This window comes from Stenella coeruleoalba (assembly GCF_951394435.1).
Source record: "Stenella coeruleoalba genome assembly, chromosome: 9".
Taxonomy (NCBI): domain Eukaryota; kingdom Metazoa; phylum Chordata; class Mammalia; order Artiodactyla; family Delphinidae; genus Stenella; species Stenella coeruleoalba.
In genome coordinates this window covers 91,321,587-91,533,806 of record NC_137155.1, presented here as the reverse complement: position 1 = coordinate 91,533,806, position 212,220 = coordinate 91,321,587, and the positions used below count along the sequence as shown (strand labels likewise).

Here is a 212,220-nt window from a genome sequence, read left to right as displayed (position 1 = left end):
AGCTTCTGACTGCAAAGCAAGTCATGCAGTTGTTAGGTATGAAATAGCACTGATCAGGAAATGCACATGCGTCTGGGCAGACTGCATTTCCTTCCGAAAAGACTTTTCTACTTTTAATATAAATTAAGCCATAACAGTTTCATGCTGTGGAAAGAGGGTGAAAAGGTTCATTTTAATGAGATTATATGATATGAACTTTCACATTTACTGTGAAATGTCGAACTTTGCCAGTGCTTCAGCAGGTTTGTTTGATTTTGGGGGGGGTGGGGGGAGGGTAAAGGGTGGTGACAGGGAGGGGTAGTATTGGTTTTAGGGGGTTTAAATCTGTGAAATTTGAAAAGGGACAGTTGTTGGCTATGGTATTTACTAGTTTTGTAGTAATGTTTTGCTAGCCTGACTGACTTTCCTGAGCTGATTTTCATGCCCATGGTCCCAGGTGACTGTTAGCCTTTCTCGTTCGGGGTGTCTGCAGAGTAGTGTCTTGTTGTGTGGATAGGCGGTCAGTGTGTGTGCACATGTGTGTCCTTTGAATAGAGAAGCACACTGTGTGACGACAGAGTGAAGTGTGGCTGGGAAGTGGGATGCTGAAGCTTTAAGAGCATTTTTTTTCGATTCATAACAGTATTTCCCATCTTTTGCCTGCAGGCAGGGAAAGTGTACAGTATTTATTTTGTTTCTGTTTTAAATTTGTAAGTTTTTAAGTAGCTTACATTGGTTATTATAGGGGAGGACAAGTGACTTGTTTAAAGTTGTATTTGGTATTCCTACTTTCCAATTTCTGTACTTTAAAATATTGAAATTAAAATTGGTATTAATTCTGTTCTGATTTTTTTTTTAGCACTCGGTGTATTTTTTGCTTATTTTGTTTGAAAACATAAATGTTGAAAGTTATATAAAATGTGTCTTTGAAAGAAAAAAATCTGAATTCTATATCCAGCTCTGACTTTCTGTTCCCTTTTTCTGCTTATTGAGTCTTGGGAGAATTATTTAAGAATGTGAAAAACTGTGTCAAACTTATGCTCCTTACGAGTTCTGAAGGTTTCAACGTAAAAAGTAATGCGTCTTATTGCTTTATGGGATGCGCTGCTGGGGAAGCAGTTGCTGAAACAGAGGAACACAGGGGTGACTGGGGAGAAAAGGCTGCTCTGTGGCCACGGGTGCGGGTGCTTCCCGACGGTCACTTAAGAGCCTTCGTTGTCCCCAGCCTGGGCCCCCCCGCAGACGTTTCCTGAGCACCTCCAGAGTCCCGGGCCCAGCTCTAGTGCCAGAGCTACAGGGTGAACAAACAGCCCCAGTTCTCAGGGAGCTTCTGTGGCTGTGAAAGGCGAGGGAGAGCGAGGCGCCCTGGGCCTGGCTGCCTCGTGCAGGTGAGGGCAGAAGTGCAAGTTTACCGAGGAGGACCAGGGGCCTTCTGGACACGGTGCTCTGGGGGCTCCCAGCTCCAGGCCTGGGGGGATCTGAGTGTGCCGGTACAGAAGACCCAGGAAGCAGGACCAGTGGGGGCGGCGCTTCAGGGCGGAAGAGGGGCCTGCGAAGGGAGCGGGGAGGAGCAGCCCGAGTGGCGCTGGTTTCTGGAAGGCAAGGCAACCGAAGGGCCTGAGGCCTCAGCTCTTTCACTGCCCAATACCTGCAAGAGCGTAGGGGGTGCAGAGGGCACACACCTCAACAGCCTCACAGGAGTGCTACCCAGGGCACGTTTACACCTCCCCTTTCTACTTCCTGGCCTGCTTTCGTCCAGCTGATGGAAACCCGGATCTGAACAAATCTGTTCTTTGGTAAAAATCCGCATACTGTCTGTAAGCCTTTGGGGGTGTTGACCCTTCATTAAGCTCGTCTGTTAGAATTGATGATCAGGACGTGCTGTCCTTAGACTTTAGCCGGATTTCCGTGTTTCTGCCAAGCAGTGAGACAGTGAGATACACCAGTAGGGATGCGGGGCGTCGGAGAGTGCGGGAGGGGTGGCGTCTTAAGTCCTATGCAGGCAGGCAGTGTTTGGAAGAGGAGCCCTCGGTATCTTTGCTTGAGTCCTCACTGTGGACCACGCATATTTTCCTTTCTTCCTCACAGCAGCCCAACGAGCCAGGTGCTGTCCTTCCCATCCTGCAGATGGAACCGAGGCCAGAGGGTAAATGACGTGTCCGGGTTCACACTGCTAATGAGTAGGACTGAGACTGTAATCAAAGCCCAACTCTAAAGGCCATGTTATTTCTCTGCTTATTTTCAATTATTGTGTACTCTCAGTTATTGAAAAGGAATAGATGGTCTTTAGGAAAGGTTTTGTTCAAAAATTGTCTTTGTAGGCACCCATTCTGAATCAAAAATGTATTTTCCTACAGACGTTTCCTGTCACTCAACTAAAGTTTTGAGTCTGTACTTCCCCAGGAGCTGGGCACACATGAAAGAGTGCGGTTTCTCTTCTAGGACCTCACCTTCTAGTGAAGTTCGGGCTGTACACAAGGGACACGTGACACATGAACCGAGCATGAATTCCCACGGTTGCGGTCCCCAGGGTCTGCACAGAGGCCGTGCCTGTGCACCCTCCGCGGGCCTGCGCAGCCCCTGCGGGATGCAAGGATGCGGGGATGTGCTGATGCCTCCCGTGCTGCCCCTTGGCCCTGGTGAGTGGCTCGGCCCAGGTGAGGAAGGAGAAAGAGAAAAACGGTTCTGGGTTCTGCCGGCGCGAACGCCTTCCGGACCCTGGCTCCTCTCTCACCCCCACTCCCATCCACGTCTGTCTCCTCATCTTCATTCGCTTTCGGGCTCCCCCATCACCCCTTCCTTGCCGGGCTCTTCCCACCCTCGGTCCCAGAAATACTCTTTAGGCTTTTTGAAGGGCTAATTCTGAAGTTTCGTAGATTCCCATTCCTTCCATGCCAGAGCTGGAGAACAATAAATGGCCTAAAAATAGACAGTAATATGTGTAAATTTCCTAAGTTTTTCTAAGGCAAATATAACCTGGGACAAAAGATTCACAAGAATAGTAAGAAATAGTATTTGACCTTCCCCTACGCATTTATTCTAGAAGCTTCCATACCTAGGGAACTTGAGATACATTTCAGGTTCTGGAATAACGCACACCAAGTTAGTGGTGGCCGGTGACCTCTGGGGACTGGGAATAGGGATGGGGAGATCACTGAGGCTGGGAACTTGCACACACTTTGGTTTAATGATTTTTGTTTTCTAATTCAAATAAAGTATCAAATCTGTAATTAAAAAAGACAAATGTGTTCTACCACAGGGTACGGATTGGCTGCCCTAAGGAGGCTAAGTGTACCATGGTACACATTCACACCCATCAGAAGCCAGGCCCTGCTGCTCCCTGCGGTTCCGCACTGGTGACCTAGCAGGGCTGGGCTGGGTCAGGATGCTGCACGGGACACAGTAGGTCACCAGGGGGGAAACCCTCCCTCCTCCCCAGCTCTCAGCCTTGTCCGTGCTCCCATCGCTGTGCTTCTCACTCAGCAGTGTCCCTTGTTTTGTCTGAAGAACCAGCCAGCGTTTAGGCCTAGGACTACATGTATTACTCTCCTGTCATCAGCACCTCCCCAGAGTTTGGCACAAATCTCACTAAAAATACATTGAATAGACACATGAACAAACACAGATAGTCCTCATTTTCATGATTCCCTCCCCCAATCCCTCCCTCCCTTAGAACCTGAAACAAAACTTTATGGTAATGCTTTGCAAACTTTACTGTATATAGGTGTGACTTGATTTGAAAATACAGATTATACTAATGGTTATTGTGTAGAACTACAAAACAGATTAATTAGGTTAAGAAAGGATTTTTTTTTTTTTTTCCTACCAAAAGGAAAGGAAGACGTGCTTCCTGAAGGAGTTACTGAATTCCACGGAGCAGTATTTTCAGAGCTTTGAGGCAGGACCCTTCATGGGTGCTGCTTGCTGTGCTTTAACTCCTGGGCAGGGTGATGATCAGGGAAGGGATTGCTGTGTACTCCCCTCCTACCCAGAGACCAGCTCTGTGTAAGGCAGGGTATTGGGAGGGCAGTGTTGTCAAGCCGCACAACAACAAAGTCCTGTTATACGGTTGCTCAGACAATGAGACTCCCACTTCCCCATGATACACACTAAAGAGGGGTCACGCAGTGACTGTTCCCAGAACAACTGAGGTTTGCCCACGGTGACTGCTACTTCCCACAAACAGTAGAAGGACCTTTCAAAACAGGCTCAGTCCCTATAAAAGGATTTAATTGCCTCATAAGCAAGTCTCTACTATGTTTCAAGTCACCACTCACCATCTTCTATCCTCCCAACTCTTTTACCTTCTGTGTCTTCACTGTCATTTGTATAATTTGTATTATTGTCTTTATTTATTTATTGTCTTTATCACGTGTCATGTATTCCCCCAGGTTTTCATTCCTGCAATGGTTTTTTTGGTCTAACTTGGATGTCCAACCCCTGATCTTTCCCACTATCTCTTACACTCCCTTCACCTTCGCTCTCCTTCCAACCCAGATTGGTTTCCATGATCTATTAAGACAATATCCCCTTTGCAAAGGCCTTCTACAACTTGTCCTGATCTCCCTCCAAGTTGTTCTCAAAAGGTAAAAGCCCAATCCAAGTTGAACCCAACTTCCCTGCAACTCAGAAGCAACTAATCTCTGCTGGAAAAAAAACCAATCGCATAACCAGGTTGACTGGTTTAAGTTTAAATTTATGATCCTCAGACTTACATGGGACTTAATATTGTCTAGCACGCCTGTGTTTTTGTGGGAAACTTGCTCTTCCATTCTCTGAAACAAGCTACGATCCCGGGCTTACATCTTCTCCCTCCCTGGTCTCCACTCTAGCCCCACTTGCAGCGGAGAATCCTTCTTCACATCTCACTTGGAAAATAGAAGCCTGAATTAGTTTCCCGGGCTGCAAGAACGAATTACCACAAACTGGGCTTAACACAACAGAAATCTATTCTCTCACAGTTCTGGAGGCTAGAATCTGAAATCAAGATGTCGGCTGGGCTGTGCTTCCTCTGAAGGCTCCAAAGAATCCTTCCTTGCCTCTTCCTAGCTTCTAGTGACTGGTGGCAGTCCTTAGCCTTCCTGGATTTGTAGGCATCATTACAATCTATGCCTCCATTGCTATATTGTAAGCAGATAAGGTAGGGTATCCCTGGAGAAAGAAAACCAGGCATGGCTTTCTTTTTTTTTTTTTGGCCACACCGTGTGGCATACGGGATCTCAGTTCCCCGAACAGGGATTGAACCCATGCCTGCTGCACTGGGAGTGTGGAGTCTTAACCACTGGACTGCAAGGGAAGTCCCATGGCATGGCTTTCTTGACACGAGAGAAACCATTTTAGGCCTAAGCCATTTTGAGATCTAGGCCTGGACACAATGCTTGCCCTTGAACAGGTCTCAGTAATTATGGTCTTAAGGGAACAAAAGAACGAACTGTCATTAGGCAAGAGAAGTAACAAGAGCAAAGATAACAAATCAGTTGTAAAGACTCCCAGTTCTGTTTCAATGGTAAAGACTAGTCTGAAGCACTTACTTGAGCTGTTTTGCAGAATTTAAACCCCCCTCAGGTGCTCAACCACCAGATAAACTGGAACCTAAGGGATGATACTGTTGACTTTTCTGAACCTCATGACTTCAATTAACTAAAGCTTGGGCTCTGTCAACTTGGCCCCAATTCTATGCTGACTTCTGCTCAAGCCCTTTCATGAACATGCACTTACCCTTAGCTTAAAACTTCCCCAATTTTGCTGTTTGGGGAGACAGTGCTTTGCGAAAGCTCTCCCGTGTTCTCCTTACTTGCTGCAGGTAATAAATCCTTCCTTCTCCCAGTCGATCTTTGGCTTGGTTGTATCTTTTGGCTCAACACCCAACCAAGAAACGAACCCAGTTTTCGGATAATAGCATCATCCTTCCTTTCTTTTTTAAAACATGTTATTTTTATTACAAAACAATACTAAAACCACAATTAAAATTTAAAAGTTAAGGGAATTCCCTGGCGGTCCAATGGTTAGGACTCAGTGCTTTCATGGAGGGTGGGGCCCAGGTTCAATCCCTGTTCCAGGAACTAAGATCCCACAAGCCTCGTGGTGTGGCCAAAAATAAATAAATAAATAAAAGTTAAAAATAAAATTTTATTAATAATTTTTTACACAGTTAAAAAAATTTACCCAGCAATCCCACCACTGGGTATATACCCAGAGATAAACATAATTCAAAAAGACACATGCACCCCAGTGTTCATTGCAGCACTATTTACAATAGCCAGGACATGGAAGCAACCTAAGTGTCCATCAACAGATGAATGGATAAAGAAGATGTGGCACATATATACAGTGGAATATTACTCAGCCATAAAGAGGAATGAAATTGGGTCATTTGTAGAGACGTGGATGAACCTAGAGACTGTCATACAGAGTGAAGTAAGTCAGAAAGAGAAAAACAAATATTGTATATTAACACATATATGTGGAATCTAGAAAAATGGTACAGATAAACCGGTTTGCAAGGCAGAAACAGAGACAGAGATGGAGAGAACAAACGTACTGACACCAAGGCGGGGGGAGGGGGGGAATGAACTGAACTGGGAGATAGGGATTGACATGTACACACTAATACGTATAAAATAGATAACTAATAAGAACCTGCTGTATAAAAATAATTGTTTTAAAAGAATTAAAAGAACAATTAAAATCCAAGAGAAAAATTGTCCCTCATCCCATCCCCTAATTAATTCATTTTTATTTGTCTGTGTTACTATCTACTCTTGATCCATACACTTAATAGATTTTTGCACTTTCGTAGTAATACTATAAATGGAATTTTATGTTCATTTTAAGTTAATGTAATACTGTATCTTTCCCCCACAATTCTTCCGCCCCTCAACTTTCCTTTCCCACTTTCCCTGTACCTCCTACTGCGTACTCTCTACAACCAGTGTCAGTGCCAACAGCACTGGGTCCTTCCTCAGCTGTCTCAACGCCCATTCAAAAATATCCCGCCACATTCACACACAAATGGGATTCTCTTCTTGCTATCGATTTAAACTTTTTTTTTTTTTTTTGCGGTACGCGGGCCTCTTACCGCAGTGGCCTCCCCCGCCGCTGAGCACAGGCTCCGGACGCGCAGGCCCAGCGGCCATGGCTCACGGGCCCAGCCGCTCCGCGGCACGCGGGATCCTCCCAGACCGAGGTACGAACCCGCGTCCCCCGCATCAGCAGGCGGACCCCCAACTCATTGCGCCACCGGGAAAGCCCTAAACATTTTTATACAGCTTTCTTTTTTCACTTAACAACACATCGTGGATGTCTCTCTAGGTCAATAGGCAGAGATTCAATGCACGCTGGTTCGAGCTGTGTTAACAGTCTGGACAACGATCAACCGCGTTGCTCCCAGAACCCTTCCCCCTCCACACAAACGCTTTTATACATAACTTCTTTACCGTTCCTTTGACTTCTAGAAGATTCTCAGAAGAAAGATTTCTGGGTCAAAGGTGACGCACATTAAACATGTTAATTAATTAATTTATTTATATTTGCGGTACGCGGGCCTCTCACTGCTGTGGCCTCTCCCATTGCGGAGCGCAGGCTCCGGACGCGCAGGCTCCGGACGCGCAGGCTCAGCGGCCATGGCTCACGGGCCCAGCCGCTCCGCGCGCGGCATGTGGGATTTTCCTGGGCCGGGGCACGAACCCGTGTCTCCTGCATCGGCAGGCGGACTCCCAACTACTGCGCCACCAGGGAAGCCCCATTAAACATTTTAATAACTATTCCGGGATTACTTTCCCAAAGGGCTCTAACACTTCACATTTCCATCAGCGACGCTTGTGAGGGTCCCTGTGCCCCCAATGGCCTTTAATATTCCATCTTCACTCAGCAGGGGTGGGGAGAAACGGCTTTTATTTTTAAAAGGATATACCCTTTCATGTTTAAAATAAGGGATTCACTGCCTGCACTGAAAATAAGGCTAACACTTAAGCCCGTTTTCCAATTCAGCGTGATTGCTTTCCCCTGGCGAAGCCCCTGCTCCTCTTCCCAGTTTCCTGAGCGTCGTCTAGAGTTCGGCTTCCGCGACGCAGCCCGGCCGTTTGCAGGTGGGCGTTCCCTGCCGCGCCGCCTAGCGCCGGGGGCAAAGGTGCGGGGTCAGCTAGCCGCGCTACTTCCCGAGGCCGGACTCTGAGGGGGCGGCGCGCGCTCCCGGGCGGCCCCACCCCCCTCGTCCAGGCGAAGGCGCTTCGAGAACGCCGAGCGCGGCCCCCAAGGCTGTGGTGACTCTTATTCTTTCACCACTTTGAGGGACCCGGCGACGAATCCCCGGGACGCCAAAGAAGCGGCTGCGGACTTCCGACGGGGAGGGCGTGAGGCCTAGAGCCGCTGGGGGTGCTGGGGCCGGAAGGCGACGAGCCCCGCTCAGCTGCGGGCCGGGGGCGTGGCGAGGCCGGATTCTGTTTCCCCCCAGGCCCTGAGGAGCTTTCGGTTTCATTTCCGGCCGGCGTCTCCACCTCGCGGGAACCGCCCACGCCCCTCCAGTCCCAGGCTCGACGGCCATGGCTCCCGACGCCGTCCTCCGTGAGGTGACCCAGGCGCTGTGCGCGGCCGGGGGCGCCTTGGAGCTGGAGGAGCTGCGGCGCCGCTTGCGGGCGAGCGTCGGCGGGGACGTGCTGGAACGGCTGTTGCGGGAGCGCGGGCGCTTGGCGGTGGCGCGGCGGGCGGCCGGGGACGGCGCGGCGGCCGTCGAGCGTCTGGTGCTGGCCGTATCGCCGCTGCGCGTGTGCGGCGCGTACCAGGGCTCGAAGCCGAGCTGCGTGGGGCTCTGCGCTCAGCTGCACCTCTGCAGGTTCGTGTTCTACGGCAAGTGCAAGATCCTGAGGGACAGGTAAGGCGCCGCGCCCCGGAGCCCGACGAGGGGAGACGGCCTCTTCGCTCCCAGCCCGGTCGTGGCCCTTCGTAAATTCGGGGGCGACAGTGAGGTGGCTGTTCCCTGGCCTCTCCCCGGAATTCCCGTCAGCGAACATTTATCGAGCATTTACTGAATACCCGGAACTGTGCGCCGGACTCCGCGTCGAGCGGTGTCCTCTGGGCCCCTGCGGTCTCGGAGAGCGACTTAGAGCCCAGCAGGGGGTGGGACTCCCTGGCAGGGGCAGTACCGGGGTGGGGCTGGAGGGCGTTGGCCGAGGGAAGAGGGAGGGAGCTCCAGAAGGAAAGGGGCTGCGGCTGACTTCTGCTCGGAGCTCCAGAGCGCCCCGGGCCCCAGAGCTGGCCGCGAGGGCCCACGCAGAGGCGGGATCTGTGCCCAGCAGCCGACGGACTCTTGTGAAACCTTGCTTACAAGCAGGCAGTGGCTTCTGCTGCATTTAGAATAAAATGCAAGCTCCTTACCGTCGCCCCTCAGGGAACTGGTCCCTGCCGGCCCTCCATCCTGGTCCCCTCCGTTGATGCCTTTCTGGTCCTGGGACACTCCCAGTCTATCTCGTGACCTCTGCTCTCCTGGACCGCCTTTCCTGGTTTGCCTGCTGTATCGTTCAGGACTCAGGCATCACTTTTCTTCCTCTCCATCACATTGTTCCGTTTACTTTTCTCATAGCGCCCGTCATGGCCGCGCATTCCTTCAGTAGAACTGAACACTCGGAGAGCAGGGGCCCCTCTGTCTTGGCCCTGGCTGGCCTTTTCCGGCCCTCAGCTCTGTGCTCTGCGCCTGGCAGGTGCTCAGTGAGATTTGTGGAGTGGATTAATGAGGTTAATGCTAAAGAATTTGGACCTCACCCTGAAGGTGATGGGGCCCGTCAAATGGCAGGCGGGTAGCCATCAGGTGTGCGTTTGAGGAAGAGATCTTAGTGGCGCGGTGCTTATTTAGAGGAGGATGTGATGCAGACCTGTTTGGAAGCTAGCCCCGTTATTTAGAAGAATTTGTTTCTTTTCTTTTTTCTGCCGTAACATGGTGGACATTATTTGTTGCTCACATCAGGTCTAAGGGTAAGGTTTAATAGTCAGCATGGGGTAGGGACCTTGATGTACGCAGTCATTTAGGGACCCAGGCTGGCGGACCTAGACTCTGCCCTCCTCACCCCATGGCTCCTAAGGCCATCTGGGTATCAGGTTCCGAGGAGCAGGTGGAGGAGATGGAAAGTAGAGAGCTGGTGGGAGGTTTTTATGGGCCGGGTCTGGAATGGTAGCTATCTTTCTGTCCATGGCACCTGCACCACAGGATGTCTCATGACTCTGCCTGGGTGCAGGGGGAGCTGGGAGATGTGATCCCTGGGAAGCACCGTGAAGAGGAAGGGACGTGTGTGTGAGGAATTTGGGAGAGTTGGTGAGAGGGTGGTGACAGGATCCAAGAGGCGATGACTCATTTTTCTTTATTAGTGTTGACACAGAGCTGACTTCCCTTTCTTACTGTTGACAGAGAGCAGGAGAGGGTTTTGTTTCAAAGTGTGCCCAGGGGGTAGCTATCCAGGTCTGAAGCTTGGGAGGATCACCAGGGCCCTGAGATGCTAGTTTTGGGACTTGCTGGGCAGTGTATGCCATGGCTGCAGCACCAGGAGTGGGTTTGATCCGGGTGGAGGCTGAGAGTGGAGGGAGCCCTGGGGCAGTCGGGCCCGCAGGGGGAGCTGGTGGAGAGGCAGCACCTCCGGGCGGGCGGAAGGAGGGCACACCTGGAGAGGAAGGCAGACACAGTAAATGGTGGATGGAGGGACCTAATGACGGGGACCACTGGTGGGCCTTATTAATGTCCGTAGTGGGTAAAATAAAGATGGCAGCCCTATTAGGCTAATTCCCAAAATTTGGGGTCAGATTTTATTTGTCTTGGAAATCTGGTATTTACTGGCCTGGTTGATCCGGAGTTTTCTTCTTTTTTCCCTCTTCCTTGTGGTTTACACAGGACAGTTTGTTGAACCTTCCTTTTCTGGCTGTTTCTGGGTTGCATAAGGGAGAGTGGGTGTGGTCAGCTGCACATTCTATACTTTCCCTGCGAAATTACTTGTCTTCCTCAACCACAGGGTCAGCTGTCTCAGAAGTAGATCATCACTGCTGCTTTTGTTCATTGGCGACAGTTGGGGAGGGTCCCAGGTCCCCAATTCCATCTTGTGCTTAGGGGGCAGTGAGCACAGTGGTTCAGAGCCCAGCTCCAAGGCAAGCCTGCCTTGTCTCTACCCTGGCTCTGCTCCTTGCCCGCTGAGTGATCTTGGGCAAATTAGTTTTTATCTGAGCCTCAGTTCCCTCATCTGCAAAATGGGATAGTATTACCCACCTTATAGGCTTGTTGAGGACAGTACGAGTTAACTCACGAAACATTTAGGCAAACCCTAAACATTTAGGCAAAATGAAACCAAACATTTAGGCAAACCTTGGTTTGTGGGAGATGCCCAATGAGTTTTAGTAGCCATCATCATCATCGTAATTACCAAGCCCCTCTGCCTAGAATGTTCTTCCCTGCTCTCCGTGCCTGGTTTCTCAACCCTAAGTATTTGGCTCAGGTTTTATACCTTCCAGGCACCATCCCTTGATTGCTTCCCCCACTTCTGTCAGGCTCAGGTGCCCCCTCTCTGCGCTGATGCATCCTGCGCATAGCTGACCTTGCATTTCCCACAGCATTTTAGAGTCATCTCAATGTCTGTGTCTCCACTAGAGAGAAGGAGAGGAGTTGGATGACTCCAAGGTTTTCAGCCTGTGCAGTGGAAGAGGGAAGTTGCCCTTTACTAAGATGGGGGAGCAGATCCAGGGGTTCAATTTTCTTTTGAGATGCTTATCATAGGTATGGCAGTGTCTTGAGTCAAGCAAATGCTATTTACCTGACTCTTCTGGGTCCTGTTGACTCAGGTGATCATTTGAAGGCTTATCTTTGGATCATTGGGGCGTGGTGCCAGTGCCTGGCTCACAGAGAGTGTTCAAGAGGGGCTTGTTGATCAAAAGAATGCAGGAGGGGAGCAGAAAAAAGGGCTGGGCCTCAGCAGTGGTGTGTGTGTGTGTACACGCCTGTATCCACACTCATTTATTCAGCCAATGTTAAATGCCAGTAAGTGCCCAGAGACTGGCACGCTGTGACTCTGGGGGAATGGCTCCATCATTCTCATCAAAAACCTGCTGAGAGGTGCTTGCAAGGCACCATCTCTTCCTTTGTAAATAAGCACTATGATTTTTCATGGCATAGACATGCTGGTTTTCTCTGGTGCCTCTAAATAATGTCAGGAACTATTCCTGAAAATTTTTCTTAAAGGTTGATTTTACCAGCTGTATTAGTTTGCTTGGGTTGCCTTAACAAGGTACCACAGACTGGGTGGCTTAAACAACAGAAACTTATTTTCTCACAGTTTTCAAGGCTAGGAAGTCAGAGTTCAAGGTGTCAGCAGGTTGGTGTCTCCTGACACCAACCTTGGCTTGCAGATGCCTTCTTCTCCCTGTGTCTTTACATGGTCTTCCTTTTGTGTCCTGATCCCCTTTTCTTATAAGGACGCCGGTCAGATTGGATTAGGCCCCCCAGTGAACTCATTTTAACTTAATCACCTTTTTGAAAGACTCCAAATACAGTCACTTCTGAGGTACTGGGAGTTAGGACTTCAACATAAGGGTTTTGGGGAGACGTTTCAACTGTGACCCTAGCCCTGCTTCTTTGCAGGAAGGACTGTAGGAAGGGTCACAACTTGACGTCCGAACACAACATGCGCGTGCTGAAAACTCAGGGCGTGGACCACCTCAGCTTCAGCGAGCTCTCCGTGCTCTTGTTACAGAACGACCCCTTGCTCTTGCCGGAGGTGAGTGCCAGGAGAGGGTGGGCCTGAGTGTAAGTGATGAGGGAGGGACCAGTAGGTGGGGAGACAGGAAGACATGGCGGAAGAGAGGCCAAGGGCCGCACTGTGATCGCTGGGGTCTGCCTGGAGGGAGACCTGGACTGAGCTCCTGGCTCTGCTGATTTTTAGCCCTGAGATCTTTGCCAACCTTGCTCCCTCTTGAAGCCTCCTTTCCCTCTATGTCAGTTGGGCTGGTACCTCCTTTGCAGGGCTTCTGTGAGGTTGGGGGAGCCCATTTGGCCAGTGGCTGCAGCCAGTTGTTACACAGAGCGGAGGGAGTGAGAGATTCCAGCTGGCCCGTCCCTGTCTAGCAGGACTTAGAAAAATGCAGGTACCACCAGACCCCGGAGGTCTGTGGGCAAGTTTTCTAACTTGGGTTGATGTGAATTCTCATACTGCATTTCAGACAGTAACCACCCACTTGTTTTGAAGCTCACTGCAATGGTCATGGACTAGCTTGAGTCCTAAGAGAAGCGGACACCAAGGTGGGATTGGAAGTGTGAGAGATTTATTGGGGAGGGAGCAGAAGAAGGTGGGGAAGGCTTCAGATGGTGTTGGTGCTCTGACATCTGTGGCAGGAGAAGGGGAAGGAAAGGGACCCGGTAGGAAGAGACCCTGACTGCAGTGCAGTTCTCAGGAAGCTTCTACCCAGCCAGCGAAAAGTTCTGAGCTAAAGTCCCTGTTGGTTGGCATCCTGTGTCTCCCCAGAACAACCTGCCTGGTCATTGGCTGAGAGCAGCCCTTGGGAGCTCCCTCTGTGTAAAGAGGGCGGCTGCAAAGGGCAGCAGCTGGGCCGAGAGTTGCCTGTGCTCTGTGGCAGATCTGAGTGGTCGTTCTGTGGCCAGCACAGGTTCCGTGGGATGCTCTGGCACTGCTTCTTGGATGAGGCAACAGGGATTAGATGGGTATATTTTAATGACAGTGCTTCCTTATTACTCAGTTGGAACCTCCCATTTGAGAAGGATGCTACATAGCAAACGACTGGCACATAACAGGTATTAAGTGTTTTCCTTTGCCTTTTGAAAACTAGTATAGATTTAATTCACCTAACCTTTATTGACAATCCATTACAGACGAGGCACTGGTGGTAAGGAGGTGAGAGACCCTTTCTGCTCTTCCGGGGGGCACAGCTACTGGGTGGGACAGTAGCGGATGATAGCAAGGTGCTGTTGTAGGTGCTTTAGCAGGAGTCAGTGCTCTGGTCTCGGGGGCACAGTTTGGGCACTGGGGAAGGTGCCCTGGAGTAGATGGTGCCTGCTCTGGGTGCTGGAGGGTGAGTGAAGGATGAAGGTGTGGGAAGAGGGAGGCAGAGAACGGGGGCCTACCTGGTCAGGGCACAGTGTGTAAGTCGGCACGACCTGGACTTAGGGGGAGGGGAGAGAGAAATGCGAAGGTGGAGGCTTAGCCATACAGCCTCCTGTGTCACGGGCAGGAGTTGGGGCGAGGTTGTGTTGGGAGGGTAGGCATTAACTTTTTGGAGTGATCACCTTGTTAGTGGTATGAGAACTGAATCAGCAGGTGACCGGCCTGGAATGCGCAGCCTCTGTCTCCTGGGGTGTGTGGGGTGCTTCAGGACACGGTTGCCAACACGTGGGGGCTGTGACCAAAAGCTCGGATCCAGGGCAGCTCTCCTGCCAGGTCCGCTACTCTCAGGCTAGCCCCCTTATCAGTTGACCATTTGGGGGCCGCCACCATGAGTTGAGCACCCACTGTGTTCCAGGCATTGTATTAGTCACTTGGTATATTTCTTATTTAATTCTCACAATAGCCCAGCAATGTAGGTGGCATTATTCCCATTTGGTGGATTAAAAAACGGAATCTCAGAGCTGGTGAGTGGCCTGCCCAAGGTCAGACAGCTTGTAAGTGGCAGGATCAAGGTTAGGGCCCAGCTCCCTCTGATCTTTTCCCTCGGGGCTTCCATTTCCAGAAGGGACCCCCTGCTGATCTGGGCCTGGGTTCTGTAGCCCTCTGTTCAGTGTAATGCCTGTGAGTTGAGTGAGTGGGCCCTTGGTGGTCTCTGGTTTAGTTCCCATCTCTAAGAACGTGGAATGTAGAGGAAAAGGAACAGTTGATTCAAGTTCAAGCCCCACCTTACCAACAACCCAGTCCAGCAGGTACTGTATGTGCCAGGTGTGTTAGACAGCTGTGTGACCCAGGGCAAGCCTGTTAGCTTCTCTGAGTCTCATTTTGCACTTGGGAAATGAAAGGGCTGTATTTGGCTTTCTTGAAGATACTTTAAACCCTCAGAGCCTCTTTGACCTGGAATTGGAGAAAAAAAGTGTTGGGAGAAACTGGGCCCTGGGTTAGAGAGAGTTGGTGAATCAGTGGGGGCAGGGGGTAGGTAGCGTGTAAGGTTTGTTAGTAGTGTAAGGTTTGCTGTGTGAGTTACATTAAAATGTTGTTTCATGTGAAGGGAGCAGCTCTGATCAGCTGGATGTACTTTGGATTTTCCCGGCGGAGGGGCTTGTTCTGAGCAGTCCGCTGTCCTCCCCGGGTCCCATTTACCAAGGGCATGTGCTAGCGGCGTCCATCTAGAGTGAGGGGTGTTCTCAGAGCTGTGCGACCAGTGTCGCGATGGGATCGCAGCCTTGGCTAGGTCTCTGGAGGAACCTCTTCCTCTAGTAGGAAGTAGTAGTAGGTTCAGTAAGGAGGTGGTGTTGTGTGAGGCCTTTCTAAGCTGCTGTCTTTTTTCCTTCTCTGTTAACAGATCTGCCTTCATTACAACAAAGGACATGGACCCTATGGCTCTTGTTCCTTTAAAAAGCAATGTGTCAAACTCCACATCTGCCAGTATTTTTCACAGGGTGAATGCAAGTTTGGCACTGGCTGTAAGAGATCCCATGATTTCTCTAATTCTGAGAACCTGGAAAAACTGGAGAAGTTGGGCATGAGGTCAGAGCTGGTGAGCAGGCTGCCTTCCATTTACAGAAATGCTCATGACATCAAGAATAAGAGCTCTCCCTCCATCAGAGTGCCGCCTTCTCCCTATGTGTCACAGGGGACTTCTGGTAAGGCTCTGGGCTGGGGCTCCTGGATGCCAGCTGACTGCTAAATGGCATGTGTAACTTTGGGCAAGTCTGTGCTGCTTCTAGTAAAATGCAGGTGGCCATCCCCTCCTGGCCAGTGGGGACTGTGAAGATGAGTTGAAGTCAGAGCTGTGAATGAGCAAGACATTCTAAACAAATGCCGACTGGTGTCGAGGGTGGGTGAATTCTCTCTGGGCCTCATCTGCACAGAGATGGGAGATGCTGCTTCTCCCTATCCAGTCTTCCCTCTGCCCCCCTGGAGAGCTTGTTTTCCAGTGAGGGACCCCAGAGTTAATGCCGTGCTGTACAACTCTGGGGCCATCCTTTGCGTTGCATTCTGTTTATATATATATATATTTTTAATGAGTGAATGAAGCATATTTTATTTACTTACTTATTTTTGAATGAAGCATATTTTAATTTCAGCTTTCTTCTTGACATGAATGGATCTTTTTCGTCACTGCAGATTTTTGTTCACCGCTCATCTCCAGACAGTGCCGACCACAGTAGGCACTGAGACATTTGTTGAATGGATGAATCTGTCAGGACACTTTTTAAAAAAATTTTTTTGAGAAATATCAAGCTTAGTGACAGGCAAATGGGATTTTGAACAGAGATTGTTTATTTAATAAGCATTTCTTGAGTACCTGTTGGTTGGGATGTGAATACCATGGTCCCTCAGGGAGGCTGTGATGCCTTGGTGTCCTTTGGATTTTCACAGTATCTGCTGTAGGCTGGCCATTCTGATGATCCATTTTCTCATTCAACAAATTTGAGTCCTGGCCATGTGCTGGCCACTGTCCTGGGCCTTGTTTATACCTTAGTGACTGTGAGCCGTGGCTCCCCCCCACTTGTTAGCTGTAGTGATAATCTAGGATTTTTAATAGAACACTTCCTAAAATACCAGTGCCAGGATGACCAGCAAACAAACTTATCACTCTAATCTTACCTGATTTTTATATTTGAAAGTTGTCCTTGTCATATGTTTTTTCTTTACATTTTCTTCAATTATTTTTGGTTAGTTTCTTTCAACAGTAAGAAGCCTAGAAGCAAACAGGTTTTGCTTTAAATAGTTTGTTAAAAGTGTCAATTGGATTATGGCCTTGTTAGAAAGGGAGGGGAGGATACCTGCGCCTGGGGGGAGAGGAAGGCCAGCTCTAAGGCTCCACAGGTGTGGGTTTTAAGGTGCAGCCTGTGGCTGTCTGAGGGGCCTATAAAACAACAGGGAAGATGAATAACAAAATAGGGAGGGTTTGCTAATGAGTTTTATATGCTTATATGGTGGCAGTTGGGGCCCACCGAAGTGTAATTATTAGGTAATGGCTCATTGAAGCACTTCTAGTAAAGGTAAACTTTGAGAGCACTTGCACGCTCTTGTTATATTACAATATTTGAAAAAAATTATTTATTTTTATTTATTTTTGGCTGCGTTGGGTCTTCACTGCTGTGTGTGAGCTCATTACGGTGGCTTCTTTTGTTGTGGAGCATGGGCTCTAGGCACACGGGCTTCAGTAGTTGTGGCTCGCGGGCTCAGTAGTTGTGGCGCATAGGCCCTAGAGCGCAGGCTCAGGAGTTGTGGCGCACGGGCTTAGTTGCTCCGCAGCATGTGGGCTCTTCCTGGACCAGGGCTCCAGCCCGTGTGCCCCGCATTGGCAGGCGGATTCTTAACCACTGCGCCACCAGGGAAGTCCCTACAATTTTTATAATTAACCTAAATTAGGTTTCATTTTGAATTGTGGGCTTTCTGTTTATTGTTATTTTTTTCTTGGTATTGGCACCCGATTCTAATAGTTCATTGACAAGTATTTGCTTTTGCAATCAAATCTAGTTTATAAAATGCAGCCTTCACTTGCTCTCTGGGCTCATCACGTCAGTAGATACAGAAGGAAAATGTGTTGGTTAGTGGTTCCCCCCTATTAAAAAAGTGTCCCAGGTTCCACTGTTGAAGGCTTCTGATTGAGTCAATCTGAGGTAGAGCCGGGCACTTCTATTTTTAAACAGGTCTCCTAGTGAATTGGGTGCACAGCCAGAGTTGAGAAAAGACTCACCCCCAGCCCCCAACAATGACATCCTGGATTTGGCAAGCAGCCCTGTGACCTTGGGCTCCCTGATTCCTCCCTAAAAAGCAGAGGGCCCACCTTATGTCTGAGGGTCCTTTCATCCAGAACTTTATAAGATTTTGTGAGGTTGCCTTGCCCACTTTTGCCTCGTGCAGAGGGATGAATGTATCCTTTTTTCTCTCCTTTGTACCTTGAACTACCCCAACTCCGTGTCAGAAGCATCGGTGATACATCTTTGCAGTGTTTCTTTGTAGAAAGAAGAGATGCAGGTTCTGTGTCCCCAAACACTGCCAACCAAGAGGAGAGTGATCAGATTTGCTTGTTCCATATCTGGAAACGTTGTACCTTTCAAGGTGAGTCAGGGGAAACCCCTTCATCCACTTGTGGGCGGGATAACTGCTTCTGGTTCCCAGAGCTCTGCTCTGACACCACCCCTCGAGGTCCTCTCCCCGCCGTCCAGAGAGGGTCAGGCCATCTTAATTGTGAGCTGGTGGCACTTCAGTGATTTTGTTGAGGAGTTGAGGGTGGTAGGAATTACTTGAGTTTCTAAAGATCAAACTATAGATGGGGAGCATGACTGTTTGGTTCATGCAGCAAATGAGTGTCAAGTGTTGCCCCTTGGTCAACGTAGCATGAGGTCAGAGACCTGCAAAGGCACTTGGATGCCCAGTCTAGTGTCCCTTATGGAGGGAGGTTGTAGTCTCAGAGATACCTTAGAACCTAGGAATGCCCTCCCTCAGGAGGAGACACCTGTGTTCACTCTTGGGGGATGAGTATTTATTTAAGTTTGGGGTTTCTCTCCACATTCTCTCTTTTATCAGAAGTAGCAAATCTTGTTTTTTGTGTGGGTGTGGGTGTGAGACTGTATTTTCACTAAACCTTTGTTCTTGCTGCTGTCCTGGGCTTTGATTGAAGAAAGATTCCTTCTCAAATTGGTGACTCTGCTTAAAAAAAAAACAAACGCCAAAACTTCCTGTTTTGTTTTCAGTCTTTAAAAACTACCCAAGCAATTCATGAATACTTTCACTTTGTAAAAGAGTGAAATGATACAGAGTAAAGTCTGAAGTCTTCCTTCAGCCTTCTCTGAAGGTAAACACGTGACGTGTGGTCATATTTGTTTCACATATTTTTCAACAGATGGGAACATGCACATTATTTAATCTGCTTCTTTTACTTAATGGTGTGTCCTTGAGATTTTTTTCTACATTAGTGTGTATGTGTATGTCTACCGGGATTTTGAAAACAACTTTGTAGTATTTGATTAGAGTGATTTTTTTCCCTTGAGCATCTGAGTACACATGTGTATTTCCATAGATAGATTCCTGGAAATGGAATACTAGGTCAAGGAATATGTGCTGTATATATACATATATATATATGTGTGTATGTGTGTGTATATATATATGTATATATATATATATATATATATATATATATATATATGGCCTTAAAAATCAACGTTATTAGTTATAATTTACATGCAATAAAATGCACCCATTTTAAGTATACCCTTTGAGTTTTGGTAAGTATGTTTGCCCCTGTAACTATCACTATAATCTAGATACGGAACAGTTCTCTCATTCCAAAAATTCCCCTTATGCCCCTATACAGTCGATCCTCACCTCCCAGTTTCCCGACCCAAGGCAATCCTGATCTACTTTCTGTTGATGTAGAGTAGATGTGTGTTTTCCAGAATTTTATATAAATGTAATCATACAACATGTATTCTCCTGTTGCATGGATTAACTACAAGTTGTTTATCCATTTATATGTTGATGAACATTTGGGTTTCCAGTTTTGGGCTTTTATAAATAAAGCCTCTATCAGTATTCATGTACAAGTTTTCATGTGGATGTATGTCTTCCTCTCTTGGGTAAAGACCTAAAAGTGGAATGTCTGATCATATGATAAATGTGTGTTTAACATTATAAGATACAGCCAGACTGTCTTCCAAAGTGGATATATTTCACCTTCCCACCAGCAGTGTGTGAGTGTTTTGGTTGCTCTACATCCTTGTCAACACTTGGTATTGTCAGTCCTATAAATTTTAGCCATCCTAGCAAATGAGTAATATCTCATTGTGGCTTTCATTTGCATTTCCCTGATGAGTAATGATATTTAACATTTATTTTCATGTGCCTGTTGGCCATTTGTTTGTCTTCTGTGAAGTATCTGTTTAAATCTTTTGCCTATTTTACAGGCAGATAACAGTTTTGTTAAGATATTAAGTATATTTCATATAGTATACAATTCACCCATTTAATAGTTTTTAATATAGTCAGAGTTGTGCAACCATCATCACAGTCGATATTAGAACATTTTCATCACCTCCAAAGAAATCCATAACCATTAGCAGTCACTACCCATTCTTTCCTCCCCCCAGCTCCTGGCATTTACATTATGTCTCTGGGTTTGCCTGGATATTTCATATAAATGGAATCATACAACGTGTGGTCTTTTGTGACTGTTTGGCCCATTTTTTTATTGGGTTGTTTGATCTCTCATTATTGACTTCTAGTAGTTTTGAATATTCTTTATTCATGTCTTTGTCGGATATAGGTATTGAAAATATATTCTCCTAGTCTGTGTCTTTCATGTTCATTTTTTTTTTTACAGTATCTTTGGAAGAATATGTTTTATGTTGATGTCCATTTTAATATATTTTTTAATGGTTTGTGTTTTTTGTGCCCTAAAAATCTTTGTCTCTTCCAGGCCCAGGAAAATGTCTCTCCTATGGTTTTTTTTTTTTTTCCAGAAGTTTATAGGCTTAGCTTTTATGTTTAGGTCTGGTTGTTTCTCTTGATCTGTTTTCTCCAAAAATTATTTCCTTAGGGCTTGATTCTTCTGTGTGAGTTAGCTGCCTGTCTGTGTTATTTTTCCTCGTGTGTTGGGTGGCTCTTGGTTGTGTGCCCATGTTGGTACTCAAATCCCTGTGCCTACTGGTGGAGGCCGATTCTGATTCCAGGCTTAATGGGGAAGAGGCGGTAAGTCTTGCTTGGTTGCGGGGGCTGCTAGCGTATGTTCGAAGGTCAGGGCGGGGGCTTTGATGGCTTTCTCGCATGCTTCTCTCTCCAGCCCCTATATCCACACCCACGTGTTCCATGGGACAAAGAACAAGGTTGCTGGGCACAAGCAAGGCGCTGATGGGGCACTTGCTCCACTGGGTCCTGATTCCTCTCAGTGCTCTTGTCCAGGTGTCTTTCTTGCTCCTTGTTACATCTGACTCTGAGTTTGTGAAGCCCCCAGCTCCTTCCTACTTCTGGGGTGGCTCTCTTCTGCATATTCTGCATGTATTTTTCTCTCTTTGTTGGTTTGGTTCTTACTGCTTCATATTTTTAGGAATTCTTTAGTAATTCTGGTCTTTTGATGGTACTTCTGTTTTCCAGTGCTTTTGGATTTCTTCTTCTCTGTGATCTGTCATTTTAAGGGAAGTAGGGAGAAAGGGGATGTGGATGTGGGTACTTTGCCAATTTGATTTGGTTTCTGTGACTAACCTTCTAGAAAACCTAGACTTGGGAATGCAACAGTGAGGTGGGGAACATTGGAAGAAGGGAGGGAAACTGAGAGACGGGACAGAAGGACCAGGAAAGTTGTAGCAGAGAAGGGGCTTTACACCCCCAGCGCTGAGCTAGGACTCCGCTCTTGCCATCTTCATGGCTGCAGTGGCCTGCGTGGCATCCTCCTCCTCAGGGCACCTGCCAGCTTGTGAGCAGCATGGGCTCCATGCTCAGGTTGGATTAAGAGTTAGAAGCCTCAGGCCTCCCAGTGCCTTCCCCTGGCCCCTATGTCCTTCCCAAGGAAGTGTCAGCCTGGAGAGGGGTGGGTGGTGCTCCTACCCTGACAGGTGCCTTCTTAAGGGGAGAGCCTTTCTTCAGGTTGTCCAGGACTCACCTGTGCTGGGCTGTATAGATGAGCGACTGAACACTCATTCCTCATCATTTCCCTTAGTGCCCCTTAGGAGGAAACAGGAAATCTTATTTGGTCGTGACCTCTGGACCACAGCTGTGGCCTTATCTCTTCAGGTCGAGCCCCTGGTTATCACTTTATTGTCCACACCCCTGGTCAGGAGTCTAAGAGGGCTCCGTTTGGCCTGGTGTGAGCCATCCCTGCCCTAATTCTGGACAGGTCAGGACATCCTGACTCCCCAGTGGGGCTGTTTCCAGCCTGGTTGAACTTGGCAGAGATTTCCTTGGTTGGGGTCCCTCCTCCTGTTCTCTAAGCCCTGTCGGCCTGGCCCCAGGCCTGGGCTTTGACAAGCCCAGGCCGTCTCCCCACTTCCTCCCCGGTCCCTGCCACCCCATTGCTCCCTGGCAGGGTCTCTGGGAAAGAAGTGGCATTAAGACTTGCCTGAAAGACTGCGTACGATGTTAGAAAATTTTAATTTTTTTCAGATGTCAAGTTAGCCATGCTTTACTGTTACTATTTTGAAAGATGAATTAAAAATGTACAAAAGACAGTAAGAAATGTCTTCATCACAACCCTTTTCCCCAGCACCCAGATTCCCTTCAGAAACAGTCATTGTTACTAGTTCCTTGAATATTTTTCCATCAAGATTTTATACAAGCACAAGTGTGTATGTTTAGTCTTTCTCTTTACACAGGTGCACTCTATGAACGCTCTTTTGTATCTTTTTTCACTTAACTAGATGTTTAATTTTTTGGACTATATATTTTTGCGGTTCAAAATTCAAAACAAATCTCTCCTCATAACTTTGTGCTGTGCCACCCAGTCCTCCCATCGCCCCCACCCCCCCACACACAGCAAGGAATAATGTGTGCATATATGTGTATTTAGTCCGAGTCTGGCTAATCTTGTTTTTTCTGTTCTTTTACCCAAATAGAGGCATTCCACACCTATGTATCTTTCTATCTAATAGTATAAATCCTGCAGGTGTCAGTGTGAAGATTCCCATTGCTCTTCTTTCGTGTCTCTCTTTCCTCTCACAACATTCCTCCGTCAGGATGTACCAGAACCTCACAGTCTGTTGAAACGTAGAGGGAGGGTGTGGGCAGCATTCCAGGTGAGCGGCTGGCATGAGCCAAGGCAAGGTGGGCAGGAAGTGCTAGGAGGTACAGGCCCTGGGAGCACACGGAAGGCATGGGGGAGTAGTTGGATGGAAACCGTAGACCCGGACTGTGTGTACAATGCCTTTGGGGGGTGGGGTGTGTTGAGGAGGGGTGAGTAACTTAGCAGCCAGAAAGATCAAGGTGGGCTGAAACCACACTGCTGACCCACCTGCTGTAGGACCTGCTGGGGTTGGGATGGTTCTGGTAGAGACGAACCTGCTCCCGTTTCTGGTGTGATCACGCCCCATCCAAGTGTCACGTGTATAGCAGTAATGCACCGACAGACTGCCCCTGCAGACATGGAGCCTTCGACCGTCTATCTCATGATCAGCTTCTTTACTCTCATGACATGAAATTCATACATAATGTAACCCACCAACACACAGTTTTTAAAAAATCAGTTTAATGTGTTTAATGTCCTATTAACAAGGGAGACATAAAAGGAAAGTGTATATCCTAAAATGCATAGTGTTTGGTATCTAAATGCTCAGGTATGACTGCATTAAAAAAGGCTCCCTCACAGATTTCCAGAATGTTCCCAGGTCAGCAGGCAGCCCCATACCCTTTGAGAACCGTGGGACTGGGCCAGGCTGTGTATTGCCAGTGTGCTCACTTCTTTATATCTTTATTTCAGAGAGGTGCAGTAGAGTTCACTTCCATTTGCCATATCGGTGGCAAGTCTTAGATGGAGGCTCGTGGAAGGATCTGAACAAAATGTACCTTATTGAAGAGGCCTATTGCAATCCTGCAAGAAATGGGTATGAAATATGTCACTTGTGTCTGCTTTGTGCCTGGGCTTTTGTGTGTGGTACGGGAAGTTTAGACACAGAAGGGTTTAGTTTTGATGGGCTTCATACACAGACGCACACACACAGAGTAAGGAGGCGGGAAGCTCCCTGCACGAAATTGGGAGTTGATGGTCCTGCTGGTGGCTGGTGCCCTTGTTGCCCCATCTTCCTCTTTTTTCACGGAGGAGCTATGGGGAGAGAAGGGGTGGGTACCAAGTAAGTTCTGAATTATTTGATGCTGGGATTGATCATGTAAATATATCCTCATTGATTAGTCCAGAAAAGGAAGAGGCAATCATTTGTGAAATTTACAGCCTTTGCCTGTAAAGTCATACAGCTGAACTACTGTTTATTGTTCAACCTTTTTTATTTTCCTAAGTATGTCCTAGTATTTTCACTTAGTCAGTTGAGAGTAAATGGGGAAGTCCTGGGTAGCCTTATTTTCAAATCTTGGATTAAACTTGCTAAAATGTGTTGCCAAGAAGAGAATTTGAGCCCGTTTTTTGAGTGGATAAAATAAATTTGTGCTTAGGGTGCAATTATATGCAAATTGCTACTGGTAAAGCATGTGAAACAAATTATCCCCCTTCAGAAGATTAAGTGGCTCACATAACCAGCTCTTACCTACGTCCCCCCTTTCTTTCTCTTCCCTTTTTTTTGAGGCTTTTTAAGTTAAAATTTATACTCGGTGACATGCACAGATATTAAGTATATAGTTCAGTGAGTTTTGAGGAAGGTATGTACGCTTGCAGTAGCCAACGCTCTGATCCAGCTGTAGATCATTTTCATCACCCAGAAGGTCCCCTCCTACCCCCTTCCAGTCAGTGCCCACCCTGTAAACCACTGCTGTTCCAACGTCTGTCAGCACAGATAGTCTCTCCTGTCCTTGAACCTCATCTGAATGGAGCTACTCTGGACTGTTGCCTGGAGGCTTCTCTCAGGGCTCTGTTCTTGACGCTCCTCCCGGGCCACGTGTGTGCAGGCTTCCTTGGGGTAGGCGTTCAGGGGTGCGCCTGCTGGGAGGTAGGCTGGTCCCTCCTCAGTTCTGCCAGGGGATGCCAGATTCTTTTCCACAGTGATTGTACTGCACATTTGGTGTAGTCTGACGTCTGCGCTTTTCTAGTCTTCGGTGTAAAATAAGGTCTCCATTTTCATATCCCTGAGTCCTGGTGAGGGAAAGTGTCTCTTCACATGTTCAGTGGCCATTTATGCTTCTTCTGCTGTGAAATGTCTGTGCTTGTAGTTTGTTTTGTTGAGGGGGAAGGTTGTGTTCTTCATTAGTTAGTTTTGGAACTCTTCAAGTTTCTGAGTATTAAATGTGTGTTGAAAATAAATGAACTCCTGTCAGCTTATGATACCTGTTAATGAAGAGAAGTATTTATCCATTCTTTCCTTTATAGTTTTATACTTTTTTCTTTTCTTTTTTTTTTGGAGGTTTTATACCTTTTGTGTCGTAAGAAATCCTTCCTTATCCTGAGACCATAAAATATTTATCCTGAATTTTCTTTAAAAATTTTTAACATTTTAAGAACTGTATTAACCTCTCCTTGCGTGTGGTGAAGTGTAGGTCCAGTTTCATTCTTATGCAGATGAATTACCAGTTTTTCCAAAGACCACTTTTTAAAAATATATTTAAAACATTTAGAGTTTGGGATTGACATGTATACACTGTTATATTTAAGATAGATTACCAACAAGGACCTATCGTATAGCACAGGGAACTCTGCTCAATATTCTGTAATAACCTAAAGGGGAAAAGAATTTGAAAAAGAATAGATACATGTATATGTATAATTGAATCACTTTGCTGTACACCTGAAACTAAGACAACGTTGTTAATCAACTATACTCCAATATAAAATAAAAAATTTTAAAGAAAGAAGTAAACCATTAAAAAAATAAAATGTTAGGATAAAAAAAGTAAAAAAAAAAAAGTATTCAAAAAGTAAATCAAAAAAAAAAACCAAAACAAAAATCAAAATGAGACAAATGAACCAAAATATATATGGGATAAAGGATAAACCGCATAGAGAAGAAATATTCCAAGTGATTTGTTTAATATGTTGTAATTCGACTCTACATCTTTAGAAAGATATGTTCTTACAGACGAAAGAACAGCAAAAAAAAAAAAAGTCTTAAACTCTACTCAGCAAAAAAATAAAATTTAAAAATTGTGATAAAATAGACATAACATAAAATTTACCATCTTAACCATTTTTAAGTGTAAGGTTCAGTGGCATTAAACACATTCACATTGTAGTGCAGCCATCTACCATTCATTTCCAGAAGTCAGTCGATTTTTAAACCCGCCAAAACTGAGCCAGATTTGGCAAAATGTGAATACATTTTATAGCTTAATTTCAGACTTAGCTGCTAAGTACTGCTTTTGTAAGTAGGCCATCTTTTTTGCACCTGTTTTCAGTGCTGTCTGTCAGATGTTGAGTGTCAGGTGTTGAGTTAGCAAATACACACCCGTCTGTTTCTGGCCTCTTCTGTTTCATTGGTCTGGGTGTCTCTGTGTCAACATCACACTCTCTCATGTAGAAGAGCTTTACAGTATGTTTAAGCATGTGATAAGGCAAATCCCCACCTTATTTTTCCTCAAATTGTCTTGCCTCTTGGTCTTTTGCTCCTCTTTAGAAATTTTAAAATCTGCCCGTTGGTTTTCACAAAAAACACTGTTGTGATTTTTTTTAACTTGAAATTGCATTGTCTATTATCAGTTTGGGGAGAACTGACATCATAATGATGCCAAGGCTTTCTATTCATATACATGATAGCATCTCATTTAAACGTTCTTTACTATTTTTCAGTAGTTCTCTAATTTTCTCCATTAAGGTCTTGTATATCTTTTGTTAGATTTTTTTTTTTCTTTAGGGATTTATTAGCTTCTTCATTTCCTTTTTCAAAAAAAATTTCTCCAGTTTTTTTGAGAGATAATTGACATACAACACTGTAGAAGTTTAAGGTGTAGAGCACGATGACTTGACACAAGTGTATATTGCCAAGTGATTACTGCAGTAGGTTTAGTTAATATCCAGCACCTCATATAGTTACCCCTACCCATTTTTTTTCTTGTGAGAATTTTTAATATTTATTTTCTTAGCAACGTTCAAATTACCATACAGCATCATTAACTATAGTTAATCATGTTGTGCATTACATCCCTAGTTACATTTTTTTGTTGCTGTATTTTCTCCCTGCTGATGTGTAGAAATGCAGTTGACTTTTCTATCTTATATCCTGCAACTTTACTAAAATACCTTAACTCAGAATCTACTGATAATTTATTTGAATTATCTGTATAGTTATCTATATGTTCTAGATATCTGTATAGAAATTAATATCTGTGAATAGCAGTTTGTTTTCCCTTTTCAATTCTTACACATTTTATTTCTTTTTATTGTCTTATTATAGTGGCTAAGATCTCCTGTACCGTGCTGAATAGACGTGGTGATAGCTGAAAGATTATTCTTTTCTTCTTTTTTTCCTAATTGTAAAAGGAGTAATTTTAAAATGTTTTTCCTTAAGCATGTGTGAATGTTTGGAACCTTTGGCATTGCTAATCAATTCTAGTTTTATTCCTAGTATGCCAGGAGTTTTTTTTTTTTAATTGTGTATGGAAATTGAAGTTTATTGAGTGCTATTTCTATGTTAATTAAGAGCCAATGTTTTGTTCTCCTTTACTTGTTAACGCAGTGATTTGCATTAATTTTCTAATGTTAAGTCCATTGCATTCCCAGACTGAAGTCATACGTAGCCTGTGTACACATGCACATATGCACATGATGGTGAACTTTGTATTGCCAGTATTTGGTCTAAGATTTTTGTATTTACGTTTGAATAAGATTGGTCTATAATTGTTTCATACTGTCTTTGCCTGTTTTTTTTAATTGAAGTATAGTTGATGTACAATATTATATAAGTTACAGGTGTACAGTATAAATGATGCCTGGTTTTTATATTATGAAATTCCTAGCCTCATAAAAATGAGATTGGGATGGATTCTTTTCCTATCCTGAAAAAATCCTGTGAAATTAGAATTATTTTTTTCCTGAATGATCATGTTTCTAAAAATTTCTGGGCCTGATGTTTAATTCCTGAGAAGATTTTAAACTACTGACCCAATTTCTTATAATTGTTTTAGGACCAGTCAGGTTTTCTGTTTTTCCTTGAGTCAACTTGGTAAGTTGATATTTTTTCTAGGAGTTTGTTCATTTTATTTATTTTCAAACTTTTACTGTCATAAAGTTACTTATAATATCCCTTTTACTGTCTATGCCATCTTTAATTTTGTCCCCTTTTACAGTTCTAATCTTTTTTCTCTCCCTGTCTTTTTTCTTGATCAATCTTGCAGAGATTTATTAATTTTACTAATATTTTTCTTTTTTAGAGGAACAAACTTTTCTCCTTTTTTGATCTCATAGATTAGATGACCCATGATTTATTTCTAAGTGTATTTTAAAATTAGTTTTAAAATTTAAATTCAAATGGATTGCATTGTGGTCAGGCTATATAAGAGATTCTTCGAATTTTGTTGAGGCTTGCTTTATGGGTGTAGTACATGGTTAGTTTTGGTAAAATTCTGTGTATGCAGAGTCTTTTGGCTGTGGTGTTAGATGAAGTGTGTTAATTGTGTGGTTCTAATCTTCTTTATCCTTATTGATTTCTTTGTCTGCTTCTTGTGTCAGTTACTCAAAGGTATGTTAACATTCACTATGAATTTGTCGGTTCTCCTTGTAATTCCATCAATTTTTATTTTATATATTTAAAAACTATTATGAAGTATATAGAAGTTTAAAACTTTTATCTTCCTGTTAAATTGAGCCTATTAGCAATAGAAAGTGGATGCTTTTTATTTCTAGTAATGCTTTTATGCCTTAAGTCTGTTTCGTTTGATATTAATATATATAACTAAGCCAGCTTTTTTTTTAGCTACTGTTCACTATTTTACTTTCAAGCTCTTTTGTTTACATTTTAGTTATATTTCCTGTAAACACTGTAGAACTGGTTATTTTTTCAGTATGACAATCTTTCTCTTTTAATCAAAAGTTAAATATTGTGGTTTATCCATTTGTTGTGATTACCTATACATTTGAATTTATTTATTCTACTGTCTGTTTTGGTTTTTGCTATTTGACCTGCTTTTTCTATTTTTCTTTTCCCTTTTTGATCTTCTCTGAGATGTTTCCACATTTGATTTTTTGTTTTCCCCCTCATCTACTAATTTGGAAGTTACATAGTGAATTTCTGTTCTTTTAGTGATTACCCTGGAAAACAGACCCTGTAACTTAATATACCTTAGTTTAACAATTTAAGCTAATCTATACCTTTTATCATTCTCCTGAACAATAAAAGAATCTTGAACACTTGAATTCTGACTAGTTCCATTCATACTTATATACTACTTGTGTGAATTTGGGAAAAGTACTTAGCCGTCCTGTGCCTCAGTTTCTGCATATGTCAAGTAGATAAAAATAATAGTTCCTATATCAAAGTGTTATTTTGAGAATTAAAAGAATTAATGTGTGTAAAACACTCAGAACAATGCCAGGCATGTAAGATGTGCTGTGTAAATATTGCTTCTATTATTTTCTTAATCCCAGAAGTTAGAAATTAGCCTTGTTTTATACAGTCAGTATTTGTTTAAATTTAAATGTTTACCATTTTGGTTTTTTTAATGTTTTCTTTTAATCAATATTTATTTCATATTGAAGTATAGGTTTTTTTTTTTCTTTTTTTGGCCTCGCCACACAGCTTGTAGGATCTCAGTTCCCTGACCAGGGATTAAACATGGGCCACAGCAGTGAAAGCCTGGAATCCTAACCACTAGGCCACCAGGGAACTCCCCGAAGTATAGTTGATTTATAGTGTTGTGCTATTGTCTGCTGTACAGCATAGTGATTCAGTTATACATGTATATACCTGTTTTTAGATATTCTTTTCCATTATGGTTTATCATACGATATTGAATATAGTTTTCTGTGCTATACAGTAGGACTTTGTTGTTTGTCCATTCTATTTATAAAAGCTTACATCTGCCAAACCCCACCTCCCACTCCATCCCTCCTCCAGCCCCCTTCCCCCTCCCCCTTGGCAACCACCAGTCTGTCTCTATGTCCATGTTTCTGTTTCTGTTTCATAGATAGGTTCATTTGTGTCATGTTTTAGACTCCACAGATAAGTGATATTATATGGTATTTGTCTTTCTCTTTCCGACTTCACTTAGTATGATAATTCTAGTTGCATCCACATTGCTGCAAATGACATTATTTTGTTCTTTTTTATGGCTGAGTAATATTCCATTGTATATATGTACCACATCTTTTTTATCCATTCATCTGTGGATGGACGTTTAGGTTTACCATTTTGTTTTTGCGCACAATTCCTTTGTTCATATGTTTCTGTGAGGATCATTTTCCTTTGAGTTCATGTTCTAGAAGTTAGTTTAGTGAGAGTCTAGGGGCAGATGTATTTTTTGTTTGTCTGAAAGTGTTTTTATTTCATCTTCATTCTTGAAAGATAGTTTTATTGGGTATTTTCTCTCAGTTCTTCAAAGATTATTCCATTGTTTTCTGCTTCCATTGCTTCTATTTAGAAGTTCGCTGTCAGTATAAATGTGTTAGTTTTTTGGGGCTACCATAACAGATTGCCAGAAACTTGGTGACTTAAGACAACAAAAATTTATTGTCATAGTTCTGGAGGCTGGAAGTCCAAAGTCAAGGTGTCAGCAGGGCCATGCTCTGTCTGAAGACTCCAGGGGAAGATCCTTCCTTGCTTCTTCCTAGCTCCTGGTGGTTGTTAGCAGTCCTTGGTGGTGTTCCTTGGCATTCCCAGGTTTATAGCTGCACTGCTGTAATCTCTACCTTTGTTGTCTCATGGCTTTCTCCCACGTGTCTCTGTCTGTGTCCAAATTTCCTTCTTCTTATAAGGACACCAGTCATTGAATTAGGGCTCAAGCTAATTGAGTATGACCTCATCATAACTTGATTACATCTGTGAAGACCATATTTCCAAATTTACAGGTACCAAGAGTTAGGACTCGAATATATCTTTGTAAGGACACAGTTCAACCCATCATGATAGGTAATCTCTTTTTTCTCTCTGACTACTTTAAATATCTCGTCATTCTTTGGTGCTACAGTTTCACTAAGATCTGTCTATGTGTGGATTTATATTTATTTAATCTACTTACAATTTGTTGTGCTTTCTGAGTGGGAGGCTTTATGTTTAATCAATTCTGGAAGCTCCTCAGGCATGATCTCTTCAAGTATTGCTTCTCTGAACTTCTGGTTAGACATATGTTAAGGTCTTCTTGCTTTATCTTTTATGTCTTTTAACCTCTCTCATTCTCTCTGCTGTATGCAGGGGAATTGCTTCACTTGTTCACCCAGTTCGCTAGTTCAGCCTTGTCTGAGTTGCACTGTGTCCTATCTATTGTGGTTTAAATTTTTTAATTATTATATTAATTCTAAAGGTTAATTAATTCTAAAGGTTAGTTAATAATATTAATTAATTAATATTAATTAATTAATAATATTAATTTCAAAGTTATCTGGTTAATTCTTTTTTTATATAAATTTATTTATTTATTTGTTTGTTTTTATTTTTGGCTGTGTTGGGTCATCCTTGCTGTGTGTAGGCTTTCTCTAGTTGTGGCGAGCGGGGGCTACTCTTTGTTGTGGTGCACAGGCTTCTCATTGTCGTGGCTTCTCTTGTTGCGGAGCATGGGCTCTAGGTGCATGGGCTTCAGTAGTTGTGGCACGTAGCTCAGTAGTTGTGGCTTGTGGGCTCTTGAGCGCAGGTTCAGTAGTTGTGGCACACGGGCTTAGTTGCTCCGTGGCATGTGGGATCTCCTGGGGCCAGGACTCAAACCTGTGTCCCTTGCATTGGCAGACAGATTCCCAACCACTGTGCCACCAGGGAAGCCCTACCTGGTTCATTCTTATAGTTTATTTTATTTTATTTATTTTAATAACATCTTTATTGGATAATTGCTTTACAATGGTGTGTTAGTTTCTGCTTTGTAACAAAGTGAATCAGTTATACATGTACATATCTCCCCATATCCCCTCCCTCTTGCGTCTCCCTCCCACCCTCCCTATCCCACCCCTCTAGGTGGTCACACAGCACCGAGCTGATCTCCCTGTGCTATGCGGCTGCTTCCCACTATCTATCTATTTTACATTTGGTAGTATATATAAGTCCATGCCACTCTCTTAATTCGTCCCAGCTTACCCTTCCCCCTCCCCATGTCCTCAAGTCCATTCTCTACGTCTGCGTCTTTATTCCTGTCCTGCCCCTAGGTTCTTTAGAACCATTAAAAAAAAATTTTTTTTTTTAGATTCCATATATATGTGTTAGCATACGGTATTTGTTTTTCTCTTTCTGACTTACTTCACTCTGTATGACCGACTCTAGGTCCATCCACTTCACTACAAATAACTCAATTTCGTTTCTTTTTGTGGCTGAGTAATATTCCATTGTATATATGTGCCACATCTTCTTTATCCATTCATCTGTCGATGGACACTTAGGTTGCTTCCATGTCCTGGCTATCGTAAATAGAGCTGCAGTGAACATTGTGGTACATGATTCTGAATTATGGTTTTCTCAGGGTATATGCCCAGTAGTGGGATTGCTGGGTCATATAGTAGTTCTATTTTTAGTTTTTTAAGGAACTTCCATACTGTTCTCCATAGTGGCTGTATCAATTTACATTCCCACCAACAGTGCAAGAAGGGTTCCCTTTTCTCTACACCCTCTCCAGCATTTATTGTTTGTAGATTTTTTGATGATGGCCATTCTGACTGGTGTGAGGTGATACCTCATTGTAGTTTTGATTTGCATTTCTCTAATGATTAGTGATGTTGAGAAATGTCTAAGTCTTCTGCCCATTTTTGGATTGGGTTCTTTGTTTTTTGATATTGAGCTGCATGAGCTGTTTATTTATTTTGTAGATTAATCCTTTGTCAGCTGCTTCATTTGCAAATGTTTTCTCCCATTCTGAGGGTTGTCTTTTTGTCTTGTTTATATTTTCCTTTGCTGTGCAAAAGCTTTTAAGTTCCATTAGGTCCCATTTGTTTATTTTTGTTTTTATTTCCATTTCTCTAGGAGGTGGGTCAAAAAGGATCTTGCTGTGATTTATGTCATAGAGTGTTCTGCCTATGTTTTCCTCTAAGAGTTTTATAGTGTCTGGCCTTACATTTAGGTCTTTAATCCATTTTGAGTTTATTTTTGTGTATGGTGTTAGGGAGTGTTCTAATTTCATACTTTTACATGTGGCTGTCCAGTTTCTTATAGTTTCTTTATCCTTAACTCATACTTGTGATACTCAATTTAACTTTCAAAAACACTTCATACATATTGCATATTTATATCCAAGAACTCTAATGTTTGTTGTCTTTGGTGGACTGATTGTTTTTGCTGGGTTTTGCTCATGGTGTCTTGTTCCTGATTTATTTGATTGTAAGCCCATGTTTGCTGAAACTTTACCTGTGGAAATTCTTTTGAGGCCTGAGTTGAAGGTGAATTCCTTCCAGAGGGGATTTGTGTTTGCTTCTCTGGGAATTGCCACGGTGAGTCTTTCAAGTTAATTCTCACGCAGGAAGTGTGAATTAACTTTTGTGAGGCCTGAGTGGTTTATGAGTTCTCAGTGGAAGTTTTCTTCCTTTCCATCCAAAGCTAACACTGACACAGGCAAATTTCCTTGCTGACTTTCTTTGCAAAGCAGATTCCTTTCCTGGCCTCCCTTCACTAAGGATATATGTAGTCTTTTAGGATCATGGTTTTATGCAGAAGTGTCTCTTCGGAGATTTGACCCCTGACCATATTCAGATCCTACATTTGTTTTCTGTTTCCTCATTGCTGCTAAAAATAGGGCTTTTTGTCGTTACTCACTGACACTGCCCTTGGACAGCCACTGGCTTTAGTCCTCATTCACCTGTCTGGTTCCAGACCTTCCGTTTGCTCTTGGGGCACTTCAGCATTTGGAAAGGGAATAGATCCTGGTGGCTCAGAGTACAGGCTGTTCTGCCAAACTGCTTGACTTAAACCCCAGCTCTGCCATCGATTAGCTGTTTGACCTTGGACAGGTTTCTGAACCTTCCTGGGCTTCTGTTTTCATATCTGTGAAATGGGGATAAGTTGCAACTTCAGTGTTATGAAGACTTAATCCCTTAATATGTACAAAGCACTTCGTACAGGGGCTGGCCCACATGCATTCAATGTATGTTAAACTATTTTTGGCTTCTGAGGATTTCTGTTTCTTGCTATCTCAGCAATGCATTTTAAAAAAGAATATTTTAACCAGCGTTTTCTGTGTAGTGAAAGGAATGTCATGATAACAGGTTTTCCATATTACTGTGATTTTATTATTTTCACACAGCAAAATGGATCTTAAAAAGCAGGTCCCGCATCCCACCCCAACACATTTTTGTAAATGTTCAGGTCACATGTATGTTCACATCTTCCAGCAGAGTATCTAGAAGACCATGGGGGAGCTGAGTATCTGAGTCCATGTGGCTGGTGGGTTTTCAGTTTACTTCTCATGTTCTTTTGTAGGATCGTGTGCACCAGTAGCTTTCTCACTGGTTTTCTGAACTTTAACTCCATGACGTTTGGTTCCACCTTGGCTCGCCGCCTCTCCACGGCCTCCTCGCTCACCAAACCTCCACACTTTGTCCTCACCACTGAGTGGGTTTGGTACTGGAACGATGAATTTGGCTTTTGGCAGGAGTATGGAAGACAAGTAAGTGTCACGGAAAGAGGGTGAGTGTTCCTTCCTGAGGGTCCATGATGGGGGAGCCTTTCCAAACATGGGCACAAGGATTGCTCTGGGGAGCCCTTGACAGAGCCAAAGATCCCCAGGTCCCCTTATGACGCACTTGCTTTGCAGGAATTATGGCAAAATGGGATAATTTAGAGTTCATTTGTATGAGGTTCCATCTTTGAACAATTAGCTATCTGTTCGTTCATCAGGACTGAATGACTTTAGTTGTAGTGAGATCACATTTCGTTAAATGGGGTAGAAAGATGCCTCTCTTACTGTTGAGCAGTAACTCCAGAGCAAGTGCCTGTGTGTGCTGGAGTGTTTGTGTAGCTGTGGAATAAAGCTGAAGGCTTTTCAAAGCTAGCTTTCTGCCTTATCTGTAACAGCAACTTTACAGAAGGTGGGCAGGTATACGAAAATTGACTGATTTCAGCTGTTGATTTGGTATCTGTGTCGAATAATTGCTGCTGTTAATTATTCAAAGATGTTTGTGGATGAATCAGATTAAAGGGAGCCCCCTGGTTACCTGTAGAGGTATAAGTATAGGGAGGTCACCATTTCAATAGTGACACGTTCTCCCAAATGAAAATTGGGATATGTGGTCTAATAGACATTTGTATTCTTCTGGGTTGTAAGATGCTATAGTAGTAAGGCTTTAGTTTCTACTGCACTTGGGATATCTTTTTCTCTGGGACTCGGTAATGTGAGCTTCATGGGAGCTTTTGCCACTGGTGTGCCCCCCCTGCTGAGGGTGGTGCCTGTACCTGGCAGATCCTCAGGAGTTAGACTGGCCAGTTGAAGGACAGAGGTGTTGCTGCAGGACAGAGGTGTTGCTGCCTGTGCCCGCTGGCCAGTTGGACACGGTCACTCTCAGGAGATGGCTTGTGCCCTCATTCTTCCCCTCCACTTCTGCCAGTGCTGGCCTTCCCGCTTCACTGCTCTGTCCGTCCTCTTCCCAACCCGTCTCCCTCTCTGAGCGTCCTGGGGGTTCCTTCTGTCTTCCCTGGATTTGTCCAGGGAGGCTCTCCAGCATTGCTCTGGGTTTGGTCAGGAGGGGGGTGCAGAGGCCAAGCCTGGCATTGAGCGGGAGAGATGATGATGAGTGGAGCTCACCCGGAGGCGTCATGGAGGAACACACAGCAGGCAAGAAGCAACTGGCAAATGTGACAGCCGCTCACGTTTTGTTTGGTGATTCGTCCCCCTTCTGGGAGCTGAGTGGGATGATACGGGACCCTGGGTGACTTCAGAAACTGCGTTGTCACAACTTTGGGGACAGGGGTCTTTCTCCTCCAAACAACTGAACTCAGGGTTTTCCCTTTTTCTTTTCTAGGCTGCTACTCCTTTATTGCAGTGTAGCCAGAGTGCATAGTTTAGAACATTGAGTATTTAGAATAGCGAGAATCTCTGGGAATAAACTGTGGGTTTTACCAACATACCACACGCTGGTGCATTCAGATGTGCACGTGCGGACTCGATGACTTTCGGCTGTATGGTCTCATTTTGTACCAACGGCAGGGCCCCTCATAGGGTGACCTGTCCATTCTAGCTCTTCCTTTTCCACACACTTCTGATGTCACCCTATAATTGGATTTCTTTCTTAGTTTTCTGCTAATTGCCAGTTCAAGACAGTTTTCTCTTGATTATCAGAAAAGCTGGGTTCTTTTCTGCCTGAGCTCAGGATATACGCCCAAATTTCAGGTCCAGGTTGCCTCCACCCTGTATTAATTTCCTGGGTCATCATAGCAAAGTACCACAAACTAGGTGGCTTAGAGCAGCAGGGGTTTGTTGTCTCACAGCTCTGGAGGCTGGAAACTGAAATCCAGGTGGCAGCAGGGCCATGTTTTCTCTGAAACCTGTAGGGAATTCTTGCTTGTCTTTTCCTCAGTTCTGGTGGTTTGCTGGTGATCTGTGGTGTTCCTCAGTTGTATTTGCATCACTCTAATCTCTACCTGCTCATCAGTAGCATTCCTCATGTGGCCGTCCTCTTATGAGGACATTGGTCATGTTGGTTAAGGGCCCACCTACTCCAGTATGATCTCATCTTAAATAATTACATCTGCAATGACCCTATTTCCAAATAAGGTCACATTCCGAGGTACTGGGGGTTAAGACTTCAACATGTCTTTTTGGGGGTTACAGTTTAATCCATAACCTAATCTTGTGTATAAATGTGTTACTCTTTTTTGGCCCACTGAGTTTTCCCACGTTGAACCTGCCGTCCCTGAGGTGGTGGGCTCCACGACGCATTACCCCAACCTGTATCCGGGCTGGATTATTCTCAACAGTCTTCTTGTGTCGATTTACCTTTTGCCTTTTCCCCTCTCCTGTGATCTCCTTTGGTTTGATCTAAAAGCTCTACAATTGCCCTCACCCTTTTGTACCCAAACAACCCATCTATCTCTGCTTGAAAGGGAAGACTTCCATTTATTCCTCCACTTGCCAGAATCTTACTTCTGTTCATCTGGTCACCATTCATGGAACGCCTGCAGGAGGTGGGACCCGGCTCAGCACAGCCGTCACCAGCCATAGCCGCTGGCAAAGGGCCCAGGTGCCAAATCCTGTGGCATTGCCAGTCTCCACCGAGCTTGTTGCCCACTCCCTCCTTCCTTTCCTTTCTTTCTTTAATTAGATTAAATTAATTATTCAGTTACTTATTGTTTTCTAATATTACATGAGTTTCACGTGTGCAACGATGTATCTTGACTTCTACATACACTGCAGCGTGCTCACCACCAAAGGTTTATTTTCCATCTGTCACCGGTTGGCCTCCTTTACCCATTTCACCCTCTCCTCACCTCCCCTTTGTTTCCCCTTTGGTAACACCAGTCTGTCTGTGTATCTGTGTGCTTGCTTTTGTTTTGTTTGATTTGTTTATTTAAAATTTTAAAAGTTCTTATTTATTTTATTGAAAAAATGTTTCATATGTCACATTTGAGCCTCACTCTCCTTTTTTGCTCCTCCTCTGTCTCCTTCATGGGCTTCTTTTTTCTACTTTTCTTTGTGAATGTTGGTGTTTCCCGGGGTCTAGCCTGAACCCCAGCTCTTCTGACATTGGTGGCCACCTTGAGTGATGTCTGCATCTCTGTCTGTAGACCAGATTCCTCTCCAAACTTCAGACTTGTATGCCCAGGTATCTGCCTCTATTTCTGCGGCACCTTTGCTTTTTGTTCCAGGCACTGTGCTAAGGGCTCTCTGTGCCTTATTTTAATCATTTTTCCAGGTCTTTGAGGATGGGATGGTCCTATTGTATAATGACATGAGTATGATTTAAATTCTGTTGTTATTCCTGTCATAGAGTTGAGATCATTGAGGTTCAGAGAGGTTCCAATAACGTGCTGAGGTTATAGAGGAAGCAGATTCGAGAGCCAGAATTCAAACTCAAGTCCATTCCAAAATCTTTGATATCATGTAGGTAATGGGAAAGAGGATGAGGGATCAAAATGGATAATTGAAAAAATAGAGCTCTCCAAGAGACCAGAAAAAGACAACAGCAAGGAGAACTGAACTCTGATTAAAGGGTGGTGGGAACAAGGGACAGAGGAGGTAGCGTCGCTCAGGCCCTCAGTGAAGCAGCATTTGAGAATTCACCATTGATGTTTCACCTTCCTTTGAAGGGTTGTATCATCCGTCATGAGTAATTGAATGCCCTCTCTCATCGCTCCCATGCATTGTCCGGGTTAGCGGGGTCCTCGTGTATGGGCTTCTGTTTCCTGAGCAGCTTTCAGGAGGTAGTTGCGTCGGCTCCTTTCCTGTGCCTCCCTCTCCTGCCACCGCACCGTGCCCGGCTCCTCTCCTCTGCCTCCCCCAGGACACAAACAACCACCGTGGGCACATTTGTGGGTGGTGCAGACGGCCCCCAGCGTCTGTCTTCTTCTTGCCTTCACCTCGTATCTGGCTTTGCCTTCACAGGGCGTGGAGCACCCCGTGACCAGCGTCAGCAACAGCGACGTGGAGAAGGCCTACCTGGCGTACTGTGCCGCAGGGTCTGACCCCCAGGCTGCCACTCTGAAGTTCCAGGCAGGAAAGCACACATACGAATTAGACTTCAAAGGTACTTCCTGGAGTTCCCTGGTGGCCTAGTGGTTAGGATTCCGAGCTTTCACTGCTGTGGCCTGGGTTCAATCCCTGGTTGGGGAACTGAGATCCCGCAAGCTGCTTGATCTGGCCAAAAGAAAAAAGATACTTCCTGACCCTCTGCACTCACCCAGCAGGACCTGGTCATCTGCTGGCTTTGCCTTTTCCATTTTAACCCTGGAGAAAGTCCGCACACACATTGAGAGCCAGGAAAGAGAAGGATGGGGTGGTCCCTGCTCCTGAAGCGCTGCCAGACTGGAAGGGGGCATAGAGGCCCGCCAGAGGGATGGGTGGGGAGCTGCCTGGGGGGTGATAGGAGGGGACAGGAGCCCTCCTTGTGGAGGACAAGCAGCATCAGCCTGTGGGCAGTGGCGGTTGTCCTGTAGGCCATGGGCGTCCCTGTGTCCAGGTCGCTGACACGTGTCATAGTGGTTCTGCTGTGCAGCTCTGCTTTCTGTAGACACCTTCAGCATAGATGGCCGGCCGGCTAAACACATGGTAGGCACACACTTCAACTAAAAGTTGTTGGGAAGCAGATTTTCAGATGCTCTGCTCGTGGTATCCTGAGTCTGGGCCTTGGCTTGTTCTGGTTGCCTTGACAGACAGGCAGATAGACAGAAACAGACCAAACGCCCTTTGGTCAGGCCTTCCAGTGGCTTATTTGTGACTTTTTTTTTTTTTTTAAGTTTCAGGTTTTTTGTGGCTTCTCTCAAGCCATTTTCACAGAGATTTATCAGTCCATCCCTGTTCAGTTCAGTTTTGCCTTTAAATTCACATTTTAAACTCTGAATCCCTCTGAGTTTTCATCATTTTTCAAGAAAATTAAGTGGGCCTTCCTTTAAGCATAATTTATTATTTTCTTTATTTTTGTGGACCTTCTGTTTGGAGGGCAGCAAAATGTTTTTGGTGAATTATCCTAAATCCACTCTGTCTGCTTGCTTTTAGCCAGTTGGTTTTGCTTGTGGTTTGTAGCACTTGTGGTTTTACTTAAAGTAGAATTGCTGCCCTCTCAATGTGCCTGTACAGAGAGCCTAAAAGTTTCTTCTACGCTACAGCGAGAACTGCTTACAGTCTGCAGTGTCAGCTGGGGAACACAAGTCATATGTGAGGTGGTTTGCAATCCACAGTCTGATAAACTCAAGTGCATTAAAGGGGATGGTGAGAAATATATGAAATAATAAGTCAGGACAGGCCTGAAGAACAAGTCTATACACCTAGTACCCATCTGACTGCTGCTGACCATAGTTTGAAGTATTTCTTTAAAGTATCTGGACTATATCAAAACAGATCAAACAGAAATGTCAGATGTAGCCTTTATCATTCTCAACATAGGCAGCAGCCCCAGGGGACAGAACAGTTAAGATGAGGGTGGGGAAGAGCACACACATTGAGTTCACTGCAGACTGCAAGAAAAAGCATGTTTGCTGCAGACTCACTCAAGCTCACTTGGGTGGACACAATTCTTTTGTTTGTTGGTTGGTACATAACAGTAGCCACAGAAGTACTTTGAGGTGAGTTAACTTCTCCCTTCATAACCTGACTGCTAGGTAGAGTGAAAGCAAGTCTCAGACCGCAACCTGCCACTCACATTTATTAACTAAATATTTATGAGGAAGCAGGGACGTTTAAGAAACACGCACAACTGACTCATTCTGTAGGATCAGGGAAGACTTGGCTCTGCCTTTTAGACTCCTGTCGTGAAACAGTCGCTCAAGGCAAATGCCAAGACTCCAGAGGCAGAATTCTGACGTCTGTTAGCTGGTATCAGTTGGGCAGAATCCCCAAGATCAGGGCTTGTTTAGGGACTTCGCCTAGTGTATCCTCTTTGAGGGCAAATTAGGGAGAAGGCCTCATATTTACCCTGTCTAGGGGACGGTGGGGAATGGGTCTCGCATATATTTATCCAGTTCACTTATCTTGAATACCTTTTCATTTCACCAGTAAAAGCTCATTTCGGGTTCATTGCAGTGTTAGTCAACAGACCAATAAAAAGCCCGTTTAAGCTAATTAGCAGAGTATTGGTGGGAGGTTGAGTGATGGGTAACTGAAGGGGTTGTGGTAGCCATCTCTGGATTATATGGGCTCCCGATTAGAATGTGGGGACCCCCCAGGAGTGCCCATCGTGATGACCATGTGGGCTGTGGCATAAGGGACACAGTGTCGCCTAGGTGATCACTGGGTGTTTGCTGAAATGCAGTAGGGTGAGTTAGTTTTTCAAGTGAAAGAAAATTGTTTGTACTCTACTGCAGAAAATAAGACTTGACAGAGTTCTCCTGGTGGGTCGGGACATGTAGTCTAACTTAGAGGTATTGTGATTTTTCAACATGAACGATAGTTCCCCTGTCCCCCCACTGCTGCCCTCAGGAGGAATCTGAGAATCTTGGGCATGGGGCAAGGATTTCATTTATTAAAGACAGTCCAGTTTTTAAAAAGTTGAGAAGTATTTCTGTAGGGTAAGTTTAGTCAAAGTAAGAAAAAAAACTCATAAGAGTAAAATTATTATATTAACTCTAAATTCCACTGGCTCAAGATGGGGTAAATCGGTCTCAGGCTGGGCTGAAGCTTTTTTATATCCAAGCTGGGAAAAATTGCTGAGCAAAATAATAGTTTAAACAAGATTGGAAGGAACAATTTAAAAGCACTCATGTATAATTGATATGTCAATTACTAATCATTCATCTAGTCATTAAACCCAGTCTCCTACAGGTACCTGTTTTCTTTTTGAATATTTGAAATGTGTAAAATTGCCTTATTTTTTTAACAGACTGATTGTGAGCTTTACATTTGGATTAGCTTTCCAACCCATTTAATTTGTGTTTATAAAACATGGCTATCCCATATGTGTATATGTGTGTGTTTGTTTGTTTTTCCCAGACTTCGTTCAGAAAAACCTGGTCTATGGCACAGTTAGAAACGTTTGCCGGAGACCCAAATTCGTATCTCCCCAGGATGTGAAGCTGAAGCAAACCTGGTAGGTGGCATTTGGGGAACTTGTGTGTGTATCAGTTGTTGTGTGCTCTGCTGCAGGTACAGAACCTACTCAGACTAGCTACAGCATTAAGAGGGTTAGCTGGCTTGCAGACTTATGCCCTGGCACTCTCTGTCTCTGTTTCCTGTACCTGGCCCTCCTCTGAGTGTATTTGTACTTTCCTTCACTTAATACCAAAGTGCTGCTGTTCATTTGAGTGATCTGTAAGAAGGTTGAGGCTTCATGTAACAGAAAAATCAGTGTATATTTACCACATTCAAATGAAAACATAGTAGCATATATTATAAAGCTATAAAATACAACATAAATTTATAAAAAGTAAATGTTTGGTGTATAATCATTTTAATGATGATGCAGATGCAGTTAACAAAGCATTAAATGATAAGCCAAACACAACATAAGGGAAAAAGACACCAGAAAAATCACTTAATTAGATGTTTTATCTTTAAGTTTGCCAGTGATGTTACTGAGACATCAGGTATTCTTGTGCAGATCTTTCCAGAAGCCAAAAAGTTCTTTCTTAGTTTAGACTAACTTAGAGAATGGTGAGGAAATAGTAATAATCTAACTCCTGATATTTTCTGTTTCCATCTTCAAGTGATTATATCTTTTGTTTTATAACTTGCAGGAAATCTTTTTAAACAGCCCTTGGGGTTTTTCTGTTCATTTGTGTGTATGTTTGTTAGTCAGGTTTTTTCCTCTGGTAGCAAACTGTGGTTTTTGTTTCTAACAAAGGGTTTTAAGTTCCTCTTTTTCCTCCAGTTGTGTCATGTATGAATGGCAATTCCAGTGTAGAGTCACCTGTAGCAGTTTGACTACTGACATGCATATTCTACTAGTTGGAAAGGCTTTGAAACAAGAGAAAGGATTATCCTTGTGGGTAGAGGCTTTGTGACATGTAACTATGGGGCTGCTTGTTGTGATCTGCTAGCCACTCTAGACTTGAAGCCAGCTCATCAGCTGGTCTTTTCAAGTGAATAATTGAGTCACAGACCTGAATTTTTGTAAATGTTGAAATACACCAAAAATTACACCAATAAAACCCCATTATTTTAGTACTTGGATATCATGGAATACCAAAAACAGGTGCTGCAGGCACTAATTGGCCAACTTCATCCCCAGGGTGGAATCCCTTATGTCACAGGCTGCCAGAAGCCACAAGGGTAGTGCCTGGCCTTCTATGCATTTAGGAGCAGGCAGGGCCCTCCTGCAGCTGATGGGCAAATCTGTGAACTTTGCAAACTGATCAGACCCCTCTGAATCAGTAGTTTTAGACTTGAGGCAAGTGTGCTAGGATTGGAGCTGGGGGAGGGGTCAGTTTTCTCCAATCCCCACGGCCACTTACTGGGGGAGGGTGGCCTGGATGGTGAGAGATACCATGGTGCCCATTAGTCTGGGTGTGTGACAGCAAGCCGGGACTGTAGCCAGAGCTGTAGCCAGTGCTGCTGTTAGCGGACTGCACCTTCCATCAGCCGGAGAAATCTGGCTCGTTTCTGTTTCACAGAGAACTTACAGTGTTTCTGTTTCTTCTTTTAAGATTTCACAGATGGACTTCAGTGGTTGTGTTTGTGGAGCATGGCAGGGTCATTTAAAGAAGCTAGAGGGAAAAGGTATTATCAATCCAAGCAAATAGAGTACCTGTGAGTCTAACAAAGTAGCCTCCTGGGGTTTCCGCTCCCTGTTTCCTTCGAAGCCAAGTGTGCCTTCCTTCCTCCCTTTCTTATTAAAATTTATTTTTGGCTATGTGTAAAACATGATTTAAAAGTCAAAACTATATGAAAAGGTACACTCAGCAGTCAGTATTCTCACTGTTATCTCCACACTGTTCCTATGATGGGCAAACATTTTCATCAGTTTCTGGTTTATCTTTCTGTGTTTATTTTTGCAAAAATGAGCAAATGCATATACATAAAAGTATCTCATTTTCTTTTCTTGCATAAAAGGTAACATTCTATATATACTATTCTGTACCTTTTGTTTTTCGCTTAAAAATAGATCATTACTAGATTTGTTGTGATCATTTCACAGTATATACAAATATTGAAAAAAAAATTACTCCCTTTCAGTTCATTGAAGTCTTCTAAATTCTGTTTCTGTCTTCACAGTTCTCCATCATTTGCATACCATAGTTTAATCTGTCCCCTTTCGAGGGATGTTTTGCCCTTTTTCAGTGTTTTGCTGTTACAAGTATGATACCACAAAGGATGTCTGGTGTATATGCTATTTCATATTTGTGGAGGTGGGTCCTCAGGTTAGAGTCCTAGAAGGTAAATGCAAGTTCCTCTTTGTGGGGTGGAACCGTTAATGCACTCACCCCAGAATGTGTGAGGTGCCTGCTTCCCTCCCCCTTGCCAACAGAGGGAGTCATCAAGCTCTTGGATTTTCGCTGTTCTCATAGGTGGGAAAGGGTGTTTCAGTGTATTTAATGTACTTTCTCTTATAAATGAGGTTTAATATTTTTTCCTACATGTAAGGGCCATTTGCCTTTCTTTTTCAGTGGACTGTTTGTCGTTTTGTCCATTCTTCTCTCAACATTTTGGTATTTTTCTTAAACATTAAGAGTCTTCTATCTAATGGGGAGATCAGCCCTCGGTTTGTTATATAAATTGCAGTGTGTTTTCTTCGATTGTTGTTTGCCTTTTGGCTTTGTCTATGAAGTATTTTACCATGCAGAAATATTTATTATTTAGTTAGTTAAATTTTGTTTCAGTCTCTCCTGTGAATTGCTTCTGGATTTAGTTTTGGTTAACTATGAGTCATCCTACTTCTGGACGTCATGTTTTAGTCTCTCCCTATCCAGAGCCTACCCTAGATGCAGTTTAGAAAAACTTACCTGTCTCCTTTCTGAGACTGGATCTCTTTTGTTGTCACTCTACTTAGTTGTCAGGGGACCATGGCAGACACCACATGTCAGAAATAAGAGTGGTTATTTTGGTTAAATTCAGAGTAAGATACGAGGGATTCAGGATCTCCCTGCTATGTCACACACATTGGTGCAGTGAAGTGCGTCGTGCTTCCCTCTAACTTGTGTGACAGTAGCTGGTGGTCATGACTCCAGCAAGCAAGTCTGCTTGGGCCTCTGTGACCACCTGGGACTCTTGTGTGGGTCACTTGTAGTTATTTTCTCTTGAAACATTGAAGATATCACTCCACTGTGCTTTGGTTTCCATTGCTGCTTTTGAGAAATCAGCTGTTGGTCTAACTGATGCTTTCTTCCAGAATCACTTTTTTCCCCTTCTGGCTGCTTTTAAGATTTTCTATTTGTCTTTGTATTATGCACTCTCACTGTGATGTGTCTGGGTATGTGTTTTTATTTGTCCTGTTTGAGATCCTTTCTGCTTCTTAAGTCTGTAGGTTGGTTTGTCTCATTAGTTCTATTTGAAAATTGCCTCCATGCTGTTCTAGCTACTTTCTTTTTGGAGATTCAGTTTGGCTCTGACCAGGTTCAGGCCTTTTCACTCTGCTCTCCATGTCTTGGCTTCTTCCCTGCCTTGTTTGTCTGCTTCCTGCTCTGTGCCACATTCTGAATAATTTCACTGCCCCTACCTTTCAGCTCGCTCACCCTCTCTTTAGGTCATCTCATCTGCTAGTAAGCCTGTCCATTGAACTTCTTCTTCAGGGATTGTATTTTTATTTCTACAAGTTCTGTTTGTTTTTTTTCTTTTCAGACTGTCCAGGTCTTTTTAACAGTTTTCTGTTCCTTGCATATGATTTTTTAAAATAGATATTTATTGGAATATAATTGCTTCACAATACTGTGTTAGTTTCTGTTGTACAATGAAGTGAATCAGTCATAATGCATACATATGTCCCCATAGCCCCTCCCTATTGAGGCTCCCTCCCACCCTCCCTATCCCATGTCTCTAGGTCATCGCAAAGCACCGAGCTGCTCTCCCTGTGCTGTGCTGCTGCTTCCCACTAGCTAATATTTTACATTCAGTAGTGTACGTATATTGATGCTACTTTCACTTCACCCCAGCTTCCCCCTCCTCCCCCATGTCCTCAAGTCCATTCTCTATGTCTACGTCTTTATTCCTGCCCTGCCACTAGATTCATCAGTACCATTCTTTTTTTTTTTTTAGATTCCATATATATGTGTTAACATACAGTATTTGTTTTTCTTTTTCTGACTTACTTCACCTTGCATATGTTTTAAAGTTTGTCTTTTATTTCTTTAAACATAGAAAGAATAGTTGTTTTATAATCTGCCTGGTAATTTCAGCATCTTCAGTCTTCATGGGTCTGTTTCTGGTTGATTCTTGCTTGTGGGACCTTTTCTTTAGTTATTTTTAAACTGTGCCATTTTCCTAGGAAAGTTATTTGTGGGAGTTCTTTGAGGTTTAGGATGAAGGTATACGTCTCATGCCAGCAGAAACAGAAGGTAGATCTGTTGTAGGAAGAACAGCATTCTGAAACTGAATAGGAATGATTTGGAGTTAGAGTTTCACAGTCCTTATTTCTAAATCCTTTGGGCCATCTGTTTTTTAGAAATGGGTTTTTATTTCATTTTTAGAAAGAGCATGTGCTGCTTTGTATTATGTGACATATGCAATTAAACATGCTAATATTTTTTGCAGTAAAAATATGCATAGTCACTTTAAGAAGGAAATATATATAGACTACAAGTAGCCTCTTAGCAGTTCAAGTCAAATTTCTACTGCCAAATGAATTTTGACATCAATTTTATGTTTTAAAAACTGTTTTATTTGCCAATTATACATCATTGAGGCTGTTTTTTAAAATTAATTTGTTTTTTATTGGAGTATAGTTGATTTACAAGGTTGTGTTAGTTTCATTGAGGCTGTTGGGTTTTTAAAATTTTTTTATCATTGTGTTCTGAATTCACAGCATTTTAAATTTATTTTTTATTTAATTTATTTTTGGCTGCATTGGGTCTTCGCTGTGCGCAGGCTTTCTCTAGTTGTGGCAAGCAGGACTACTCTTTGTTGAGGTGCACGGGCTTCTCATTGTTCTGGCTTCTCTTGTCGTGGAGCACGGGCTCTAGGCACACAGGCGTCAGTAGTTGTGGCATGCAGGCTCAGTAGTTGTGGTGCGCGGGCTTCAGTAGTTGTGGCTCTTGGGCTCTAGAATGCAGGCTCAGTAGTTGTGGCGCACGGGCTTAGTTGCTCTGCGGCATGTGCGATCTTTCCGGACCAGGGCTCGAACCCATGTCCCCTGCATTGGCAGGCGGATTCTTAACCACTGTGTCACCAGGGAAGTCCCATTGAGGCTGTTTTAATGAAAGTTTCAGGGCTCTTTGAATTTCAGAATCATGGATGAGGGTTTGGGTGTGCTGCTTTAGTCATATGCTCAGTCCCTTATGTGTTGGAGTTGGGATGCAGGTGAGAAATGGATCCCTCTTGCCTGATTGGTTTTGGGTTTGGTTTTGGTTTTGACCACATCGGCAAAGATGGAAGTGCTGTTACGTTGTGGAGAGTGTGGTTATGTGCTTCTTCGCCTCCTCCCTGCTTTTACAGAACCATATGCTGACGCTCAAGACTGATGGCCTCGGCTGCTGGAGGCACCTCTGGGAAACCTACTTATGTCTAAGAACAAACTAAGTGTTTCTCTTTACATTTTGTAACAGCGTCAATTCCCAAGGCCTAAAGAGTATCCCTGAGCATTGGGACCACTTGGCCCTGTCGGACACCGGCTTTAAGGTATGAGACTGGCACTGCCCCAGGCTGGGGAGGAGGTGTCCTTAGACACAGGTGAGTGTGAGTGGACCACGCTGTGTCCTCCGCCTCTGAGAGGTGCGTGCGAGGTTTGGTTTCTTTCAGATCTTGGGGATTTTACGGCTAGATGACTACCCAGGAGGTGGCCATGGCTCGAGGGGAGAGGATGTATGGTGGAGGGAGGATGACGAACTGGAAATTTTCTAGGAAGGGCATAAATAAGGAGCTTAAGAGCTGCTTAGCTAATAAAAGTTTTACTAAGCAAGGAAAGGGAAAGAAGCCAGCAGAAGGTGTGGTGTGATGAGGACCATCTAGAAGGGGAGTTGCTGTTGGGAGGTGCTAGGAACTTACTAGAAGATGAGAGAAGGACAGTCTATTCAGCGAGTTGCAGTGGGCGCCACGCTGAGTTGAGTAGAGAGCTTAGGCCGGTGTCCGATGACGCCCCATGTACATGGAGCACCCTGACTGGCCTCTGACCTGGCAAGCACTGTGCAGACTCGTTTTTCCAACATGTGCCTGGGAGTCGCACAAACACACCCAGACACCAGCAGCCCTGGCAGGACGTGTGGAGGGCTGGGCAACTTTCAGACACAGTACTCGGCCATCAGGGGACCAGGCGACTGTATTTCAGGGATCAAGGAAGGTGTCACCGGGTCCACACCTAATGATGGCTGGCGCTTACACCGGCAGAGGGTGGGGAAGGACACGCCAGTTGATGGGAACTGGCTGGGGAAGGAACCCAAGTCAGGACACGGAGTATCTCGGGTGGAGGGCGTGCATAGGCGGGGGCTGGGGGACAGGAGATGGAGGTCAGGGCCGAGCTGTGGAGTGTCCTGGTCAGGGGGCCAAGCCGCGGGCCATGATAGGTGCGGGAGTCCTTGCCAGGCTCCATGCTGGGAGGGCAGGGCTTGAGGGAGAGGGTTTGGTGGCATCTAGTGAGATGGGAGCAAGGAAACCAAAGTCAGATTTTGGGTTGCAGAGACCCATGGATGTTTACACAGAGTCCTGACCATTTAGGGTCTTTGCGGGGTGAGGTGGTTATTATACAGCTGCACTCGGTGGGGGAGGACGGTGATCCCGGGTCAGGCTGTCACTGGGCCAAGCCCCGTGGAGCCAGGAACAGGGAGGCTGCTTGGGGTCCAGGCTGCAAGGGCAGGGATTTGTGGCTTGTCACTCTGTGAGACAGTTGGGGGCTCTGAGTCAGGGGCCCCTCTGGGCTCATCAGGAGTGTTGCTTCCCAGAGCCAGACGCTAAGGGAAGGGCGGGCTCAGCTGGGAGGGAGGGGCGCCCGCGGGTCTTGCTGAGCTCCTGGGCTGCTGTGTGCTGTCTGCCGGCCTGGCCTCTCGCTCAGTGCTCGCTGTGTGTGGGGCTCACGCAGCATTGCTGCCTGTGGCAGGGTTTGCCCCCTCTCTGCCAGATGTGTGTGTGCCACATCTGTTGGCACCAGCTCCGTGGTCTTGTCGACTCTGTAGTCGGCCCTGTGTGGGGTCAGAAGAAGAGCAGCGGTGTGCTGGGGGCAGCCAGGGTGGTACTCACATAGCATTGCCTGCCTGTCCTTTAGGCTGGCTTCACAGTGGAGAGGAGAGAAGTGACCACAAATAGCGTGCATCCGGAGCCTGCAGAGACTGCCCCTTGAAGTAAAGGGGAGCGTGGTAGACGCCGTCTGGGTTTGCCTGTGGTTCTGGCATTTCATGAGCAGCCTTGGGAAGAGATGTATATTCTACACTTTGATGATAACAGAGTAAAAATATTTGCCCCTTACAGAGGATCACCCTCCCTTCGTCCTCAGAGGAGTTTCGAAAGATCTGGAAACTCTTCACCCATACGATGCCTCTCTATTACGTTCAGAAGATTGAGCGGGTCCAGAATGTGGCCCTTTGGGAAGTCTACCAGTGGTGCGTTGGGGGCTCGCTCTTGGTGGGCTGGTGCCTCTGTCCCCTCAGCCAGCTGCTTACCAGACATGCCCCAGGCTGCAGGGACAATCCGAGAAAGCAGCTTCTGTTTGTCCAGTGCTGCTGGGATCAGGAGCTGTTTCCCTCTCCTGTCCACCTCCTCATCCGTACAAGCTCAGTGCTGGCATGTTCTTCCAGGGAGATGGGAGGCTGCGGCTTCCCTAGAGACAGAGCTGGCTCCTGCACTAGTGCCCTCGGCCTCCCTGAAGACCAACAGGGGACGGGTCCGAATAAGCTACCCACACCCTGGGGAGTGTAAAGCTGCTGTCCTGGCAGCCAGAGAGCAGGGGCCTCCTTCTTGTGCCTGAGGACTGGCATGTTCTCAGGCACTTGTTTGTGTGGGGAGGAGCCCACATCAGGTCACCGCAGTGGGCCTGGGCTCCTGCTGACCTTCCCCACAAGAGGTTGGAGCAGTGTAATCTGAACTCTGGTTCCAGTGATGAGATCAAGGTAACTTACAGGAGAGGGAGAAGGAGGCCCTCCCTCCCACCCCCAGCCAGCATCTTCCAGCTCCCCTGGCTAAGCTCCAGGTGGAAGCAGGGTGGTGGGAAGAAGCACACTTGCCTTCCAAGGGCTGGTCTGTCTGCTTTGGGGGTTCATGGAGCAATGCAGGCCTGGAGCCCTGGAGGGAAGGCTTCCCTCTGCTTTCACCCAGGCCCTGCTCTCGCCTTTTCTGGCCCCTGGCCCATGGCTGGAGTCTCATGGACCTGTGGCTTCTGGCCTCATGACACATCTAATTAAATGTGTTTCTTGGGCCGGGTGGCCTGTGTTTGGTGGCAGGCATTCTCTGCCGCCAGCACGTTCACTCCCGTGATTCTAGGCAGAAGGAGCAGATGCAGAAGAGAAATGGCGGGAAGACAGTGGATGAGAGGCAGCTGTTCCATGGCACCAGCACCGGTTTCGTTGACGCCATCTGCCAGCAGAACTTTGACTGGCGGGTCAGTGGTCTTCATGGTACTTCCTACGGCAAGGGTAAGTGCGAGGCGGCCTCTGCTGGCAGAACCCTCTTTGCCTTGCTGTCCAGGGCTCGGAAACCACTTTAAAGCAAATTGATGGAGGGCGTGGGGGGAACCAGCATGAGCTGAACCAGCGGTTCAGACTCAGCACTGGCCAGGATGTGGGATGCCCAGCTGGCGGCACCTTACTGTCATCCCCCTGTGTGCAGCCCTAGGCCTGACCCAGGGTTTGAGCAGGGGTGGCCCTGCTTAGGCTGTGGTTTGGCTTCACTGGGAAATGGGTCTGCATCCCTGTGGGACCCTTCCCAGCCCTGAGTCAGGTCCCCACCTGCCTGTGCTGTTTCCTTAGAGTAGAAATCTGAATGCTCAGATACGCTCATGTAAATATGTCATTCTTACTATAATGTGAGTTCCCCGTTTTCCTGTCTCTTAGTTATTTTTAAACTTTGTTTGAAAATAATTTCAAACTCACAGGAAAGGTGCAAGAATAATATTAAAAAAAGAAACCTCCCATGGAAATTTTACCTAGTTCATCAGCTTTAACACTTCACATTGGCTTTATCACCCCTTCCCTTATTTCTGAACCATTTGGGAGTAGGCGGCATACATCATACCCCTTCACCCCGTAACACCTCCTAAGAACAAGAACATTCTCTTCTGTAACCACGACACGGTTACTAGATGCAGAGAGTCTCGTAGTGGTGTGATCTGCAGTCAGCATCCCCTCTGCCGAGTCCATCCGATAGCTTCCGTCCTGCATGCTGACGGCTGCGGGGTCCAGGTGCACAAGAGCCAGTGGTGGGCTGTGAACCTGAATATGTAGGCGCAGCTTCCAGCTCAGGCCCCCATTCGACAGGGCTCATGAATCTGTACATTGGGCTGCCGGTGTCTGCGCCGTGTTCCTTGTGTGGGGTCTTAGCCACGTTCCACACCAGCCCTGGGAGGACGGGCCCGACAGCCCCGTTTTATGGCTCAGGAAACGGAGGTTCTGGGCGGGGGATGGGGGCTCAGTAATGAGGTGTCCAGAGACCTTTAGGATTTGAGTGACAGATCTTAACTTGAAAGGAGTTTTCTGTCTCAGAGTTTGGTGACCCCTCTGATGCTCCTTACAAAGGAAAAGCTGGAAAGACAGGAGCTGAGGGAGGGCAGAGGCCACTGGCCTCACCCGGGTTGCAGGACACTGGCGTGCCTCTTCCGGCCGCGGGCTGTCCCCCAGTGCCCAGCCCAGCCCTGGTGTCCTTGCAGGGAGCTACTTTGCCCGGGACGCCGCGTATTCCCACCACTACAGCAAAACTGACACCAAGTCCCACACGATGTTCCTGGCTCGGGTGCTCGTGGGCGAATTCGTCCGAGGCAACGCCAGCTTCGTCCGTCCCCCGGCGAAGGAGGGCCAGGGCGACGTCTTGTACGACAGCTGCGTGAACCGCGTGTCTGACCCCTCCATCTTCGTGGTCTTCGAGAAGCACCAGGCCTACCCGGAGTACGTTATCCAGTACACCGACTCCCCCGGGCCCACTGCCGCCACCACCAGCCAGTTCACCTTTGCGTCCTTCTTCGGTGTTCGGCAGTGAGCACCCCGATGGTTTTATGCCTTTCTGGCTGATCTTACTTGAAATAGCTATTAGGGAAAGTTGTTTTTTTTAAACAAAAAATTTTTAATGAGCTGTTCATTTAACATTGACTTCGTGATGAAGTTACGTTCTTAATCTCTGGCTGATAATATTTTCACTTTTAAGTCACTTTTGGACTAGCCAGTAGTGATTGTAGGTGAACCCATTATTGCTTTTTACTCAGGTGTTAAAGTTTTGTTTTTTACTCTTTGTTGACTTTGCTGCAGATTGGCCCCAGGCACAGAGTTTCCAGACACTGTTTTATCGATTGGTTTTAATTTTCAAGAGTTTCTGTCTCTTCAGTGGTTTGGTTTTTCAGGGTCTTGGTGGCACCTGGTTTTGTTTTTGTCCGAATGACACAGCAGCCGTGGTGCAGGAAATCCTGGGTTGTGGGCCGGTGAGGCACAGTCATTGTGTCCATTGCTGTGTCTCTAATCTAGGCGGCTCTTCCGCTGCTTCTCCTGGGCTTCCAGCCTTGAAATTGGCCCATATATCATGTTGTTAGGACCATGGCTACTGTGTGGTGGCACTGAGTCCCTGTCGGTCTCCCTTAGTCCTAGCAGCCGTCACCATCACCCAGGAAGTGCACTCACCCTGGCAGGTGCCTCTGCACCGAGCACCCTGTGAATAAGAGTTTTATGTCCCCATGAGATCTGAATACCTGTGCTGCAGCGTCACGTCACAGCAGAGTCTGGGAATAAAGGAATATTTATCTGACATGGGTGATGGCTGCAGCTCATTCTTCAGTGTCTGTTTATTGAGCGCCTGCTGTGTACAGGCACTTTTCTGGGGGTCGGGATATAACAGCCCCCGTTACTGGCCTCGGGGAGGCTGTGTGTAGATTTATCTTGCGGCCAATGAAGCTGAAGGTTCATGGCCCCTCATTTGCTGGGACCCTTTCCACAGCCTGAGGAGGGACCCCTGCTGTATGGCTGCGTGATCATACATTTCGGTTAAATTTGCAAGTTACATATTTGTTTTTTTTCTTTCCCTGAACTCAGCTTTCAAGCCCCACAAAACCCAGATCCACTATTGCGCACTGTGTTGTGGACACGGAGCAGGTGGTGTGTTCTTGTGTCCTCCACACACAGTGGTTGGTAGGGGTCTCTGCTGGGCGGTGGAGGGGCCGGCAGGATGGCTCCGCCTCATAAGGCCATCTGCCTCCTCCTGGATGGCTGGTCCCATTGGCCTCAGGTTCAGTCCTCAGCAAGGTGTCCTCTCCTCACCTGCACCCTTCCTTCCCGTTCCCCAGCCTCCTGATACAGTGTGTCCAGTCTCCACACGATGCCTCTGCCTGTAGTTCTCAGATCCAAGGCTGCTGGGAGCTGGGTAGTGGGAAGCAGCAAGAGTGGTCCGTCTGGGAGTGTGGGCGAGGAGCGTGGCAAGGGGAAACCTGGGGCGGGAGATGATGAAACGCTCCAGGGAAGTCGGGTGCACTGTGAAGACTGCCGAGGGCTCTGCACTTGCTGACCTTTGAGAAAGCACACTGGCAAATACCTGGACTGGACATTTGAGAAAGGGATGGGGTACATGTAGCTCAGTTGTGGGTGGGAGCATGGGGCAGCTGTTCCTGTGGGCACTGGAGGGGGTGGGCATTGTGATGGGAAGAAGTCAAAAAAACCTCTCAGAATTTTCATGCAGAGGTAGTAGGATCCAGAGCAAACGTGTGTGTGTGTGTGTGTGTGTGTGTGTGTGTGTGTGTGTGTGTGTGTGTGTGTGTGTGTGTGTGTGTGTGTGTGAGATTGACAACAGAGTCGTGAGGCTGGCCTCTTTTATATTCTGAGAGGGGAGCGCTCTGGGGAAGCATGGCGTGCTGGACGCAGGGAGGGCAAACAGCAGAAGCAGCTGCTCGCAGCCGTGGGTACGGGAGACCCCTTCTCCCAGCTCTCCTGCAACAGCCTGCACTTCGTAAAGGTGGCTCAGCCTGGGTAGCCCAGCCTTGCTTGCGGGTCCCTGCTCTGTTATTTATACAATATCAGCCCCTTTGCACTGTTCGGATGTTAAGTAGAGGAGGGCGCTGTGACCTGGGTCAGCAGCCTTGTTTTACAGGTGAGGAAACAGAGGCACAGAGGTGGCAAGAGCAGCAGCCATGATCACAGGCTGCTGGTGGCAGATCCGGGATTCAGTTTGCAAGTTCTTTGTTGCATTTGAGCTTCTCAGGAACACAATAATTACTTTTACTAAAATTCACCTCTGTATTTTGATTATTTGATCAAAATTAAGATAGGATGTTCTTTAAAAGAAAACGTACACTTCAGCCTCTATCACTTTTCTGCACATTAAACTTATAAAGTTAGTAGTAGCCTACCTAGGAAAGTCGAGGCATGATAAAGCATTGGAACCACGTTTGAGGTTGAGCTTCTGACGAATGTTATTCTCTAAGTTAAATGAACCAGACGCTGAAAAGGCCCCCGAGCTGGGGCCATCAGGACCACTCACCTGAGCGTCCATGTGTCCCCTGCCCTATCGATTCCTTCCATCCTGAGGCCAGAACTTCTTTAAAAATCCAAGTACTCAATCATTTTGTCAAAACTACGTTTTCACTCATTTATCAGCAATCGCTGATTCAGAGAGGTGGATCCGTTGCTCAAACACTATTGGCAAAGTCAAAACTAAGTGCAACAAACATTTATTAAGCATTTAGGAAATGTTACGTAAGTGGCCTCTTTTATACTCATATGCCAGGCACGCTTTCAGTTGCTTTGGTGATGTCTTTCCAAAAATCTGAATTTCCACATGAGGGTTTTCTTTGAATTAGGGGCTGGTCATGACTTCGTCAGCGGGAGACGATCCTGATGTAGACGCCATTTTTTGGACCTAGGGCAGATTTGGATTCTAGCTGCAGCGGTACCTAAAATAGAGGAAATTAAGATATTTGTCATAGTTAATCCTACCGACAGGAAAACTTCCTCAGAACGGGCCGTCAAGCAGGGTTATGGGAATTCGGCTGAGGGCTGAGGGCCGGCAGGCTGGGAGTGAGCAAAGCAGCTTCCCCAGGGGGACCTTGAGAAGCAGCAGAGCTGTGTCTTGGGCCGGGTGTTGGATGGCGGCTCACCACCTTTCCCCTGTTAATAAAATACCGCAGGGGAGAGGTCCCACATTTATCCTTCTAATAAGCCTGCCTAAAGTGGGAGCAGCTCACTTTGCAAATGAAGAAATGGAGGTTCAGAGAGGACAAGCGACCTGCCCAAGGGCACATGACTGGAAAGTGGTGAGCAAAGCCTCAGACCTTCCTCATCTCCCCTCGTCTCTCACCCTGGGGCCCAGCCAGTAACTGAGTAGATCACTCCCCAGGGGCTTGGGGAGAGCTCCCTGCTGAAGGCCCACTGCCATTCAGAAGGCTTTCCTTATGTCCAGCTTAGGCAGACCGATGGAGGACTTGGAAGAAAAGCCACGGAATTACTCAAGAAGCAGGGCGTCCTCTTGAGCTGCGTGTAAAAGGACTGTTCAGTGGCTACCATGAAACCTTTAAAGGAAAGAAGGGTCACGAGGCCCTAGTGCTGGGGCCGGGTGGGCTTTCAGATGTCTTTGAGAGTTCAGATGGGAGACCAGTTATATGCTCAAGAAACAAGACGATCTAGACCTGCCCTATCTCGTGCAGTAGCCACTAGTACATGTGGCTGCTCGATGCTTGAAGTGGGGTTAATGCAAATGGGGGCAGAATTTTTGATTTGATTTGATTTATTATTAACATATAAATAGCTGCACGTGGCTAGTGGCTACAGTATCAGACAGTTATAGGCACACTTGGACTTCAAAAAGAAAGTAGAGGTCTGTTGTGGCTGGCAAAGTCAGGGAGGGCTTCCTGGAGGAACTGGTGCCTGGGGTGGGGCTAGGAATAGGAGACGCCCTGTGAGCAGGGCTTCTCAGGGACCACTTCGGGATTTGAGGGAACACCAAAGGACTTGGAGGATGGGATTAGACTGGGGGTGGGGAAGGGGCAGGGATGGCATTCCAGAAGGAGCAACAGACTGAGCAGGCAGGGAGGAGTGGGTGGGAGGCTCTTGGAGTGGGAAGTTGGGGTGGGGAAGGCAAAGTGAGCTCAGAGTTCTCCCTGGACCCAGCAGGCTTGGGACTCAGGGCTGGATCTTGAGCTGGGGGAGTGCCAGGCATAAGCAGTGTTCTGGGACATTGGTCTGGCTGCTGTATTGTATGTCAAGATCAAGGGTAAATGAGACAAACCCCCAGAGAAAGTCCTGTACCCATGGAATGCCTAAGGCAGGCAGGGGCCTGCTCTCCTCTGCTCCTTCATCTTGATTTGGCTCTCTGCTCCCAATTTGCCCCTCCCTCCCTCCAGCCTTAACCATCAGACCTTTATGGACATCATCACATACAGTTCCTCAGCCTTTTGTATTTCAACCCAGCTCATTATTCCTCCCCAGCCAGCAGCTCGCCCCAGTCTCCCTGTTTGTCAGAGGCAATGCCACTCTGAATCTAGATGTTGTTACCATCTGTCATCGTGTCCTTATTATCTGTCCCCTTACTCCCTCCTGTCCAGGTCTGCAGCCGTGCTGAGGGGTAGTGAATAGGCACAGAGGAGAGCACTGTTCGGGTTGTGTGGGGAGCAGCTGATACTGTGCAGAGAGGCGCTACATGTAGAGGAAAGAGGGAGGGCTTGAGAGTGAGTGAGATCTGGTTTGAACCTCAATTTCTTCACTCTCCGGCGATTCATTCCTTTGTTCATCAGTGTTTGTTGAATGACCGAGTGGGCACCTGCCACATGCCTGGCCTGAAGCTGGGTGCTGGAGCCTCCAACAATGAATAGGACAGTCTTTTGGTCCCTGATCTCAAGGAGTATGCAGTCCAACTGTGTGACGTCAGGCAAGTTATTAATCTCTCTGAGCTTTATTTTAGCTCCTCATCTGAAGAATGGGAATCATATAATTTACTCTGCAGGGTTACTGGGTTCTCTTTGCTGAAGAGGGGAGAGCTACAGCATGGTGAGGCCCAGCCTTGCTGTACAGAGGACAAGAATGATAATAGATAACACAGACTCGGGTTATGTGCCAGGAGCTTATCTGAGCACTTATGATTGATTCAATCCTCACCCCACAAGAAGAGGGAGGAGGTGTGCTACTTCTGCTACTGTTACTTCCTTTTACAGATCAAGGAACTGAGACCCAGAGAGCTTGAGGAACTCGCCCCAGCTCACGCAGAGCCGGGAAGCCACCGTAGGCATCAGGGAACTGGGGTGGGCACCCCCTGCGCCCTGAGCAGCAGGGCTCACCTGAGTCTCGGGACAGGCTTCGAACCGGAACTTGCGCAGGACGTGGAGCAGCGTCAGCTTGGCCTCCAAGAGCCCCAGTCTCACCCCGAGGCAGCTCCGGGGACCTGCCCCGAACGGCAGGTACGTGAAGGGCCGCTGGCGCTGCTGGGCCTCGGCTGTGAACCTACGGGGCAGCACGGTCAGCGTTGGCCTGGGTCACCACCTCCCTTCCTGGGGCTTCAGCCACTGGCTCTGGCTGAGGGACCCCATCATCTGAGGCCACGCTCCCACCACGTGAGGCCTAAACCCCACCTCGGTCTACAGGATCCTGTTTTTTCCTGGACCGGTCAGTCCCTAAGGCTTTGGAGCTGGTGGCCACTGATCCATGTGCTCCCGTGCGGCTCCCCTCCTCCTGTCCTGCAAAGCCCCGAAGGCACCGCTGAATTAGTAGAATCACCCGGATCGTCAGCATGGCCCTCTCTGCCTCTCCTGATAAATTCACTGTGTTGTTAATGAGCTTTGCAGGCTCCCTAGAATCCAGGATGAAAGTCTCAAAGAAACCACAGCTCTCGCTTCACCCATGGCTCCAACTTCCCCAGTGGCCAGAGGGTGACACTGGCTGGCCGGCATCCCCTTCCTAAGCAGAGTCCCTGGGCACCAGACCCCTCTGGAGGCCATGTCCTGCCAGTTTGTCTCCTGATGCCATGCCGGGCAGCTGTCTCCCTGCCCACACTCACCTTTCTGGTTTAAACACTGAAACTTGAACCACTGGGGGTGGCAGTATTTGACCCGCTGGAAAGCTCTTCTTCAGAATGAATTGCCGTATCTGCTCCCAGATGACAGCATTTGCCACGTGTGTTCTGTGACAGTAACGCTATGTGACAACCACAGCTCCCTTCTTACTACCTCTGGACTTTATGGGCCCAAGAAGCCCTTGACCCACCTTTTCAACATCATATTAATGCACTTTTTGTTTTCAAAGGTGATGCTGCAAGCCTTGCAGCTGCTGTTTATGTTTCTTGATATTTACCATAATTCCAGGAGCTGCTGGGCAGCAGAATGTTATTTATCTGGGTCCCACTGCCCATGGTTTCCCAGGGACCAGGTTGTAGAGATGGGGCCGCATTAACAGGAAGCTGGAGCCACTAACAGTGGGAACAGAGCTGCAGGCTGGCCAGCCCCCCCATTTGCCAGGAAGCGATATCCGTCGACTCTGATGGGGAGGGGGTGTAGATGCCTGCTCAGACACTTTAAATTGGGAGTATAGAAATGAGATCTAGACAATGGACCAAATCCATGCAGGGGACAGGAGAGAGGATCCAGGTCTACCACGTTAGGGTAGCTGGTTCTCATGAATTCCTGGAGAAATTGTTGATGCTCTTGTATTGGAACAGGCATTAAGTTTAAAAAAAGGAAACAACATTCTGCTACTTCTTAATGCATTCCTGAAATGTGTCCTTGTTTCTTGGAACAAATAGTGGACACCCATTTGAAATTGCCTTGTTGGGCTTCCCTGGTGGTACCGTGGTTAAGAATCCGCCTGCCAATGCAGGGGACACGGGTTCGAGTCCTGATCCGGGAAGATCCCACATGCCGCAGAGCAACAAAGCCCGTGCGCCACAACTACTGAGCCTGCGCTCTAGAGCCTGCGAGCCACAACTACTGAGCCCGTGTGCCACAACTACTGAAGCCCGCACGCCTAGAGCCTGTGCTCCGCAACAAGAGAAGCCACCGCAATGAGAGAGGCCTTTGCACCGCACCGAAGAGTAGCCCCTGCTCACCACACCTAGAGAAAGACCGTGCGCAGCAACGAAGACCCAATGCAGCCAAAAATAAATATAATTAAAATAGATTTATTAAAAAAAATTGTCTTGTTACCTGTATGCAGTGCTGTGGAAATGCTAAATCTCTGGATTATGTTTTGGGCTTTTAAAAATGGTACAATTATTTCCTTTAGAAATTATGCCTAAAAAATGTCTCACTGCCATGTCTTTTGAGTTTTGGGGGACTTTACTAAATCTGTGTCTCCTGGCAGGCGCCTCCAATCCCCCCACACTCACATCCCCCAGGGCCTGTTTGAAGGGGGCAGTACTCACCTCTCAGGGTCGAAGGTCTCCGGGCGCGGCCAGTGCTCGGGGTCATGGTGCAGAGCACCCACGGCCACCTCCAGCACGGCGCCTGCGGGGATGTGCTGCCCCAGCACCTCGCAGTCCTGTGCCGCCTCCCGTGTGAACCTGCGGGGACACATGGGTCATCCCCGCCTTGAGGCAGAGCAGAGACGGGGGAGCTCCAGGGTGGCCATGCTGGGGCAAAGGTCTGCAGTGTGGGATGAGGCTGGGGGACAGGAGGGTCCGCCTTCTTCCCGGGGTGGCCGGGATAGTGACCCACCCCCCATCCCATCCCTTCTTGGGCCATTAACCCTATGCTGCTCTGGACCCTGTGGTCTCTAGGTTCCTCCATTCCTTCCTTCAGCCACCCATCAAGACTGAAGAGCCCATTTTATGCCTGGTGTTGCGGTGCACAGGTGCCTTGGAAGTGGAGGCTTTGCAGGGTTATTCCGCCGGCCACCTCTCCTCCTTCTTCCCATTCCCACTGGGACCTCTTTCCCCGCACACACACCCTCGCTTTACCTACAGGAGATTAGGGTTTGAAAATCTGTTCCCCTTCATTGTCTGTGTCGCTATGGAGAACTGCTACTAGGGAGGAAAACATCTTGGTCAGATTGTTTATTTTACCAACTGACAATGTTATAATCCCATTTATGTTTTGTTTTAAAAGGCTAGACTACATATGTTTGCATATGAACATGAAGTTTATGGAAGAATACCTAAACTTCTACCATCACCTCCTCTAAGGGATGGGGCTGGGGTGGAGGTTGGCAGGGTACCAAGGGTGCCAGTTTTTTCTTTGGATTCTTCTGTATTTCTTAGGTTTTTTTTTTTTTTTAAGTAGAAGCATATCATTTTGGTAAATATAAATAATTATTTTAAAAACTAAAAACAATCTAGGATGGCTTTTACCTCAGGTTGCAGGACTCGGCTTCCCTAGATATCTCAGAGGAGATACAGTTATTATACTAATTACTGTTATACCCTGTTCCTGCTTATAAAAGAAATTAAGAGTACCAGCAGCTCCTTGCAGCATTCATCACTCTATTATGAGCCTTTAATATATCAGGAACATGAAAGGCCAGGGCTGTGAGACACCCATTCAGATCCGAAGCTCCTAATGCAATTATTCTGTGCTTGGGGCTAAGTCACAAAACACTCTTACTCAAATCAGAGCGGGCAGGGGGCTCTGACGTGCGCAGCCTCAGCTCTGAGCAATCAAATAAGGATATACTTTGACTTCCTTCTTTTTCATCTTTACCAGAAATAGCTTGGACCTGGATGCAAGACCCCCTAAAAGCCGGAAAATGGGGGCTTCCCTTCTGTAAGTGGTTGGGCCTCCTATCTGGCTAGACTGCATACAAAGCCAGAAAAATCCGCTGAATTATACTGCCTGGGTTCCTGGGTTGACATTAATAACACTTCAGTGAGAATTGTTATGTTTTCGACAAAGGCCATGTTGAGTTTTTTATGGATAAAGGTGTCAGTCAAGTGTGTCAGTGTTTGGGAAAAGCCAAGCATTTTTCTAAGATTAAAATAATAAAGTAGGGACTTCCCTGGTGGCGCAGTGGTTAAGACTCCGTGCTCCCAATGCAGGGGACCCAGGTTCGAACCCTGGTCAGGGAACTAGATCCCACAGGCATGCCACAACTAAGAGTTCGCATGCCACAGCTAAGGAGCCTGCCTGCTGCAACTAAGGAGCCTGCCTGCCGCAACTAAGACCTGGTGCAACCAAATAAATACATATTTTTAAAAATTAATAAAGTAATGGGATTTCCCTGGTGGTCCATGGTTAAGACTTTGCCTTCCAGTGCACGGGGTATGGGTTCGATCCCTGGTCGGGGAGCTAAGATCACACATGCCTCGTGGCCAAAAAACCAAAACATAAAACGGAAGCAGTATTATAACAAATTCACTAAAGACTTTAAAAATGGTCCACATCAAAAAAAATCTTAAAAAAAAAATAATGTAAAATAAAATATAAAATAAAATTCTCACTGTCGCTATGTTCACCCCCAAATCCTATGCCCAGGGCCAAAACGAATTGGCCTCTTGTCTGGGTGAGAATAATGATGACTTGCCTCTCTCACTTCTGTTGTTTGATAACAGAAGTCAGCAGAGTGATATGATTAAAAACACCAGTGGAGTAGGTATGGGGAAGGGAGAGTGTGGCTTGCCCGAGACTGGAGCCACACAGGGTCAGGCCATTCAACTCTAAGCTCTGTGCTGCTTTTTCTTTACTTCATACCTTACACGGCACACTGCCTGCAGGGGTACTGCGTTTCTACATCTACTGTCCCACTGATTCTCCCAACACTTCTGGGGTAGGCAGAGCAGGTGTTGTGTGCCCTCTGAACACACAGGAAACAGAAGCCCGGAACAGTCTGGAACTTACCCAAGATCACACAGTAAACTAAGGGCAGGACCGAGACTGTCTTGACTTTATGTCTAGACTCGCTCTGTCATTATGGAGAACTGGCTCTATGTTTTTACTGGGAATTTTAACGAACTCATCCAGATACTCTGGTTTCTGTCCTGTCCTGTCCTGCCCTCCAGATACTCTCAGATCACGAGCATCCTGGTTCCCCAGAGCAATGCCTTCGCTGACTTCCTTTTACACTTTGCTGTTTATAAAGGGTCAGAAGGAGAATTGACTGCAGAATTTTGGTGTTGAAGAGACTGCTGACTTTGTCTCTCAACATGTCATCTATACCAGGTCTCAGGTGATGAATTCTTCATTGAGTTTAGATCCAGGAAATGATGTGTCTTTGATCAATTTATACACTTTCCTCCCACTAGAGAATATGACTGTTCAACTCAGCTGCTTTCCCTCTCTGCCAGGAGTCTCAGCTACCAAGCCTGACCCCAGTTATTGCCATCTCTGGGGTCCTGTAAAGGATTCTTTCCTTTAAACAGCCTTTGTTCTGTTTTATCACTGAATGTCTTATTTTGAATTTCACGTGTATAGCAGCTGCCCACAGTTCCCTTGGAAGGAAGCTGGTATAAATCATGCAGAAACAAAGATTGGATGACAGTTTGCTCGGCTCCTAAAGAAGTCGGGGAAGGCCTGTGGAATCAGGTCTTAATGCTGGCGTCAGGAGAGCAATGAGGCAAGCCCTGGCGTTCCTTGTCTGCTCCCAGACCAGGAGACTGAAACCATGTGTGCTTGAGGATGATGTGATCTGACTCACACCCCAGGAATTCTCTATATTGGCTCTGGGTCTGAACATTTTGGACAATATCTACAACCACACTCTCTATGATATTTTCGGTTTGGAATATAATTTTGAGATACCTACAAATCATCCACATTTTCTCTTTTTAAAATGGCAAAAGTTATCTCCATATGGTTTCTGTGGTACATTACTTCCTAGAGATGCAGAGTGGAATTTATGATATACAGTTAAACGCTTTGTGTCGCTTCTGTTTCTAGAACCTGAAATCTGGCAATGTTTCACTCTCTAAGGGCCTGGGGACCTAAGTGAAGACCCCTGTGCTCCATGGGATGCCTCTGAAACCAAGAGTACTCATCAGTTAGACCCATTAAACCTGCCTTCATTGATCAAGCTCGCTTTAATTGTTGCTACAGAAAAAGCTGCATGTCCTGTGAGCGTCACGTAGCTTAAACAATAAGATGTTCGCCCAAGTTGTTTTTCAGGAGCTTGGAGTCAGCTGTGTCTAGTTGGAGCTTGAGCCAGTTGAGACTGATTAAGACCACCGACCCTCCAACTGGGCATGCGCGAGTGTTCGCTTGGTGACCTCTTGACGTCAGAGGGCCCAAAACTCCATCCTCGGAACGCGCTAACGCAGACGTTTTCTGAACTTGGGTCCCGTGGAGAAGCCTGTAGCTTAGCTGCACCTGTGCAGAACTACGATTGCCTCACCTTTTTCTCATCTCCAATCATTACCTTTTCCCATGCTCCCAGGACCCACCACGCCACAGCTTTGTCCCATAAATACCCAGCGCCCCTTGCCATGGGGGGGTAGATCTGAGATTTGTTCTCGTGTCCCCACGCTTGGCTGCCTTGTGAATGTATCTCTTCTCTGCTGACAACCTCAGCATCTCAGCACTTGGCTTGCTGTGCTTGGGGTGAACCAGCCTGGTTCGGTAACATCTTGTTTTGGGGGAGTTTGAAAGAAGCAGAAGACCTGATTCCTGCTCTCAAGGCACTTACAGGTTGGTGTGACTGGATGACTGCACACTGGTGAAATGTTGCAGAGCAGCTGAGAATTATCCAAAAATATAATATGAAGTAGAGTTAGTGTGCAAAGTGCTGGGGGAGGAGAGGCAGGGAACGGGTGAGGCTGGCCAGGTTTCCTGGAGTGGTGAGTCTTGGATTGGAGCTCTGAGGATGGGACGGGTGTGGAGTGCTGGAGAATAAGAAGGAGCGTCCCAGGACTTGGAAGTTGCCCCTGGAACATCAACTCCAAGGGCTGGCATTTTATCTGTTTTGGCTGATTTTCCAGTGCGGGTCACAGAGCAGATGCTCAATAAATAGTTGGTGAATGAATGAATGAAGTGACCAGGGGAGCAGCAAAAGCCATCTAAGGGCTAGGAGGTCAAAGAGTTCGGCTTGGGCTGGGGAGGAAGGTCATGTTAAGAAAAGACCAATGACGCTTTGAAAACATGGTTAACATATAGGAATATAGGCCAGACATTTATTGCTATGGTGACCCTATGTCAGGCATGGCGTCCAGTGCCCCAGGGGATTAAAAAACCCAAGTTTCAGACCTCGACCTCCAGGAGCTTGGGTCCAGCATTCTTCATAACCCAGGTGGTGACAGACTGAGGACTAACAAGGACTCCAAACAGTGATGCTGAAGGGGTCCTGGGGTGCAGGGGCCCTGGGGTATAGGCTTACCTGAAAGCCGGTGGGTACATCCTCAAGGTCTCTGCAATCACCATGTCCAGGTAGGGCAGGTCTTTCTGGAGGTGGCGGTACTCAGGGGCCGGCTGATGGAGGGGTGGTGACAAAGAATGTTGAGTTAGACCGAGTCACACGGTGTTCTGTCTTTTCTGCTAACTTTAGAGTCCCAGCTCCAATGTTTGCACAGACTTAAATGGAAACCCACAAGATGAAAAGTGATACTATGCGAATTGCGTTAGATTAGCACTCTATCAGAATATTCCGCATGTTCTGTCGTGCTTGTTTCCCAGTGCTGTCCGTCACTGAAGATGGCCAGGCCAGGCCTGGGACTGCGGGGCCTTTGAGTGTCAGAGAAGTTTGTAATAAAGCAATGGCAGCAGCTGCACTGCTAGCGTTTATTGAGAGCTGAAGATCTGGCAGGCTACATGTTGTACACACTCCCTTATGAGGAAAGAAATTTTTACATATTGAGATATAGGAAAGCCAATCTGGCTTATACGTGAGTTAACTTGAATTTTATGCTAACTAAAATAGCCTGTTTGTGGCTTACCAAACATATACTGTACATCTGCTTTAATTATTAAAGGAAAGGGCACACTGACCAGAAGTAAAGAATGTCCATGTTAAAAATAGAGATTAAATGCCTCTCTTCCTGGGACGCCAATGCTTGTACTTCTTCAATGATAAGTCTCCCTTCCCAGGTGCCAAGGCCATGTTGATTTGCTGTGTACGTGCTGGTCTGTTTTTTTTTTTTTTGGGTTTTTTTTTTTTAACCTTGAAGAAATGTAACCCTGACCCGTTTAATGTTCCTTGTTCTGAGAAGATATAAAACTGGACTGAAAACCCTGCTTCTCCAGAACAGTTTCTCAGAGTAATCTGGGAAGTGGGCTTCCAGGCTAGTTCTCAGTTTGGCTCAAATAAAACTCTTTTCTGTTCTTATTATTGATTGTTTATTCTTTTTTTTAATTTATATTTTTTGGCCGTGCCACATGGCATGTGGGATCTTAGTTCCCTGACCAGGGATCAAACCCGCACCCCCTGTAGTGGAAGCGTGGAGTCTTAACCACTGGTCCACCGGGAATGGCCCTGTTTATTGACCATTTTTGTTGACACTTAATTTAATGCTCCAGCAAACCAATGGAACAGCTGTTCTCCCATCTCTTAGATGATGAAACTGAGGCTCAGAGAGGTTGTCACATGGTAGTAATGGGCACATCATAAAGTTAAAAGACCAATAGTAAAGTAGCAACAACAACAAAAATCACCACATCTAGAAAGGATCAATGGTAACAAAAACCCAAAGGGCTACAATCAATCAGTCAGAAAAGAAACTCATCAGAAAAGTGGTCAAAGGAAATAAGGAGGCAAAAGACAGAACAAATATGAGTTGCCATGGTGAAAAATACAAATTAAAACCGTGAGCTTTGGTCTTCACTCATCAGATTGTAAAAAGCTGTAAATGTTGATTTACCAGCATCTGCTAGGGAGGAAGGTGTGGAGAAGCACAACTCCAGCACCCCGTGTTGGGGAACCCTAGCATCCCCTCGACGACTTCCACTGGGGTGACCCTGTCGCCCTCTGGCCCTCACCCCGTGGCCTGAGGAGGAGGTGATGGTGAACTGAGAAGCTGGATGTGGGCTCGCATGTGAGTGGGATGAGTTAGGGTGGGGTTATAGAAGCTTATTAGCTGCTCTGCTAGTTTCCGCAAGGAAGGATTTCCCCCAGATACTCCCGTCCTCTCTCCCCACTCCCAAGAGAGCTTGAGTGAAGTTACCTGCCTGATAGGTGACAGCCTCATCTTTCTAAATCACTTAATGCTAATCAAAGAGGAGTCTTCAGTTTGGGAGGTTGGCTTGCTTCTGTCCTCCCCTCTCAGGACAGCAGGGGGCAGCACTTGGGGGCAAGTCCATCTTGCCGGCCCTGCAGTAGCTGCCACAGGGCTGCCCTGCGTAGGCTCTATTCCAGTGGTCATTAGTGATGTGCATAAAATACACAGTATTTTATGCGAGGGGCAGAGGGGAGAGTGATGGGGCCAGGACACGTGGAGGCTTGACGTCCCTGGTAAATATCTTAGCTAATCTATTGGAGTCTAGCCATCAATGTAGTGTGGCCATTAATAATGTGCATAAAATACTGAGTAAAAAAAGTCCAGTTGCAGAGAACATGTGCAGTCTAATGTTTACGAATTTGAAGGGCAAACATGAAAACAGTTGGCTTTTCCAACATTCTCCATCTTCATTTCTGGGAACTGTTTCTTTAGAGGGTTATCTCTCGACCCTACACTTCCACCTCCATCGCAGGCTACGAGGGTGGGCCCGATAAACACGTGGCCAAGGAGAGGGGCCCTGTGCTTGGGGTTTAATGCTCTGTGGGTTGCCATCTGGAGATTCTTAATCGTCATTATCTTTGAATTTGTGTTTTGGGAGTAGAGTCTGAGGGGACCATGGAGCATGTGCTGGGGGCTTGGAGCCTCGCCCACGAGTGGTCCCACTTTGGCCGCCTCCCCAGGATGGGTTCTCAGCTGCCTGCTGTCTTGCCCCTGTGCCTGGGGCCCAGCCCGGCCACACGTCTCTGCTTTGCCCTTGGACCACTGTTGCCCGTCACCCCCGACAGGGGCCTGGGCTCAGGCACAGAGAGGGTAGGAATGGGGTGCATTCACCCTGAAGCATCTCGTGGTGGGCACATGTCAACCGTCCCTGCCCCGGGCTGGCAGCACCATGGCTGTGTCGGCCCGGGCAAGCCTCTGCCCACCACTGGTCCAGGTACAACCCGTGTCCTGGCACAGAGGTTTAAAGGTCTCTGAGAGTCACAGCCTACTGTGGGTTGGGGGCTGAGCCTGTGGGAAGGGGGGACGCCTGGCTCCGCTTCCCTAGACACTGCCCCAGGATTCATGGGCCTGGTGGCTGGCCAGAGAGGGCAGGGCTCTCCCAGCCCACCCTGTGTCCCCACACCCCAGGGCGAGCCCCCTTGGGGAAGCTTGGCGCACCCTCTCATCCTCCTTCCAGTCATCAATAGTTTGGTTTGTCTTTGTCTCTTCTGTCCCATGAGTCACGAAATACAAATTATGTAATTCAGTGATTCTGCATGTGCATTAAATGCTCTGATCTTAACATTTAAAACTGTGGTGTTGCATGATCCAGAGATGAGTGGTAAAATTCGTGCTAATAATGTATAATTTAGAGTTTTCTTTACTTAGACTGGTATTAAATAGAAAATTAAAAAACCACTGTGATAATTTGAGAGATGAAAGAAGATAGGAAGAACTTTTATATGCACTGTTGTTGTTTTTTTATAAATTTATTTATTTTTGGCTGTGTTGGGTCTTCGTTGCTGCTCGCGGACTTTCTCTAGTTGCGGCAAGCGGGGGCTGCTCTTTGTTGCAGCGCGCAGGCTTCTCATTGCGGTGGCTTCTCTTGTTGCGGAGCACAGGCTCTAGGCGTGCAGACTTCAGTAGTTGTGGCACATGGGCTCAGTAGTTGTGGCTCACTGGCTCTAGAGCGCAGGCTCAGTAGTTGTGGCGCACGGGCTTAGTTGCTCGGCGGCATGTGGGATCTTCCCGGACCAGGGCTCAAACCCATGTCCCCTGCATTGGCAGGCGGATTCTTAACCACTGCGCCACCAGGGAAGTCCCCATATGTACTGTTAATGGCACTGTCCCCCGCTTTTTTCATTTTGCCTCAGGTCCGACAAATTATATAGTCAGCCCTACAGGCCACGGTTGATTGGACCAAGAGTGGGCCTCTGATACGAGGGCACCAGCCTGGACATTTGGACCTGAGACAGAGGAGAAAGGAGTTTTTCTCCAGCAGGTGGAAGCTGAACACGGGTGAGTTATGGTCTGTTGGTGGCCATGTTCTGCCTTGTGGATTAATGAGCAGAAAATCCGTTTGCCATGAGAAAGAAGCAATGAGTTAGATGTGTGGAGAAGCAGAGGCAAAAGACAGACCGTTTCCTGGTGTCCTGATTGCCATCTGCTCCTGGCAAGTAGCCCTGTGGGTGGCATCTCAGTACTCTTCCAGTAAGTTCCCTTTATTTATTTATTTTTTAACATAAATTTATTTATTTATTTTTGGCTGTGTTGGGTCTTCGTTTCTGTGCGAGGGCTTTCTCTAGTTGCGCCGAGCTGGGGCTACTCTTCATCGTGGTGCGTGGGCCTCTCACTGTTGCGGCCTCTCTTGTTGCGGAGCACAGGCTCCAGACACTCAGGCTCAGTAGTTGTGGCTCACGGGCCCAGTTGCTCTGCGGCATGTGGAATCTTCCCATACCAGGGCTCGAACCCGTGTCCCCTGCATTGGCAGGCAGATTCTCAACCACTGCGTCACCAGGGAAGCTCTAAGTTCCCATTTTTGACCTAACTTAGTGACAGATGAATTCTGTTATCTGCAACCAAAGGAGTCTTGACAAATGCAGAAATGTAAACAAAACAAAACAGTGGTACTGTGCACCAAAATATAGAACTCTCAATATATCTCAAAAAGAAAAAGAAACCAGATCTGGGAGTAGCATCCCTAATGAGTCAATGGTATTGGTTCCTCAAACAGAATTGGCTGGGAAGCTGTCAGTACTTGAAAGGGAACTTTTAAAGCTAGGCCAAGGGAAATTTGTATTATAAAGTCAAGTCTTCATTTACTTTCCCCGGATGAGCTTTTCACCACTTCTTAGCTTTGGGCTCAAGATACACATGTCAACATCAGCGTGCGGGTCCAGCAGTTCTTGATGTGGTCGAATATTAGAAGTGACCAGGTGGCTTTTAATATATAAGGATGCTTGAGCCCTGCCCCCCAGGGATTTGATTGTTGGTCTAAGGTGGGGGCCTGGGTACTAGTTCTGTACAGCCAAGGGCGTGACACCACTGCATGAGTCTCTGTCTGACCTGCCCCAGTGACCCTCTCTGCTGGAGGCGTGGATGGATGGAGTCGGGGAAGGCTCAGGCCTCTACGTTTTAACCGGATCCAGGTGAGGCAATGCAATTCAAGCGCCCACTCACTCACGCACGAGTTCGCCCCTGGGGACCTGTTTTTGCCCGCCTATAGTTCTTTCAGGAAAATCCGGGATGGGGGGGGTCCTGCACCAATCCTGCCAGCAGAGGGCAGCAAGCGTATGGCAAATGGAGACTCCCTGCGAGGCTGGGCTGCTGCTCCGAATCACAAACTGAACCCAAAAGGACCTTGGAAATCTTGAATCCAAATTCTTCATTATAGAGATGAGCAACGTGAGACCCAGAGAGCAAAGGCTGTGAGCTCAAAGTCACACAGATAGGATGTGGAGTAGAAAAGCCAACCCCTCAGGGAACACCCACTGGTATCAGGTGCCAGGCTGGGTGTTTGGAATCCCAGAATGAGTAAGTCTCTGCTCTGGGGGGAAACAGACTTCTGAGCAAGTCATTGTACTGAATGTGGGTCATGTTACAGAAGGGGCTTTGGCGGGGGCAGGAGAAGCAGTCCCGTGTGGGAACTCATTTGTTACTTATTCATTCACCTGCAGAGCTGGTGCCTACTGCTGACCAGGCACTGTGCTAGCACCGACGTGTCCTCGGATAGGTTACAGTCCGTCTCAGGATGCAAACCAGGGCTGCGGGTTATAGGGTGGTGAGCACAGGTGCTGTGGGAGAGCAGACGAGGGACACACATCCCAGCATTTGGGATCGGGGAAGCTGCCAGGAGGAAGTGATGTCTAAACGGGGATATTTATGATGAATAAGAAAGGCCAGTGAAAAGTAGATGGGTTTGTTTGGGTGCTGGTTCAAACAAACCCAATCTAAAAACAAAATTATAACGCAATCGTGGGACCTTGGACCCTGAGTGGGTATTCGGTGCACTTAGGAAATTATGGTCCATTCGGGTTTTAGTGTGAGGATAGTATGGTGGTCATGTTTTGTTTTGTTTTGCTTTTCTTAAAGCATTAAGAAAGTTTTTAAATTTATTTTTGGCTGCATTGGGTCTTCATTGCTGCGCGCGGGCTTTCTCTAGTTGCAGCGAGCGGGGGCTACTCTTCGTTGCGGTGCGCAGTCTCACTGCGGTGGCTTCTCTTGTTGCGGAGCACGGGCTCTAGGCGCGCAGGCTTCAGTAGTTGTGGCACGCGGCCTCAGTAGTTGTGGCTCGTGGGCTCAGTAGTTGTGGCTCGTGGGCTTAGTTGCTCCACAGCATGTGGGATCTTCCTGGAGCAGGGATTGAACCCGTGTGCCCTGCATTGGCAGGCGGATTCTTAACCGCTGCGCCACCAGAGAAGCCTCTGGTTGTCAAGTTTTAGAAAAGAGCCCTTTTCTTTTAGAGATATGTACTGAAATGTTTGCAGATGACATGTATACGATGTCTGGGATTTTTTAAACAATGGCAGTGGGGGAGGGTGGGGAAACTGGAGGGGCCATAGCTGCCATCTGTTGAAGCTGGGTGATGGGTACACAGGTTCTCAGCTATTCTGACAATTTGTACAGGTTAAAGTTTTCCTTCATGAAAGGTTAAGGTGCTATAGCCAAGTGAGATTTCTTCTAGCTATGATAGGCTATTTCAAAAATCAATCAACGTAATCCACTACATCGGCTGTAATCTTGTAATTTGAGAAAGAAAAAGAAAGATACCTATATAGTAGAACTAAATCTGTATTAGTGGTTACTTTCTCCTTGGTGGAAGAAATATAAATTATTCATGCTTAAAAAAATCGGTTTAACTGGAATAACTATTAATTGTTATTCTGAAAAAATAAAGTTTGAGAATACAAATTAAAATGTAAGGTGTTAAATAGAAATTGAAATAGCAATAGTGTGTGGAAGAGCCCATGTAAAGACTCTGACATGCGTTAAAGAATTAAAAATGGTTGTGTCAGGCTGGCTGACAGGGAGAGCTGCTGTTCTGGGGCATCTTGGAGGACGGAGGGCAGCGCTCCAGGCGCAGGAGAGAGAAAGGCCTCTGTGCAGGGCGACCTGGACCGGGGCAGATGCAGGGGGCATGGTACCTGATGGGGGGCGTGGCCGTCAGGCAATGAAATGGAAAAGGTGGGCGTGCTGTATGCGTGCTGCATATTTCTCTTTGCCGTCTAGCAAAACTAACACTTAAAACTGGGGGTGGGGGTGGAATTTATTTGAAGTGAAAAAGGGAAAGAAAGGGAAGTTTAGTCAAGAAAGTGCTTTTCTTTGGAAGAAAAGGCTTCTTTTCTGGTGAGCTCACCCCAGATGTTTAAATAGAAGCCTCGTCCTTGCAGGCGGGAGTCTGGGAGCCGGGGCCGAGCTTTGTGCCAGCCCTCCCTGTGCTGTCACCCTCGGCATGCCAGGCCCTCTGTCTGTGCTGGTAAGGGCCAAGGGGGTCTGCTTGGCCTGGAGTGTTGGGGGGCTCAGGAGGTCTGAGCAGAGTATTTCAAGCCAGTAAGCACTTTAAGCGTCTGGGGTTCCAAAAGATAATGTTAAAAATGGATCCCCTAGGGCCCTCTTGGGAGCCTGTAGCACAGGCCATGTTACCCAGAATTCGAATTGGGAGGAAACTTAAAATCAATCTGCCTCTCCCCGCAACGAGGATGCCCGTGCAGCCTCTCTCCCTGACCTGGGCCAGGCCTCAGGGTGGTCACCAGGTCCTGCCAGGGATTCTGTCCTGGATCCATTGCCCAACGGCCCTGGCCTTGGGCCAGTCACCAAGGCAACATCAACAGGTCACCTGGTCTCTAAGTTCCAGGTCATGATGTTTCCCCACCCATCTCTCAGAGCAGAGCCAATGAGATGGTAAAGGTGAAAGGTCTCCGGAAACTAAGGTACCAGACAAGCAGACAGTACTTCTGGTTAAACGTATTTGGAGGCAGGGAGCATGTTTCATCATCTGTTCTATGTTCTAAACTCTCCTGTAAGGATGTGTCAAGGAGGAAAGCGATTATACAATCCTATAGAATTCACCTCAGCTGGGACCGATTCTGTAAAACAAGTAACTGTACTCTTAGAAGGTTGAAAATAATATTTAATATTGGGAAATACTAAAGTACTAACTCTTAAATATTGGGGAAAATAGAAACAAAAAAAGCAAACGGAATCTTTGCCTTATGGTTTATGTTCTCAATCCAGAGTTCTTTAATTTTCAGGGAGACTTTTTCATCTATATTTGATTTTTCAGTGGGCAGTCACTGCTAATTTTGTTTCTAAGTTTCTTGGTCTATTAGTCTTTCTATCATTTAGTTTAGGCTCTATAAACCAATATTTAAATGCAACAGCTAAACCTGATGGTTAAGGGAACTCTATGGAAAAATCTACTGATAAATACTTTTAAGTAGGAAATATTGCCCTTGCCTATTAATCTCACTTTGCTACATTTGGATTTTTGCGTGCCATTTTCTCTGCAAATTACACACAGACACACACACATACACACACTGAGTCTCTCACACCTACACGTACACCTCACACTGGGTGTGTGCTGAGATGGAGTCTAAATGAGAAAAAGAAAATTAAAATGTCATGGCTTTCAAAAAGATTTTTCCTGGAGGTTCAGGGACCTAATAGAGAAATTAGTATTTTCTTATTTTCCTAAAGGAAATAGAAGTGGGGGGGGGTGGCCTCAGTTTTGTTCCTCCCAAGAAGTAGCAGCATCAGATAGTATTGCTAAGTGCTCACCTGCACGTGCTGGACTTGGTGTTGCATGCAGTGGGCGGGGTCATGCCTGCCCTCACCTGCCCACTAGAAGCTGGGAACTTGCAGTCCCGTGAGACTTGGGGTTCCAGCCAAGGGGCAGCGGGGCAAGACAGCCACGGGAAAAATCGAGGTTTCTGCTTGCACTCCTTCTCTGGGGAACACAGACTAGAAGATGAAACCCTACCGTGGAAAACCTGGCAGCTCTCGCTTTGCCCTTTTGCCCACTGACCCCGGGAGAAAAGCCTGCAGTTCCCGGGCCTGGGCTCTTCACAGACCACTTCTTAAACTGGGGTGCTGGGGTCCTTCCAGCTCTAACTCTTCAGCTTTGACATCCATAGATGTTCTGAGTGAGTTGTTTCAGGCCTGGAGCAAGAAGCAGTGGGGGAAGGGGGTGGGGCGGGGCGACCCGAGAGGGATGGCATGGGGCGGGTTCCTTTCTCTCAACATGGCTGGCTTGCCTAGCCAATGCCCAGACAGTCCTGTGTGCCGGTCTAAAGAATGTGGCAGATTTAGATGTAGACGGGCACCCCCACCTTAGAAAAGGTAATTAGGAGAGTGTGTATGGCATCTATTTATATCCACTTTCAAAGGAATGAGACAGAACCCATATCACATAAACACAGGGATTATTCCAGGTGCTCTTGTACTCTGAGGCCCAGGCCATTAAGGGATTAGGTGAGGAGATGTAATGAAAGAACGTAAACCGCACACACACACCACGGTGTCAGCCCTCCCCGCCAACGGCCCTGGGTTCAGCTTTGTTGATGGTGCTGACCCTCTGCAGGAATTCCTGTCTGCAGAGATCTGTGATAACAATGGTACTTCCCTTCCTGCAGTACTGTACTGCCTTCTGAAGGATTTTTACATCCCTTATGCCATTTGGTCCTCACAACTGCACTGTGAAGCAGCTAGGGCATTTTTGTTGTCTATTTTATAGATGAAGAAAACAGACTCAGAGAGGTTAGTGGCTCGTCCAAGGTCACACAGCTAGTACATGGCAGAGTCAGAACTAAACCCAGATCTTCAGATTCCAGATTCCAAGGATTTTCCATCATGCATTGCTGCCTAAACTGCCCTCCCTCTCTCCTTTTATCTCCCCTCCCTTCATTCCTCCCTTACTTTCCTCTGTACATTTTCGGGAAGAATAACATGCACACAGAAAAATAGAACACAAACAAAAGTGTAGCGCTCAGTGAATTTTCACAATTCTCACAAAGATGTGTCACCAGCATCTAGATCAAGATGCAAAATATTTCCAGCCCTCAGAAGTGCCCCCGTGACCCCTTCCAGTCATAGCCCCCCAAAAGCAAACACTATCCTGACTTCTAACACAAGAGGTTATCTTGCCTTTTAAAAAGCTTTGTGTAAATGGAACATCCAGTACGATGGCTTTTGCACCTGCTTTCTGTGTTCACTGCTGTGTCTTTGAGACTCATCGGTGGTGTGGTGTGAGTTGCAGTGTGTGCATTCCACATCTGTTCATCCTTCCAGCTGTGGATGGACATTTGCGTTGTCCCCAGTTTGGGGGCCATTATGAATAAAGCGGGGCTTTCTTGTATATGGCTTTCAGTGAACGTAAGTCATGTTTCTGTTGGGTATGTACCTAGGAGTGGAATTGCTGGGTCACAGGGGATGTGTGTGGTCAGGTTTAGTAGATAACTGTAAACGGTTTACAAACTGGTGTGTACACTGCCTAAATTTTAACGGTGAATTAGTTGAAAGGCAGCTCGTTGACACCCCTGTCCCCTCTATTTACTGTCACTGTGGGTTCCTCTCTTCTTCCCTCTGCCTGCCCCCTCCAGTGTGCTGGAATGTAACCACCATCTCTATTTCAGGAAAAGGTTGAGAGAAAAAATAGTGTATTATTTTGGGAACTGTGTTATGTATTCCTATAGTGTGTATGGTCGGGGGGGGGATGGTGATAGGAACAAATAAGACACATCTAATTACCTAATTTTAAAATTGTCTCAGTTACCAGACATAAGCCCTCATAAGCATAAAACACGTTCCCAAATCAACTAGATTCGAGTTTTTGAATTATCTGCTGTCTTGTAATATTTAGGATTTGGTTCTCTCCATTAGCATGGGTCGTCCACAGTTGATTATATGTGATGTTTAAAGAAATAAGCCCCTAAGTAAATGATAGTTAAAGCACCCAGCCCGTTTTCTGCGCTGGGGAAAGAGTGTATGGAATTAATTTGCAGATAAATATTTTTTGTTCACTCCTCAGACAGACGTGAAGTACCTGACAGGCACTTAGCCGAGTGTTGGGGGAGAGGAAAAAAGGGAAAGGGGCGATAAGATACAGTCCCATACCTACAACTTATTATGTGTTCGGGAAACCATCTACTTGTTCAGAGATTTGTTATTTTGGTAAGAGGGAGCCACTGAAGGTTTTTTTTTTTCTTTTTGCGGTACGCGGGCCTCTCACTGTTGTGGCCTCTCCCGTCGCGGAGCACAGGCTCCGGACGTGCAGGCTCAGCGGCCATGGCTCACGGGCCCAGCCGCTCCGCGGCATGTGGGATCTTCCCAGACCGGGGCACGAACCCGTGTCCCCTGCATCGGCGGGCAGACTCTCAACCACTGCGCTACCAGGGAAGCCCGCCACTGAAGGTTTTTGATGAGTAGAGGTAACATACCGAAAATGGTATTTTGTGATCTGATGTTGACATGGAGGGATATTTGGAAGAGTTGGGGGGATAGGGCAATAAAACAGGAGATGACAGCAGGAGTCCAGGCAAAAGTGATGAGCTCTGATGACACTGTCAGCTGTCAGAACGGGAAAAGGGGTTGAAAGAGGGGAGCAGTGCAAGCCGTGAGTCTCCCTCTCGGTTGCTCCCTGCCGATGCTTGGGCCCCACTCAGAAATATTCCGTTTTAATTGGTCTGGACCGGGCACAGGAATTAGTCTGGTTGTAAAAGCTCCCAAGGTAATTCTGAGTAACATCCAGAGTCATTGGTAGAAAGGATGACTCACCAGCGAGGTGAATCCCTGGATATAAGGGGTCAGGGAATGAAGACCTAAAAACGATTTCCAGATTTCATCCCTGGGGGGCTGGAAGAAAGACGGAGACAGGACCGACCTGGGTAAGGCTGCCCTCCTGCAGGAGGAGCTCGGCTTTGGCAGGCCGGTGCTGGGGGCCCCAGCAGGGGCTGGCGTCCAGTTCAGCCCACAGAGATGCGTGAGTGCTCTGGGATGGAGGTAGGAGAGGAAAGCACGGAGCTGAGCACCGAACCGTGAGGGCTGCCTGGGGGAAGGTGGCAGAGGGACGGGAAAGGCCATTGCGTCGGTCAACTGGAGGAGGGAAGTGAGGCCAAAGCCAGCATCCATGGGGCCAAGGGATGGGCAGGGAGAGAGGGATGGAGCTAGAGAGAGTGAGGCAGGACTGACGTGCTTCTGTGAGTCACACTGAACGCATTCAGGAGAACAGAGCAAACCAAGGGGAGAAGTGAGGGCATTGTCACCTGAATGGCAGGCACGTGACAAAGGAAAAGGATGTAGGTGCTGAGGATGGAGTCAGGCCCAACAGTAAGTCCCAGAGAGACAGATTTTGACTGGACATACGGAAGAATTTTCAAATGACTAGAACGTAACGATCAAGCAGGCAAGCCTCATGCCCACTGGAGATTTTCCAAAGCTGTTATTGAGCATCTGAAAAGGTCGCTGTAGGGTATTTATGGATCCCTCATCAACAGGAGGGGGATGACTCCACGGTGCCTTCCATGTCTGGGGTGGTCTGACGCATCATGACTGCGCCCTGGCCCACCCAGGGACAGCCTGTGACATCAGATCCCCGTCACTCTGCCAGGCCGAGGAAATGTCACGTGAAGGTGGAGAGCCAGCGGTCAGCCTGCTCTATTTATCCCCCTGGCCCAGCCCCCAGCATCCCATCCCTCATTCCTGTGTGCATCTTGGTTGATAATTCAGTCTAAAAGCCATAGTCCGGGTCACTTACTGTTTGGGGAAATGGTAAACAGAGATAAGAGCTTTAAGCACTGGAATTCATTTTTCATCCACTTGGCCTAAAAGCAACTGCATGTTAAATTTAGAAGGCTGCTTCCAGACCCCTCCCTGCCCTCCTGTTTCCTGCCGCCTTTTTCCCGCCTATGCTCAGAATATAGTCTCGCTGACCATGGAATCTAAATGTATTTGTAAAGCCCAGGAGTATTGCGAGGCTGCCTGCCTGGATGTTTATAAAATGTATCATCTGAGGGCCTCGGGCAGTGGGCTCTGTTCGGCATCCCACCAGCAGCCATGTCGACCCAGATGTTCACCTGAACGCCCTTCCCGGGCAGGGCCCGGTGCTTCGGCCTTGCGTTGCCAAGAGGTGAGATGCTCCCCGGGGAAGACGCCACATTTTCAGCAGACCACCTTACAATTTTTTTTTTTTTTTACAAAGGTCTCCCTCACGCCTGGGAATCTATAATTGAACAGCTCTCTTTGCTATGTAGGTTACACCCCTTTACAACCAACTCCAAGAACCTGTAGAAATCCTTTTGTTGGCCTGGAATTCTGTTGTATTGAATATTGTTGGAAATAAATGAGCCATTGTCTGGGCTGAGAATTTTCTGGTTAGATAGAGATCGCCACTGTGATGCGATTTATTGTAGCAGGAATTTTTTCCCCCCCAGCTTATTTTAAATTCTCTGTTGCCTGCTCAGTCCATTTTTACAGCTCAGGATGTAAGCGGGGAGGGCTAGGCCTGAGCCAAAAAAAAAAGAAATAGAAAAAGAAAAAACATCTCCTTTCCCAAGAACGATATCCAGAGGCTTTAAGTGGCGTTTGGTACCAGATTGTAACAAATGCAGGAAGTGAGGTATATCTGTTGACCAGTTTAGGGGAAAGGAGAGTCGGTCGCCCAGTGCTCTCAGCTGGCACGTGACTGGGAGAAAAGAGCAGAGACTTGGAAGTGACACAAGTTTAACCTTTGCATTGTCCCGTTGAACAGCCACAGCCCAGAGAGGTGAGGTGACCTGCCCTTACTTTTGCCCATACAGAAATTCTCACTTAATTGTTTTTTTTTTTGGCCATGCCACGCGGCTTGCGAGATCTTAGTTCCCTGACACGGGATTGAACCCAGGCCTTCGGCAGTGAAAACACCAAGTCTTAACCACTGGACTGCCAGGGAAGTCCCCCCTCACTTATTACTCTTTAAAAAATCCATTAACCCAGCTCAGTTTTAAAATAAACCCAACTCTAGTTAAGAGTACGTTTTGAAGTTATAAAAAAAGTCTAGAGAGCAATTTACTCTTTTTTAAATAATGAACTCCTGAGATTTTGAATTTCAGGACCGGCAGGCAGAATTGTAAACAGGGAAGAGTGGAGACGTGGAATTGGTCAGATCTAGCTGGAAGACACTGAGCAAGTTATTAAAGCCATGCCGACATACAGTTTGCTCATCTGTAAAATGGGGAGAAACCACACCTTGAGGGCTGTAGTGAGGATTCCTCATAAGTGCCATATAGGGGGTTTTCTTAGGAAGTTTGGTTTGTAACTCTTCTGCTTTGGGACACATGTGACCCTGTGAGCAGAAGCTGCAAGCCTGGAGTCATCCCAGGAGGAATGGAAACAGTTGTGCCGATGAGAATTAAGAATTTAGTGGGGGCCGCCTTGGGGGAGCTGCTGGTGAGAAGTCCCCACTCCTGTCATCAGAGGAGGAGGAAACTGGAAGATAAACCCTAGAAGATGCAGCAGGGGCTACAGCTGAGAGGCGGCTGGTCCTTGGAGACCCACCTCAACTCTTCCATCTGCCAGGAACCGAGCTGAGCACCTCCCCATCATCTTGTCCGGTCCTCACAAGAGCCCACTTTGCACAGGAGGAGACGGGGTTTCTGGAGCTCAGGTGGCTTGCCCAAGGCCACACAACCAGGCCCTGGGAGAGCTGGGGTTTGTCTGAGGGCCACCTCCTACCTCTTCCTCACCTCTTCCACCTGAGGCACTTTTAGCCTTGTCCCTTTTCTGCAGCTGGTGGCTTTTAGTGAAAAGGCTTCCTTGCCAAGAGTGACCTCGACAGTGGCAAAGCGAATAAAAATGGGCCTCAGAGTAATAGCTAACTTGAGTCTCCCCACTGTTGTGGGCCTGGGTACAAAAAAGCATCCTTCCCTTTCTCTGGGAGCTGTTGGAGTAGGTTTGGATAAATAAGAATGAGGTTCTTGGGAAGGAAATTTTTTTTTTCCTTTAAATTAAATTGGGGGTGGGAGGAAATCACAGCTGGCACGTGCCTCAGGGCCTTGCGTTCAGAGTAGCTGAGATGCGGCATTCAAGCCTCAGCCTCTGGTCTGCCGGGTGCAGGCTGGGGCCCCAGGTGAAGGGGGCTGCCAAGGACAGACGGCCGGGCTCCTGCCAGCTGGCCTGCAGGTGGTCCCCACCAGGCCTCTCAGGAGGGGCCTGGCACATCCTGCCCCTCTTATCATATTACGGATGTGGAAGGCTCAGCTCTGTGGGGTGGGCGTGGGGAGAGATAACGTCTACTGCATGCCATCCTCCTTCCCTCGTGTGCCCCATCAAGCCCGCAGGGAGGGAGAGAAGGTCACCGGGAGGCCTCCCTGAAATGAGACCTGCAAGCTTCATCCCTCATGGAATGGGGAGGGTCTCATGGAATGAACTGGAATGGAATGAGTTCTCCCAGCCCAAGCCCCTCTCCTTCCCTCCAAGCATCCAACAAAGGCTTCAGTTAGGAGCGCCCCCTTCAGCAGGCAGCTGCTCATCTGGACAGAGCTGCCCAGCCCCGGGGGGCTTCCACCCAGTCCCCACCCTGGGCCTAACATTCGTTATCCGTTTTTGGTTTTCTCACCTCTGCTATTGGGCTGTTCTTTTAACGTGGAACAAATCCCAAAAGGGTGACTGTGGCCGCATGAGGGCAAGTCACTACTCCCTACCCGCCCTCCCATGATAAAAGGTTCTGTTTAATGTGTTCCTACCTTTATGCTTTTATTTTTAGTATTTATTTATTTTCGGGAGCTTGCTAATAAGATCCCGTCCATTCAAGAATTTCTCCTGTCCTACAAGGATCCCCTAAGCAACCTCTGGGGTCCCCTTGATGTTTACAAACTACCCCTTCCATGCCTTGACAATCATTCTGCTGGGCTGGCCGTCACCTAATGCCTGCTGTGTGCCCAACATGGTCCTAGGGGTGGGGTGGAGATGGGCAGTTCTCGGTCCCCAGAGGCAGAGAAGCCCAGGGGACACCCCGCTGCTGAGGCTCTGATGGAGGGAAGCATGGGTACCCCGGGAGCTTGGAGGGGCCATCGTGGGACCCCATGTGCCCGGGGTGGGGTGGGGGGGATCAGGAAAGACTTCCCAGGGAAGGTGAGGCTTATGCTGAAGCGGTTTTCAAAAAGCATTTGTTTTCTTTCACACAAACAATAAAAGCACTTAAACAAGGTTTTGGAACAAAACTGAAACGAGTTCCCTCACAGCCGCACCGTTTACTGCCGTTTCATTGGAGGCTCTCTGTGGTTTATGCCTCTGCCTCGCGCCAACCGCATCTCAGCCCACGGATGGTTGCAGCGGCACGTGTTAATTACGGCAATTTGTTTTGGATCTTAAGGAATCATTTGTTTCTTTTGTCTTCCGTGTCTGCTGCTTGTGTCAGACGGCCTCCATCAGCCTCGCAGCCTGACTGCATTTCCCCCTGCACAGGAGTGGGGCTTCTCAAAAGGACTTAACCTTAAGGTGGGGACAGACTGGGGTCCCTCCAGGTACCAGAGGTGACAGTGTCGCGCAAGGAGACCCTGAGGGAGGCGGGACCAGCTGGCTGGAGGGATTTTTGCAGTATCGCAGGTGCAGAGAGCCTGGGGCCAAGTCCACCGCCATGGACCAGGTGGGGGGACTTGTGGCCGCACCCGGGGGACAGAGAAGCAGCCCTGAGAGGGTGGGCACAGCTGAGCTGGGCAAGGTCTGTCTGGGGGGCCCTATTTCCTGACCATGATGGGGTGATGTCGGGCCCTCAGGAGCTCAAGGGCTGAGAGCCTCAGAACCCTGCACCCCAGGGGTCAGGACCAGGGGTGGTGGGATGACCTCCCAGCAGACAAAGGAGGCTGGGCTCCCCGGAGGACACGAGGGCCAGGGGCCGCTGCACAGGAGACGGGTCTGGGAGGCCGGCTGCCACTTCCCCCAGGAGGCCAGGCTGCTGGCGGCTCTCGTGCTGGAGCTGGTGTATCTGCCCGTAAATGCCGGACCCATGCGTGCGTTTATGAAAGAGGAGAGGCGTGCCGGGACAGAGCACACCCCGCGTCCCCAGACGCCAGCTGCTGCCCTTGCAGCTGGTCTCTGTCTCCCCCAGAGCCGAGGCCCTGAGTGAGGGGCGGGGAAGTGGGGACAAGGTCGGGGAGGGAGGGCGAGCCCGGCGTGGGGGGAGGGGCAGAGAGCAGACCAGCACTGTCTTTCTAGGCGGGTGAAGTTACGCAGCTACGCTGAGTACTACTGACCCAGTTCTGTGGGGCGGCCCGGGGTGAGTTTCACCGGATCATCTCACTGAGTTTTTATTACAGATGAGAAAACTGAGGCTCGGAAGGGTTTGTGTGTAAGGTCAGTAGGCCGAGAGAGGGTGGAGCCTGGCAGAAATAGGGGCTCATAGGGCCCATCGAAGGACCCGTCTCCTCAATTCCAGAGGCCATGACAAGGCCAGGTAAAGACAAACAGGAAAGGAGGGCTTTTCCCTTCCTCATTCAGCAGGACACTCGGGGATGTGTAGGAGCGGCAGGGGAACAGGGGCGGATGCTTCATAAGGCGGGACATAAGCCCGGGCAGAAGCACGTGAGGGGCCGGCTGGGAGGATCCAACAAGAGGGAGGACCTGGGTGCGTCCTGAGTGTCCCTAAACCCAGACCAGAGAGATGGGGAGGGGGCCATGCAGAGACCTCACGGTCCCCCCGGGTGCCAGCCGGGTGCTCCAGCTGGCCAGGCCCAGTCTCACCCCGAGGCTCCCAGGAAGGGAGAGGAAGCAGCAGAGAATTCTGTGGCACCTGCTCTCGTGTGTCAGGTATGAGGACGCTCTGCCGTATTGTTTTCCGTGGCCTCGTCCTTTAATGTCCCTAAGCATCTGGGGAGGCGCTGGGCCCACAGGCAGCCACTGCTCTGCCCTATAGTCTTGGGAGTTGAATTTGGGGTGGTGGCTCCCCGGCCCAGGCTGCTGACCCGCCTTCTCTCGCTGCTCCCAGCTGGCTCTGGACTCTTCTCAGAGAACAATGGGCCAAAGTGGGCCACCCCTGAGGGTCCTGGTCAGACCAGTGAGTATATTTGCAGAGTTTACTGAAAATAGCATGGTGCCAAGCTGCTCTTAATTTCTGTTAAGGGCTTGGCAGGAGGAAATGGACTTAAACTCCAGCAAAAGCAGGGGCGCCCTCGGGATCTTCTCAAGGCCTGTTAACCCCACATGGAACCGTCGCCTTCCACAGAAGTCGTGCTGATATCTGTTTTCTCGGCCCAGCTCACAGGACGCTGTGGGTGCTGCCCCAGTGAAGACAAGAGAGTCCTTTCCAAAAACTTAGACTAACGCTAGGTAGGGTTGGGTTTCTGGTTTGGGAGTTGAATTTTGTAAAATTGAGAAAAACCGCCTGATGAAGAAACACCATTCCTTTATGAGTGCCGCTGCCCTCTGAGCTCCAAGAGGGCCTGTGACCCACAGAATCTCTTAGGTCAAGGCAAGGGTGGCCTGGTCAGCTTGCTCCGATCTTTGGGACCCCTCAGATTACTTATTTTCCCAGTGGCTTTTATAAAAGATACATTAAAAATATGGCAACAGTGATACGGATTTAAAGTAAAAACGTCTGGAACGCCTTTCAGAAAGCTCTTAATATCCCTGTGGGTTACCTTTCTGATGAGTAATCTTAGTGGGAGGATCGTGTCATAATCAAACATGTGTTTTATAATTAGGTGACTGTTTAAGGCTCAGAGGCCCTGAAAACTGATTTCTGACGAATGAAGCTGGGAAACACGGGGTGAGGCTTTATATGTTGTGGTCGGGGAAGGAGCCTTTGGTCCTGGGGGTTCCTGTAAGAATAATGGCCAGACGAGTTGAAAAAAGTGAAATGCAGTCAAAAGAAAATGCACCCAGTCTCTGGCCGGGGCCATCAGAACTGTCGGTCAGCCTTCTGCGCCGAGAACTCTGGCGTCTCACTCAGTATGTGTGGTTTTGAAACTCTAGTCTCTGTTGGTGGGTGGAAGTGAGACCCGGGCTCTGGGCTCCCCCAGGCCTCTGAGCTCTGCCATGGAAAGCGCAGGGGAAGAGCATCTTCCTCTTGCATTTTGATTCACAGTGGTTCACCCTGGGATCACCGGGGACCCTGCGCTATATCCGAGGGAAGGCTTGCAAGATAAAGGCTGAGTATGGGCCCGGGGCTGTTCATTTAACCTCCCAAGCCCACAGCTTCTGGAACACTGTAGAAAGTCTAGCTCTGTGCAGAGAGCCTGGGGAATTTTTCCAGGGTCTGCCCCCTGCTTCCCACTTCAAACTTCCACCCTGGAAGCCAAGGTGACACAGAGCTTAAAAGCACACAGGAGCCATACTGCCCACATTTGAATTGGTGTCTCATCATTTACCAGCTGTGTGACTGTGGCCAACTTAACTTTCAGCCTCAGTTTCTCACCCGGTAAAATGGGGACAGTACTAATCCTCCTGCATCGGGTTGTAGTTGGCAGAGATCCTGGTTCGTGGACAGCACTTAACGCTGCCTGGGCCGCACAGGCCTCGGGGAGTGCTTGCCGCTGCTGCAGCTGCAGCCTCGTATAGCCTCCCCGGGTCCATCCAGGCTGGTGCCCTGGGTTCCGCCCCTCAGCCAGCCAGGACTGACCGCTTCTCTGTAGGCCTGACCAGCTCCTTGGCTTGGTTTCTCCCTGAAGATGCTCCTAGAACGCCCGCTTGGGTCTCACGCCAGAAACTAACACAACAGTGTGAAGCAACTGTACTCCAATTTAAAAAAAAAAAAAAGAGGGTTATTCTATGTGGTCCCAGAGTTTGAAGCCATGGGTGGAAGCTATAGGGAAGCAGATCAATGAATTAGCAGTCTGGTCCAGCCATGTGAGATGGAAGAGGGGCGCCCACATTCCTGGAGTGAGCTGGAGGGCCATCCTCCGGCAGGGCCTGGGAAAGGGCATTCCAGCCTTGGTTGCTGGGATCCACCAACAGTCCTTGGAAATCCTTCCAAGTCCTCGGATTTGGTAATTTTATCGTGTTGTTGGTTCCTAGCAGAAAATAGTGTCTTGGCAACTGGGATGTTGAAAGAGTGAGTTTTGCTGGAAGGAAAGGGGGGCAGAAAAGTTCTGACTGAAAGTGGGTGGGACTCGGAGGAACCACGCAGTGAGGGACCCAGGGGTGGAAGGGAGGGGCCCTCTTTTCCGAGGGGAGCAGATGCTGAGACCCTGGGTGGAGTAGAGGCTTGGCGGCAAGGCAAGGAGGAACACTCGGAGGGGACATGTGGCCACTTAGGGTTTCTGGAATGATCCGTAAGATGTGGATAATGGGAAGATCTGAAACAACCAAAACTGAAACAGATTTTTCTAGAGGGCCACTAGGTGCCAGGCTCTGTGCTGAGTACTTACATGTTACCTCACTTAATCAGATATGATTATTATCCCCTTTTACAGTTGAGGAAACTGAGGCTTAGGGTCATATGGCTGCTTTGGGGGCTCAGCATGGCTTTGAGGTGGGGAGTCTGACCCGGAGCCCGTGCTCTTAGCCATCAGCCTGGCTCCATCCAGGATGGGTGGAGATCAGTTGGTACAGGGGCCATGGACCTGCAGAATTCTGTCTGCGGGTCTTGCTGTGGGCATCGTTGCTTCGCACCTCCCTGGAGAGGTGGCTGCGACTCCCCTGCGCCAAGCCCTGTGGGGTTGCCAGAACCACCTTCTCCACTGGCAGCTCAAGCAGGCGCCGCTGGGACCAGGAGAAGCCGAATGGCAAGCTCATCCTGCGGGGTGGAGGGAGAGCGCCAGACCGACGCCCTGCGCAAATTGACTGACTGCTGAGCTAACAAAAATATTGTAGGGAGTCCCTGAACATGGATGCTGCAAGCCAAGATGGACTCTTGTAGACTCGTGGGAGGTGGAATGGGAATGGTGCTTCAGAGACCATGCATTTCTCTGGATTTTTTTGTTACAACAAGAAAATAAAAGGTGTGGGGTGGGTGGCCACGGAGAGGATAGTAAGCTGAATGATAATGTTCCAGAAACTTCTGTATGTGCTCTGAAAATCTAGACTTAGCGTGTGAGAAACATAGACAATATACATGGATATCTCTTGGCTTGAGGTCTTTTTCCTGCCAGTTTGCAGGCATCTCAGCTTAGCAGACCTCCATGTCCTGACGACAGAGTGTAAGAGAGCAAGAACACTTGAGTTCTGTATTTGCTGTGTGACTCTGAGAAAGACACTTAACCTCTCTGAGCCAATGTTTTCTCAACTCTTTTATAAAAGGCAATATTCATAATAGATACTCTATCAACTTCATAGATTAGGGAGAACAAATGCTAACGAGTAATAGTTACTGTTCTTATGTTTCTCTTATATCTCCGATGGTGCCAGTCCAGGGGTGGGCACAGGGAAGAGGCACTGTAAAGATCTCCTGAGGCACTTGTCTCACTAGACAAGACTGGGGTCAGGGGGGCAGTAAGATGCTCAAGATCAAAGGGTAAGTACCAAGATGAATTAGTTTAAATGTTGATATAAGTCAGATGGATGTCATAAGCAATGACATAGTCAGTTTAGATCAGAAATTTATATAAATCTTGGAAATTTTAGAAGAATATGAAGTGATAACAAAATGGTATAGATGTAATATAATTAGATAAAATAAAGCCAAAAAAATGCTACTCTCAGAATGTGGATTATAACTTGGAGAACAGGAAAATGGATGCTAGAAAGTGTGGTAGAATGAAACCAAAAACACAGGCTTGGGAGTTGGGAGACCTAAGTTTCATTCCTAGTTTAGCCACAAATCAGTGAAATGGACTTGGAAAGTCTCTTAACTGATCTGACATGTTTCCTCATTCGTAAAGTGGAGTTTTTTTTAAATCTCCTCATTCACTTTCCTGACCTGTAACTGTCTAACCCAGTGTTTTTCAAAATGTGGGCTATGGTCCTTTAGGGAACTATGAATTCAATTTAGGGGATTAAGACCAGAATTTTAAAATGAAATAGAACAGAATAGAAGACAGAGTCTTCTATCACAAGTAGAAGACTACTTATTGCTTCATAAAAGTTTTGTTTCAGTGACATAGGTATGTGTATACTGGGGTGAATTATACATTATGTTTCTTATGATGGGTTGTGGTCAAACAAGTTTGAAAAACATAGCTCAAACACCCCCAGTGCTGCCAAGAAAGCACAGCTGTCTGCCTGCCTCAGTTTTCCCCTTTGCACTGTCTCTTCTATAACCTGATCCCTTTTGACTCTGCATGAAGATACCAAGGGCCAGAGATCAGGCCCTTCCCTGCACACAGTCCCTCTCGCCCTGCCAGCAAGGAGCCAGTAGAGGCTCAGGTGTTCGTGAAGTAAGAATCAAGGTGCCAGATTTATCAAATAGAAAAACAAGCATCCAATTAGATGTGAATTTCAGATCTACGGTGCATCATATTTTAATAGAAGTATGTCCCAAATACTGCATGAAAAATGCTCATACTAAAAAATGATTAGTTGTTTATCAGAAATTTAAATTTAACCAGACACCTGTATTTTATCCAGCAATCCTAAGTAAGTAATAAATAAACAGCAAACAGGAGGGAAAGTTTCAAAAGTGTAAGTTTTTTTTTTTTTTTTGCGATATGCGGGCCTCTCACTGTTGCGGCCTCTCCCGCTGCGGAGCACAGGCTCCGGACGCGCAGGCTCAGCGGCCATGGCTCACGGGCCCAGCCGCTCCGCGGCATGTGGGATCTTCCCGGACCGGGGCACGAACCTGTGTCCCCCTCATCGGCAGGCGGACCCTCAACCACTGCACCACCAGGGAAGCCCGAAAGTGTAAGATTTTTAAGTGCCCCAAACTACAAAACTTTGTGTTTTAATATGCTCATAAATTAACAGCTGTATTGTATTATGCAAATTTATGTTAAGTTATTCACTATGTCATCACGCTCCAATAAAAATTGTATATATGCACTACCAAACGTAAAATAGATAGCTAGTGGGAAGCAGCTGCATAGCACAGGGAGATCAGCTCAGTGCTTTGTGACCACCTAGAGGGGTGGGATAGGGAGGGTGGGAGGGAGGGAGACGCAAGAGGGAAGAGATATGGGGACATATGTATATGTATAACTGATTCACTTTGTTATAAAGCAGAAACTAACACACCATTGTAAAGCAATTATACTCCAATAAAGATGTTTAAAAAAAAACAGATGAGTGATAAAAAAAATTGCATTTAGATAAAAATGACATCTTCTGATAAGAGTTTTGCTCTGCATTTTGGTGGCGCTGATTACCTTTGGCTTTTGCCCAAATGCCGCGGCCACGAACGCACAGAGCCAGTGTCTTTGTGAGTGACTCACTGAATTACTTATAGTCTGTCTCGAATCCTTCAAAACAATCCCAGTGAGTGACCAGTTGTCAGTTGTTGTTTTCCCTCCATTTTAATGCCTTTCAGAAGAAACACAGCTTGGTGGTGAAAAACAGGAGAGTACACCCCTGTCTTTCATCTAGAAGTTGGCGGTTTCCCACCGATAAACACTGCATTGTGAAGGTTGTCTTGACTGGACAAGCGAGAAGGGAAAAAATTTGGTGTTTGATCTCTGCCTTCACGTTTCTTGGTGAAGGGAAAGAAAGCAATTTCTGCTGTTTTCCTTTCTATAGCATCACTGTAGAAATGGCCACCAGTTGGCTAATTTCATATTCAGAGCATAATAGATATGCCTTATCTTCAGGCTGATTTTCTTAATTTTTTAAGTGATGACCGTCATCCTCTTGAAGCCTCCTGGTATACCACCAGTTTTGGGTGTTTTTTTTAAGAATTTATAATTTTTTAAAAAAGTGTGGAATACTATTTGTGGATGAAATGCCCATGTCTCTTCTGGAAAGTAGGGGTAAAATCTTGCTAAGGACACGTTACATCCCCAAAGGGGTCCCGACAGCAGAAGCTTACAGGAGGGCAGGGAGCCAGATGGCCTTAAGGAATCTTCGAAGATTGCCAGGCCAGGCTTGGAAGGCAGGCTGTTTGCAGCAGAAATTACAGGAGTAAGGCAGGTGAGGCCTATACAATTTAAAAAGGACTCTTGGGCTTCCCTGGTGGCGCAGTGGTTGAGAGTCCGCCTGCCGATGTGGGGGACGCGGGTTCGTGCCCCGGTCCGGGAAGATCCCACATGCCGCGGAGCGGCTGGGCCCGTGAACCATGGCCGCTGAGCCTGCGCATCCGGGGCCTGTGCTCCGCAACGGGAGAGGCCGCAACAGTGAGAGGCCCGCGTACCGCAAAAAAAAAAAAAAAAGAACTCTTTGTTCATCCGGAAGAGAAAATACAGGCACTGAGGAAGGGCTCAAAAGTGGCGTGCTGGGGGTGTACTGTGCTTGCCCCCACATTGCAAATTCGAACTCTCCCTTCCCCAGCAGTGGCGGGTAGGGACAAGGGCACACCATCTACACTCTGTCTTAGGAGAGGAGGACAGGCTATTAGAACACATGGAGAAACGAGGATGGGCCTGGGAGTCAGGAAACCACACCCAAACAGCGTGGTCTTGGGTGGTCTCCTAATGTCCTTTGCCTCAGTTTCCTCGTCTGCAAAATAAAGGGATTAGGTTGAATGATCTCTAAGTTTATTTCGATGTTAGCTTTCATTCATTCATTCAGCTAACGTTGGGCACCTACTATATGCCCAGATGTGAGGACCAAGAGGATCCTGCACTCGGTGTCAACAGCTGAGCCTGTCTAGGGGTCAACAAGCAGAAGCATGTCATTCTGCCTAAGAGGAGAAGGAGGAAGGAGACGGGGAGGCAGGGATAGGAAGTGAAATTACTTCTAAGGTTGCTGACTCTTGACTTTCTGAAAGTGACTGAGGAAAACAAATTCTAAGGGGGAAATCTGTTGTTTTTCTGGTCACTGACTTTCCCAGCTGAAGAAGGAGAGGCCTCTAATGACCTAACATAGTCAACTAGGAAGTGCTGATTTCTAGAAACTTCTGTCCAAGAGGGAGCTTCAGCAGAGGTGGATTAAACCCATGGGCCAATTCTCACTTCAGCTGATTTGCATGGACACGAATGGACTAACCAGAAGAAACCCGCAGTGCATCTCCAAGGCTTTTATATTCATTGTAGGAAGTAAGATGTGGAGGCATGGACGCTGTTTTCATCCTTACTTCAGTTGTAGAAAAGGAAAGCAAGTACGGACATTTAACAGGACGCTGTTTAGATGCCAGCAGTGGACAGGATTTGTTTTGCTAGATTATGGCCTATCTCCCCAGAAATCTCATGGCGCCTAAGGAGGATGTTTCTCAGGATATTCACAGACTTTATTAAGTGGGCTTGAAGCTAAAATTTGAAGGACAGGACACGGTGATAAATGACAGGTTTGACGTATGACTTATTCCCAAAGGGAGAAACTGTCTCTCTGAAACCCAAGGGACAGAATGAATAGAGGCATTCCTGATATGGTAGATTTTACATGGAAACACATTTTTTTACGTGGAAATATCAATAGAATTTTAAGACACCCAAGGGCAGATGAGGAGAATATACATTTATCAAATGTTAAGTAAAAAGAAGCTGTACTTCTTGTCTTAGGGTTTTTCCCCTTTCTTTCGCTATGGATTTTAATTTTGTGTGATCTGTTTATTGGTTGTTGAAATAAATTAATCTGTTTGTTGTTTTTATGGTAAAGACAGACACATCTTGACTTGCTAGGATTTCTTAGTTTCTCAGAGCCAAAGATACAAGTAAAAAAAGCCATTATTCTGATAATGTCCTTAGGTACTTGGTGGCAGAGGGCAGGGAGGGGACACCCAAGAGAGGAGGACTTTGGGGACTCCCCAACACCCTGAAGAGACCCAGCTGTCACAGTACTAGCAAAATGGTCATAAAGGTGTCCGTGTGCTGTGGCTAACCATTTGCTCTCGTAGAACAATCTCCTGCAGACCAGGTGGTCATTCCCAAAACAGTGCCCAGGAGCTCTGAGCCCGTGGATCTGAGTTCACATCTGGGCTCTGCTTCCACCTTTAGCCAGTCACTTAATCTCCAAGTTTCACTTTCCTAATCTCTAAAGTGGGAACTATTTTCTATATTTAGAAAATATCGAATTGGCTGTTAGAATTGCTTGGCCCAGCGCCAGGCACAGAGCATGTGTTCAATGACTAGTAATTCTTCTTCTTCTTCTTTCCGTCATAATTATTATCAGTATTAATCTATAGGGAACACTTGATCCCTAAGGATCACTCCTGGATGAAACCCAGCTGGACATGGGGTGTTTCTGCACCCGACCTTAACGTAGCTCACGTAAACAGCAAAGGGTTACAACCGGCCACAGGTCACAGACTGAGAGCCGGGAAGAGGGATGATAGCCCTGACCCTGTACAAGGAATTCACAGAGATTCAAGCCCAGAAACAAAACCGCCAAATGGTAGGTACGTGTGTCATGGAACCTGAGACATTTCCATTAGATGCTTCTGGAAGATTTCTAATTAATGTAACATTCTTGGTTTGCAAGGGCCTATTTCTTTTTTTTTTTTTTTTTTTTTGGTACGCGGGCCTCTCACTGTTGTGGCCGCTTCCGTTGTGGAGCACAGGCTCCGGACGCACAGGCTCAGCGGCCATGGCTCACAGGCCCAGCTGCTCCGCGGCGTGTGGGATCTTCCCGGACCGGGGCACGAACCCATGTCCCCTGCATCGGCAGGCGGACTCTCAACCACTGCGCCACCAGGGAAGCCCAAGGGCCTATTTCTTTATAGAGTTAGGTCAAATTTATTTACCACATAAAATTTATGATGAATGATTATGGTGCTTCATAAATGTTTACCGTTTCGATGATGATGGTGGTGGCCACCATCATTAGTATCTTTTAAGTCTACGAATCACTAATTTGCGGGCAGGCTGGGGAATCACTAAAGGAGCTTTTCAGGGAAAGGTGAGAGGATGGAGGAGGGGAAGGCCCAGGGCAGCCAGAAACACACCTCCTTCATTCAGAGATAAGATGTGGCCTGACGGAACCTCCCTGGGGCTCAGTCGTCCTATCGCTAAGATGGAGAAATAGCCTCTCCCGCTCCTGGAGGTGGGGCACAGACCAGATGACCTCTTGCGTTTGGTATCCTCCAGACTGAAGGACCGTAATTCTAAGAAGTTCTTTCAAACAAGCGGGTCTGCTGAGTGTTCCAGAGCAAGCACGTCGTGGGGCTCTGGGTCTCGCCGGGCAGGGCCTGTGTTTCTTGGTGCTCTGGGTGGGCTGGATCTGAATGACAGAAGAGTCACAGAAAACCCATTGCTTTCTGGTGACCCGATGAGTGAGTGACCTTCTAAAAAGCAAAAGGCAGCTGCAGTCATCAGGCGGCGTATTTATAAAATGAGTCTCGTCCTTAACAGCGCAAGCCGAGGTCACTATTAAAGTCAAGCTTGCATGTATACACCTCATGGGAGTATATACCTCATGGGAGTATGGCCATGGCTCTTCACTTGATGCATCGTAGAATCACCTGGGGGCTTTTAAAGACGGGATGCCTGGGATTCATGGCAGGCCAACTACGTCAGAACCTCTGGGGTGGATCCCAGCAAGCGGGATTTTTGGTGAGTTCTCAAGGACGTGGGGATCCCCCTGGCGGCTCTTGGGCCTTGATTTGCACGTGGGCCCTTGGTCTGAGCTGCCGCGTGGATGAGAGGAGGAACTGTGAGCACATCTCTCGTTGCCTGAAGTCAGATTCTGCACCGAGGCGGGCTGGGGTCTGCTCTATAACCCCAGGCCTCAGCACACTTCAGTCAGAGACTCTGGGAACTTGGGGAGGTCCTGCTCTGTGTGGCGTCCGAGGGTAGCAGGGCCTGCGGCGGTGATGTCAGGGAGGGGTCAGGCAGGAAGAGCCTACTTCTGGGTGGAGGGCAGGCGACACCTCTGCAGTCTCAGGATGCAGGGCTCTTCCCTGGCTCTTGACCATTTCCCAAGGACTTTCCTAAATCAAGATGCACATGGCTTCAGCAGCAGTGAACAGCTGGTTCCAGCCAGGAGAGCATCAGATCTGGCGTCCAGCAGAGACCCGGGCAGAGGGAGGACAGTGCTCCTCTCCACCGTGGCACAGGGATGGACAGATGGGGAGCAGGCTGGCAATGAGGCTGCCAGACAAACGTCTCGGATGCACATTTCATGCTCTTTACCAAAGAATACAGTGACAATGAACTACAAGGAAAAGCAGCTAGTGAGAAATTCCAGGGTCATGGGACCCAAAGAGGAAGTCTGGGATGGCAAGAGGAGAACTTTCTACAATGAAAGAGACAAGGTCAGCTTCATGGAAAAGTGAGAAAAGCACCAAGAAGGGTGTCTGCAGAGGTAGAAAGCAGCCTGGGGGTACGATGTTCCTGCTTCAGGAATGTTCCTGCCTCGTAGGGTAAGCGTCCAGGGGTGTATGAGCACCAGGGAAGAAGCTGTCCCCGTGCTCTTCATCTCGACTCTGTGGGCCATGAAGAAAGAATTCATAAACTCAGAGAACGGACCCTGAAAAAGCCCCAACAAACCCAGGATCTTCCAGGGAAACGTATTATCCTCAAGGCCGAGGGCCAGGATGACAGGGCAAAGATGGCGCTGGCAAAGTTGGGCAGTGACGCTGTGTGCCCTGGGCAGTTGACATGTTCTCAATGCCATGAATGTGTGGTGCAGACACAACTGAAGCCACTCATCTCCGAAGGCAGCCCGGTAGCCCCTCTTTAGCGAAATGCTGGCGCCGTCACTGACCCTCCCCCCGAGGCGGGGCACAAGCCATTGAGGAATAACTGCAGACTCGTGATGCTAGAGACAGTGCTGAGAAGAACAGAGGTTAACTGGCCGGAGATGTGAGCTCCAGTCCAGACTAGGCCCTTCCTAGTGTCTGACCTTTGACAAGTTGCTTATTTTCTGAATGCTTCTGTGATGGTTAGTCTTTTGTGCCTATTTGGTTAGGCCGTAGTGCCCTGTTATTTAACCTAACACTAATCTCGGTGTTGCTGGGAAGGTATTCTGTGGATGTGGCGGACACCTACAATTGTTAACTTTAAGTAGATGACCTTTGATAAAGGAAATGAGCCTCATCCAATCAGCTGAAGGCAAAAACTGAGGTTTCCTGGAGAAGAAATTCTGCCTCAAGGTTGCATGATTGAATTTTGCCCGAGTTTGCAGCCTGCTGGCCAGCCCTGCAGATGTTGGCCATGTTAGCCCTCACAATGGAAGGAGTCAGCTCCTTAAAATCTCTCTGTCTTACCCCCTTTCTCTCTCCTGTTGGTTCTGGTCCTCTGGAGCTCCCTGACTTATACAGCCTGTCTTTCCCCGTCATTTAAATGGGGATGGTGATAGTTGCTACTTCATAAAGTTATCGTGAGAATCAAGTTAACTTTTGTATGTAAAATATTCAGCTTAGGACCTGGCATGTAAACATTCAGTCATCACCATCATCATCATCGTCATCACTGCCAGCAGAGAAGAGGTCTAGTCCTTTCACAGATAAGGAAACTGAGGCACAGAGAGGGGATGAGAGTACAGGGGGATATATATATATATATATATATATATATATATACACATACATAAACACCTGGGCACTGTGCCCAGAATCGTACATGGATTCACTCACTTAGGCCTCACGACAGACTTATGAGCTACACACTGCTGCTATTCCCATTTTACAGATAGGAAAACTGAGGAACAAAGAGATTATGCCAGTCACCCACGTCACACTGCCAGTGAGTAGCAGCTCTATGCCCCCGTGTGGGCCCTCGGCAGGGCTGGGCCTGGCACTCTGGGGGGCAGTGCTCCTCGGTCAGAGAGAAGTCGAGTTTTGTCCAAGTGTGATTGAGAGCCCCTCCCTAAGTGAGCGCTTCTTGGCTCGCCACCTGCCAGGTATCTCAGCAAGAGGCGATGCCTGTCCTCGGTAAGGGCTGAGAACCACCTTCAACGAGTGGGACCCCAAACACAGTGAATGACGGGGCAGGATACCTAGCTGTGCCATTTCCATGAAAAAGTTTGTAGAGAACCACCCTCCCGCCGGGCCTCCCTCCTTCTCAGCACTTGAACCGGTTTCTCGTGGAGCTGAAGTCCTTGCCTATCACTGAGGAGGTGAGGAGTTGATCCTCTTCCTTCCAGTCTTAAATTACTAATTAAAATGTCTTGGAGACTAAGCCCATTGCAAAAAGAGCCTGGGTGGCTTTCTAACGCTTCTTGCTCATAACCAGAGGAAGGTTGATTCTCTTCTCATCCTTATAGTAAGGATTCTTTGCGCAGGGTGTCTGTCTTATGTTTACTACAGCTCTGGCCCCAGCTTGGTCCCAGCAGGGGGAGGCCAGTGGAGTTTAATTACATTCCTCCTATAGGGAACATTCAAGGAATGAGTCTTTGAAACTCAACTTGTGCCACCAAAAAGAAGAAAAAAAAATCAAACGAAGCGAGTGAGAAACAGGTGTTGCCTTTTGTGTCCTAGAGACCCAATCTAAATATTTGAATTTTAAAGACAGAATTCTAAGTGCTTAACTTTATAAACCTTACACATTGCAATTCATAGGGGAGTCAGACATTCTCTCTGATCTGGAATATTCCTATGCCTGGAGTAGGAGGCTCACGTGGTTGATATTGTCACATGTACCATACTCAGCTATAAGCCACAATGCTGGGGGGAAAGGAAAACACGACACACAACAAAACAAAATGTAATGCTGTCCACAGTCCTGGGGCAAAACAGACTTACCAGAAAACTGAAAGTAAATGGACTGTCTGGACCACAAGCAAACATTTTAGAAAGGCCTCTATATCCTCTTCTGATTTCCCAATTTTCCTTCCTCTCTCTGTCTCTGAGATGCCTGATGACAGACTATTAGTGAGTGTGGAAGTGGCCCCCTAGACAGAAACTATTAATTTGCTGATTGCTAGTGGACAAATACCATGAACTGAGAGAGAAGTAGGACAAAGGCAAGTGGGTGGGCAATCAGCAGAGGCAGATTTCAGCCCCCAGTAAGGAAGAGAGAGCTTCATCAAGGATAATGGGAGGATGATAGGTAGTGAGTCCTTTGCTCCTGGGAGCATTCAAGCAGAGTGGCATGCCCTTCTCTCAGGTATTGGTCTTGGGTGGGAGGCTGCCCTACATGGCCCCTAAAGTCTCCTTGGACCCTGAGGGCCCAGGTTCCCTCCTTTCCTTGGCATGACAGGTTCTGAGCCCCATGGGAACCCTGTGGGAGCACGACTAGGTCTGTAGGGGCCTCGAGCGCCCTCTCACCTGCCGCATCTCCCTCGGCGGTGTCTTCTCTCGCTGACTCTGGTCTGCTTCCTTCCTTCTAGCTTGCAGTAACCTCCCTACGACTCCCTCCCTCAAATTTGCTTTGAGTTAGTCTCCAGTTAGAAAAGGAATGAACATACATTGTCGCAAGCCTCCTGTGTGCCAGGCGCTCTGGGAGGCCCTGGGATATACCAGTGTGACAAGCAGAGTCTCTGCTCTCATGGGGCTGACATCCTAGTGGGGACTTGAGTATATCACCCCTCCCAAGAGCAGTGGCATTTAATAATGGATGTGTGTTGAAACAAAGGAAGCACCTCCTAATGGCGAAATCTGATGCCTAGCGATGGGTAGATCTAAAAAGTCTTATCTAAAAAGTCTTTACGTTTGCCTGGGATGTCACCATTCTGAGGTTCCTACTCCACCACTGGTCAACAGAGTCCAGTGAAGTTTTTAAAAAAAGTATGTGTTCATTTGTTTATTCCAAAAGCCAATTGTTGGGAATAAAACGCATACTTTTGATGTCTTAAGAGCCCATGATGTGAGCAGTAGTTAAATAAATGAGCCATTCAGTTGAGAATCTAGCTCAATGCCAAGTGGACCCACAGAACACCAAGCTTCACCTGTGGCGTTCACTTTCCCAAGTTTGTTTTCAATTCTCGCTTTCCTGGATTGATGTGAACCAACGCCACCAGCTTATTTGCTTTGCAAAGCCTGGCCCCTCTAGAGGCCCACATATTGAATATAAAATACTCTGAGTCGCCACATGAAAGATGCCAAATATATGCTGATCGGTGTGCCCCATTCCCAGGGGGAACATCTCTTCGCAGGTCACCTCTCCTCTACGGAGACGGAACTGCTCTGCAGGGACTCAAGGCAGGGCGGGAGTTGGCGCATTCATTGCTAAAAATTCACAGCACTTCACGGTGCGGAAGTACCACACTTGGTTAAGCCGGGTGGTCCAGAAAGGCCCACTTGCAAGTCCCTCCTGCTTCCAAGCAGCCTCCCACGTGACCACCCACAGCGCACCCATAGTGGGACATCACCGTGCAGTTACAGGCTTCTGGGATGGCCAGGGGCTCCCAAGTTGGCAGTGGGTCACGGGGCGGAGTGGGGAAGCTTCTGTGTCTCTCTGGATCCTAGAGCCAGAATAAGGATCCGGGAAAGAGAGAGAGCAAGAAGCCTAAATGGTGCTGCGAACACTGAAGAAAAGAGAGAAAACAGAGAAATGGGGTGGACGAGGAGGGAGAGGAAAGACAGCAAGAGGCCAGGGAGCCGCCCGGATCTCTTGAGTTCTGGACGGCACAAGCCCGGGGGATGTGGCTGCCATCGCTGAAGCCCCTGGGGGCAGTTCAAAGTCAAAGCGGGTCAGTTTCTCCGGGGGTCACTGTGGCCACGGGCTTTGAATGTCTCCAGCCGATGTGGAAGAGTTTGAGTTCTGGGTGGTGTGTGTTTCTGAGAACTTTAAAACCGGGGCCTCTGTCCCCGGTCCAGGTTAGCTGTTCACCTTGTTTTGGAGACTCTTGCCTTGTCTAATGATGGGGCACAGAGATGCCTCCCATCCTGTCTTCCTTCTTCCTTCCCAGAATTGGTGCTTTGGAAGCAGTAGCCACAAATCTTAACTTCCAAGGTGGAGGTCCAGGTACACACCAGAGAGGCCCCTCTTGTAGGCTGTCAAGACTTCTCTGCTCTGGTATTAGTTGTTGGGATTCCAGGGAAGGGTGAGAAACTCTGCTTCTCTGGGTCAGACACTTCCAGAAAGAAGGACAGGAAGTGAGCAAGTTGGACACTTTCCAGGGTTCCCCCACTGCAGCCCCTGCTTCTGCAATACAGGTTTTGCTCTGGGCCCCCGGGGAGAGAGCATCAGGGAAGTTCTCTTTGACCATGGTGCTTTGACATGGCCTCTCAATTGACACCCAGAGCCGTTGTATACACCAAGGGCTCATTAGGGGTGCATATGGTCCAGATGGAGCTCCCTGCCTGAGAGGTCCAGCCAGGTGGGTGCCTGTCGAATGTGACAGATGCCCAGTCTACACGTGAATCTGGAGAGAAGGCTTTGGTTGCCCCTTTCATCTGCCTTGAAAACAACTTTAAATCAACTCAAAAGCTCCCCCCCAGATCCCCAGCCCCGACTCCGGAGGACATTACAGTTGTCCCTTGAACAACACGGGTTTGAACTACACGGGTCCACTTATAAGTAGTTTTTTTCCAATAAATATTTTGGAAAAATTGTTGGCGATTTGCGACAATTTGAAAAAACTTACAAACCACGTAGCCTAGAAATATCAAAAAAATTAAGAAAAAGGTATGTCACGCACGCATGAAATATATGTAGATACCAGTCTATCCTTACACAGGCATAAAGGTGATATTTAATATAAAATTTTATAATGTGTTAGTTTTCTTACTCTTCTATAACTTTGCTTTCAAATAATTATATTACATACAGTGTGCTTCTCTCCTAATTGGAGAAACTGTATCAGCCTGTCATCATGGGTCAGTGGTTTTTTTTAAAAACGTAACTATGTTTCCAATACTGTATTATGAATGCGACTATAGTACTGTGTGCCATACACAACTTTATACTGATTAGTATATAGGCTAGGCTACCATACAGCAAGCATATTATTGCTGCTTCTTCATGATCAGTGCATGAATCATTATAGCTGTAAATAAATATGAATTTCTTTTTAACATTATCTTTTCCTTTTTGCTGTCTAGTGTTCGTAGCACCTGTAACATCTGCAGTGTTTTGTATCATATAAGACAATACTGATGCAGGTACTGACAGATGATTCGTCTTGTAAACAGACGAAGTAAGCTTATGGTATTAATAAATACAGGACAGTATTGTAAACGTATTTTCTCTTCCTTATGATTTTCTTAACATTTTCTTTTCTCTAGCTTACTTTATTGTAAGAATACAGTGTATAACCTAACACACAAAATATATGTTAATTGACTTCCAGTCAATAGTAGGCTGAGTTTTACTTAGGCTACTATTACTATGACTATTAGTTAGGCTAAGTTACTATTACTACTATTACTTAGGCTAAGTAGTTAAGTTTTCAGGGAGTCAAAAGTTATACGCAGATTTTTGACTGTGCAGCAGGTTGGCACCCCTAACCCCCGTGTTGTTCAAGGGACAACTGTATTTAAGGAAGCAAGATGATTTTAGGGTTATAGGCAGTACACTTCTGAAGACACATCCAGAATTAATTCCTGCATCACTTTCTCTCTCTCTCAGTCAAGTGAGAGTGAAACCATTATTGTTGGAAGAATTTTGGAACTGTTTTACTTTATTAACAAAAGGTAAATCATTGGCAGAACGTCAGTACTTTAGCTATCATTAGAAATAAATACTTGGGCTTCCCTGGTGGCGCAGTGGTTGAGAGTCCGCCTGCCGATGCAGGGGACGCGGGTTTGTGCCCCGGTCCGGGAAGATCCCACGTGCCGCGGCGCGGCTGGGCCCCTGAGCCATGGCCGCTGAGCCTGCGCGTCCGGAGCCTGTGCTCCACAACGGGAGAGGCCACAACAGTGAGAGGCCCGCGTACCGCAAAAAGAAAGAAAGAAAGAAAGAAAGACTCGTTACGTACTTCACAACGGAGGGAGGTGCAGTCTTTAGGGTTTGGAACCTGGCTGCTCAGAGGGTGGGCCGTGGACTGGCAGCATCAGCGTCACCTGGGAACTCGTTGGGAATGCAGAGTCTCAGGCCCCACCCCAGACCTACTGCATCGGAACCTGCAGTTTAGCAAGATCCCCAGGGGATTCATGTGTACATTATATTTTGAGGCGTTCCACCCTAAGGCTGGTACTGCCGTCTGTTGACACTAACCTCACCGTGCCGGCGTCCCGGTTCTCGTCTTTGTTTCACAGTTTGACTTTAGAGCTCTAAGTTGTTCTTTGTTCCTGTCTCTTGCTTTGTACCTCGTTGCTTTGTGTTCTGTTGTACTATTATGGGATCTGTAGGAAAGGGAAGCTTCCAGAAGAACCACTAAGCCCCGTGTGGCTGGGAGATTGAATCAGGGGAGCAGCTGAGTGGACCCCTCCTAAACTGTCAGACAGCAGGGCCCCAGCAGACCTGGGCATAGGGCAGGAAACCTTCTCAATGGGGAAAAACCCATTTCCAGTTTTTCACTTGAATCTTAAAATCAAGTTTAAGATTGGCCTGCTCCCTGTGAAAATGGCCCTGAAGATTGACCCTGAGTGGAATCCAAACTGGGAGACTTTTTTTTTCCATAGTGAGGATGAATTTGTGTTAAGATATTCACAGTTTTTCCGCCCAACCCTACCCCTGTGAAAAAGGACGTGTATTTATGAAACAGCTGGATGGGGCAAAATGACTCTGTGCGTGCATGTGTGCGTGCGTGTGTGTGCGTGTGCATGTGTGAGCCACAGAATATGCTTTTTCCTTTGAGATCCTCTGGCTACTTCAAGGAACGAATCCTCACCCTTGCTCACATTAGCAGCATGAGCTAATCAGCTGAAATACCCAGCATAAAATGTTCTTTTATCCTTAAGAGAAAAAGTTGTATTTTAATTAGGTATTTATAGTGGTTACAAAGCAGCTCTTCAAGAGAAGTTGTAAGAATCTGGCCCTCCTTCTAAGGCATAACTGTGTTCACATCATCCTGAAGAGAGGCTGTGTATCAATCTAGTCCAATTGGTGATAAATTTACAGCTGGGTTCTGCACAGCAGATTTACAACAACAAATTAAGCAGAAGGAAGATGGGTCATAAATTTTGGCTGCCACAGTCCGGCACCAAAGAGAAGGAAAGAGAATGGTTTAGCCAGATCAAAAGTCAATAATTTCAACATAAAGTGCTAAAGCTACAGCAAAAACAATTTATATGGAAAGAAGTTTTTTTTTTTTTTCCTTCTCATCCTTTTCAAAATTAGATATTGGAGAACACAATGAAGCACCCATACTACAGAGGTCTTATTAAATAATCTGTGTGTTTTCTCAATTTACAAGTGGTCCAAATGGCACAAATCTTTCCCCACTCCTCCCCTATTGAAGGTACCTCCCCTTTAAGATGACTGAGGAAACACGTGGGGAAAAAAGAGAGTTCCCCATGAGACTGGTGACTTGAGAAAGAAAGTTTTGTGAAAGGAGGGGAGGCCAGACACAATTCCAAAGCCAGATGATTTGGGAGGAAACATACATGTTCTAGAAAGAAGCAGCCCCGAGGCATGCGTTATAGACTATTATAGCTATATTTTATACTGGAACAGAGATCTCTGCCCTGAAAGGAGAAAAGCAGTCAAGGCCACTTGAGTCAAAAAGGGTGGCGAGAGATGGGGTATTACCACACTGAACGCGTGGGGTGTAAAGCGTGTATCAAGATAATCCCCAATAGTGAAGGATGGCCTTGGAGTGTCCCTATATGTGCCAGAAGTTTAGTTCTGTTCAAGGAGAGACCCTGAATTAGTGGCCTCACCACCGACAATTTCCCATCTTCACTGGTAAAGGATGCTATAAGGCCAACTGCCAACCCGGGCATCACTCTAACCCATGAAGAAGCATTGGCTGGCTCTGTGGACATCGCCAGGCACTTGGTGTGAAGTGACCACATGATTTACAAGAAGCACACATCATTTAGAAGTGCAGAAGAGCAGGCAGTACGAGTCACTGTTGGATTTATACCTTCAGCTTTGGAAAGCTTGTTTTTACACGTTCAGGGGAAAGGCGAGTGGGATTGCACGGCACAGAATTTGAAAGTGGAGCTTCTAATCTGGAGAGCATGGATTCCATGTACGTGGGTGGACACACTGTTTTCTGGCCACCTAGCAGCCACTCACCCCACTTCTAGTAACAGGGGCTTAGGGACCCACTCCTCCTCCATTTGAGTTCTGGGTGGCACCATCCAGGGATGGGGAGTGACCCAGGTCTAAGCCAGTCAGAGCATCATATTCCCCTCAGCCCCGGTGATGGGCTGAGAGGGAGGCGCATGACCCAGTGTCTATCAGTGAGATGCTGCAAGACTTCCACTGAGAACCCCCAGGACAGAGACTCTTCCTTCATGCTGGACCTGAACCAGCTCTCCACTGCCCCTATCCTCAGCCCATGAAGAGATGAGAGGGACTTAAGGAAAACGTATCAGAGCAAGGGGTCTTCAGCCTGGAGAAGAGTTCTCCTGTCCTGAGTCGAGGAGGTCGGGGGGCGCTCCAAAAGAACCGTTCCTAGAGAGACGAGGCAGCCACCCGAGCATGGCGGCCGTCTGCTGATGCAGCACGATTGTTCCTTTGCCCTCTCTACCTACGTGAGCAAAGGAAAAGTAACCGGAGAGAGATGTCAGGGCACAGACAGGGGACAGCAGAGGGAGTAGCCCCTGTGGGTGTGGCCAAGATGTGTGACTCCTGTGTGCCACTCAGATACTGCAAGGCATCATTGGTCAGCTCCAGCCACCTTGCCAGTACCCTGCTTAAGAGGATTGGCTGCCACCAGGAGACCCCAGCACCCAGAAGCTGTGAGGCAGGAGCCCCTCCCCCATCAGGGAACTGTGGGCATATGGGGTGGTCGCAGGAGCCAGCCCTCTGAATAACGCCTGCATCCGTCCGCTTCATACCAGAGGCCACATACCTTCATACCACAGGGGAGGGGCTAGGAGAGGATTTAGGGATCTGTTAGAAGCCCCACCCCTGGGAGGAGATGGGGGTACAGGAGACACCGGGGAAGGAGGGGAAGGTGGGTGAAGAACAAACCACACCGCCTCCCCCAGACAGCTTCCTCAGGCCGTAGGTCAGCCTGAGCTAAGGGGATGGACGGGCATTGAACTGGATCTGAGACTGAAGTTTTAGCCTGGACCAGACTGCTGAGTTATTTAAGGCCAAAGGGAACAGAAACCTCTGCGATCTGTCCGAAGTATCATCAAGGAAAGGGGATGAGATTTGTCAGAGCATATTTAAAAGAAATAATTGGAAAAAACACAAAAGGATTCCGTGTTCAGGATTCCATGTTCACTTAGTTCAGGCTGTTCAACATACTGGTTACACAGTTGTCTTGAGACCACTAGGGGAGATCCTGTCTAAGAACGGAGTGTGCCCAGCATGACTGGAGCTGAGAGAGGGAGAGAGACAGCAACCTGGGTCTCAGTGACGGAGTTTGAGCCCCTGCGTCAAGCCATACCTGAAGGCAGGCTTACTCTGCAGTTTTCAGTTACGTGGGTCAATAAACTCTCTGAGCCAGCCTCGGTTGAGTTTTCTATTACTGTCAGCAGAAAGAATCCTGATACAGTACACACATACATACTTTTTCTTGGGGAGAAAGCATAGCTTTTGTTGGATTCTCTAAGGGCATTGCTAAAAAAAAGGGTATGGCTCAGGGAAGAGAAACTCTAGAGCTCAAATCCAGTGACCTCATTGACAAATACAAGACCATCTAATGAGATGTGCAGGACTCTACAGGGATATCATGGAAGAACTAGGTCAGAACGTCCTTGGATGTAGGGTCTGGAGCCTGACTCTGGTATTAACTGGCACTCAGAAAATATTTGTTGAATGGAAACCAGCAGGAAAATTATCACAAGTCATACTTTACATGCAAATTTTCAGGAATATTTTCAGGAAAATATCTAATGTGTGAACATCTAAACTGCATTTCCATGTTCTGACAGATGGCCCATATTAACAGAACTCTGATTACAGAAAAAAAAAAGAAAAGAAAAGAAAAAAGAGAACCTAAAATTATTTATTGCGTGTGTACCACGTGCAAACTATACAACTTTTAACACTATTGTGACTCTACCAAATTTATTTTTGAAAAAGACCAGCTCTATATATGCCCATTTCTCAGAGACAGTCCTACCTGTTACCTAGAGAAAGAAAATGACCCAGGGGCTTTCATGGCTGGGGCAGGGCTTTGGACCCTGAGAGTCCAAGGCTGTATTCTCAAGGTGGAACCAGGGACCGCCTGCGTCAGAATCACCTGGGATGTGTATTTAAAATACAGGTTCCTGGGCCCTGGCCCAGACTTATGGAATGAGAATCTCTGCAGGAAGGGCCCTGGACTCTGCATCTTAGCAATCTTCCCAGATGATTTTATGTACACTAAAGTTTGAAAAACTTTACCTCCTGAAATCTGTTTGTTTGCCCATGTGCATTCCGCACAGCCCCACGGGAGGTCGTTCTCTGGGGAAAGAAGCCCCCATCCTAGGTTGGGGGGATTTGAAGGAGGCCAGGGTTTAGTGAGATCGTATCACCCTCCTTGAGGTCAAGGTCAGTCTAGGCCATGTCAGAGGTAAGGGGTTGTGTGCGTGAGGGCCTCTGAATGAAGGCCTATGGAAACCCTCCCTGTGCAGGTGAACATAACCAGTGTAGCTGGGGGGACAGACTCCCGGAGCCCCGAGCTCTGTGAATGACACCACACATTCTAGACCTGATTAAGTGCTACCTTCTGTTGCCCTGGAGAATTTCATTTGGAAGGAGGGATTGTTGAAATAGACGTAACTTATTGTTTTATTTGGCAATTAAAGTCCCTGAAGGTGAGAATCATGGCTTCTACCTCTCAGAGCTGCTGTCCCCTCTCCAGGCCACTACCGTGTCCACTACATGGCTGACCACTCTCTAGATGCTTCCAAAGTCTTCAGTTTGACCGGCCTTCTGGTTTATTTGAGACCAGGGGGCTAAATTCCCTCTCCTGCCTTGACCGCCTTCCTGGGATAGCTGTCGGAGCTTCCTCTGGGAGGTCGCTCTCCCAAGTTCTGCAGACGTCTGACTTGGGTACAATTGACTCTGGGGGTGGGATTGATTGACTGAGGCCCATGCATGCCCCCCTTCCCCTGGCCACAACAGTCCGTTCAAGAATGGGCAGTGACTTAAGCATTCTGACCAGAGTGAACCTGATGACTCTTGCTGAGAATTTGGGGTCACAGGCTCTCTTTTCCATTGGTTATGAGCAAGGAAACCTGTAGTCCCAGGTGTTCTTAGCAGGCTGCTTGGGGCTTCAAGACGAGGGCACAACTGAGAGTGGGACCAGTATGAAGGAAGCACAAACAAGAAGTGGGGAGAAACTGGGACCTGAGTGCATCTTTGAGCCTCGATAAAGAGTTGCTTGAAGCCACATCTACCCCTTAGCTGCTCAGTGATTTGTATTAATAAGTACCTCCCTCCTTTTATGTGTGTATTTAAATCATTTGGGGTTGGGTTTTGTTTCCTGCCCTAATTGCATCCGAATATACCTTCAGCTCCCCTTATCTCTCTTGCAGTAATGTACCCCAGTCATCTTTGATCCTTCCTCCTTGACCTCCTCAACTGAAAAAACCCCACAACTACCTATGAAATGGGGTGAGACGGGTGGTGGAAGTAGGTAGTAGGGTTAATGGATTCATGGCTTGTTGAGACTCCATGCCCAAAGAATATTGATTAATAGATCAATGTCAACCTGCAGGGAAGACCTGTCCTGCTCAACATTTTAATCAATGACTTGGATGAAATAGGAGACATGCTCAGCAAGTCTCAGATGACACAGAGCCGGAGGAATTGCTAATATGACAGATGGTAGAATCAAGATTCGAAATTATTTTGGCTGACTTGCCCAATAATCAGGATAAATCGAAACTCTTGCACCTATGCTCAGAAGATCAATGGTCCAAGCAGTGGACTGGGGACACCGGGCTTGGCGGATGTCATAACGTCACAGAACTTTACGTGGACCATAAGCTCGTGGTGAGCCAGAAGTTGAGGCAATTAGTAACACAGGTAGTGCAGTTTCCAAAAGAAAGCCTCACCTTGCATCTACTTTCCCCAGTGGGATAAAGAAGTGGAATTTCCTGGGAAGCAGTTTTCAGCTCAATATATGAAAAAATTTCTGACGGTTCCAATAATGGAACAGGCCTCCTCCCAACATTGTGAATGTAATAGTCATTACATCAGAATGTACTAGAAAGATTTCTATTATGGTGGTCTTCCTTTGAAAGTGCAGAGTTTTTAAATGACTTTCTTTAACAACTCATAAGTCAAAGCAGTACACACATAAGCAGAAGAAACAATAGCCGAGCTCAGCACCTTTGGAAGTTTGCTTCCAGTCCAGCAAAGAGCAGCCCCATCTAGAAGGAATATCTAGAATCTGGACTTGGCCCCGTTTCACATCACTCCAATCACAGACCTATTCCTCAGCACTGCCCCCATCTCCATTCCGGCTTTGACTTGGCCCATCCTTAGGCCTGCTTCTGCCTTCCACTTGGCTCCATTTCCCGGCTCACATCCACCTCCCTGAGCATGAAGACCCCACAGACAGAGCATTGGGAAACCAGTCCTCCTTCCCCATCCCTGATCGTTGACGCTGACTGCCCGGGACTCTGCAGCTTCTCTGAGCCAGGCTTGGTTTCATGGACCACCCCAGACCATGAAGGCATGGGACAATTTTTCTTTTCTTTTTTTTCTTTTTCCCTGTTGTTCTGAGCACTCCATTTTACTCGTTAACCCAGAGAGATTGGGAAGGCGGGCCATGGCATCCTTATAAACTTAGAATGTGATTTTAACAAGATGGTTATCAAAAATAAGTTTCACTTCTATGAGCATACAATCGCATGGACAGCTGTACTCACATGTTTCTCGCTGAAATGGTCCACCTCTCTCAGAAGCTTCTTTTGGCAGTCAGGGTTGGTGGCCAGGAGGTAGGTGGCGAAAGAGAGAGTGTTGGTGATGATCTCGTAGCCGGCGATGAGGAAGATGAAGGCCTGGCCCACCACCTCGTCCACAGTCAAAGGCTTGGACAGGGGTCTGGGCTGGTGTTGCTGGGAAGGGTTCACTGTGCATTCAGTGGCAGAGAAGACTTGCCCGACCATGTCGAAGTTCTCCACACCCACGGAGGTGGTGGAGTGTCGGGCATCCAGGACCATTTGGAGGAAATCTCTCCGCCTCTAAGGAACAAAAGAAGGAAGAGCATATTTTGGCCTTAGAGTCACATAAGAGAGGCTTCTTGGAGCACAAAAGAAGATGTGCACACGCAGCTTTTATTTATTTATTTATTAAAAATTTCTTATTTTTATTGAGGTGACATTGGTTTATAACATTAGGTAGGTTTCATGTGTAGGACACTATATTTCCACTTCGTTTTTTTTTTTTTGGCTGCGCAGCATGTGGGATCTTAGTTCCCCAACCAGGGATCGAACCCACACCCCCTGCAGTGGAAGCACGGAATCTTAACCACTGGACTGCCGGGGAAGTCCACATGCAGCTTTTAAAGAGCTCGAGAGGAACGAGGATTTTCATTGCAGGGTTGTCTGAGATGGAGAGAACCTGGAACCCCGCTGCCCATCCCTCACTGCGGCACTGGTTCAGAGACTAGCGCGGCCAGCAGCAGACTGTGATGCTGCCGTTACAGAGGATGAGGCTGCTCTATCTGGGCTGAGTCAAGAAGATGTTAAGCCACTTCGGTAAGTAACAAGAGCAAGTTGCAGGACAGTATGCATAGGAGAATCTCATTTCTGTAAGAACAGAACATGGACAATATCTTTAATTATGTCTGTCCCTGCATAGAAAATGTTTAGCAACCTCCATACCCCACAGTTCACAGTGAGCTGAGGAGCTGGGAAAACCAGGGGGGCTTTTATTGTTTTTACTTTATCCGTGTTTGTATTGTTGGCTGGTTGGTCTTTCCAGCAAGAAAGCCACTGAAGCATCATATGGATTTAAATCAAAGCACGTGCTCCGCTGTTCACTTCCCCACCATCCAGGGCTTACTTCTGCGCCATGTGTTTCTCACAGCGGGGAGTTAACAGGACCTGGGGGCGGGGGAGGGAACTAGCTTTGGTAAAGCCTGTCTTCAAAGTCTCCAGTCCTTATTTTGCGTCCCTTAGCCTAGACTCCTCCTGTGGGTCCTTTTTATCCTCAGTAATCTCCTACCCCATTTAAGCGGTTAGAGGTTTCTTACCATTTCCCCCTACCTTCCTTATCAGCAATCTGCATATTCTTTATATTTTTACTACCCCTAATGGTAGCAATGGAAGTGTTTACGTATGGCTTTAGGGTTGACAAAGTGTGTACCCGGCACATCCCATCTTTGAACAGCTCTTTGATGTGAAGAGTGACAACCAATACGTTACTCTTTTCTGAAGTTTATGGGACTCAACAGCATAAGGGAGAACATTAGAACCACCAACAGAAAAAATGATAATTTCAGAGAACTTTACTTGTTGTATCATTGTCTCAACCGGTTGGCGTCTGAATTCCTATTGCATTAATAATCTATGTCACACACGTTAGCATCTGTTAAGGTGGTTGTTATGTCACGTGGGGTCGCTTGCGTCTCCAGGGCAGGATCCTGCCCCACCCCGCTCGCACACCATTCCTGTACTGTGCTGAGCACATGTTAGCTCTGCAATAAATAACTCCACAGATAAACATGCAACGCCCTACGTGCATTTTGAGGAAGGCTGTGTTGGATCTGCTCGCAACTGCGTGCTACTTGGCGCAGGAACCTTGGAGACATGAGACGTTTGCAGCTCTGCTGCTTCCCAGCTTTGTGACCTTGGGAGGTGTCTGCTGAGATTCCAGCAGGGCTCCCAGCTAAGCCTGTGGGTGGCAAGAACCTTGAGACTTAGGAGGCAGGGCCTCAGTGTCCTGCCAGTCTGCTTGGGTGGGAATGGCTGAGAGACTGGCCCCTTCCACCCTCCTTCCACCCTAGCCCTACTCGTTCTGCTTCCCAAATGGCATCCACAAGGGTTGGCTTTCCGCCAGCTGCCTTCCTGTTGCCTGGTCAACAACTGGGACTCTACCCCTGGTCCCGGGGCAGGGCACGATGGCACGCGTGGGAGGTGAGCATCCTCTGCTCTGTCGGCTCCTGGATGCTAGCTGGGGACCCCAGAGCATCCCTGGGCTCTCTCTTGGCCGGCACGTGTGAAACTCCTTGGGTGCGGTACAGCTGTTGTCCCTGAGGCTTGCTTGTGGCTTTGCTGGAGTCGTGTGGGGGCCATGATGGGAGGGAGGGCACAGGCACATCCACACTGTTGGGTTTTCCCCGTGGTAGAGCTGCAGCTGGCACCCTTTCCTCTCATCCCGGCTCAGCCAGGCTGCTTCAGGGCTATGGAGCCTTACAGAAATCTGTCTTAACCTCCAGCTCCAGAGGCCAGAGGAAAGGGCTGCCCTCTGGGGCCTGTGCACTGGAGAGGAGCATTAGCGTAGATGGGTTTCTTTTGTTTGCACTGCATCACGGAGGCTATTTGAACACTGCCCATTTAGGACTGCAACAGTGCTGGTTTATGGTTATATCCAAGAGAAATATGCACCCTGATAGATGTAGGTGTCTAATCCACCCATCGGCCAGAGCTTAGGAAAATATTTACCTTTTAACATCTGTGCTGCATTTTCCACTGCGCAAACACACATCTGCTTGATGGAATGTCTACAGAGTTTAGATGGGTTTAAAGCAAGTTTTCTTAGTAACCATATAGCTCTGTCTTGACACGGGCAGTCCTGGATTTGTGGTTGGGAGGTTTTTCTCAGATCAGCTCATTGTTTGAAACAAATAGCTCTCGAGTTTATAAAAGGAAAAGCTTGAGGCGATCCCAGTAATTGGACCTTTAATAACCCCTCACCTCTTAGTAAGCTATTTGGTGCAACGGGGTTAGAATTTTCAGCCTGATTCTACAACCAGTGGGTTTCAGGCTGGGGGCGGGGTGTGTGACAAGCCCCATATGCGTGAAGGAGGACCTTCACCGCAATACTAAGGTTTGAAAATGGGACTTCCCTCGCCACTCCTTCCCCGGGCTCCATCCTCACCCTGGAGAGGCATGAACCTGGATGAGAACGGTCTGTCCTTTTAGACGGCAGAGCTGGGCCAGGGACACCAGGGAGCTGATTCTTCCCACACCTCTAAGGGCGGCAGGTTGAGTTCTCAGTGGTTTGGGCCAAAGGGCCGTGAGCTCGTCTGCACCTGTGAGCTTCCGTCACCTTCTGGTCTAGGACACGTTGGCTGCACAGGATCCAGAAAGTGAAGCCGGGCAGGCCGAGGCTGTGCGTGAGGCTGCTCCGTGCTCCCAGCCACTAACTGAGCCCTGATCTCCCGCTCGGCCAACGCTGCAGCGCTGGCCCTCCGTCCCCCGCTTGGTGATCCCCCCGAGCCGCCCAGTCTTTGAGAAAACACGCCACAGCTACATCTGACACAAGTCAGCTCAGGAAGACACTTCAGCCTTGTTTCTTCCTTTTACGTGGTTTCCTTGACTGCAGTAAGGGCCATAAAGAATAGCATTATACATGCATGAGCACATGCAATATTGAAATTCTTTTCCTTAACACTGAAAACTCCTATTTCTATTCTCAGCCAAGTTCAGTCAACAAATATTTACTCGATTCCTACTGTGAGCCAAGCATAGGGCAAGTCTTCAAGGAGGAAAGCAATTTCTAGGTCTCAGTGAAGCACGCGAAGCCCTCAACCACGCATTTTGCAGCAACGCCCTCCACGCAGAAAGGGAACGCGGGGCTGGTGACAGCTGCCTGAACTCCCCTCTAATGATGATGCTGTTGGTGCTGTAGAGCCCCATCTTGCTGTTTTTCAATATAAAGAATACACCGATGAAAAACACGTGGGCGAATTTACCCAGAAAACTCTCTGAGGCTGCCCGTAACCTGGGCTGGGAGTGATGCTTGAAATAGGGAGGCCCGTGGGCTTGGGGGAGGACAGCTTGAATTCTACTCGCCTGGGTCAGAGTGTGGACAGATTGCTCTGGGCTTCTCCCCACCGCCCTTCCTGCTTGCTTTCACCTTTCTCTCCTTATTTACCCCTCCTCACTGCCCCGCCTCGGCCGCCCCGGCAAGCTCTAAGGGGTAGGCCACCGAAGGACAGCATGGCGTGGGTGTGTGGGGTTGGGACTGGAGGGAGAGAAAACAGACAGCGACGCCAGCTTAGCTTCTACTCCATTTCGATGCTGTGTCCTATTAAAATACGTTACCTCGTCTGCTGCTTGCTGGTCCCGCAAGGCCATCACATTCCTAATGAGTTTGTTAAAAAAGCCATTCAGTTCATCTCGGTTCTTATTGGGCAAAATCCGGGCCAGTGGGACCATTATGGATGGAAATGATACTTGAAAGAGAAAAACAAAAGTGGCATTGAAAAGGGGGTGAGAATAAACCGGGGCTATTAGATGCCTGTTGCCAGGAAGCGAGCCCTGGCCTTGAATCGGTCTTTTGAAGGCCTCTCTTCCCCTCTGAACTGCCGCTGCTCCGAGCAGGGTTCTATCTTATTCTACCTCGGGACTCCTTCCCCTTCCTTGCCATAGTAAGCCCTTCATAAACGTCTGTACAGTTGAATCCCCACTTCCATCTACCCCTCAAGTCTCATGCTTATAAGTTAATTTCCCAGGTCCTAGAGATGAGGGTCCAAGGTCTTTGTACTTCATCAGGAAAGAACAGATTGCAGGCCATGTTTCAAGTCTTAGCAAGTGGTAGAAGCCGATCTACTTACTTAACTTTCTGGTCATTTGCATTTTTTGTTTTTCCTTTGGATCATTTTCCCCAGAGCTGCCACCTGAATTGTCTCTAAGAGCTGCCGCTGCAGCTGCTGACAAGGATGCTGGCCTCGTCCCCTGTGGGCACGTCCCTGCACACCACGTGCAGCCTGTGCCCTTGCCACCATGCCCTGGGCATGACAGGCCTCCATGACGAGGCTCCCCGGGTCAGGGACACTTGTCCCCTCTTGGACGGTAGCCTGGGCCGTGGGCCAAGCCCGTCTCTGGGGAGCTCAGCTCAGTTCAGCTCCTCAGCCTTCACGGTGGGCCTACTGTGCACAGGCATGTGTGGGAGCCGGGTGGGAGGACCCTAATGGACCCACACCGGTCTCAGGATGCTCCGCCCCTTTTCAACAGCGGGAGCCTGAACCAAAGTGACGCAGCAGGGAGGGAGGGCTTGGAGTGGCAGCAGCCATGGACCGGCGGACCCACCTCCCTGCAGGGCGCTCCATGGTTGACGGCGAGGGCATTTCCCTGGAGTGCAGAGGGTGAGGGGCGAAGGAGGAGGCTGCTTGGACCCCCAGAGCGACAACTCCTACGATGTCAGTGCAGAGCAGAGGGAGGCGACAGGGGCTTCCACAGAAATTGACTCAGAAATGGGAATGAAACTAACCAAGGAATGAATAGAATTTACCAGCCCAGCAGAATGGTTAGGAATTATGGCAATAATCAATAACCATAATAACAACAATTCATTGCTTCCATAAGAAGAAAGAAGGTACCGGAATTGGCCAGAGGGTAAAAACTCACTTCTAAAACAGAAATAAAATAAATGGACTGGTCTCCACAGCATTCGGTAATCTGCTAGTCACCCATCACATATGATTTCTAATTCACTCTGCGTTGGCTTCAAACAGAGAAGGGTTCTAAGGAGGAATCTGCTGGGGGTGAGAAACATGCCCTAGAAAATGAAAGGTTTGGGTTCCAGTCTTGGCTCTGCCTTTCTAAGCCTCAGTTTTCTCATCTGTAAAGTGGGGAGGAGAATGCCTTCCTGATGGGGTGAAAACCAGCACTAACAGAGGCGATGCAGGCGAAGCACTCAGCCCGGTGCACGGCGGCCATGCTCGCTAAGGCAGTGATGAGCCAGGCCAGGGCTACCTGTGTTGGTAATAAGTGGTGCCAGACTGGTGCAGAGGAGCCTGGGCGGCTCCAGGAAAACAGGGGCTCTGCAGGGCAGACTCTGCAGGGTGACTCTCAGAGACACCCTGAGTACCCTTTCCAGGTGGCAGGGGCTGAGCCCCGAAGCTGCCTGGGGCCACCGGGGTGTCACGGGGTCTGCCCAACTTGCCCAATTTACCCCCCCTCCACAGGAGCTGCACTTACAGATTAAAACCAGGATCGGTTTGGGGATGGAGGTTGCGAAGAAGCGCCGGCAGTGCTTCACAAAGGGGTGCCCGGGAGCCTTCTGGGAGTTCACCTGGGTGCCAAAGGCGACGCTGGCAACCACATCTGTGGTGTAGCAGCAGTAGCACCTGTGGGAGAGAGAACAGTTTGCGTTTGGAAAGGACTCAGCCAGGGGCCTCCCCATCCTACGCACCCCTGGAGGGGCACGACTCCATCGTCTACCTGTTTGAAAGGGGAGCTTCTGGCAGATCCGAAGCGAGGTGGTGGGAGAGCAGCCCCCAGGATTAGATCCTGGGGGCATGAGAGCAGAATTTGAGGGGGACACATAAACACATAACAGCCCATCTAGACAAAGTTGGGGGAGGGGAGGAGAGCCTCAGGTATTCAACTTTCAGCCTTCCGGTAGCTGCAAACCGGACTCAGTCAAAACCAAGACGTACACTTTACATTTTCCTCCCCAGGAAGGAGCGAAAACACTTGACCCGAAGCCTATGTGCTTTACAGAGGCCTTGCAGAGGCGATCCAAGGCCAGGGCCTAACGACTGATGGATGTACAGCAAATTGTGATTGATGAAATTCACAGCCTGGTTTTCTAGTTTTATTAGCTCTGTCTCCCTCTTCTTCCTAGTGATTTTACAGTTTTCGTAAGAGCAACAAACAAAAAACCGGGGCCCTTTTAGGCTCAAATAAATACAAGACAAACTTTGGTACCAGCTTCGTGAACATGTGTATATTATTATAGGAAACACACATTGCACTTTAGAAACAAACACAAGGAAAAGGGTCTGGCAGTAGCTTCAGAAAAATTAACCTCTTAGGCTCTAGGAAACCTGCCCCCCAAATGGCCCTTTTAAGCTAGAATAATTCTTTTTTGCTATGTCATAGGGGTAGCAGGTTGCTTGTAAAAGGCTCACACGGGGTGTTCATATCCTTTTATAATGAAAAGGTCTGTTTTTCTGGCTTGAGGTAGGCGCATGCTTAGTTCCTTTTCTTCATAAATCCTATAACCAATCACTTATCGTCAAGGACTACACGACATTTCCTCCGGGTGACGTCTTTTATTCTGACTGTTTTTACTGAAAACGTTTCTATAATCGATGACACATTTCCCTGTGACAGCAAAAACAAGAATTCGACTACTGAATGTGATTTCTTCTGATCCTAACTGTTGACGATGTAAAGGTTTTAAGAGTTGTTTACTTTGTTTTTATGGCTGCTGGGCCCATCTTATCTTTATCCAACTCACCATCTCATGACCAGAGAGAATGTAGAGGAGAGAGTTTTGTAAACAATACGGTAGAATGTAAATGCTGGTGATGATTATGTTATTATTTTATTAACAATGATAATAAGAGCGAGTTGGCTTCTGGCTAATCTGCTGTGTGACTCTTCATCTGGTATAAACCATAATTTAGCACAGGACAATTAGGCAAAAAGCCAGACAGTCAGTCGTTTAAACTGAGGGCCCACCACTAAGTCCTGGCTTCTAGCCTGAGGCGTGCCACCGTTTTTTCTTGAATTAAAAATGCATGGACTCCTCCCCCCCAACCTCCCGCCCCCCAGGACCCTGTCCTTTCTGCCCAGACATATCTTGCCCACTCCTGGGTCTATAGAGGTCGGAGGGCAAGTCCACCCACAAAACACTGCCCACTCAGGGTTCCCTCCACAAGCCACAACCCCCTGGGCTTCGTCTGCGTTTGCTTCACATTTTCCGTGGGTTTCATTTCTTCTTCTCAGTCCACCCATACTTTTAGGAGCTTCTAGCATTTCCATAGTTTGCTGGTCCCAAGGTAATTGTCTGGCAATTACGTACAGTTACAAGAAGCAGCAATTCAAACGCGTGATTTCTCATCTGTAATGTAGCCACGCGGCGCCCTTACCTCTGGATGTCGAAAGCGTCCCTGGATTCTGCGTAGTGCTTTAAGTGGGCCAGGAGCAGGTCGCAGGCTTGTCTGATCAGAGGTATCATCTGATAGCAGATAACAGAGGTGTAATTAGGACACCATGCAGGGAGCACACCTAAATTAGCTGCAGATGAAGAGGTTATATGCGGTGCTTCCCGGAAAAATGGTCATCGTTTCGAATGTAGCTTTCACGCACCTAAGATTCAAGAGGAAGATCTAATACTCACAAATATTATAAAATACGATCGCTGTAAACGTCTATTTTAGTTGAAGCAATCTGGTTTTTTTTTGAAAGCAAAAAGAAGGAAGGATTTAGAGTAAATACTGTGAAATAATTATGAAAATGATCATTAAATGCTTAGAAATGAGACTCAGTACTCAGTTTCGTGACATTTGGTTAGTATTAGAGAGTAAATAGGCCACAATCCATATGTACCAACTCTGGAATTAGCCCAAATCTCTGTTTGCTTGGTTCCAATTATACTTCAGCTCCTCCACTAGCATATAGAATCTCAGTATTGAAAGGAACCTAAGGTCGTCCATTTCAACTTCTTGTTCAGTACGAAAGTCATTTGTACAGCATGTGGATGGACGGTTATTCACTTCTGCTTAAGCTGTTCAAACCTTCAAATATAGGGAACCCTGGACTTTAAAAGCCTTCAGTGCCCATGCAGGACAACTACTGAATTTCTTTTTTTAATACTAAAATGTCTTTATTATGGAAAACACCTAACATTCACACAGAAAGAAAGAATGGTATTATGAACGTTCACGTAGCTGTGATGCACCTTCAACAAATTTCGGTCTCATTTTGGCTACCCACTACATTGACCCCGAAAGTCCGGCTTGAGTGGGTGGAATTCTTTGTGGAGCCTGATGGGCACACACGTGACCTTTTATTCTCTCCTGTATGTTTGAAAAGCCAAGTCGGAAACGACGAGGGGAATCTTTTTTTTTTTTTAACATCTATTTATTTATTTATTTATTTTAAACATCTTTATTGAGGTATAATTGCTTTACAATGTTGTGTTAGTTTCTGCTGTATAACAAAGTGAGTCAGCTGTACGTATACATATGTCCCCATATCCCCTCCCTCTTGCGTCTCCCTCCCACCCTCCCTATCCCACCCCTCTAGGTGGTCACAAAGCACGGAGCTGATCTCCCTGTGCTATGCGGCTGCTTCCCACTAGCTATCTATTTTGGTAGTGTATATATAAGTCTATGCCACTCTCTCACTTCGTCCCAGCTTACCCTTCCTTCTCCCCGTGTCCTCAAGTCCATTCTCTACGTCTGCATCTTTATTCCTATCCTGCCCCTAGGTTCATCAGAACCAGTTTTTTGTTTTTTTTTAGATTCCATATATACATGTTAGCATATGGTATTTGTTTTACTCTTTCTGACTTACTCCACTCTGTCTGACAGACTCTAGGTCCATCCACCTCACTACAAATAACTCAATTTCGTTTCTCTTTATGGCTGCGGAATCCTTTTAACCAGTGTACATTATGGGCAAACATTGTAGCTAGAGCAACATGCTGTGATACATTGTCCTGAGCATTTCTTATGGAAAACATACTTTGAAATGTTACTTACGTTTAGAGTTTACTTTTTTGATACCAAAATATCAGTTCCTGAGATCAGGAGAGACTTTTGTCTGTTTGTTCATTTTTGTATCCCCAGCACTAAGAACAGCACTTGGTATATAGTAAAAATGGAAACAGCATTTCAGGTGCAATCCCGTAAATTGTAAATGGATCCCTTCCCTGCAAGTCAGTTGCAAAGCCAGGGGTACATGTTGACTTTTTGAGAAGACACATAACACAGACAAATATTGGCATTCAGGTCAATGAAAACCACAAGGTTTCTTTCCATGAGTCATCATCACGTGCAGTTGATTTTTTGACCCTTGAGGGTCCATTCGTTGGAAAGGCTTTACACTGACCTAACACGTATTGCTGTAGAAAGTTGTCCCACCATCTGTTCTGAGCAGGGCCATCTCTTACCTGCCCTGAGACAGTCAGGTGATTGGAGAGGCCCAGCAGGGGGGCCAGCCTGGGCTGCTGCTGCCTGAGGCTGGAGGATCACAGGGTCTCGTTGGACCCCTCCTTCCTATGGCCCCCTCCAAGCCAGCCCCATGTGCTCTGGGATGTAAGGAAAGTACTGTGTCCCCAGGGACCCCACTGCTGGCTGTGGGAGTTGGTCCTGAGAAGCAGAAGGGCGCCCCTGTTGAGTGAGACTGAGTGAACTAGTCTGAGTTCAGGGCTCCATGGCCCGGGGCGGGGACAGTAGCCTGGGTGGCACCTATGGGCAGCTGGTCAAGGAGCAGATGTGCAAAGCAGAACACACCTACACACCCAGTGGAGGGATGGCAGAGCGTCTGAGACCCTCCCCTTGTATTTTGTTGCCGGGACTCTTAGAGGGAGTATCTGGAGAGGAAATCTGGGGAAAAAGAACTTTCTGCTCATCAAGCCATAAGGGCTTAGAGCACTGGGGTGATTGTACTCGGTGTGGGTGGACCAAGGGTGTGCTCACACATTCAAATGTCATCTCCTGTGTCCCTGGCTATTCCTTCTTTGTTCCATTTGAAATTTGGTCAGTGTGCCTTCTAAGCCTTTAGTTTGTTGCTATGTACACAGGATCGGACACAGAGCTGTGGCCCTCCACTAGACTTTAGGCAGCCACGGAATTGGTCAGTATCACTGTTTCCAGCTCTCTGGTCAGCTGTGCATGACCCACCAGGCAGCATCTTATCAATGTCGGTGGTGGAGGACTTGTCAAGTAATTTGCCAGAACAGAAGTATAATTTACCTCATCTACCTATCCTGAAGTCAGCTCAAAAAGAAAGAAAAGGAAAAAACGAGGATGACTATCCTGAATTACTATCTTGGTAATTCTGAGCGGACGCTTATGACTGCTGCATTCTTTTCTAAATTCTCACAAGCCATCAATTTAATAATCCATCAGTACAAAAGTGTGGGCAAACGGGTCACTTCTAGTAGCCTCTAGGCTTTTACTCTCAGTAAATCTCTGACTAACTTAATGCTGGAGAAGTTAGTACTATCTAAGTCACATTTCTACGACTAGCTCACTGACTACATTCCTTCCATTATTTTAATAAAATTAGCGGTACAAGTGAACTCTACCTTAATGCAATCTCATATACCAAAATGTCTTTTAGGTTTATTTCAGAGGGATAGTAACATGGTCAAACGAAGAATACTGTTTGAAAGGAAGTCTCTTTAGATATCAAACTTGAAGCTTCTTTCATGCAACAAAACTGGGATGCAACATAAAATTTGATTTACACGCAGCTTTTCAGAAGCATGCCCTGTGTATTAAGAGGTAAAGAGGGGTCTCTCCATATTGAATCCAATCGTATGCCTGGACAGTGCAAAGTGGAGGCTGGACCAGCTGCCCACCATCAGTTCTTCTGTGTGCTGTGATTAGCATGCTTTGTCGTCGGCTGGCGTGATTATAATTTCTACCACACTCTGCCTGCTGTCTGTTGAGCTGAATGGATAATGACATTTTTATTTAGGTTAATGTGATATGAGATGGGGCATGTACTATGAAAAATGTTTTAAAAAGCGATGCAGAGAAAATATTGTAAGACACTGGAGCATGATCTGTATGTTGGACAATACCATCACTTCAGGTTTGCTTCCTTGCCTTATACCCAAGCAGTTATGGAATATTTACTCTTACACGAGTTGCATACAAACAAAAGCTCTCTCTGATGGGCTTGCAATCATCTTTATACAATCCACAAACCCCACAGTTATTCCCCTAGATTTGCAGACAAGCAGGCATAGGTGGCTTGTGCAAACACACATGCACAGATGAATGCACAATGCTATCATCACACAGATCTTAACAAAAGACTCTCATTTGGTTGCTCTGTTTCATCTTCTTTGTAGGATAATGAGTGAGTTCTATTTTTGTTTTTTCCACATTTTTTTCCTAATGCACATATGTTATATTCATAATCAGAAAAAATACTAATGTTATTAATTTTTAAATTAATGATTAAAAAGAATGATTTGGGGGAAGGATTATAGTCCAGCAGCCAAGCCTGGGGATAAAGTTTCCCATTTTGCATCTCTCACCTCTCACATTGGTTATCTTTTTCTTTTTTTTTTTTTTAATTTATTTATTTTTGGTTGTATTGGGTCTTTGTTTCTGTGTGAGGGCTTTCTCTAGTTGCTGCGAGCGGGGGGCCTCTCTTAATCGCGATGCGCGGGCCTCTGACCGTCGCGGCCTCTCTTGTTGTGGAGCACAGGCTGCAGACGCGCAGGCTCAGTAGTTGTGGCTCGCGGGCTCAGTAGTTGTGGCTCACAGGCCTAGTTGCTCCGCGGCACGTGGGATCTTCCCAGACCAGGGCTCGAACCCGTGTCCCCTGCCTTGGCAGGCAGACTCTCAACCACTGCGCCACCAGGGAAGCCCCCTGGTTATCTCTTTTCTAGATGATGCTGAGTGTACGGATGGTCAGATTTTTGGTAACTAGCAGTAACCATCAAGGGAAAAGCAACATCCGCAGCCTGGGAAGGAAATTCCCCAAGGAAGGAAGCCCTTGCTCACCTGGAGTTTACTGTATAATTGCTTAGTTAAAAAAAAAATGGAATCTTTACTGACTGAGTCTGAGGAAGTGTGAATCAAGGTGTAGACAGAGGACAATAGAGTTAATTCCAGGAGGTAGAGAGGTCTTCTCGAGGCTAAGACTCTGAAGTTGTAAAATACACTTGGCCTGGGGAGAGAAAACACTCAAAGCCAATAATTAGGTTTCCTCTCCTTGGCACTGTCTAGTTGTGTGATGGGCAAATAGCTTAACCTCAATAAGTCTATTTATTCATCTGCAAAATGGGAATAATAATACCTCTGTTGAAGAGTTGTGTCCAAGATTAGAAACAAAATGTGTGCAAGTTTTAGAAGGCAGTGAGTGTTCCGAGCCTGGCGGCTGTCCTCTGGAAGAGTCCCATGCTCCCAGACTGGTTGGGGTGCCCGGCATCATTCTCTCTTCTCTTCTTCCACGCGGACGGTGTCCTATTGGATCCACCTGTCTTGCCTCACCATGTTAACATCACTTCCTCTCTTACATCTGTCCCTGCATCTTTTTCTCCCTAGGGACCACTCTCATTCAGGCTTTGCTGCCTGTGACCTGGAACATAGCTATCATCTATGAGGCATCATCTATGAGATCATCTATGGGATTCTTGAGAACAAGGACCATATCTTAAGCATCTTTATAGTCTGAGTAACTTGTGTAGTGCCTGGCACATAGGTGTACTAAGAAAACAATTTTTGAAAGTGCCTCCTGTCTTTTCACTTTCTAATTCATCCTGTACTCAGTCACTAGATTGGTCTTCTGAAAATACTTGTCATCTGAGCAATGTTTTGTTAAAATTCTTTGGAGATTCCCACTGACTTAGGGATCGCATGCTGGAGCCTTTACTGCCCCCAACTAGGAAGCTGCCTGCTCTTAGGACATAGAACAAGCTTCTTAGAACATAGAACAAGCTGTCTGCTCTTAGGACATAGAACAAGCTTCTTATCCTACCCTCCAAAGCCCGCTAAGAACTGAATCCTGCCAATAACTATGTGAGTAAGCTTAGAAACAGATCTCCTCCCAGTTAAGACTTCAGATGAGATCACTGCCCAGGCCAACAGCTTGACTACTTGACCTTGATGCAGAGGCACCCAGCTAAGCCATGCACAGATTCCTGACCCACAGAAGCAATGAGCTAATAAAGGGTTGTTGTTTTAAGCTAAGTTTTGGGGTAATCCGTTACACAGCAAGAGATAACTAATACACTTTCAATGACACCCTCTTCTGGCAACTGTTGTATGTTGTCATGTATTATTGAAGTTTTTGGTATTTGCTCTGTTAGAAATGAGCACAGTGCAACACATTCAGTTGATTCTGTAGAACAGGATGACTGAATATTCCTTGAGGGCCTTGACATAGAAGGTGTGTAAGAAACGTTAACAGAGTGAGGTGCTCTTTCCATTGCAGCATGAATGCAGTGCAGTTTGCTGGGAGCTGGTCCTGAATGAAAGACCTGAGACCCATGCTGGTTCTACCTCTTACTTTGGACGAGTCGTTTGAATCTCTCTGAACTTGAGTCCTCACTCACTCCCAACTGAGGGGCTATTTGCAATGAGCTGCAGAGTCCCTTTCCATGGACACGCTAGGCTTCCGAGGTCACTAAGCGGCAGCTGAGACAGTTGCTTGGGGACCATGGAAAGAGCAGGCAGCTTCCTAGTCGGGGGCAGTAAAGCCTCCAGCAATGCCATCCCTGAGAAGGCCTTTTGGCATCTGTTTGACGCACTGACTTCAGAATTACATAAAGATCTAAAAGGCAGAATCTGATTATATTTATGCTTACATAATTTAATAAAAGTGAGACTCCAGATCCACTGACTCCTGGCTTGTTGCTTTTTTCTCCAAAATCAGCATCCACATTCCTTTTGCTCCTCAGTTAATTAACTTCTAGGTTATAATTTTGCTCAATGCAGCTCTGATGCCATGAACTTGAAAAGCAAGCAAACACGCACAGTTAAGCCTCTGGAGCTCCTGGAAGTTTGCGGAATGGAGTCAGCCTGAGTGCTGGGGGGAGACACGTTTCCTGAGCAGGGAGAGTGTCTCTCCTGTGTCAACTCAGACTTCTACACTGAGATGCCCACCCCCCCTTCCACCCCCCCACATGGATGGTGTGTAGGCTGGGTGCCGCACCTGTCCATACACGAAGAGAGATTCAGAGAAGAGCCCGAGCAGAGGCTGCCACTCTGAGATCAAACACGGCCCCTGGGAGCCACCCGCCTGGGAGCCACGGCAGAGCAGAGACTCCAGAGGGACCACTTGCGGTTTCCCTGCTCCGCCCCAGGGTCCAGGGGACGTCTGGCATCTTGGAGGCTAAACAGCTGAAGTGGAAGCCCTCTTCCTTACTCCCCGCCGCTTTCAAGGATTTAATAGCTCCTCACTCTACAGTGAAGTTTGTACCAAGCCTTCCCCTGACACAGAACAGCCGACTCCATGCCTCTACGTCTTCTTCCAGTTTCTCCTCACTAATCCCTTCCACGTACGCCGTGTTCCAGCCAATTTGTACTGCTCTAGTCCCTGAACACACCCTGTACTTTCTGTCTAGATGCCTTTGTTCCTGCCGCTTATTCCACCTGCAACGCACCTTCTCCCTCCGTCAAAACTCAGCAAGATCTTCAGGGCTCAGTTCCAATGCTGCTCCCCGCCCTGCCCCCTAAAGTGGTTTCTGATGCTCAAGAGAAGATGTGCGCTCTGTCACTGTCCTGGTAATAATGCAGGAGTTTCTGCACCTTCTACATTATAAACCCCTTAAAGACAGGAGCTGATAAATATTGGTTGAATTTTATGAATTTAATGTTTCATTCTGTTTGGCATTCTTAGACCTGTTTATAATGCTGTTTAGGAACTCATCAGAGGGGGGATTTTCTGAATAAATAAGGGTCAGCTAATGGAGATGGGAGATGGTGTGTAAACATATTGTTGGATTAGAAAATAGAAAAGTAATATGTTAGAGTGCTCTAAACTGGTGACTAATAAATGTAAAATTAATACCAGTTAACGAAACTTGTAGCCTCCTTCTGCCACCCAGATATTAAAAATATCCATGACTTATTTTATGCAAAATCTCCCGCTGGTAAGTATCAGCTCTAGCCGTCTAGGTGAATAATCAAGTGTCATTTCTAATAAGTCAGTGGCTCCTGTCAAGAGTTGTAACCAATGAGAACTCACCCTGATGAGGTGGTGGCCACTGGTGTTGCCAAGCAACAGGCAAGCTGGGAGGCACGTTTAGATGCTCTTTTAGATTTAACCAGCGGCAAGTCAGAGTGACATTATGATGCTGGCAAAGGAAAACCAAATTATAACCCAGGCTGGGGTGCCCATGATGAAGAGTATGTTTTCTTTTGAATGCAAACGGAAAAGGAACATGTTTAACCAGAATTTAAACAGTCCATCATTATACCAGTTTTAATTAGGAGACTAGGTGTCAGTGGAATACAACTGTGCTGCAGGATAATGGTCTCTTGCTGCTAGATAAATACCTAGACGTTCTGGAAACTGGGCAACTGGTCAGGCAGGGACAATGTATTTTTGGACTCTGAAGTATTTATTACCACAGCCATACTTGGTTATAATGACTTTCATTTTTATTGTCTGGAAGGATTAAGAAATAAAAGCAAATATTAAAAATAGGCTTCTGGAGGCAGATGCAGCCCAGAGAAAGCTGCTTGCTCCAACATTGCAGGAAGACCATGTTCTGTGACAGAAGCCCTCGTGCGTGATTGTCTGAAGCGTTTACAGTGAAAATTTAAAGGCCAAACTAAACTGTGATGATGACTGTAATTCTGCAAAGACTTTTGCTCTGAAATGGTCATGGCTAGGCATTTACTCATAAGCTGGCCAGATCAACTTAAATTTTTAAAAATTGTAGTCATCCCCGAGCAATATGTCTTCTCCAAGGCAGGAAAGGCCTAGAGGGAATAATAACCACATCTGTCTCCGTCTTTAAGATTCGTACATTATTGACTGTGTCTTCCTGACAGGAAACATCTGGATGAAAGTGAAAACTTAGGCATTGAGCTGGATCAGCAGTGACTGGGAGGGATACCAGCCTTCCCTGTAGGTCTGATTTTTCTGACTTTTCTTTCTTTTTTTTTTAAAATAGTCTGGTCAATCAAGATTTTATTATGTGCGATTTAAAGGTCATTAAAAATGCTGAAGCTAATTCTTTTTTTCTGGCTGCGTTGGGTCTTCTATGCTGCGCGCGGGCTTCTCATTGCGGTGGCTTCTCTTGTTCTGGAGCACAGGCTCTAGGCGCTCGGGCTTCAGTAGTTGTGGCGCGTGGGCTCAGTAGTTGTGGCTCGCGGGCTCTAGAGTGCAGGCTCAGTAGTTGTGGTGCATGGGCTTAGCTGCTCCACAGCATGTGGGATCTTCCCAGACCAGGGCTTGAACCCATGTCTCCTGCATTGGCAGACGGGTTCTTAACCACTGCGCCACCAGGGAAGTCTAGTCTGACTTTTCTTTAGCTGAGTCCCCATGTGCAGAGATATGATTTGCTCTTACTCTTGGGTGACACACACAGCCAGCTTCAGGCTCTCCTGTTTGGAGCTGCCAGTTCTCTTCTATCCACTCAGTGGGTCACCATCAGCTTAGTTCTCTGGACAAATGAGCAAATGTCCACCACTTTTATGGGGCTTTGAGGACTGAGAAGATTTGAGCTGCCGTATTGGGTTGGATCTGTGGTCCATCCAATGTGGAGCTTGGTCTCTGCTAGAAGTACTTGGTAATGGAGTTCCCCACGCATCTGCCTCCAAAGGCGTGGTGCTCAAAAGCCTCACTTCTCTCAGTAGCCGACTATGATATTAACGCCCCGTGTTTTCACTTATTGAAAACTTATTTGAACCCAGAATAAACAAAATTAAACAGACTTATTTACTGCAGTTTCCCCCCCAAACTTTTAATATGCACAGTGAATCCCTATGTGTAGAGGAAGCCCGTTTACAATATTTTACTGAATTAGATGACCATGGGGCCTTTCCAATCCTCAATTTCAAATCCTTTTCCCTGGTAGTTATTCATAGCTTGAAGTTCGTCATCATATAAGTACGGTTTACATGCTTTTCTCCTAAATGTATTATTTTAGTCTTGCTTACACTGAAGGTTATCTGACACTTTTGTGCTGACTTACACAATCTTAGAAGAGTCTTAGAAACTTACTCCAACTGATTTAATATTTTTCAAACCAGAAGAACTTAGAGAAATATACAAATGCATAAATTTCATGGTCGTCTCCCTCTCTCAGATGAATTATAAAATTTAAAAATAAAATTAGTGCTAACCCGGGTCCCCAGGGAATCCCCTTACTTATGTATTTCCTCAGAGAAGGATTAATTCAGCCCCAGTTTTGTTTCTTGAAACTAAATCTATTTACTTCCTGACCCATAATAAATTTTTACACAATCCCAGCGTTACTTATTAATAGTCTTTGGTAAAGAATCTAGCAAAAGAGTCTGTAAAAATCCAAGTCCACTGGTTGCCCCTTTAAAAACAATTAACCTCTTAGGAGATGGGGTGAAAATTCCGATAGGCTAATCAGACAGAATTTTCCCTAATAAAAAAATCAGTTGTTTTCCCAGCAATGCTCAGCCATCCTTTCCTATAAATCCCAATAACTTGTCTGTCACTGGACTCTGATTTTGATGGTCTCTTCCGGGATCAGGAATGCACCAATCAAATTCTCACTGGTTCTCTATCTCTCTATATTATCCCTGGTAAGACATAAACCCAAAACCAATTTTATTTTAAATAAAACCATGGATTCATGATAGAATGCTAATTTTAAAGTAACTTTCAGGCATTGTTGGCCAAGACAGCCTAAAATCCACACAAATAAAGACAGTGCCATCCAGAACTTTATGAATATTAATGACACCTACAGTCACAGGGAGTAAAGTACTTAACTTAGGCTGCCAGGGGCTGAAGGAAAAAGCCTCAGAATTCCAAGGGAAAACACATCTTTATTTCAAGAATAAACTCTCAAGTTTGATAATAAAAGTCCCAAAGCAACTTACTAATTCAGAAAGGACTGGAGATTATTGACATTCCATAGCTATTTGTGGGAAACTGAGCCAGGTTCCCATGTCCCGGGGGAGTGCGGGCTCCCATGGGTTCCCCGAGCTTCTCTCTTCTGTCTCCTCTGCCCCAGGCCCTCGGGGAGCCTTCTTCTCCTCTTTGCGTCTCTGTGACCTGCTTTCTCTGTTTCTACATATGCCTAGACTTGAGACCCTCTAAAGAGAAAGCCAACAAACGGCCACATCCTCTTACGTAATTTTTCTTTGATGAAATTATTTCCTTCTTGTTTCCCTTTTATCTCAGTTGTAACATATATCCTTAGGTAGAAAGCTTCTTGGTTCTGTGATTCCCTATCCATCCATCCATCCATCCATCCATCCATCCATCCATCCTCCAATCCAGCAAATCACTGTTGAGTGTCCGTTATGTGGGTCATGCTATACAGTTAACAATAAAGAAAAAATAAGTAAAATAAATGGAATGTTAGCTGGTGATAGCACCACAGAGAAAAATAAAGCAGGGGAGGAGGATGGGGTTCTGGGGCCCAGCTCTTACAAGCTTGGGGAGTCTGTGGGTCTGAGAAGGTCAGACGAGGGACCAAGAGGAGGACTCGCACCGCCAGTGCTTTCCAACAGGGCTCTAACCAGGATCGTGCCAGGGCACTTGTAAAGCATACAGATTCTCAGTCGCCCTCGAAATTGTCATTCTGTAGGTCCTGGGGTGGCTGGAATTATGTGTTTTAAACAAGGGTACTAGGTGATTTGGGCGCAGCCCTTGGTCACACAGGGTTTGAGAACAAGTGACTAGAAAGGGAAAGCCCATGTGAGGTTAAAGTCCAGGGAAGCATCCAGAAACTTGGAGGGTCCCGGGCGCTGGAGGAGGAGGCAGTCAGGACACTGACGTCTGGCAACCAGCCCTCCCATCTTTCTCCCCTCCACCCATCTTCCGTAGGATAGGAAGATCCTCCATCCGGTCTACGCTTTGGTGTAGAGTGACACTCCTTGCTCAGAGCCTCAAACCCTGCTCTTCATATACAAAGAGCTGCTTTAGGAATTAGGAAAACTTTTCACTCCCAACAAAGCTCGCAACTCCAAGACCATTGTCTCAGTAGGGCTCAGGAAAGCCTCATGTGCAAAACTGAGCAAAGACCTCCTCGTTCTGGAAGTTGCCCACTGCCGCCTCCTTCTGAAGCAATGATTCCGTGGGGGAGAGAAAATCCAGGACGTGATTTATGGAGCATGAAACACACAGATATTGGCTTAACCCTTGAAAACTATTATCTTTGTCATGTACTTTTTAGTCCTCATGTTCCTTTCTTTTTAACCAGCATTTAACACCTTTGTCTGCTCCTTCCTCCTTGAAAAGCGTTTCCCTTCCACATTCTCCTGGACTTCAGTTTCAAGCTGTTCTTCCCAAGTCATCTCTGTAGGTCTCTCCTCTGCCCCTCACTTATATATGGTTCTCCCCAGCCCTCTTCTCATGCTATATACACTCCTGGGGTGACCTCACCCATGTCTGTGTTTTCTCTCTCTTTTTTTTTTTGCGGTACGCGGGCCTCTCACTGTTGTGGCCTCTCCGGTTGCGGAGCACAGGCTCTGGACGCGCAGGCTCAGCGGCCATGGCTCACGGGCCCAGCCGCTCCGTGGCACGCGGGACCCTCCCGGACCGGGGCACGAGCCCGCATCTCCCGCATCGGCAGGCGGACCCCCGACCACCGCGCCACCAGGGAAGCCCTGTGTTTTCTCTCTTGTAAAAATTTTCTTTTTTTTTAAATTGAAATATAGTTGATGTACACTATTAGCTTCAGGTGTACTACATACTGGTGTGACATTTGCATTCATGATGAAACAATCACCACAGTAAATCTAGTAACCATCTGTCCCCAAAGTTATTACAGTATTATTGATCATATTCCTTATGCTGTATATTATATCCCCGTGGCCACTGTCTGTGTTTTTATTTTTTCATTTTTTTATTTTTGGCTGTGTTGGGTCTTCATTTCTGTGTGAGGGCTTTCTCTAGTTGTGGCAAGCGGGGGCCACTCACTGTCACGGCCTCTCTTGTTGCGGAGCACAGGCTCCAGACGCGCAGGCTCAGTAGTTGTGGCTCACGGGCGTAGTTGCTCCGCGCCATGTGGGATCTTCCCAGACCAGGGATCGAACCCATGTCCCCTGCATTAGTAGGCAGATTCTCAACCGCTGCGCCACCACGGAAGCCCCCTGTCTGTTTTTGATGACCATCTTTCCTACCCTTCTCGCCTGAGCTCTATATCTGCAGCCAACTTCTGCCTGATGCATCTACTTAGATGCCTCCCAGACACCTTAAATTCACCAGGTCTAAATTCTCCACAGGTGGGGACGAGGGTGACTAACTCTGCTCCGGAATGGCATCCTTTCAACAGAAACCCAAGAACCTAAATTGAACTATATTGAGTAGAAAGATGATTTCCAATGGAGCTTTAAGTTCACTTGTAGAATATGTTAAACAATGAGCTAGATCTGAAGCAAAACCCGGGTAATCTGTCTATGAAAATTTCTCTCCCCCTCCCTTCCCCCTCCCTTCCCCCTCCCTCCCCCTTCCCCTCCCTCCCCCTTCCCCCTCCCTTCCCCCTCCCTTCCCCCTCCCTTCCCCCTCCCTTCCCCCTCCCTCCCCCCTCCCTTCCCCCTCCCTTCCCCCTCCCTTCCCCCTTCCTCTTATTTACGGCTACTAGGCGTCTCAGTGCTATGAACCACTTGGAGGAACTCTATTTTCTGCAGCTAATTCAGGCGCTAAGAATTTGATTTCTGAACCAAAAGGAGAAAATGCTTGGGACTTCAGGAGCCCTGAATTTGTTTGGGCAATGATGCTGTATCAGTTTCTGGAGTGTGTCCTGTAGGGTGTTAAAGAAATCTAGACCCTGATAAGATTCTTTTTTTTTTTTTTTCCTCTTCAGTGTCAAAAAAACTTCCTTTCTTACTTAAAAAAAAAAAAAATCAGATACCCTTCATCAATTTATTTTTTAACAAATGATAAGATTCTTTCTGTATCTATAGCATTGTCAAGTCATTGTTTACTCACAAATGAGGAAGTGGGATGCAACGTGTTGGAGCTCCTTATGTCAAGCCACAGTTTACCTACCTCTCCACCCCAGCCTTCCCCTTTTGGTTAACTCAGCATTTTAGTGACTAGGTGTAATAAAGGTGACCCAAATAATGCTTTACAACTTTTTAAAGAAGCAGGCCCTTCCTTCAAACAAATTCTCGCATGAAACCTCAGTATATAACAGGGCTGACTGTGGCGCAGGGCTCCTGGTTCCAGCTGTAGCAGGATACCCCCCTCCTCATGTTTCCTTGTGGGTAATTTCTACCAGTGGTGGTTCCCAACTCTGGCTTTACATCAGAATCGCCTGGGGAGCTGTAAGATCCCCTCAGACCCAGGCTGCCTTCCAAACCAAACCAACTTAATCTAGACGTGAGACCCAGACAGCAATGGTTTGCAAAGCTCCCCAGATGACTCCAGTGTGTACCTGAGGCTGAGAAAGGCTGGGTCCTGCCCTCCCTTATCAGGCCGAGGCGTTTAAAGAAGGAACTGAGCCTGCGTGGGCCAGCCCTGGGGGGACGGGGTGGGGGGGCATGTTAGTGTGCGCTCTCGGCTGCCCTCCTGCTGGGGGGGAGGCCGCAGCTGCCCACTCCGGGTGAAGCATTAGCAAGCCCACACCACCAGAAGGCAGGCTGTATTTCTCAAACAGCTTTACCAGTGAGAAAGGAGCTTTCTGTCTGAAACCTGTTTCCGTACCTCAGTTGGTTCCAAACTTAGGCAGCAAACGGAGGAGTGTTGCTTCTGATACCCCTAGGTTTCCAAAGAGGTCCCATTTGCTTCATCTCCCTTCCACCACCCTCCAGACAGTCCCTAGGACAGTCCTAGGGAGCTTCAGAACAAGATAGGAGAAGCAGTCAAGCAGAGAGCTTAAGAGCATTCTGGAACTGGGTTCTAACCTTGGCTTTGCCACACTTACTAGCTATGTGATGTGAAGTGCATAATCTCTATGGGCCTCAGTTTCCTCATCTGTAAAATGGGATTGATAATAGTATTTACCTCACAGAGATGTGGTGAAGATTAAGTATGCTAATACGAACAGGAAGCCTTACAGTGGTGTCTGGCACATGGTAAGAGCTGTGTGAGTGTTAGCTGGCTATGTAAAGGCTACGTATGGAAACACAAATCAAAACCGCCTTGAGGAAAGAAAACAACAGAAAAACCTCACTGAGGATGGGCAGGATCTCTCGTTTCTGAGTTTATTTGGATGGGATTAATTATGAAGTCTGGAACCCTCTCCTCTTCTGGGGGACTTCAGAAAACTTAGAGGAATTCAGCAGGACCATATGGGTGAACATCTTGAGTTGAAGCTCAGAGTAGCTCTCATGTATTGAACTGAAGACAGGCCACTCCAAGGCCAGGCGTTCTGCAACAGCTAGATGTGGTGGCTGACTCTGGAAGGGCACTTGCTCTGGAGTTTCCCATGTACCTGGGACTCACACCGAGGCAACCCTTCAGCCACGTCACATCAGAAGGGCTCAAGGGCTCAGTCATGAGCTGTTGCTGTTGCAGAATTCAGAACAGGCATCAAAGCCAGATGAGCAATTGAGGGGCCATCAGTGAGGATCAGGTGTGAGAGCACTTGGTCAGGAAGCAGGACAAACAGTAAGTTTTATTTATACAGCTGGTAGGGAAGGGTGGGTCCCTGGGTGGGGGAAGGCGGCAGCCCCGGGTTTAAGAGCATCTTGTAAATGAGAATTTGCCCTTTGACCTGGCCACAAAGATTAACTTGGGCATGCCCACCCCCCTCCCAAGAGTTCTGCCCAAGGACATCCTCGTATCCATGGCCATCTCTTCCCTATTTCAGACTTGATTCCAAGCTCACCTTCATTTCAAGATGTTCTCTAGTTCCTTGCTATGTAAAGTGTGGTTCATTGTTCAGAAGCATCCACGTCACCTGGGAGCTTGTTAGAGATGCAGAGTCTCAGGTCCCACCCCAGACCTACTGCATCAGAATCTGCATTTTAACAGGTTTCTCAGGTGATCCGTTACACATGAAAGTCTGAGGAGAGCCCCTCCAGTTTTCTCCTGGGTGCCCCCAAAGTGCCCGGGACAGAGCCTTGGGATTTAGCAGAAGTGCCCTGAGTGCTTGCTGACTCACTACAGATTCATGGCAACTGGGGCTGCGGAAGGCTGGAGAAAGGGCAGACACTCCAGTACAGTTTCCTGTGCTTTGGGGATAATAGGGAGGTTTGACGGGCATAGCGGGCGGGGCAACGGACAAGTGACGCAAAGTGAACCGGCTCCCATCATAATCTGGAGAGAGGAAACCTGCTCTTTATGGAAGAGAGTCTGCGTTTCCCAGGTCTTACCTCATTCAGCTTTTCAGGACTGAAAGCAGACGTCAGGACACTTCTGACCTCTTCCCATCTTTTGTCACGTAAAAACAGGACACTGTTGGCTACCGGTTTGGGCTCCAAACCTGATGCCTGGTGGAAAGCGATTAGCAGAGAGTTAGGACACAAGGGAGCCCAAGACGCCTGGGTGGCAATACAGTCCACGATAAACACTCTGGTTCCAGTCACCCGTGACCAGTAATTAGGAGACTTGTCTTGCAAGGATGTAAAGAATATAAAAGCTCATGGACAATGGTCCCTAGATCCATGGCCGAGGACCCACCGGGAGCAGATGGGGAAGCGCCGCTGGCCCAGTTCTATCTTGTGACTCTGTGGTTATCACCGTAAATAACTCAGCGGCGTCTGTGTGTTCTGCAGCCCCCCTGCAGAGTGGGGGTTCCCGGAGGACCCAACAGCTGGCTTCTTGGAGGTGGGCTCGTCTTTCCTGGGATTGAGTTTCATGTCTGATCTATTTGGCAAGGGGTTTTGTGTGGCTGGATTGGTTACGTTGGGCCAGGAGTTGACAGACTCGTGTCTGGGTCTTTGGAATATGCCTGGGGGTGGGGGGAGGAGAGGGAAAGGGGAAAAAGAGGGTCCTTCAGAAGCATATGCCCCAACAGAGCTGTTGCAAGAGAACTCCTTCCTGTCTTGATGTTTCTGTGTTCTTTCTCTCATTCATTCACTCATTCTTCTCATTCAGCGAATGTTTGTTGAATGTCTAATATACACGAGAAGTTGGCTATACGGTGCTGAATAGAGAAGACATTGCATTGGCCCTCAATGAGTTGATAGTCTAGTGGGGAAGCAGACAGTTACCTCCTAAACTAACAAATAGCTGTCATTACATTTCATGGGAAAGTGAGTGTTATGAAGGGGGAGAGAGGGCAGCGAGGTGAGAAAATGATAGGGGATTAAATGGCCAGGAAGCCTTCTCTGAGGAGGAGACAGTCCAGCTGAGTCTGGAAGCACACAGAAAATGAGGTCTCCTTATCCCTTCTTCCCAGGCCAGTCTCTTCTTTCCTAAGACCACCTACTCCCTCCAAACGGTCAAAACTGGGGGCCCTCACAGCTGTTCAGAGCCCTGAGCCCCAGGGCTGCAGGGTGAGGGGAAGTAGGGGGACTGGAGGACAAAGCATTCTTCAGAACTGCATGTGATATACGGTTTTGCTATTCCTTTTCACTGTTTTAATTATAGTTGAAACATGAAGCCAGCCACCGTTAACTCAAAAGCCTTGTAAAAACTCCTGTTCAGAGGAAAATGATAATTTTCTGATAAAATATGAACACTCAAAATAACCTATAATATGTAACTGCAAAGTATCTGGGGGGATTTAATTATATATTAGAACCAAGTTGCTGGGATATTTTTTCTGCAGAGAAATACCTCTCTATATTTAGAATAAAATTCTTTAGGAGTGCTGTGGTCACTCTACAGAATTGTGGTTTTATGGAATTTTTAGAACATAACCCATTTGTTTGGGTTCCAGGATCAAAGGAGGAAATGGTACATTTTGTATACTGGCAAACGCCGGTCCTCTGTCACACTACCTGTCCTAAAGCATTTCGCTCCAAGGAAAGCTAGGTGGTGGTTTATGGGCTTCTGATGAAACAGAGGAAATTGGAGATAAGAGTCAAGGTTGACTGGATTTTGTCTCTGTCCTTTAGACCTAAGGATTGGCTCCATGATAGTTTTTATCTTGCCCTTGGAGGACAAATCCAGCCCTCGTGCAATATGTCAGCATTGTCTCCCTACCAGCTTGCCATGACAATACTCTCCCTTCAGCCTACAACTCCCATTAGAATTCTTCATTCTCTGATGGAAGATTTCAGAAGCGTTGGTTAGAGTAACCAACCTATTTTCATTTCTAGATACGATACTGGAAGAGGGAAAGTGGCAAGTTGGTCATTTCAGAAGAGCAGTCGGTTGGTGAGGGGACGGTCTGACAGATTTTAGAATGCGTAGCTGGAAAGAGAAGGCTTGCAAGATCAGATCGTGGTCCTTAGTCTGTACTTTAAGAATATCTATTGAATGCGTATTACATGGAAGAGATTTGGCTCTTTTTTTTTGACCCTGGGTGGTAGAATTAGGTTCAATGGTGGGAGCTATGGAGAAAATTCCAGCTCCTCTAAAGGAGAACTTCCCAGTAGTCTAAATAACTACTAAAAATAACCTGCCTTGAGCGATGAGCCCCTATCCCTAGAGCCTGTACCCCACTTCTCGGAAATTCTGAACAGGAGGTTTGAGCGATCTGTGGGCAGCCCATCCCGGGATGAGAAGCTCCCAGCTCAGGCTGCAGGGTTTCCAGTGCACAGCACAATGTTTCATATAAAACAATGAGACCTGCCTCAAAACAGGGGTCAGGCAAATGAGGTTGCACACCTGGGTTTCTGATTCTCTGCAGTCTGTTCGGTCTTTTAAGTAAGAACGTCTACCTCTTGGAGCTGTGGACCCATCATGTGAGTTGACCCTTCTCCAATAAAGATGTTAAAAAAAAAAAAAAAGGAGGGGCTTCCCTGGTGGCGCAGTGGTTAAGAATCCGCCTGCCAATGCAGGGGACACGGGTTCAAGCCCTGGGCTGGGAAGATCCCACATGCCGCGGAGCAACTAAGCCCGTGCGCCACAACTACTGAGCCTGCGCTCTAGAGCCTGCGAGCCACAACTACTGAGCCCGTGTGCCACAACTACTGAAGCCCACGTGCCTGGAGCCCGTGCTCTGCAACAAGAGAAGCCACTGCAATGAGAAGCTCACGCACCGCAACGAAGAGCAGCCCCTGCTCGCCACAACTAGAGAAAGTCCGCGTGTAGCAACGAAGACCCAACGCAGCCAAAAATAAATAAATAAGTAAATTTATTTTAAAAAAAAGAAATACAAAGTTGAAAAAAGTAGTCAGGTTTTGAATGCAGTGACGAGAGCTTCCCTAAGTCATGGGCCAAACCATTCTCATTTAAACTTAAATCTCCCTGCACCCATTTGAAAACCAGAATGCTTTCTTTTACTCGATGTTTTATTTAAGAGAAAGGGGACCAGAAACTCTAGATGAGTTAGTTTTCAAAAACTGTTGGTGGAGAGGGACTTGTTGCAGGTGTGGGCGAGGCATATTTGTGGCTAACTTCCTGAGGCCCCTCTGTCCCTTCTGGGTAGCAGCGAGCAGGTCCCTGGGGGTCCAGCACGGGTGGCCCGATCCATCTGGAGCCCCGGGTGGAGTCTGCCTGGCTCCCGAGCTCTGTGACCAGCTGCGCTTCTGCCCCCGGGATGGGGCACTGCTGCAGGTACAGGGGCTAATAAGGTTTCCAGGGCCATATTTGCCTCAGAACTTTAGCAGTCTCTGCCAGTGCCAAGTGTCACGTGGTTTCACAGGAACTCGTCCTATGATTCCGACATCTGTGTGCTGAGAGGGTGAAATTAGCCTTGGAGAGGTTGTACCTGGGGAGCCAGGCCCTGGGGGTCCTGAATAAAACCACTCCCCAAATCTATCACGTGGCTTTAGATGTGAGTCGATGGTGTGAACCAGTGCCTGGAGAGCTGACCCCCATGTTGCCTGTGAGGCCCTGAGGGCTGGCATCTCACCCCACACATGGGTGACCACCACCACCTTCCACTCCACTCCACAAACATGTGATGGAACCTGGCAGTGGGCATGCCTGCTGCCTGACCTGCTTGCCATGCTCATCTCAGACCAGGGCTCAGAGCTCCTGGCAGCAGGTTTAGTGATCAAACACACCCCTCTCCCTTCCCGTATCCAACTAGACCAACCCAACACGGGCCAAAGGCCTCCCTACCTCTCAGCACCCTTCCCACGGCTTTCCCAACTTGGGCCTTAATGACAGGCCAGGAGTACAGCGTACTACTGCTGGTTAGGACCATTTCTGCTGAATCAAGTGGACCCAGCTCCAGTTTCCGCAGATAATAAAAAAAGAGCTGCCCGCGTGGCCTCATTGAGTACCCGATAGCAAGAGGAGCTCATTAAAAATACCTGCATAAAAATAGCCAAGTCCAGACGTGCTGGGGCAACTGAGGTTCTATCATGCTAAGGAGACTGATTGGGGTTTACAGATAAACTGTGGTTGCACCACTGGAAGCAACTTGAGGAAGTGTTGAGGGCAGTGATAGAGGCCCAAGGGGTCCATTCGGAAAACGGGCAAGAGAAAGCAGTCACGTTCCATGGAACTGAGCGCCTTGAAAATGTGAATGGGGAAGCGTGATATAGGAACGGCCACCCTGGGTCCAAGCCGTAGAGTCTGTTCAGCCCGGTGTTCTTGAATTGGAAAAAATATATATCATTCAACAATTTTTGAATTCAAGTATTTGCTCAATACTGACTTATGTCAGCGAGTTCCCTGTGGTGTCGTCCCAACTCCAGCCAGTGTGCTCTGTCAGTCCCTCATGGGATGCCTACAGGTCACACCAAATTTCAGAGCTAAGCCCAGCTTCCCCATCCCGGCCGCTCTCCATAGGCTGTCAGGGGCACACAGAAGTCAAACCTGGCTTTGTGAGCAGAGATGGGTTCTTACAGCTGGAAAATGAAATCATGCGTTATTTAAGTTCCTTTTCACTTCATGTATCAAACTAATATGCTGAGGTATTTTCTGTCTCACAAGGGACCATTTGGTAGAAGCTTGCATGGAGTAAGTGTTTAATGTTTACTGAATGAATGTATAATAAAGCTGAATTGCTGAACACTTAGGTAAACATGGCTTATCAGAGGGAAGGTGGCATGGTGTCAGGAAGAAAAAATCGTGCCACGCTAATCTCCTTGAGTTCTTTGAGCAGATAAATAAGCAGATGGATAAGGGGGAACCACAGAACCCAATGTAATTTGACTTTCAAAACCTGTGAGAAAATCCCACTCTGAAGTTGGTTTTTTGAAGATTGAGTCACTAAGCATTGTTTCCTCATGAATATGGGATTGGCTTAAAGACCATAAACAAAGCTTAGGATAAGTGGCTACATTCCCAGATGGAAAATTACCAACATTGGGGTTTCCTAGAGATCTTATCTTTGATGGACCTTTTTACATGTTTGTGAATGACCTACAAGAGGATGTACATATTGAATCTCCAGGTACCACCTAGTTCTTCTGGGGAGAATGTCAAGTTGATGGAGAGTCAATTCTGCTTGAACGAGAATATATCGGATACTGAGTAGTCGTTATGTGTTTGGGCCCTGGGGTATAAAAAGAGAAGGACAAGGCTTAAAGTTAATCAAGTTAGGGTGAAAGCCATGCACTCATTCATGGTAAATTGTAGGAGGCACGACGTGAGCGATTGTGAAAATGAATGATGCAGGTGATCAATGCTGTGAGCGTTCAGAGAAGGGGAAAAGTAAATGAGGGTTGAGGTAGGGAAAGCTTCATGGGGGGAGCAGAATTTGAGGAGAATCTGGACGAATACCAAGGGTTCGGATGGGTGTAGGAAAATTGGAGGATTTTCTTGTTAATAGCAGCTAATGCACGGTGAAAACTTGTCTTGCCTGCGTGTAAAGCAGGACTTACACACATCATCTCATTTAGCCTTACAACAGCCTAGTAAGGCAGAGCATATCCCTGTTTTCCAAAGGAAGAATGAGAGGCTTAAAGAAGTAATTTGCTCAAGTTCACATTGCTAGTAAATATAAGACCCACTGCTGTGCTGTCTCCAATTCTAGTGGAGGTGTCAGCATGAGCAAAGGCCCTGGGGCAGGGCTTTTGGAGAGGTTGCAGAGAGAATGCAACTGGGGTGACTGCTTGTACTGGGGAGCAGTGAGAGCTGAGGTGGGCGCATATGTAATGGATCTAAATTATAGGGGCCCTTAAATCTCACCTGAGGAACTTGAACTCTGTCTTGAGGATGCTGTGTTGAGTGAAAGAAGGAAATTAGAACCACATTTTGGAGGTTGGGGCCTAGAGATCTTAGTCAGGGGGTGGGGAAAAATAGGGAGGGTAGACACATGGTTTGCAGGAGAAATGGACTGAAACTGGGCAGCTTGACTTGGTCCCCTCTGCTTGAACGTGTATTTTGAGTGTGTGTCTGCCCCTAGGACATCAATCCGAGAGCAGCTCTATTCCAGGTCAGCTCGAGGGGTCTTATACCTTGGTTACATCTTGGATGTCATGTGAACATGACGGTACGGAGGCACATGGCTGCCGTGTCCCATCTCACTGCTCAGAGGCTCAGCCGTGGCCAAGAGCCGTGGCAGCCCTTGGAGGGCTTTCCATGCCTGCCAGCACGCGGCTTGGCGGTCAGGGCCCTTGACTCACTGGCTTCCTCTGTTTCTCTAATCAACCTTCCTTGCTGAGTCTGGGGGAGCAGCAATGTATGACTGCCTTTAACCATCAGACTCAGTCTCTAAAATCCCGAGGCCACAAAAACCTTCAGGGGACTTTGAACAGGGGAGTAACAACAGAGTATCTGGGGGGAGAATCAAACGGAGGCAGAGACGTGGCTAAGCTTCCGTATTTCCTTCAGCCATTCTGAGGTGATGGAGGAGTTAGCAGGCCAGGCGATCACCCCCTCCCAGATCACCTCCTTCTAGTGGCCACGTGGTGCCTGGAAGTGTGCATGGTGCTCTGGGGCCGGAAGATGAGTGTGCTTTGGGCGAGTAACAATTACTCAATGAAACCTTGATAGTCCAGAGATGTCACCTAGGCAGCTATTACAATAGTGACAGTAGAAAGAGCCCTGGACTTGAGTTGGGAGATGGCACCTAAACCCTATTAATCTTCCTCCTGTGAGTCATGTGACCAGGGTTGTCACTTAACCTGAGTCTTAGTATCTTTGTCAGTAAGATAGAGATGATAATTGTACCAGTCTCATAAGTTCCTGTGAAATTTAATGAGGGAAAAAAAAAAAAACCCACTCTGGACAGCTCAACCAGTACAGAAAGCTAGGGGGCTACTGCTAATTTCTTTAGGACTCAGTCCCAGTCACCTTACGTCTAATAAGCCTTTCCTGGTTCCCATCCTGGAGGGTGCAGTGTTTTCCATGCTCACCGTACCGTATTGTACTGGTCTCTTTCCTCTCTGCCTCTGTCATTAGACTATAAGCTCCTCAAGGACGAGACTGAGTTTTCTATCTCTTTCTAATCATTACCTAGACAGTGCCTGGTATATATGGCAAGTGTGCAGAAGTTTGTCAAATAACCAACAAAAGAGTGCCTACATTGCTTACTACTCCTATAAGAATGGAAGATGAGTTTAATTTGCCAAAAAAAAAAAAAAAAAGGTTGGCTCATAGTGATTCTCTGAATTCTCACAAGCAACTATTTATCAACTCCCTTTAGACTTTTTCCAAAAATCAACATGAACGTTATTGATCATCTCTCCTAGAATTCTCATCTCCTCATTTTTGGAAAATATGGACAGCACTGAGCTTTGCCATTTTCTGTCACCTCTTCAATTCTTTGGGATTTCTCATCAAAGATAAAAAGCAGGATATGTGCTTTCAAAAAAAGATGGAATATATACATCCTTTAGTGGGTTAGAGACTTGTTACTTGGGGATGAATTTCCCTTGTAATGTTACTTGTCTTCTTTTTCCAGCCTTAAGATGTTTATACTCTCTGGGAAGGATGTACGCGCGGGAAGCTTGATATCTTGCATTCCCTCTGATGTTTATTAACCTTGCTCGGTCTTCCTCGGTCACTTGACTGAGGTCACTTGACCCTCTGGATTCCTCCAGCTTTGAACACAGCTTTCAAAACCCTCCCGGTTTTAGAATTTTATTAGCCTCAACTCCTCTTGAGGTTTAGCTTTCTTGAAGCATCTCTTAAATGTAAATGCCATTCTTTTGTAGCGTCCCATACATCCCTTTTGAAAACTCAAATTCACTGGGGAGCACAGTTTTGAGTTGAACTGATCTAAACCCTACAAAAGGCCCAATCACATCCCTGTGAGATGTGATGTGCGGTCCTTGCATCTTAGAATGATTCCCCATCCATCCATACGAAGAAAGAAAATTCCATACCATTCTGTTGGTGAAGTTACTGAACTTCTCAACCAATATCTGCTTGATCATGTCCGGGTCAGAGATAACGATAAACATCTGACGACCAAGATAGTACCTGGGAGGAATAAGAAAATCACTTTAAAATGTGTTGTATTTATCTGCCTTCTTCTCCTTTCCAAAAAGAATTCACAGTGGCTTAGAATGAAGGATAAAAGATAAATAGGAGGTAAAGGTGTGGAGAAGATGAGGAAATGCATGGCTGAGCTTGAGGAAGAGCAGAGCTGTGATGATCTAACGCCAACTTTCATTCCACAAACATCTATGGAATCCTGCTACACCTACCTGTGAAGAAGCTCAAGAGATACTTATGACACTAATGACGAAATGGAGGAGAGGCTTCGCCAGTCAGTGGTGGTGGTGAATTCCCACAGGAAGCTGCGCTTAAGGACGTGTTATGTTTATTAAAGTGCTGGGGCTCAAAAGTGCTGGGGCACAAAAGCGTGCGGACCCGGTCACAGCCTCCAAGGGTCTCACAGTCTGGTGGCAGTGACAGGTAATCACCATATACTGTGACATCTGGCAAGCATGGGTGACATTGGAGACACACCCAACTCAACCCCTGGAGAAGAGAGAATGAAGTCTTCCTAGAGGTGGTGCTTCCTAAAGTGAGTTCTGAGAGATGAGCGAGAGTTACTGCAGGAAGGTGGGTGGCGAAGGTGAGCGAGGGTGTACCGGGCAGACGCATCCGTTGTGCAGTTTTCCAGGGACAAGACTGCTTGGAGGAACTACGTGTGCTTGGCTACCAACTGTATAAAGCAAACGAGAGTGATGACAAGTGGGCCCACTGCATAATGCCACGTTTTTAGTACTGTATATGGAATTATATTTTCAGGATGTAATGTGATCACTGGCACATCCAGCTCAGATCAGTAAGGAACAAAGTCACACGACATGAAAGGAGCAAAGTTTACTTTGATTTCTTAGTTACTTAAAACTTCTCATGAGCTAAAAGTGTCTTTAATGTTTCAACTCTTCCCCTTCTCACTAACCAGGGGAAAAAAACATTTGTCTGGCACATGTCAGGCACCCAGAAATATTCATCTGAGGGATCGTATTTCCCAAAATGGTTAGAGAAACCTCTGGGACACAGGAATTCAACAGATGTGGTAGGAGGAAGAATACTAACTAGTTTTTAAAAATTGGTTTTAGCCAAGAAGACCAAAAATAACCCAATAAGGCCATAAACCAATGCTTTTGTAAACTTTATGGGGCGTGTCATGGAATTTTTTGAGAATCTAGTGAAAGCTGTGGACATTCTCCTAAGAAAAATGGACATTCACAGCATTTTCAGATAAAATTTGAGGGGTTCTTGGACCCTTGAAGCCCACTCTAGAGCAATGCTTCTCAAACTTAAAATGTCACCTGGGTTTGAAGAAAGAATGGCTGAAAATGTCTCCAATTTGGCAAAAGGCAAAAACTTACAGATTCAAGAAGCTGAGTGAACCCCAGTAGGAGGAACCCAGAGAAATTCACGCCAAGACACATCATAACTACACTTCTGAAAACTAAAAAATAGAAAAAATCTTGAAAGCAGCCAGAGAAAAAATAACATATTATTTACAGGGAACACCAATGAAAGGAGAGCAGGTTTCTCCTCAGAAACCATGGAGGCCAGAAGGAATTGACACATTTTTCAAATGCTGAAAGAAGAAAACCGTCCACCACAAGTTCTACATCTGGTGAAAATATCCTTCAGGAAAGGTGAGAAAATAATATTTTCAGATGAAGGAAAACTAAGATAATTTGTCACAAACAGACTTACCCTTCGAGAGTGGCTAAAGGGGACTTCTCTGATGGTGCAGTGGTTAAGAATCTGCCTGCCAATGCAGGGGACACAGGTTTGCTGCCCGGTCCGGGAAGATCTCACATGCTGCAGAGCAACTAAGCCTGCGCACCACAACTATTGAGCCCACGCGCCGCAACTACTGAAGCCTGCGCACTTAGAGCCCGTGCTCCGCAACGAGAGAAGCTACTGCCATGAGAAGCCCACACACCGCAACGAAGAGTAGCCCCCGCTCGCCGCCACTAGAGAAAGCCGCGCGCAGCAACGAAGACCCAATGCAGCCAAAAAGAAAACAACAAACCCCGCCCCCCCGCCAAAACCAAAAAGAATGGCTAAAGGAAGTTCTCCAAATAGAAGGAAAATGATAACAGAAGAAATCTTGGAACTTCAGAAAGGAAAGGAAAGAACAATGGAGTGGGTAAACAATTATGTTTCTTAAATTTGATGATTGAAGCAAAAATTATAACACCATCTGATATGGTGTTCAATATATTTAGAGAAAATACTTAAGATAATTATATTTTAAAACTAAGAGGATAAAGGGATCAAAATGAAAATAAGTTTTCCTCACATTACTCAGAGTGGTAAAGCATTGATACCAGTAGATAGTGATAAATTAAGCATGTACATTTATGTAACCACTAAGAAAATTATGCTATAAAAAGTGATATACAAAAAGATGTTTTGGAATAAGTCATGATAGAATTTTTTAAAAATTTGGCCAATACATTGGCCAAAAATGAACCTCACACCTTATATAAAAAATCAACTCAAAATGGATCACGAGCTTAAATGTAAAACAAAACTTTTAGAAAAATTAGGACAAAATCTTTGGGATCTAGGACTAGGCAAACAGTTTTTAGACTTGACACCAAAAGTGCAATCCATAAGAGACATAAATCAATAAATTGGATGTCATAAAAAAATGCTCTTTGGGGCTTCCCTGGTGGCGCAGTGGTTGAGAGTCCGCCTGCCGATGCAGGGGACGCGGGTTCGTGCCCCGGTCCGGGAAGATCCCACGTGCCGCGGAGCGGCTGGGCCCGTGAGCCATGGCCGCTGAGCCTGCGCGTCCGGAGCCTGTGCTCCGCAACGGGAGAGGCCACGACAGTGAGAGGCCCGCATACCGCAAAAAAAAAAAAAAAAAAAAAATGCTCTTTGAAACCTGCTAAGAAGATGAAAAGACAGTCAACAGATTGGAATAAAATATTTGCTAACCATACATCTGACAAAGGACTCACATCTAGAATAGATGAAGAACTTTCAAAACTCGACAGTTAAAAAACAAAAAATCCAGTTAAAAAATGGGCAAAAGACATGAACAAACATTTCACTGAAAAGGATACATGGATGCCAAGTAAGCACATGAAAAGATGTTCAACACCATTCGGCCATTAAAGAAATGCAAATTAAAACCACAATGAGATCTCACTATACATCTCTCAAAATGGCTAAAACTTTTTAAAAATAGCATTAAATGCTAATGAGCATGTGGAGAAACTGAATCATTCATACATTGCTGACACGAACATATAACATTACAGTCACTTTGGAAAATGGTTTCGCAGTTGCTTATAAAACTGAACACGTATTTACCATATGACCCAGCGATAGTGCTCTTGGGCATTTGTCCTAGAGGAATGAAAACTTCTGTTCTCATAAAACATGCACATGAACATTCATAGCACCTTTATTAGTAATAAACAAAAACTGAAAACAGCTCAAATGTTCTTCAGCTGGTGATGGTAAAACAAACTGTGATACATCTATACAGTGGAATACTATGTAGCAATTAAAAAAACTCAAGCTATTGAAGCATGCAATGATTTGGATAGATCTCAAGGGAATTGTGTGTGAAAAAAGCCAGTCTAGAAAGGTTGCATATTATATGATTTCATTTATATAACATTTTTGAAGTAACAAAATTATAGAGATTGGGAAGACATTAGTAGGTTCCAAAGGATAGGGATGTGTGTGTGTGTGTGTGTGTGTGTGTGTGTGTGTGTGTGTGTGTGTGTGTGTGTGGTGTGTGATGGGGTGGTGTGGCTATAAAAGGTAAAACTAGAGAGCCTTGTGGCGACGGAACAGTTTTGTATCTTAGCTGTGCGGTGGCGGTTACACAAACCTACACGTGATAAAACTGCATAGAACTCTACACACACACACAGACACACACATACACAAGTGCATGTAAATCTGATAAAATCTGAATAGGTATTATGGTTTGTACCAATGTCAATTTCCTGGTTTTGATAATGTACTATAGTTATGCAAGAGGTTACCATTGGGGGCAACTGGGTAAATGGTACACAGGATCCCTTTGTACTTTCTTTGCAACTTCCTGTAAATCTATAATTATCTCAAAATTTTTAAATGGTTATTTTTTTAAGATTGATTTATTATTTATTTATTTTATTTATTTTTGGCTGCGTCGGGTCTTAGTTGCGGCACACAGTATCTTTCATTGTAGCGCACGGGCTTCTCTCTAGTTGTGGCGTGTGGGTCTTCTCTGATTGTGGCGTGTGGGTCTTCTCTAGTTGGGGCACACAGGCTCCAGGGCACGGGGCTCTGTAGTTTGTGGCACGCGGGCTCTCTCGTTGAGGTGCGCGGGCTCAGTAGTTGTGGCGCACAGGCTTAGTTGCCCTGCAGCACGTGGGATCTTAGTTCCCTGACCAGGGATCCAACCCGCGTCCCCTGCATTGTAAAGCATATTCTTTACCACTGGACCACCAGGGAAGCCCCCCAAATTTAAAGTGTATAAAAGTCACCTGGGAGCTTACTAAACTATAGAGTCACAGCTCTGTTCCTCACTGGAGCAGATATAGTAGGCCTGGGAGGGGCCTAGGAATCTGCATTTTAACAGGCTCTCCAGATTCTGATGCAAGATGACTACTCCCACATTTCAAGAAACACTGTCCTAGGGCAGTTGTTTTCAGCCTCAGCCACTGATCAAAAACACCTGCCAAGCATTCAGAAAATAATGATGTCTGGACCTAGCCAGACCTACCTGACCAGAATCTCTGGGGTGGGACCGAGTCCCCTCTAAATTTAATAAGCTCTCCAGGAGATTCTGGTTGATTGACAGTAACCAGACTGGGGGACCCACAAACCCCATGTTAAAAACCCTGCTTTATATTTAACTCAAATTCACACCCATTCTCATTGCCTTAAATTCTTAGATCTAAAAGGAAACATTTACATTGGGATGCACACATACTTTGGTAATATATTTGTATTGATTTAGTTATTACCAAGAAAATTTTTTTTTGTTTTTCAAAAAGAACAAAATAATACTTCTACATTCAAATGAAAGTTGTCCTTCCAAGTAGGCACCTTGGGAGTCTTTGTGTTTTTTTCTAGTAATATTGCTAATGCTAAAAACAATTTTGTCACAATTTCTTTAGAATTGCTTCAGAGCTGGTTTATGAACCTCCTGAGAAAACTGGCCCCATTTTACATGTAAATTGTGTCATCTTGTGAATTTATATTTACACAAATACTCTTCTGCAATTTGAGGAGCTCCTGGAAAGATCTTGAACAGAGAAACATGCAAATGAAGTTTGTTTTTCCTTTTGGGTGCCTGGACGGCTCCACTGTTTTTGTCTGCCCAGCCCTCCTTGAAGAAGCACCCTCTCCCATTCCATGCAGTGCTGGAGGAGCTTGTCCCTCTGGTCACAAGGATGGACTCAACATCCAGGCATGGCCGATCATGGTATCTCATCTCCTTGGCAACGGTGACTGGTCCACAGGGTGGACACACATGACTGGGTCAGGGCCAGTCAGAATCCTTCACTGGATGTATATACATGGAAACTACATGAGGAAAGCTCTGTTTTTTCTCCTAGAGATGCTAAACTGGGAATATATGAATCCAGAGCTGTTGGTGGCCATCTTTTACCACATGGTGAGAACTGTCTGCAGAAAGCTCTAACAGGGACAAGCAAAAAGTTAAGACAAACATGGAGAATGTCAAGGACGTACAAATTCCAGGTCAAGGTCTGCTTCCTGTAGTCTTCCTTGCATCCTCCAAGCTTAAGTTAGCTTGTGCTTTTAAGTTCGTTTGAGCTGAGTTTCTATCATTTGTAATGCAGAAGTCCTAACTAATATGGTGCCCCTTTTCCTTCTCAACCTTCTGGAATACCTATGCCATTCTGCCTCTCAAAACGTTACTTCCCCACGAGGGTCTGATCTCAGTTTCATACACTGGTGTGAATGTATGGCCGCGTCTTACTGCCTCCTGAGGTGGGTTGGGATACTGCAAAGGCACATGGGCTAGGGCCTGGGAGTCAGGATCCAGGATCATCCAGCTCTGGTACTCAGTCAGACAACCGTCGTCGGCAGACTCTGGAAATGCCCTGCGTTTCAGCTTCCTCGCCTCTGAAATATGGGAGTAGACCTAGGCAATCTCCGCAGTTTGCTCTATCTTTAAATCCTCTAATTCTTATGAATTAAAAAGGACATTGAATTATGGTCTTTGAATTTTAAGTCTACTCTCTATAGGGCGTGAAAGAACATCCTGTATCAGTGAAGTATTTGAATGGCTTGAGGACCCTTCTCAGAACCTTTGGGGAAACCACGATCATTAGTGTTTATTGAGTGCTTACTACCTACCAGGCCTTGTTCTAAGTGTCCTGGCCTGTAGGATCTCATTGAATCCTCATAGAAAATGGACGGGGTAGTTATCATACCCACTTATCAGAATAAGAAGCTGAGAATTAGAGACATTAAGAAGTTGCCCAAGACAGGAATTTGATCCCAGTCTGACGGCTGCCAAAGCTTGGGCCCCTGGCCGCGACCTTGCCACCCATCTGCACCAGAGACACGCTTCCCCGGGCCAGCCTCGGTGGGACAGCCCCAGTGCTGAGGAGGTGTGCAAGCAGCCAGGCTTCCAGCTGCGCAGACTGTGTCTTTTAAAGGTGGAAATCCAGAGCAGCTTCTGGTTTAAATAACCCCAGCCCAATTGTGAAGGTAACTTCTTGCTTCCCGCTAATTTAAATGTATGCATAGTCACTTTGGGGGGCAAAAAGTTCTTAGCCAGTTATGCATTGATACTTATGTAGGTACATAAGCATGTCCTTACTCAACTCTGAAGCACCTGGTGGAAGAGAAGATTCAGGCAAATCAGTGAAGTATTGTGCAGACAAACGCAACTCTTGTTTGACTTGTTTAATTAGCCGTTTTCTTTTTTTTTTTTTTTTAGCTGGCCAGTCAGTTTGACCAAACTAGTTCACAGCCGCCTTCTGGGACTCGAGGTTGGTGCACTGCTGCCCTTAGTCTGTGCGCTGCCTGGCCCTGTTCCGGAAGGCCTGCCCCCATCAGGGGTGGCCGAGCTCTAAAGGCTGGGGATCAGGAGGTACCTATAGGCACCAGCATGAAAGGATGTCCAAGTCACACAGCTGAATGGAAAAGCACATTGTGAAACAGTACATACAGTTGTGGAAATAAATAATAGCCTATCTGACAGTTCATTCAACAAGCGTTTATTGAGCACGTACTCTGTGTCAGGCAATAGGCTCAGGCGATATCTCTGGAAGAACTCTAGAGTAAGATATATTAGCTAACTGTGCATGTATCTGGATCAGGAAATCGTGGCGGACTTCTACTTTTCATGTTGTGCATCTCTTTAATGTTCCAGTGGTTTACAATGAGTGCTTTCGTGATAAGAAAAGGAAAGAAAAAAGACTTTTGTCATTGGATCGGCCCCACTGAGTCTTTCAGGAGTCGAGGTGGGTGTTGGCAGTGGTGCAGCTGCCAGGACTTGGGTTCAAGGCCCTGCCCTGTGATTTAACAGCTGTGTCACCTTGAGCGAACCACAACCTTCCTGAGCCAATTTCCTTGACGAAAGAGGCTGTTATGAGGGTCAGATGAGAAACATGAGAATGCACTGTCCACAGTAGGGTTTTAGGCAAATGCCGGTCATGAGGTCATGATAACCTCCCCGTGAGGAGTGAAGGCCCCTGTTCCCGGGGAGGGGGGCTGCACCCGGCTGGTGCCACTTTGTAGGGGATGAAGAAGCTGGGTGAGAAGTGCCCCCAGGAGATCGGGTGACATGCCGCTCCTTTCCCTCGCTTTAGCAGAAGCAATCTGAATGTGCTTCCAGAGACTTCTGCTTTCCAGGTGGGGGCTGAAGGATTGATGAGGGTCTCTAGCAACTCTGACAGCTGCTACACAGCGAGCAACTGATGAATCCTTGCCTCGGTGACAGGGCTGTGTCCCAGCAGGTGGAGGATGCTAATAGGGTAACTGCTGTCCTGCCCTTAAGCCTGACCTCTGGCTTGGACTGTAGACACAGAAGTGGTGGGCAGCTCAGCGGGGAAGGGTGAGTGTTGACTGCTGGAGATCACGGGGTGAGCGTCAGAGACTCTCAACCTCCAAAACGTTCAGAGGGAGCTAAGCAGGCGTTCAGTGCTGGGAGCGCCGGGCGTCTGGCTTTCACAGGAGCGGGCCCTCGGCTGGGCAGCACTCAGTGCTGCGGAGAGAGCACGGTCCCCGCAGTCCTGCGGGTCTGTCCCTGCCCGGCTCGGTGGAGCACACTGCCCTTTCTCATTAGCCACCTGATCTGTCATTAGACCAAGGCAGTCTTGAGTTAGCCAAGAGGCGGAGCCCATTCCAGCTGCCAGGGACACTTTTCTGGAGGAGCCAGTGACAGTCATAGGTGTGCATTTCCTGCCCAGGGAAGCCTCAGGGCGCTCATGCCTGGGGACTGACCCTGACCTCACAGAGCCCTGCAGAGCCTGATGGACTGAGTCAGCCCTTCGCCTCTCTGCGGTACCCGGGGCCTGGTCGGCTCCCTTTTCCTGCCCTCAGATACTGGTGGAGTCTCTGGTCCTTCACTTCCTGGATGGACTTTCTCAGATTTATGCCTCCATCACTCTGGCTGGTTTTCCTGACCTGCTGCTTGTCTACACGTGGGCCCTGACTCAGTTACAGAGGGCTTTGCAAAATGCGAGTCTGACTGCATCACTTCTTACTTCACACCCTTCAGTGGTTTGTCTCCATCAAGGCCTCTGGGAGTCTTTAGCACGTTGTATCACTGCAACGTCCTTCACAACCCAGCCCCCGCCTTGCTTTTTGGCCTCATCCCTCCCTATTTCCCACCACCCCAAAGCCGGTACTGATGATCAACCTGATTTACTGGACCTCTCCATCACCTCCCCCACCCATTGGGGCCTTTGCACATGCTGTTCCCCTGCCTCCCTGGAACAGCCCTCCTTCTTTTTATCTTGCCAGGTTAACTCCTACTGCAACAGCGAGAGGCCCGCGTACCAAAAAAAAAAAAAAAAGTCCAACTTCTTGACTGTAACAAGGAGCTCTGCAGGACCTCTCTCCCTGTCCCACTCCCCTTCCACCAAGGTTTCCAAACCTTCTCAATTCATGGTACCTTTAGTGACTCAGTAACTTTTCATGCCCCCTGCAAGGCCCAAAGAAGTACCCAACAGTCTCATTTTTAAGCAGTTATGCCCAAACAACTTAATAAATATTCATGTTGTAACAACGTAGTAGACGTTTGAGAAAAGAATGCGCATACATTGAAAGTAGTTCTCACCATGACCAACAGATGTCGCTGTGTTCCCCGTGATATCCCAGGAAGCCCCTGTGAATTCCCTATGGCACCTTTGGGGGCCTTAGTGCACAGTTTGGGAACTACAGCCATACAGTGTTGCTGTGAAACAGTTATTTGTGGTTCCCCACACTTGCACTATTTCTCTATGGTTCCATTTGAAGTCCTGGTCTCCATCTTGTCTGGAAAACCTTTCTGACAGTCGGGTCACCTGTCCCTTCTTCTGCGGACTCTTCTCAGCCCCTTTGCTTCCCGCAGTTCCCATAGTACCTTGTCCATTCCTCTATTGATTTGCATCTCAGTGTTTTATTTCTTAACAGGCTCCTTACTACTCTGTGAGTTCTTTGAGGACAAAGCACTGTCTTATTTTTCCTTTCATCCCCAAGAAGCTGGCAGAGTGCCTCGTACCAATGAGTAAATGGGAAGATGATTCTGTGACTGCCTTTCTAGTTCTGAGAAATCACTTCTTGTCCTCCTGGTTTCCCAATTCCTGCCACTGGCAGATCTGAAGCCAGACTTGAACCTTGTGTCTCTTTGCTCATCTTTATCTTGCATTCCCAAAGTCACTGGTCTCTGTCCCTTCTGAAACGTGTGGGCCACTCTCTCTCCTTCTCTTCTACCAACTGACAGGGGCATCACCTGCATGTCTGCCCTACTGGCTTCTTCACCTGGGCGCCTACCTTGGTGGCTGTCTTAGGTCTGCCTATGCATGGAGTCACCGTTGGGAGCTGGGCCCCCATTGCAACCCAAGGGCTCTGCCAAAGATCTCGTTTGAACCAAAGTTTCCATGACGTGGTGGGCCGAGTTGTGCTACTCAGATCCCACTCCCGCAGAGACTGTGGTCGGCAGAGAGCCTCCAGCTTCCCTCCAGGGTCACCTAACGGCAACCGGTCGATCCATCTGTGTCTCCATTTCCAGCTGTCAACTTCCCCGCCTCCCACCATTCCCACCCCAAAGTCCTTCTCCAACTGTTCTTACTGGGTAGACCGTTCTTCTCTCTTCCTCTTCATCTCCCCGTTATTCAAGTCTGTGCTCGACTACTTCCTCCTCCTGGAAGGCTTCTCTGCCTTCACTGGCCCATGATTCTGCCCAATTTGTGGCTTCAGGTTGTCTGCTCGACATGGCATATTCAGTCACTCGTTACCTGGCATTCTTGTGCAACGTGGACCAGGTCTGTGTTTTTCTTCTAGATTAGATGCCAGATTTCTTCCGGAAAAGAGACATGAGTGATACTTTTGGGGAAAGGGAGGGGCGGTATCTCCCACCACCATCAGCTCAGTGTTATACACACAGTGGAGGTCAAAATAGCTGTTGAGTGGACGCTGTCTGGTGTGAGGCCCGCAGCGCGTTCTCCCAGATGTGGGGGAACCGTCTCGTCTGTCTTTGTGCCATTGGAAGACACAGACACAGACTGACGTGAGTGTGGGAGAGGTCATAAAGAGGGGGAGGAGTGCACAGCCCTCCCAGGAGGAGTGGGGACCTGATGGTAGAACGAGCTTTGCATTTGGAGTTAGAACTGGGTGACTTGGGGCAAGTCCCTTGAGTCTCGGGGTCACAGTCTCTACACCCGGTGGACTTCCGAGGTGTTGGGTAGGAAACAGGTCTCAGCGCTCTTCTTTAAGGACCTTCTAGGCTACTGCTGGGGGTGTGCTTGCTTGGTCCCTGGGTGGGTTTCTAAGTAGTGAGAACAGGGGATTAATGAGGACTTGGGTCTGAGTTCACATAAGCCGGCCTGGAGGAGCTTTTTCATCCACAAGACGAAGGGCCCTTCTAGCCCTGCCATGGCCACCTCGAGCTCCAGGCAAGCTCTCTCCCAAACAGAGCTATGGCTAAACGAGGGAACTGGGCAGCAAGGGGGAAAATTATCTGAGACGAACCTATAATGATAAACCTCTCTACTCTATTGGATATACCTGCCCATTTAATTTATTCAGTTAATAAAACTTATTCCCCAGAGGGGGACAGGCAGAGGTAAGCTACAAACCAATCTGCCTGCATGACTATGGATATATATGTAGATCTCATAACAATAAAAAAAGAGTAATTAAGAGATGTATTGAAGTGTATAGAAATCCCGAAGGACACTGACGATTCCAGTTCCAGTTACTGTCCTTGGCGCAAATGGAATTCAATAGGGAACAGACAAATAAAAAGAAAGAAAACACAGATTCAGAACAGATGTTAGGCAAGCAATTTTTTTCACAGTAAGAATCATAAACATGAAGAACTTTGCCTATAAGGCAAAATTGTTCATGCAAACAGCATCAAGCTACTAAATAAATAGTCAGATGGCACTGCAGGGAAGGAGAAACATTAAAATAGTCATTTGGCTGTCCCAGAATATTTGTGCCCACACGGTTATGCCCAGGCATTAGATTCTCAGGCATCAGAGAGAGCTCTGTGTGTGTGTGTACGTGTGCGTGTGCGTGTGTGTGTCCTATCACACAGAATATGTGCAGGACATATATTTGTGTGAGAGTACGTAGCAAAATCTCCCCTCCCCCAATGATATGTGGACTCAGTATGAACTGAGGGGCTTGGCAAAAGCTAGAATCAGTTCTGAAAAGACACTGTGACCAGGAACCCCAGGCCGTCAGAGGAATGTGCTGTCCTGGGCTAGGTATAATTAGAAAGCCCAGATGTGGAACTCTCGAGAATGGAGAATTTAATGGCCGAAGAATTTTAGACGCAGTTGGAGAGAAACAAGAGGCGGGGGGATAATTAAAGTACAGATCATAGTATTTTAGAAATAGAAGGAAGCTTCAAGATGATCATTCTAGCCCAATGCCCCCATTTCATAGCTAGGAAAATAGAGATCCAAAGAGGTGAGATGCCTGGGTGGGCAGTGCCTGACTCTGCCTAGAGTAGCCTCATAGCCAGGAGGAGGCATGAAAGGCCAGAGAAATGCCTCCCCAATTTTTCTGAGTACCCACGTACAGGAACTGGGGAAGTTCACCCCAGAGCTGGCTAGGGACGGGCTCCTGCTGTGAGCTCTGCCCCGGGATGGCAGGTGGCTGCAAGAGGGCCTTTCAGAGCCCGCCCTGGTGGGCTGAGGCATCATGGCCAGGATCCCTGCTCCCTGGGCGGGCTGTGCTCATGGAGAGCACTGATAGTTCCTTTAGTCTCACATGAGACCTGGGAGGTAGGCAGGCGCTCAGGTATTTTTAAAGGCGAAGATGGTGGTTAAGTCACTCGTTCTAGTCCCACAGCTGGGAAGAGCTGAGCTCAGACCAGACCCAGCTCTGCCTCCGAATCCAGTGCTCTTTCTGGCATCCTAGGCAGACCCCTAAGAGTTAGGCTAGAGGAGAGGGTGGCCCCTGGGGAGGGATACCAATGGTCTGAGTGAGTGCGGCCCAGCCAGTGCGTCATAAGAGCCTGCCCTTCACCTTACCCTGTATATCCAAGATGGCCTGACATGGTAGTAAGTCAATTTTGTACTGTTATGGGCTAACTCCTGGATTGATGGAGCGTAGGTCACTGATGGGGAGAGATTACAGACTCTTCTACCCAAAGCCTTGATTTTAGGACAAGAGACCTCCCCCAAGTCCTTTCGTTATGTCCCAGAGAAATAATACAAATGACCAAAATCAGCAACATAACTAGACCTTCCTGTTTGAGGTTTTCTTGGGGACAAATTTGTTCTGAAAGGCTTGTGCTCAGAGGAGATTCCTTTGGTTATTCAGCAGATAGTTCCTGAGCACTTTTTGCATGTCAGACTCTGTTCTAGGCCCTGGGAATATCCCAGCAAATAAGAGACAGAGTACCTGTCCTCATGGAGTTTGTGCTCTAGCAGGACAGCAGTACAGTAGACAGTACGTGACGTGTTGTTAGGGCTGGAGTCCAAAAGCAGGAGTTCGGGGAGTGTCCAAGGAACAACAATAAGGGACAGTGGGACAGAAAAAGGCTTTGGATTAACAAGGAGAACCCACATAGCCCCGTGCTCGCCTCTTACTGATCACGTGTCATTCTCGTCTTAAAGGCACTGATGTTTCTATATAAACTGAAGCTCATGCAGTCAGCCCAGGTAAACTCGAAAGGTTATTGGGATGGTAGTGAAAGGACAAGACTCAGACAGAGCACTGGAAACCTGCTATGGAGTAATAATTTACTACGTAAGTGGCCCCAGGGAACAAAGATATCTCTCTCTTACCGTCATAAAAGCAGGACACACAGCACGCACAGGGCCAGAAAGGGCCCAGAAAAGGATGTCCACTGCGGCGTTGTTTGTTGGACGCCACTGGGTGTCCCCCCTCCTGGGAAACTGGGTGGGTAAGCCGGGTGGAGAATTGCTGCAGTGATAGGCGGTAGCCAGAGGCAACAGACTCCATGGGAGTACAGCATCGTGATGGAGATTCAAAGCATAGCACTAAGTGAAAAAAACTAAAGGATAGAATGAGCTATGTGACACTACCATTGGTGTAAGCTAAAGAAAACATACATGAGACCGTATTACCCAGTTTGCAAGAATTTGCACCAAAAAAATACACATTAAGCACAATGGAACAATGGAATGGTTGTCTTCTGGGGATAGAAGGGGAGAGGAAAAGGTGTGGGGCTAAAAGGGAATCAATAAACACGCAGAACATGTGGCAGTGTGTCCCCAGTTCTCCACAGCACCACAGAATAAACACACATACACCCACACAACCTTGAAAGGGAGGTGATTAATAATTACTGGTGGCAACACTGATAATTTACAATGGTGAAGTAAACTCTTCTTATCGATGCCTGTTTTCAATGTGGAATTCTTTAGGAGTAAAATGCTACCGCTTATTAGATCAGTGTTTTCTCTCAATGCCCGTTCTCCATATTCTAGTCTAGTCCCAAGAGATATTCCAGCAAGCAAAAAAAAAAAAAAAAAAAAGTCTGTGGTCAAATAAACACACTACATACTAAATTTCTCACTTGGAGATTTTCCATGCACATTATTATGTGAACAGTTCTGAGAAGTCCTGCAATAAAGAGACCTGTGTTCCTTTGACTAGCCCAGTGTTTCCAGCAATTGGCCAAGGGGAACTCCTCACTTTATTTCCACGTAACAATTATTATTCTCAATGGAAATGGTCCAAAGAACACACTGTGGGAAATGCCACTGAAGGATGAGAGGCGGAAGATTCCAGATTCCAAGCGTGGGCTGGGACTCACCCCCTCTCCACTCCTTCCCAGTGTGGCCAGGTAATCCTTCGAGTGCTTTGTTCCCAAGCCAACTTGGACCCAATGTCGCAGTTGTAGCTACAACTTATGGTGGCAAGGATGGAGCTGTCTCTCCCTCTGCCATGTTCCATCTCCTCATGATGGTGGGAATGACCGTTTTGTCTCTAGAATTCAAAGCCAACCTCAGTGACTAACGTTGACTAGTCGTCTTTATCCTTATCATCAGTGACTAGTTCAATTCTGCTGTACAGCACATTTCCTTTATAAAAGTCTCCCTCTCTTTTCCTTCTGTTTCTGATGATCCAAATCACTGTCATCACTCACCTGGGCTGTTAGAGTGGTTGCTTGTTCGTCTTTTATAGATTCCATCCTCCCCCTTCATCCCTCGCCTTGCCCTTCTCTATTCTGTGCATCTGCACAATAACCCACTTCCTTAGCACCATTCCTTAGGTCCATCTCCTCTCCTGCCACTGCAGAGAGGTTGTCCTCACACTTTCCTAGCATATCGTCAGCCTCTATAGTCTCCCTTTCAATATTTCAGCCAAAACTTCTAAACTTTTTCTCAAGCTTATGTGCCTGGGTCCACGGGCCACCTGCCAGCTCTCCTTTACCTGGATAGCATGGAATTAGCTAGCCTCTCAGTGAGAACGCACGCTGTGTCCTGGGGGGACCGGGGGGATTCAGTATGTCTCCTCCAGCAAAGGGCCACAAAGCTGGAACACAGGCCTTGAAAACGGTGAAAAGACTGAGTGAAAGAAACACAGAGAGGGAAAACTCATAAGCCACAAATGACAAGGACATGATCTTGACAAGTTACTTTAGGTAGGAAGCCCGGAGATTGAAGGGCTGGTGCCAGGGAGAGAAGTGTGGGCCCAGTGAACAAGAAAGAGTCCCAGACAGAGAAGGCTAAATTTATATGAGACACAAAGGCCACAGTGACCTGGTGGGAAAGAGGAAACTTGGAGGGGGCTGAAAGCAGAATCGAAAAGCAAACACATAAATTGTAAAGGGCCTGGCAGAGAGGAGTGAGATAAGGCGAGAAAGGGCTCTGGGTAAGGACTACTGGGAATTTATTAAAACGAACTGAATTTATGGTACAGTACAAGCATTTGTTGATAACAGGGCTAGTCTGGTAAAGAATGTGCTCACTGGCTTGTAGTCAACAGGAAGTTGGGGCCAGATCACGGGGGCCTTGCATTCTGATCAGAAACGTGTCACTCACACTGACCAGTTAGGTACCGGAGCACAGGGAGAAGTTTATATTTCTTCTAGAGTTCACTTGTGAGGTTTGAAGGCAAGAAGTAATGGCCACTCAGTCACTGTCAAAAGGAACAATAAAGCATTGCAACTCCAAATGCAGTTGCTACAGAAAACAGTATGGCAGTTCCTCAAACAATTAAACATTGAATTAACATATGATCCAGCAATTCCACTTCTGGATATATTCAACAGATCTAAAAAAAAAAAAAAAACGGAAAGGGAGGTATTGAAGAGAGATTTGTACACTGGTGTTCATAGCAGCGTTGTTCACAATAGCCAAAAGGTGGAAGCAACCCAAGTGTCCATCGACAGATTAATGGACAAACAAAATGTGGTATATACGTACAATAGAATATTATACAACCCTAGAAGGGAAGAAAATTCTGATTCATGCTCCATGGATGAGCCCTGAGGACATCATGCCGAGTGAAATGAGCCAGTCGCAAATGGGCAAATACTGTACAATTCCACCAGTATGAGGTACCTAGACTAGTCAAATTCACAGAGACGGAAAGTAGAATGGTAGTTGCCCGGGGCTAGGGAAAGGGGGGAATGGGGAGTTATTGTTTAATGGGTATAGAGTTTCCATTTTTCAAGATGAAAAGAGCTCTGGAGCTGAATGTTGGTCATGGTTGCACAACAATGTGAACGTACTTCACGCCACTGAACTATACGTTGAAAAATGTCTAGGATGAGCAATGTTATGTCGTTTGTGCTTTAACACAAGAAAACAAAGTCCTCCAGCCAAAAGTTCTTCATGCCATCCTCAACATCTGGAGGTGGCTAGGAAGCAGAGGACCCATCCATCCCACGGCCGTGGGTCACAGAGTGCCTCTTGCTGACCATGTTGTAGAAGCACGAAGCCCCATTCCGATTGCTGAGATGAAATCTTTATTCTGTGGGTGTCAGTTGTGAGCGCTCAGGCCCTGAAGCCTGGTGCTCGTTAACAAGTATGGACTGGAGGAGGGAGGAACTCAGGATTCTAAGCATCCGTTCAGGGTTGGAGATAAAGCATTACAGCGGGCCCCCAGCCTAAGGAGGATAAAGAGCTGAGGCTTCTTGCTCATGCGGTGGTCTGGAGAACCCAAACTCTAGCAGAGAAGTCTAAGATTTGGGGGAATCAGTTAAGAATCTTCGGGCTGGAGTCTTTCGGAAGGATCCAGGGGCCGTGTCCATCATAAGAAACGCCCTGTGGTCTGGCAGTGAGATGGAGAGGAGAACCTGAAGAGTTACAGACAACTTTCAAAGGCAAATGGAAAGTCCACTGAAGAACTGCCTCTCTGGTGGGTCATATGCCCCAGGTACTATGTTAGCAATGGAGAAGATAGAGGGGGACAAACTAGGGAGGGCTTGGATTCCCTTCCCCCGGGGGTCCAGTTGTGAAGGGCAGTAGTTTCGATTAATACCTGGATGCCCACTTCCCCCGTAGTCTGAGTAGCATCAGTAGGTGCCAGTGGGTGTTGTACCACAACAGACCACACTTCCCACGTCCACCTACCATGCGGGGACAGGCCATCCACCAGCCGTGCACTCAGGGCAAAGGTTAGTAAGTTCTGCTTTAAGCAGAGGCAAAAATGGAATCATCTGCTAACAGTGCCTCCTTAGTGGTTAATGTGGGGAGCCTGGGGAATATGTCAGAGAGTCAAGCCTTTTAAAACAGGCCAATAAACTGAGAGCCTCACCCAGAATGGAAAAGTTGATATAGTGGGTTGCAAAATTCTTGCAGCTTGTGGGCGAGATGGGGGAGAGGTTGTTAGGGGCATGGTCTTGAGATGCGAAAAATAATCAAGGCACTTATTTTTTTTAATTTATTTTATCTTATTTATTTTTGGCTGCGTTGGGTCTTTGTTGCTGCACATGGGCTTTCTCCAGCCGCAGCGAGTGGGGGCCACTCCCCACTATGGTGCTCGGGCCTCTCATTGCGGTGGCCTCTCCCGTTGCGGAGCACGGGCTCCAGGCATGCGGGCTTCAGTAGTTGTGGCCCGCGGGCTCAGTAGTTGTGGCTTACGGGCTCTAGAGCGCAGGCTCAGTAGTTGTGGCGCACGAGCCTAGATGCTCCACGACATGTGGGATCCTCCTGGACCAGGGCTCGAACCCGTGTCCCCTGCATCGGCAGGCGGATCCCCAACCACTGCGCCACCAGGGAAGCCCCTAAGGCACTTATTTGAGTAGTTAGATTTCTATGATCTGCCCCAGGTATGTAGGCATCATAAAACTTGGCAGTGCCTTGCTGGGAATTACTGCATGTGCACAGCTGCAGAAATGTTACACATAAGACTGACCAGGAAGAATTGGAAAGCATAGTAAACAACCCAAACTCTGAAAGATTTAAGGGTCCTGAGGAAGAACGGAGAACATGTTCCATTTTAAAGATAAACTTTGATTACTCACACTTTAGTAGAATTTCAAATGTTTGTGTGATGGTGTATGACTTTTTTTTTGTTTGAAAGTTTACACTGTGTATCTAAAGTGATTTAGTTTAGACATGTATTGCTGTCGCCTTTTGCCCTATGTGAGGAACACAATTTAAAACTTTTTTAATAATTCAAGGGTTCTGAGAACTTGTTTGGGAAAAGTTTTTCTGCTCACAAAATAGTGATCAAAGAGGAACTTTAAGCTTCATGGGAATTGGGAATTTGTTGCTTCTTTGAATTTAGCAAAGATTTTTTTTTAATTACGAAATCAAAGATGGTTCGTCATTCATCTTGTTGAATAGAATGGGAAAGCTATTTGCATTCTCAGTTAATTAGGGTTAAGAGCCATAAGAATTGGGTAAATGTGTGCAATTTTGGAGATTATCTATGCAAAAGAGTTCTTGACAGAAGATATATGCGTAGTGCCATTTGTTCTCTGGACCTACTTCCAGATGGGAGAACGCCTTGGCAAATGCCACAGTGATTCATGACTATGTTACATAACTCTATTTTGCATTCTGGGTTGAACAACTTGGATCTGTTGCAGGTACAATACAATTAAATATGAAATTCATTATTCGAAAATATTAACTAGAAACAGCTTTTACGCAATTGTAATTTGAGATGTCCTATTGTTTGGGAACACATCTGTGCAGGGCTGTCATTTGGGGGGATAAAGAGGTTGTTGATACCAGATTTGATTGTCCCTGATGGAGCATGAACCCCCTTCCACTTTGAACCTGATATACTGGTGGATTTTGGAAACACACGTCAAGGAATGCAAAACTGAAGATCTGTGGCTGCCTTCCCAGCTGGGTGCTCATCCCCCACCCCCAGTCCAGCTGCCCCTAGAGGTGGACCAGTCCCTAGCATCCTCGGCCTCGTTCTGTCCCAGCCAGGATGGACCTTTTGTCCCCAGCTGATAACAGGGATTGGGGCTGGTTTCTGAGTCCTGGGCCCCACATCATGCTCTCACTCTTAGGACTGGGTATCTGCACATGACTTTTTCCCCAGGCTCCTCCCACTGAGGTCCTGCTTATTCTCCTGCCAGACTCTCTTCTCAGGACCCAGATCACCCCCTAGTTGTGCCCTAATGTCCACTGACAGGCCTTCTTTTTTTTTTTTTTTTTTTTTTTTTTTGCGGTACGCGGGCCTCTCACTGTTGTGGCCTCTCCCATTGCGGAGCACAGGCTCCGGACGCGCAGGCTCAGCGGCCATGGCTCACGGGCCCAGCCGCTCCGCGGCACGCGGGATCCTCCCAGACCGAGGCACGAACCCGTGTCCCCCGCATCAGCAGGTGGACTGTCAACCACTGCGCCACCAGGGAAGCCCGACAGGCCTTCTTGATTCCTGCTTTAGTGGACTCCTGACCACCATCCAGCCAACACCTTCTCTGTGGGCAATTTTCTCCTGGACCGTCCAGTGATTACTAGAATGGGGAGTTGTCAATTTCTTCCCCTTTCAATGCTGTGCTTTGCTCATCAGCGGGAACCTGCTCTGTCAGCACACACAGCCTGGTCGGGTTTCCATGCCCAGACATCCCAGGGAATGGGGTGATTTCCGGTCCCTAAGCCATTCCCTCCTGCCGCCCCCCCTCTTGGAAGTAAGCCATCCACTGGGCACACCTAGCTAAGATAGGGCATCCACATAATTACTTACTTAGACATTTACAATCAATGCAGAAATCTTAGGGAGAGATGTTTTATATTGTCAACTAATATGTTTTGATAAGGTTTTTAGCTTGAAAGATTCTGGTAATGCTTCAACTTATGATTTTAAAGAAGAAGGAATGACTATCGAGCAGCAAGGTCTCTGCCCAGGTCCACGTAGTGCAAAAGCCCCATCCCTGGAGGAATAGTGTTTCATCTTAGATTCTACTGCAGCTGACAAAATCTCTTTTGTCAGAAATTTCTCAGAATCTTAAACCACACTGGAGCAAAACCAGGGGCTTATAAAATTTTTCTAATGTAGACTTTTGGAGTTGAGTCACCTAGTTTTGAACTGGAAAGGATGTCAGATATCATCTAGACCTTTGCTTTTCAAATTGCTCACCTTGACTCACCAGTGGTTATGAAACCAATTTTGTGGGTCGTGACCAGCTTGTATGTGTTTTGTTTTTTCATGAAATAGAGTAGAATAGAACAGAGTAGGAGAATAGAATAGATCCAAGTGGATCTTATATAGTAAAAGATATTTAATAAAACTTTTATTTCAGGTGTGTGTGTACGGGATCATAATGTAAAATATATTATTTACTGAGGCTTATAATTAAACAAAGTCACTGATCTAGTTCAAGGCCCCTCGTTTTATATCTGAGAAAACTGAGGTTCCAAGAGGGGAGGTGACTGGCCCAAATCCATTAAGCTAACAGGTGGTAGATAGAAAGAGAGTCGGAGCTGAAGGTTAAACCCCAGTTTTCTATTGTAAGTTGGCATGCTCCATTTGACGTTATTCTACCCCAACAAGAGGAATTAAATATAGGCTCTTGGTCTTTAGGAGAGTGGGTCACAAAAACTTGGACAGCAGTAGTCACTAAAATATGCAGCAACCGTCACCTGCAGGTAGAGTAAAGATGGGGGGCAAGAAAGTGGTGTGAAATAAGGGGTAAAGGAGGAGGTCAGAAGGCCAGAAAAATGGGTACTCTTCAGAAGGGTCTTTGGATGAAGACAAGGAAGAAGCCTTCAACCATAAGGAAGAAGGACGCTTTGTAGTAATGAGTCTATTAAAGTTTCATTTGAGAAAACTGGGGCCCTAATAGAATTCTTCTTACTCTTTTTGGTCTAAATCGCCTAGTTGTCTGAGGACAATTGTTCTTTCGATAATTCTACCTGTTGGGCTCTGCATTTGGATCGGTGATAACAGTCAAATATATTCCTGCTGGCAACTTTCATCCTATTCTCAATGGCCTCCTAGAAAACAAATCAGCCCATTTTGTCAGGGTATTTGCTCTTATAAAGTAATGTGCCCCCTAAAGTACAGTAACGCTTTAATAAACACTCCCTTAAAAATGTATCCTAAGGGGCTGAGTGTTAGTGATTGATCTATATTGACCAGTGAGACTATAGATATTTAACTCACTGAAATGATTCTCAATAATTATGACATAGGGACCATCAGGTGTCATATTCATTTTGGTTTCAGACTCAAATGACTTGAAGCTAGTGATCCTAAGCTTTGCTTTCAACACTCATAAAAGATTCCGCTTTTACCAAGCTAGGGGACCCCAATATTGCCCCCAGTCTAGCGTTATGGCCAGAAATGTGAGGATAATTTAGGATTTCTGTACCTCATTCCACAGTTTCAAGGGTACTGTGTTTTCTCAGTGATCATGGTGTGTTTTCATTTTCATCAATTCCTCTGAAAACGGAGTCGCGTTTTTAGGTCACTCAGTAAGTGAGTCTCATTCTGAGGCGTGCACTCCCTATTAGCAGAAACTTAAACGTTTGACTTCTGCGCATTGTCTGGGAGGCAATTTTGCAACTGTGGCTTCACTTCAACCTAAGATTTCTGCCTTGCTTCAACATCTATGATTCTATGGAGCTCAGTCCAGTTTAAAGACGAGAACCACCTCCCCATATCTGCTGCCCAGTGTGAGTCTGAATACTTGTATTTTTTCCAACAAATCGGCCATAGTTCCCCCCCACCCATCCTCTCCCTCATTTTCAAGTCCAGCATATTCAGATGCCTCAGTGTCTTCTAAAGCAAAGAGCAGTCACGTGACACAGGGTGCAACAGGCTGAGTCCTTTCAGTTCCCAGAGTTCTGGATCTATGGAAGTAGGCCAGCAAACCTCCCATGTGTTGATGACAGAGACATTTGACTGCATTAAAGTAAACCATCTCTATGTGGCTCTTCAACCTCATCTAAATAGTACACAAGCACGATGGTGAAGAGCGCTTACGTGAGAAGTTTTCACACCTTAGTCAGTTCCGGAGCACACGCTCTCCTCCTGGAATGGAATCTTAAATGAGCCTAAAAAAAATGTCTGAACGATCCTACTGTTATCTTTGCTGATGCCACATGTTTTTCCGTATGTATCCCAAAGTCCTCAGCTTCCTCATTGCCTGGTGACAAGGTGTTATTAGTTCATACGTGCTGGGTAGTTAAATAAAACATGGTGCTAAGAACCTCCAAGTTGGAGGCATATGAGACACATCTACCTCCTGTGGGCGTGAACTTTGGGTCTAAGTGCCGGGTCCTTTATGCTAAAATCTTCTTTATATTTGCTAAATTGATTTTTTTTTTTTAAGTGCAGAGACCTAAGGTTCCCTGGGAGATAGACTGCTTTAGATTCTGATACTTACAAAGATGTTCTTAGAATACTCTGTTGCTGCTAGGTATAAGAAGGTGCAATAGGTACCAAACGAGAGTATTCAGCATGACACTAGCCTATGGTCAAGCAGAAGAATGGAGCAGAGAAGTCAGAAATACATATAGGAACCAGTAAATGATACAAATGACATTTTAAATCAGTTGGGAAAGGATGCATTTCCAGAAGGAACGCCACCATCTGGAAACAATGAGGGTGGATCCCTACTTCCATCCTTACCCTCAAATAAATACCTGGTGGATCAAATATCTAAATTTTAAAATGAAATAAAGAATACTAGAAAAAAATGGAAGTTTAAAAATATATATCCTTAGTGGAGAAAACCTTACTGGGTAAGATACAAAATGTAGACACCATTAAAATAGGTTAAATTCAACAATACAAAAACAAATGTTTTCTGATTGGAAGAGATACACAATAAACAAAGTCAAAGACGTGATAAAAAGGAGAGAATGTTTGCAACATATATTAAACATAAAGGGCTATTTTTTTTAACGGTGAATTATTACTGTATATTGACTGAAGCAGGTTGGTAACATTGCAAGTCTTTTAAAAACCCATTTTATTAAAGTATAATACACTTATATACAGAAAAGAATCATATACATTATTGAAAAGTGTACCGATCATGAATTTTCACAAACTGAACATTCCCATCAGCAGCTAAATGAAGAAGCAGAAGATTTCCAGTGACCCAGACCCCTCGTGAAGAGCTATTTTCTTTCATAAATAAAGAGCTTCTACAAATAAATTAGGAAAAGATCAATAACCCAATAGAAAAGTGGCAAAGGATTCTTCAGAAATTTTAAACCTATGAAAAGATGCTCAAACTTTCTCATAATTAGAGAAATGCTAGTTAAAACTACCATCAAATGGTAAAGATTTAAAATTGTGACCACACATTTTTAATGTGTGAGGAAACCAGGTGCCTTCATATGCTTATTTATGGGAGTGTAAATTGCTCCCTAGTGAGAGCAATTTAGCTATATTTACCAAAATAAAAATGTAGATAATCTTTGACCTGATAATTCCATTTCGAGGAATTTATCCTACAGACAGCCTTACACAAGATAGTAATGATGTATACACAAGAATATTCACTGCTGTATTGTTTATAAAAGCAAAAAGCATTCATCAACTGAGAACTTGTTTTTAAAATTAGCATACATCCATACAGTGGAATCTTTAAAAAAATAGAACAGCATTTAATAAGAATGAGTGTGTTGAAACGGAACAGTTTCCCCAATATCATTAATGAACAAAGCAAGGTGGAGAACTACATCTATCATATATTATTCATTTGAGTAGTCAGAAATTGATAGCAGAGTTTGCTTCTGGGGAGAACTGGCTGAGGGTCCGAGGTGGGAGTCCATTTTACTTTTTTTCTGTGTCTTTGTACTTTATGAATTACGTGCAATGTGTATGTTTATCTACTTACAACCTGATGTTCTAATGGGAGTTTATAAGATTATTCAACAAATCTGGCTTGATGAAGGGATGGATACAGGAATCAAATGGAGGGGCATGGGTGATGGATACCAGGAAGCATGGAAGTCAAATTCAACAAGACGGAACTGAGGGTCTACTAGAAATCAAGATGAAAGCGATGCGGGAGGCAAAAAGAAATGGGGATGAGGCTAAATAAAAGAATAACTGCAGAGCTACCACTTACAGCAGAGATGAGATAAGGGGAAAAGGGGCTTTGGATAGGAGCCTTTAGGAGTTGCACGTGAGCTGAACTTAGGCTGCTGTGTATGTATTTCTAAGTAATTCACGGTAACAGCACAATAAACGCTTGTCATCCACTGGCTTACAAAGTCAGTCACGAATTGGAGGGAACATAATCTCTATCCTGTTTACACTCAATCCCAAATGTATGATGATTATGTTGATACTATTCTTTTAGGGTTTGGGAAGGAATATAAATCCAGTTTGGGGCTCAATCTCAGACTGAAGGAGTTAACAAGTAATCATTAATTGAAGGTTATCTAAAGCAGTAAAGCCTTTCTTTCTTCATAATATGTTGCCAGGGGTACATTAGTCCCCCCCTTACCTGCAGTTTTGCTTTCCCTGGTTTCAGTTACCTGTGGTCAACTGTGGTCCAAAAACATTAAGTGGAAAATTCCAGAAATAAACACTTCATAAGTGTTCAATGGTTAAGTGTTAAAATGTTCTCAGCAGTGTGATAAAACTCCACTCGCCGAGGATGTGAATCATCCCTTTGTCCAGCATAGCCCGCCCACCCATTGGTCACTTAGGAGCCAAATCAGTTTCCAGATCGACTGTCGTGGTATCTCAGTGCTTGTGTTCAAGTAGCCCTTATTTTACTTAATAACAGCCCTACGGTACAAGAGTAATGATGCTGACAATTTGGATATGCCAAAGAGAAGCTATAAAGTGTTTTCTTTCCGTGAAAAGGTGGAAGTTCTCCACTGAATAAGGAAAGAAAATAATCTTGTGCGGAGGTTGCCAAGATCTACAGTAAGAACGCATCTTCCGTCCATGAAATTGTGAAGAAGGAGAAAGAAATTTCTGCTCGTTTTGCTGCCACACCACAAACCGTAAAAGATACGGCCACAGTGCCTGATAAGTGCTTAGTTAAGATGGAAAGGCATTAAATTTGTACAGTAAGGTATTCTGAGAGAGAGAGAGACCACATTCACATAACTCTTATTACCATATATTGTTATAATGGTTCCATTACTGTTGTTGTTAATCCTTACTGTGCCTAATTTATCAATTAAACTTTATCATTGGTATGTATGTACAGGAAAAGCATGATTTACATAGGGTTCAATACTATCTGCGGTTTCGGGCATCCACTGGGGGTCTTGGGACATACCCCTCGAGGGTAAGGGAGGGGGCTACTGAGCTAACGTGCAGTTCAAGAGCGTTCTGATCATGAATTGTGAAGAAAAGTTGTATAGGTGTGCATGCCAGCCCTCCTGCTTTACAGTCAAGTTCAAAGGAGCCAGAGACAATGTGCATAGTTCTATTTGCACAGGGCCTGGCAAAGAAGGCAGCATAATTAGACACTGGGTGAAGACACTGGATTCTCAGTGGTGGTCACGGTGATGGTAACGAGCATTGGTGCTGTCAACCCCTCTCAGCAGAAGGCTTCTCCAGCACTACCTTCCTCAAAGCAGGAAAGGGAAAAGGGGAAGAAGCAGGTTTCCAGTTTGGGGACCCAAACTCTGACTGAGTTGCTATGGTGACAACAGATAATAAGCATAAATAATCATCAGGTTTGGTTTTCAGGTACAGAGTAAAGAGAAGACCCTCTCTGCCCATATTTTCTCCCAACATATGGTACTGCCCTGTCATCTAAGGACACATGCATCTCTGTACGGCATCAACTGCATGGGGTTTCACTTGTCAAATGATGAATCAATCTACTATTTCAATTTTAAGGGGACTAATATGGGATCAGTGATGTTTCCTAATGACAGAAGGAGTCTAAAAGTTAAGACAATTCAAACCAAATCGTTTCCTAAAAGAAGGATCTTTCATTGATCATGGTTCATGCTTGCCATTCCCAGTCAGTGAAACCATTTTGTTCAAATTTAAGCAGTAACAAAATCATTTTTAGGGCTAGAAAGGACCTTAAATATAGACTAGTTCAACCCTTTCATCTGAAGAGGTGAGCATACTGAGTCTCACCCAGGTTACAGAGCTCAAACAGGGCTTTACCCCACCACTGCAGTGCCTCTCAATGCAGCAGTGGACACATTGAAAAAGAAGTTAGCGTTTTAAGTAAGCCTCATCATTTTTTCTAAGGCAGAAAAAGTTGATAGCTTTGTATGAAGAAATTATGCCATCACCTTTCATTGTTTTCCCTTTTTACCAGAGTTGATACTGCAATTTCTCTCTCTACAACCTCACTTGAAACCATTCTCTATGATTTAAGTTTTCTTGAAACGAAAAGGGTACCTTGTGCTAAAGTTGGGGGTGAAAGTTGATTGGACATCCTGTTGTCAAGGAAATCAGTTGTTTCTCTCTCTCTCTCTCTCTCTCTCTCTCACACACACACACACACACACATACACACACACACACACACACACACACACACCACCACCACCACCACCACTACCACCACCACCACTACTACCACCACCACCATCATCACCACCACACAATCCACCAGTTAATACAGTGCAATTTAAACTCTTCATCTGACATTTAAAAATTATTTTAAAATACCCAAGGGCTGTACTCTGAAAATCTGTACAGAAGTACTCCAGGGAGGTAATTCCTAGAACTCAAACTCAGGAAGGCCTTTATCTAGTTCTGGGGAAGCCACCGTCCTTCTGAGTCAGTGCTGTGTCTCAGAAATGTATGAGACAGTCTCCAAGGTCAATGTCAAGTCAACTGCAGAATGAGACTGTTGGAAAGATAAGTTCTTGAGTACCTCTTATGCTTAAAGCAGGAAGCTATGAACTAAAAAAAAAGTAAGTAAAGACCGAGCTAAAAGGGGTCTTAGAGAGTGAGGTGGAGCTCCCTATTACTAAAAATATGCACCATCTCCCACTCTTCCTTTAGAGGAATACATCTCCCTGCTCCATCAGTGTCAGGCTTGGCCAAGTAACTTGCTTTGGACTCACTGCACGTGGAGTGTGCTTTCTGCCTTGACTTCGGGTTTGGCCAATAGAATGTTAGCAGAAACTTAAAATGTTCTTGCATTTGGGGGCTTGCTCTCTTGACCCTTTGCCTTCACCGTGAGAAGAGCCTGCCCTGGCTTGCCTGCCATCCCAAGGAGGATGAAACAAGTGTGTGGAGCACAGCTGCCCCAGCTGGGCCTGGCCTAGATGAGCCACCTCCCTAGCTGAACCTGCAGAAGCACCAGGAAGCCCAGCTGAGCTTCCCAGCCAGGCGAGCTTAGATCAGCCAATTCCAGCCAACCCTTAGGCACATGATCAATCATAACTTATTGTGTTTAAATCACTGCATTTTGGAGTAGTTTGTTATCCAGGAATAACAAACTAATCAGAGACCATCCAGTAGAATATCTTCATGTGCTACCTTTGCAGCGTTACATAGTAAATTAAAGAGAGATAGCAAACTGAGGAGAACTTGGCCAAAACCATGGATCTCCTGGCATTTCCACAAAGAATACAAGTGAATCCCTTTTGAAAATCAACACTGGGGGAGCAGGCGTCATGTCGTGTGGATAGAAGGGCTCACAAACCACTGGACCCCGTTAGGATATACAGTAGGGACACCACAGAATTTCGCTGCACCTAAAAAAGTTATCAGAGACCTGAAAATCTGGAAAAGAACTACCAAAAATCATCCATCCAGTAGCTGAGGGAAAACGTCTAGGACTCCAGTGTGGAAGGATGTGTGCTGAGAATCAATATGATTCAAGTCTGTTCAGTCTTGAATAGGGTAAATGGTCTGATCGTGGGTTTGTTTGTCAGATTCTCGAATTTTCTTTTTAAAGAAGCATACTCTGAAGCATAAAGGGGGAAAATACGGGAAAAATCAGGGGAAGTCCTATATTCCTTGATGTGGCTGAGAATTAGGGTGACCACGTGACCCAGTATATCCAGGTCAGTCTTTGTTAGTTTCTGCCGTTGTCCTGGGGTAATTGGGAATCTCATCCCCTTTGACTTTCAGATGTGTACTGTGTCGGATAACAGATTATATGGCCATATAGCTGACAGCATATTTTACAGGTCCAAGTAAGGTTTAGATAAGTTCGTGGGGAAAGACTTGCCATGGGTTGTCAAGGCGAATTAGACTGAGGTGCGGACGGCCATTGTGTCCTTTGCAGCACACCTTTGGCACAGCGGCGAGAGATGGTCAGGGCACCCAGGGCCTGACTCAGATGGTCAGGGTTTAGAGGCTGGGAAGTGGTGCTCTTCAGGCTAGCACCGTGCACACTGGGGACCCCTGGGGTCTTCTCTAGGAGCCCTGTCTATACTGCTGGGCACTCGCTTTGTGGATCCTCAGAAGTTATAAACACATGCCACATTCCCATTCTTGTCCTTCCTTCCATATCAATTTAACACACACAAATCAAAATATATGGTAGAAGAATGGAGTTTCCCTCTTACCCACTCAGAGGTCCGTATTGCTTTCTGAGCTCCATCTGGCTTTCCCAGAAACCCTGCAGCAAACAGAGCACTGTAGTAAGAATCAGATGAACCATATTTCAAATATTCAAACTTATTCAGAAAGAAAGTCTGGAATAGTGAGAACACAGTTACATAAACAATAAAAAATAATTGAAGTTATATTGTTTTCAAGTATTTTGGAGTATTAGAATAAACTAGTTGCGTGATGGGCTTCCCTGGTGGCACAGTGGTTGAGAGTCCGCCTGCCGATGCAGGGGACACGGGTTCATGCTCTGGTCTGGGAAGATCCCACATGCCACGGAGCAGCTGGGCCCGTGAGCCATGGCCGCTGAGCCTGCGCGTCCGGAGCCTATGCTCCACAATGGGAGAGGCCACAACAGTGAGAGGCCCGCGTACAGCAAAACAAAACAAAACAAAACAAAAAACACTAGTTGCATGAAAAAACAATACTGCCAAGAGAAAGTCTCAGTCAGCTCTGCTTTAATGGACAGAAGAGATCATCTGTACTTATCCTGTTTTTGTATAATTGATGCTAAAATATTTGAAAATTTTTTGCTTTCTCAACTATGTTCACATTCTCCTCTGCCATTTGGTTTATATTATTATTATTGGGGGCGAAACCTCTTTTCACAGCCACTATATGCGTAAACGTCTGCTGAGTGTACCCAAATTATCACAAATTCTGAATTCTGATCCAAGTTAAATTTTAACTAAAATCAACGTATTCAAAGCATAAGAACCTTAGAGCGACTTTATATATTAGACACACTTTGGGGTGGGAAAGGAGGATTCCTGGAGATATACACGGGGTGGAGTAGGGGTAGAGGGTCAGAAAATGCTAGACCCATTGTGCTGTAGGGGTGGAGTATGTGTGTAGATATACACAGGGGGATGGTGTGGGTGAAGGCTTGGAGATGGCTGGATCCATCGTGTTGTGGGAAAGAAGTAAACATGAAAATATTCTCAGGTTGGGATGGAGCCAGTGGACAGGAAAACGCTCTAGACTTGTGCTGTGGGAATGGAGTGGTCAGGCAGATGTACGACGTGTGGGTGCGAGTAGAGAGTTGGGGGGTAGAAGAGGTGGATGCTCTTAATGGGAATCCGTCCCAGGCTCATTAAATCTAGCTACGCCGTCTAAGCTTGCCGTCTATCAAAGAAAGCTCATGTGACTATGGAAACGGTCAGTGAAATAACTGTGTTCTAGCAAGAACTTGGCAGGGTTTGCAGCTACAAGGATGACGAGCAGAAAGGGAGCATATGTGGAAATTATCCAGAGGCAGGGCACAGTGTTCTTGTCACATCGACGGGGATACAGCTTTCCTCAAAATGCTGAGACTAAATTAATTACTTGACTGAAGGCAACTGATCATTTCCCCCCAGAAATATGTGACATTTGTTTGCTTTAATTTCCTATCTGGTCTGTTGTTCTGTTTTGGTACTTAGAAATGTCTTCACACTTGCTCCAAGGAGCTCATGGGGAGCCTTGATGAGATGCTGTTTGTGGGCTGAAAGTTGTGGCCTGGCCACCCCTGAGCTAGAGAGGAGAGAAGGAGGTGTTTAAAAAGAACGCTGGGAAGAGAGAAACAGCAATGAAGAGTGGAAAGGGGTGTTGGACTGAGAAAGGGACAGAAAGGAACAGAAGAGAAACTGAGATGGGAAGGAAAAAGGACAGAAATAGTCTATGTTATTTTCTATCTAACGCCAAGGGCCAGCCTTTCCGCGGGCAGGGGTGGGGAACTCCTAAAGAGATCTTCAGGGGATATTATCAGGATTGGCCCCAATTTCATACTTCCTGCCTTTGTTTGGCTTAGTGGCTCTTCACATGCAGGATCTGTAGGCTCCTGATGTCGGGTCTGGTGGCAGCACCCCCAGGAGTTAGCAGAATAAATCATCTGGCTTCTGAGAAAACCCAACGTAAGAAAAAAAAATAACCTCCGAAGATAGAGTCCTGGGCCCCTATCTCCAAATGCCCTCTGGCATTTCCACTTCCATGTTACTTTGGCAAATCAAAGGTACCTCCTTAAACCAGCCAACCTCCCGACCTTTGATTTTTGTCAACTCACGGCCATTCTCCCTTGAATCCTCCACACCTAATTTGCCACGAGGGTTACTAATTTTGCCCCCGCTGTTCTTCTCTTTCACTCTCATCTCCACCCGGGCCAAGCCCTCACCACTTCACATCCAGACAGACCTCAACAGCAGTTGGATTCTACAGACCTGACCTAAATCCTCCCCCTTGCAGAGAAATCTTCCTCTTTGGTGTCCCCCTCCCCACTTCTATGCACCAGTGATGGAACACGCACAGTTCTTCACTTGCCTTTCTGGACTGTCAGTGATCTAGCCTGTCTCTCTGTCTCTCTGTCTCTGTCTCTGTCTCTCTCTCTCTCTCTCTCACACACACACACACACAGTGGTGTTCCCTAGCACTCCCCAATCTCCTCTTTCTAGTCCAGGCTGCTTCCCAAGCTGCGCCCTCTTTCTCACATGGTGCAATCACACACGTCATTGCTCCCCACCTGGTGTGTGTGTTCTTGTCTTTGTGTCTATCGCTCCTGCAGATTCCCTCCTCCAGGAAGTCCTCCAGGATGACTCTAGCCCTGACGGAACTCTCTCTCCTCTGAAGGACAACCGCAGCTACCATCTCTACCACCCATGCTAGCGCTAGGGCACGGGCAACTTCTACTTCCTCCACATTCCAGGGCCTGGCACACCTTAGACACTCATTAATTGGGTTTTTGGATGAATGAATGGATACCAGGACTCAGTATGTATTGACGAGTGATCAGTGAGGGATCATTCTCATCACATAAGAATTGATGCAAGCAGAGGAAGGCTCATTCCGTGGCGCTTTCGCACATAGACCTCCCTGGGTGTGGGCGACCTAGACGAGAGCAATGCTTTGTGGGTAAAGCTGCACTGGGCTCAGAGCATCTTATGCCGAAAGACAGTGGAAGGCAGCCCTTACCTGGCGGAAAAATGTCAAGTTTCCGATAAAAGGAGAAGCCTTGGGATGTCTGATGCCCAACTTCTCTAGTCTCGAAAATGCTGATGTGGAGTACCTGAAGGGAAAAGCACATTTTAAAAACCAAGACACAGGTTTGCAGTCACACTTCTGGCCCTGTTAGAAATCAGAATTATTGAATTCACTAGAAGTAAGGGTAGAGAAAGTTTCCAGTTGACAGCATCTAAGGACTGAAGAGGTGGAGGCCTAGAGGTGAGGGAGTGGCATGAATAGAGCTCAGTAAACTCCTCCTGATAACAAGCTTGAGATCAAGTCATCCTCAGATCTCTTAGCTGGAAGTCCGCTTAGAGGTGATGTAGCCCAAATGACCCTTCCCCACCTACAATTTCCATCAGTAACTTTTTTTTAAATTTAATTAATTAATTTATTTAATTTAGGCTGCGCCGAGTCTTAGTTGAGGTGTGCGGGATCTTCCTTGCGGCATGCGAACTCTTAGCTGAGGCATGTGTGCGGGATCTAGTTCCCCCACCAGGGATCGAACCTGGGCCCCCTGCATTGGGAGCGCGGAGTCTTACCCACTGGACCACCAGGGAAGTCCCAGTAAAATTTTTTTTAAACTGCACCTTGGGAATTCCCTGGCAGTCCAGTGATTAGGACTCTGCAATTTTATTGCCTAGGGTCCGGGTTCGATCCCTGGTTGGGGAACTAAGATCCCACAAGCCGGGCAGCGTGGGCATCCCCCCACCAAAAAAAAAAAACCAACCAAACTGCACCTCTCCCCACTTCAGCTGCTCGGCCTTTAAATCTACCACGAACAATTGTCTTACAAGGCAAAGCAAAAAAAGTAACAATGGCAAAAATCAGTTCCCTGTGCAAATATGTGGTTTTCCTTGGTCAAAACTGACCCCTGGACATATCCCTCATCCCATTCCATGGCCTAATAGAGAAAAATAAAAAATAGGGATGGAAGGGACACACCATGGAGACAAGACCTCATCACCAAGCACTTACAAACTCTTTATGTCTGTTTTCATGGCCTGAAACCATATGGGAAGCATATTTTCCTTACCCCAAATCAGGAAACGTGGCCCGACAGATTTCTGTGCCACTTTCCAGGAGAAAGCGGCAGTCTGAGGAGTGCAGTGTGGCTGTCAAAACACTGGAATTACTAGGATATTTCAACAGTTTATGGGAACAGAGGGATAACATAGTGAAAGTCAGAATTGGCTTAGAAAAACCTGGACATATGGCTGTAATCCCTAATCAGCCAGCCAATTAGGTCAAAAGTTCAGCTAGTTCAGAAAAATTAATGAGTCAGACTGGGTGTTTAGCATCATGCAAAGATTAGCCAAATCTCAATTTAAGAGCAAGGAAAAATATGGAGAATATTCATATAGCCAGACTTCAAAGGAGTACTGGCACTTAAAAAACCCCACTGCTCTAAGACTCACGGATCATTAGAAAGATGGAATGTCTGCTGTAGACTCGGACCTTCCACTTTGCTGCCTGCTGTCCAATAAGGACCACTTAAAATAAGAACATTGCAATGAATACTCAAATAATCAGGGAAATGACAACAGGTTAACTGTTTTGTGTTATTCTGAGCAAAGCATCTACCTTTAAAATGGCTACAGGGAGAGCCAAGCCAGGGCAGAAAGGGAAAGCGGGCTCTCCTCCCAGTTTTCCCGAGCAAGGTTTCCACCATATTAGCTGCATTATTGGGTTTGAATGAATCCCCAGGACATCACATTCAAGTCCACGTTCAAGTGTAATTACAAACCACACTCAAGGGCCATGTGTGAATTACATGGATTAGTCATGCCAACATTCCTCTTCATTAGTGTGTATGCCAAAGGTTGACAGCAGAGTGTGTAAAAGTGATTCAAGTAGACTATGATGTTTTAAATAACCCCCTTCACGTGTAAGAGGAAAGAGCAGAGGAGACTTACCAGTCCACTTAACACTCCCTTCAAAATCCTCAAATCTGGTTTCTAGTTCATTTTTTCATCAGTTTTTGTGAATTATTTTCTAAATGTAATCTCTAATGGGTAGAAAGAAATATGTCGATCTTGGGCCACGTAATTACATCTTAATTTTGTAATTAGATGTCTTGATTGTCTAATTAAAGGACAAGAAGTCTGTGCCTAATTACACATGCTAATTATCATGCAAGCCCATGCCCTAATTATGTAACTCCACTTACAAAAATACCACTGTGTGTCTCTGCACAAAATTCAGACATTTCCAAGCATATGGCATCAGCAGAGAATGTTCTGGACACAACCATAAACTTCAGTTTGCAGCCTGGAGTCAAGTATAGAACTTAAGCGTCTTCAGCTCGGAATTTGCCAAATGTTGCCATCAGTAACTAGAGGCCTTGAACTAAAATCTGCAGGGAGAGATCACTGTCTCCAGACTTCTGAGCAAAATTGCAAAGTGGGTTCCATTTGCTCCCACTTCCTTCTCTGCATCCATGTTTCATATTCTCTGGTCCCAGGCTCCGCTCTGTCTCAACAGGCTCCTAAACCAGAATCCACGGACTTAAGGAGTTAGGGGTTGAATTGTGTCAACCCCCCCGCCGCACCCCCGTAAAATAAGTTGAAGTCCTAACTCCCAGTATCTCAGAATATTACCTTATTTGGAGATAGGGTGGCTGCAAATGTAATTAAAGATGAGGTCATACTGAAGTAGAGTGGACCCCTAATCCATTACGGCTGATGTCCTCATAAGAGGATGCCATGTGAAACATGGAGACACAGGGAGAATGCCATGTGATGACAGAGGCAGAGATTGGAGTTACATGGCTGCAAGTCAGGAAACGCCAAAGATTGTCAGTAAACCACTGGAAGCTAGGAAGAGACAAGGAAGGATTGTTCCCTACAGATTTCAGTGGGAACATCGTCCTGCAAAAACCTTGATTTCAGACTTCTGCCTTCCAGAACTGTGAGACAACAAACTCTGGTATTTTCAGCCCAGTTTGTGTTACTTTGTTATGGCAGCTCTAGGAAACTGGTACACCAGGAACACCCATGAATGAGTTTTAGAGAGTCAATGAAAAAGTAATTTTTTTAAATGTCTCCTGTTACCCTAAAAATTATCATTGTGGGGAGCTTCCCTGGTGGCACAGTGGTTAAGAATCCGCCTGCCAATGCAGGAGACACGGGTTTGAGCCCCAGGCCGGGAGGATCCCACATGCCGTGGAGCAGCTGAGCCCATACGCTGCAACTGCTGAGCCTGTGCTCTAGAGTCCGTGTGCCTGGAGCCCGTGCCCCGCAGCAGGAGAGGCCACCACAGTGAGAAGCCCACGCACGACAACGAAGAATAGCCCCTGCTCACCGCGACTGGAGAAAGCCCGCGCGCAGCAACGAAGACCCAACACAGCCAAAAATAAATAAATAAATTTATGATTTTTTAAAATTGTCATTGTGAAAGAAATTTTTTATGTCAAATTGGGCCATTAAGTCCTGAGCCATCAAAAACGTGCTGGTGGCCAGGGATGCTAGTAAATCAGGTAATAGGCAGATATCATGCAGCCACCATTTCTCAGGGCTGGAAACCATCTAGCGATTTTTAGAATAGCTTCTCTTTGATGGGAACTAATGCAAGTGTATTCCACAATTATGAACATGAACATCTATCATTGTTTACGTTAAGGATACTTAAGTTGGAAAATGCCAATGGAAAGGATATGTAGTAGCTTCAGACAGCATCCTTTGGTTTCACTTCTACAACCAAAGTAGTCAGTTATCCCTATAGGATACAAATCCTGCAGTACCAGTGGTGCTCCTTCTACTGTCCATTCTCAAAATAAATGGAACCACATGGGATCATTTTCAACATAAGAAATTCCCCAATACTTTGTCTTCCCCAAGACAAAGCCCTTTCTTGATGCATTCAACAAGAGTGGTCAGCCCATCGCTTAGCCCAAGAAGCCACTCATGATAAATTGGGGGACATTTTGATAAATTGTGTATTAAAGAGATGAGCTGATTGAGGTTGGAGCCAAAGTAGAAAAGAGTCAAACAATGGCTTGTCCTCCAAGAGTCCCTCATTGTGTCTCTTAAGCAGCGGCCATAGAGGAGGAGTTGGTTTCTCTCTTGTGTGCTTCTGAGAACAGCTAGCTCCTCGGCCCATTCATTATGTCTTCACAATCCCTATCAAAGAATGTCTACTTAGTGAGCTGCTTTTGGAAATTTCAGTGGCTATTTATATTTTTGAAATGGTGAAAGATTCTTTTGGCAAATATCAATTTTCCTGGGATAAAAATCACGGTGTTCCAGGAAGAGGTAAAGCCCGGGGGTGCGAGGTAACCCACCTGTCCCAACTTTGAAGAAGAGAAGCCCTTTGTCATGGTTACTCTACGCTTGGTGACATGCACGACCATTAAAGGCTTTGCCAGCAATTCCATAAAAGGTTGTGACCACATCAGAAACTTTATTAGACAAGGGCTTACATTTTTGCCTCTTCAAAAGACTTTAAGACATGGGAGCCGAAGATGAGGTTTGCTAGCTTTCCAGAAAATGAATCTTGAAATGCTTGACAGAAATTTGAGCAAAAAAATCTAGAAATATTAGGGAGAAAGCCTACCCTCATTTTATTATAATTATAGTTTTTTCTGAGTATATTTTTTATATATCTGAGATCCTGTTCTCTATAATTTTTTTCTGTTTCTCTATATTTCCACTTTTTCCATTTACCATAAGGAAAAAAATCTCCATGTTATGAATCCTTTATGAATATTATTTTTATGGCTATATATTCCTCTTGTGGACATATCATAATTTACTAAACTATTTTTATTGTTACATATTTAGGGTGTTTTCAGTTTCTTGGTTAATTTAAGTTATGCCACAACAATAAACATCTCTATGCGTCAAGCTTTTCTGGCACTTTACACAGGAAGCTTATCCAGATCTGAAATCCCTGAGTCACTGGTTTTAAACACTGGCGTGCAACGCCAAACTGCTTTCCAGAGAGTTTGTCCCAGTTAGTCTCAGTGTCAGTGTATCCATTTCACCAAACACTCTCATAAAGTTTTTCCAAATTTTGTAGACACATCAGTATATCTCGATGTCTGCATTTTTTTTCATTCCTAGAGAGAGAGAGAACATTTTTTGCCATCCCTTGTCCTCCAACTTAAAAAATATTTCCCAGCTTTGAAATTACTCTTTCTTTTCCCCCTTTATTCCCACCACAGTTTATCTAGGTGGCAGGCAGAATTGTGCTACACCAATTGGTTAAAAAATTAGTTGGGGGCTTCCCTGGTGGCGCAGTGGTTGAGAGTCCGCCTGCCGATGCAGGGGACACGGGTTCGTGCCCCGGTCCGGGAAGATCTCACATGCCGCGGAGCGGCTGGGCCTGTGAGCCATGGCCACTGAGCCTGCGCGTCCGGAGCCTGTGCTCCGCAACGGGAGAGGCCGCAACCGTGAGAGGCCCCAGTACCGCAAAAAAAAAAAAAAAAAATTAGTTGGGAAATGAGCAGTCATCAATAGGTGACTGTGAGTTGACTCCAAGCACACATTTGGGCAGGGAGAGGAAGATTAGCAGATGAATTCTGAACAGACTTTGTTTAGAAAATAACTAGCTAGTCTTGTTAGTTGACTTTAAGTTCTGTTTCCTTCCTCCTTGCCCCATTCTTCCCCTACAATGACAATTAAAGAAACTATATAGAAATTGCTTCAGTCATGCCTCAAGACAGGAGTTCTTGGAAACAGTTTCCATATGAGGTCTTCTCAGTTCCCCTTTTAGCACCTCATCTTTCTTTTCACATCCTCATCTTCATGTTCAGTGCCCTCTCTTGACATTGCTCTCAGGGCTGGAAACCATCTAGTGTACATTCATTCATGTGTCAGTTAGTAGCAGTTAAGTTAGCTCCTAAGATATAACCTGCAAACCAGAAAGTTCATTAACTAATTTATATAAGAGTAGGTGTCCTTTTCCAGGAGCAAGAAACTGATGTATCTACTCAGAGCACCTCCTTTTCAGGTATTTGAGAAGCCAAATCAATCATCAGAGGATGATGTGTTAAGCCAGTTCTACAGTAGGAGGTGGCCCATCAGAACAGATAAGTCATTGGGACCCTGGGAAAAATAATCTTGCCCCACAGCTGAGTGCACCTCTATAAAGGGTTGGCAAAGAGACAGTGTGCTTGCTGCACCACCCCCTCTCTGCCCAATGATTTATAATGCTGCCTCCATCATACACCTCCGTAGGACAGGTGCTTGAGTCTATTCTGATCCATTTGTCTGACTTATGCTAATGCCTCACTATTATAACTCTATTACACCTTTTTATGTAGAGAGTATATAGTGTAGAGAAAGTATATCTTACTTTCTCATATTAATTTTAGAATTAGTCTAGTTTGATGAAAAATCCTGTTGGAATTTTTATTGGAATTGCATTAAATTTATAAATTAGTACCAATGTTATTACAACACTGAGTCTTCTCATCTGTGTATATGTTATATCTCTCCATTGATTCATTCTCTGTCTTAGTAACGTTTTGTAATTTTATGCACAGAGTATCTTTTTGCTGTTTACATATATTGGTTATTTTTATTGCTCATGTGTAGGAACACCATTTGGTTTTTTATGCCCATCTTGTAATCATGAGCCTGCTAAACTTTCTTATTAGTTCTTCTGGTTTACATGTGGATTCTCTTTGATATCTTATGCTGACAATTCTATTTTATGCAAATAATATCAGTTTGTTCTCCTTTTTTTTCTAATCCTTTTGTCTCACTTTTCATTTTCTTTTCTTATCACATTGGCTGTGACCTTGAGTACAGTGTTTAAAAGATACAGTAAGAGAGAACATCTTTTTCTTATTTCTGACTCTATGTGGATATATCTAATGTTTTAAAATTAAGTATAAGATTTTACTGTAGATTTTTAACAGATATCCCTCATTGGGTTAAGGACATTTCTTCCATTCCTAGTTTTCTGGGAAAAGTTTTCCTTGATTAGTCTTTCTATAGGTTTGTCTATTTAATCTTTTCAAAACACCAACTTTTTACTTTTGTTGATCGTTTCTAGTTTTCTCTCTTTTGCTGTTGTCTAGTTCATTATTTTATGCTCATTTTTTATTATGATCTTCCTACTATTTTCTTTGGGTTTACTCTTTATTTTGTGTGTGGGTGTGTATGTGTTTTCTTTTAGCTTCTTTTTTTAAAATATAAATTTATTTATTTATTTTTGCTGGGCGCGGGCTTTCTCTAGCTGTGGCGAGCAGGAGCTACTCTTCATGGCAGTGTGTGGGCTTCTCATTACAGTGGTTTCTCTTGTTGTGGAGCACGGGCTCTAGGTGTGCGGGCTTCAGTAGTTGTGGCATGTGGGCTCAGTAGTTATAGCTCGCAGGCTCTAGGGTGCAGGCTCAGTAGTTGTGGCGCATGGGCTTAGTTGCTCCGCAGCATGTAGGATCTTCCTGGACCAGGGCTTGAACCCATGTCCCCTGCATTGGCAGGCAGATTCTTAACCACTGTGCCACCAGGGAAGTCCCTCCTTTAGCTTCTTAACATTTTGGCTCACTTATTTTCAGTATTATTTTGTTTTTAATAAATGCTTTTAAGGATATAAATCTCCCTCTTATTACCTCTTTAGCTGCATCCCACACATTTTGAAATGTAGTACTTTAGTTGTCTGATAGTTTCATTCTAATAGGAGACTTCTGAATATAAAATGTGCTGTAAGATGCACACAAGCAAAACTCAGTGGGACGGATATTTTGGAGTTGAAAGACTTTCCCATTGTTTTTCAATTCTGTCCATCCCTATCCATGAAATTAAGTAACAGTCGTTTATAATTTGTTCCCAAAGACCCAGAAAAGGAGACTTCTTATAATCTTCACTCCTCTGGGGAAGAAAAGGAGGACTACTGTGCAGTTCTTTCCCCAGTAGGAACCACAAAAACAGTCATTGTAGTTAGTAGTCTGACAACAACTTTGTCACAGCACAAGAAAAATACACTTACATAGACAAAGAGAGGTATATGATTATTATTATAATTTATAATAATTTTTAATCTTTCTTAAGTACCAGGGACGGTGCCAAGAACTTTTTATACATTGTCTTGTATGAGCCTGCCAACAATTATATAGAGGTAGAAATAAATATTCTTCTCATATTACTGATTAGGAAATTAATACTTAAGGAGATTAATTAGTGTGCCCAAGGTGGCAGTGCTGCTAAGTGATTGAGTCAGAGTTGTCACATTTCAAACAGGTGCCGTATGAACTCCACTAACCCGTTTCTTTCTGTCCTCTAAGCTAAGATGTTGTTGGTAAGCCACTGCATGAGAACATGGCAGAGAATATACTGAGAACAAAGGCAGGTTTCTTAGAAACCAAAGGTATAATAATAACAGATACTAATTAGCTGATGACCATGATGAGAGAGAAAGAGAGCCTTTGTCTTTCTAAAGCCAATGGCTTCACTTCTGCTTTTACTCAGAATTCTCAACTGTTTCTTCTTTCTGTTGCATCAATTTCTCCCTCTCTACTGGATCACTGCTATCAGCATACAAACATATTCTAGTGTCTTCCATCCACAGAAAAAAGCAAACTACTTTGATTCCAGCCATTGCCTTAGTTTTCTTTTTTCTTCCCAGTAAAATCCCTTAAAAGCATTATCTAGACATGTTCTCTTCCCTTCTATAGCCATAGTCTCTTCGTCTTCCCAGGTAAGCTTCCGTACCTACCACTTCACCAGCACTGCCCTTGTCAAAGTCAGCCATGGTTTTGATCTTGTCCATCCAGTAATTTCTTGCCAGTTTTTTTTTCTTATTTACTAGCTTCTCAGCAGCATTTCGACACAGATGAACATTTCCTTCTTCCTGAGACATTCTCTCTTCTTGGCTTCATGACATCACTCCTCAGGGGCTGATCTTCAGAGGCGTCTTTTCTGGCTCCTTTCCTTCTATTAGTCCCATCACTTTCAACACCATCTATATGTCAGTAACTTCCACATTTCTATCTCTAGCTCCATTCTCTCCACTGAGCTCGTCTTTATCCAGACACCACCTTGGCTGCACCCTTTTGTTGTGTGTTAGGCATTTTAAACTTAACATACCTAAATCGGAACCCAATTTTCCCCCTAAAGTTCTCTCTCCTCTTTCATCTCTGTATCACTGTTACAACCACAACCCACCAATTGCTCAAGCCAGAAACCTTTGAGACATGGTAGAGTGTGTAATTATTTAAAATATGACAATCCCTCCCAGTTGGAGGATTATACATCTCTACCCTGTTTACATAAGGCTGATCACGTGACTTTCTTTGGCCAACTGAGCATGAAAAGACACCATGTGCGCTATGTCCAAGCAGAAGCTTTGAGAGCAACACATGATGAGCCATTTGTCCTTTTCCCTCTGCCATGAGGCCAGTAGTCTCCCAGATGAGAGCTCTTCCCGAAGCCTGGGTTCTGCAATGAAGATGATGATGAGCAAAGAAGGAAGTGGTCCATGATAGACATTTAGCGTGACCAAGAAATAAATATTTGGGCTTCCCTGGTGGCGCAGTGGTTGAGAGTCCGCCTGCCGATGCAGGGGACGCGGGTTCGTGCCCCGGTTCGGGAGGATCCCACATGCCGCGGAGCGGCTGGGCCCGTGAGCCATGGCCACTGAGCCTGCGCGTCCGGAGCCTGTGCTCCGCAACAGGAGAGGCCACAGTGGTGGGAGGCCCACATACCGCAAAAATAAATAAATAAATAAATAAATATTTGTTGATGTAAATCACTGAGATTTGTTGAGGACATGAAGGGCGTCAGTTATTACCCAGGCAGAACTTATTTGAAGCTGGCTGATATTAGACATGCTTAATTCTTCTCTTTTATTTTTCATACTTTACATAGGATCTGTCAGCAAATACTTTCAGCTCCGTCTTCAAATTAGCTCTGTCTCCATATCTGCCCACTTCTCTCCATCTCTTCTACTTCTATCCTGGTACAAGCCCATAAGGAGGGTTCTTTGCTAGTATCTTGCATATGCATTTATCCACTGATCCATCACATTTGCTTCTGGGAATTTATTCTACACATATATGTGAACATAAATATGTACAGGGGTATTTATTTTAGTGTGTTTATAACAGCAGAAGAGTGGGAATAGCCTACATGCCCATCTGCTTGGGACTGTTTAAATAAATTATGATGCATCCATTCATAGTATACTATGCAACGAAGATGGAAAGCCATCAAGATACAGTATTACATGAAAATAGTAAGATGCAGAAAATTGAGTTTAGTATGTTTCCATTTATGTAAAAAAAATGGGGATACAAAAATAACTATTTGTATAAGCTTGTACGTTTATTTAAAAGATCTCTATAAGTCTAAATAAGAAGTTAATTGCAGAGGTTACCAATTGTACAGATGGAACTGTGGGGATGAGGATGAGGCAGGAAGGAGATGTTTAGTTTGATGTTTTAGTACAGAAATGCAAAAGTAGGCAAAACAGTAAAATGAATTCCCAGGTACCTACCACTCTCTTTAACAATTATCAACTTGTGACCAATCTCGTCTCAGCTTTACTCCCCCCGACCTCATGCCCAGATTTTTCTGAAGCAAATCCATGACATCAAATCATTCCAACTGTAAATATTTCCGTACCCTTTACTAAAATATAAGGACTCTTTCAAAAAATAACCACAGTATCATTATCACAATTCAAAATAAAAATAGTTCCTTGGTATCCTCAAATATCTAGTCAGTGTTTAAATTTCCCCGATTGTCTCACAACTTTTCTTTACAGTATGTTTGTTGAGTGAGGATCTAAATAAGGGCCATATGTTCGTAATTGGGTCAGATGCCTCTGAAGTATTTTTAAGTCTCTAAATTCTCCTTCCAGTCCCACCCCACCCGCATTTTTCCCTATGCATTTTTACACAACAAAACCAGGTGGTGTCTCGTAGGGTTTCCCGCAGTCTGAATTCTGCTGGTTGCTTCCCATGGTGTAGATTAACCCGTTCTGCAGTCCTAGTAGCTGAATCTAAACCATTGGCTCCCGAATTTGTCTGAAGCTGGAGGAGCTTCACAAACTTCTGATGCCTGTGTCCCATCCGCCCCATGCCCCCCTCACGCCCCACCCCCAGGTGCTGACTTCACTGCCTAAGGTGTGACTTGGGCCTTAGCAGCTTAAAAAGATCCTCAGGTGTTTCCAGTGTTCAACCAAGTTTGAAAACCACGGATCCAGAGGCTTTTTCTGCAAGACTTCTCCACAGGAGGTTCACAATCTACTTGTCTCTTTTATTATGAACTTAGCAGCTGTGAGGATTACCACCTAAATCTATTCATTCACCAGGGGCTGCAAAGTAGTGATATTTCTTCATTTATTAGCTGGAATAATTCTGAATTTACCCTCCTCTGCTAAGAACAGTTCACATAAGAAAAGTAGGATCAATGCTTGATTCTTTCCTTTTAGTGTTCGTTTTCAAAATAATGAGTTGATTCCTTAACATCTTACATTGGGTGCACATGCTATTTTTGTATCATTACGAACTCATCAATTTAAACATACTTGATGTGTTTTGATCCATTGCAATGGTTATTTTTTTCATCAGATTGTGCCATCTTTGGATAGTGGGAGCATGTGTAAGTTTGTTCCCGAGTACTTTTTGGGAGAACAGCTTCCCCACTCTCTGAAATGACAAGTTGTTCCAGGTACATCTTGTACGTTTCTTGCCCCAGACCTGAATCAGCCATCATCCCGAGAAACTCTGTTTCCTTTTAGTGGAAAATGATATCTAGGGACCGTAACAGAAAGAAGATTTCCACTGTATTTCTTGGTAATACTTCATGATATCATGTTTGAGATTTCAGCCATGTGGATGCCTATTCAAAAACTTTAATAGATTTTGAAACTTGTGAATTGAATCCTTTGTAATTAGAATTATTTTGAATGTATTAGTGGTACATTACATAACAGATCAATATGGTGAATCCTATCAGAAAGTTAAGGAATTGTTTCAGTAAATTAATCTTTCCCAACTGCATTCGTTTCCTACTGTTGCTCTAACAAATAACCCCACACTTGGTGGTTTAAAATAACACAATGTATTATTTGACAGTTCTGGGGGCCAAAAGTCCGAGATCAGTCTCACTAGTCTGAAGTTGAGGTGTCGGCAGGGCTGGTCCTTTCTGGAGACTCCAGGAGAGTATCCATTGTTTGCATCCTCAGCTTACGGCCATATCACTGCAATGTCTCCTGCTTCCAGGGATCACATCAACTCCTCTGACTCTGACTCGTACTGTCTCCCTCTTATAAGGACCCTTGTGGTTACACTTAGGGTCCACCCAGGTAATTCAGGCTACTCTCCCCATCTCAAGACCCTTAACCACATCTTCAGAGTCCCTTTTGCCATATAAAGTGGAATTCACAGGTCCTGAAGATTAGGGTGTTTGGAGGCTATCATTCAGCTACCGCACCAGCTTGTACTGTGTATAGACGCTGACTGTATTTTGGAGTGTGTTTGAAAAGAAGTGTCTGAGGTGAAGACCGTGAGGTTATCAGGGCTTCCTGTTTAGAGAGAACTGATGACCCAGCTGCAGAGGGGTGGGTAGCAGCCCCGCCCAGAGCTCGCAAGGCACTCGGCCTCTGCCTCAGGCGCCCCCGAACCAGGCTTCAGGGGCCCTACCACCTAACCAGCAGACAGATAAGTATTTTACAGAAAAGCCTACACTTTAAAAACAATAAAGTCACCCCATTGTTGGTTACTATAGTGCATAGAGTTAACTAACTTTTCCTTTTTTTTTTTTTTTTTTTTGCGACCCGCGGGCCTCTCACTGTTGTGGCCTCTCCCGTTGCGGAGCACAGGCTCCGGACGCGCAGGCTCAGTGGCCATGGCTCATGGGCCCAGCCGCTCCGCGGCACGTGGGATCTTCCCGGACAGGGGAACGAACCCACGTCCCCTGCATCGGCAGGCGGACCCTCAACCACTGCGCCACCAGGGAAGCCCTAACTTTTCCATTTTTGTCCCAACTTTTCAGTCAGTTGAGTCAATAAATCTCAATTGGCGTTAAGAGGTTAATCTTCTAAATTCAGTCATTTGTACAACGTCTTTACAGTTTTTGCCATATCTGCAAATCACCTAGGCTAGCACTTGCTTCCAACTTCCTTTCAAATAAACTTAAATAAAAGGAAACTTTATGTCATGACCATAAATGAAAACCATTACCACTTCCATAAAGAAAAACTAACAGTAAAGGGCTTCCCTGGTGGCACAGTGGTTGAGAGGCCGCCTGCTGATGCAGGGGACACGGCTTCGTGCCCCGGTCCGGGAAGATCCCACATGCCGCGGAGCGGCTGGGCCCGTGAGCCATGGCTGCTGAGCCTGCGCGTCCGGAGCCTGTGCTCCAAAACGGGAGAGGCCACAACAGTGAGAGGCCCGCGTACCGCAAAAAAAACAAAAAACAAAAAAACAAAAGAAAAACTAACAGTAAAAATAAACACTTTACAATGGAAAATTTTAAAGCCCGGGAAATCCCTAGAATGATCCCACTGGCCACGCACGGACGGTCCAGAAGGGCACTTCCAGGAAGACGGGGCTCTCGAGGCTGGTCCAAATAGGCCACATTTTAAAATGTGCTCTGTTTAGGTTGCCCTGGCTCAGCTTGTAGTCTAACACCGCGTCCAGAGAACGATGAAGAAAGCTCAGTCCTTTTTCAGAGTACACGTGGAGAATCAGTTCTAATGAACCTTGTTGTCCTGTATTTCATTTCTCAGAACCTAAGAGAGCTGCTCTGCATTTGACATTGGATTTATTCCAAACTATGACAGCAGTTTACCCTCAGGAAGGGGAATAGTCCTGGGAATGCCATCCTTCGTCACTGTTAGGGCTAATGGTAACCGACGTGTTACAGGTGACGTGTTACAAGGATCATCAGGTGGACACGCGTGTCTCCTACAAGCCAGGCATGTGCTGGGCGCCAGGGAAGCTGCAGGAACATGGCACTTACAGCCTAGGAGACCCGACACACGTTCAATGGCTAATGCCAAGCAGTCAATTAAGCATTTACATTATGATCCTTGCAGCAAAGAAGCATCATGTGTCAGGGGATGTGCCTGCTGAAGTGTGTTTTGATCACTTAAGAGCACTTCCTCTGTCCAACCATTGGATGGTACATATTTGTTGAACTGGAAAAAAAAATGGCAAATGGTCCTTATACTTATTATTTTCCCCCAAGGCTAGTTTTCAAAAAACAGGGACCTCCAAAGCAGGCCAATTTCCAAAAGTCCATTAAACTGAGGATAGAGGTGTGAAAGCTGGCACAGTAAAGAAGAACTGTGTCACCCATAGCCGGTGAAGGTGCTGGAAGAGGCTGCTGCTTTGAGGGGGTGGTGTCCCAGGAGGTCCCTGAGAAGAGCGAGCTCTGGGGGTTCCTGTGGAGGAAGCGCTGGGCACCTGCCTTAACACTGAGTGAGCTCTGCTTTCTAAGGTGCGCCTCCCGGTGCCCAGCCCGACCCAAGAAAACTAGCTGACACCTTCTAGGACCGAAGGCAGCAAGTGGCGCAGGAGACGCAAGAGGGAGGGGATATGGGGATATGTGTATACGTATAGCTGATTCACTTTGTTATACAGCAGAAACTAACACACCATTGTAAAGCAACTATACTTCAATAAAGACGTAAAAAAAAAAAAAAAAAAGAAGGGAGAGGACCTCAGCCCTGCCTCTGCCTTAGTTCCCCATTTCTCTGCCACTTCTCACGGAAGCGTCTGGAAGCCGCCTTGCCCTTTCGTGCCAGTGAGAATTAAAGGAGAAGAATGATGAAGATAGCACAGAAAGTAGTTTCACGATACAAATACACACGTGACTCGTCTTTCTATTTTAAAAATAGAGCAGTTGAATTATGTGACAAGACCAGTGAGGTGTCTGATATTTATGAAACACTTCTAGAATTTTTTTTTTAAGTATTGGTTATTTGACTGAATTTAACTAGACTGAGTTCCCCCTTCCGCCCACAAGAAAAACCAATGACATATATAAATGCAGCAAAAAATCTTCCCCAAAACCTCTCTTCTAGGTGGGGAGAGGGAAAAAAAAGTCATAGCTTAGTGCATTAAAAAATATATTTATATTGGGATTGATATAGATATGCTATTGATACTACGTATAAAATAGATAACTAATGAGAACCTACTGTACAGCACAGGGAACTCTACTCGGTGCTCTGTGGTGACCTGAATGGGAAGGAACTCCAAAAAGGAGGGGATATATGTACACGTATAGCTGATTCACTTTGCTGTACAGTAGAAATTAACACAACGTTGTAAAGCAACTATACTCCAATAAAAATTAAATGAGAAAAAAATATTTATAGTAAATATTTTTAAAATAAAATATATTTTAATTTATTATAATATATTTAAATGTATAACTTTAATTTTATATGTTTATATATTTTAAAATGAAAACCTGCTTCTTTTATTTAGGCCTTGAATTCCTTATGTGTCAGGGGACTGTCAGCTCGGACGTAGCATCCTACAGAAGCCCCGGCCTCCTCCCACTTGTCCCAGAAGCTGGAGGATTTGGCTCTTGTGAGGGACGAAGCAAGCCAAAGAATTTCTTACCAACTCCCTTGAAGCAAGAACTTTGCTTCTGTGAACGCTTCTGTGTTCCCGCAACGCTGAGTCCTGTAGCCCTGCCCAGGAGCATGAGGTTCTTATCCGAGAACCACGGGCAGCTTCTGGGTTTTAGAGACTCAAGTCGCCCAAGATGCATTTTTGCGGAGATGGACAAATAACTAGGTCGTCCCAGATCAGCAGGAACATCGCCGCGAGACGCTTTAAAAGACTCTCACCCCTCCCTGACAGGTAAGGGTCCAGGCCAGAGCCTGAGTTCCTTTCTATCTTTTCATCTGCCGATTAGTAGACTGGGCCTCACTGGTAATCGTGCTCTCAGGGTAATGGCTTGTTTAAGTAATTGACGATGTTTGTTCTCACCGGGGAATCTTAGCACATCAAAAGATGTTGAGAAAGCCAAAACTCACCTAGAGTCTGAGTTAATCACTTTGTCAAGCACAACAAAGGCTGTCTCGCTTTGCTAATAATCCCAAATGAGGTAGCAACCCTCAGTTCAATAAGGAAACGATGGTGTCTTTAATTAATGTTTTAAAGAGCTCTGACTCGCTTTTTCACTCCCTTTATTTTTCTGAGAATGTTGGGAAACGTGTGCAGAGCTGATATCTTCCAAACTTCTCAAGTGCAGGAAAGGCGGGAGACCTTCCCTGAAGTTCATGGGAAGGGATCTGCGGCCTTTAGTGGAGCACAAGGTCAGTGCGTGTGGCTGTACCTAGCTCCGAGGAAGTTCATCCCGGCGTGTGCCTCCACGTGAGCCCTAGTACTTCCCCCTGCTCCGGGCTTGGCCCCCCGAACACGGCCCTCCTTCCCCCGCGTCGCTGCCTCAGCCTTTCTGGACGGCACCTCAGAACCCAGCTGCCCTCCAGCTGCCTTTCTGATCCCAGTTGTCTCTCGTAAGGCTCTTCCCAAGCGGCTGAAGCTTCGCCAGCCTCCCGACAGGCCCTCACCCCCTTGCGTCCCCTCCCTCGCCTCCCAGAGCCCCAGGCTGGATCACGCAGGCAGGTCAGAGCCCTGGGGCCTGCGTGTCCAGAATGGAAGGCTGGACTTGGTGATGTGTCGGTCTGAGCCCAGCTGCACAGTCTTTAAAAGGACTTGGACAACCTTAAGGCTACTTGGAAAGCCAATGAGTAGATGGGGGGATGGGGTCTGGAAGTGGCTCATCTCAGGTCAGCAATACTTAGAGAGTGTGGGTACCGTACAAAGGGTAAGACACATCTGACCCCCAGAGACTGCATCCTATGGAAAACAAATGGGCCATGGGGAGGTTTCCCTTGGACTTGGGGAAGCCCTGATAACTGCCGTCCGTGTACTTCTTATCTTACCTAATAACTCCCCATGGTTTCTAAACTGTGCCTTTTTTTTTTTTTTTTTTTTTTTTGGCGGTACGCGGGCCTCTCACTGTTGCGGCCTCTCCCACTGTGGAGCACAGGCTCCGGACCCGCAGGCTCAGCAGCCATGGCTCACGGGCCCAGCCGCTCCGCGGCACGTGGGATCTTTCTGGGCCGGGGCACGAACCCGTGTCCCCTGCATTGGCAGGTGGACTCTCAACCACTGCGCCACCAGGGAAGCCCAACTGTGCCATTTTTGACTCTTCCCATCAAACCTCATCTGCAGTCAATCACCAGGTACCGTCAATTCTACCTTCAAACCACTTCTCTAGTGAGTTCTCCTTACTTCTGACTGGCACTGCCCTATTTCAGGCCATCATTGTCTGTCCCTTGGGCATGGACTCAATAGAGTCCTGGATTGGCCTCCCAGTCTCCAGTTTCTTCCCTCATCCACCAATCTGCCATCCGTGCTAGTGCCAGAAGCATCTTGCTCACATGCACATCTGATCATGTTGTGGACCGGTTCAGAATTCTTCATTGGCTACCTGTCACTTTTAGACCAACGCTAAACTCCTTTATTTGGCGCATAAGACCTTTGATGATCTGGCCCCAGCCCAACTGCTCAGCCTCACTCCAGGTGATCTCTGTCCTCAAGCAGTCTTTCATGACCTGGACATTGCTAGTTATACCGACTTGTTTCACCCTTCCAGGCTCTTACCCGTGCTCTTCTCCAGGGCCAGGATTAAGGTGACACAAGAGAGGCATCTAGGATGCAAAATTTAAGGAGGCACTCACTCCCAGGGAAGTGCAGGTGCTGACCCTGTTCCTACACGACCCTGAGAGTGAGTGCCTCCTTAAATCTCGTGTCCCAGGTGCCTGCTTACCTCACCCTGCTCCCAGCACACTCTTCTCTGCCTGGTGTACCCAGCCTTTTTCTTTACCTGGCAAATCCTGAATTCAAGTCTCTGCTTGAGGGATGCCTCCTCCAGGAGCCCACCCAAGATTATCCTGGGCACAAAGAGACATTCTCCTTGGCCACCGGCTCCTTCATGGTAGGGGGATTGCAGACAAAGAACAGGAGAACTTGGTGTATTGTTTGTAGGAATATAATCCTGCCTAACCTCATTATTTACTGTACCTGGTTCTGCGTCCATCATGTGGGCTTAGTCATCTGTAGTTAATCCTTTTGTTTTTATGAAGTCCTTAAAGAACCCTTTAGATGTTGTGAAAGGGAGACATCTGCCTTGAGTGAACCCCAGAAGACAATTACATTTGAGCCCAGCGAGGGCAGAGGGGGCTACTTTTGCCTCTGTATCCTGCATAATAATAGCGAACAGTTACAGACTATTTCCCAGGGGCCAGGAGCTGTTCTAAGTGCTTCACACATTAACTCATTTACTCCTCTCCACACTCTGTGTGGGAGGTGCTATTATGATCATCTTGGTTTTGCAGCTGGGAAAACTGAGGCTCAGAGAGATTAAGTCACTCGCCCAAGGCTGTCCAGCTAGTAAGTAGAGGAGCTGACATTCCAACCCAGGCTGTCTGGCTCTGAGTCTGTGCCCTTAGCTAGTAGCCTCTGTGTCTCTTGTTTTACATTTGCAGAGCAGCAAATTGCCTAGAACTCGACCAGTCTACAAGATCGAGGGTGTGGGAAGCTTTGCTCACTTCTGTGGAGTAAGGACTCTGATGCCCCTGTGAAAAGACAGTTGCCATTCACGGGACTCTATTATCCCCTGGGATCAAATAACTGATCAGATTTGCCACTGAGTCAATGGGGCCCCAAGACTTGAAACAAGGACAGGTCAATTTAAAGGGGAAACCTGGCCTGTGCAAAGAGTAAAGGAACTGTTTTTTCGCCTGTTGAGTCTCAATATCCCTGAGTAGCCACGGGGAGGGTAAGGAGCATTAAGTACCTGTACTAGGTGCACCGGATGACTCTAAATTCTCTTGTAACTAGCCTGGTAAGCATTCAGAAAACATTTGCCAGTTGGATTTGACGTACATCTTCATAAACCCAGCCAATATTTCCAACTTTCTATTGCACTGTGACCTGCCCAATAGCCTGGAACAGGCCTAGGAAATCCCATTCTGCCTCCCAGCTTGGCAGATAACTTAAAGAACTTAGGCAGTCAAAATAACAAAAGAATATGGTGAGTGTTTCAAAAATTATAATCCCATCGCATTTTGTTTGTTACCGTAATCTCCATATCTCTGTGTTGACCTAATTCTTGGCAAATTCACTCATTGGCCTTTGATGACCCCATAGCTACAGCGGTCAACTGAAGGTCCAACTGGAAATTGTGTAAAACAAGGTCTCCAGTCTAAGGTCACCAAGATCTCAGTGACTTTTGCTCAGTGATGTGGTTGGTTGTGGCTCTCACCCCCCTGGGCTCTGGACCAGATGTGCAGACCCACAGAACCTGCCTGACCATCTGCATGTCTGACCCATCTGGGTTTGGCCTCTTGCCTGCCTCCTGTGTTTTATAATGTCTCCCATTACAGTCCCTGGTCCCAGTCCTGGCTCATCCTGGCCATTCCTTTCTCATCGCCTGTATTGGTTATCTAGGGCTGTGTAACAAATTACCCCCATCTCCTAAGTGGCTTTAAACAACAATCATTTGTCATCTCACATGGTTTTCAAGGGTCAGGAATCTGGGAGGGTGTTTCCTGGGAGGTTTGTGGATGAGGGTTTCTCATGAGGATACTGTCAAGCTGTCAACTGAGGCTGCAGTGATCTAAAGCTTGCCTGGGCTTAGAGAATCACATTCACGCCCACTTATGTAGCTGTTGGCAGGCTTCACCATATGGGCCCTCCATAGGGCTGCTCAACATGGCAGCTGGTTTCCCCCTAAACAAGCAACCCAAGGCAGAGAGAGAGCCCGCGGAGCGGCTGGGCCCGTGAGCCATGGCCGCTAAGCCTGCACATCCAGAGCCTGTGCTCTGCAACGGGAGAGGCTACAACAGTGAGAGGCCCACATACCGCAAAAAAAAAAAAAAAAAAAAAAAAGTGATACACTGTCACCTCTGCTGTATTCTGTTGGTCACCCGACTGACTCTGGAACAGTGCAGGAGGGGACTAAGCAAAGGTGTGAATCCTAGGGGACAAGGATCATTAGGGACCATCCCTATGCCCCAGCATGAACAAATTTGATTAAAGTACATTCTTCTTCCAAAGTTTCACCTTGGGTTTTTCCAGATGGTTACTAAAACTTATGAAGTCTATAAGCTGTTTCTTCCTATGATGAGTTGCAGTTGTGCCAATCTTCATTCCGTAAAGTTGTTTTTAGTGCCTACTCTGTGCCAGATGCCATGGTACATCCCCAAGGGAATAGATATCTACTTGACTCTTACTGGAAAAGTAAAATCAGGGAAACTTCAAACTGAGGTGGAAACCATATGGCTGATAATAGCAGCTAACATTTATTAAGCATGTGCTATGGGCCAGGCATTGTACCAAGCACTTTATAAACATGGTGGCCTTTAATCTCCACCAACATCCTTGTTATGTCCATTATACAGATGGGGAAACTGAGACATAGAGACCATCCCCAGTGTCTGACACACTGGTCAGTGGCCAGCCCGCAGCCCAGGCCTGGTCTCTCTGACTGAACAGCCTGAGCCTCTAGCCAGGCCTTCGACCGGTCTGTCCTGGCTCAGCAAGGCTCATGAGGGGAAGGAGACTGCAGTCATCTTCTAGGGCTGCTGTAACAGTACCACAAACTGGGGGCTTACAACGACAGGAATTTACTCTTTCACAATTCTGGAGACCGGAAGTCTGATATCACGATGTTGGCCAGGCCAAGCTCACTCAGAGCCTCCAAGGGAAGACCCTCCCTTGCTCTTCCTAGCTTCCGGCGTTTGCCAGCAGTCCTTGGAGCTCCTGTGCAGATACATCATTCCAATCTCGGCCTCCATCCTCCCATGATGTTCTCCTTGTGTGTCTGTGTCCTCACAACATCTTCACTCTGTGTCTCTCTGTGTCCAAATTCCCTCTTATAAGGACATCAGTCCTGGATTAGGACTCACTCTAATTCGGCATGAACAACTTGGTTGCCCCTAAGAACACACTATTTCCAATTAAGGCCACATTCGGAGGTGCCAAGTGACCATGAATCTGGGGGTGGGAGGACACTACTTAACCCAGTACGAAGACCATCAGAGCTGTCACCAGCCATGGGAAAGGCCAACACCTGGGTATGTGGATGGGGACAGGTCCCTGTGGTCAGAGGAGGCAACATGGAAAGAAACTGACTCTAATGAAAGAAAACGCTAATTCAAATACATTTTTCCTTGGCTCACTTTGAACGTTGGGCTTTGGGTTTGTTTGTTTGTTTGTGGGGATTTTTGTATATTGAGGCGTGTATTTTTTGGTATTTATTATTAGTATGCTAACTAATCTATATTTTAGTTGTTTCAGTCAGCATATCCTTTTTAGAGCAAAAAAGGAAATGAAAGTTTATGGCTGATTTTGGATTGCAAGAGCACATCACTACTGAGATTCACCAGCAGCTTCCTAGAGGAGAATGTAATTTGTATCTTTCAGAGCTCAAGCTCAGTTCACTGTGTCTAACAGGGCTTGTGATGCTGGCCCACACCCTTTCTCCTTTCAGCCACTAGCCAGCACCAAGGGGTAGTTTCTGGAAGGGCAAGCGACCATCCTAAAACATATTTTTTCTTTAATAACTCAGTAGGGCCCCAGCACCCGTGAGAATACTTATAGTAATTCTGGAGCAATTTATGTTTCCAGCCATAGCTGTGTCTTGGTATAACAGCATACATACATGTATTGCCAAGTATAGAACAATGAATTTGTCCCAAATGATACAGCTCACAGTCTATGAGGATATTCCCTGCTTGTTGTATTTCAGGGTATGGTGAACACACTAGACTCTCCGCTTTCAGGCTTCCTCTGGTCTTTCTGGACTTGAGAAATGTTTTCCCTCAATCCTGCTTTTCCAGACTAGAATTGGATCCTTTATGTGGCAGCTGCTCTCTTCCCTACCCCATCCCTGAATCAATATTTACTCTTCTCAGGGTATGTTGTACCTCCATCATTGGTCAGTTCTTGATCTCTACCTCTTATTCATCTAGATATTCCTGGGTTCACCCCCAGGCTCAGCCTAGGTCCAGGCTGAGCCCCTACACTGAGCTCACAACCCTGCTTTAGCCCTCTTGGTGCTAGTTCCTCACTTCACAGCCAAGACCCACTGTGACTCACCATCTCGTTGCCTCAGCTGGCAAACGTCCCATCAATGTCTGTTCTTTTTTCAGAGATCATTGTTGTCATTTATGATAAAAATCCAGACTTCCATTAGCTTTACGTTTTTGTTTTGTTTGCTCTTTGTTTGTTTTTATCTTTGTTTCCTCTTTTGTTTTGTCTAGTCACTCATGGCCTCTTGCTCTTTTGTCAGAGATCACAACCCACATGTGCAATCTTCAAGCATGTGGTAGATTGAACCATTCCTCCCAACTCTTCATGCCCTCCCTTTATCAAAATTCGACATCATCAGCCTTTGTGCTATGACTTTGAAGTACCTCCCACTACAATGGAGTCTTCTTCCCCAACCCATTAATGTTAGGCTTGGGCATGTGGCTTGCTTTAACCAAAGGAATATGGGCAAAATTGACATTAACCCACTTTAAGGCTGAGCCCTCAAGAGACATTGCTTATTTCCTGTTGCGTTTCTTGCATCCCTGTGATCTATCAGGAGCAGAACTTTCCTGAAGTATCCTCTTCAGCCTACACCCCGTCACAAACCCATGTGGAGCAGATCTGAACCCCACCCAAGCCTGGAACAGAACTACCCCAGCCAACACACAGACCATGAGAAAAATAAATGTTGTCGTTTGCCAGTGAGTTTGGGGTGGTTTCTTACACAGTGTTATTTCAGCAGTAACTGACCAATACAGGGCAATTCACTTCTCTAGACCTTCATTTCCTTATCTGTAAAATGAGGCCATTGGACTATATTCGAGGTGCTCAGCCTTTTCTCTACCCCTACACAACTGAGGGCCCTGCAGTAAACCCAACAGTAAGAGACTAAGCATATCAGAGTCAAATACTGCAAAGCACTCAAGAAAGAGAAGGATTGGGAAATGCGAATTCTGTTTAGGAACCAGGGACTCACTGGTGGCCTTGGAGAGAGTCGTTTTGGTGGGCAATGGAGCAGAAGCCCCATTGTAGGGCTGAGGGTGAATGGGAACTGAGAAAGCGAGCAAGCGTGGGGTCTTGACTGGGAAGGGAAGGATGAGATGCAGTCGTGGCAGGGGTGGAGCATGTAGTCAGAGAAGAGGTGCCTGTTGGTCGGCTGACTCACTTGTATGTTTTAAGACGGGAGAGAACTGAACCTGCAAAGAAACGTTTACGGTGTCATAATAAAGGGATGACGAAGTAAGGGGCTTGGACAAGAGTGCGCAGGAAACCAGAGGTCTGGTCTGTGAGAGAGAAGAGAGTGAGAACTTCCCAGGATTTATTTACTGATTTGCTATGCATCGTTTGCACTTCAAGTTCTCAAACCCAAGGGCGAGGCAAGTGTCAACCAGTGAAACAAAGGCTATTCTTCTTTCCCAGTCACTTCTAAACCTGCTGCAATCTGGCGTCTATTCTTACCACCTCCAACATCACCTAAAACTTCTTAGTTGCTAAATCCAATAGGTATTTTTTAAACCCCATCTTACTTGTTCAAGACCAAAAGCTACCTTATGGTATAAGCTCAAGATCGTTCAAAATGAGGCCACGTGTTTGACACGTGGCTCTCTTCACTGTTCACTTCAGTGCAGTCTTGGGGATCATGTGAGAAATCCAAACGGTATTTGAAAATGAGAAAATAAAAACCACGATCTACCTACCTAGCACCTATGCGATTATTGTGGAGTCCAAACCTGCAGTTAATAATGGGGTAACAATAGCTAACACTTACTGAACGTTAACCGTGCCCAGCACTGCTCCGAGTTTAATCCTTCCAGCACGCTGTGAGGTGAGCACTGTTATTATCCCTACTTAAAACTGGGTGAACTGAGGTACAGCGACCTTAAAAACTTCCTTAAGGTCACGAAGCTATCCAGGACTTGAACCCAGGCAATCAGGTTCCAAAGCCCAAGCTCTGGACCATTACACATGTGGGGAAAGGCAGCCAAGAGTGAAGTGGTTTTAGTGTGTTTTTTAAAGGCGGTGTTGATGAACTAACGTCGGCTAACGTGCTTGGGAATAGTTTATTTTCTTAAATGGGTTCAGCAGTCACCTTTGCACTAAGATGTTGTTTAGCAAGCCTTCCCTCATAAACCATGCAGAGATGAACTTCAACCCACAGCCCAGTCTTGCCTGAATTATAAAGATGAAATTTTTATTGAGATTCAGAGTTCAATTCAGTGAAATTTTGTTTTATAACATGTAGAGGTGGCAGCTGGCTGCAGTGACATGCATCCAGAAATAAATGGAAATTCTCTATGAGGATATTCATAGCAGCAAAGAACCGCTAACATGAGTTTGTGTCTTTATATGCCAAGCGTGTGCCACACGAAATCCTATACACCGTCCCTCTTAATTCAGCTTCGGTCAACAAATCATCGAATGCCTATTACCCAGCAGAAGTGTACAGGCACAGTGCTAGGCACCTCAGGGGAAAGCTGGGTAAGACCCAGTTCTGCTCACCTTCTAATAGGGGAGCCAGGGAAGTGGTACGAGAGAGAGAGAAGGTACCGGCTACGGTAGGGCCAAGACCACAGGAGATGCAGGGCTCTCGCCGGAATGAAGGGGTGCAGAGCACCCCAGGAGAGGGAAGGAAATTGAGGGCAAACAGTGTGGCGTGGGGAGAACTGGAGAGCAAGGGGCCAGGTGAGGAGGTGACCACGCGGAAGTGGATGGGACCAGGTCAGAGAGGGCCTCCCGCGCCAGCCAGGGAGACCGGTTCCCCAGGCGGGGAGGGCCACGGGAGGGTTTTCTGAAGCAGCGGTGAGATTCTGGTGTGTTCTTCCGGCTGCAGAGTTGGAGGACAAATTTGAGGGGCACAAGACACGAGGTAGGGAAATCAGCTGGGTGTCTATTTCCAGCCAAGGGACGCTCTTGAAATCCTGAACTACAGAGTAGAAGAGCAGAAAGAGGGGAAAGAAGGATTCAGACACCGCTTAGGAAACAAGACTGGGCTAACTGGGAGGGGTGAGGGAGAGCTGGCCTGGGGGGCTGGGTGGAAAGGATGCCGTATGCTGAGAGCCAGGGACCGTCAGCCCTCTCTTATCAGTGAGGAAACTGGCAAGGATGGAGTGACTTGCCCAAGGTGCATCTGCCCTCAACTGGAAAGGTCTTGCTGATTTCCACAGTGCCGTTTCTCCTAAGAACTTCCCAGTTATGTCCCTTATATCATGAGACGATGCTAGCAATTTTGGTCACTCTCTGTGTACAGACAGTGTTGAAACCATTAAATGTATAACTGACTGTGCTTTACAACGCTCACAGCCTGGGCTTCCCGGATGCCTATTGATTTGCGAAGATAGGAAGGGGGTACGTGAGACATTTTCAACACTGCAAAGAGCCTAAATGTAAATCGTGCCTTTATTGACAATAAGATTGTGCAGGTTAACTAAAATGTCAAGTTTCTTTGCTTCGGAGCAGAATTATAACCTGGTACCCTAATGCTGGTTCTCTCATTGATCACTGTTCTCATCGGCAGAGCTTCCATCGGCTTGTCTTTGAATAATTAAAATGGGAAAATAAATCATTCATTACTTAAATATACATCGTTGTTTGGACAATAGAACACAGAACCTATGGGGAAATAATATAAACAGTAGATGTTGGTGAAGAGTTTAGATAGCGGTGCTTGGAACTGTGGGGATCAGCAGTTAATGAAACAGTGAAGAAGGAAGTATTTGCCCTTTGATGCCTCTGCTGGGGGCTGGATGCGTCCCCTTCCCTACACTGTGGTCAGGACGCCCCGCTCACACACCAAGTGTTCTGTGCTCCCCGCATACCTCATCTTCTAAATGGCTGTGTCCTGCATTCTATCCCATCCCTTCCTTTTGCATCAGAGCCTTGCCCTTTGATTTCTAACGTGACCGTTACTTTATGTATCTGAGTTCATGGGCATGTGGTCCATAGCCCATCAACGAGGTAGACCCAGCACATAGCCTGGAAAGCCTTCAGCATTCAATGAGGGTATGAACTAAGAAGGAATTTATTTACTCTTTCAATGACCCGCACGCAAAGCATTCTGCCAGATGTTGAGAACATGGTGGCACTAGTGTGCCAGTCAGAGGGAGACTAGCTTGCACGCACACGTGACGGCAGTCGTTTGGAAGCAGCGCCGTGATTGTGATCATTAACGTTTACTGAGCAGCTACTATGCACAAGGCACTCACCGTCTTAAGATGCAGCCCCTGCCCTCAGGGCCTTATCATCAGGCTAGGAAATAGGACACAGGCATGAACAATAGAATAATACAGTGTGTGCCAAGGGACAGCAGGCACTGCTGGAGTTCAAAGGAGGCCAGGCTCTTGAGGGCTGGCCTGGCTAAGGAGACGTTCAGGAAGAGCAATGTTTGGACAAGGTTTTGAGGGGTGGGTGGGATTTCATTTACACAGAGAGGGGAGGGCATTCGGGCAGCAGGAGTCTGTGATGTGCAGGCAGAGTGTGGAGAGAAGGGGTGGAGGAAGGAGACTCGGGGAGGATTTCAGGTCACCTTCCAGCTCAGAGGGCAGAGGCAGCTGCTGGGTTGGGTGCCCGGAGCTGGCTCTCTCTGGGGTGTTCTGGGCAGGGCTCGGGAAATGGGGTTGTGGTTGAAGCCACTCTTGGTAGAGGTTGGCCTCGCTGTCATCCTCTGACACGATTTTCCCAGAAAACTTGGAGCAAAAAAAGCCATCTGTTTCTGGGACCATATTCAGGAATTTCCATCTGCTGAAGCGAAACCTAAGAAACACACCTTCGCAAGGCCACCCGGAGGTTTAGGATGGCCCTGCAGGGTAGCCCCGTACCAGGCTCTGCCTGGGGGCCGAAAGACACCTGAGATGGCGGGGGTCTCCCCTCTCAGATGACGCCCCTCCCCCACCCCCAGGACATCGTGCAGCATCACAGATTTCTGGCAAACCAGGGACAAGGTGGCGCTTAATAATTGAAGTGCCCATCACAGCAGCGCGAGACCTGCCCCCTGTCCCTGCTCTCCCCAAAGTCTCGCTCCCTTGTTGAGACGTACGTCATTTTTACAAACAGAAACAAGTCCTTGCCACGCTGTTCAGGTTCCCAAAGATGAGGCCCTTGCCCTCAGTGGCAGATGACAGCCAATTTGGTAGGTTGTTATCATGGTACTCAGGGGTGGAGGGGAGGGTCCGTTCAGTGGCTTTATTTCTGGAAGAACCACTGTCCTCCCAGGAGAGTAGCACCAAGCACTGACTCAAGCAGCTCAGTAAGGCACCGCCGTAAATCCGACGGTCTGCTTTGTTTATAGAATGAATGAGATTCTCCTTTCATCTCTGACCAAAGAGTCGATGCTACCAATTCCACAAGCCTGAATTCCTTACAAGATAAGAAGAGGTATAACCATAAGGGTTAAGATTATTGCTGCTGTTTTCTTTAAAACAAAGCTAAACTAAGAGCAACTCATAGGTCCAATGAGTGTGGCCTGACAGAATCCCCCGGCTTCCAGAAATGCCTCATAAACTTCTCAGTAAAGAACAACAAGTTTTATTGTCTTATAATCATATTTTGTTTTGGATTAAAAATAATATTACCCTGTCTGATCACTTAGCTGCCAAAATTTGGGCTGTTTTTAAAAAATCAATCCGTTCTCAACAAAGACGATGATTTGTTGCCTTGAGGGCGGTCAAAAAACCGCATTCACACACCAAGGACGGTTCCCAAAGAAAAGTGCTAAGAATGTGTTTTCTGATATGGCATATCTGCAGCAAGGGTATTAGCCTATCAGGAAACTGCCTTGGAAGGTCATAAAATTCATTTGGCTGTATAAGTTCTGGTATGTATGCTAAAATAATCAGTCACCTTACTTTATAATCACAACTCGTACTCTCGTTCTGGAAAATCAATAAAGTGAGAAGAAGGCTGGGGATATTGTGTATAGCTATTTAAAAGAGAGAAAACAAAAAATAATACTCTGTGAAAATGGCCCTCAAGGAAACACAGACCGAGTTTTCATAAGGGGCTCAATTTTATCTACAAGCTCATCACTGAATTATTAAACTGAAGTACCCATAATAGCCTAGACAAAAGCACAAAAAATAAAAAAGGCAAACAGCGTTCATCCTTCTCTACATGCTCTGGGACACTGGAAATTATCCACGGCCTTTAAAATGTATTTCTAAAATGCATCTATTATTCACACTCTGAATGGTCTGTTCCACCAAATGTTACAAACCCCAATGTTGCCTTCACCTGTGATACTTGCCCACCTAAAATGTCCACCCTCCTCTGCTAATCCTTCCCTGCGTTTCAAGACCTAGACCAAGACCTTTCTGCTTTCCAAAGCCACCTGTGACTGGCTGGAGACCCAGAAAGGCTGAAGGATTGGGGCTGGAAGGCGAGAAGCAAGAATCGTGTACGAGAGGGCTTCCCTGGTGGCGCGGTGGTTGAGAGTCCGCCTGCCGATGCAGGGGGCGTGGGTTCGTGCCCCGGTCCGGGAGGATCCCGCGCGCCGCGGAGCGGCTGGGCCCGTGAGCCATGGCCGCTGAGCCTGCGCGTCCGGAGCCCGTGCTCCGCGGTGGGACAGGCTATAGCAGTGAGAGGCCCGAGTACGGCAAAAAAAAAAAAAAAAAAAAAATCATGCACGAAGCTAAAAGGCCCCCAAAAGCCACTTCCGGAGAGTATTTCCCGGCTCCTGGGACACTCAGCACCATAGGAACTGCCACTGAGGAAGAGTAGGGGGCCCAGGCAGGAGAGGGAGCAGTCACTAGTGGACCCATTGGGTCTTATCTGACTTCTTTTTCACCACCAGCAGCTGCAGCTGCCTTCAGGACAGACCAGCCCAAGCAAGACCATCAACAGATGAAGCAGTCATGGAGTAAATCTAGAAGGTACTGGGTGGCCTTTCATTTTGTTCAGTGTTTCCTTTGCTGTGCAGAAATTTTTAGTTTGACACAGTCCCACTGACTTATTTGTGCTTTTGTTGCCTGTGCTTTCAGTGTCGAAAACACCAAAACATCATTGCCGAGACCAATGTCGTGGGGCTTTTGCTCTGGTTTCTTCTAGGATTTTTACAGTTTCAGGTCTTACATTTAAGTTGTTAATCCAATTTGAGTTTTTTGTTTGTTTATGGTATAAGATAAGGGTCCAATTTCATTACTTTACATATGATTATCTAGTTTTCCCAACATCATTTATTGAAGAGACTATCCTTTCCCCATTGTGTATTTTTGAATCTTTTGTCAAAAATTAATTGACCGTTTGTTTCTGGATGTTTTATTCTGTTCCATTGATCTATGTGTCTGTTTTTATTCCAGAATCAAACTGTTTTTTTGTTTTGTTTTGTTTTGCGGTACGCGGGCCTCTCACTGCTGTGGCCTCTTCCGTTGTGAAGCACAGGCTCCGGACGTGCAGGCTCAGCAGCCATGGCTCACAGGCCCAGCCGCTACGCAGCATGTGGGATCTTCCCGGACCGGGGTACGAACCCGTGTCCCCTACATTGGCAGGCAGACTCTCAACCACTGTGCCACCAGGGAAGCCCAAAACCATACTGTTTTGACTACTATAGCTTTGTAATATAGTTTGAAATCAGGAATTGTGATGGGGAATTTCCTGGCTGTCCAGTGGTTAGGACTCTGTGCTTCCACTGCAGGGGGGCACAGGTTTGATCCCTGGTCAGGAACTAATATCCCACAAGCTGCGCGGCCCAAAAAAAAAAAAAAGGAATTGCAATGCCTCCACATTTGTTGTTCTTTCTCAGGATTGCTTTGACGATTCAGAGTCTTTTGTGGATCCATACAAATTTTAGGATTTTTTTCTATTTCTGTGGAAAATGTCATTGGAATTTTGATAGGGGTTACATTGACTCTGTAGATCACTTTGGGTAGTATGAACATTTTAACAATATTAATTCTTCCCATGCATAAACACAGGATATCTTTCCATGTACTTTGCAACTTTTTCCATTTTTTTCATGTGTCGTACAATTTTCAGTGCGTAGATCTTTTACCTCCTTAGTTAAATTTATCCTTAAGTAGTTTATTCTCTTTGATGCTATTGTAAATGGGATTGATTTCTTTTTCAGATAATCTGTTGTTAGTACGTAGGAGTACAACTGATTTTTTATGTTGATTTTCTATCCTGCAACTTTAATGAATTCATTAATTAGTTCTAACAGTTTTTTTTGTGAGTCCTTAGGATTTTGCATATATAAGATCATATGCTCTGCAAACAGAGGTATTTTTACTTCTTCCTTTCCCATTTGGATGCCCATTATTTCCTTTTCTTGTCTAATTGCTCTGGCTAGGACTTCTGGCATTATGCTGAATAAAAGCGACAAGAGTGAGCATTCTTGTCTTGTTACTGATCTTAGAGAGAAAACTTTCAGCTTCTCACTGTTGATTATGGTGTTAGCTGTGAGTTTGTCATATACTATGGCCTTTATCATTGTTGAGGTACATTCCTTCTATACCAAGTTTGTTGAGAGTGTTTATCATGAAAGGAAGTTGAATTTTGTCAAATGCTTTTTCTGCATGTATTGAGATAGTTATAGGAGTTTTTATTCTTCATTCTGTTAATGTGGTGTATCATGTTTATTGATTTGTATATGTTGAACCATCTTGCATCCCAGAGAGCAGTGGTTTCTTTTAAATGTGGCCTGTGATTAGATCTAGATCTGTGGCCTGTGATTAGATCTAGATCTGTGGCCTGTGATTAGATCTAGACCTGTGTAGGTCTAGAATTAGAATCCAGTTTTTCCACATGTAAAGGAAGCTCTCTGAGAAAGAAACTTCCAAGTACAGGGATGGACTTTTTCATTGTAGTCTTAAGTCTTAATAATCACCATTCACAATTTAATTTAACCTGGTCTTAGAATGAGACTAGATCAGAACACTAACTTACCCTGATTCCTATTTTAATGTCCATTTGATTTATACCTCTGGGTCTCAGGCTCCTGAGATTTAAATGCAGCTTGGCGTTGAAAGCCCTTCCACCTTCCCAAGACAACTCTTCTCAGTTTCCACCATATTTATATATTTAATTGCTTTGACTGTTTAGTTACTTAATGCAACAACCACGGTTTACTTTTCTCACTGCTTCATCAGCCAAGAAGCTCCCTGATTACCCCAAACTCCCCTGTACATTCCACTTTGCTGTAGAAATAGTTAGCTTACAGTCTCAAGACCTCTATGCCCAAAGCATAAAACTGCTTTCCTCTTCAGCACTAGAGAGGAGCATTCCCTGTTCTTTTTAGTAAAATTTCTCTTTTTTTGCTCAATAATTGATATTCATTTAAAAAAAGAATATGGAAGATACAGAAAGACTAAAGGAAGAAAAAAATCACCCATAATCCCACCATTGGAAGAAAACCACTATTAATATCGGGGCTATTTCTTTATATTCTTTCTCTCTTTTTTTGTTTTTTTTCTGGGTACATGAATTTTTTTATTGCAATATAATTCACACGTCATAAAATTCATCCTTTTATTAAAGTATGTGATTCAGTGGTTTTAGGACATTCACAGAGTTGTGCAACCATCACCATCGTCTAATTTCAGAACATTTTCATCAGCCCCAAAAGAAACTCCATACCTGTCAGCAGTCACTTCCTTCTCCCCTCCTCCAGCCCCTGGCAACCACTAATCTACTTTCTGTCTGTATGGATGGGGCAGATGTATTTGTACATAATTATATAGGGAGTCCTTACACTCTTTCTTAATAAAGAGACCCTCATCTTACCAAAAGCTGCCAGTTCGTAGGTACACTTGAAAGTTTAAATACACTATACTTAAGATTGCCTCTACCACTATTCAACTCACACAACTTATTTCTTGTACATCAAATCTCTTCCAGAAGTCAGCATTTCCAACAATTTTATACAGAAAAAATGAGTTTAAAAAATGTTTTATCACGAGGCTAGATCACCTTCGCATGTGCTTCATGTGCTTCTAGCTAATGTATTCTACATACCAGCTCATCTCCAGCCCCAGTGGAACAGCCGTGATCTCCTCAGACCCCAGTGCACACAGCTCAGCCTCATAACTGTCACTTTAAGTGACTGTCATCAAAAAATTGTGTCAAATGCAGTTTGGGGAAAACTATCAAAATATACTATGCCTATGTTATATTAGTCTCTTTTTAGATGAAGTTGACTCTTTCGTCTTCTTTCTAAATTCACACAACACTTAATAATTAAGAAGTGTTTATTAAGTACATGCCATGGTCTTGCTGTACAAGGTGAGTGGAGATTCAAAAACAGTGCACTTGTAACTATTAGAAACGTGGACACCAAGTTGATCCAAACTGAAAACACAATAGGCTTTCAGGAAAAGGGTGATGCACGTGGGCAGAAGAATTAGATTTGTATTGAGCTGTGATGCCTAAGAGAAGAACCAGCAAGAAAATATCGGTGGATGGGAATTCCCTGGCAGTGCAGTGGTTCACTGTCCAGGATTGGCCCAGGTTCAATCCCTGGTCAGGGAACTAAGATCCTGCAAGCTGCATGGTGTGGCCAAAAAAAAAAAAAAAGAAAGAAAGAAAGAAAAATGCCAGGGGAGAGTCTAGCCAACATTTATTAGGCACCAACTGCATGCAAGGGTGGTGGTGGAGATGAGAGTGATGAGGAAAACAACAGTGAGTGGGACTTCTCAGTGTCTTGGGCAAACAGGAGAAGCTTCCCTGAGGAGGTGCCCCTGAGCTCCTTGAAGGAAAGAGAGGAGGAAGGGGATCCCAAGCATGGAGACCAGCAAGGGCAGAGGCACAGACACCTGCAGCAACGTGACTGTTCACAGAACTGCCAGGCCCACAGGTTGGGGTCAGAGCCTGGTGGATGAAGCCGCTGAGTCAGGAACCAAACCCTACGTCCCGGGTGCTGGGCTGATGAATGTACTTCTTCACTTTACCCGCATTCAGCCAGATGCTAGAAGAACATCTGAGTCATGGACAGAAGTTTCCAGAACTGCAATGAGATACAGGACCTCTGTCCTGCCTTGAAAGAACTCCTAGGCTCGTTGAGCAGACAACGTTCGTTGTCTGCTCGTTGAGCAGACTCTTGTTACCTTTCCAGAGTCAAGGCTCTCATTGCACACTTGCCTGCTCCAATGGCAGGGGGAACTCTTAAAGGAAAGACTAAGGAGTTTAAACGTTAAGGACAGCACCCTCCACAAGATCTCCTCGGGGGCCACATGGCTGTGAGGGTCTCTCCACCCCCAGCTCTCCCAGGGTGCCCCTCTGTCTCCCACATGCACCCTGTCGAGAAAATGAAGCTGGAGGGAGGGCCTGCCGCATTCAAGCTGATGTCTGTTGCTCAGAGGCTCCCTGGAGTCTTGCCTGGAAGAGGAGGGTTGAGAGCCCAAGGATGGTGACCTTGAGCTGATCAAGGGCTAGACCCAGGAGCACCAGAGCCACGGCCACGGCCATGGCTACTCCCTCCTGCTGCCTCCTTCTCTTCGGCGTTCTCCTCAACAGACACCGAGCTCACCCAGAACCTCCACGTCTCCCCAACCTTGGGCATCTGACCCAGACCTCCTGTTTTCTGACCTTGTACCAGGGCCTCACGCCATGCCTGGCACACATGAACAAATCCATAAATATTTTTGCAAGAACCAGTAGAAGTTGGCCCTCGCTTCCTATTCACCATCTCTGCTTCATGCATCTCTCTCATGTCTGTGTCTTTGACCCAGGTTATGAGCATGGCCCCAGAACAGATTACAAATGCACAACTGCCTTGCTGAATGGTATGGCGTTATTGGCCGTGACTCTGATCTACGCTGATTAGAAACACCCAGTTACAGCCAACTTATCAGTCAGGACACATGCCTTTTTCCGTGACCAGAGCAACAGTAATGTATGCAATTCACTCATCCATTCATCAGACGTTTATCGAGGTCGTACTGTATATCAGGCACTGAGCTGGAAGTCAAGACTACGGAAATTAAAAAGACCCAATAAAGACAGAAACAGAAGCGCAGTGAAGTGTGCAATAGAAACGATGCTGCGAGACCACCTGGAGGCCTCAGGTTGGACACACTTTGAGAATCACAATCAGAGCACAACTGTCAATGAGAAATTAATATTAATAAGCATATTAATGAGAAATTTTAAATATACCTAAAGCACTGAAGACTTATTTTCCTGTGCGTTTAGGTTCTATAAATGATAGTTAATGATAGTGGCCGACATCTACTGAGCACCTGCTACGTGTCAGGCACTGCGCTAAGTGCATCTCCTCTCTGAGCAGAAGCTGAGGTGGATGAATGGAGTTGGGGGGGAGAGGGGGTACCACTTGCTCCTGGGTTTGCATGTGGCTGGTTTCAAGGCAAGATAAGCCACACTGAGAAAAGTTCAAAAGATAATTAAACCAGTTAGAAAGCAAAACAGCACTGGGACTGAAGCTGGGTTTCAGAGCCAATTTCCAAGAGGTAATTTCATCATCCTAGAACATCAGACGTGAATTCCATTTTCAGCTATGCAAATTCCAAAAGAATAATACCTCACATTTGCATAATGCTTGATGCTTTTCAAAGTACTTTCCCAGTTATTAATCTAGAGGAAGCTTTATTACTACCGGAGACATAAATTGAAATTCTGTTCAAACTGAAGTTCTCCATTATTTTTTCCACTTTCCCCTCAAAAACCAGAGCCGCCTAAATGCAGGTGCTTTTGATGGAGTGGGTAACTTTAATAAGTTTTGCCGACAGGGTGAATATGCACAAATAGAACATATTGTGGGACCTTCCATCCAGCCTTCGATCAAGCCAGACTTCAGAAAGCCTCCTGTTGAATTAACTAAGTCATGGGAGGTTACTCCCAGTTTAAATTTGAGATTCCCCCAGGGTCTCAGACTTTGTGGCACTGCACACACTGCGTTCGTTGGAATCCATTTCCTTCCATCAAATATTAGAAAATGAGGAAATTAGTTCCACCACTTTGCCCTTAAACCTACAGAAATCCCTGTCAATGACATTCTACGAAGTGGCCCACGTTGCCAGACAGCTCCTATATCTTTTTTTGTTTTTAATGTCATCAGACCCAAGAGGCTGCATCTGCTGTAAATGCAACCTGGGGAGAGGAGCTTAGAAAAACGAGGTGAGAAGATAGGATGGGGGTGCAAGGAGCTACTTCTCCCCAAACCTTTCCAATTTGTTGCTTTTTCCATCTCTTTCGAACTTAATTACGTGTAGCGTTCTCAGCCACTGAATCACCAGTCTTTCCTGACACCTCCATCTCGTGCATTTGAGCAAAAGATTAACCTGGCTGTTTGCTTTCAATTCTGAAGCTGTGTTAATACTCAACTCCCTCTAGATTAGAGGGGAAGAAAAACACACTCCCACATACCCCACCCCGGCTCCAGCAGGGCTCCACGGCTGCTATTCCTGTGACAACGTCACAGTCATTGGAACATGCTGGCTGCACTTACCACTTCAGGAGAACCAAGAGGACCACTGACAGGGCTACCATCACCATGGGGCCACTGGCTTCCAGTCTGAGGAACCGCAAGACTTCCATTGTTCCTCAGAGACCCTAGAGGGGTGGTCCTCCAGAGGAAAGGGTGGGGCTGGTCCCCCTGCAGTTACAGGAACCACGATCTGCAGATGAAAGATTTAGGCAACCAAGAAAACATCACATCAAGTGGGTCCCTGAAATGTGCTCTTTCTCAGAAGTGTCTTCTTATAAAGAGGAAGGAAGAGGAGGGAAAAACAAAGGGTTTCAGTGTAAGGCAGTGAATCAGCAACTTTATTTTCTTGATGACTGTACGGTCAATAAACATTTACATTAACTTCCCCGGGAAGCAGCAGCAGAACTGGTTCCCTGTTTGCTGGGAAAGAAAATGGTTGCAACCATAGATTTCTGCTGTGACAAGTAGTCCTTAAAGAAAGACCCCTCGGGCTTCCCTGGTGGCACAGTGGTTGAGAGTCTGCCTGCCAATGCAGGGGACGCGGCTTCGTGCCCCGGTCCGGGAAGATCCCACGTGCCGCGGAGCGGCTGGGCCCGTGAGCCATGGCCGCTGAGCCTGCGCATCCGGAGCCTGTGCTCCGCAACGGGAGAGGCCACAACAGTGAGAGGCCCGCGTACCGCAAAAAAAAAAAAAAAAAAATTAAAAAAAAAAAAAGATAAAGGCTCTAAGGTGGGGAAGAAGTCCCCGCGTTGTAGGAACCTGAGACAGTCCAGTGGGCCAGCTGGAGGAGCAACTGGGGGAGGTGGAGACATCGACAGAGAGCAGACAGCTCAGGACCACTGTGAGAAGCCTGGGCTTCATTTGATGTGCAACTTAGCAGTTTAGTGTGGTCGTATTTCTTCTCCTTTTTTTTTTCTTTTATAAATTTATTTATTTATTTATTTGTGGCTGCGTTGGGTCTTCGTTGCTGCACGCGGGCTTTCTCTAGCTGCGGCAAGCAGGGGCTACTCTTCGTTTCAGTGCATGGGCTTCTCATTGCAGTGGCTTCTCTTGTTGCGGAGCATGGGCTCCAGGCGCGCGGGCTTCAGTAGTTGTGGCTCGCAAGCTCTAGAGCGCAGGCTCAGTAGTTGTGGCTCACGGGCTTAGTTGCTCTGCGGGATGTGGGATCTTCCCGGACCAGGGCTTGAACCCATGTCCCCTGTATTGGCAGGCAGATTCTTAACCACTGTGCCACCAGGGAAGTTCAATGTGGTCGTATTTCTGTTTGTTAGAGTTGTTCTGGCTCCATGTGAAGAATTCATTGAAGGAAAAGTAAGAAGGCACTTGGAAGACTATTTCGTTCATCCCGAGATGAGGCTGCTCACACTAGAATAGGGATGGGAGGCAGAAAGAAGTAGAGGAATTAGAAATCTATTCTGGGATTGACTCTGCAGAATTTCCTGGTGGATTGGCTGCAGAAGGGAGGGGAAGGAGGTGGCACGTCTGACCCCCCAGGTTCCTGACTTGAGGGAGCACCATTCACTGAGATGAGGAAGGCTGGGGAAAGGTGTGGTATTGTTGGGAAGATCAAAAGCTGGGTTTTGCAGAAACAGACTCACAGACATAGAGAACAGACTTGTGGTTGCCAGGGGGGAGGGGGAGAGGGAGAGGGATGGACCGGGAGTTTGAAGTTGGTAGATGCAAACTATTACATTTAGAATGGATAAACAGCAAGGTCCTAATATATAGCACAGGGAACTATATTCAATATCCTGTGATAAATCATAATGGAAAAGAATACAAAAAAAAGTGTGTATGTGTATAAATGAGTCACTTTCTTGTACAGCAGAGATTGGTACAACATTGTAAATCAACTACACTTCGATTTAAAAAAAAGAAAACATCAAAAGAAGAAAAAAAAATTGGGAAGAGTGAAAAATGTTCAACAGTAGGGACAAAGTGATATTAATTATGATGTATCTACTTCAAGGGCTATGATACCAAAGGCCAATGGCAACATAAACAACTCAAATTATAATCACAAATAAAAAAATAGAAAAAAATGCTATGTGCATAAAAGTTGAATTTTGGTCCTGTTAAGTTTGAGATGCCTGGGATACATCAGAGTGGAGCTGTCAAGTCACAGAGGAATCTCAGCTGGAAATGTAAGTAATAATAATGAATAATGACAATACCATTTATGAAGTACTTACTATGTGCGAGTTACTATTCTAAGAACATCCAGATATGTTAGCTCATTTAATCTTCATAAACCACTCTATGAAGTAACGCTTATTATTAACCCTATTTTAGAGAAGTAGAAACTGAGGCATGGGATGTATGACTCTAAAGCCCATACTCTTAATCAAAAGGTTATATTCAAACGTAGAAGGCACCAATCGGCAAATGGTAGTTAAAGCCAGAGGCCTAGATGAGCCACAAATAAGGGAGTGAACCACACAAGTACCAAGCACCTTCCAAGCACCTTCCCCTTTCTCTAACCGTTTGCCCTGACTCCCTATTTTGCATCTCTACTTAGATGTCCCCCAACAGCTCCATCACATCTGGACCAGTGCCCCATACTCCAGCTCAGCCCTTTAGGACTTCCTGTCCTCTCTCCATATTCCATGTCTCTTTTGTCCCATATGATCAGTACCATACTGAGATGTTAACGGATCTGTGTGTCCTCCTCACAAAACCAAGCAGTGCTTCCACAAGGGCCGTCAGAAATATGGTGCTTTCAGCCACGGGCACCACTGTGTGGGATGTGGGAGGATCAAGAGCTGGCGTGGTGCATCATGGCCACAGATTCAGAGAGTTGGAAGAACCTCGGATATTACTTAGACCAATGTCTGTAACAGAAAGATGCTCAGGAAAAGAAATGAAGGTTCCAAGGTGAAATGAAAGTGAGAAATGCTGGTGTGAGCATTGATACGTAAGTTTATTTACTCAAGACCTCTCGGAAACTTGAACCTGCCGATGTGCATGGGAACTCTCCGAGAGGGGGGTGCAGAGAACAGCATTCCCCAAGTGCATTCGACCACAGAATCCCTCTTAAGGGACATTTATGACCAGTCCAGATGTTGTGCTTTTAGGAAAGTGGTTGGAAAGTCTGTTGACCAAGCCCATGGTGACCTCTTATTTACAGAGGGGCAAACAAAAACCCAGAAAGGGAAAGTGATGGTACAAAGTCCCACAGCTGCCTGGTGATAGAGCCCAGGGCCCTCATCTTCCTTTTCAGGATCTGCATCTAGAATGTACTCCTCCCGTCCCGCCGCAGACCTGTGGGCCTAGCACAGGCCCTGCCTGCTTCACGGAGACGGCTTTGATGCTGGCCACCAGCTCAGAGATGTCCTAAGGGGTGACCACCTCCCCTAGTGACATCAATTTCGCACATTCACTCCTCCGACTAATATTGTTGGAACCCTTTTTGTGTGATTTGTGATTTGTGGAAGCTGTAAATGCCGTGGAGAGATAATCACCCCCATTCTACACTCGCCTCAGAGCAGAGATAATACTCAGTGAATTGTGGACAGTAAGTGAACTGGGATGGAGTGGAAGGGTCAAATATGAGAGGTTTTAAGGCTTTTCATCAGGAGAATAATGTGATTAAGGATGTATCACAATTTCGGTATCTGTGACACAATGCAGGGACACGCTGGTTGGGATTTTTCCAGGATGGGAGCAGACTGTTGCCATGATATTTACCATAATTAAATATTAGTCCTTTATTCTCTGGATTTTTTTTTATAAATTTATTTATTTTAATTTTTGGCTGCATTGAGTCTTCGTTGCAGTGCGTGGGCTTCTCATTGCAGTGGCTTCTCTTGCTGTGGAGCACGGGCTGTAGACGCGTGGGCTTCAGTAGTTGTGGCACACAGGCTCAGTAGTTGTGGCTCGTGGGCTCTAAAGCGCAGGCTCAGTAGTTGTGGCGCATGGGCTTAGTTGCTCTGCGGCATGTGGGATCTTCCCGGACCAGGGCTCGAAACTGTGTCCCCTGCATTGGCAGGTGGCTTCTCAACCACTGGTCCACCAGGGAAGAAAATATCTCTGGATATTTTCTTTTCAATATATATCTATTAAAAAAACCAACTCTACAGAACTGTATAGGAAATAGCCTATAATCCCAACTCCCAGAGACAAACCCTTAGCATGCAGTTAGCATATGCCCTCTCCTATCTTTTTCTATGCATATGCAAGCACAGGTGTATTTTTAGTTTTTATGAAAACAAGATCATCATATCCATGCCATCTACAACTGGCCTTTTCATTCTCCGTATGGCGAATATCTTTCCATGTTCATACCCAGAGATATACATCATTTGCTTCTCGGGATTCCCCTGTTGGATGTGTTGTAATTCATGTAGCCCATCCTCTGTTGAATGACATTCAAGCTGTTTGCAAGTTTTCCCAACGACAAATGAGGCTTCAGCGAACATCCTTACGCATATCACTGTGGCCTTGCTTGAGTATAGCCCAAGCAACATTCTCAAAAGTGGGATTTCAGAAATGCAAGTAGGTGCTACCCTCTGCAGAGACAGTCAGCTTCCCTCCCCCGAGCTGTGTACTGAGGTTTTCCCTGCTCCATGGGACACTCCACAGAGCTTACCCTTCTGTCTCAACCCACTCCAAGTCTAGCTCTTTTTTCTCCTACTTCCAGGCAGACGCCTCCCCCAGAGTTGAGTCAACTGTTTTGACTTAAGTCTCGTGTTTCTTTTTAAAGCTTTCACTCCATAAATTCTGTGGTATTTCCTCCATGTTCCCTGTGTTTAAAAACTGCCTGTGCGGATGCTTTCCTCCTCTGCGGAAGCTTCCCACCTGGCCTGCACGAAGCCCCACGTCTCTGACGAGATTTGAGGCCTCAGAGCGTGTTCCCTCTGCCCTGCAGGACCCCGAGGGAAAGGACAACAGTGTTTCCTCAGCACTGTAGACGGTCAAGGAATATTGACCTATAACCTTGTTTCAGCCTCATAGCAACCCTGGCCAGTAGGTGAGCAGGACTTTTCATTCCTGGGTTCCAAGTGGGAAAAAAGAGTTCAGAGATGTTACAAGACTGTCGGAAATCGTACATTTCATAAATCCTAGAGGCCGACGAACTCAAACCCTAATCTTCTGGCTTTAAACCCAATGGTTTATCCACTAAAGCTAAAGCCACATCTTGGTTTAAATATTCATAGTTCACCCAGCAGCCCACAGTTGTGACGTAGCTTGTTTCCGCTTCTGGGATGCAGAGCTGCTGCAGCTAAGGAAGACAAAGTGATGGTGCAGGCCTGCCGGCTGCTTTATCTCCACGGAGAAGCTACTGGCGCCCCTTTGGAAGATGGGAAACCTCAGCTAGCCCCAGTGCAGCCCAGTCTCCTCAACGTCATCCAGTATCTTAGGGACTCCCTGTCCAGTTTCTGAGAACAGGGGTCGGATTCAGAGGCTCCTCCACTCTTCATTCCATCAGTTAGCACACACGCATTGGACAGTCAGTAGGCACTTGGCACCAGGAGTGGAATCCCAACGTATAAGGCCTCACGTTCCAGGTGTTGCTTCCAAGGAACTCAGCTTCCAGGATAGGGAAGCAGACTGGTAAACACCTACATGCTGTTAGTGTTACAGGAACTGTGACATAAATAGACAGGGCACAGAGGGGGCAAAAATAGGAGGAAGGAGACTTTTAAAGGCTTTGAACAGATGACATCTGAGCTTAGACTGGACCAATGACCATGCAGATGAGAGTAGGACAGATGTGCTTGGGAGAGGGCGCACGTCTAGGGCTTGCCTGAGGGCATCGGACGCTGGGGGTGAGTGGAGGGGACAGATACTCAGAGGCCAGGTCAGGCAAGGCAGTGTGGGCCACACACTTTATCCTAGGAAGCCAGGGTAGGACCAAAAATTGAGTGCAACATGACTGGATTTTTAGGAATACTCCTTAGAAGGCAGATTGGGTGGGTTACAGCTGAGATGGGAGACCAGCGAAGAGGCACTGGTCTAGGTAAGAGAGGATGGTCTGAATGAAATAGTAGATGTGGAAATGGGGAAGAGAGGACTGGGAGGGCAGAATCAAGAGTATTTGGTTATTGGGCGTGGTGGTAAAGGATTGCTGAAGATAACTCCCCAATTTCTGGCTCCTTGGATGGAGCCCATATGGTGCCGTACAACACAATAAGGACTTGGGGGAAGGAATGAGTGGAGGGAAGTGACTGTGACTTCAGTGGTGAGCAAGCGGAGCACGAGGCCCCTGGTGGCCACACAGGTCAGGACGCGCCGGAGGACTCCAGACCCTGGAGCGGTCAGGAGAGAAACCTGAACTAGAGAAGGAGTTTTATTTTCGTAGTGGGTCACAGAAAGAACAGTAACGAGAGCAGCCTTGCAGGGGAGGGGCCAAGAGGGGCCTGAAAAGAGGTGGAGGAAGGATGATCTGGGAGACAGCAGCAGAACCAGCAGAGGGACCCTATTTTAGTGCTTAAAGATACAGCCTTTTGTTTTCAAAAGTCCTGGATTCAAATCCAACCGCTTCAGCTCTCTAGCTTGGATGCTCTTGGGAGGCTGCTTAACCTTTTGGAGCCTGTTTCTCATTTGCGAAGTGGGGATAACTGTACATACTTCCCAGGGCTGTTGTGAGGAAAACAAGGTACCGTGGAGATGCTTCGTGGAGCCCTGACACGTGGGAAGCACTCGTACACATGGTCTGCGATTGTTTCCACCAAAGCCACGGGGGGACTGTTGAAAGAAATAGGAAATGGCCACAGGTGTGAATGTTACAGAAAAACCAGGTGAGGTGCTTACCGAAGTACCTTCGGATTCAGCAATTTTGATCATTACCACCACTCCCAGGATGGCTTTGGTGGAGTGGTGGGTGTAGAGACAGAACTAGAGAAAAGCAAATTTGAAAAGGACTGACTCACACTTCTCTGTCCATCTCTGTGGCCCCATGGCTGAGACGTGGGGGAAGACACAGGTTTGGACCAGCTAGCGTAGAATTTCCAGGTGCCATTCTTTGTGTGACCCACGTGAAATCAGAACATCTCCTGCATTAGGGCACGGCCGCCATCTGTGTGTGTCTCCCTCCTGAGATAAGGACAGAACTATCTCTTCTCTTCAAGGTTGCTATGGAGACATGGATGGGTTTGTAAACAGTTTAAAGGTCTACATCAAATTTTGATTTTGTATTGGTTATGAGAGCAGGGACCATATTTTCTGTATCATTATACAGCCACGCTGCCTGTCACATTGCAATCTCATACACTGACTTGGCTTTAAATTAACACCCATAGGCTGATCCCTCTCCAATCTATTCTCTCCAGCCCAGTTCTCATTCCTGAGCTTCAGACTAATATATCCAGCCGCCCACTGGACCTCTTCTCACAGGTATCCTGCAGATGCTACAGACTCGCAGTGTCTAGAACTGGCCTCATCAGCACAGCCTCCTTCCTCCATTAACCTCGTCCTTGTCCCGAGTTCCTCATCTTAGTGAATTGTACCTCCTTCCCCCCAGCGCCCAAGTCAGGAATTTGGGCTCATCCTTGCCTCTTCCTTCTCTCCCAGCCCCTCCCCACCTCCACATTCATTAATCACCAAACCCTATTGGTCCTGCCTACTGAGTCTCTCCCATTTCTCACTACTACTCCCTTTATCCATTCATTCTTTCATTCATTCCACTTCATTTCACTCGCTCAATAAATATACCGGCATCTACTCAGTGTTAGCTACTGTTCTAGGCAGAGGGGCAGCAAACAAGCTAGGTTTCTGATCT

The 212,220-nt window shown here is 46.3% G+C and overlaps 2 protein-coding genes across 2 annotated transcripts; one reads left to right on the top strand and one right to left on the bottom strand.

The window, feature by feature from the left end:
- The first annotated feature begins 7,676 nt into the window (after positions 1-7,676).
- On the top strand, positions 7,677-52,423 carry PARP12 (poly(ADP-ribose) polymerase family member 12). The gene is made up of 12 exons (XM_079931329.1): positions 7,677-8,848; positions 12,587-12,722; positions 15,466-15,766; positions 18,099-18,197; positions 23,545-23,668; positions 34,262-34,448; positions 38,379-38,520; positions 41,418-41,514; positions 47,120-47,192; positions 48,972-49,102; positions 49,980-50,131; positions 51,361-52,423. Exons 1-12 carry the CDS (start codon positions 8,520-8,522, stop codon positions 51,684-51,686), a joined length of 2,097 nt encoding a protein of 698 aa, XP_079787455.1. The 5' UTR covers positions 7,677-8,519; the 3' UTR covers positions 51,687-52,423.
- A 6,600-nt stretch (positions 52,424-59,023) lies between these two features.
- TBXAS1 (thromboxane A synthase 1) lies at positions 59,024-204,711 on the bottom strand (the record flags this gene model as incomplete). Its single annotated transcript, XM_079931204.1, has 10 exons — positions 204,522-204,711; positions 169,087-169,180; positions 166,101-166,153; positions 137,502-137,598; positions 113,520-113,608; positions 111,619-111,767; positions 109,741-109,871; positions 105,397-105,711; positions 63,902-63,993; positions 59,024-59,165 (listed from the first exon to the last, which is right to left on the bottom strand). The coding sequence occupies exons 1-10, from the start codon at positions 204,608-204,610 to the stop codon at positions 59,024-59,026; spliced, it is 1,251 nt and encodes a 416-aa protein (XP_079787330.1). The 5' UTR covers positions 204,611-204,711.
- Positions 204,712-212,220: the final 7,509 nt, after the last annotated feature.

Bases quoted from the DNA above. Each gene is read 5' to 3' on its own strand.
- PARP12 (XM_079931329.1), top strand. From the start codon at position 8,520: ATGGCTCCCGACGCCGTCCTCCGTGAGGTGACCCAGGCGCTGTGCGCG. The intron at 8,849-12,586 runs GTAAGGCGCCGC...GCTTCTTTGCAG, and splicing joins TGCAAGATCCTGAGGGACAG to GAAGGACTGTAGGAAGGGTC. The intron at 18,198-23,544 runs GTGAGTCAGGGG...TCTTTATTTCAG, and splicing joins GAAACGTTGTACCTTTCAAG to AGAGGTGCAGTAGAGTTCAC.